Here is a 246,518-nt window from a genome sequence, read left to right as displayed (position 1 = left end):
CACCCAGGATACATCTACTCTGCAATATCTCACCTGAGGCTGGCCCAGGTCAGCTGACTCAGACTCATGGGGCTCAGTCTGTGGGTCTTTAAAATTGCACGGTAGACATTCAGGTTGGAAACCAGGCTCTGGGACCCTATGACGGGGGAGGGTCCCAGATTTCAGGATCCAGCCCAAGCCCAAATGTCTACCCTCAGTTTTACAGCGTGAGCCCCACAAGCAAAAGTCTGCAGACATGGGCCCACTCACAGGTGTTTAATTGGTGTGTAGACATACCCTAAAAGATACCTGGTTCACATTCATGTAGTCCCATTTGAAACAGGACTATATTAACAAGAGACACTATTAAGGGCCCAAATGCAAGCTATTCCACTGGGTAGGAAAGATAGAAAATGTGGCAAAAGACCACCTTGGCTTAACCATGAGATCTTGCATGGTGTAAAAAATAAAAAGGAGTCATATAAAAAATGGAAACTAGGACAAATTACAAAGGATGAATATAGGCAAACAACACAAGAATGCAGGGGCAAGATTAGAAAGGCACAAAATGAGCTCAAACTAGCTACAGGAACAAAGGGAAACAGGAAGACTTTTTATCAATACATTAGAACAGGGGTCGGCAACCTTTCAGAAGTGATGTGCCGAATCTTCATTTATTCACTATGATTTAAGGTTTTGCGTGCCAGTAATAGATTTGAACGTTTTTAGAAGGTCTTTATGTCTATAATATATAACTAAACTATTGTTGTATGTAAAGTAAATAAGGTTTTTAAAATGTTTAAGAAGCTTCATTTAAAATTAAATTAAAATGCAGAGGCCCCAGGACACAGGTGCCACTGAATCAGCTTGCATTATAGCCTTGGCCTGCATGCTCGTTACCTACGCAAAATTTAGAAGCAAGAGGAAGACCAAAGGACAGGGTAGTTTACTCATCAGTGAGGAGGCTTGTGAAACTTGCCCAGATGGCAGAGTTGCTTGTGGCTTGCTGTTGGAGGGTCTTCTTAAGAAGTCTGGAAATGTGCCTAACATAGTGGCTAAGGGAAGGGAGTTAGGTTTAGAAGGTAAATAAAAACGAACAAGTTAAAATCTCTTAGAAAAGTTGGATGCTGATCAGGGCATGATGAAATACATCTAGAGAATACTCAAGGGCTAACAGAGGAGGTATCTGAGCTTCTAGTTGTCTTTGGAAAATCATGCGGGAAGCGGAGAGATTCAGAAGACTGGAAAAGGGCAAATATAGTGCCCATCTGCAAAAGGGAAATAAAAACAACCCAGACTACAGACCAGTTAGTTTAACTTCTGTGCCAGGAAGATAATGGAGCAAGTAATTGAGAAATCATCTGCAAACACTTGGGAAGGTGGTAAGGTGATAGGAATGACCAGCATGGATTTGTAAAGAACAAGTCATGTCAAACCAATCCTGATAGCTTTCTTTGATCGGATAGCAAGTCTTGTGGATAAAGGAGAAGCTTGATTGAATTGCTGATATACCTAGACATTAGTAAGGCATTTATTCGGTCTCGCATGATATTCTTATTAATAAACTGAGCAAATACAACTAGATGGGAGCTACTATGGATGGTGCATAACTGACTGGATAACCATACTCGAAGTCGTGTGTGGTTCCCAATCCTGCTGCGAAAGGTATAACAAGTGTGGTTCATAGCGGTCTGTTTGGACCGGCTCTATTCCGATATCTTCATGCTTGACTTAGATATTGGCATAAGTGCAGCATTAAGTTTGCAGATGATACCAAACTGGGGAGAAGTTGCAACTGCTTTGGAGGACAGGGTCATGATTCAAAATAGTCTGGACAAATTGGAGAAATGGTCTAAAGTAAAACAGGATGAAGTTTAATAAAGACAAATGCAAAGTGCTCCCACTTGGGAAGAACCATCCGTTTCCCACATATACAGAATGGGAAGACTGTCTAGGAAGGAGTAGGGCAGAAAGGGATCTAGGGAGTCAGAATGGACCAGAAGCTAAATATGAGTCAACAGTGCTTGATGCTGTTGCAAAAAAGCAAACGTGATTCTGGGATGCATTAACAGGTGTATTGTGAGCAAGACACAAGAGTCATTCTTCCACTCTACTCTGCACTGGATTTAGGCCTCAACTGGAGTATTGTGTCCAGTTCGGGCACCACATTCCAAGAAAGATGTGGAGAAACTGGAGAGGGTCCAGAGAGCAACAAGAATGATTAAAGGTCTGAGAGTCATGGCCCCTATGAAGGAAGGCTGAAAAATTGGGTTTTGTTTTAGTTTTTGGAAAAGAGAGGGCCCCAGAGGGACACGATGCAGTTTTCAGGTATCTAAAAGGAGTCATCAGGAGGAGGGAGAAAACATTCACCTTAACCTCTATGGATACAGACAAGAAACTAATGGGCTTAAACTGCAACAAGGAGGACTAAGTTGGACATTAGGAAAAATTTCCTAAACGTCAGGGTGGTTAAACACTGGAATAAATTGCCTAGGAGGTTGTGGAATCTCCATCTCTGGAGATATTTAGAGTAAGTTTAGATAAACATCTGTATCAGGGATGGTCTGAACCAGTATTTCGTCCTCCCCATGAGGCAGGGGACTGGACTCTGATGACTCAGGTCTTCCAGTCCCTAGAGTCTGAATCCTATAGAAACATGGACAGGTATCTTTTAAGGGCTGATTGTGAACTGTACTTCCTACGTTTACAATCCACACACCTTTGGTGCTTTGCCAGTGCAATGTAGACAAATCGTTAAGTCAGTGCTGAGGATCTGTTTTTGGGTGACATGCAATGGAATAACAATCAATGCACAGCCTTTGGCAGTACACATCTCTATGAAAAGCATTAACTGAAAATTATATTGAATTTACACCCAAAGTCTTTATTACTCAGTAACACTTCTTAATACCCCATTTGGCATTTTTGTTAGCATTGAGGTGCAGTGATCTGAGAAGTACAGAAGTATCTATTGTACCAATTCAGATGTTTGGCTTCAGCCTTATTTAAAAAATTGATTTTTTCAAGAAATGGGCAAGATGTTTGATTCTAAAAGTTCTAACGTGATTATTGTGAGGCAAATGTTGCCCCCTCAACGATTTGCACCTATTTGCAACCTGGTGGTAGCCAGTAGGTTTGCATGTGCATCAGAGGCAACTTTTGGGCCCCATAGCACATGACCAGTACATTCCATTACTATCTTAGTGATTTAGACCCCAGTCTTGCACTGAGGGGCTCCTCGTACAAGGCCTCACTGAAGTTGGGCTGGTCAGGATTACCATGTGGTTACTATTTATTTCCCCAATGGGGCTACAACATTGTTACAGCTGAACAATGGGCAGCATTTGGCGTATTGATAAATCACCCCTGTCATTGCAGTACCAATAACAATCACCAGTCATCTCTTCCCTTGCTTTGAAAGAAAATATATTTGGGTTAGAAGAAGATGGAAGTAGAGGTTGTGCAGTAGTGCCCAGCATTTACCTTTCCAGTGCAGCTGGACTACTGGCTCACTTTCTGTGTCCAGGGCAGATGTGGCTCATCTAACAAGAGAATTTTAGGGTTGCGAACATTTGAGTGTTATACGCTACAGTACACTCATGCTGTACTCCTCTCTCCTACAAGGTATTGAATTTCTGAGAAAATAGCAGAGACACCATCAGTTTGCAGTATAGACAATTAAACACTAAACAGGCTTGATCCAGTCATTGGAAGTCTGGAAAGACCATACCCCCAGCCTTGATTTCCAATGGACTTTGGATCAGGCCTGCAGTGAGAGCAAGATAATTATGTATTGCAGGAGCACCCTAGTGAAATGAAAGCTAAAGGTTATATATTGTCTGATCCCCAGAGTGCAGGACACAATCCCATTTTAGTAAAGTCTACACAGTCATTTTCAGTAGCAAAATGTTCCCACAAGTGGTGGTCATGGAATTTCAGATGGGATTGCTAAGGACAGAGGGCAGCCCAAGGTGATAGAGGAGTTTCTACTTGATCTGGTACTGGAACACAGGTTTCTGATGTGCAGAAAGACCCATTTATTCACTCAATACAGCACCCCTCAAAAAATACATGTCAGATCTGCTGCCCTGATTCAGCCAGTGCCTAAACTGCATAACTTGAAGCACTAGGGTGACAAGATAGCAAGTGTAAGTGGGCTCGGGCTAGAGGGTAATAGATGCATGAAAAAAGCCCTATAAAATCAGGACATCTGGTCATCTATGAAGCATGTAAGTATAGTTCTATTGACTGTGAGGATATATTGTGCTGAAGTCATGCACATGGTCAAGTGCTATATTGAACTGGTGCCTTTTTGTGCCTGTACTACCTAGTCTACCTTATATGCCTAAAAATACAGAATTTTACAGACCAGCTGCAAATTCCACTCTTGGCCACCACGGTGGCTGTAAAAATAATGTTTGTATTTTACATTTATCAGCTGCTGCTGAGTTTTGGTTACCATATTCTGCTGTTGATTTTGCAGGGGCAGCTGTCCACCTCAGCAGAATTTGAGTTGAAGGAAAGACAACCATAATTCTTACTTTTAGATCTGCATTTATATCAGAGTCATCCATGCTTCAGCTTTTGGATTCACAGTTATCCCTCCCCTGACCCCCAACTAGATTTGTTTCCATTTCCTTAGATCTCTGTTTCAGAATTTGAGAGAAAACAGTGCAGTGCTGGAAATTCTTCTGTCACACACAAAATGGTTTCTTTTGTAATTCATATCTCAATATCATATTTCAGTTCATTCTAAGAATGATTATTTTAAAGTATATGCCCATCAGGAAACTCCATGATAAAATCATAAAAGCATTTGCTTCTTTGCTGCATTCTCAATTTCTTCATCAGTTACATCCTCTCGACCATATCTCTCATGTGTTTCTAATTGTTGTCCCAAACAGAACAGGTTCCTGACTGACCACACAATGAATTCTCGTGCGTCTCAGAATAGGGACTTTGTAACCGTGTCTCTAAATCACTGTGATCTAAAGAAAGAAAAAGACTGAGGCCTGAGGTTGTATATTATTATTTCTTTCTTATTTTTGTATTACTGTAGCACCTAGAAACCCTGGTCATGGATATGACCCCACCAGTACTAGGTGCTGTACAAACCTAGATCAAAAGGCACTCCTGTTCTTGAATCTTTCTCAAACCTACAAATGTTTGGGACAAAATCTTCACATTCGGTTTGTTAGGGCAATTTGAGATTCATGAGAAAAGTGAGGATTTATTTTGTTTCAGTGAAGAAATAGTCCTTGGCCAGATGTTTCCATACCAAGTGGAGATTTTACTCTGCCAACACCACATCTGCAGTAAGGCCAAGTAAGGGAAAAAGGAAGGGGCCCTCAATCTGAATCCTTCATCCCGCCCATGAGTGTTGGCTGGAGATATTTTTCATTTTACAGGAAAAACTTTGAAACCAGTAGAGGCCATTTCTGCTTATCAATCGTATGGAATTATGAACTCTTGAAGCACTCACCTAGCCTGCATGGAAGCATGGTGCAAGGAGGAGGATGAGCCAGGGAAAGAACAACCATCTGTGTATCTTAAATGGGAGATCAGTCCAATGCCCAGGTAATCATACGGTGAAGGGTAACCTGAGTTTGGCACTTTACACTTTAGCTGTGCTCAAATGCCCAGAAAATTCTTTGTCTGGATGATGCTTAAATAGGAGGACAGATATAGAGTGTCAGGCAATCGTTGAGACCAGCTTTGTCTTCTACGTGCACTCTCTGGGGACTGTGCGACACTGAAGCTGGGGGCAGAATGTCTTAGCTGTATTTGTTATTGGTGTTTTCCCATTTCACACATGAGGGGATCATCATTACGTAGTGGCCTGGAGGACAGAGTTGCGAGGTCAGCTGAGACTGCCTGACAGGACCCTGACCTCTCCAAAACTCACTTGCCAATTCACAGCACAGGACAGAAGTTCAGATTCCAGGTGAGCAACGAGATGGAGTAACTTAAGTATGGATAATCAGTGGCCTCCCCCTTCCTATGTGGCTGATCATGTTATAATCAGAGTGGAGAGATGATACATGTAGCCCCCATCTGGCATGGCATATGAACACCCCTAAGTAGTTAAGCTTAAAAGGAAACATGCTTCTCTCTCCCTCTCATCACATACTGTATTAATATATGAGACCCAGGTCCCTCGGAGAAGTGTGGAATCTGATCAATGGAATCTGCTGGAGCTAGATCTGAATAACTTGAGTAGAGTGATTCAAACTGAGATCTGAGACCAGACTCATTGGCAAAGATCTGCCAGCAAAGGACAGATCTGCATTTAGAGGGGTCCCTCACAGATAATGTTTAATAGTTAAACATTATATTTATTCAATTCAAGGCAATATCTACCCTCCACCGAAACCCTATAAACAACACCATTAAGCAAATGAACTGCCCAACATTCAGGACACCAGCCAGTGTGTGTTTGGGTGTTCTAAATCAGAAATGAGCATCTGCAACAAATTCTAATGTAAAGGGTGAGGCTCAGCCAGGCTGAAAACCTGCGACAGTATTTAAAAGCTGCCAGTGATTTATACTTAACTTCCAAGTGATCCACACACTCTGAGGACTGCAAGGCTCACTTTGTAAGAGTTAGACTTTCATTAAATCTCCAGCATCAGACGGGAGAGACAGTGATTGGTCAAAATCGTGTATTATAGTTGGGCACAATATCCACAGCTTTGTGCTCACTTGTCTCCTTTCCTTGAGGACTTGTACTAGCTATAATTCTTTGTTATATACTATTTTAATGCCATGCAAACAGTACTATACTCTAGAATGGCTGTACTCACCACTCCTTCTGTGAATCATAAAACCTCTGAAGCAGCTGGACAAACTGTATGTAACACATCCTGCTTCAACCAATGGCACCATTTGTCCACAGTCAATTTTCAGAGTGAGACCTTTTCAAAACCTTGTGGTAGTTAAAAATACAAAATAAAATGTAGAACATCATCTCAAATTAATGAAGATTCTGTCACTTAGGGTGACTTCTTTTTAGAGGCAAGTGTGAAAAATCAGTACAGAGGGTGGGGAAATAGGTGCCTATATAAGAAAACAGCAACCCAAGAATTGGGACTGCTCTATAAAATTGGGACATCTAAGGTCACCCTCATTGTCACTAAATCTATGCCAGGTTTATCCCTGATACATTTTCAAAACGCACTTCATTCCCATTTACAGAAAATCTGGCTCTGGATCTTGTCTCATACCTCAACCATTGGAACCTGCCCTTCCTGACACCTCATGCTCTAATTTGTCCAGTGTTCTGCAGCAAGTCATCTACTGACATGAGATTCTGACCACATTCACGTCCTCTCACCGAAGTCTTTCCATTGGCTCCTGCATACAATTACAGCTAGATTTGAGTATGGATATATTTTATCTTTAAGCCTACTATGTACAGATCTGCTATCAAACAGACATTCTGAGTGTTTAACAGCCTTTTGTTCTTCTCAACACTCTCTTCTCCATGCTTCTTTGATGTTTCCTCTGTGCATAGAACTCAAATCAACCCTCTGACTCAAACTGCCGTGCTTCCATCCTATCCTCTAGCTTTAACTCTTTTAGCATAATACACAAGTAACACATGTACCATATTTCAAGTTGAAGTCCTGTGTTCTAACTTTGACACAAATAAGTGTTTCTCCTACCTGGACATCTAGTCTTGAAGGATAACTGGGTGTACATTAATAAATTCAGAGTTCCCCTTTATGTGACAGAGTATGTGTCCATCTGAAGAAAAAGCCTTATCTATAGACATGCATTCGGCCAGTGGGTATTCATCCACAGCTCATGCTCCAATACGTCTGGTAGTCTATAAAGTGCCTGGACTCTTTGCTGCTTTACAGTCCAGACTAACACGGCTACCCCTCCGATACGATCTATAGTGGGTTTCTGGGGAGTGGAAAAAATTAAAATTTAAGCAAATAATTTACAAATGCATAATTGAAGGAGGGAGATATTATAGCCTGAATATTTCATATTTTTTAATCTACAGTTTAAAACATCTCCCACACCACACCTGCTTTAGCATTGGGTAGTTTGCAATCTAAGACTAACTGCCACAGTTACTTTGCTTTGGTAACTGGATTCTATTGTTTGCAATTTCCTTTTAAGAGCCTGAACATAATGTTTCTTGCTAAGCCAGTTTGGTCTTTTTCCATTTGACAAACACTATTTTTTTCCTCCTTTATTTTTCAAAGGAAATTACCATGGCTTTTTGCTTTTTACTACTTTATTTTTCTATTGGCATTGTTAGTGCTCTCATATAAGATAATAGCCCAATTATGAGGACAGGGTAGAAGGGTGCATACCTGATCAATGATCTTGAAAACTTTAAAGGCAGCTCCTCTAGCAATAGAGAAAGTTTCAAAGTGTGGTACTGCAGTGCCAAGGCAATAACTACTAAAAGTTACACAGAAGAAAACCTAGAGGAAGAAGATGAAACCCACACTGAAAACAAATCCAAAATTAAAGGCTGGTCCTATAGTCTTTATTTAGGTAACACTCCCATTTCTGACCATTGGAGCTATGCCTCAGAAAAGACCGCAGGATCAGCCCCAGCATCGATGTGTCATTCACAAGACATTCCTAAGTATTGAAAGAATTAAGTTTTAACCTTGGAATTCCAGCACAATACCTTATAGTCTGGAACAATAGAAATTGAGAAGGGTTTTGGCAAAATTCTATGGAATTTCGACATAAAACAGAAAGAAAAGGACTATTTTTGTTTTCTGTTCTATTTGTCTCTATTGTAGTATATTTTAACACCAAATATTGTTAAAAATACAAAAAGGTCATTCACAAATATTTATTGGCTCATTAAAGTCAATGGCCTTTACCGCTGCTAGATCAAGTTTTACAGAAAACTCAGAAAACCCGCAAACCACACTGCGAAAGTCCAGCATATCTTTAGCTGACTACACCATCAATCCCACTATTACTCTGAGTTTTAAGGCAACCAGTAAATAGAGTTTCAATTTTCCAAACAATTCAAAACTCCACAAAATCAAACTTTCAACTTTATTCAATCGAATATCCTTCAAATGAAGAGAAACACAAGATGTGAGGAGTACATGCAGTCACCCTACCTAACAGCTGATCACATAATTTGTGAGGAAGAATCTATTAGGCAAATTTCACCTTCTCTTCTGTTTGTGGAAAATCCATGAGCAGATTATGATTTTTTCTAATTTGTTAGTTATTTTAAATGATCTGAATACGTTTTCAGTTAACTTCATTTAATGTTATTTAGTTCTGATGGTCATATAGTCGCATGGTATTGTTCTGTTCTCTGACTGCAATTATTATAATCCTTGTATCTGGTGTGAATGCTTCTGGAAAGCAAATTTAACATTCATCTTCTATGTACATTTGTGCTGGTAAAACAAACTGCATGAATGTTCACGGAAAACAAACATAGAAGAGATGCAAATATGGCAGAGACAAATTTTTATACAAATTCAAACTAATATCATGAAAGAAATCACTATTTGCCTCACTCTACTAGATAAGCATGTTGGCTGAAACAGCTATGATTGTGAAGTGCAAAAATCAGGTGGATTTAAGTCATCTTTATTTGACCTCAGAGTGAAAACTTCACTGAGAAGAATGGGGGAAAATTTTACATCTGCTTTATTGTTACATTAAAAAAAGACAACCACAAACCAGTTATGTGGTGAAGATTCTCTTCTGCCTATCTAAATTCTTATATTAGTGCCCATTACCCTGGTATCCAAACACAACTTCACAATCAAAAGGGCAAGGAACTTAATTTTAACTTATATTTTACAGAACACAACCAGCTCTGCAGGAAGTTACAGAAAGAACCCAGCTCCTGAGCAGTTGCGGATTCTCCACACATACGATATCTCTTGTCCTTGCATTTAGCCAACATATCATATACTCAACATAACCTTCACAATGAAGTGAGTTTGTAGAAAGACACTGATGTGAAAATATGACACTTACAGCCAGGACAGTTCCAATTAAATAGCCAGTATTCTCATCAAGAATTAAGGTAGTTCCATACCAAAAGCCAAGGCCGTAGCATCCATTTATAATTAGGTACAAAAAAAAGAGACAGCTTAGAAGCAATAGCCTTTTTATACCAAGGTTTTTGCTTCTGCTAGTTTATTTGTATATCTGTTAAAAAGACAAACATATGTTAGTCATTGTGGCTGCAGACAAAGTTATACATTAAAAAATACATTAACTATTGAGAGAGTCAGACCTATTGATTTCCTTCTCTTGTCCTCCAAAGGCTACAACAGTTCGCACTGATGACAGGACTTCTTCTGCTATTGCGCCTGCTTTGGCATAGGCTGTTAACTCCTTACTGGTTAATGAGATGATCATCTACAGTCAATGGGAGCAGAATGAAGTGAACTTCTCAAACAAATTGAGAGTAGCTCTATACCTCATATTTATTATGTTATTTCTCCAAGCAAAGAACTGCCAGATTCACAATGATCTTTAGAAGTGCTGCCTGGGTCATTATTCTGTGTCTGATCAAGTATCCAATCTTGCAAATACTACCGTGCTGATGTAAGTATTCACTATCCCAGTAAAAAAAACAGGAGTACTTGTGGCACCTTAAAGACTAACAAATTTATTTAAGCATGAGCTTTCGTGAGCTACAGCTCACTTCTTCGGATGCATAGAATGGAACACACAGACAGGGGATATTTATACATACAGAGAACATGAAAAGGTGGAAGTATGCATACCAACAGGCAGAGTCTAATCAATTGAGATGAGCTATCGTTAGCAGGAGGAAAAAAACTTTTTGAAGTGATAATTAAGATGGCCCGTAGAATGTTTGAGTAGAACTTAACATAGGGAAATAGATTCAATTGGTGTAATGACCCAACCATTCCCAGCCTTTGTTTAACCCACAGTTAATAGTATCTAGTTTGCATATTAATTCAAGTTCAGCAGTTTCTCTTTGGAGTCTGTTTTTGAAGTTTTTTTGTTGCAAAATTGCCACCTTCAAGTCTGTCACTGAGTGGTTAGAGAGGTTGAAGTGTTCTCCCACTGGTTTTTGAATGTTGTGATTCCTGATGTCAGATTTGTGTCCATTTATTCTTTTGCGTAGAGACTGTCCGGTTTGGCCAATGTACATGGCAGAGGGGCATTGCTGGCACATGCAGTCCTCGCTTATAGACAGCCTCCCAACCTGAAGCAAATACTCACCAGCAAACGCATACCATACAACATAAACACTAACCCAGGAACCTATCCTTGCAACAAAGCCCGATGCCAGCTCTGTCCACATATCCATTCAAGTGACACCATCATAGGACCTAATCACATCAGACACGCCATCAGGGGCTCATACACCTGCACATCTACCAACGTGATATATGCCATCATGTGCCAGCAATGCCCCTCTGCCATGTACATTGGCCAAACCGGACAGTCTCATAAAGAATAAATGGAATAAATGTGTGTGGGAACCCCATATACACACACACACACACACCTCTCGGAATGCAATGCATGTATAAAGTGGGACCCTGGCGATGAGGAAATTGGGAATGCAGCATATGTGCAGAGTTGTGCAGCTCTTGATTAGCTAGTTCCATAGGTCAGTGTGCAGCAACATGGCATGTATAGACTTTATCTGTACATGTATTATACAGAGTATTATAGACTTTTAGCCCCTGCATTTTTTGTAGTGACCCTGCCACTTGGCCCCCTCCTTAGGAAGAGGCTGGCTGGGCCCCAGCTGGCAGTGAGAAAGGCATGTCAAGGGTGGGGCTGCAGTCTACAGTGCTGTGGGCCATAGGGCAGCCTGGGGAGATTTTCATTAGACAGACCCTCAGGGCTGAGTTACTCCTGGGGCCTCTCTACCTCACACAGCAGCCTAGACTTGAAAGGGTACAAAAGGTGACTGAATTCTGTGCTGCTTCTCTTACATTGTTATCTCAGTGAACTTTTAATTTTCAAATTTTTTTTTTTTATTAACTGAACAGAGGAAAGATGTAAGATACATTCAAAAGAACCACATTTTATGGCCCAGCTTCAACCCAGTGGCTGGCATAGACAGCGCCCTGCCAATCTTTGTTAGAAATGATGTAGCATTCATCCAAAAACTGCAAACCCAAGGAGGCTACCGGGTACCATCACAACCCACAAGTTGGTGGTATTAGTTGGGGATGGCGCATAGTCATGGGTTGCCAGGATGCGCTGATTCAACCTCAATGGGGCTTTTATGCCATTTAAAGCTGACTACCCTCAACAAACCCTACAGAAGCATAGGTGGTGGCAACACCTTCCTTCAGGGTGAACACCCCCTTCGGGACTAGGGAGCTACAGGGGGACAGGGAGCTGTAATTTATATCTCTCTGAGCCATCTTGTGACACTTGCCCTTTTAAGATGTGCCGCCAGACTGGAGTGCATGCCAAAAGCAGAGCAGCATATTGAATATCTTTTTATACATTATTAAGAAATCAATAAAAAGCCTGCACAGTTCCTCTGAGATGAGAAATTAGAGAAAATGGCTGTATAGGTGGAACACTTGGAAAACCGTTCCAACAGCAGCCGTCCCCAGGAGCTCAGATTAGCACAAGTTTACTTAAAATAGAAACAAACACTTTTGTAAAGAACAAGAAATTCAATCCATTGCTGGGCACATGACACAAAACATAGAGAATTAAAGATGAAATCCACTCTGAAGCCAGTGGGCCTGAACCCAGTATCACTTAAACTAATGTAAATCAGGAGTAATTCCATTGAAGTCAATGGAGTTAAACCAGTAGAAAACCTTTGTGAGAAGACAATAAGGCTCATAATAATAATCCCATAAGCTCATGAAGAATAATCCCATAGTGTAGACATACCGTTAGTTACTGAAAGTGTGGCATCCCTCTTCCCCAGCAACAGTATTACCAGAGCTTTCAACAGCACTGTTAATCTCCAAATCAAAAGCAGTTGAACTGAAATCATGTCCACTCCACATACTTGTGTTTTAAAGAGCAATGTCATTTCACTTAGCTCTTCACCACTTACTCTAAAAAATAAATGAATGAGGGAGTGACAAACGTAACAGGAACGAGGGCCCCAATCTGTAAAGTTGAGCTATAGATCTCAATTTCCCCAAGTTTGCAATAAGCTCATTTAGGGCTTTGGTTAAGGCTCATGTCTCCTTAATATGAAGAGAAATGTCGTCTTACTTTTGTTTTCAGTGGTCTGAGTCTATGGAGTTCATCCTCTTTTTGGATTTTTTGAGAAATAAACCAGAAATTTCAGACTGCTAGAAAAGCGACATTAAGTACCTTACTGATGACCTTGTACACTTCATAGGCAGCACCTCGAGCACTGGCAACACTCTCCAAGTGTAGGGAGCCCTGTCCGAGAGAGAATGTGCCATAGACAACAGAGAATAATACCTACAGGGAACAAAAACAGGAGCTAGTGTACAGTGGGTCCAGATCTGCAGTTTCCTTAGTGCTAAATGTCATGATAATCCTGGTGGTTCTGTAAGAGCTTTTCCAGAAAAAAAATATAAAAAAATAAAATCAAAACTACGATTTCAGGTTGCATTTTTCCAGCTCACCCAGTTTTTATTCTTTCGCTGGATTTGACCCAGGACATGGTGAATGTAGCTATTGTGTGCAGCCACATGCCCTTTAACAGTTGGATTAGCTTTTTTTTGTTGCTGCTGATTTCATCAACTCCCATTAAGAGAATAAATAGTGAAATTAGACATCTCTCCATCTCTTTGCAATATTAAAAACCTCAGCGTCCTCAAAGAGAGTTAATCCACAGTCTCCTGAGGCCCAATCCTTCAAAGCACATGCTTTACATTATGCACTTTGACTAGTTCCACTGAAGTCAAGTTCTCATCAGAGGTCAATGGGGCTACTCACAGTGCATAAAGTGAAGCACATACCTAAGTCTTTGCAGGATCAGGGCCTTATTCCTTTCCAAAGGAAAAATAATCTAAAAGCTTTGGTCAAGTACAATAGTCCCTTGCAGGGATTTAAAAAAACTGAAAGATGGTCACATGGCTGTGACACTGGCAGACCAGGTGCCAGCTCACGCCAAAGCCCCAGACCTCGCTGAATGCTTACAAAGGCATAGCTGGAAGCCAGGCCAATTCACTTGTGTATTAGTATAGATCAAAGTGATTGTTAAATGTATAAGAATGTATTTGGTGTTTAAACTTCATGAAAACTAATGGGATGTTAATGCACTGAAAACAATGCATTAGTTAAACACTTATCTGGATCCCGTTATAATGCTGTAGCAAACATTCACATAGTGTATGCCCCTGTCAGCAAATAACCCATCAAATGAGAAAGAAGTCTTGTGGAATGCAAATGAAAAATTTAACAGAAAAGTGTTAATTTCAAAGCAAGTGGTCATTGTGTGTGATGATCAAAGGTCAAAGACTCCAAATGCATTCCTCACTCTCGGCCATCAAAGGAAAAGCCCACATGGGTATTGACCCTGTCAGCTTGTTTTCTGTGGGAAGAAAACTATGAGTTTTCAGAGAAAAATCTTTCATCTCTGCACTGGATTCTAACAGGGCAAAATAAATGAACATGGAGATGGAGAGTCCCTGAGTTATTCTGGGTAGCCCTGAGAGACTTTTGGGAAACTGGCAGATCACTACATCTCTGCTACCATTTAGAATTATAGACTGACTCATCTGCACATATACTTTATCTGCTTTAATCTCTCAATAACTCTTATTACCTTTTCTTAGCTAATAAACTTTAGTTTGTTTACTATAGAATTGTCTACCAGCGTTGTCTTTTGTATAAAATCTAGGATTTTATTGATTTCAGGTAAGTGATTAGTCTCTGGGACTGGAAGCAACCTGAATATGGTGTGGTTTTTGGTGTAAATGACCTTTTATCATGAAGTCAAGTTTGTCTGGGTGGCAAGATAGATTGGAGAGTCTGTTTGTGACTCCATTGTAAGATTAGTATAGTGATCCAGGAATTCATGTTTGTTACTGGCTTGGTGAAATCTAGTAATTATAGAACACACCCACCAAAGCTTCCAAAGGTGTCTGCCCTGTTTTCTGGACAGCCTGCCCTGGAGGCACTCCATGGTCGTGAACCACTCCAGACAGGATGACAGTGACCAAAATGAGATATTTGTTATGGAACTTTTGAGGTCTTAAATATGTAGATTCAGCATCTCTGTTGATTTATATTAAACCTATTTCCAACATTTCTGTTCGATGGAAGAGCCCGAGCAGAAATTTTGATCCCTTTGATGAGTAATTTGAAACAACAAAGCATTTTTCTCGTTGGAATTTATTTGCCTCAGCAATCGACTATTGTGCTATACTACAATTAGCACACACGTCCAATGTCATAATTTCTTTCTCCTCCACTGTGAGTTTGGTTCCATGAATAAATGCAAAGAGCACAGGCTCCAAATAAAAATAAACTCTGTGAAACCCAAAGATGTGTAGGTGGTAATGGATTTTTTTACTCTAACTCTCCTAGCATTCTCTAGGGGTTAACATCACATCTGAAAACAAATGATAAACAAGCTAAATTTGGTATGTATCCAGATGACATTCAGTTCCCAGTTTCCTTTCACATGCTTACAGGGTTTTCTGCCAAGTAAAATCAATTATCTGACTTTAGATGAGATATAAAATCAATGAAGTTGGTGTTGATTCACACCAACAGAGTGATCTGGTCTAATAATTGTCAACAATAGGTCTGTCTTCTGGTGTTATTTCACTGAATGTATGCTGCTCTGGAGGAATTATCAGCAATACGATATGTTAGGGAACAGTCAACACAGCTTTTGTAACTGGAAATTGTGCTCACCAATTTATTAAAATTCTTGAGAGTTTCAGCAAGCCTGCTGTGGACAAGGGTGATCCAGTTGGATATAGTGGGTACTTGACTTTTCAGAAAGCCTTTTGACAAGGTCCCACACCTAAAGGCTGTTAAACAAAGACATGGGGCCAGAGTGACAGGGATGCAAAGAGTAGAAATTAAATGTGGCCAGTTTTTCACAGCGGGAGAGATAATACAGGTCCCTGATCTGTACAGAGATCGCAGTTGTTCACATATTCAAATTATAATGGCAAAGAGGGAGAATAATGAGGTGGCAAAATTGACAAAATTATTCAACATAGCAAGTCCAGCTGGCTGCAAAGAGCCACAAAGTTACATCTCACAAAACGTGACTGGGCAAAAATGGCAGATGAAATTCAATGTTGATCAATGTAAAGTAATGTACATTAGAAAACAATCCTAACTATACATAAAAATGATGGGTTCAATTTAACTGCTACCATTTAAGAAAGATCTTGTAGATATCATGGACAATTCTCCTAAACATTTGCTCATGATGCAGCAGCTGTCAAAAAGCTAACTGAATGTTAGAAACCATTAGAAAGTGATCACTAATAAGTATAACTAGGCAAGCTGAATTAGATAAGGGGTCATGGAGGCCAGGTTCCATCACTGGCTATTAGTCAAGATGGTCAGTGGAACTCCTATGCTGTGGATGTCCCAAATGTCTGAGTGCCAGAATCTGGGACTGATGACGGGATGTATCACTCGTAATCACTCTGTTCTTGTTCATTTACTGTGAAATATCTGGCACTGACACTGCCTCAGAAGACAGGATTCTGACTAGATGGACCATTGGTCTGACTCCAATATGGCCATTGTTATGTAATATTGGAAAAATTGGCCTGAAATCAAATAAATATGAACGGCCAATAAAGACAAGTGCAGCAATTACACTTAGAAGTGAAAAATCAAATGCACAAAACAAAATGGGGAATAATTGGCCAGGCAGCAATACTGCCAGTGCGATCTGGGAATTCAAGCATATCACAAATTGAATATGAACATCAACGGATATAGTTGTGAGAAAAAAAGATAATATGCTATGCTGTTGTGGCACCACCATATTTGTTTTTTTGGAAGGTAAGGTACAATAAGACATGGGAGGCAAATTGTTCCACCCTACTTGTCTCGGTAAAGTGTGTGTGGTGTGTAGAGGCCTCCTTCTTGCCAGAGAAAAGTATCGGTTTAGAAACAAAAGGACAAAATAGAGAAAGCTTCAGAAGAGACCAACAAAATTATAAAATGTTTAGAAAACCTGAGGAAAAGGTTAAAAGAACTGCAAGCTGAAGAAAACTGAAGACGGCGACCTGGCCAACAGCCCTAAATATGCCAAGGAGCAAGCCATAAAGAGGATGCAGGATCAGTTGCCCTCCATATCCACAGAAGACAGGACAAGAAATAATTGTGATAATCTGAGCAAGGGAGGTTTAGGTTAGATATTAGGAAAATCTAGTTCAACTATTAGGATAGTTAAGTACTGAATGTGTTACTGAGGAAGGTTGTGGGAATCCTCATTATTGAGGTTTGAACTGCTAGACAAAACACCTATCAGAGATGGTTTAGCTATACTTGACCCTTGACTCAGTGCAGGGGCTGGAATTGATGATCTCTGCTGTCCTTCCAGCCCTACATTTCTAGGGATTCATGAGTACTGTAGTCAGCAAAGGGAAGAGTTACTGCTCACAATTTTTTGGAAGAAAAGTGTTTTAGATAAAAAACCAAACAAGTAAACAGGAAGCCAGAATCCTTTGACCCTCCTACACCTGGTAGAATTTTCTGTTGAACACTGTTAGCCAGGAACTATTTTATAAGCTAATATTAAGATATATGCTAGTAAGTAAGTAAATATAATAAGTACCATATTATGATATTTAACCACTGTGAGACAAGGACAAAGATTAAGTTAGTTAATGAAAAAAATCATTCTCTTTTTGCTTATGAATCCTTTACAAGCTTATGGTTTTCCATCAATCAATAACATCTTCTGTTCACTCATTAGCTATCTAATCCCCTTTAGCTTCTCAAGGGCATTACAGAAAGCACCGTTCAGCCCAGCAATGTTCTCAGAACGTTTCAGGAGGACATGCATATCATTTTATTGTTCAATAACAGGCTGAGCAGCTTTGTAGGAACCTCTCGACACATACATCATGTACAAAAATGCCCTGACCAAAAGTGGGAAGGCCCAAAATGAATGGCACAGTTTACGCAGTAGTGAAGGGATCCTAAAATGATGTGCAATTAATTTCTGCCACATACACTGCTGGGATATAATTGGTGCTGTTCAGATTAGAGCAAGAGGATTATTTGCAAAGCACTAAGCACGCATTTAACTTTAAGCATGTGGGTAGCCCCCTTGAAGTCGATGACATAGGAAAGTGATAGGGAATCTTACCTAATGTCATGATCCAGTAAAGCATGAGCTTAACTGTAAACATTTTAATCAATTATTTCAATGGGAGTGTGCATGTGCTTAAAGTATTTGCAGACATCCTGAACCTCTGCCAATCCAGTAAATAAGAGACCCTAACAAATATTTTCAGAAGTTGAACAAACTTTATTTACCTGAAGATACATTTACTGCTTGGCCAATCGTCACAAAGCTGTTTGTCATCTCTCCAGTGACAACGATAACGAGTGGCAGCCCTGTTCCATTTGCAACAGCTGCAATCAAGCCTATTATCATCAAAATGATATCCAGCCAATCGGCATACGCAAACTACATTAATATAAAGAAAAAGGAATTAATTGCAGGTTGACAAATTCACATAATTGTGACAATATCCTACTAAGACACACAGAATAGGATTTGTTTTTACATAGCACCAGTCACAATTTGGGTATCCCAAAGCACTTTATGAAGCAATGAATTAGATACTGTGAAGGCAAACACAATACTTGGGATGCACTTTGAAAAAGCTTACACACAGTTTTAGGCCAGTTTTTATTGAGGGACTTAGGACATGTTGGCAGGATGAATCCCCTAATCCACAGAAAAAAGAATGTAGCTAACATCACCTGTGCAACTCACTGCCTCCCTGGGTGCATTCTACTACATCCCATATTTACTCAGTGCATTGAAAATGTAAACAAGAACAGGTAGTTGACAAACATTTGGTTGCTGCCTACAAATAGAAATGGATACGTAGCAGTTATCACATTTAAGAAAAACATAGCCCTTGTTTCCCTGGATAATTCATGAGACATTATGCACGAATGATAAAATTATCTCCAGTTGAGAGACCAGAGGCAAGGCCCTACTTACCGCACATGCTTCACTTCAGTCCTTAACATGGGTGGATTTCACTCCGTCATGGTGCTAAGTGCTGAAACATTGTCAAGCACTGGCAGTTAGCTGTGGGGGGAACTTTGCACAACAGGCCGTATTTTTAATGAGGGAAGCCTGAGATCAACACACAAAAATGGCTGTACGGCAATACTAAGTTTTGCACAGACCTCTTTCTTCTCTTCTGAAATGCAGTATTGTGGTTGCATATTAGTCTGTCACCATAATGTACAACAGGCAAAGAAAAGGAATAATGAGAAACATAAATCAAACCAATAAACTATGCACTAACCAATTTCAAAATGCCAACCATCTTTTCCTTTGACTCCTCATTTTTCTTTCTAAAGAGATTAATGCAAAATTAATCCAGACCCTTTCTTGAAAGGCAGGACAAGAAATTTAACAGCGTATTAAGATCAAGGAACCCCTACTTTTTCTTGTTCTTCTTTAACTCGTCATTTTGCTCAGGTTTTTCATCATGTTGGAAAGCAGTACTGCCATAGCTATTACTTGCAGATTCTGTGGAGGAGAAAGTAGGTTTTGCTTTCACAAATAGTAAGGTCTTTTAAGTCAGCTTCTTCTGAAGCACAGTAAATCCCTTTCTGAATTATCGGAGCACCAAAACAGTTGATTTTTTTAAAGCAGGAAAACTACATTTTTCTCACGCTCTTGAAACAGCTCATAACTTTCAACTTTTTCCTCCCCAAACATCACGTCCAAGCTGAGAACAAACATCATTTTCAGCCCAAAAAAACCAATTTTAAGGGAAGTCATTAAAGACTAACTTGGGCCTCAGTATTGCAAAAACTAAGGGAATACCTAAGTGTATGTCTACACTAGAAGTGCTACAGTGGCACAGCTGCAGCTATGCTCTCTGTAGCATACACACTTACTACAATGATGGAAGGGATTAGTGAATCCACTTGCTAGGTTGATGGAAGAGTTCTTCAGGTGCCTACAGTGGGGCTTAGGTCAGCTTACCTTTGTCTCGCAAGGGCATGAATTTTTTACACCTCTGAGAAATGTATTTACATGGTCCTAACTTTTAGGTGTAGACCAGGCCTTTGTCTTTGCAGGATTGGAGCCTTAGAGTGGAACAGGCATCTTAGTATTTGTTAGTATTTCAGTAGTACCTACGGGCCTCAACCCGACTGTGCTATGGGTGTACAAACAGAAGCAAAAAAAAGAGGATCTCAGCCCAAAAGAGTTTATAATCAAGGAATAAGATGAGAAATAACAAGTGAATGAAAGAAACAGACAGAATGGAATAGTAAGGTGATAAAAGATGGTCACAACACACCAGCTGTCTATCCTCTCTCAACCTGAACTGTAATTACTGTGTTTTCCATCACTAGTTTTTAGAACAACTTTGTAGAGACTTACAAGACACTATTATGTTTGTTTTGAGTATAGGGGCTTGGCTACACTGGAGAGTTGCAGCGCTGGTGGTGGCTTTACAGCGCTGCAACTCACTCACCGTCCACACTTGCAAGGCACATACAGCGCTGTATCTCCCTGGCTACAGTGCTGGTTGTACTCTACCTCGACCTGGGGAATAACGACTATAGCGCTGCTGATGCAGTGCTGCTCTGCCAGTGTGGCCACCAAAAGTGCTGTTATTGGCCTCCAGAGGTATTTGGAGGTATCCCAGAATGCCTGTTCAGCCACTCTGCTTATCAGTTCGAACTCTACTGCCCTGGCCTCAGGTGGCCAAGCATCAGACCTGCCCTTTAAATGCCCCGGGAATTTTAAAAATCCCCTTCCTGTTTGCTCAGCCAGGTGTAGAGTGCAATCAGTGAATCTTTCCAGGTGACCATGGCTCCACGTGCCAAACAAGCCCCAGCATGGACCTCATCAGTTGCTGGACCTCATCAGTGTTTCGGGGGAGGAAGCTGTGTAGTCCCGGCTGCGCTCCAGCCGTAGGAATTACGATACCTATGGGCAGATATCAAGGGCCATGCTGGAAAGGGGCCATGACCGGGACACGCTGCAATGCAGGGTTAAAGTGAAGGAGCTGCGGAGTGCCTACTGCAAAGCCCGCGAGGGAAACCGCCACTCCGGCGCTGCCCCCACGACCTGCCGTTTTTACAAAGAGCTGGATGCGATATTTGGGGGTGACCCCACCTCCACTCCGAGGACCACAATGGACACTTCAGAGCGGGAGGAGGAAGAGGAGGAGGAAAGCGAAAGTGAGGGTACTGGGGTGGGAGGAGACACCCCAGAGTCCCTGGAGGCATGCAGCTGGGAGCTCTTCTCAACCCAGGAGGAAGGTACCCAGTCACAGCAGCCGGTACTTGGTGGAGGACAAACAGAGGAGCGGGTTCCCGGTAAGCAGCTTTTATTTTCAGGATTTAAATTTTTTGGGAGAGGAGGGAGGGTTAGGGCTGCATGCATGCATGCCTAGATGCGGAACAGCACATTGATGTGGTCTATCACGTCGCGGTAATCGGCCTCGGTAATCTCTTCAAAAGTTTCAGTCAGAGCATGGGCAATGCGCTTGCGCAGGTTTCTTGGGAGAGCCACTGTGGTCCTTGTCCCAGTCAGGCTAACGTGTCCGCGCCACTGTGCCGCGAGGGGTGGGGGGACCATTGCAAGACACAGGCAAGCTGCATAGGGGCCAGGGCGGAATCCGCATTGCAGTAGAAGACTCTCCCGTGCTTCCCAGGTAACCCGCAGCAGCGAGATATCTTCCAGGATAAACTCCTGTGGAAAATGTTGGGATAGTGTTCTGTGTAGGTGCCCCCTGCAGCTGTTTGCTTTCCCCAACGCACAGAAACCCCAAGGACAGTACAGCCCTGAAACAATCAGTCCCCCTTACTCACCATTTCGGGGCTCCCATGGGTTATGTGCGCTCTCTTTGGGATGGGAAAATTATGCGATTGTGAAGACTGTTACCCTCCTTAACTGCGGGGAAATAACTGTCTGATATAAACAATGCTGCCTCTGTTAAGTGTTGCATTTTTGCCTATACAGATGCAACCTTGAGATCTCAGCTGCCCATGTTATCAACGGTTTACAGACTACAAAACCTCCAGAAGAAGCCACGAAAAAGCAAAGAAGACATGCTGCAAGCAGTTATGCAGCACTCTGTCACAGAGAATCAAAAAGTGCAGGACTGGAGGGAAAGGGAAAGCAGGATCTGCCAGAGAAATGCAGCAAACAGGAGGAAAAGCACAAAACAGCTGATAAGCATCCTGGAGCGCCAAGCAGATTCTATCCAGGTGATCGTAGCCATGCAGGCGGAGCATTACCGCGCCTGCCCCCCGCTGCCCTTGTCCCAAAGCTCTTTCCCTTGTGTCCCCATGTCAGCTCAAAACCCACTTCCCCAGCATCCAGGTTCTTACCACCACCACCAGCTGCCTCCAACACCTGTACGTTCACCAAGCAGTCCTGAGAACTATGACCCTTACCCTCTGCACTCAACCCCCCTCACCATGCAATATAGCCATCCTGAAGTGCAGCAGTCATTGCACAGCACTCCAGACAGGACATATTCAAACCTGTGACTGTACAGTTCCCCACCTCACCCCTCTGCCCTTTTAGGTTCCCAAAAACTTGTGTGTCTGTCAATAAAGTTATTTTCTTTTCAATAAATGAATTCTTGGCTTTGAAAAGAGTCTTTATTATTGCAGAAAGTCAAAGATACCTTAGCCCAGGAAAGAAACAGGCACTGCAAATCAGCTTAGCAAACACAGATTCCTACTAACATTGTAACCACTGCACTTCACTCCCGTGCAAGGCACCAAACATTACTGTTGGTTTTCAGCCTCAAATTCCTCCCTCAAGGCATCCCTAATCCTTGCAGCCCTGTGCTAGGCCTCTCTAGTAGCCCTGCTCTCTGGCTGTGCAAATTCAGCATCCAGGCATTGAACCTCGGAGGTCCATGCCTGACAATCTTTCACCCTTCCCTTCACAAATATTATGGAGGGTACAGCACGCGGATATAACCATGGGGATGCTGCTTCCCCCCAAGTCCAGCTTCCCATACAGAGATCGCCAGCGCCCCTTTAAACGGCCAAAAGCACATTCCACAGTCATTCGGCACCGGCTCAGCCTGTGGTTGAACCGTTCCTTGCTGCTGTCAAGGCTCCATGTGTATGGTTTCATGAGGCATTAACGGGTAAGCGGGGTCCCCAAGGATCACAACGGTCATTTCGACGTCCCCTACTGTGATCTTCCGGTCTGGGAAAAAAGTCCCAGCCTGCATCTTCCTGAACAGGCCAGTGTTCCGAAAGATGCATGCATCATGCACCTTTCCAGGCCAGCCTGTGTTAATGTCAATGAAATGCCTACAGTGATCCACAAGCTCCTGGAGAACCATGGAGAAATACCCCTTCCAATTAACGTACTCTGATGCTAGGTGGGGTGGTGCCAGAACAGGAATATGCGTCCCATCTATCACCCCTCCACAGTTAGGGAAACCCATTAGGGCAAAGCCATCCACAATGTCCTGCACGTTCCCCAGAGTCACGGTTCTTCTTAGCAGGAAGCGATTAATGGCCCTGCAAACTTGCATCAACACAATTTCAACGGTCGACTTTCCCACTCCAAACTGGTTCCCGACCGATTGGAAGCTGTCTGGAGTTGCCAGCTTCCAGATTGCAATAGCCACCTGCTTCTCCACCGGCAAGGCAGCTCTCAATCTTGTGTCCTTACACCGCAGGGTGGGGGCAAGCTCAGCACACAGTCCCATGAAAGTGACTTTTCTCATCTGAAAGTTCTGCAGCCACTGCTTGTCATCCCAGACCTCCATGATGATGTGATCCCACCACTCAGTGCTTGTTTCTCGAGCCCAAAAGCGGCATTCCACGGTGCTGAGCATGTCCGTGAATGCCACAAGCAATTTCGTGTTGTACGCATTACACAACTCGCTATCATCGTCGGACTCCTCACTGTCACTTTGGATCTTAAGGAATAGCTTAACTGCCAAACGTGATGTGCTGGCGAGACTCATCAGCATACTCCTCAGCAGTTTGGGCTCCATTTCCCACAGAAATCGCGCTGCACAGAAACCGTTGAAAGAGGCAAGATGGCACCAAATGTGGACGGAAAAACAGGGATTGCTGGGATGTGAAGTGATGCATCACGGCGCGTTGGGACAGGAAGCAGAATGACCCGCACCCTCCGCCCCCTTCCCACAACCCACGGCGCCAGAATGGGAAGAGGTGCTCTGTGGGATAGCTGCCCATAATGCACCACTCCCAACACCGCTGCAAATGCTGCAAATGTGGCCACACTGCAGCGCTGGTAGCTGTCAGTGTGGCCACACTGCAGCGCTTTCCCTACACAGCTGTACGAAGACAGCTTTAATTCCCAGCGCTGCACACCTGCAAGTGTAGCCAAACCCTAGAACTGCATTTGAATTGTTAACTGGCTCCTGACTCACATAGTGGAGCATTTGCACACTTAGGCCCCATTGCTGATGCATGTAAATAACTTTAGGCATGTGAGCGGCCACACTGAAACCCAATGGGACTACACATGTGCATAAATGCTCACAGGATGGGAGCCTTAGTTATTTTCAAACTAGAGTGACTCACTAGGCACACCAGGGTCACTTAAGTTGGTAGAAAGGCCACACAGAGCTATGCCCAGCCAGTGCTGTGATTAAGTTAAAAGAGAATATGTGTATTCAGTGCTAGCTACAAATATTTTCTGAATGCTTCCTCCACATAGATCCCAAAGAACGGTCCATACTCGCTGGGTAACGACACCACAGAAGAAAACTTAATAGCCAGAGCAGCATAATTTGTGGAGGATGATGGGAGGGCTGATCTGTTTTTCCATAGAAATCCCTCATGGCTACCAGGCAAGATTCAAAATGTGGATTAGTTTCGTGGCAATGGAGTACAACCTTCCAACAACTAGCCTAACATTCAAAAGAAGAAACAACTAACTGAAAAACTTACTAGGATTAGGTGGTTCCTCTTCTGTGTAATTTATTAAATCATCCTTCATTGTGTTATTCTGTTGTATGGTTATTAGACTTGCAGAAGTAAATCACTTTGGGTAAAATCTGCATACACAAGAAACAGCACAACCTTTCAGAGACAATAGCCATTCAAAGAATTCACATTAAGATATGTTTATGTTTCTTTATTAATTGTTTGTTTCCTTTCAACAACTTTTCCTAGGGAAGAAAAAATATTTATCATTACATACTACCTTTACATGAGGGTAAATTATTTTTCTAAAGAATTATGTTCATTTTTAAAAATTAGGACAACAATGTGGCCTGCTTCCTGGGGGTACCCAGGGCTGTGGCCACCTGCCCTTAGCACGAGAAAGCCTTGTCTGTGCCTGATGGAGGTCAGCTCCTCCACTCCAGTGGTCACAGGCAACACAAGCACTCCCCTCTAGGCCTCGACAGGCCCTGCTGTCTCTTTACAGGTTAGCGATAGGCACATTCCAACCCCTGAGCTCTCTGAGCATCTCCCTGCTCCACTGCAAACTCACAGCATTTACAGATTTGCTGTTTGGAAAGGAACAGTACACCCCAGCTTACCAGTTCCAGCTCAGATCACCTCTTTGCTTAACACACAACACTTAAGACACATTTATAGTGAAAACAAGCAAAAGTTTATTTAACAAAGTAAAGATGTAACTCTCCCTTTCAGTGCTAGCTTAGTACCTGAATGCAGTGCAAACAGGAGAGGGGTACCTCACAGTTTTTGGACAGTTCCAAAGTTTCGGTCACCCTGGGCTCATTTCGTGGTGCTGCTGGTAGGTGCCTGCCTCCCCCTCCTGGTATGCTAAAGGATCAAGCTACTTGGCGGTGCTTCCATCGAGACACGGGATAACCACACTAAGGTTGTGGCTACAGCACTTGAACTCACAAATAATTCAAACTCACACAAGCAAACACATTAAAAACAGTAACTATAAACTTTATGTAAGGACTTGACCAAAGAGAAATAGACAATCAGTGAAAATATTAAATGATTAAAATGATTAGAGATCAATAATGCTTTGTAATTACTAAAGTCTCTGCTAAGAGGCATGCTAGGTCACGTGACCACACACTCTCTCAAGGGTCCTAAACAGAAGTCTCTTCTCACCCCCACCCACAGTTCTGTCTGACCCCTATGTCTCAGGTGGTGCATGGAGACATGTTGCAGGCCTGTAAGGAGTTGATGTTAGAAACACACTTTATTATACTGGGAATTGGCAGCGTAGATCTTGATCATCCAGATACATAAAAATCTTTCTGCAGATGCAATGTGCCTTCATGGTGCAAAATTACAACCTAACTGCCCATATAACTCTAAGGCCTTGGCTACACATGCGAGGTAGAGCATATTAAAGCAGCCAGAGGCGCCGTAGCTCACTACTTGTCCACATTGGCAAGGCACATAGAACGCTCTGACTCTGCAACTAGAGCGCTCCTGGTACTGCACCTCGGCGAGTGGAATAACGTTTGATGCGCCCTCGCTGGAGCGCTACAGCACTAGTGTGAATGGAGTGTTGCATTACTGCGCTCTGATCAGACTTCAGAAACGTCCCATAATCCCCTCTAGTCAAGTGGCCATTCTTGTCATTATTTTGGAAATCACAGCAGGAATGCAGATATGCCCTTTCAAAGCTCCGTTTTGACAGCTGGCATGCTTATCTGCTCTGAGACAAAGCAACCATTACTGTGGAATGCTGAGGGTGGGGTCTGCTGCTGTCTGAACTTACAAGACAGCATGCCCCAAAGATCCACTCTCTCTCCCCCCACATACATACAACACACTCCCTGTCACACTCCATCCCACCATTTGAAAAGCACATTGCAGTCACTTGCATGCTGGGATAGCTGCCCATAATGCACTGCTCCCAATGCTGCTACAAGTACCGCAAATGTGGCCATGCCAGTGCGCTTGAAGATGTCAGCGTGGACAGACTGCAGCGCTTTCCCTACTGCGCTCTCCGAATGCTGGTATAACTCAAAGCGCTCTACATCTGCAAGTGTAGCCAGGTCCTAATACCGGATACCCCCTCAGGTTCTATTTCTGGCTGAGTGGTCAGGAGACTGATTCAGGCAAGCAGGTCCTGCCTAGCGATCACTGGAAATGGACTAACCGCCCACTCCCTTCTGAAACAGTGATGACAGTCGTTAAAGCGTGGAACCCCTGGCTTCTAAAACCCCAGATCTGGCGTGGGCTGGCTGCAGGGCAGACAGGCTGGAAGCAGAATGGCAGGAGAGACAGGCTGCCTCCTCCGGTTGCTGGCAGGTGGTGACATGAGGATTGTCCCTCCTGGGGCTTTTCTGCAGGCTGGGGTCAGGGGCGGCTCTAGCCATTTCGCCGCAACAAGCACGGCGGGCATGTCACGGGGGGCGCTCTCCCGGTCGCAGGTCCCGCGGCTCCGGCTTGGCGTGCTGGGTCCTGGAGCCGCCCCGGGTGGGGTTACAAGTTAGGCCAGTTGCTGGGCCTGGAAGTGCTGTGCTGGCAGACTGCAGGCAGCCCTGCTCTCCCCTCTGCTTCCCAACTGGTCTCTCCCACATGGCGGGAAAGCCGAGCTATTCATAGCCTATTTAAAGGGCCAGGGCTCCTGCCCCTGCTGCGTACTCCGGGCCCTTTAAATCACCCACCCGGGGAAGCCAGATCGGACCCGCTTACTGTCCCCTCCGCAGGGGCGGCTCTAGACCCCAGCGCGCCAAGCAGGCGCGTGGGGCGGCCGTTTCCCGGGGGGGCGGCATTTGGCTCCGGTGGAGCTCCCGCCGGCATGCCAGAGGCCGGTCCACCGGACCACGAGCGGACCTGCCGCAGGCAAGCCGGCAGGAGCTCAACCGGAGCCGCGGGAAGAGGGGACCCGCCGCGGGACCGGGGAAGGGCGGTGCTGCGCTCCGCGCTGCTTGGGGCAGCGTGATCTCTAGAGCCGCCCCTGCCCCCCCTCCCCCCGCAGTGCCCGCGAGCCCTTTGCTGTCAGTCCCGGCGGCAGGCAGGGCTCCCTCGGCGCGGGTCACGCCGAGCTGCCACAGGCCACGGAGCGAGCAGCCCCCAGAGACGCGGCCCCGCTGCTGCCGGGAAGGGGCCCCGCTGCCCGCGTGCGCCGCTGAGCCCCGCGGGAGGGGAGCGGGAGGGGCTGGGCGAGGGGTCGCTCGGACACGCCGCTGGCGCCAGGGGGGCTGGAGCGTCCCCATCGCTCAGCCCTGGGCCGAGCCCCGGCGGCCTCCTGCCCGGGGCAGGGGGTGGCTGTGGGGGCAGGTGGGGGGAGCCGGGCTCGGGGCTGGGAGAGATTCCTCAGCAGGAGACTGGCCCCGTCCCAGCGGTTCTGAGCCTCACCTGCCCGCTGCTCCCTGCGCTGCTCCCAGCCCGGCTGTGACTGCGGAGCGCCCGCACCTGCCTCGGCTCCCTGCCCCAGGCAGACTCCCCGCTGTGGTGTGTCCCAGACGCTACTCTGCCTAAACCTCCGTGCCCGCTTCCCCCTGCCCCTTATAAACAGCAGGCTGCTGCCTGCCGCCCACTTTTCAGCTACCTTGTTTCCCTTCCGCCACATCCCGGGGATCAGGTTTCAAGGTAACGCTCTGGGGCCCCCTTTCCACATCTCCTGGCAGTGACTCCTTCCCCACAGTTACCCCCGCCCAAAGCAAGAAAACCATTTCTGGTGATGTCATAAACAGTTAGTTAAGGGTTAAGGTTTTTGTCTACCTGTAAAGGGTTAACAAGCAGTACCTGTGGACACCTGACCAGAGGACCAATGAGGGACAAGATATTTTCAAATCCCTGTGGAGGGAAGTTTTTTTTTTCCCCTGTTCTTTTTTTTCTTAGAGAGTTTCTCTTGGGAATTAAGAGAGTCCAGACATCTTAATCAAGTCCTCCCAGGTTTCTGCAATAAATTCTTCTATTCAAGCTAGTGAGTATTAGCAAGGAGCTAGTATTCTTATACTTTTATTTCTGTATTTGCAATTCTGTGTTTTGCTATAGAATTTCTTTAAGTCTGTAGTGTTATTGCTTTTACTGAGAAAGAAAGGAGGGGGAATTCTCTCCAGAGATTGATAAGTTTAGACCCTGTATATTGTTCCATCTTGGTTACAGAGACAGTGACTTTCTTTTTATTCTTTAATAAATTCTTTTCTATTAAGGACTTGGTTGACCTTTCCTTGGGTGGATTCTCAGGGAAAGGGGAGGAGGGAAGCATCCCTCTGTAGTGGATCCCGGTATCTCTCCTAGGAAAAGGGATGGGGGAGGAAGCAGGGGGGAATGGTTTATTTCTCCTGGGTGTAAGAACTCCATAGATTTGGGGCTCTTGGGATCCCCAAGGATTTTGGGGAAGGACTGTGTCCCAATCCACGTACCTGATTGGGTGGTGGCAGCTTTTACCAGATCTAAACTAGGATTTTTAGTTTAGAGGGAAACCAGTGCAGGTCCCCATTTTGGAACCCAACAGCTCTAAGTGGGGGTGAGACCTATGACAGGTGAAGATGTGCTGCTGTGGGGACCAGAAATGGGTAAAAGGACTAAAGCCTCCCATTGTGGTTCTTTCCTGCTTAAATGTGTTTAAATGTCTCCTAAGAAGTTCAGAGGGTTGATTCAGAAAAACACCCCAAAGCTCAGATTCGTCACCACACTTGTAGGGACGTCTCTCAGTTACGCTGGGAAAACTTATGCAGACTTTACAGGACCCTGTGGCTCCCCACCCATTTCCACTGTGCAAAAACAAAATCCCATAATTATCTTCCCATCCATCTGGGTGCTGATATCATCCTCATCATGCTGGACTCTTAGTGCCCAAGGGTTTTGGAAAGTCAGGGAAAGCAGTGGTAGTTTTGTCTGATTAAGGAGTTCAGGCCTCAGCCCTGTGTGATGATTCCTCTTTTCATTCCCCCTCCCTCCCACACACACAAAGTTCAGGGTAAAATGATATAATTCCTTTTGAAAGAAAAGGCAACGTTTCCCATCACTTTCTTCACCCCACCACCACTACTTTTTACTTTACAGATGGACTTTAATATTGCTCAAAACCTTACACGCAAGTCTGTTTATTTCTAGGGCCCCACGCTCTCATTACCATTACATTATTTTTTGTTGTAAAGTTTATTACAGGACTCAACTTCAGTCCCCGTTATGCTAGGCATTGTACAAAACACATTGGGACAGGGACTGACTCTTCCTAAGAGTTTATAAACTCCTTGGCTTCCATAGCTCAGAAGTCTGTGTCTGTAGATTAGGAGGGGAGAAAGGTGAGAAGCACAAATACATGATTGTCCCAAACTGTGTTAATCCCAATGGAGTCAATGGGATTTTTGCCATTTCAGTGGGAACAGGAACAACTCCTGCATCCACACTAGGAGCGTTTTGCTGTTGTAGTAGACTGGTATAGCTTTACTGGCAAAGACTTTTCAAGAGTAGACCTGGCCATAGGTTTAGTTGTGGTCATGGTTGATCTCAGATACCATAGCAATGAATGCCATCTAAGAATATAAGCAGAATTTAATAGGAAAGGCTTGACCAGAAGTTTGAAGATGCTAAGCACCCACAACTCTTATTTCAAATCTTGAGGAGTTGCTTGGGTGCTTGGCACATCAGAAAAATCAGGCCATTTTACTATTACAGTAGAACCTTGATTTTATGACCACCAATCTGACGAACAACCAGTGACAGGAATCATTTCCCCCCCGATTGGGGGGAGGAAGTAGAAAATCAGAGCATGAATGTGATCTGATGAAGAACAAGTTGACATCCCTTCACATTCTGAGGCCTTCAATGTGTTGGAAAATGTTTTGCTGTGGTTTGAAGGAGAAGGAGAAAGTGATGCAGTGCTCTATGCTGCAACTCGCACTGTACCTACTGCCATTTCGAGATATTCAATTTTATGAACTTTTCAATGTTATGAACTCCTCAGTCCCCAATTAGTTTGTCAAACAGAGTTTCTGCTCTTTTTGTGTGTAGAAGCCCCAGCCAAGACTGGAGCTACATTGTGCTAAGCATTGTAAATACACGTTCTTCAGCATTATCAAAATGCTTTTCCCCCCAAAATAAAATGTTGTCAAGGTTGACACAGTCCCACAGAAAGTTTAGATTTTGATGAAACGGCATGTTATGATGGGAAACTGTTCTATTGGAAAAATTTTGACCAGCTGTAATGTTAATAAGCAACTTTAAAAAGTGAAAACCAGGGAAGCAAAGGGAAAGTGAGAGGAGGAGAAAGGTAAGAGTTGGCAAATAATTCCTGCAGTAACCCAGTGAGATATAAGGGCCCCACTTATCACTTAGTAGAAGACCAGGGGAAGTCAAAGCAAATTGCATTATTTTTTTAAACTTCCTTTATTAGTAAAAGATGACCATAATTATTTAAAAGTTGAACAGAACTGGTAGTAGTGGACTGAAATAAATGCAATGGTAACTAGAATGGACATAAGCTTATAAATAAAGCTTCAGTATTTAACAGTCATGATCCACAACACTATAGTTTACAATAATGTCTCTACAGTATTTTGGGTCATTACTGTAGAATACTGTAGACTGTTTTGTTTATGATTTAAGGAAAGTGTGCGCTTTGGAAAGAAGAATGCCATTTCCCTTTTTAGGTGTTCTATTTTATAAAACCACTCAATTTTAAAAATCATCTTTGGTTAGAAATAGACAATCTTCAGGTCCAAATGTCAGACTTTGAGGCCAGAAGCGACAACCGGATCACCTAGTCTGACCTGCTGTATATCACAGGCAGGGGTGAAAGTAATTTACAGGATTTACCGGTACTGCTGGAGTCCTGAGGGGGGCGTGGCCTCATCCGGAAGAGGCATGGCCTCTCAAGATTTAAAGGCCCTGGGGAACCAGCTGTGGCTGGGAGACCCAGAGCCTTTAAATCAACCAGGGGCTCAGGGGCAAATTAAAGGGCCCGGGGCTCTGGCTGCCAGGGGGAACCCTGAGCTTTGCGGGGCTGGGGCAGGGATTTAAAGGGCCCAGAATTCCTGCTGCTGAGGGAAGCCCGGAGCCCTTTAAATCCCCGCTCCAGCCTGGTCACCAGAGCTGTTGTCGGGATTCAAAGGGCTCTGGGCTGCCCGCAGCGGCAGGGAGCTCTGAGCCCTTTAAATCTCAGCCGCGGCCGGAATTTAAAGGGCTCAGGGCTGCCCGCAGCCACGGGCAGCCCAGAGCCCTTTTAATCCCTGCCGTGGAAGTTGATGTGGTCCAGCATGGCATACTGACTCTTGCTGGTACGCCGTACCGGACCGGACCTGCTTACTTTCACCTCTGACTGTATGTATGTGTATGTGTATGAATGTGTCACAAACAGTGCAGCTGCAGCCTGTCACCGACCAGCAGCGACCCCAGCAACCGGCCCCTGTGGGCTGCTGCCTGCAGAGAGCCAGCAGGTGCCACTGGGCTGGGTCTGCCAAGGAGTAAGTAACCAAGGCAAAAACCACAGCCAGCCAGGGAGGGAGCGGGGGGGAGGGAAAGTCAGGGGTGAATGAAGGACAACTGGAATAGCCTTCATGAAATATACAAGATATTTAGAGAAATTTTTGTCAATTTCAGCCTCTGCACTCTGCAGGCAGGACAAAACCAAAAGAGATCTGAGATTGCACCCAATGTCTTAAGGACATTTCTGGTGTTTAAATCAATATATAAAGAGGGTGGATTGGAATGAAAACTACTATTTCTTTCAAAGGAGGCACAATAATTTCTCTGAATATTCAGTTTTCCCCTCCAATCCCTTTGTGGTTTTGACTATGGAGGCTATTTGCTTTCCCTGTGAATCTTTAGTTGCTTTAGCAAAATTGCTTTGCCCAAAATAAACCCTAATCATCATGACACATCTTTCCACCATGTTCTCCATGTTTTTTGTGTTTTTTTTTTAAACAGTAAAATTTCAAAGAGGATCTGCAAATAATTTGGACATCACAACCATGATCCTCTGCTAGGAAGGGAATGGGATAGATTTGAACTTGGAAATGGTTCCTGATTTTGATTGTGTTTAGGAGATCCCCTCATCCCGGTGGCAGAAAAGAACTGCCCCTGCCATGGTCACACACACCCAACAACAACTGGGAGTTAAATTAACAAGGATGCCAGAAACGGCTCCTAACTCTGGGCACTGAACTGCACAGGGAACAGCTGAGCTTAAACTGTTCTTTTGCAGGAAGCAGCAGCAGGCATCTCAGCCAGTGTCCCTACCGCAAGCTAGAGCCTAGAGGAAAACTCCTGCTGGCGATGGTGGGGGAGGAATGCAGAGACTTGTCTGCAGCCTGGCTGGAGAAGGAGGAGGAGGAGGGAGGAGCCGAGAAACCAATGTGACAGTGAGTTTTCCCCTTCCTCCTGCTTTTATTAGCTCTGGATTTAAGCTGTGCAGCCAAATGCTTGTATTTATTGTGTATATTAGTATTGGAGAGATCCCCTCATCCCTGGGGCTGAAAAGAACTGCCCCTGCCATGGTCAAACACACCCTTCCCGACCCCCAGCTACTGTGAGTGAAATTAACAAGGATGCCAGAAACCTAGGCCTGGGGGCTGAACCATCAGGGAACAGCTGAGTTTAAACTATTCTTATGCAGGGAGCAGGCTTCTCTCTCCCTCCCTCAGTCAGTCTCCTTTTCTTACCGGTCCTCCGTACTGGCCCGTACCAGCTTACTGTCACCTCTGATCACAGGCCACCAACACCCAGGCATTAAACCCAACAACTGAAATTAGACCAAAGTATTAAATCCCTCAGGAGATTAAACTGCCACAGGAGGCATGGAGGTGCACCAGGCATGGCAAGGAATTGAGTTAATAAGATATACCCTGATGATTCTAACACAAGAACTGCACCACACGCTGCAGAGGAAGCAACCCCCTCCCACTCCCTGCTCACTGTCAATCTGACCTGGGGAAGATGCCTTCCCAACTCCACATATGGTGGTCAGTTAGACCCTGAGCATGTGAGCAAGAGCCAGCTGGCTAAGCACATAAGAAAATTCTCAGTAACACCTGAGAGCAGTGGCCCACCTCATCCAGTGTCCCATCTCCAGCCATGGCCATCTCTGATGCTTTAGAGGAAGGAGATAAACACCAGAATACAATGGGGGGAAAAATCCCTGCAGGTGACCAGCTGAATCCCTTAAGCATGATATTTCAGGAACATAAAACATGAACCAGAAGGGACGCTCAGGGCTGTGAAGCCAGCTCCCCTAACCAACCACATCATACAATCCCACTCAGAAATTTGTCCAGCTCGTTCTTAAAATTAAGTTGCTTGTCCCAGCAACTCCTATTGTGAGGCTGTTCCAGCACTTCACTGTATTTGATTGCCCTTCCGAGAGGCAGCTGCTAATGGGAAGGGCCTAATCACTACAGTGCAGCATCAGTCAAGTTGAGTTAACTAGCATCAGTCCTAACTGGCTAGACTGGAGGGTGGTATCTGCTTAAAGGAAATACTGGTTACAGCTGGAATATACCCACTATAGCATTCATAAAAAACAAACTACACTTTGTTTTCCTGAAGTGATTGAGCTGAAAATACCCCAATGTGTGGCAACCCTCAGATTAATATATCTGCATGTGGCAATGGTAAAATAATAGATACCGTTTTTGGCTTAACACCTCCACCCCTGTCATAAGATGGGGACCTGCATGGATCCTTCTAAACTTAAATTCTAGTTTAGATCTGGTAAAAGCTGCCCCCACCCAATAATGAACATGTATTGGGACACAGTCCTTCCCCAAAATCCTTGGGGATCCCAGAGCCCCAAATCCATGAAGTTCTTACACCTAGGAAAAATAAACCATTCCCCCCTTCTTCTCTCCCCCCTCCCTTTTCCTAGGAGAGATACCGGGATCCAACTACAGAGGGATGCCTCCCTCCTACACTTTCCCTGAAAATACCCAAGGAAAGATCAACCAAGTCCTTAACAAAAAAGATTTATTAAAAAATAAAAAGAAAGTAACTTGTCTCTGTAATACTAAGATGGAACAATACACAGAGTCTAACCTATAAAACTGGAAAAAATCCCCCCTCCTTTCTTTCTCAGTAAAAGCAAAGTAACAGCAAACAAAAATAAAGAATTTCCTTTAGCAAACATACAATTGCAAATGTAGAAATCAAATTATAAGACTAATCCGCCTTTTTAATTAATACTCACTATTGGATAGTAGGAACTACTCCAGAAGAACTTTGAGACATGACTGGCCTCTCTTACATCCAAAAAAAGAACGCAGAGCCAACAAGGAACACAGACAAAGGCTTCCCTCCACAGATATTTGAAATTATCCTGTACCTTGATTGGTCCTCTGGTCAGGTGTTTCTCAGGTTACTGAGCTTGTTAACCCTTTCCAGGTAAAAGAGACCTTAACCCTGATCTGTTTATTTATAACAACCCCTGATATAGTAGGCAAAGACCAGGAAGATACAATTTCTTTCTTGGGTGCCTCTCACAACAGTACCCAGACCTGGTTGGTGTTGGACAACTGTTACAGAGTTAAGAGTTTGGTGGCTAAATCCTACCTTCAGTTACAACCATGCAGCCTGTGTGGGGTTAGAGTTGTGTCACTGAGGGCAGAATTTAGCCCATTGTACCAATTCTAGTTGATAGTGTAAGCTACTACATTTTAAATAGAGACATAATTAGTACTCCCTCACCACCACAACCAACAAAAAATCTTTCTGCTCCAATATTTGTTAAAAATCAGGAGCTAAAGAGGAAACTGATGGCACGACACTCTGAAGTTTCCTAGGTCACCTCCACAATCCCAGCATTCCCCACTGTCACACGCACCTTCCCTAGCGCTAGGGCATAAAACACAAGATTTATTATGACATTTATAGTCTGCAGGTAGCAACTCAAGGCCCCAACCAGAGAACATGGCCTCATTGCACTAAATACTGTACACAGATATAATTAAATATGGTCCCTCACAAACAGCTCATCATCACAAGCTTTTCATTTAAAATGTTGATCAATACATAATGATAGATATGTAGATGTGGATACATGACTGATTTTTCACTGATAATTTTTTATATGTACTTCATTAATTTTCTGACAATTTAGATTAAAGATGGATACTGTAGCTAAGACAATTCTGACTGACATTAACTGTTTCCCAGTTATTGGCCATCTCCTCCGGGTTGTGCTATATAAGCAGCAATGGTGGGTGTCCATGGGGTATTGCAGGGCCTAAATTTCAGCCTGGGAACAGCTCTGGGTTGATGCCCCAGTTATGGTATAAGATTCTTCCCCTTTTAGCCCAACCCCTGCCTCCGTCACCTGTGTTAAACCAGTTCACTCAGGCTCTGCACACATGAGGATGATCTCACCCATTAATTCCTTCTTCCTTGATTACTTACAGGTATTTGGATAATTTAGAGACTTTCAGGAGTTCCTAGTTCACATCTGATTTAGTTCACATTGAAATTAACTTCTGCGTAAGGAAGAAAAAGAAAGAAATGACATTCTAATTGCCTCCTGAAAAGTTTGTACATCTGCTTTAGGCGCCCTAGGAGAAATTTAATTAAGTGCAAAGAATCTGGCAGATCTCTCAGATTACCTCTTACTCAAAAGGGGCAGGGCATAGTCTTGTGGCTTTTTTAGGTCAATGTAGTTTATCTGTTACTATAAAAGGGGAGAAGAGGAAACACCCTGTGAGTGGTGAGAAAATAAGGTCTTTACCTGATTGTACAGCATGCCTGAACGGAGCAATGGGTAGGTGCAGCACCATATACTGGGGAGATCATATGTTTTATATTTCCTCTAAAGATGACCTGCCAAATTCACATAGGGGCTGTGCCTCGGCATGGACTCCAATTTCCCCAGCCTATTCCTACTAATCCCACAAATCCACCAATCCACACCAAATCCTGTGTGTGAAAGTGGGGAGGTTGCAGCAATAGAAAACAGCACTGGTAAAGGTGCCAAAAATGAGAGTTCCTATTAGGCAGAGTGTGTGACCACCGGGGGTGGCTGTGATGAACCGACTCAAAACATCCCTTCAGCAGCCTCCACCAGCATGGCTCCTATGGAACCTCTAGCAAACTTTAAAGTTGCCATTCTGCAGCAAGAGTTATAACCCTGGAGTGGGTGAGAAATGGTCCCCAGGATAACTCCCTCCTGGGGCAACAGCAAGGTTGAATCTGGACCCACATCAAGAAGGAAGCAGAAAGTTAACTCTTCAGTAGTATTAGACCAGGCTAGCTGATCATATTGGTATGACGAGTGTGCATTGCCAAAAGAAGCACTGTCTACACTTAAAAGTTTTGTCACTTTAACTGTGTGAGCATAGTTAAAGCAGCAAAAGTGCCCTAGTACTGACATAGATATAGGGTGCATAAACCAGTATAACTCATTCTGATTTGGGGAACCAAAATAAGCTATGCCAGGATTAAATGCTTTACAGTGGTACAAGTGCAATGCTTTTTCCTTACATACTTGAAAAATGTCTTACCAGTGATCTTTTTATTTTGGCTCTATACAATAAATATATATGGTCCCCAATAGTGTAATAATTGATCACCTCAACAAAATCTTTAATGTATTTCTCCCAACAATATTTTTGTGAGGTAAAGAAAGACTATTACCCCCATTTTACAAATGGGGAATTGAGACAGACTAAAGATCCAGGAAGCCTTTGACAGAGCAAGGAATTGAACCTGGGTTTTTCATAGGCTAAACTAGCACACTAGCTAGTAGTCTACCCTTCCTCTCTAGCAGCTTCTCCGTGCTCAGGTGTCTAAATGGCCCTGGCCAGTCCTCAGCTCCTTCAGGGTCTGTGGCAGCCTCCCAGTTTGGAAGCTTGCAGGAACGGTCCGGCTCCACCACCATCTGGGCCTCAACTGAGTTTTCCGGCCCACCTTTTGTACTTCCTGTCATGCCCACTGACTTCCGGCTGGAGGGTTGAGCGTGGAGTGACTCTGCCCACCAGGGTTCAGCGCGAGGCCCCTCCCCATCTGGGTCTGTGGGTGGCTAATCCTCCTCCTCGGTCAGTTGAGAGTGATATGTTTTTGTTTTAGGATATAAATGGTACAAGACTTCCACTTCAGAAAATTTGTTGTAAATCTAATAACAGCTGGTTTTGCACTGCCATGGACCTCCTAGAGAGACTGAATAATTTTTGAAAAATTAAGAACCTCAGCAAAAAGGAATAGATCTGCAAATTTTGAACAGTGCTTCAGAAGAGCTGCAAAATTAAATCCGGAATTTATCTAGTTCATTGGAATTAGTAGCAAGCAATATTCCTGCTTATGAAAAAATGAAATCATCTGAAAGCAAATGGAAGGAGTTATGTGAGGAAGCTGAAAACATAGCCAAGGAACCTGAAATTGCCTTTTCCCCTCAGGCAGTAGCAAAAGTTGACCTCAGCACTGCAAACCAGCAAGGCCACAAAGAACAAACAAAATATACTCCAAGCTGGCACAGCTCTTTGTTTCTGGCACACAGGATAAGTTGTCTGCATATAATGTTCTGAAGAGCGGTCAACAAAATATAAAAACCGGTTTCTACTATCCTGTGCTGGATGAATTCTTGCTGAGCTTGGCAGATGATTCACCTCTAACTCTAGTTAGTTGTCTGATTTTTTTACATTTTATACTTCAAAAAAATCCAAGCATTTATAGTGGCCTAAGTGGCTCCTGGGCCCTTACTCAAAGTTGGGCTCCCCCCACCTCCACTGAAATCTGAAATGTCACCCTGCAGCAGATTGCCACTTCAGTAAAAATTGCTTAGAATGGAGTTAATAGTGCCAACACTGACATGGTCGGTAAAGCTGTATTCTAGTCTAAAATCTGGAATATTGATAAAATATATGTTCTGAAAAAGAACTAATTTGACAACAGTTAACCACATATGAACAAAAAGACTATACTTCCACTACAGTCAATTCAATTTTTAATCTTTCCAGAATAAAAATCAGTTTTTGTAGGGTGACCAGATGCCCCAATTTTATGGGGACACTCTCGATTTTTGGGTCTTTTTCTTATAGAGGCTCCTATTACCCACCACTGCCTGTCCCAACTTTTCACATTTGCTATCTGGTCCCCCTAGTTTTATTTGGGAATACTACTGCACTTCCAGAATGGAGTAACTATTCCAGAATAAGGTGATTTTTATTCTAGAATGCAGTGTTCATGCAGGGAACTGTTCCGGAATAGCTATTGCAGAACAGCTTATTCCCATCAATTACTCCACGCTGACAAACAAGCCCTCAGGCAAACTGAGTAAGGGTTGTACAACCAGGTGCTTAATGATCATCCTTGAAATAATAACACGATGTACTTGCAGTTTCCTCTATGGTGTATGTTTCATGTAATATCAATATTTTTATTGTAAATAATGAGTGAATGAGACCATTGACTGTGGTATTTAACAAAGAAAATAGAAGTGGGTAGAGACCTTAGGAGTCATTCTTGAAAGTTTGGGTTTTTCTTTGAATGAATCAGCCCCAAAATAATATAGTATGTTGAAAGTCCAAAAGAGAAAGAATAAGAGGAGCGTTCACAAAATCTCATTGAAAAATGGCTCAGGACTGTATTATTCTTAGTTATTTTGGATTCTACCTTACACCCAATAAGGGAGGCACAATTGGGACCAAAATACCTATGTCTTTCATTGTTACATGAAGTTACAGGTCCATTTCTACTGCAGTGCCCCAGAATTCAACATTCAGAGACATCACAGCTACCAGCACTTCTAAGGCTGCAAGAGAATGGATCCACCTTGCAGGTGCTAAGGTAAGATGACGATTTTTAAAAATATTTTTTAAAACCTATTATTTGCATCTGGATATTTTTCTTCATATGTCAAAACATGTTTTAAAAATCTGACACTGGTGTACCGCAGAGAGTAGCGGCTCTAAAAGTGTGGTGACTGTCTATTCGGTGAATGTGATACACTCTACAATTTGCAAGGTGAATTTACATTCGGAGAAGTCACTTGGTTTATTCAGTCAATGCTCCCACAAATTCAAAGAGAGATTATTACAAATTCCGAAACCTGTTAACCATTTGGAAGCATGGTAACCAGACTCCTGGTGTGGATCTCCCTGCCAGAGGTGAGAAGCCCGGGCTCTCAGCCCCCCACAGTGCCCCTCTTCAGTCGGTGGAAGTGCTCCTGGTGAGGACATGCAGCTTTGACAGAAGGAAGGTAGTGTGGACATCAGCCACCACAGTAATTACTTCAGTGGCTGTAAGGCCTGGTCTACACTCCACGTTTATACCGAATTTAGCAGCATTAAACCGAATTTACCCTGCACCCGTCCATACAACGAAGCCCTTTATATTGATATAAAGGATTCTTAATACCGTTATCTGTAATCCTCCCCAACGAGGGGAGTAGCGCTGAAATTGGTATTGCCATGTTGGATTAGGGTAAGCATGGCCAAAATTCGACGGTATTGGCCTCCAGGCGCTATCCTACAGTGCACCATTGTGACCGCTCTGGACAGCAATCTGAACTTGGATGCACTGGCTGGGTAGACAGGAAAAGCCCCGCGAACTTTTGAATTTCATTTTTTGTTTGCCCAGCGTGGAGCGCCGATCAGCACGGGTGACCGTGCAGTCCCAAATCCAAAAAGAGCTCCAGCACGGACCGTACGGGAGATACTGGATCTGATTGCTGTATGGGGAGACAAATCTGTTCTATCAAAGCTCCGTTCCAGAAGATGAAATGCCAAAGCATTTGAAAAAATCTCCAGGCTATGATAGACAGAGGCCACAGCAGGGACTCAACACAGTGCAGCGTGACAAGCGTAACGGAAAGCCAAAGAATCAAATGGACGCTCATGGAGGGAGGGAGGGGGAACTGAGGACTCGAGCTATCCCACAGTTCCTGCAGTCTCCAAAAAGCAGTTGCATTCTTGGCTGAGCTCCCAATGCCTGAAGGGTCAAAAACATTGTCCCGGGTGGTTCAGGGTATATGTCGTCAATTTACCCCCCTCCCTCCCCGTGAAAGAAAAGGGAAACAATCGTTTCTCGCCTTTTTTCAATGTCACCGCATGTCTACTGGATGCTGCTGGTAGACGGGGTGCTGCAGCGCTAAACAGCAGCATCCCCTCCCCTCCCTGATGGCAGACGGTCCAATAGGACTGATAACCGTCGTCATCATCCCATGAGTGCACCTGGCTGGCCTCGTTGAGGTTGGCCAGGGGCACCTGGGCAAAAATGGGAATGACTCCCGGTCATTCCCTTCTTTAAGCTTTGTCTCCTGGAGATTCAGTCCTGGCTGGAATACCATAGCAGCTGGAGGCTGTGCTTCTCTCCCCCGCCCCCTTTCATGTCTAATGGGAGATTCTGTCCTGCCTGGACTATCATAGCAGCGGGAGGCTGCACTCCTCTCCCCCTCCACCCTTTAATGAGTAATGTAGATTCTGTCCTGCCTGGACTATCATAGCAGACACATGTCCATACATTCAACTAAACTAAACTGAGTCCTCCCTACAGAAACCAGGACTGTTCATGTGAGAGACAAGTCAAATTTGAACAATGTTAATGTTTAATGTAATATGTCTTTAGTATTCTATAAATACATTAGGAGAAAGAGGAACACACAGGAAAGTGTAGGTCCACTGCTTAGCAGGGAAAGAGAGTTAATAACAGATGACCTCAAGAAGCCTTGAGAAGTTTAATGCCTGTTTTGCTTCAGTCTTCTCTAAAAAGGGTAACTGTGACCAGAGGCTTAACATAATTAATATTAACAACCGGGGGGAAGGAACACAAGCCAGAATAGTGAAAGAACAGGTTAAAGACTATTTAGAGAGGTCAGATGTATTCAAGTCAGCAGAGCCTGATGAAATTCACCCTAGGATATACTTAAGGGACTAACTGAAGCATCTAGGAACCCTGAGCAATGTCTTCAAGAACTCATGGACAATGGGTGAGTTCCTAGAGGGCTGGAGAGGGCAAACATAGTACCTAGCTCTAAAAGGGGAACAAAGAGGACCTGGAGAATTACAGATCAGTGACCCTAACTTTGATACATAGAAAAATACTAGAACAAATTATTTAACAATCACTTTGTAAGCATCTGGAAGATAATAGGGTGATAAGTAATAGTCTGCATGGATTTGCTAAGAGAACAATCATATCAGGCCAACCTAATTTTCTTTTTTGACAAGATTACTGGCCTACTGAATAGGGAGGAAGCAGTAAATATAATTAATCTTGATTATAGTAAGGCTTTTGACACTGTCCCATATGACAGTCTGATAAGCAAACTAGGGAAATGTGGGCTCTATGACATTACTATAAGGCAGATGCGGAATTGATTGAAAAAAAACAAACTCAAAAAGTAATTATCAATGGTTCACAGTCAAACTGAGAGGATTTATCTAACACAGGAGAGGATTTATCTGTACTGGGGTCAGTACAATTCAACATTTTAGTTAACAACATGGATAATGGAATGGAGAGTATGCTTATAACATTTGTGAATGACACCAAGCTGAGAAGGGTTGCAAGCACTTTGAAGGACAAGATAAGAATTCAAAACGACCTTGACAAATTGGAGAACTGATCTGAAATCAACAAGATGAAATTCAATAAAGACAAGTGGAAAGTCACTTACAAAGGAAAAATCAAATATACAACTCCACAATGTAAAGGCAGCCATACTACGGAAAAGGATCTGAGAGTTATAGTGGATCACAAATTGAATATGAGCCAACAATTTCTTCCAGTTAGGAAAAAAAACCACACAGTTTCTTGCAGCCCCAGAGGCCCCATGGAGTCAGCGCCTATGATCGGCTGTGACTACTAGAGACTATGGATGGTTTAGTGACTAGGAACTCTACCTGGGATTTAGAAGACCTGGGTTTAAGTCCCTGCTCTGTTACAGACTTCCTGTGTGATCTTGGGCCAGGCACTTGGCCTCTCTGTGTCACAGGTCCCCACTTATAAAATGCAGATAACACCACCTCCCTACCTCACAGAGGTTGTGACGCTAAGCACTGCAGTCTTTACACACTGATATAATAATCTTAGAACAAAGTATGTCTTGTGAGATCATTTGAAAGCTAATTAATCCTGATCATTAACATTCTTGTGTGATGTGTGTCTGCAATGTGTATTAAGAGTTATGAATATATTCTGGAATTATGGTTAAAGTGTGTCAGGGGAGTTTACAGCAAGACAGCAGAGGGAGGAGATGGCAGGAAATAGAACAATTTGCATTTCAGCAAACACAATTGAGGGAAGAACGAGCTCCATGTTGCCTTCCTCACAACCTGAACAAACTTCACTTTGAGGGGTAACCTTCACAAGAATCCATTTTAAAGGTTTGCTGGTGTAGAAACATAGGCGGTGGAACCTCAAGTAATAAGCAATTGAATCAATGGCTTGTATACAATATTACTGTATTATAAGACTGTATAGACTAAGGTCTTTTCTGAAAGCTAATGACACACTAGTAATAATATCATTCTGAAATGTATCTATTACCGCTATCTAAGGACATATGGATACTTAATGATGTTATGTTTTAAATTCTGCAGGCAAACAGGGAGAAACAGTTTCCCTCCCATACAGGAGAGGAGGCAACTATTTACCTGTCTCCTGTGTAAATTAAGCATGCTGGAATCAAAACAATGGAAACTCCAGTTACATATAGGGGGATGGGAAGCCCATAGGAAGCAAAGAACAACATGAGGTCATCCTGCTTCTTGAAACAAAGTCACTGAACTTTGGAAGATATGAGCATAGAAAGAAGCCTTCTTTGGCATCCATCACTAGACACACAAAGGAACCGAGCTCTTGCAAGCTAAGAAAGAGGGGTCCTTCAACCAAGGGTGGGGAGGGGGTGAAGTCTTTGGAACTGAATATAGATGAGAAACCTGCTTTGGAAAAGATCTTTCAGCCTAAGAAGACAAGGAAAGCCAGCACCTTGTACTTTTGTGGAAGGTCCTGATTGAAGGAAAGTCAGCCATGGCTGGGAAGAAGAATGAGAAACCATCTTGAACAAAGCCTGTAACTTGCTAGATTAAGGTTTAGACTTTTAGAAGCATGTTTTCACTTTGATTTGCTGCTAACCCTTTCTAACTTTATTCCTTTTAGTTGGCATTGGCATTTAGGCTGCTGGAAGTCTGAGTGGGGCTGTGGGATGGTAGACAGGGTGCTGGGGTCAGAGCTGATGAGTTAGGGTTGCCTAGTGCACAGACACTTCAGGGTGTGACCTGCATGCTTGTAGGCTGGTTGTGAGCATCCCAGAATGGGAACTACAGTAGCAAAACACTATAAGGTACCCAGGGTTGTAGGACGCATGGTGACAACCTCTCTCTGGTCAGCATAGCACCCCAGATTCCATCTCAGAGGTGGTGTGAAGATAAATAAATTAAAGTTTGTGAAGCAATCAGGTACTATGGTAATGTGGGTCCTATAAGCATCTTAGACTATTGTGATTAATAATATAAAATAACTTGCCTCTACAGCTACTTTGTACTTCCCTGTTTGTCTATTTAGTCATCTGGCGTATATTGTCAGACTGTGCTCTCTGGGGCAGGGCGTCTCTGTGTTATTTGTTAGTACAATGGGGCCCTCATCCCTCTCGGAGGTCCATAGTCTTTACCATGATAGAAATAGTAAATAATAACAGGAACCAATGAAATTTTTTTTAGTAGCTCATCAGACTACTGGAGTCTATACATGGCTCATTTGATGGGGTTAATTTGGCCTCGGCTCTCCAGTGAGGTAGCAATACTTTTTGGATGGGGAAACTGAAGCACAGAGGTTAATGGATTTTGTGGGCATTACACAACATAGCAGTAGTCCTTTCCTCACCTTCACTCAGCTTTTTTTTTTTAAATGTCTCCCTAACATTGACTTCATACGACATGCAGCACAGTTTTTCAGTGTCCTTTTGGTGTGTCAGATACACTGTTCTCGGCTTTTTCAAAACTACCTTATCTTACCAACCACTTCCAGAAATCAAAAGCATTATCTGAATTACTGCCAGATGTTGCCTTGAATATTTATAGGTTCATGTTAAATATTTTCAGCAGGTAAAAAACCCATCCACTAGGAATGGGTGTGTTGAAGGACCCATCTTTCTTAGCTTGCAAGAGCTCGGTTCCCTTGTGTATTTAGTGATGGATGCCAAAGATGGCTTCTGTCTATGCTCATATCTTCCAAAGTTCAATGGGAATGGCAGGGGTATAGTTCAGTGGTTTGAGCATTGGCCTCCTAAACCCAGGGTTTTGGGCTCAATCCTTGAGGGGGCCCTTTAGGGATCTGGGGCAAAAATCTGTCTGGGGATTGGTCCTGCTTTGAGCAGTAGGTTGGACTAGATGACTTCCTGAGGTCCCCTCCAACCCTGATATTCTGTGATTAACCACGAGATCTTGCATGATCTGAAAAATAAAAAGGAGTCATATAAAAAATGGAAACTAGGACAGATTACAAAGGATGAATATAGGCAAACAACATAGGAATGCAGGGGCAAGGTTAGAAAGACAAAAGCACAAAATGAGCTCAAACTAGCTATGGGAATAAAGGGAAACAAGAAATCTTTTTGTCAATACATTAGAAGCAAGAGGAAGACCAAGGACAGGGTAGGGCCACTGCTTAGTGAGGAGAGAGAAACAGTAACATGAAACTTAGAAATGGCAGAGATGCTTAATGACTTCTTTGTTTCGGTCTTCACCGAGAAGTCTGAAGGAATGCCTAACATAGTGAATGCTTATGGGAAGGGGGTAGATTTAGAAGATAAAATAAAAAAAGAACAATTAACCAACACGCCCCAAAGGATTTTACCAATAGGATTAAGTAACACTAAAGCTGTGAGACAACGAAGAAATTAATGTCTCTGCTCTGTTTTTTACTATGTGTTTTAAACCTGCAGACATCTCAGTAAGGATGCACCTCATTCAAGGGTGGCCCTAGCCATTTCGCCGCCCCAAGCACGGCGGCACACCGCGGGGGGCGCTGTGCCGGTCGCTGGTCCCATGAGTCTGGTGGACCTCCCGCCGGCGGGCCTGCGGATGCTCCACCGGAGCCGCTGGACCAGCGGACCCTCCACAGGCACGCCTGCGGGAGGTCCACCGGAGCTGCCTGCCACCCTCCCGGCGACCGGCAGAGCGTCCCCCACGGCATGCCGCCCCAAGCATGCGCTTGGCGTGCTGGGGCCTGGAGCTGCCCCTGACCTCATTAATATTATTTATCTGTGGGTTGTGTGTGTATTTATATAAATAGATTAGTTTGTAACATTAATGTTAATGAGAAACTTGTGCATTTACAAGTGCATAGTAATGTCCTTCCTTTGCCAGCAGCTGGCTGTGAGTCCCTTGTTCCACTACTTTTCCATTATGAATCACTGCTATGACATCAGCGTTTTGGACGGTCGTCAAGCGGTGAGCAATAATAATGCAGGTTCGACCCTTCCTGGCATCGTCCAAGGCTTTCTGGACAATCTGTAGACAGATGCAGTGAAAAACTTGTTATTACTTGGAGAATCTTCCCTTTCATAGGTAACACCTTTGCCTTTATAGTTCACATTATCACTTGGGTGTTCCTCACTGGGGTTTAGGAGTCAGGACTTCCCATGCATGAAGGAGGCCTCAAACACAGGGGCCTGATATTACAACCTTTATTTGTGTGAGTAATTCCACTGAAGTCATTGAGACTACTCTCATGAACAAAGGCTAGCAGAATGAGGTCCATAAGGATCTAGTTTGGACCAACATAACTAATTTGCAGAGGTGTAATGAATTGTCTGTGATAGCGGCTGCTTACCAAATGTGTGTGTTATATTTGATACTGCATGCTGTCTGTTTCCAACTACACGTCAAATTTAGAGAAACTAACCACCTCTGTCCTCCCCGCCATATGCACTTGTCCAGGTGTTTGTCAGTTAGACATGCACAGTACTTAGATCAGTTTGGAGAAAGCAGACCAGCCAAATACATAGACATGACTAAAACTTGCATGTTCATTGATAGTACCAGCAATGCCAGACACTTCTTGTTAGCCATAAAAATCCAAAATTCAGGATCCTGACATCTGGCTCACAACTGGATGGTGGTTTGCATCGCCATCCAAATGAACAGTTTATTCGTCCCTATGGAGTCTGCCCCCTCTCCTGGAGATGGTGGATGCAGTGAGAAAGCTCAGCCAGCTGAGCAGCAGAGGATAGCTTAATTACTCTCTCTTCGCTGCAGAACATCTCCTGAGAGGTAGGAGGTGTTGCTGAAGCCTTTTTTCCAAGCCAGCTGCTCCTGCATGTCACCTCTTACCCTCTGAATGCAGATAGATCAAAGGACTGGGAAGCGGACAGAGGCTTCTTCATTGTTCCATTCTGTCCTGACAGCCAGCAGTTCTACTGGCAGAGTGGATCCCTCTCGGTTTCTGTAGCAACACCTGTTCCCCCAGACAGAGCAGGAAATAGTGCAGAAAGAGACCCACTTTGCTGCTAGTGCTGCTGGCTGAAGGAAAGAGGAAGGAGCTGGTGACTTTCCTTACAAGGCCTCCTCTAGTAGATCACAGTCTACTGTTTGAAGACACCTGTCTCAAACTCAACGTTGCTAATTATGAATGGGATTTTCCAAAGTGCTCAGCATTGGTCTAACTGTGAAACCATTAAAAAAGTCCCATTGACTTCATAACTGACTTTGAAGGAACTTAGGCAGGCCAAAAATGAGGAGTTCTGAAAATCCCACTTTGTCTCCAGCCCCAAGTGTTGCTGACTACCATCAGCTCCCAATTTAGACAGCAGGAGTTGAAGGCACTCTACACCTTGCAAAAGCAGGCCGTAGACAGAGAGGGAGCTAAGGGTTGTTCTGTGGAACTTTCAAAATTGTATTGTAGATGGAGCGCCTGTGTTCTTGCAGTGAAGCATTCGAACCCCGTAATTTTGTGTGTATTACAAATGGTAGAATGCATATTACTAACCTTTTCACTTTCCGTGTCAAGAGCAGATGTGGCTTCATCCAGAAGCAGAACTGCTGGCTTACGAACTAGAGCACGAGCAATTGCTATTCTTTGTTTCTGACCTCCAGAAAGTTGTGCTCCTTTGTCACCCACTCGGGTATTATACTTCTGTATAAGTATATATTCATTGTGAAGGAAAGTGAGAAACAGAAAGTTATAGTTTTAAAGCAGATAATGTACTATATTAAGCATTTCCATTGTGAAAGAAAAAATAATAATGTAATTGTTTTTAATAAAAAATAAGATGTTATAATTTTTTATTAAGCGTTTGAATCAAAATGCTTTTCTATAGCTACACGTATTGATAACTGCTCTGTAAAGAAAATTCATTTCAGCATTAGAAAAAGATTAACTCCCAAGTGGTGCAGCCACTGATGTGTCTAGTCAAAGACACCTGTACTTAAAACATATAGATTTCAAGAGACTTTTATAATTTCAAGGTCCTTGAGACCAATACTCAGGAGGTGATCATTTATTTCTCATACATCCAAAACTTTCTTCTAAGTACATTTTCAAAAAACTAGGTGGTAATGAAAAAAAAATTGTTTTTTTTAATTTTCAATTGTCATTTTCAATTCCATGCAATTCTACAGGAAGCCCGATTTCCTTGGGTTTTTCCAAGGTCTTTCTCCACTTTAAGAACTAAGTCCATGGCAAAAAACGGTTTCTTACCTTTCTGTAACTGTTGTTCTTCAAGGAGTGTTGCTCATATCAATTCCAGTTAGGTGACTCCCAAGCCTTAACTCAAAGGTGGGGTCGGAGTCGCAGATTGGAGGCTCGCTCTGCCAAAGGCTGCATCGTCCTGAGATGGCATTGTGGGACGTGAAGGTGTGAACGGAGGCCCAGGTGGTGGCTCTGCAGATTTCCTGGAGCATAATGTGAGCCAGAAAAGGAGCTGATGACACCTGAGCCCTCGTGGAGTGAGCCGTGACAGCAGGTGGAGGGACATTTGCCAAGTTGTAGCAAGCACGGATACAGCCGGTGATCCAAGAAGTAATTCGCTGAGAGGAAACCGGAGTGCCTTTCATCTGCTCCACGATGGTGACAAATAACTGAGTTGTTTTACGGAAGGGCTTTGTTTGGTCTATAGAGTGCCCTTCTAACATCCAGGGAATGGAGATGCTGTTCCCGAAGATCAGCATGCGGTTTGGGGTAGAAGATATCCTGGCTTACATGGAAGTGGAACACCACTTTTGGCAGAAAGGCCGGATGAGGCCTTAGTTGAACCTTATCTTTTTGAGAAATGGTATAGGACAGATCACAGGTGAGAGCCCGTAGTTCAGACACCCGACGTGCGGAAGTGATGGCCACTAGGAAGGCGACTTTCCAGGAGAGATAGAGAAGTGAACAGGTGGCCAGTGGCTCGAAAGGAGGGCCCATAAGGTAGGAGAGGACCAAGTTCAGGTACCATGCAGGCACAGGTGGCTTCACTGGAGGATGAATTTTTTCCAGGCGTTTGAGGAAACATCGCACGACGGGGTGTGTAAACACAGAGCGCCCTGCCGCGCCTGGGTGGAACGCAGAGATGGCTGCGAGGTGAACCTTAAGGGATCCAAAAGCTAGGTGCTGGTCCTTTAAGAACATCAGGTAGTCCAAAATGCAAGGGATTGAAGCCTGGAGCGGAAGCACCTGTCTCTGAGCACACCAGCTGGAAAACCTCTTCCACTTAGCCTCGTAGGTAAGTCTAGTCGACAGCTTGTGGCTTTCGAGGAGCACCCACCTCACTGAGTTCTAACAGGCACGTTTGGCCTGGTTCAGCCATGGATCCTCCAGGCCATGAGGTGGAGCGACGGAAGGTTCGGGTGCAGGAGATGACGGTGGTTCTGGGAGATGAGGTCAGGGTTGAGAGGAAGGCGTAGGGGAGCTCGAACTGACAAGTCCAGCAGGATCGAGTAACCAACACTGGCGCAGCCAGGCAGGGGCTACCAGTATGACATCCGCCCTGTCCCGGCAGACTTTGAGGAGCACCTTGTGAACGAGCGGGAACGGTGGGAAGGCATAAAACAACTGGCTCAACCATGTGATCTGGAAGGCATCCACTATCGAGCCCGGGCTGTGACCTCGAAAGGGGCAGAAGGTTGGGCACTTCCTGTTGGTCCATGAAGCGAACAAGTCAACTCGGGAAAACCCCCAGGTGCGGAAAACGGAGTGAATGATGTCCGGCCATATCGACCACTCGTGTGTGAGAAAACGCTTACTTAAGCTGTCAGCCAGTATGTTTTGGACACCCGGCAGGTACGAGGCCTGAAGGGTGAAGGAGTGGGCTAAGCAGAAGTCCCACAGAAGGAGGGCTTCTTGGCAGAGCGGCAATTACCGGGATCCACCTTGCTTGTTCAGGTAGAACATGGCCGTGGTGTTGTCCATTAGGACTGCTACGCAGCGCCCTTGTAAGTGAGGAGAGAAGGATTGGCACGCAAGGCAAATCGCCCTGAGCTCTTTGATATTGATGTGCAACGACAGCTCGCTTTCGTGCCATAAGCCCTGCATTGTCAGGCTCCCAAGGTGGCCCCCCCCATCCCAGGGCAGATGCATCTGTTACCAGGGTCAAGGTGGGTTGAGGGGGGTGGAACAAGACCCCAGCACCCACCCTCTGAGGATCCAGGCACCATCGGAGGGAGTCGAGTGTGCACTTCGAGACCATAAGGACCATTTCCAGGCTGTTGCATCCCGGTTGATAAGCGGACGCCAACCACGTTTGTAGAGGCCTGAGCCTCAGCCTGGCATGTTGTACCACGTAGGTACAGGATGCCATGTGACCCAGCAATCTGAGGTACTGTCTTGCTGTGGTGGTGGGAAATTTGCAGAGGCTGGTAATTATGCTTGCCATAGCCAAGCGCTGTGCCTCCTGAAGGAAAGCCCTTGCCTGGTTTGTGTCCAGGACCACACCTATAAACTCTATTGTTTGAGTAGGGGAGAGGACGTTCAGCATGAGTGAACATGTCCGTGGCCCATTGTACCTGAGACTGGACATGTTGATGAGACTGACCCCGTAGAGCCAGTCATCGAGGTATGGGAAGACGAGCACGTGATGACAGCGAAGGAAGGCTGCCACGACCACCATGCACTTCGTAAAGACATGAGGGGCTGTGCAGAGGCCAAATGGAAGGTCCGTGAACTGATAGTGCATGTTGTTCACCATGAAGCGGAGGAAACATCTGTGAGATGGAATAATCAAAATGTAAAAGTACACGTCTTTCATATCAAGGGTGACATACCAGTCTCCCGGATCCAGCGAGGGAATGATAGTGGCTAAGGAAACATTATGGAACTTCAGGTTGACGATGTGCTTGTTGAGCTCCCTGAGGTCCAGAATGGGCCATAGGCCTCCTTTTTCCTTGGAGACAAGGAAATAACGGGAGTAGAAACCCTTGCCCCATAGCTCCTGAGGCACTTCCTCCACTGCCCCTAGGGCAAGGAGGGATTGTACCTCCTGGACGAGGAGTTGCTCGTGAGAAGGATCCCTGAAGAGGGACGGGGAAGGAGGGTGGGAGGGCGGGATGGAATGGAAATGGATAGAATATCCCATCTGCACCATGCGGCAGACCCAATGGTTCAAGGTAATATGGGACCAGGCATGGTAGAAATGGGATAGACGGTTCAGGAACATGTAACTGTCCGGGATGAGAGCTGGTAGTCCGTCCAAAGGCGTACCTTCAAAATGGGTGCTTAGGGCCCGGGGGAGGCTTAGACTGTCCTTGACCCTGTCTAGAGGGGGGGGAAGATGGTCTATGTTGGGAGTATCTGTTTCTCCGACGAGAAAAGTCCTACCTCAGTCTAGGCGGGAAGGCACACTGCTGGGTGGTCTGGGGTTTAAATGGCTTTCGTTGGTTAGCCGGGGTATGCATACCTAAAGATTTGATAGTGTTTCTCGTATCCTTTAAGGTATGCAAGCGGGAATCAGTTTGCTCTGCAAACAAGCCCTGACCATCAAAGGGGAGATCTTGGATGGTGCTTTGGACCTCCTGCAGGAGACCCGAGTATTGCAGCTAGGCATTCCGTTGCATGGCAATGCTAGAAGCCAGAGTGCACGCAGCCGCTTCCGCAGCATCGAGGGAAACCTGGAGGGAGGTCCGGGCCACCAATTTACCTTCCTCAGCAATGGCCCTGAGTTCCGTACGGGCCTCCGTTGGGAGATCTTGGAATTTAAGGACAGAAGACCAAGAGTTAAAGTTGTATCTACTGAGGATCACCAACTGGTTAGTGATCCTAAGTGAGAGACCCCCAGTAGAATAAACCTTTCTCCCAAAAAGGTCCAGGCGTTTAGCGTCCTTTGATTTGGGCACAGGCCCTTGCTGGCCTTGTCTTTCTCTGGCGTTTATCGCATCTACCATGAGTAAGCATGGGACGGAGTGAGTGAAAAAGTACTTGTAGCCCCTGGTGGGAACAAAGTATTTCCTTTCTACCCCCTTGGCTGTGGGAGGGATAGAGGGAGAGGTTTGCCAGAGATACTTGGCATTACTTTGAATAGTCTTGTTCATGGGGAGGGCCACCCTGGAAGGTCTTTTGGGGCCTAAAATGTCCACCATAGGGTCCTCCTCCTCCACAACCTCCTCAGCTTGAGGTTCATATTAAGGGCCATGCGCCAAGCAATTCTTGAGGATCTTAAAGTCCACTGGAGGTGGACCAAACATGGATGTGCCAGCCATGGCCTCATCAGGGGAGGACGAAGACGACTCCACCAGGAGAGCCGGGGCAGAAACAGCTTCTTGGTCAGCCGCAGGTATCTCCTCTTGGGCCCCTGGGGTACCACTACCATGGGTGCTGACTCCACGGGTTGGTCCGGGGGAGGGCGGCTGAGGGTTGCCTCGGGAGGATGGGTGTCCGAGCGTGACAACAGACAGGCCCCTGGGGGGGCACCTTAGGCCTGATGATAAGCCCAGAGGGTCCAGAATTGCCACTGAGGCTGCCAATTAGGCACTGGGGGGTCTTGTCCGAGGTTTTGCGGGCCTTACTTGGTAATGTCTGAAGCCCCTGAAGCTCTCCCTGACCTGCTGGAGGGGGATTGGGACCGTGACAGCCAAGGAGGGGTGGTGCGTGAGTGGAGTAAAGAGGGCACTAAGTCCCTGGGTAACGGAAGGTCATGCGGTGATCGGTGCTGTGAGGCTAATCGTGATGAAAAGCAGTGCCACGAGGAAGAGCAGTGCCACACTGGTGACCAGTGCCGCTTGGGTGACCGGTGCCGCTCGGGTGACCGGTGCCATGATGGAGAGCGGCAGCGGGCCGGGGACTGGTGCCGTGGCAACAGTCGACTCGGGGATCAGTGTCCCATGTGGAGACAGTCCAAATGGTGCCGCAAGGTCGCTGAGCGAGACCCGGACCTCGAACGGGACCACGTTCCAGCAGTCAACCGTGACCTTGAGCGGGAACAGCTCCGAGGGTCGGGGCTGCAAGACCAGTGCCGCGAGTCTAACCAGTATCGTGAGTAAGACTGGTACCTGGGGTGGTGCCAGGACTCGGAACGATGCCAGGACCCTGAGCAGCATGGAGATGCTGGTCTAGGGGCAGACAGTCCAAACATTGCCAGCTTGCCCTTCGATGGTACCAGAACTCAGGCTAGGGCCGGTGCTGGGGCCAGGGGTACCGGGGCTGTCACTTCGATGAGCCCTCTAGTGGCCTCGAAGGTATCCGGAGTGCAAGGCAATGTAATCTCCTCCACTTGAATGGTACCCTGTGCTGAGCTGGCATTTTGCTCGGTTGGGGCCGGAACAACTGCTTCAACCCTAACGATGGGTCCTCCCAGGGCTTGCTTCTTTCCGGCAAGGTGCCGAGGTGGGTGTTTCTGGGGCCCGGGAGATCATCGGTCCCAAGGTGGGCATGGGATCTTCTGTGGTGCCTGAATCGGCAGTTCTGGGGGAGCACTGCGCACCGAGGCGCTTGGGCCCACGTCTTGAGAGAGCCACAATGCAGACTCCATGAAGCGTTGCTAGAGTCGAATTTCCCTCTCTTTTCTTGTCCATGGCTTGAAACCCTTACAGATTCTACACTTGTCAGCCTGATGGCCCTTGCCCAGACTCCTAAGGCAGGAGTCGTGGGGATCACCAATAGGCATGGGCTTATTGCAAGAATTGCAAGGCTTGAAACCCTGGGACGGCATGCCCCAGGGTCCCGCAGGGCAGTTGATGAGAGCTAAACTGCCCTCAATGACTGAACTATGCTTAACACTACAGAGAAAAACACTTAACACTAACTATTAACAATTAACTAACAACAATTGTGATAAGCTAGGAATTAGTGGAGCACTTGAGAAACCAAGAGACTACTGTTCCAACAACCATCACAGGCAGTAAGAAAGAACTGAAGGGGGGTCGGGCCGGCAGGGTCTTATACAGAACGCCATATCGGCACCACTCCAGGGGGCTCCCCAGATGGCCCGACGGGTAGCTGCTAGGGAAAAAGTTTCCGAGTTCTATGCATGCGGCGCGCACACACACCTAACTGGAATTGATATGAGCAATCACTCAAAGAAGAACATAAAGGTTAAAAGAACAGGAGTACTTGTGGCACCTTAAAGACTAATGAATTTATTTTATCATGAGCTTTCGTGAGTTGCAGCTCACTTCTTCGGATGCATAGAATGGAACACACAGACAGGGGAAATTTATACATACAGAGAACATGAAAAAGTGGAAGTATGCATACCAACAGGCAGAGTCTAATCAATTGAGATGAGCTATCGTTAGCAGGAGGAAAAAAAACTTTTTGAAGTGATAATTAAGATGGCCTATAGAAGGTGTGAGGAGAACTTAACATAGGGAAATAGATTCAATTGGTGTAATGACCCAACCATTCCCAGTCTTTGTTTAGGCCACAGTTAATAGTATCTAGTTTGCATATTAATTCAAGTCCAGCAGTTTCTCTTTGGAGTCTGTTTTTGAAGTTTTTTTGTTGCAAAATTGCCACCTTCAAGTTTGTCACTGAGTGGTTAGAGAGGTTGAAGTGTTCTCCCACTGGTTTTTGAATGTTATGATTCCCGATGTCAGATTTGTGTCCATTTATTCTTTTGCGTAGAGACTGTCCAGTTTGGCCAATGTACATGGCAGAGGGGCATTGCTGGCACATGCTGTCGTCATCATGAATAGGTCGGAATATGAACAAGAGGCTGCCAGGCAGCTCTCTAACTCCACATTCTACAAGCCATTACCCTCTGATCCCACTGATGATTACCAAAAGAAACTACACCATCTGCTCAAAAAACTCCCTGAGAAAGCACAGGAACAGATCTATACAGACACATGCCTGGAACCCCGACCAGGTGTATTCTATTTGCTACCCAAGATCCATAAACCTGGAAATCCTGGACGCCCCATCATCTCAAGCATTGGTACCTTAACAGCAGGATTGTCTGGCTATGTGGACTCTCTCCTCAGGCCCTATGCTACCAGCACTCCCAGCTATCTTCGAGACACTACTGACTTCCTGAGGAAACTACAATCCATCAGTGATCTTCCAGAAAACACCATTCTGGCCACTATGGATGTGGAAGCCCTCTACACTAACATTCCACACAAAGATGGACTACAAGCCATCAGGAACAGTATCCCGATAATATCACGGCTAACCTGGTGGCTGAACTTTGTGATTTTGTCCTCACCCACAACTATTTCACATTTGGGGACAATATATATCTTCAAGTCAGTGGCACTGCTATGGGTACCCGCATGGCCCCTCAGTATGCCAACATCTTTATGGCTGACTTAGAACAACGCTTCCTTAACTCTCGTTCCCTAACGCCCCTACTCTACTTGCGCTACATTGATGATATCTTCATCATCTGGACTCATGGAAAAGAAGCCCTCGAGGAATTCCACCGTGATTTTAACAATTTCCATCCCACCATCAACCTCAGCCTAGACCAATCCACACAAGCGGTCCATTTCCTAGACACTACTGTGCTAATAAACGATGGTCACATAAATACCACCCTATACCGGAAACCCACTAACCGCTATACTTACTTACATGCCTCCAGCTTCCATCCCGGACACACCACACGATCCATTGTCTACAGCCAAGCTCTAAGATACAACTGTATTTGCTCCAATCCCTCAGACAGAGATAAACACCTACAAGATCTCTATCAAGCATTCTTAAACCTACAATACCCACCTGCTGAAGTGAAAAAACAGATTGACAGAGCCAGAAGAGTACCCAGAAACCACCTACTACAGGACAGGCCTAAAAAAGAAAATAACAGAACACCACTAGCCATCACCTACAGCCCCCAACTAAAACCTCTCCAGCGCATAATCAAAGATTTACAACCTATCCTTAAAGATGATCCCTCACTCTCACAGATCTTGGGAGACAGGCCAGTCCTCGCTTATAGACAGCCTCCCAACCTGAAGCAAATACTCACCAGCAACCGCACACCATACAACATAAACACTAACCCAGGAACCTATCCTTGCAACAAAGCCCGATGCCAGCTCTGTCCACATATCCATTCAAGTGACACCATCATAGGACCTAATCACATCAGACACGCCATCAGGGGCTCATACACCTGCACATCTACCAACGTGATATATGCCATCATGTGCCAGCAATGCCCCTCTGCCATGTACATTGGCCAAACTGGACAGTCTCTACGCAAAAGAATAAATGGACACAAATCTGACATCAGGAATCATAACATTCAAAAACCAGTGGGAGAACACTTCAACCTCTCTAACCACTCAGTGACAGACTTGAAGGTGGCAATTTTGCAACAAAAAAACTTCATAAACAGACTCCAAAGAGAAACTGCTGAACTTGAATTAATATGCAAACTAGATACTATTAACTGTGGCCTAAACAAAGACTGGGAATGGTTGGGTCATTACACCAATTGAATCTATTTCCCTATGTTAAGTTCTCCTCACACCTTCTATGGGCCATCTTAATTATCACTTCAAAAAGTTTTTTTTCCCTCCTGCTAACGATAGCTCATCTCAATTGATTAGACTCTGCCTGTTGGTATGCATACTTCCACCTTTTCATGTTCTCTGTATGTATAAATTTCCCCTGTCTGTGTGTTCCATTCTATGCATCCGAAGAAGTGAGCTGCAGCTCACGAAAGCTCATGCTAAAATAAATTTGTTAGTCTTTAAGGTGCCACAAGTACTCCTGTTCTTTTTGCGGATACAGACTAACACGGCTGCTACTCTGAATCCTGATGTCAGATTTGTGTCCATTTATTCTTTTGCGTAGAGACTGTCCAGTTTGGCCAATATACATGGCAGAGGGGCATTGCTGGCACATGATGGCATATATCACGTTGGTAGATGTGCAGGTGTACGAGCCCCTGATGGCGTGTCTGATGTGATTAGGTCCTATGATGGTGTCACTTGAATGGATATGTGGACAGAGCTGGAATCGAGCTTTGTTGCAAGGATAGGTTCCTGGGTTAGTGTTTATGTTGTATGGTGTGCGGTTGCTGGTGAGTATTTGCTTCAGGTTGGGAGGCTGTCTATAAGCGAGGACTGGCCTGTCTCCCAAGATCTGTGAGAGTGAGGGATCATCTTTAAGGATAGGTTGTAAATCTTTGATGATGCGCTGGAGAGGTTTTAGTTGGTGGCTGTAGGTGATGGCTAGTGGTGTTCTGTTATTTTCTTTTTTAGGCCTGTCCTGTAGTAGGTGGCTTCTGGGTACTCTTCTGGCTCTGTCAGTCTGTTTTTTCACTTCAGCAGGTGGGTATTGTAGGTTTAAGAATGCTTGATAGAGATCTTGTAGGTGTTTATCTCTGTCTGAGGGATTGGAGCAAATACGCTTGTATCTTAGAGCTTGGCTGTAGACAATGGATCGTGTGGTGTGTCCGGGATGGAAGCTGGAGGCATGTAACTAAGTATAGCGGTCAGTGGGTTTCCGGTATAGGGTGGTATTTATGTGACCATCGTTTATTAGCACAGTAGTGTCTAGGAAATGGACCGCTTGTGTGGATTGGTCTAGGCTGAGGTTGATGGTGGGATGGAAATTGTTAAAATCACGGTGGAATTCCTCGAGGGCTTCTTTTCCATGAGTCCAGATGATGAAGATATCATCAATGTAGCGCAAGTAGAGTAGGGGCGTTAGGGAACGAGAGTTAAGGAAGCGTTGTTCTAAGTCAGCCATAAAGATGTTGGCATACTGAGGGGCCATGCGGGTACCCATAGCAGTGCCACTGACTTGAAGATATATATTGTCCCCAAATGTGAAATAGTTGTGGGTGAGGACAAAATCACAAAGTTCAGCCACCAGGTTAGCCGTGATATTATCGGGGATACTGTTCCTGATGGCTTGTAGTCCATCTTTGTGTGGAATGTTAGTGTAGAGGGCTTCCACATCCATAGTGGCCAGAATGGTGTTTTCTGGAAGATCACTGATGGATTGTAGTTTCCTCAGGAAGTCAGTAGTGTCTCGAAGATAGCTGGGAGTGCTGGTAGCATAGGGCCTGAGGAGAGAGTCCACATAGCCAGACAATCCTGCTGTTAAGGTACCAATGCTTGAGATGATGGGGCGTCCAGGATTTCCAGGTTTATGGATCTTGGGTAGCAAATAGAATACACCTGGTCGGGGTTCCAGGCATGTGTCTGTATAGATCTGTTCCTGTGCTTTCTCAGGGAGTTTTTTGAGCAGATGGTGTAGTTTCTTTTGGTAATCATCAGTGGGATCAGAGGGTAATGGCTTGTAGAATGTGGAGTTAGAGAGCTGCCTGGCAGCCTCTTGTTCATATTCCGACCTATTCATGATGACGACAGCATGTGCCAGCAATGCCCCTCTGCCATGTACATTGGCCAAACTGGACAGTCTCTACGCAAAAGAATAAATGGACACAAATCTGACATCAGGAATCATAACATTCAAAAACCAGTGGGAGAACACTTCAACCTCTCTAACCACTCAGTGACAGACTTGAAGGTGGCAATTTTGCAACAAAAAAACTTCAAAAACAGACTCCAAAGAGAAACTGCTGAACTTGAATTAATATGCAAACTAGATACTATTAACTGTGGCCTAAACAAAGACTGGGAATGGTTGGGTCATTACACCAATTGAATCTATTTCCCTATGTTAAGTTCTCCTCACACCTTCTATGGGCCATCTTAATTATCACTTCAAAAAGTTTTTTTCAAACCTGCTAATGATAGCTCATCACAATTGATTAGACTCTTCCTGTTGGTATGCATACTTCCACCTTTTCATGTTCTCTGTATGTATAAATTTCCCCTGTCTGTGTGTTCCATTCTATGCATCCGAAGAAGTGAGCTGCAGCTCACGAAAGCTCGTGCTAAAATAAATTTTTTAGTCTTTAAGGTGCCACAAGTACTCCTGTTCTTTTTGCGGATACAGACTAACACGGCTGCTACTCTGAAACCTGTCATAAAGGTTAAAATGTACTTGAAATATTTTACCTTTCGGATAAGACTAAAACTGGAGAAAGTTTCAGACAAAAAAGGAAAAAGAATTGGCAAAGTTTATGAGGAAATGAAAGTAAAGGTTTAGAATCAAATGTCTCCTTAATAGTTGTTATATAACATCACTGTGGTAGAGGAGAACAAGAAAACTGGAGCTCAGATTTTGCATTTGAATTAGCTAATTATGACTGCGTCTGTGTTAATACATATTGCAAGTTACATTTTTAAACATCAGCTTACTATTTTCCTCTGAGAATTGTATCCACAAGAAAATAAGCTTTAAAAAAAACAACAACACAAAAAGCAAATTGTTTTGCAGTAATGGGAGTTGCTTAGATAGGTCACAGTGAATATTTACCCCACACTGAGAATTGAAAGACATTGTCATTTACCTCTGGGAGATTTTCTATGAAGGTGTGAATATTTGCTGCTTTAGCTGCCTCTTCAACTTCCTCCTGACTGACAACCCTACTGTTGTCTCCATACTGGATATTTTCAGCAATGTTGCAGTCAAACAAAATAGGCTCCTGGGACACAATACCCAATTTGGACCTTAACCATTGCAAGTGCAAAGACTTTGTATCTAACCCATCTGCAAACTAGAAACAGAAAAAGGGAAAAATCATTCCCTGCAGAATGCAATACTCCTCCTCAGGCATACAACGTAAATGTGAAACACCAATCTGTAAAAATTCTCTGCCCTGTGTTAGAGTTACAGTAAAAGTAAAGTGGTCAGTGAACCACTTCTGATCAAATAATAGATGATCAGATCTTTCATCTAAAATTGAACGGAACCAAAACTCTGAAAATTCAAAAGAAGTTCAGATAACCTTTTCTTCTCAGAAGTATTTTTTGTGGATGTCTGCTCTGCTAGCTTCTGTAATAGATGTGGTATTGCCAATCTATAATGAGATGTGCCCACAGAATTTACTGATTTCAGAGTAGACAGAGAGACAGGCCAGTCCTCGCTTACAGACAGCCTCCCAACCTGAAGCAAATACTCACCAGCAACCGCACACCATACAACATAAACACTAACCCAGGAACCTATCCATGCAACAAAGCCCAATGCCAGCTCTGTCCACATATCTATTCAAGTGACACCATCATAGGACCTAATCACATCAGCCACGCCATCAGGGGCTCGTTCACCTGCGCATCTACCAATGTGATATATGCCATCATGTGCCAGCAATGCCCCTCTGCCATATACATTGGCCAAACCGGACAATCTCTACGCAAAAGAAACATTCAAAAAACAGTGGGAGAACACTTCAACCTCTCTAACCACTCAGTGACAGACTTGAAGGTGGCAATTTTGCAACAAAAAACTTCAAAAACAGACTCCAAAGAGAGACTGCTGAACTCGAATTAATATGCAAATTAGATATGATTAACTTAGGTTTAAACAGAGACTGGGAATGGTTGGGTCATTACACTAATTGAATCTATTTCCCTTTAAGTTCTCCTCATATCTTCTATGGGTCATCTCAATTATCACTTCAAAGGTTTTTTTCTCCTGCTGATGATAGCTCATCTCAATTGATTGGACTCTTTCAGTTGGTGTGCATACTTCCACCTTTTCATGTTCTCTGTATGTATAAATATCTCCTGTCTGTGTGTTCCATTCTATGCATCCGAAGAAGTGAGCTGTAGCCCATGAAAGCTTATGCTGAAATAAATTTGTTAGTCTCTAAGGTGCCACAAGTACTTCTGTTCTTTTTGCATCTTTACTGAGAAAGTCTGTTTATGAGCTTCTTAGACCGAGATGGTTGAAGAGCTCCAATAAGAATCCACATCTTTGGGCATTTTTTCAAACATCCTTTGACTCACCATCTCTAGGCTACTGTTCTCGGAGCTCCCATCATCATTAATAGGACTTGCATCAAAAGTCTCATCAAGTGATTAATTAGACCTCAAATTGTGTCATGTTAACATGACTAGAGGACTAGTGACAAGAGTTACATTATGGGAAGTATATTCTAATGCCCCCTCCAATATATCAAATCAACAAAGAGATGCAATCTAGTGATCTAAAGCCAGGACAGGGAGTCAGAAGATCCAAAATTCTACTCCCAGCTCTACCTTAAGCAAGTCCCAAGTCTTCTCTGCAGTACCTGGACCTGTAACAATACTTCTCCACCTCAAAGGGGCGTTGTGCAGATGATTTAATGTTTGTAAAATACTTTGAAGAACAGTTCTATTAGCTCTAAGCATTAACAGCTTTACAAATCTCTTCTTACCACTTGTCCTGCCATAGGGTCATAAAATCTCTCCAGCAGCTGAATGGATGTGCTTTTGCCACAACCACTGCTCCCCACCAAGGCTAGCGTCTGTCCTTTATTAACCTTCACGCTGAGTCCTTGCAAAACTTGAGCTTCTGGTCTTGTAGGGTATACAAAGTGGATGTCCCTGAATTCAATGTCACCATCAAACTGAGTCTGGAAACGGTAGAAAATATAAATGTATGACAGAAGACCGGTCTATCTTGTACAGAAGCATCAAACACAACTCAGTATGGTCATTTAAACAAAGGCGTTGACTAGTCAGTTGGAAATGGCATAGTATTATCAAACCCAGAGCATTTTTGTCAGTTTATTATTGCTTAAATATGCAGTGACATTGGATTGGTATCTTCTGTGTAGAGCAACTCCTTCTTGAGTGGTCCTTTTCTGCATCTCTCTCTCATTTATATCATTCCTTTTCAGCCTGGTTCACAAGGACTATCATTACTTTAGGTAAGTAAACAACCCTAACACCTCTCTTTTATGTCATCCTTGCATATAATCCAGACACTATCATTGTGTGTGGAAAACATAGTTCCTGCCAGGGCCGGCTCCAGACCCCAGCACGCCAAGCGTGCGCTTGGGGCGGCGTCCCGCAGGAGGGTGGCAGGCGGCTCTGGTGGACCTCCCGCAGACTTGCCTGCGGAGGGTCCGCTGGTCCCGCAGCTTTGGTGGAGCATCCACAGGCGTGCCTGCAGGAGGTCCACCAGAGCTGCGGGACCGGCGACTGCCAGAGCACCCCCCGCGGCGTGCCGCCCTGCTTGGGGCGGCGCAAATCCTAGAGCCGCCCCTGGTTCCTGCCCCTGGGAGTTCACTCTCTAATAGTGTAATTTCAACACACAGTACACAGGATGAACATAGTACAAGGTGAACATCAGATCTCAGATTGGGTTAAACATTTTTACTTTGGTGGATTATTCATAGTTTTCAAGGACAACTATGTTTTAAGTGTAGGTTTGAATAAGGAAAGGGTAGTCTCTTTTATGTAGGAAGGGAGCTCTGAGTATGAGGTAGCAAGGAGGAAGACTTGAAGACAAGAGTGAGTGAAGGCGATGTTAGGAGAGACTGTGGGAGCCTCCTCTGATGCCTGGGGGATGGGACAGCTCCAGGACCACAATACCAGCACTGTCAGTACAATGGGCTCTTACAGCACCTAGAGAACTGGACTTTCAAGGTTTAAATTCTTTGGGCCAAATCTTAGCTTCACTGAAGTCAAAGGCAGCTGCTTCACTGGCATCAGGATTTGGCCCAGAGTGGTTTCACTTTCAATTAACGTCTTTCTCCACAAGAAGATATTTCCCCTGGAGCATTAGCAGACTGGGCATGTGGAGCTGATTCAGGAAAGTAGTCAAGCACATGTGTGACTTAAAGTTGTGCCCATGAGTTACTGGCATGCTTACAGTATGTGCCTGAGTCCTTTTCTGAATCGAGGCCACTATCCAAAAGCTAGAATTCTAAAGCAATTTCAAGTTTCTGAAAGGCTGGTTCTGCTTGTAAAAGCATTTATGGAAAGCACTGAGAGACAATATGAAATCTGTTCAGTTTACAAATACAAAGATAGTTTCTAACTGTCAACACTGGACTTTGAGAGACAAGCTGGATTCTTTCCACCTCATGTATAATCACCAGGAACAAAAGGTTCTGCAGGCCAAATTACGTCTTCATTAATACTTGTGCAACCCCTTAGACTTGAATGAGGTTACTCAAATGTTGTGTGCAGTGTTGTTACAGCCGCATCCGTAGCAAGATATTAGAAAGTCAACGTAGGTGAAGTAATATCTTTTATTGGACCAACTTCTGTTGGTGAGAGAGAGAAGCTTTTGAGCTTATACAGAACTGACGAAGAGCTCTGTGTAAGCTCGACAGCTTGTCTCTCTCACCAATAGAATTTGGTCCAATGAAAGATAGTAACTCACCCACCTTGACTCTCTGTTACACAGATGTAACTGACTGGAACTTAGCAAACAAGTCTGCTGATGATGCACAAGAAGGAATAGAATCTAACTCACTCTCCCCCTCAGCTGCATAGTTTACAGGAGTAAAAAGCAGTGAAAACACACTTGTGTTGCTAAAGAAAGCAGTTTAACTCTGGGCTTGTCTTCACTACCAGGGAGATTGACACTGCTGCAATTGATTCAGCAGGTGTCGATAGCAGAGTGCTCTCTGATCAACTCTGGTACTCCACCGGAATGAGAAGAGTAAGGTAAGTCGATGGGAGAGCATCTCCTGTCAACACAGCACAATGAAGACACTGTGGTAAGTTGACCTAAGCTACATCAAACCCAGTTACATTATTCATGTAGCTGGAGTAGCGTAACTTAGGTCGATTTTTCCCGGTAGTGTAGACAAGGCCTCAGAATACACCCAATGAACAGAACAGGTGAATGCAATGTCATTCTTCCAGTCATTTTTTAGAACAGAACCGCACTTAAAAGTATTCTGTTAATTTCTCAAGCAAAAAGGTGTTAAATGGCACTGGGCAAATATAAAATTATTAAGTTATTGCTGTCAAATTTTACCCTACCTGTCTGGTCCTGTCTTCTGTGATATTGCAAAAGGCAATTTAACAAGATTAATACAATTAAGGACAATGCAGTACCTCCAGGTTTGTTCGTTTCAAGGACTTTCTGAATGGCCTTACCAGTTTTGTACCCTCTTCACTATAGTTGTCAATTAAGGGTTTCCGATCCAAAAGCTGAAAGATTCGTTGGGCAGAAACTTTAGCTTTGCCGAAATCTGGTGCCAAAGAAGTGGACAGCCCAACATGTGTAACACCAGATAGAACTGAAAAAAAGACTCTGAAAACCAAACACAAAACATCTTTCAGTTCATCTAAAGAGACTTTTTATTGTTAATAAATTACAAATATTGTTTTCCTTAGTTAAAACAAACAGACTTAACACTATCTATAAATCTGAGAATTGTGACTGTTTTAGAACTTTATGGCTTAGAAAAATTACACACAAAGGATTAGAAACAGAGGTTTAAAGCTTCAAATATTTGTATGGGTGACTAATGGTATGTAATTTCTCCCCGCAGAAGCATTTCACAAAGCTCATTGTCTGCAATGAAGTGTCAGCAGTAAAAGTTTCTCCATAGTAAATAAACTGAGACAGGCTCTGTACATGCCAACAGACCTGTTTCAATGTTCCTCTCCCAGAAATAACCCTTCTGCCTGAATTGAGCTCCTGAACAGATTCTAAACTGCTGGACCTCTTGCACTATTGCCTCAGTAACTAGACTATACACAATTACCATGTGTTGAAATCACTGCCTTTGGACTGATGTGTACTCACATAAATACATTTTCAAAGTTTGCATAACAATTAGCAATGAGCCATCCCCCGAATCTGAAGATTGCTGCCTGAAGAAAGAAGATTGCACATAGGGCTATTCCATAGGTAAGTCCATATAGGGGGGCTTTTGTTCGAGAGTCCCTGATAAAAGAAAAGATTTATGTTAAAGGAAAAAATTGTCATGAAATGCCAAGAGCAGAGACTGGCTGGGAGAAGGTCAGACCTTTGGATTAGGGATGGCAAAACCTATACCTCACTCACTGAAATAATACATAATAATAATTAATAAAGCTGCATGCTAGGGCCTCCATGAAGGTGCCTCTGGAGAGAACTTATGGCAAATGAGATCCCTTCATTCCAACTAGCTGTTTGTTGGATAGAACCTTATGATAAAATTACCTTTAATACTCAAAACATTTTAATACTTGAATGCTGGTTTCCAGAATAAATTTTTATGGATGACCAAAGCAATCTGACACAAAACAAATTGATAATTTCGATAAGTCTCTTATGATCTTTGAATGCTTGAATTTTTGGAGAATTTGGATAAATGTAGTGGTCACCATAGAAAAGTCAATGTCTACAACACAGCATAACTGAAGCACTGCAGATATTGCCTATTCTGAGTGCAAGAGGGGGAAAAGTAACAACTCAGAGCCCACTTTACACTGGTAACTTATAAATGGTGACCAATGTTGTTGTGTGGGATGGTAAAACTGGACCACCTTAATTATGTGCAGATCTTGCTGTGACAAAGAATCTGGTCCTAGTTCTGACAAAATGATTTTTCAAGAGAAAATGCAATTTCTGAACATTTGAAATTTTCCATTGAGAGAAAAGTAACAAAATATTTTATTCTGGGTTGGTTTGACCTGAATTAAAATATTTCTGCTTTGCACCCACAGCCATGTGACTCCCATAATGCATTATGCCACTCAGTCAGAGGGGAGACCACACTGCATCATGGGAGATGTAATCCAACTAGGGAGCCCGGCCCATAAGAGAGGCAATGTTCCAAAACAGGGAAATGCAGTTTAATGTTGAACTAGATAGAAACAAAAATTTTCAGATCAGTTAAACAAAAGAAAAAATTAATATTTCAAATATTTGGAAATATAAATATTTTGTTTGGAGAAAAAATACAAAAATGGAATGATTTGCCATTTCTACATTTGCCATTTAGAAATTTTTCTAAAAAAACTTTTTCTGTGAAAAAATGTGATATATTTTCACATTTTGTCCCACTTCAGGGCAAAACAGAGTTTGAAATATTAGAATTTCCCACAGGATAGAAATTCAGATATTCACTCATCTCTAGTGATCATATATTGTTAAAATGTTTTCCAAAATAGTTTCACTATAAATCATAATATTGTGATACAATGACCTGTCAGGACTAGAGACAAGTGCTAAAGCTGAAAACTGCATTTCTCCAGTGAAATATAGATTTTTTCCCCTCATACTGATGATGGTTTATCGAATATTGAATCATAAAACTGTCATTGGCAGCGGACTATCATTTTCAATCCCTGCTTTTCCTTAAAACATACTTAAGAGGAAAGAAACAAAATGGATGGTAGATCATTTCATTTAAATAAAATGGAGACTAGGAAAATGTTGGACATATTTGGATATTAGAAATTAGACCCTGCAGTGGTTAGCTTGTAGAGTGTGACTGAAAAGGTCACAGGGGGAAAAGAAATGCACCTTATTTCAAGACCGGCAAGTCCTTACTCAGTACAAATCATAATACACGGTGACGTTATGTAATATAAAGTCTTTGCCACGTGACCTATGAAACTCATTCTGCTGCAGTACTTGTGAAGAAGTAAACATCCCATATTCATGTTAACAAAAAATTTATACCAGGTCATTACATTCTCTCTCTCACAGAAATATTACATCACACACAATAGCATCTAAGAATGTATTTTAAAGAAACTGAGTAAATACATTTTACCCTGCCAAAATCTTTTCAAATCATTCATGTGTTTAACATTTTAGTCTGCAAATTAATGTAATATGACTAAATCTTGAGTTGTTTTAAATTAAGAAAATATGTATTCATTGCTTTTAAAAAACAGAATTGTTTGAGAGCAAATCCTACCTGTATGGATCATTCAGACTTGCATTATATCTCTCATAGAATGCATCTTCACTACTTAATGAAGCCACAGTTCTTATATTTTCAACCACTTCCGTTGAAATCTAAATGGGGAGACAAGACGAATATGAAATATTCTCTTATGTCTGGGTCTACTCCCACCACTATGTAGTTAGCACATCTCTAGCACTTTTCATCTTTCACTCTCCAAGTGTTTTTCTTTTAAAAAAAGGAGATTAAGTATCATTCTCAGGGAAACTGAGGCACAACTATTAAATTATTTGCCTACGGTCACAGAGTGGTCTTTCTACTAAGCCAACATGGCTGCTATGTGATTCCTAAATACTCCTCCCCCATGTGTAAATTTTGTTGTACAGCAGCATTAGCTGGCACTATAGAAGGCATTAAAAGGTAAGAAGTTGCTCCTTGCTCTGAGTACCCATATCCCAGGCAGCAGCTCACTGGAGGGCTGCATGCTACCTTGGTTATGCAGCCTGAGCGCCACATTGAGCAGGAGTCCCCACACTCCTACTACCCACCCCCAGTGGGGACTCCTGCTCCTGCTTCTGCCAGGCTTCCGCAGCCATGTGCCAGTCCTACCCTGTGTACTTCTCCTCCAAACCAGGCCCTTCCCCCACATGCTTTGGCCAGCACTGCCACAGGGGCGACGTGTATCTTAACTTTTCATTTTCTGGATTTCAGATATTTAAATTTGCATGATCTTTAGCCCCCCCTCCCAATCCTGGGGGGCAAGGTGAGAGGCTCAGACACTCCAAGAAGAGCAGGATCCCTAGATCCCAGCTCACATGGAGGAGCAGGGCTCTCCCCAGATCCAAGCACACACAGAAGGGGAGAATTCAGGACTGACAGCCCACCCCCAAAACCTCAACTTCCTCTGCCACTCCTCACATTCCCCATCCTCTCCCCTCACACTCCCCCAATCCCTACCCCCCACACTCAAATGACCCCATCTTTGGACTCGCTCTACCCTACACTTTCATGACACATAGCACATTTCAAGACAATCTGTGTAAACACACAGATTTTAGCATGCTTAGTAGTCATCCTTTAAACAGGAAGGGCTTCCCCACCCTAGCCAGAGCAGAGCTGGTGCTCAGTTATAATGCTGTATACAATTAGAAGGCCAATGGAGCAGAGGAGCTCCACACATCCATCAGCATCATAATAGTCTCAGAGAGCTGTGAAGTGGCCCATTCATCTCAATGAGATGTTCTCAGCTGAAAGTGAACACCCAGTCTGAATCCAGCCAGAATCTAGCTCTGAGGAGGGTGACCAGACAGCAAGTGTGAAAAATCAGGACAGGGGTGGGGAGTAATCGGCTCCTATATAAGACAAAGCCCCGAATATCGGGACAGTCTCTATAAAATTGAGACACCTGGTCACCTAGCTCTGAGACATATGAACTGCTCCATTCATGCCAGTGGGTTTTCCCATTCCCCCTCCCCAGGACTGTAGAGTTTCTGACATGCCCATTCTCAGCTCCTCACCCCTCTCTCAGCAGTGTGTTCTTGGGCCATGCTCTGAGCATGCCTGTTCTAAGCTTCCCACTCAGAGGACCCGCACTTCCCTGATCCAAGCTCACATGGGGAGAGGCAGAGAGAGGGGGCCAGACTCCCTTAGAGGGACAAAGCATCCCAGATTCCAGTTCATGTGAGGAGGTAGGGAGAGGGGCTTAGATGTCCCCAGAAAGCAATGCCTACTGCAGACCCTGGCTCACAGGAGAGGGGACATGGAAGGCAGATAGATCCCCACGGCTGGGGAAGGCAGCTTCAGAGCCTGGCAAACAGAGGGGGGTTAGGTGCAGGGCTCAGTCACCCCCAGAGAGGCAAGCGCCCGCCCAAAAAAATTCCACCTCACATGCAGAGGGTGGGGAGAGGGGCTAAGACTCCCCTAGAGAACTAGGGGGTCCCCCAGATTCAAGCACACACACAAAAGGGACAGAAGGGGAGAATGTGGAGCTGCCCCTATTGCCCCCAGACCCTGTGCAACAAACCCCCATGTCTGCTTCCCAATATCCATTCCCCAAACCCAACTCCTCTATCACCTGTCCCCATTTATCTCCCTCCCCATAATCCCCCCTCTTCTCCGTGCAGCCCCAAACCCCTCTCACCCCATTCCCCTAACTCTTCCATCCCATAAAATGCTCTCTTGCCAGCAAGCATTTGCACGCCTATTTTTTTAAAACAAAAATACTTTGATGACATTACACCCCTCTCCAAAATAAAAGCCTGATAGTAACAGATTTTAGCAACATGCCAGCCAAGCTTTCCCAGGTTTTCAGCAAAGGGGACCGTGAACTGCCACTAGCTGGGGGAGTTCAGGAACAAAGACTGTGCATCTCTTCAGTCTATCCAGCTGCTTTGACCATATTCTACCTGCAAAGCCTTTGGGGTTCGCTTTACATACGTGCTCAATGTAACTTGTGGAGTGCTTGATCTTTACTCAAGAGTTTAAGTGGATGGCCAAACTCTCTTGCTAATAATGTTCTGAATCTTGCTTCCCCCAAGTGGCTAGTGGATGCCATGCTTTCTCTGGGGGGAACCCTCAAGTGAGTGAGATCCTTGTGCCAGGATCAGACCCATGGTCTGATCTCTAGATGTGGGCAAAAAAAACATTACTAGAACGAACCTTTAGAAAAGCTGATTATTTGGTGGGAAACGATATCTCATGAACCCGTTGGTCAAATAACCCCAAATTTGGATCACTACACGTATCTTGCACAGGGCCGCCCAGAGGGGGGGGCAAGAGGGGCAATTTGCCCCAGGCCCCGTGCCCCACGGGGGCCCCCACCAGAGTTTTTCAGGGCCCCTGGAGCAGGGTCCCTCACTCGCTCCGGGGGGCCCGGCAAACTCTTGCAGGGCCCGGCGCTGGAGTTTCTGCCGCTCCCGGTCTTCGCCGGCGGGGGATCCTTCCGCTCTGGGGCGGAAGGACCCCCCGCCGCCGAATTACCGCCGAAGACCGGGCTGCACTTCTGTGGCGGGTCCCGCTTCGGCGGTAATTTGGCGGCGGGGGGGCCCCAACGCGGGTCTTCGGGGCACTTCGGCGGCGGGTCCAGGAACGGAAGGGCCCCCCGCCGCCGAAGACCCCGGGCCCCCGGAATCCTCTGGGCGGCCCTGATCTTGCACCCCCATAAGGTTCACCAATTTATAGTGGTGCACCTGAGGAGATGGCGGGGCAGGGTTAATGACCCAAACTTGACATCTGTTGAGCCAGACATTCTGGAGATATAAGCCCTAAAACAGCCATTTTTTAAAAAAAAGTTTCTAGCTGGTGGGTGTTTTTAAAAAAATAACAAAAAGCAAAAACTTAGAGCTAAAACTGTAGAGCTAGAGTTCATAGGTAGATACTAAGGACTGGAAGATGAATCACAAACCACTGGATGGCTGTGAACTCACCCTTCAATTAACACTACTAAAGATAAGTTAATTACACACACACACACACACACACAAGTCAAAAGGAATTTTGAACTGAGTGGCTGGAGATTGCTACAATGTGCGAGTCATAGGAGGTGATTTCATTTTGGGAGAAATGCAATCAAAGCGTTTGGGTGGAAAATTGGATGTGTAAAATTTCTGGGAAATAGGGTTGCCAAACCTCCAGGATTGTCCTGGAGTCTCCAGGAATTAAAGTATCCGAGGAGTAGCCATGTTAGTCTGTATCCACAAATCCACCAGACTCCTCATTGTTTTTCAGGAATTAAAGATTAATCTTTAAAGATCGTGTCATGTGATGAAACCTCCAGGAATAGGTTCAACCAGAATTAGCAACCCTGCTGGGAAGGGGGATTGGGGTAAATAGGAATAGGTGGTAGGGGAGGTAAGAGGTTCAGGTGATGGAGGCACATGATCCCCCAGCTCTGCCAGGGCACCCCAGCCCTGCACCGCAACCCCCTGTGCCCCGTCTGCCAATAAACAAGCCATCCTGCACCTCAACCTTCCTGCACCCCAACCCTCAGTTTGGTCTTGGCATCCTAATCCCCTGCATCCCACAGTTGTCTTTGCACCCCAACCCCTCATGCACCCCAACTTTCCTGTAGCCCCAGCCCTTCCAGTGTACCCCAACCTTCCTATATCCCAGTTCTACCAATGCACCTGACCCGTTGCACGTCCCAGCTCTGTTAATGCACCCCAACACTACAGGAAAGCTACTGGATGCACATTCATGGGGAAATTGGAGGGTTCATGCCTGACCAGAAACTATTACAAGCTCTGACACCTCACTGTTCTTGGAGATGGGGTACATCTATCAGAAAGGGGTCAGAGGATTTTTCTCTCAAACATAAAATTGTCACTGTTTTGGAACACGAACCCTATCTGGGATTTCTCCCACCAGCCTGATACAAACTCCACCCTCTAGCCATTCTGAAACACGACCAGGAACACTATTCCACTGGAACACAGCTGTCCTTCACCCCAGGCACTGCATGGGAGTCAGATCAGAGGAGGGAGGAAGTGACAGCAATAGAAAAGTTTTCACAGGGAGTGAAAACTTCAGGAAGACATGTTCCCTGCTTGCAATAGGGAGGCCTCTGTATGGTAGTGGGGACGGGGGAATGCAGTGAATGGGTCAGAGGTATGGCGGGGGAGGTTTGCTGAAGCAGGGCCGTTGAGGCACAGCTGATGAATGTGTGTGTCAGGGGGTGCAGCTTGCTCAGTATGCTAATTGTGGAACACTATGTACAACTGCCTATATGGCCACTAGCTTCTAATACCACCAGAGCTTTTCCTGTTTTAAAAAAAAAAAAAAACCTTGGAAATTCCATGGCAAAGAATGCCGTTAAATGCACAGTTAAGGTTGCTTGGGGGTATCGTACAGCTGCAGAATGCTGTGTGGAACAAAACTCAAACTACTGAAAACCAGGAGATGCACAAGTCACGTTGTGCATCCAAGCTTACCTCTGCCCACTTTCCGCAGTGCCCAGTTAACACACATACCTTTGCTCTGCCAACCCCGCAGCTGCTGACATGCACAAGGTCTTCACCTTGTTTTACAGACCATTCTCTGTCACCCACAGGATTCCATCTAACAATATTACAGGACAAGAAAGAAAAAAAAAAAGAAAGGCTGCTCACCCCATGTTCCATCTGTTCCATATTGCTGGCAGTAGCGAATGGGAATTATTTACATATACTCCAGTTGCAATCAGGATTCTAGGTGTACCTACATTAAATAGTGGAAACAGTAGCTGGGCCTGCTTGGTAAGTGTCTTGGTGATGTGAGGATGTGTGGATCACTCTGAGGTATGTGAGAGAGCAATGCAGAGTTTAGGAAACTAGGACAGATTAAAAAGGATGAATATAGGCAAACAACACAGGAATGCAGGGGCAAGATTAGAAAGGTAAAGGCACAAAATGAGTTCAAACTAGCTATGGGAATAAAGGGAAACAAGAAGACTTTTTATCAATACATTAGAAGCAAGAGGAAGCCCAAGGACAGGGTAGGCCCACTGCTCAGTGAGGAGGTAGAAACAGTAACAGGAAACTTGGAAATGGCAGAGATGCTTAATGACTTCTTTGTTTCGGTCTTCACTGAGAAGTCTGAAGGAATGCCTAACATAGTGAATGCTTATGGGAAGGGGGTAGATTTAGAAGATAAAATAAAAAAAGAACAAGTTAAAAATCAGTTAGAAAAGTTAGATGTCTGCAAGTCACCAGGGCCTGATGAAATGCATCCTAGAATACTCAAGGAGCTAACAGAGGAGGTATCTGAGCCTCTAGCTATTATCTTTAGAAAATCATGGGAGATGGGAGAGATTCCAGAAGACTGGAAAAGGGCAAATATAGTGCCCATCTATGAAAAGAGAAATAAACACAACCCAGGAAACTACAGACCAGTTAGTTTAACTTCTGTGCCAGGGAAGATAATGGATCAAGTAATTAAGGAAATCATCTGTAAACACTTGGAAGGTGGTAAGGTGATAGGGAATAGCCAGTGTGGATTTGTAAAGAACAAATCGTGTCAAACCAATCTGATAGCTTTCTTTGATAGGATAACGAGTCTTGTGGATAAGGGAGAAGCGGTGGATGTGGTATACCTAGACTTTAGTAAGGCATTTGATATGGTCTCACATGATATTCTTATCAATAAACTAAGCAAATACAATTTAGATGGGGCTACTATAAGGTGGGTGCATAACTGGCTAGATAACCGTACTCAGAGAGTAGTTATTAATGGATCCCAATCCTGCTGGAAAGGTATAACGAGTGGGGTTCCGCGGGGGTCTGTTTTGAGATGGGCTCTGTTCAATATCTTCATCAACGACTTAGATGTTGGCATAGAAAGTACGCTTATTAAGTTTGCAGATGATACCAAACTGGGAGGGATTGCAACTGCTTTGGAGGATAGGGTCATAATTCAAAATGATCTGGACAAATTGGAGAAATGGTCTGAGGTAAACAGGATAAAGTTTAATAAAGACGAATGTAAAGAGCTCCACTTAGGAAGGAACAATCAGTTTCACACATACAGAATGGGAAGAGACTGTCTAGGAAGGAGTACGGCAGAAAGGGATCTAGAGGTTATAGTGGACCACAAGCTAAATATGAGTCAACAGTGTGATGATGTTGCAAAAAAAGCAAACGTGATTCTGGGATGCATTAACAGGTGTGTTGTGAGCAAGACACGAGAAATCATTCTTACGCTCTACTCTGCGCTGGTTAGGCCTCAACTGGAGTATTGTGTTCAGTTCTGGGCACCGCATTTCAAGAAAGATGTGGAGAAATTGGAGAGGGTCCAGAGAAGAGCAACAAGAATGATTAAAGGTCTTGAGAACATGACCTATGAAGGAAGTCTGAAAGAATTGGGTTTGTTTAGTTTGGAAAAGAGAAGACTGAGAGGGGACATGATAGCAGCTTTCAGGTATCTAAAAGAGTGTCATCAGGAGGAAGGAGAAAACTTGTTCACTTTAGCCTCTAATGATAGAACAAGAAGCAATGGGCTTAAACTGCAGCAAGGGAGATTTAGGTTGGACATTAGGAAAAAGTTCCTAACTGTCAGGGTGGTTAAACACTGGAATAAATTGCCTAGGGAGGTTGTGGAATCTCCAACTCTGGAGATATTTAAGAGTAGGTTAGATAAATGTCTATCAGGGATGGTCTAGACAGTATTTCATCCTCCCATGAGGGCAGGGGACTGGACTCGATGACCTCTCAAGGTCCCTTCCAGTCCTAGAGTCAATGAATCTATTAATCTATGTACCTCCAGGATCCTGTGTGCCTCAGAACAGTGCAGAATTGCGTACCTTATATCATTAGCAGGGCACAGGGTATTTTCAGTAGCGAGCTGCCATATGAGAAATCTAAGCATCTATTATCTATGCACACTCCAGGAAAAGTGAGTGTGCTCAGTGACAAATGAAACTGTACTGAAGAGTGGAGGATGTAGTTAGCTCTGCTTGGTAGGTGTGTTAGCGAGATCTGTGGATGACTTGGAGATGTGTGACAGAGCTGTGACTGAGATATGAGGAGATCTATGTGTGTGTGTGGAAAGGCAGGAGGTGCAGGTGTGCAGGATGAAGTATGTCTGAGTTCTATGTGGAATTGTGTAGCTTATGTCAGTAACAGGGCATGGGGCTTTAATTACAAAGGATATTGCCAGCTGTGAGGTGGAATTTGAAAGGATTCTAATGCTTTCAGGATGGCTAAAGGAAAGTGTAGGTTGAGATGGTATCGTGTATGTAACAGTAGCCCTACACTTAAGCTGGGAGGTGCGAGTCCCAGCTCGCATAGATGTACCCACTGTGCATAGCCAGGGTGGCATGAGCAGTGGCTTGAGCTAGCCGCATGAGTACAAACCCACCCAGACCCCCTGGGAAGATACTACTTGTGAGGCTCGCCCACTCCACCGTCCTAGCTACACTGCTCTTTTTAGTGCACTAGCTCAAGCAGAGCTAGCATGGGTATGTCTGTGAGATCTGGGAATCACCTCCCAGCTCAGATGTACCATCAGGGCATGGGAGCTGTAAAAAGCTGTAAAGCAGTTCTCACATTGTACATGTCTGATATTCTTTTGGGGAGTTGGAAAGTGTGAGAGTGTACACCACGATCTGGAACCTTCTGAATTTGTATAGTGACAAGGGCCAGTGAGAGTACATGCACAGTGAGGCATAGCTGAAAGAGGCTAGAGGGAAGCTAGCATGGTCAACCTTCCCCTACCCATTCTTGTCCTTTCATATTGTTAGATGGAATCCTGTGGGTGACATTGAATGGACTGGAGAAGAAAGTGAAGAGCTTGAACATTTCAGCAACTGTGGGGTTGGCAGAGTAAAGCTATGTGTGTTAACAGGGAGCACTGGGGAATTATTGAAAGCATTGGGGAATTCCTGATGTTCAGAACTTTGAGTTTTGCTCAACTCAAGCTTCACCAAGGGGACGACCTGCCACCAAGCAACCTTAACTTTGTGTTAACATAATTGTTTTGCCATTGAATTTCAAGGCAATATGAGTGTGTGGATTTTAAAGCAATAAGTAAAGTCATCCTCAACCTTAACTAGAGTGGAGCTAGCATCCCACTATAATAGAACGTCTCTCTTTATCACTGCTTTATTTAATGTATTTTCAGAGTAATTTCTGTAGACAATCATCACTGACCATGTTGTCCTCAAAACGATATAACATTATACCCATTTAGTTTATACTGGAGATCTTACTCTTCCGGCCTCTTCAAAAGCTTTTTGATCTTTTGAGGCACGACCAGCCACAGAGCTCAGTCGAATAGCACTTGCAGCAATAATGAAAGGAATGCAGGCCAGGATAAGCAAAGTTAATCGCCAATCATATACAAAAGCAATAATGATGGTGGTCAGAAGGGTACAGGCAGTCTTAGTGAACAAGCCAAGTCGGCTTCCAGTAGCCTATTAAAAGCAAAAGAGTCCAAAGTTAGAGTTAATTCTTGACACACTAAATAGAGATCAAATGTATGAAATCATTGTTCACTCAGGATCAAATATTCAGAGGGAGAACAATCATAAATGTTGTGCATTTAAAATGGACAGTTGTATATGCAAAAACCCATATGGACAATTACATACGCAAATACCCCTAGCTGTGGGTTAGGTTCAGGAAGCCTGATGAAAATGTGGCCACATGGGCTCAATTCAACAAAAAATATCAGGGTCCTCCTGTGCCACAACAAGGCACAGAAATCATGAAGAGCCAACAGCCTCTAATTTGGGGCATTTCAGTTATTGGGTGCCCAGCTTAAGGCATCTAGGGCCTGATTTTCATAGGTGCTGTATATCAGCTAAAGATAATGGAAGCTGCAGGTTCCTTTAATTAGCAGTGTTAGCAGCAGGAAATGAGCGTTCACACCAAAGAGCTCTTCTCTCCCTGAGGATCTGCACATCCATGTCATCAAGAAATGTAAAAGTGATGATTGGCACACGGGATCCGTATAAACTGTGACAATACTCATGGCTCAGCTGAGCAAATAGTGTATTTTCCAGCTGGGGGCCAAACTGGAAAATCGAGGGGGAAAATTGATTTGATTAGATCTGAAATCAGTTTTTGGGAGGGGGTGGGGGGTCAAATAAAAAATAATAATTTCAAATTGACCAAAACATTTTGGGTGACTAAAAACTCCCCCCATTCCTCCCCACACAATTTTTTTTTGTATTGATTTGGCCATTTTGCAAAGTGTTTTTCTCTTCTTTTTTATTTGGTCAAATTAGAAAATGAAATGCCATTTCAAAACAAAAAGTAGAAATGGCATATTTTAAATGTTCAAAATGAAACATTTAGACTTAAAACAAATCTCTCTTCTTATCTCTTTTGACTATTAGTCAAATTCATGAATAGATTTGGGGTTCCTAAAAATACCATTCACTGAAAACATGTTGGCCAGCTCTACTCATGCCTGCAGATGAAATGGAAAGTTTTGTGGAAACAATCCATCTTTCAAATATCGCATTGTGGACAAAGCAAAATAAACCTTGGGTGGGAAGTATGGTTCCTTCTTTGCTAGCCAGGGGCTTTCCTGTCCTCAAGAGACTTTTGTGTTCAATAAAATTATAAAACCAAACCAATGCCAAGATGAATTATTGCCATATACTCTAGGGGCTTACACATAAAGATCACTTTGAGACTTCAGTTAGTACAATATACGTCTGCCCACTTACTTAGCAGTAGCCGTGTTAGTTCCAGGCTATAGGAGAGAGAAGGTAGGTGAGGTAGTATCTTTTATTGGACCAACTTCTCTTGGTGAAGAAGACCTAAAGAAGAGCTCTGTGTGAGCTCGAAAGCTTCTCTCTCTCATCAACAGAAGTTTGTCCAATACAAGATATTACCTCACCCACCTTGTTTCTCGCTCACTGATATGTCTTTGTTCTCCAGAGCAGAGATTCTCACCCTTTTTCTTTCTGAGGCCCCCCACACAGGCTGTAAAAACTTCATGGCCCATTTGTGCCACAATAATTGGTTTTCTGCATATAAAAGCCAGGGCCAGCATTACGGGGTAGCAAGCAGGGCAATTGCCTGGGGCCCCATGTCACAGGGCCCCCCATGAAGCTACATTGTTCAGGTTTTGGCTTCATCCCCATGTGGTGGGGCTCAGGGCCCTGGGCGTCAGCCCCATGAGGTGGGGCTTTGGCTTTCTGCCCTTGGCCCCAGTGAGTCTAATGCTGGCCCTGCTTGGCGGACCCCCTGAAACGTGCTCGCAGCCGGTTGAGAACCACTGCTCCGGGGAATGCAGTGTTCTCATGTTCATTTTGATCTATTAAGCTTTTTCATAGTTTGGATCCCATGCACCTGTTTTACATTGACAGCTGGGATGATGGACCTTATCCTCAAGAATTAAGTTGCAGTTTTTAAAGATTCAATTGTACGTTCAGTCAAATCTTTGATAGATTCCCACTCTGTGCTGGGCAGTAAAGAGGAGATGGGAGGGAGTAGGAAATCTAGTGAGTCTGAGGATCTAGTGTACTTGTGGCACCTTAGAGACTAACAAATTTATTTGAGCATAAGCTTTTGTGGGCTAAAGCCCACTTCATCGGATGCACAGACTGGAACATACAGTACGAAGATATTTATATATACAGAGAACATGAAAAGGTGGAAGTAGCCATACCAACTGTAAGAGGCCAATCAACTGAGATGAGCTATCACAGTGGTTCTGAAACTTTTGTCCTGGTGACCCCTTTCACATAGCAAGTTTCTGAGTGCAACCCCCATTATAAATTAAAAACACCTTTTTATATATTTAACACCATTGTAAATGCTGGAGGCAAAATGAGGTTTGGGGTAGAGGTTACAGGTCACAACTCCCCATGTAATACCCTCATGACCCCCTGAGGGGTCCTGACCCCCAGTTTGAGAAACCCTGAGCTATCATCAGCAGGAGAAAAAAAGACTTATAGTTGGTATGGGTACTTCTACCTTTTCATGTTCTCTGTATGTATAAATATCTTCTTGCTGTATGTTCAGTCTATGCATCCAATGAAGTGGGCTGTAGCCCACGAAAGCTTATGCTCAAATAAATCTGTTAGTCTCTAAGGTGCCACAAGGACTCCTGATCTTTTTGTGGATACAGACTAACACGGCTGCTACTCTGAAACAAGAGGATCTAGTGAGTCTAGTGAATCCGGGAGCTAAGGATTGATTTATTTTTTAAGACAAGTGAAGTAGAAATTAAATTTTATTTTAAACCATTGAATAAATCAGGAAACTTATTACTCTTTGCTCATGAGCGAATTTATTTTAAAAAGTATGACTGATTTTTTTCTGCAGAATTTTTTTGATGGGGTCGTGTGGTGGGGAGGAAAGGGGAGATTGGCAAATTCTGCAGAATTGGCCACTTACATGCAGGATTTTCAGTGGCTCCTATCCTACCCCACTCCCCAAAGTCACACAGTCCCTTGTGCTTCTGCCATCACTGATACTCTGTATTAATGACAACTCACTTCACCCCAGAAAAGCCCATATAAACAGGCTTCCTGTGTATGAAGTGTAGTGGACAGAGCTGGGAAGAACAAATCTACCCACATCAACATGAGCTCAGGGCATTGACTGCAATGCAATTCTCCCACAACTACAGCCTCTCCAAGCAACCAAAATGGGGCTTTAGGGCCACTTGATACACTGAAGACTTTGCTCCATCAGGCAGTTTAAGTGGTGCAAAGTGCTTACACTGGCCCTTGGACATGGCTTACTTTTAAAGTTACTAAGTTGTTTACTTAGTTGCTTACAACAAGGAAATGGAAGGTGTAAGAACATCTGCCAAAGTTTGGTAATCGTCATAAATTGGGACCAGTGAAACTGTTTCCAAGACTATTTAAATGTGTCAGAGAGACTCTAGAGTAGATTTACCAACTCGTTTTCCAAAATAACTTCATCCTCCCTTGCCAACACTGCAATTCATAGTTGCAAGCAAAACGTAAAAACAAAAACAAACATACCCCTTTGACTTGTGAAGCGTCCGTAGCTAGTCTGGTTAACAAAACCCCTATGGCATTTTTAGGATCGTCGTACCAGCCAATCTCCTGCAAGGGAACAGACAGTTTCGTTATTTTTGCTTTTGCAAGTGAAATGTTCTTACCGTAACTCAGACTGGTCAGGGTCATTAGTACAATGTATGGACATTTAAAGCTTGACTAGCACGTGTGCGGGGGGAAGAGAGAGAGACAACATAAGCACTAAGATACTCACTCTTCTTCTGTGATGAGCAACATTTGTCAGATAAACTGAAAACAATCTTAAAATAAACTATTCTTACCCGCAGAACATTTGGGTTTTTTGGTAATTTTCCCTCTCCTCCCCTATCCCCTTAGAATGCTCCTGTGCATATGCAGAACCCTGTGATACCAAGCGCTACCAATGGGTGTGCAGGGTGCCTAAGTGTTCACCCACAGAGAATCCTCAGCAAGGAACAAAGAGAGGTGTGTCCTTTCCCAGGGATCCATCAGGAGGGAGTATCCAAGGACAGTCATGTTGCAATAGTATTATTGTAAATCAGTCCTGATCCAGCTGGTCATCTTGACTAGAGAAACCACTCTAGTGAGCAAAGATAATGCTTTGAGAACCTACACCTGTTATGATATGGTCCGTTTGCTATGGAGTTGGATGCAAACAGACCTAAACCTATTTATCTAAACATTTATTTCATGACCATCAGGGTCAGATAGAGATTTATCTTCTGTTTTGTTAATCTTTGCAAATATACCAATGCACTCAGATACATGCATGTTTTATACACTCTTCAGCATGGTTAATATTGAAAGAGATGGCATCAAAATTAGACAGCTCTCCTACCACCACTGAGTTAATTTGCACATGCTTTTGCTTTATTTTGTTTCGCACATGTGCTCAGAGATTTGCCGCTTGTGCAGTGTTGAAGTGTCACTAAAAGGATGGGTTCTCTCGAAGCCATGTTGGAGGGAGGCTCTACACAGGCTGTATGGAACCAGGAATTTTCATGGTGTTATACAAACATCAGCCCACAAAAGCCACCTGGCTCACATGGCAGGAGTGCTGCATATTTGCTGTCTATCGCTCTGACACAGAAATGAGGCCCATACCTGCTGAAGCAATGCTTTGAATGACAAAGTTCGCAATCTCTTGGTCAGAACTTCCCCAGACTTTCCAAACATGAATCCCTGAAAAGGGAGAATGGGAAATACAACAGTTGAATTGTATGTGCTGGGCTGTACAGTCATATTTAGAACAACCTGTTGTATATGTGATGATATTTCAACCGTTCAGCTACACAATTTACAGAACCTACACAGTGTTTTGGGAGATGGTTTCAGATGTTAGTTTAAAGCTGGTGAAAGGTACCACACACATTCCTGGAAACTGAAGTTTCATCGTACTGCCCCACCCACATGCTTCCGCAGCCAGCTGCAGAGGTCAGCAGTGGAGTCACCTTCCCTGCTTACTCATTCCTTAGCCTCACTACTCACACTGCTATCTAACAGTATGGTCTCCTCACCTCAAAAAAGATATTCTAGCACTAGAAAAGGTTCAGAAAAGGGCAACTAAAATGATTAGGGGTTTGGAGAGGGTCCCATACGAGGAAAGATTAAAGAGGCTAGGACTCTTCAGCTTGGAAAAGAGAAGACTAAGGGGGGATATGATAGAGGTATATAAAATCATGAGTGATGTTGAGAAAGTGGATAAGGAAAAGTTATTTACTTATTCCCATAATACAAGAACTAGGGGCCACCAAATGAAATTAATAGGGAGTAGGTTTAAAACAAATAAAAGGAAGTTCTTCTTCACACAGTGCACAGTCAACTTGTGGAACTCCTTAGCTGAGGAGGTTGTGAAGGCTAGGACTATAACAATGTTTAAAAGGGAACTGGATAAATTCATGGTGGCTAAGTCCATAAATGGCTATTAGCCAGGATGGGTAAGAAATGGGGTCCCTAGCCTCTGTTCGTCAGACGATGGAGATGGATGGCAGGAGACAGATCACTTGATCATTGCCTGTTAGGTTCACTCCCTCTGGGGCACCTGGCATTGGCCACTGTTGGTAGACAGATACTGGGCTAGATGGACCTTTGGTCTGACCCAGTACGGCTGTTCTTATGTTCTAACAGTGCCGACTGGGGCGGTATTTTTTGTAACATACACACCAATGTAGTGGAACTGAGCTGTGCCCAAATGCATTCCCCCTAGGACACAGAACGGTTAGCAGCAACTTTCAGGCATTGCTGTTCTGGGCTGCTTTGTAACTAGCAATTGGGAAGGGTAAGGCTCTGTATTCCATACCAGCCACTTCAGCTATTCAGTGGCTTGGCTCTGGAACAGTTTCTAAGAAACACAGTGAATACAAAGTTGCATTATGTCCCCAACATACTTCTCAACGACAGGGCCGCCCAGAGAGGGGGGCAAGTGGGGCAATTTGCCCCAGGCCCCAGGCTACACAGGGCCTCCCACGAGAATGGCTGAGGCTTCCTCCCTGGCCCCAGCCCGAGCCCGTCTCTGCCCCTCTCCTGGAGCCTCAGCGCATCCAGGAGCGTCCCTGAACAGCGGTTCAGCATGGCTGCGGCAGGGCCCCTGAGCTCCACCCCACTCAGAGCCGCATGGTTAGGGGGCAGGACTACGAGCTTCAGGCTTAGCTCAGCTCCCTCCGCTCAGCCTGGAGCTCACAGCCTCGCCCCCGACCACGTTGCTCTGAGCGGGGCGGAGCTCAGGGGCCCTGTCGGAGCCATGCTACCGCTGTTGAGCAAAGCTCCTGGATACGCTGAGGCTCCGGGTGAGGGGGAAGCCGGGGGGGGGGGTTGGCTAAGGGGCAGGGAGTCCTGGGGATAGGGAGGGGGCAGAGGTTGGGGGGATGGTCAGGGGACAGGGAATGGGGGGGTTGGATCGTGGGCATTCTGGGGGTCTGTCAGGACTCAGCGCGGGGGGGTGGATAGGGGTTGGGGCGGTCAGGGGACAGGGAGCGGGGGGGGTCCCAGGGTGGTGGTTGGGGGGAGTCTCTGGGGGACAGTGAGGGGACAAGGAGCAGGATGGGTTGAGGATTCTGAGGGGGGTGGGCAGTCGGGGGGCAGGAAGCAGGTGTGGGTCAGATAGGGGGCAGGGCCAGGCTGTTTGGGAGGCACAGCCTTCCCTATCCTAAAGCGCATTCAGCAGTTTGAGGCTTGCAGAAGAGCCAAGCTGTTAGCTTTTCCATTAGGGCAACCATCCCTTTCACTTCTCAAATGCCAAATTATAGTCTATATTTAATTTTAGTGCCATAGGGAGATTCATGTCAGGGGAGGGTAGCTTCATTTAAAATTAGCCACTGAGGGAGGGATCACATGAGAAGAGCAATATCCTTCCCAACCCTACCAAGGGAGACCCCCCCCCCCAGACCCTGCATTTACTGAGGCTTCAGAGGGGTTAACTCAGTGGTTCTCAAACTTTTATACTGGTGACTCCTTTCACATAGCAAACCTCTGAGTGCGACACCCCTCCTTATAAATTAAAAATACTTTTTTTATATATTTAACACTATTATAAATGCTGGAGGCAAAGCGTGGTTTGAGGTGGAGGCTGACAGCTCGCGACCCCCAGTAATAACCTCATGACCCCCTGAGGGGTCCTGACCCCCAGTTTGAGAACCCCTCGGTTAATTTAATTTTAGCACCTGTGTCCATTCACAGGCATATGCTATTTTGAGCATTTCAGTTTTCACAACATAGGCTCATCCCAGATTCTGGAACAAGCTCAAATGCTCAGTTCGTGGAGTATGTACATAAGCTATACTAAAGACAAACCCATAGTAACTGTCTCCAGTTTGTGAGGGACCCCATGGAGCCAGTCTCTAGGAAACAGCTAAATGCATGGAGGTTAAGTCCATTAATGGCTATTAGCCAGGATGGGTAAGGAATGGTGTCCCTAGCCTCTGTTTGTCAGAGGGTGGAGATGGATGGCAGAAGAGAGATCACTTGATCATTACCTGTTAGGTTCACTCCCTCTGGGGCACTTGGCACTTGGCATTGGCCATTGTCGATAGACAGGATACTGGGCTGGATGGACCTTTGGTTTGACCCAGTATGGCTGTTCTTATGTTCTAACCTAAATTAACCCAAAGTCATGGAGACAGAAGCCAGCAGAGTATCAGAACCTGGGAAAATCTCTGACTGGATGGGCTCAGGCATTTGTTCAAAAGCTGAGGTGGTTCAAAAGTTTTGGATTTTTTAAGCAGAATTTTTTTATTGTTTCTTTAAACAATCAAACACAGCAAGCAGCAAATATTTGGCCACACACTTCTGAAACCCCAAACCATGTTCAGGTTTTGGCAGACTAATTTTAGCTTTTCAATTAAAAAAACCCCAACAAATTTTGAAGGAAAGCAGACATTGTCCATGATTCTTTTCGCCTTTTTAAAAAAACCTTATTTTTCGATCCAGGAAAAGTTTTGATGGAAAATATTTGTCCAACCCTTTTAATGAGCTTTAGTGCCTTTTAGCACTAGCTGATGCTGAGAACCAGTGATACCTTGTAAAGAAGTTTTCTCAAAACTGGGTTTGTGCCGAGATGCAGAAGGTTTATTTTTCCCAGGGCCGCCCATGAGGCAATTCGCAAGGGCCACCACGAGAATATAGTATTGTATAGTATTGCAAATTTTTTTATGGAAGAGGCCCCTAAAATTGCTTTGCCCCAGACCCCCTGAATCCTCTGGGCAGCCCTGCTCAATGAGATCTGAAAATCTGGACCATAATGTATATGACCAGATACTCAGCTTTCACTTTTCAATGTAGTGAAGTTTACCTGGATGATGTGTGTTACTAAGCTGATCACTGCCAGGACAAGAAACATTAGAGAAAGCAGCGTGGTGTTTTTGCTCCTTTTTTCAGGATCTGTTTCTTGAAAAGCCTATGTAAGAAAAGCACAAAGTGAGAATCAGTTACAATAGCTCAGGAAACACTGTAGAAACGATTGAACTTCACCTTCTCTCAGCTCTTCCCCAGCACCTGAACTCTGCTACCTCTCAGCTTTCTGCTGCTGGCCAGGAGGTCACTCCACCTCTCCCAGCTGACCTTCCTCTCATCAGCTGCTCCTTCTCCAACCCTCCACCAGATCCTCCCCTCATTTGCCAGTGAGCTGCAGTTCCACTAAATGCTGCCTCCAGGCTGCCACTTCACAGCTCTTATCTGCCTTCCACTGAATGCTGTCACTCCGTCAGACCATCACCACCCCTCCAACTGACTACAACACCCCTCTTCTCTTGCCTGAAGATAAAAGATTCCCTCAACATCTTGCTCCAACCATTCTCCCTGGCTGCTGCTCCAACTCCCAGCGGCTTCCAACAATCATATACTGGAATCCAAAGGAAGACTCCATTTCTTTCCTGCAGTGATTCATGAATGAAGGGGTTAATTATTCAGACAGTCCCATGGATGCCCCTGGTACTTAAAAACACAAGGCTGGATAATAGGCAAGAAGTCCCAAGTGGGGAGAGGAGATTAAGAGCTTGATCAAGCTCCTACTGAAGTCAATGGAAAGACTCCAGTAGAGTTTAGTGACAGTGGGAGTAGAAGGAGGCTCTAAGGCATCACCAGAGAGGACTAGCTGGAGGGTCGAGCAGGATTTAAAGTTCTGCATTTGTGCCTGGTTCAAGTTAGTTTACCATACAGTTTTGATACTTACCCCAATGATTTTTCCATATATAATAGAAAATGCAGGGTGGACGCCACCAGAGAAGGCAGCAGCAATAACGCCAAAGACTATATGCAGCCACTCAGGTTTGTTGAGAGCCAGAATTCTGGAATAAGGCACAGCAGGGAGATTTTCCCCCTACATAAGAGATAAAATTCAGCTGTTCACTGAAAGTTGTGGAACATGACAATTTCTTCAGGTTGGTGGTAAATCAGTAAACTGTCCTAGCAACTGTTCACAGATAACTCACCCCAGCCTGCAGTGTACACACTGAATGAGCAAACATATTGAAGATTTGTGACTCTGTAATTTAAGGTCTTAAAACTGAAATTGTAAGTCAAAAAAAAAATCTGCAGGCAAAAATTTAACAAAAGGCTCACTGGCAGGTGGGTGGGATGGGGTCTATGTAATTCAATGAAATGTCAAACAGGGTTAGTGACCATGGACTGCAACTTTAACACATGAATCATTAGAACGACCTAGAAGTCTCACTGTTCTGAACACAAAAAGATCCGTCTAGTTCAGCCTCTGCTAAATGCTACTGGGTTGGCAGTAATAGAATTGGGTCAACTTACGTCAGTTAGTCTGTTTTGTCTTTTACAAAATAGAGACCATGAATCATGACCAGATGGATGGAAAAGGCATATGAAACAGTGATTTAGGCTTCATCTCCCTTCAAAAACACATGGCAGCTCAATTCAGCTTCACTGAACTATTCAAAATGTCCATACATTTGTTGAGGAAGTTGTGGAAAATGAAATGAAAACATAGGAACATACAAATTATTAGATGAGGTTTTGAGCCAGTTGCGATGGTCTCACCTGGTTATCTTTGTCTGTGTTTCAGATACTGGAAAAGCCTGCGCACACTTCAACCATACAAGCCTGATGAACTTTGTGACATCAATACTTTCATGTCTTCCCATCTGATTCCTTCACTTTACTGCAAACAGTATGAATTCTGAAACCATGTATCTTGCCCTCTATTTCCTCTGGCAAGGCCCAAATTCAACAGTTATGAATAGATAAAAAGTGTGTTCTGGACTTCTGGGCGATACACTGTAAGAATGAATCCAGTTGCTGCTTATTGTTTGCATCATGTTCTACCATACTATACTGTACTATAATATAAAAAAAGCTCCTAGAACAGAGTTTCTTCACTGGTGGGTTGAGAGCTAAAATTGAGTCATCTGAATGTGTTGAAGGATCACAGCGCTGGTTGGGCTCCGCTTCCCACTCTGGGCTTTCTGACCAGATGCACATGGTCACAACACCACTCTTACAAATTTGGCCCAGTTGGCCCCCCTCATCAGGGGGGCCAGGCCAAACCTGAGCAGTGCTACAACCTCTGAGGCTGCAACACCCGGAGTAGGGAGCCAAGCCCAGCTAGCCCTGCGGGACAGGAGCTAGGATCTGTCTCAAGACTCATTTGTTTACACCTGTGTTTTCCCTGAAGATTCCCAATTCAAGTATTCGCCCAGGTCAATGCAGCATATGACAGGATCATAGCAATGGTGACATGGATTAAGACTTATTTAAAGAAGAAAATAGAATGACCTTTGTTCCTATTCTCACAAGCTATCACTAAACTTTAGGATTAAACTGAATTGTAACACTAACCTCTTTCTCCTTTGTTTTCTTCTTTTCAGGCGACTTTTTCTTAGAAGAGGTCTTTCTGCTTGTATGCCTTCTGGATCTCTTAGGAATGCTTCCCATCTCAGTGATTCCTGGTTCTTCAAAACCACCAAGAGCAGTCAGATTCTCCATCCTGAAATCATCTAGATCCTCTTCCTCATAGTCTTCATCTTCTGTCTCTTCATTGCTTTCTGACATCTCATTTTGAGTGTTTCCACCATGACCCTAGTGACAAGCAAGGAATAGTGATACACAGTCACAAGACAGTTTGCAGCAAGGGAAAGGAACATGTACTTGGTATGGAAACAAACAAAAACACCACCACTTTGGTTACATTGTCACTTTCATATGGTAGTTTGTATAGGCCAAGTATTCTGCCAGTATAAGTTGGTGCAGTTGCAACTTACACCAGCAGAGAATTTGGCACTATCTCTATAGTTCTGTGATGATGTCATCCACCTCTTTTGCTCAGTTATGTTTTTGACTCATTACATTGGGTAAATGTGAAGCACTGCTACAGGTGAAAAACAACCACTTCCAACTCAGAAACAAGATTGACTGATCAACTTTCACTAAACTAGAAAACATACAGAAACTGCAAAGCGAAAATGGCCCAGCTGTTTCAGTGCAGAACCTGCATGTGTCAGCAATAGTATCAGTGAGATCATAGGCGCTGATACTGTGGGTGCTCAGCACTTGCAGGGCTGGATAATCTTTTGAGGGCCCCAACACCTGGACTGTGGCCCTTCACCAATGGCCCACTCACCACTCCGCCCCAAGGCCCCTCCCCCGATTGGCTTCTTCCTCCCCAAGGCCCCATCGCACTCGAACAAGAAGCCCCACTGTTGCTCAGCCTCTTCCCCTCAGCTCGACTGTGCTCTGCCCAGAGGTGCCACCCCTGCTCAGCTTCCCTCCCTCCCTCCCACCCCCGAAGCCCTGCCCACAGGTCACAAGAGAGGGGGAGGGGGACGGAGAGGAGCACCCTCCAGCAAATACAAAAATCAGCACCTGTGAGTGAGATATGCAGATAATTTTCTGGAGTAAGAGATGGCCAGTAAATCTGAAGCATTTCGTCAGGAGTGCTCTATCACATCTCATTACCTGCTGCATCACAAGAGAATAGTAGACACCCTTCTGTGTCATGAGTTGACTGTGTGTTCCCTGTTCAACAACAACACCATTGTGAAATCCAGCGATAATGTCAGCTGTTCGGATTGTGGAGAGCCGGTGAGCTATCACAATGGTGGTACGTCCAGCCCTAGCCTTAACGGGGGAAAAAACAGAGAGATGTACTTTAAAATGTGGTGGAAAAAAAACCCAGAAAATCCTTACCTAACAGTGTGGAAAATACAAGCGTAAAAGCCCTGCTGACCCTTTATAGCTGATCATTATCTCCACGCCTGCTTTCTGATTTAACAATCAAAGGACACTTCTGATTACAAAATCCACATTTATAATAATGACAGGGGAAAGTGGATTAATTTTATAGGCTGAGAAGGTACCCACTGCCTATAGCTAAGGTTGCCTGACACTTCCAGTTGTAAGACCTGTTGTCAGATGTTTATAACTTTGCCAGGATTTAATTATTTGGGCTGAAACTTTCCATGCTGGTATCTGCCTCACCTTCTCTGCCCCCCCGCAAATTTCAGCAAAAATGGTTCAATGATTTCTCAGAATGAGGTTAGAGAAAAAGAATGTTGTTTTCCCATATTAAAAAATTCTTATAACTGTTTAATTGAGAAGCTTTATCACCTAAATGCTTGAGAGCAGGGACTTGAAATTTGGAGGAGATGAGCATGGCTCACTGGTATCAGGGATGTGCCTTTTACCATTCCCATGAAAATCTGAGGCTCTGAACGTCTCAATTTGCATGTGCTCAGTAGAGACTTATTAGAGTTCAGCAGCTATATTCCTCAAAGAAACAGTCTGAGCTCGCTGCATTGTATGACAGGAGTGCACATGCACCATCCCCACACAGTGACTAAGCATGTTCCTGCCCAGGATTGTAGGGGCTGGGCAGGACTTTGCCTGCAATTTCTCCTCCCTATAGTCAGGGGGAGTTGTGGTCCCCGGTGTGACAATCTACCTGGAGCGTCAGGTGATCTGGCTGATGCAGCAGGATTGTTTGGGGAGGAGGAGATGACGTAACACACGAAGTGTTTAAATTTTAAAGCTTTATTAATAAAATAAAATACAGCAGAGAGTGCTGGGAACGCTCCCATGTCGCTCAGGGGAAGAGAGAAAGCATTAGAGCCCCAAGCCCTAACCCACCTTCATACTCACAAAGCTGGCCAGGCCTGGGTGTAACGTAAGAAGAGGGGAAGGGGTGGATGGGAGTTCTTGCCCTAGGCCCAGGTTGTCCCAGGGATCCGCTGTAATCTCCAAGTTGCCCCAGCTCTCAGGAGGGTCCTGGGCTTCTTTGGGGGTGGTTTCAGTCAGGGCCCTCTGTTCCTGGTGCTCTTTGTACCAGTTCAAAGAGCCTTGATATGGTTTCTTTCCCTTTCCCAAAGCATCCCAGCTTCAGGGATGCCTGGGCGGCTCCCACTCTTGTTGTCTCATCTGTGTTTTCAGCCTCTGCAGCCCTGGGTTTGTTTTCTTCTTTGCTGGTTTTGCTGTCCTGCAGGCAGGGCCGGCTCCAGGGGTTTTGCCGCCTCAAGCAGCCAAAAAAAAAAAAAAGCCGCTATTGCAATCCGCGGCAATTCAGCGGGAGGTCCTTCACTCCGAGTGCGAGTGAAGGACCCTCTGCCGAATTGCTGCCGAATACCTGAAAGTGCCGCCCCGCTCCAGAGTTGCCGCCCCAAGCACCTGCTTGATAAGCTGGTGCCTGGAGCCGGCCCTGCCTGCAGGTGCAGGTCTGTGTAATTGGTTTTTCACGGCTGCTTGGGCAACTTTTAGGCCCCCGTCTTTCTCGGCTGTCAGCCAAGTCTTGGCTGCAAGCAGTGTCGTTGGGCAGAGGACAGTGTTTTATCTTTGAACTGAGCTTGTTAATTGCAGTGTTGAATTAACCTGTTCTCTGCTCTTTTCTTTTTCTTCTCTCCCTTTTTGGCCTCTTCTGACCTAAAAAAACACCTTCCACTCTTCACTCACACACCTTTAATCCTCCCCAAAATGCTTTGTGATGCTTGCAACAGCATTAGCAATATACAGTGCTGATCAGCCTTCCCAGGGACCTCCCTAAGGGGAGGGGGCCATTGAGTTGTGACACCAGAACAGGAAACAAGAGTAGGGAGAGGAGAATGAACAGTGATTATGGAAGGAATCAAAGTTATGCAGTAAAGAATTCTCTTGTCTGCAGGAAACCTGCCTTATTTGTTGCAGAAGTTGTAAGGTGTGTAGTGAATGAAGCAGGGGACTGCAGGAAAAGAAAGGATGATCTCATTATTGTTATAGCAGCCGAATACTGCCCTAGAGAATTGGATTCTAGCCCTGTCTCTGTGCTGAGCATTCTTGGCTGCAACTGAAGTCAATGGGAGATATGCTTTTAACATATCTAGCGCTGTATAATGCAAAATTCTCTGAAATATTGAGTCCTGGGCATCACAGGTCATGTACCCAAAAGTAGTATGCACTTTCAACATTAACATCTCTGTGTCTCAGTTCCCCGTCTGTAATATGGGAGTAATACGACCACCTTACCTGTCAGGGGTATTGTGAAGATAAATTCATTAGTGTTTATGAAGCACTCAGATACTAGAGTGATGAGAGGTATAGAAAAGCCCTTGAGGAAGTTAATAATTTTGTTTTCAGAGCAGGGTTTGAATGGCATGGGGGCATACATTGAATGCTGAGGATAAAAAGAAATATTGACTAGCAATGAATGTTGAATAGCACCATCCTCTGCACTGAATGAAGCAGGGGCCCTGTGGAAAAAATAGTATGTGATCATGAAACTGAAAACTGTCCCCTAATGCAGACACACAAGGGGACCAAATTAATGTTGACCAGGAAACTTTAATTCTGTCATTCCCTAAATTTTGAGGGCTTGACTTTTCCTTAATTAATGTTTTTTTGTGTGTGTGTGTGTGTGTGTGTGTAAATATATAAATAATAAATAATAATATGCAGAACATATCAGCTCAGCACTACAACACTACTAATTACTTAATTGCACTACGCATATTATTATTGCCCAACTCCTGACTGAAGCGATTTGAAGAGATTTTTTTTCCCAACACACAAAAGTTTTTTTAAAAAAAAATATAAAAAAAATCTCTGGATTGCTTTCCATGGTCACGGGAGATCGATGCCGATTCTGGAGACACAAGCCAATCCTGGAGGGCAACCGTAACTTATATCAGTGTGGTCAGATGGGTTTAAGTGAAGGCAAGTTTAGGCCCACAGAATTAACATTTATTGCAGATAAATGCTGTGAGCCATATAGTGCCCTTGAGCCATGCATAGAACTTACTCTATTCTGGGTTTACTATTACTGAGTACTAATGGGAGGCCGCCTTTCCCATAGAGCTTATTTTTATGATACACCACTGGTTATATACAAATACACGTCAGAAATTTAAAGCAGTGCTGCAGCCCAGTCCTGTAGGCCTCACTCAGGCGAAGCTCCAGATTCTGTTGCCAACTCACCCTGTGTCCACGTAACCTGTCCGTGCCTCAGTTTCCTCATTTGCAAAATGGAGAAAATAATCCCTAAATCCCAGCAGTGTTATGAAGATTATTAAAACATCTGTTTAATGATTGGAGAAGATACAGTGCTGGATAAGCACAATGTATTTTTACTATTGCCCTGTAGAAATCCATACAATTCTGGCACCTTGCTTTGATAATGTAGGAGTTAAATTCCTGATGCCACATTCACAATTTACCACCAGGCAAGCAATTGTGATGTGAGGCAGAATGTGGTGGAGGCCAGCATTAAAGCAGACGACTTCTGTCTACATGCAAATATCCTGGCAATCAGGAATGACGCTAACAGAAATAGAGCCTGTGATTGCTTTCGGGTTGCCACCTGCCAGGGTTCTATCCGGACAGTCTGGCTTTTGGCTTCTGTGTCCATGTGGCATTTAGGGTTTCCAGGTGCCCAGTTTTTGGTGACCTGGCAACCCTATGGCACCTGAACCAAAAGCTTAGTTACCGCAGGGTGGGGAGAAGTGCCGGGTCATTAACACGCACCAGCCTCTGCTCAGCCAGGCTGCCTCCTACATACAGCCAAGCTCCTTGAGACAGTCCAGCAAGCAATGGGGGGCGCGTGGGGAGAGGAGCGAGTGATGGAGGCAGGGCCTCAGGGGAAGAGGTGGAAGAGGGGAAGGGCCTCAGGGGTGGCAACCTTAGATTGCTTAACGGAGTTTTGATTAAATATTACAGAGTCATATCATGACACCAAAATTTGAGGATGCATCCCTACTGATATCAATGCCCTCCTTGAAACCAGTGGAGAGCTGTGCTTAAAAATGGATGGCATGCTATAGCCTTTAATGTCAAGATTGCCATATAGTTGTTGTGCTTTGTAATACTGATTGATAACTCTAGCAATAGGATTCCTACCTTATCAAGAGCTGCTTGCACAATAGATTCACTCTGAGTGTCCAGAGCAGACGTGGCTTCATCCAGCAGCAGAATCCTGGGATTCCTTGCCAGGGCACGGGCAATAGCAATTCGCTGTTTCTGCCCTCCGCTCAGCTGAGCTCCCCTTTCCCCCACCATGGTATTAAATTTCTAAGAAAACCAGAGGAGCGTAGAGATTGCAAAAGCGGTCAGTTGAAATCCTTTTACACCCCCACCCCCATATTATTGTTACTATCACATACAGAAATCCCCTCTTTTAAAAGTTTTATGATGGATGCTTCAACAAACACTTTAAGAATAATTTCTTCTAAAAGAACTGTCTTAGCCAATTACATTCAGTGTTTTTCCCCCTTGAGGCAGAGGATAGTTTAAAATTCCTAATGATCAGTTTACAGTTTTGTCTCTGTCTCACCTTCCAGTTGGCCAGGAATTAGTATGCGGTGTGATGGTTTTCTATTAGCTTAAAGAAGGTACTCTAAAATTAGATTTTTCAATTATTATAAAATGCATTAATTGAAGTGAAAAAAACAGACAAACTAGAACTGGCTGAAGGAAGCCAGCCATTTGATTGGCTAACAATACTAACCAGTGACTACTCAGGACACAAAACAATTTTGTTTGCCAAGCAAAACCCAGTTTAAAAAACAAAAAAACAAATACAAAAAAGATGGGAATATTGGAAGTGGGAAAAGATAGATAATACCTAGGAGAAGAAAACAGAATAAAAACCATCTGGTAAATTGAAAAAATCTCTCATTGTCCATAGAAATTCCTTATCCAGCCTATTAAAAAATGTTGCCACATGACATACAGTTAGTATTGTAAATTAAGAACATTGTGGGCCAAATTGTCAATTCGAATAAATGACAAAACATCAGTGAAAAGCTAGTGAAGCACCATCTATTTGCACCAGCAGAGAATTTGGGCCACAAAAATTCAGAAGAACTGAGAGAGAGAGAGAGAAAGCAAAGAATTCGTCATAGTTATAAGGTGCTCAAAAGTACATCAACTCACATCAGGCAGTCTGGATATAAAATCAAAAGCATTGGCTTCTTTAGCTGCTTTCTCAATTTCAGAATCAGTAATACCCTCTCTGCCACAGCGAATGTTCTCAGCTATTGTTGTAGCAAACAAAATAGGCTCCTGGCTTACAAGGCAAATATGTTCTCTTAGCCACTTTATATTAAGTGTCCGAATATCTTGTCCATCTAAGGTAATCTGAGTGGAAAGGCATAAATGAAGAGTTTGAGGAAATGTATTATGTTTAAAATAATTAGTTGTTATAATGGTATAATAATAATGATACACCTCTACCCCGATATAACGCGACACGATATAATACAAATTTGGATATAACGCGGTAAAGCACTGCTGTGGGGGAGTGAGGCTGCACACTCCGGTGGATCAAAGCAAGTTCGACATAATGTGGTTTCACCTATAACGCAGTAAGATTTTTTGGCTCCTGAGGACAGTGTTATATCGAGGTAGAGATGTATAATAATTGACTTCAATATTTGTTTAGCAGCTTCTCACACAGAATAAAGCAATAACATTTAAACAAAATGACCAGGAAAAATTAAAACTATATCTTCACAATCACCTCAGACTAGAAGAATGAAAGGAGAAGAATAACAAAAAGGATATTGTAGGAGCAGTATTTTATAATTGTACTATGAGAATTAATGTATGATTTGATTTCATCCTGCCAGCCACCCTTTTTGAATAGCAGAAAGGAATGACAGACCAGAACAATCCTTATGACTGATTATGGTCACTCTTTTGTTTTAGGATAAGTTACAATGTCTACTATGGTTTCCTATATGTATTACAAATTAGGCACTCTAGTTAAATATACATTTCTTTGTTTTAAGGTTTTAGTAAGTAAGAAACAGGATCTTGTATGGTATCTATGTTAAGGTGATTAGAGGAATGTTGAGGGCCTGGAGCCCCAGTGTGAATTGTTTTAGTTATAAGATTTAGCTAGGCTTGATTTACAGTGTATTCTGCTCAATATAAAATACTGCTGTCTCTATACCTTGGAAGGTTTCTGTAAGAGAGTGTTTGCATGCATTCCTCATTCACACATCAGGAAAATATAAGGTGTGAAAGCCATCACAAATGTCCAGATGGTCAAGAAAAAGTGAGAGACTTGGAAAGACCAGGAGACAATCAGAAAACATCCATTGTATCCAATGCTAAACATGTTAGCAGCATTGACAACCCCTAAGGTGAGGCAGGCACCCCAGAAGGTGAGACAACAAATAGGAGCTAACAATGGGAAGCCTGACAATAACCATCAAATGATAATAGCAGAAAACCCCAAGATTAACACCACTTAAGAACAGGATGACATTGCAAAATACATGGACTCAAATAGGAATTTATAACTACAAAGCTGGGGTGTTGTGCCACAGAACTCTGGGTTCATTCCTGCAAAGCCTCGGAGCATCAGATCGCGACCAACTGAGCCCAGCTCCAACTCGTGCTCAATCCAACTGGCCATTAGATTGACTCGAGCTACAACAAACTGGTAACTATAAACAACTGGCAGTGGTGTGTGTGTGTGTGTGTGTGTGTGTGTGTGTGTGTGTGTGTGTGTGTGTGTGTGCGCATGTGTGCGTGTGTGTGAGAGACTAAAAAGCACATGCTAACTGTTGTATTTTCAATAAATGCAGCGTATTTGCCTTTTCTCCCTGAAAAGATCCCGTGTGCTTTGTACAGCATAACAATATCATCAAATATTTAAATCCAAATTATGACTTAATATCAGTAAAGTCCTATCTAGGTTTTTACAATATTCTCATCATCATGGCATACAAGTAATGAAAAATCAATTTCAGAATTTCTTTGGAATATCTTTTGTTCCTTTAAGAATCCAATTTTGTGTAAAATCCTTTTAAAGTATAGGTGTAATCTAGTCAGGAAATTAATCTTCATCCTAGTAGCCAGGAATATTGACAGTTCATCCAAACTAACCTCTCCTTGGACTGGATCATAGAATCTGTGTAGCAGCTGAATAGCAGTACTTTTGCCACAGCCACTGGAGCCAACCAGAGCGATGGTCTTCCCCGATTGAACTTTCAGGTTCAGGCCCTTGAGAATCTGGAAATATAATCTTTATATGTTAGTCCAATAAATATAGAGCTACTTAAATAAATGGTTTGTTTAGAAAAAGGTCTATTAAGATGCTTGGCATCATGATCAAGCCAATAATGAGAGGTCTGGTCTAACAGTGTATTGAACTCCCAGGCCTGCTTTCAGTCCTTTGTTCCAATCCGGGTTGGAAAGCATTTTGAAGATGACAAGAAAAAGTTTTTATTACTAATAACAATCTTGCTTTGTTCTATTCTTATTCTATAAAGACTGCCCTAAGAAAACCCTTTGGCTCTGAAAACAAAGTGGGTGTTTTAATATCCCCAGTGGAATGAAGAGTCAGAGTTTGACAATCTCTAGAATTTACTAGGGAGGGATTAGTTATGGAGTAATGACACCTTTTGTTGCTATGTTCACATTAGGAACATTTTACCTCAGTCCGTTTATCCCATCTTATAAATGTCTAATATTACTAGTGGCCAAAATATTTGTCTCCTATGGGAACTATTGTGTAGTCATATGTAAGCAGAGTCAGGATGTGCTCTACCCTGACATCTGGTGGTAAATTATGGGGAGTGCAGAAAGAAGTTTCAAGTATTCGCATTGGCATTTCAGTTATTTGCATTGGCACTCCCACCCCACTTAGCATAACACACAGCAGCCTGGGATGGTTATTTTCACAGCTGTGGGATCCCCAATTTCTTTGGTATTGGGGCAGGAGGAATAAAATGTTGTCACCCTGATTAAGTAAATGAGGAACTACAAAATTGTCTTATTGTTAGGCCTGAATGAAAATATAGCAGGCAAAACAGTTATGCCAACCTGACTGAAGTCAGGCTAACAGAGGTTTCTGGGTAATCCCAGAGTGGAAAAGTACTGAGAAGCAGCATTGTTTTACAGAGCCCTGGAAAACGTGAGATAAGCCTGAGATAAGCCAGGGATTGCATTCCTGGCATACCATTAGCTGTGCTAAGGACAGTGTTTGAAGAACTGATAAGAAACTCTAGTATCCCACGGTTCAGATTCTAACTCTCTGGTTGAGTTATAGGTTTGTTTAAAACTCCCCTGTATTTCTAACTTTTGGGTGTTATTAAGATATAATTAATAATCTAAAGTTGTAGACAAAGTCTAGGCATGTGTGTATATTAAAAGTGTTTAGTTTTAAGTTGTTAAACAAAGGGGGTGGGTTTTGCTCAAGTGAGTGATGTATGACGTAATAAAACTGTCTATATAGGCTAATACTAAGCTGTAAAGTGCTGGCTGGTTCTCACTGGAGACGAGCTGCCCTTTATTGATGTGTGCACTTGTCAATAAAGGGCTTTTGATCGGACCTTGCTGGTGTTGCCTGTCTCTCTGTGATCAGACAACGAATTTCGCTGTCGGGGTTAAAGTCCCCAACATTATGATAAAGGGTTTCATTATCAACTAAATAGCACTTGCTAGACAAGGGACATGGGTTCCAAAACCCATTGAAAAGAGAGAGGCTAGAACAGATATCTGTACTTGGTAGCATAGGCGCCTTGTGTGAGCCAGAAGCACCAGTTCTATCTATGCCTTTCTCCACTGTGGAATGTCAGAGTTAATTTTTGATTCCCTTAAGAATCTAGTTACAGGTTACTGAGCTGAACTCACTTTGGGCTAGTGGTGCACTGGCACTGGGCTCCCCTACTGTGAGCTGGAATCACTAAGAGCTGAAATCACTAAAGAGCTGGACTTGCTGAGCTGAGAGCACTAAGTACTGTGCTAACTAGTGGGGGAGCCCGAAGCAATACTGTGGAGCAGAGCAGCTGGCAGAGCGGAGTGGACCAGTTTGTGAAGCCACTGGTGAGTGGAGCCAAGCAGCTCGTGAGGATGGCTGGAGTGGATCACAGGACAGCTGGTGGACCAGAGCAGCTGGCAGAGAGGAGCAGCTGTGGGACGAGTGGAGCAGCCCACAGAGCAAGCGAAGCTGAGCAGTTTGTGGGGACGACTGGTGGAAGCAGAACCCCACAAAGAGGCAGGGCAGTTGGCCCTGAACCACGTAAGGTGCCCCTTTCTACCCAGGCTGGGGGGGGGAACCTCTGCAGGTAGACTCTCGAATTCTAGGGCTGCACTGACCCGGGACAGAGACTTTTGGATTGTGGGACTTTTGGGATTGTGGGTGATTTGGGGGTTGCTGGACTCAAGGGCCCAGAGGGAAGGACATGGCCCAATTTGCTGGGGTGGGTCTTTGCTCACGGTTTGATCTATGAACTCTAGCTGAGGTATTTTCCCAATTTAATGCTTGTTGTTTATCTCATGTAATTAAACCTTTTCTGCTACACGAAGACTCTGTGCTTGCGAGAGGGGAAGTATTGCCTCCCCGAGGTGCCCAGGGGTGTGTGTAAGATTTTCCCAGGTCACTGGGTGGGGGCTCGAGCTGGTTTTGCATTATGTTGTGGGGAAGGGACCCCTATGTATTGAACCCGGCCCTTGCTGCTATCGTTTCGGCCTGGCAGAAGGGTTACACATAAATCAACCTAAATATACATATTTTTTGTAATAGAAGATAAAAACAGGAATATTGTTCTCATCTCCTTATACTATTCCAGAAGAGCTCCAGTTTTCCAGAAAGCTAATAGCAGATAAGCTTTGGTGTTTGCTTGTTCAAGCAAGAGCATCATTCTCCATCCCTTTAACATCATTTCTCATCACGACCATCCCAGCTCTAATCTTCCTTTTTAGGTAAGGCAGGAAAGGGCATGTCAAGGTAACGCTGACGATAACTAGAGTCTTCAGCGCTCTCTGACCCGATTCATTCCAAATTTAGGTACTAAATAGACATTGCCTTGATCTTGTCTGTTGATCATCTTTGGCTGGTGATTGATGAGAACCAGATATCCAGGATGATTCTTTTAGCTTTGCCAGCTACCTCTGATACCATTGATAATGAGCCACTGCTGACACAGGGTGAACTCTGGAAGGGATGGATGGAATCATTCTTGAATGGCTCCATCCCATTCCAGCCACAGGCCCAAACTGTGGCTCATCCAGCCCAGGATTTCGCTTGAATGGAGTGATGTGGGATTCTGTATTGTCACCCTTCTGCTCAGTTTGTATGCAAGACCATTAGGGGAAGACTGTGAGACACTACAGACTACACTGACTTCAGTATTCAGTTAACATAGCTCTAGGTCTCTGTTTCATCAGACCAAGCTTGGAGACGTTGATTGGCTTAGCCAGCAAGTTACAGGGTGGGTTTGATGCCGGCAAGTCAGCTGTGACTCACCTCAGAGATGATTGAGTTTATGCTTGTAGGTTGGAGGAACCCATCAGAAGAAATGGCAGAGCTAACAGCAGCACACTCAAGTGAGTTTGTAACCTGTTGGATCCACAGCTGCTTTTGCACGCAGGAAGCAGTAGCAGCTAATAGCATTTTGTTTCTTTTTTGCACTTGGCCAGAAGGTTCTGAACTTTCAATTCTGGTACAGATGTCAATCCAGAGAGAAATAGTGGATTACTGCAAAGTACCATACATAGGACTGTACAATAAGATGACTCCCCTCACAAACTTCAGCGGGTGGAGAGTATGGCAGTCTGTTTCTTAGAGGGCATTTTCTGTAGGGAAAATCTTACCTCCATGCTCTGTGATCTGCACTGGCTTCCACTTCATTGTCAGGAGTGATTTAGAATAATGGCTTTAACCAATAGGCCTTAAAATAGGTTGAGTCCTGGCTATCTCCAAGATCACCTCTCCCCACATGGGATATCACAGCAGCTGAGATCTTCTGAAGCACTGACACAAACAGCTTTCTGGGTTTAACCACATGAGGGCTGAAGGTGAGGCATTCTTGGTGAGCGAGCTTGAATGAAGAATTTGCTTCTGATTCAATTCACCAGAGGCCAAATTTACTCACCTTCACATTATGCTGTAAGCCCCATTTGTTCTCCCTTGCTTTTTGCAGCAGGTGAAAATGAAGAAAAGGTGGATGATGATGATGATGATGAAGACAAAGATTTAGTTTTGGGAGGACATTCATCCTTCTTTATTGTTGTATTTTTATAACTATTATAATAACATTTAGCTCTTACATAGTACTTTTCATCCATATATCTCAAAGCACTTTAAAGAGGAGGTCAGTATTACCATCTCCATTTTACAGATGGGGAAACTGAGGAAGAGAGAAGTGAAGTGACTTGCCAAGTGTTACTTTGCAGGCCAGTGGCACAGCTGGGAATAGAATCCTGGTTTCTTGAGTCCTCACCCAATGTTCTTTCAACAAGACCACACTGTGGTGTATAAATACCCAGAGTACAGGATGGGCACTTTAAAAAAAAACTGTTTTAAAATAAACACATTAAATTGATAAAATATCAGTTTTCTTTTTGGTCACACAGATAATGGTAGCAGCTCTTCACTGTAAAGATGAATTTGAAAAGATCACTTACTTTAACATCAGGTCTAGATGGGTAACTGAAATGGATGTTTTTGAATTCAATCTCTCCTTTGAGCTTATCTGGTCTGTATCCTTCCTTGGAACTGCTATCTAGAAGACGGTGCTGGAGAGAGATTTTGAAAGGGTATTACACGTTTGTGTGATTTTACAGTTGTGACTTTTGATGGATAAGTTGTTTAAGAAAGTAAAAGAAACACTGCAACACTACATAGCAGTTTAACTGATCACTGATTGCTGTATTTCACCCCAGAGAGTTCTGCCTATCAGTGAAATGCAATCCTTGTGTCTACCCTGCAAAGCATTTTGGGATAGGGGACAAGGAAAGAACAGGAGTAACTAGAATAATAAACATCAACTATACCTTAAATCATCCATCCATATTTGGGGTCGGGAAGGAATTTTCCTCCAGGGAAGATTGGCAATGGCCCTGGAGGTTTTTCGCCTTCCTCCGAAGCATGGGGCAGGGGTCACTTGCTAAGGAGTGGGTGGATCGGCTTATGTGGCCTGCATTTTGCAGGAGGTCAGACTAGATGATCATAATGGTCCCTTCTGATCTTGAATTCTATGATTCTATGATTCTATGATCTCCCAACATTTACAATGGGCCCAAATCCCTTAGCTCCCTCCCAGCATCTGCCTAGGCAGAATGTGGGTTGAGAATCAGTTCTTGGAGGAGTGATGCAGCCTGTAATTGTTGGTTGGCTTAAAATGCACAAGCAAAATAAAAAAACTGGGGATTTATTACCAAGTCTTCATCTCCAAAAAAGATACCATCATCCTGAGGCTCCCTGGTCTGAAGTCCAATGGAAAATTAGCCTGGCGCTAAATAGCCTGACCTGGAATTGCTCCTCCACTTCCCATGTTGCTGATCTCTGTTGGACTGACACTTTTCAATGACCCAGTAACCACCAGCAGAGTTCAAATCTCTTTGAGTAGAAACGGGAAGTTTAAAGGAGACCTCCTACGCTCTCTCTGCTCCATTCCAAGACCAGCGAAACCAAAAATAAAACCAAACCCTGTTCTCTGAGCTCTGGTTTCCGATTGGTTCTGGTAGTAGCTTCCAGATTGCCTAGAGTCCTGGATGGAGATAGAACAATCTGGGAAGCAGAGTCGTGATCCTCTGTAGCCATCATTGCTGTAGTCCGGGGCGAGTACCCTAAAGATTTGCTTAGTATAATAGGTCAAGAACAACCAACTCCAGAGGTGGCTTAATTTAGTTTCTTTGGGAAAAATTCCACCCTTTGTTATATCCACACAACCTCACTGACACCCATCAGCATTTATGACCATAACAGAGGACAAAACTGAACCCTTTGTTCTAACCTAATATGAACCTGGGACTGCAGATATATAACAAACTGCTGTACAAAATTCTAAGAGTTAGTTACTGAAAGTGTGGCATCCCTCTTCCCCAGCAACAGTATTACCAGAGGTTTCAACAGCACTGTTAATCTCCAAATCAAAAGCAGTTGAACTGAAATCATGTCTACTCCATATACTTGTGTTTTAAAGAGCAATGTCATTTCACTTAGCTCTTCACCACTTACTCTAAAAAATAAATGAATGAGGGAGTGGGACAAACCTAACAGGAACAAGGGCCCCAATCTGTAAAGTTGAGCTATAGATCTCAATTTCCCCCAAGTTTGCAATAAGCTCATTTAGGGATTTGGTTAGGGCCCATGTCTCCTTAATATGAAGAGAAATGTCGTCTTACTTTTGTTTTCAGTGGTCTGAGTCTACGCAGTTCATCCACTTTTTGAATGTTTTGAGAAATAAATCAGAAATTTCAGACTGCTAGAAAAGTGACATTAAGTACCTGAACAAAGTTCCTCGTCTGCCTTGGTGGGTCCTGCACTTATAGGTGGGTTTGCTTGCCTCAGAGATTCATGGCAGCCCTCAGTTTGGCTACTTTTGCTAGTGCTCAAACCTGCCATCCGCTCAGCTAACCTCACCACAGGCCAGCATGGGGGAAACGTAGTGGCTTGGGGACAGGCCAGATCCCTTTTCAATTCAGACCTTCCCTTCTGGTGTTTCTCACAGACCAAGTCAACTCCTCCTGTGTCCGATCAGGAGTTGGGGGAATGGGGGAAACCCAGGCCCAACCTCTACACCAGGTTCCAGCCCAGGGCCCTGTGGATAGCAGCTGTCTACAATGTTCCCTGTATCAGCTGCGTGATAGCACAACTCCCTCGGCTACTTCCTCATGGCCTTCCCCAGCACCTTCTTTATCCTCACTGCAGGATCTTCCTCCTGAAGCCTGATCATGCTTGAACTCTTCACTCCTTCAGCAGGGCCGGGGCAAGGATGTTTGGTGCCCTAGGCAAAACTTCCACCTTGCACCCTCCTCTGTCCCCGAGCCCCTGCCCTGAGGAGCCCCCCAGCGGCAGCTCCCCGCCTCTGCCTTGAGGCGCGCCCCCCGTGGCAGCTCCCCACCCCCCACTCTCTGCCCTGAGGCACCCCCCACCCCAGCTCACCCCTGCTCTGCCTCCTCCCCGAGCACGCCGTCGCTGCTTCACTTCTCCCACCTCCCAGGCTTGCGGCACCAATCAGCTTAGGCGCCGCAAGCCTGGGAGGTGGGAAAAGCAGGGCCGGCTCTACAGTTTTTGCCGCTCCAAGCAGCGCGCCAAATTGCCGCCATGGGCGGGCGGGGCAGTCTGTGTGCCCTTAGGGCGGCAGGCGCGTTTCTGTGGCGGTGGCAATTCGGCGGCAGCTTCTATGTTTAGCTGAAGCTGCAGCGGACAGGTAAACATAGAAGCTGCTGCCGAATTGCCGCCATCGCGGAAACGCACATGCCACCCTAATGGCACACGGACTTCCCCCGCCGTCCGCAGCGGCAATTTGGCGCGCTACTTGGGGGCAAAACAACAGGGATTGCCGCCCCTTGCAGAATGCCGCCCCAAGCACCAGCTTGGAATGCTAGTGCCTGGAGCTGGCTCTGGGGAGAAATGAAGCAGCCACAGCGTGCTCGGGGAGGAGGCGGGGCAGGGGTGAGCTGGGGCAGGGAGTTCCCCTGCATGCCCTCCCCCCCTTACTTGCTGCAGCCTTCCCATGCTCCTCTGCCCCAGCTCCCTCTGCCTAAATGCTGGCGGCGACCAGGGCGTCCGAAGATCTGGCCGCCGCGATCGCTGCTGAAGAACATGCCTCCCCCCAAATCCTAGCGCCCTAGGCAACTGCCTAGGTCACCTAAATGGTTGCACCGGCCCTGTCCTCCAGCAGCACAGCTTCTCACTCCCTGCTCCTTGCACACACCCCTACTAACTGATGGGAGGTCCCTTTTAAACCAGGTCTCCTGATTAGCCTGCATGCCATAATTGATTCTAAAAGGTTCTTAATTGGCTCCAGGTGTCTTGATTAGCTTGCTCGTCTTATTTAGTGCTAGCAGGTTCCTGATTGCTGTAGGGCAGCCCCTGCTCTGGTCACTCAGGGAACAGAAAATTGTTCATCCAATGGCCAGTATATTTGCCCTCTACCAGACTCCTGTACCCCACTGGTCTGGGTCTTTCACAGTACCTTACTGATGACCTTGTACACTTCATAGGCAGCACCTCGAGCACTGGCAACACATTCCAAGTATGGGAAGCCCTGGATGAGGAAGAATGCGCCACGGAGCAGACAGAATAATATCTACAGGGAACAAAACAGGAGCTAGTGTACAGTACACTCCAGACCTGCAGTTTCCTTAGTGCTAAATATCATGGTAATTCTGGTGGTTCCATAAGAGCTTTTCCAGAAAAAAATAGTTTTGATTTTCTTCTTCATATAAGATTTCAGGCTGCATTTTTCCAGCTCCCCCAGTTTTTATTCTTTCACTGGATTTGACACAAGACATGATGAATGTAGCTATTGTGTGCACCCACATGCCCTTTAACAGTTGGATTAGCTTTTTTTATTGGTCCTGCGTTCATTAACTCCCATTAAGAGAATAAATAGTGAAATTAGACATCTCTCCATCTCTTTGCAATATTAAAAACCTCAGCGTCCTCAAAGAGAGTTAATCCACAGTCTCCTGAGGCCCCAATCCTTCAAAGTGCACACTTAACATTATGCCTTGTGACTAGTTCCACTGAAGTCAAGTTCTCATCAGAAGTCGGTGGGGCTACTCACAGTGCATAATGCACATACCTAAGTCTTTGCAGGATCAGGGCCGTATTCCTTTTCAAAGGAAAAATAATCTAAAAGTTTTGGTAAAGTACAATAATCCCTTGCAGGGATTTAAAAAAATGAAAGATGATCACATGGCTGTGACACTGGCAGACAAAGTGCCAGCTCATGCCAAAGCTCCAGACCTCACTGAATGATTACAGATGCATAGCTGGAAGCCAGGCCAATTCACATGTGTATTAGTATAGATCTAAGTGATTGTTAAATGTATAAGAATGTATTTGGTGTTTAAACTTCATGAAAACTAATGGGATGTTAATGCACTGAAAACAATGCATTAGTTAAAACACTTATCTGGATCCAATTATAATGTTGTAGCAAACATTCACATAGTGTATGCCCCTGTCAGCAAATAACCCATCAAATGAGAAAGAAGTCTTGTGGAATACAAATGAAGAATTTAACAGAAAAGTGTTAATTTCAAAGCAAGTGGTCATTGTGTGTGATGATCAAAGGTCAAAGACTCCAAATGCATTCCTCACGCTCTGCCATCAAAGGAAAAGCCCACATGGGTATTGACCCTGTCAGCTTGTTTTCTGTGAGAAGAAAACTATGAGTATGGATTCAGGGAAAAATCCTTCATCTTTGCACTGTTTAGATTCTAACAGGGCAAAATAAATGAACATAGAGATGGAGATTCCCTGAGCCCTGAGAGACTTATGCGAAACTGGCTGATCACTACATTTCTGCTATCATTTGAAATTACAGACTCATCTGTACATATATTTTATCTGCTTTAATCTCTCAATAACTCTTATTACCTTTTCTTAGCTAATAAACCTTTAGTTAGTTTACTACCAGCATTGTCTTTGGTATAAAATCTAGGATATGAATTGATCTGGGGTAAGTGATTAGTCCTGGGACTGGAAGCAACCTGAATGTGGTGTGATTTTTGGTGTAAATGACCTTTTATCATGAAGTCAAGTTTGTCTGGGTGGCAAGATAGACTGGAGAGTCTGTCTGTGACTCCATTGTAAGATTAGTATAGTGATCCAGGAATTCAGATTTGTTGCTGACTTGGTGAAATCTAATTATAGAAGACACCACCAGTTTGGGGTGTCTACCCTGTTTTCTGACAGCCTGCCCTGAGGTAGGCACTCATGGTTGTGAACCACTCCAGACAGCATGACAGTGACCAAATGAGATATTTGTTTAGGAACTTTGAGGTCTTAAATATGTAGATACAACATCTCTGTTGATTTATATTAAACACATTTAGTCTGATGGGTACTTTGTGCCCGAGTAGAAATTATGGATCCTTTGATGCAATACTTAAACAACAAAGCATTTTTTTCTAATTTACAGTCCATTTTTAAAAAGTTTGCCTCAGCGAATCGACTATACTGTGCTGTACTTACAATTAACACACGTCCAATGTCATAATTCTCTTTCTCCTCCACTGTGAGTTTGGTTCCATACCAAAAGGCAAGAGCAAAGGCTCCAAATGAAATAAACTCTGTGAAACCCAAAGATGTGTAGGTGGTAATGGATTTTTTTACTCCAACTTTCCTAGCATTCTCCAGATTAACATCATATCTGAAAACAGATGATAAATGTTAAATTTGGTATGTACCCAGATGACATTCAATTCTCTAGCTTCCTCTCATGCTTCCAGGGTTTTCTGCCATAAAAATCAATTATCTAGGTTCTTAGATGGTGTGAATCAACACAGCTTCATTGATTTTACATCAACAGAGGATCTGACCCATGGCTGCTCTGAGTGAATTATCAGGTACACAGATAAACATTATATGTTGGGGAACAATCAACACAACTTTGTAAATGGAAATTGTGCCTCACCAATCTATTAAAAATTCTTTGAGAGTTTCAGCAAGCATGTGGACATGGGTGATCCAGTTGATATAGTGTACTTGGACTTTCAGAAAGCCTTTGACAAGGTCCCACACCAAAGGCTGTTAAGCAAAGACTTGGGATAAGAGTGATAGGAAACAAAGGGTAGGAATAAATGGTCAGTTTTCACAGCAGGGAGAGAAAAATTATAGATCCTTTGGGGACCCTGTACAGAGACCTGTGCTGTTCACATATTCATAAATTATATGAAAAAAGAGGGTGAACAATGAGGTGGCAAATATTGAAGATGATACAAAATTATTCAACATAGTTAAGTCCAGAGCTGACTGTAAAGAGCTACAAAGGCATCTCACAAAACTGAGTGACTGGGCAACAAAATGGCAGATGAAATTCAATGTTGATAAATGCAAAGTAAGGCATATTGGAAAACAATCCCAACTATACAAAAAAAATGACGGGGTCTAATTTAACTGCTACCACTTAAGAAAGATCTTGTAAACATCATGGACAATTCTCTGAAAACATTTGCTCAGTGTGAAGCAGATGTCAAAAAAAGCTAACAGAATGTTAGGAACCATTAGGAAAGGGATTGCTAATAAGACAGAAAATATCATAATGCCACTGTGTAAATCCATGATATGCCCACACCTCAGATAATGTGTGCAGTTCTGGTTGCTCCATCTCAAATAAGATATATTAGAATTAGAAAAGGTACAGAGAAGGGCAACAAAATTATTAGGGGTTTGGAACAACTTCCACCTGAGGAGAGATTAAAAAGACTGGACTGTTATCTTAGAAAAGAGATGACTAAGAGAGGATATGATAGAGGTCTAGAAAATGAATGAAGAGAAGGTGAATAGGAAACTCTTATTTACCCTTTCATGTAACATAAGAACCAGGGGTCACCCAATGAAAATAATAGGTAGTAGGTTTAAAACTTACAAAATGAAGTACTTCTTCACATAATGTAGTCAACAACTCATTGCCAGGCCAAAAGTATAACTGGGTCAAAAAAGAATTAAATGAGCTCATGGAGGCTAGGTCCATCAATGGCTATTTGCCAAGATGGTCAGGGGTGGAACCCTATGGTGTGGATGCCCCTAAACATCTGAGTGACAGAATCTGGGACTAGATGATGGGATGGATCACTCAAAAATTGCCCTGTTCTGTTGATTTACTCTGTAATATCTGGCACTGGACACTGGTCTGACCCATTCTTATGTAATATTGGAAAAATTGGCCTGAAATCAACAACATGAACGTCAATAAAGAAAACTGCAAAGTACTACACTTGGGAAAGAAAAATCAAATGTGTAAATACAAAATGGGGAATAACTGGTTACGCAGTAGTATTGCAGACAAGGATTTGGGAATTCAAGTACATCACAAATTGAATATGAACCAACAACATAATGTAGTTGTGAAAAAGATAATATTCTGGGTGCTTTCAGGGGAGCATCGTATTTAAGACATGGGAGGCAATTGTTCCACTCTACTTGTCTTTGGTGAGGCCTCTGCCAGAGTAGTGTATCGGTTTAGGAAAGGTGTGGACAAACTAGAGAAAGTCTAGAAGAGACCAACAAAAATTATAAAAAGTTTAGAAAACCTGAAGAAAGGTTAAAAGAACTGGGCATGTTGGTCTTGAAAATTGAAGACTAAGTGGGACCTGGCTAACAGTCTTCAAATATGCTAAGGAGCGTTACAGAGAGGACGGTGATCGGTTGTTCTCCATATCCACAGAAGACAGGACAAGAAATAATCAGGGTAATCTGCAGCAAGGGAGGTTTAGGTTAGATATTAGGAAAAGCTGTCTAACGATTAGGATAGTTAAGTACTGGAATGTGTTACCGAGGAAGGTTGTGGAATCCCCATCATTGGAGGTTTTTCAGAACTGGTTAGACAAACACCTATCAGAGATGGCCTAGCTATACGTGACCCCATGGGCGCCAACTTATATGGGCTCGTGGGGCTAAAGCCCCAGGAATATTGACAATCGGGGGCTCTGCTCCACCAATATTTGGAGCTAGGTTTCTCGCCTGCTTGGAGCGCAGGAGAGTCAGAGGGCTCTGGGCTGCCTGCAACCGCGGGGAGCCCAGAGCCTTTTAAATCCCAGCCGCGGCCGGGAGTCAGAGGGCTCTGCGCTGCCGGCAGCCGGGGAGCCCAGAGCCCTTTGAATCCCAGCCGCAGCCGGGAGTCAGAGGGCTTTGGGCTGCCTGCAGGAGCAGGGAGCCCAGAGCTTTTTAAATCTCAGCCACAGCTGGGAGTCAGAGGGCTCTGGGCTCCCTGCAACCACGGGGAGCCCAGAGCCCTTTAAATCTCAGCCGCAGCCGGGAGTCAGAGGGCTCTGGGCTGCCGGCAGCCACGGGGAGCCCAGAGCCCTTTAAATCTCAGCCGCAGCCGGGAGTCAGAGGGCTCTGCGCTGCCCGCAGTGGCAGGGAGCCCAGAGCCCTTTGAATCCCAGCCCCTGGCCGCTGATTGCCCCCTCCCCAGATCCCTGTCCCAACTGCCCCCCAGGACCCCCACCCCCTATCTAAGCACCACTGGTCCGCGCCCCCCGAAGACCCCCCCCCCCGACCCCGGCCCCCCCCTGCCCCTCGGGACCCCCGCCCCTCTCTACGCCGCCCTTCGCTTGGGCCCCAACTGCCCCCTCCTGAGACCCCACCCCACTTCCCCAGGACCCCACCCCCTACCTGTCCCCTGATAAACCTCCTGGACTCCCATGCCCATCCAATTGCTGCCTATCCCCTGACTGCCCCTCCGAACGTCTGCCCCATCCAACCCCCCCGGCGCCGGGTCCCGTGACTGCCCCCCGGAACCCCCTACCCCTTCTCCAACCCCCAAACCGCTTACTGTGCCACTCAGACCAGCATGTCTGGCTCCGTGCAGCTCCAGATAGTTGCTGCCATGCTCCCCCATGGAGCCCACAGCCCTCTCCCACCCCCAGCACCTGCCTTCCAGATTTGAACACCTCAAAATTCAGGAGTGCTCAAGCTCGGTTTGGGCAGCTTTTACTTCATTTCTCTCAAATCAGTTTCCCCTGCAAGGTGCCAACTGAAGGTGTTGGAGAACAGAGAGATCGGGTGGCCTCCTACTGCCTGGAAAAGAGACAAAGGCCGGAGGAGGGAGTGTCAGTGCCTGTGCGGACTTCTGGGAAGTGCATGGTGTGGAAGGGGATGCTGTGATGCTTTGGAACAACTCCATACAAAGCCAGTCAGGACTCTGGGGGAGCCTCCTCTCTCTGAGCAGACTGTCTCCAGGGCAAGAAGCTTACACCTTCCTGGGTCTGACCTCGGAGCATTCAGCTTGCCCTTCCACATCATGCACTTTCCACAGCGAGTCTGTCCAGGCGGGTCCTGGGGCAACCAGAGGTCCCTGCACCCCAACTCCGCAGTCAGATGTGACTCTCAGCCAGACAGTAAAACAGAAGGTTTATTAGATGACGGGAACACAGTTTAAACAGAGCTTGTTGGTACAGAAAACAGAACCCCTCTGTCAGGTCCATCTTTGGGGGTGGGGAGCCCAGAACCAAGTTCTGGGTCTCTCCCCATTTCCCCAGCCAGCTCCAAACTGACACTCCCTCCCCTGGCCTCTGTGTCTCTTCCAGACAAGGAGGCCACCTGATCTCTTTGTCCCTAACACCTTCAGTTGGCATCTTGCAGGGGAAACTGAGGCACCCACACAGTATTCAGAGAAAATATTAAGAACATTCCCACTTCATCACAACAGGTGCAACAAAATATAATACTGTATATTGAAGTAGGCAAGTGCTGCTTCTGACTTCCCACTTTTAATTGACCCTTGTAATCTTGTGGCACTGACGCGTTGTAGCTTCATTTTATATCGGCTTACAGGGCGGGAGCGGGGCGGCACCACCATTTTGGGCCCAACCAAAAATTATACAAACCTGCCGCCTATGCTTGACCCTGCCTCAGTGCAGGGGGCTGGAATTGATGATCTCTCAAGGTCCCTTCCAGCCCTACATTTCTAGGATTCTATGAATATCAGCTCGCAAAGGGAAGAGTTAGTGCTCACTCAATTTTTGAAGAAAAAGTGCTTTAGATAAAACCAAACAAGTAAACAGAAGCCAGAATCCCCTTTGACTCCACAACCTGGCAGTAGTTCTCTCCTGCTGAATGCTATTGGAAGCCAGGAACTATTCTCAGAAGCTAAATTACCAAGACATATGCCCATAGCAAGCAATCAAATACAAATTAAGCACCATATTATGCTAATTAACCCCTGTGAGACAAGGACAAAGATTAACAGTTAGTTAATGAAAAAAAATATTCTCTTTTTGCTTGCGATTCCTTTACAAGCTTATGGTTTTCCATCAATCAATAACAGCTTCTGTTCACTCATTAGCTATCTAATCCCCTTTAGCTTCTCAAGGGCATTACAGAAAGCACCGTTTAGCCCAGCAATGTTCTCAGAACGTTTCAGGAGGACATGCATATCATTTTATTGTTCAATAACAGGCTGAGCAGCTTTGTAGGAACCCTCTCGACACATATATCATGTACAAAAATGCCCTGACCAAAAGTGGGAAGGCCCAAAATGAATGGCACAGTTTACGCAGTAGTGAAGGGGTCCTAAAATGATGTGCAATTAATTTTTTCCACATAAACTGCTCAGATAACATTGGTGCTGTTCAGATTAGATCAAGAGGAGGATTATTTGCAAAGCACTAAGCACGTACTTAACTTTAAGCATGTGGGTAGCCCGCTTGAAGTCGATGACATAGGAAAGTGATAGGGAATCTTACCTAAGCTCATGATCCAGTAAAGCATGAACTTAACTGTAAACACTTTAATCGATGATTTCAGTGTGCGTGTGCATGTGCTTAAAGTATTTGCATAAGTGCTTTGTTGAACTGGAGCCTTAGAGAAGATTGCATTTTCTGTAGCCTCAGCTTCCAAATTCAACTTCAGGTTAGTGTCAGAGGGAAATTGGACCTTACAATGCCCCTCCATAATGTAGGTCAATTGAGTGATTGCAAATATTCATGAGTGACAGAAAACATCTCCTTCCATATGCTCATATTTATCTTCAACTGAACTTCTCAGCTATCTGGGGGATAAACTGACCGATCATCTTCGATTTTTTTTTAAATAAGCCCATCACTTTCCCAAATATTATGTACAATCAATAATTAGTTAAAAAAAACCCTCACTTTGCTAATGCCTTCGTCTGTCCATTGAAAGCAACGACTGTTCTGATAGCAGTCAAAATTTCTTCCGCCACAGCTCCTGCTCTAGCGTAAGCAGTCAGCTCTTTTGTAGTGAATGATGCCAGGAACTGGAAATTGGGAGGGTAGGGGGAAGGGGAAAGTATTTTATGAAAATCTATTTAAGTGGTGTAAATTATGTACTGATACAAAGGGTGATCAAGCACTTAGCAAAAGAGCCTAGAATTAAGGAGACCTGGGTTCAAGTCCCCACTCCAACACAGTTTTCCTGGGCAACTTAGGGTAAGTAACTTTTCTCCATTTTTCACTTCTCCATGTGTAACATGAGAATCCCCTCTCTTGCATGGTGTTGTGAGGCTAAACACAATGAAGCTTGTGTGGCACTCAGAAACTACAGTAATGGAGGCCATGTAAATAACTTAGCTATCTTAATTACAGGTCATAATCCTGTTTCTTCCTCCACCATTTTCAGTGCTTGGGTGGGGGAAAAGGGGAGCGAAAACAAAATACAATCTAAAAATGGAAACACTTTGTAAATTTTTCTGAGCATTACAAGCAATATCTACTAATGTGGTCACAGTTGATAGATGCAGATCATCCTCTTCCCATGTGGTGAGTGGTGGTGACTGGACGCAGTCCAGGCCTCCATGGCATGCGAATGCCTGCCCGCTGATGCTCAGTGTAGACAGAGCTCTGCAAATTTTGGGGCAAGAGCCAGTGGAGCAGGAGAAGGGCTGCTCTCCATGCTCTCCAAACTTTGGGGTCATGTTGCTTTGGGGGCTCACTCCCTCTTAATCTGTTTTTAGAGGTAAAATTCTTATTTGTTTTTCCTCAGCACTTACAAATGATCCAACTGCTGCTGCTGCAGCAAGGAGAGGGCTAACTGACAAAATCACCAAAGTCAGTTTCCATCCGTAGACAAATCCTATAACAATCCCTGTCAGAAATGTGGAAAAGAATTGTACAAATATACAGATCTTGTCTCCGATGCCTTCGTGGATGGTGTTAATGTCACTGTTAATTAAAAAAAGAGATTTGTTAACTTTGATGAATGCCTCCTCCTCACACATTTTTCTCTTTTGCTGGAGAGAAGCTTGTCAGAAGTTTAACTGTTCAAATCATTGGGTGGTAGGAATTTTGGACGTGGATACTGAACAGCAGCAATGGCTCTTTGTGGGGCTAGGAACTAGCAGATCACAACTCATTTTCTGTGATGTAACCTCTAGATAGACTTCTGCCATTGCTACCCCTGCTCATTCACACGTGACCCAATTCATTTATGCAGTATCCAAAAGGAATAATCCATTAAAAAAATCACCCCAAAACCTTTACATTACATTTTCCTCTAAGTTCCCCTATGTATCCGATCTTCTTCAATTTTGTTATTAGATTTTAAGATCTTTGAGGCAAGAAATATCTCCTTTTTCCATCCTATACAGTGAGAAGTTCAGTGTTAGTAAATTATTATTTGGAAAATCATTGTGTGTCATGCTAATTTTCTCTTGCTATTTACAGATGTGGGAACTAGGATTGGTGAAATTCAAGCCTCTCTCATTCCCTTCAGGATTCACATCTTACGAAAACTGGGCATATCCCTCCTGCTAAAATTAAATCTGGAGAAACTCTGATCATACCTTCCCCTGAATCCCTGCACAAGGGATCTGATCCAAAGATTCCTAAGGATTTTAATTGGTTTTGGATCAGGTTCAAAATGATAACACAGTGCACATAACTATCAGTGCAGTTTCATTTCATACAATGTCAGGGTTTTCAGTGTTTGTAAACTAGCTGGAGACAGCAGAGCTGTTTATCTACAGTAGTTTGCAAAATAGCTCATAGACACTACAAAACCAATGTCAGAGAAGTAAGATATTGCATTTCATGGCATACGCCCTCGCAATGGAAATGTCACTGAAACCCTGAAAGTGAAGTGAAAAATGGTAACAAATTCCTCCCTCAGATAGGAGAAATATTTTGGGTCTTAGTTAAAAAGGTTTCCTGGAAATTCCCTGTAGCTAATTCTATAAAGGTAAACATCAGACTCAGGTTTCTGGTACATAGATAAATAGAGCTTTCTCACTCCGTCAGTCGGGTGTTCAACGTTCCAATCTGGCTGGTATCAAACCAAGCCATCTCCTGGTGAAGTATGGCGAAAAAAAACTTTTGTCGGATTCTTGCTGTCTGTCTTGCAGCTGAGGTCAGAAGTGTCCAGACTTGGATGGTGCTCAGTATCACTACAGCAAAGGCAATACCCGCATAGTAGGAGGCAAACCTGTAGTTAAATAGTAAAAGTCCATAATGTCAATTGCATCTTGCAAGATACGTTAGATGCATCAGGTCACATTCAACCCTGCTGAAGCCAATGGGATGTAATTGAGGGACAAATTTGGCTTACAGTCTAATGGACAAAACAAATATAGAAACTACACTGTGCTATTCTTATGAAAATAATTGCAGAGGTTCTTACCTGGTCATTTCAGCTTCTATATCCAAACCTGGCATTGCTGGGCAAGTAGAGCTACTATTCATCACAGCTGAAAGATTAACTGTAACAAAGAAAATTATTCAATTTTATTAGAACAGGCATAAAACAAATCATGGCGGTTTTAGGCCATAATTGTATGGGTGTTTTGCATGACACTATACTCCCTGAAACAGCCCTGTAGATTTATAACTTTCATGGTGTCCATCATCCTTCTAGTGGAGGGTCAAACAGGGCAAACTTCTGAGTCAGCTCAGAGGGGTACTGTAGAGTGATGTCATGGATTTAGCTCACTACGTCAAAGGGCACCGGCCAGATCATAGCTTCATCTGATCTGGCCTTCAGATTCCAACAGTGGCCAATATCTGATTTTCAGAAATTGATAACTCCCCCTTCTACCTCACACAAGGCAAAATTCATCCATGCAGACACCATAAGGCCGACTTTTATGCACCACTTAGGTTCCACCCAAGTCTCAAAACTGGGCCCAAGTGGGTCCAAGTGGTAGCTCAGCCTTTTGCTGGCTGCCTGCAAAAAGTGTAAATTCCACTAATAATGCACCTAACCAACTGTGCAAAACCGTTCAGACCTGGGAGAAATAGCAGACCCCTTCCAGGTGTCAGCACATATATTTTAGGGTAAGTTATGATTGCCCTTATCATAAGCTTAGCTCATATAGAGGAAAAATAGAATTAATGGTCCTATTTTGTTGTTTTAAAAGTCCAATCACAGATCTTGATTTGGTGACCTAGTGGAACAGTGAATTCCATGGATTAACTACAAGCTATAGAAAGTAGTAAATCGTTTTACAGTTACCAAATGTACTGCTCTATAATTTATCAAGAGTCTAGTTTGCTACTGTACTACACAGCAGGGTAAAAGGGAAGGACTGCTCAGAATTCACTAAGCTTTTCGTAGCTTTTAACATCACAGCAGCACTCCATCCTGAACCTCTGCCAATCCAGTAAATAAGAGACCCTAACAAATATTTTCAGAAGTTGAACAAACTTTATTTACCTGAAGATGCATTTACTTCTTGGCCAATCGTCACAAAGCTGTTTGTCATCTCTCCAGTGACAACGATAATAAGTGGCAGCCCTGTTCCATTTGCAACAGCTGCAATCAAGCCTATTATCATCAAAATGATATCCAGCCAATCGGCATACGCAAACTACATGAATATAAAGAAAAAGGAATTAATTGCAGGTTGACAAATTCACATAATTGTGACAATATCCTACTAAGACACACAGAATAGGATTTGTTTTTACATAGCACCAGTCACAATTTGGGTATCCCAAAGCACTTTATGAAGCAATGAATTAGATACTGTGAAGGCAAACACAACACTTGGGATGCACTTTGAAAAAGCTTACACACAGTTTTAGGCCAGTTTTTATTGAGGGACTTAGGACATGTTGGCAGGATGAATCTCCTAATCCGCAGAAAAAAGAATGTATCTAACATCACCTGTGCAACTCACTGCCTCCCTGGGTGCATTCTACTACATCCCATATTTACTCAGTGCATTGAAAATGTAAACAAGAACAGGTAGTTGACAAACATTTGGCTGCTGCCTACCAATAGAAATGGGTACGTAGCAGTTATCACATTTAAGAAAAACACAGCCCTTGTTTCCCTGGATAATTCATGAGACATTATGCACGAATGATAAAATTATCTCCAGTTGAGAGACTCAGGGCAAGGCCCTACTTACCGCACATGCTTCACTTCAGTCCTTAACATGGGTGAATTTCACTCCGTCATGGTGCTAGTGCTGAAACATCGTCAAGCACTGGCAGTTAGCTGCGGGGGGAACTTTGCACAACAGGCCGTATTTTTAATGAGGGAAGCCTGAGATCAACACACAAAAATGGCTGTACGGCAATACTAAATTTTGCACAGACCTCTTTCTTCTCTTCTGAAATGCAGTGTTGTGGTTGCATATTAGTCTGTTACCAAAATGTACAACAGGCAAAGAAAAGGAACAATGAAAAATATAAATCAAACCAATAAACTATGCACTAACCAATTTCAAAATGCCAACCATCTTTTCCTTTGACTCCTCATTTTTCTTTCTAAAGAGATTAATGCAAAATTAATCCAGACCCTTTCTTGAAAGGCAGGGCAAGAAATGTAACAGCGTATTAAGATCAAGGAACCCCTACTTTTTCTTGTTCTTCTGTAACTGGTCATTTTGCTCAGGTTTTTCATCATGTTGGAAAGCAGGATTGTCATAGCCTTTACTTGCAGATTCTGTGGAGGGGAAAGTAGGTTTTGCTTTCACAAATAGTAAGGTCTTTTAAGTCAGCTTCTTATGAAGCACATTACATCCCTTTCTGAATTACACTGGTCTACAATTTTTGAGAAGTCGTCTGCTTCAGAGATAAAATGTGCTATTTATTATGTATTTTGATGTGCTGAATTCAAATATGACAATTAAAACAACTGATTGGCTACTGTTTCTAAGATATTTAAGTTTTTACATTTTATGTCTATGTATATTGTGTAGATAGTAGAGTTTTAATCATAAATTGTAAACCTAGGTCTTTTCATGTGTTTATGGTTGCTTTACATGATAATATTTCACCTGTCCTGTTTATGTAACACTTTAAAAATCAGCAAAAGGGTTATATAACTAAAATTTATTATGAAACAAAAAGCAAAAAAATATTATGTACATAGTTTAGTCCTATTCAGTGTCTACTCGGCGCTTCTTGGCTTGTCTCTTGTATCGGCGCACCAAAACGGTTGATTTTTTTAAAGCAGAAAACGTACATTTTTCTCATGCTCTTGAAACAGCTCATAACTTTCAATATTTTCCTCCCCAAAAATCATATCCAAGCTGAGAACAAAGATCATTTTCAGCCCAAAAACTAATTTTAAGGGAAGTCATTAAAGATTAATTTGGGCCTCAGTCTTGCAAAAACTGAGGGAATGCCTAAGTGTGTGTCTACACTAGAAGTGCTGCAGTGGCACAGCTGAAGCTATGCTCTCTGTAGCATATACACTTACTACAATGGCGGAAGGGATTAGTGAATCCACCTGCTACGTTGCTGGAAGAGTTCTTCTGTCAACCTAATGGTGCCTACACTGGGGCTTAGGTCGGCTTACCTATGTCTCGCAAGAGCATGAATTTTTCACACCTCTGAGAAATGTAGCTAGGTGGACCTAACTTTTAGGTGTAGACCAGGCCTTTGTCTTTGCAGGATTGGAGCCTTAGAGTGGAACAGGCATCTTAGTATTTGTTGGTGTTTCAGTGTTACCTACTGGCCTCAACCCTACTGTGCTATGGCTGCACAAACACAAGCAAAAAAAGAGGATCTCCACCCAAAAGAGTTTATAATTAAGGAATAAGATGAGAAATAACAAGTGGATGAAAGAAACAGACAGAGGAATGACAATAGAATAGTGAGGTGACTGTGAACTAAAGGATAAAAGATGGTCACAACACACCAGCTATCTATCCTATCTCAACCTGAACTGTAACTACTGTGTTTTCCATCACTAGTTTTTAAGAACGTGTTTGTATAGACTTATAGGACACTATTATGTTTGTTTTGATTATATAACAACTCAAATGCAGTTAACTGGTTCCTGACTCACATACTGGAGCATATATCAAGGGGTAGCCATGTTAGTCTGTATCCACAAATACAACAGGGAGTCTGGTGGCACCTTAAAGACTAACAGATTTATTTGGGCATAAGCTTTCATGGGTAAAAATCCTCACTTCTTCAGATGCATAGTGGAGCACTTGCACACTTAGACCCCATTGCTGATGCATGTAAATAACTTTAGGCATGTGAGCGGCCACACTGAAACCCAATGGGACTACTCATGTGCATAAATGCTCGCAGGATGGGAGCCGTAGTTATTTTCAAACTAGAGTGACTCACTAGGCACACCAGGGTCACTTAAGCTGGTAGAAAGGCCACACAGAGCTATGCCCAGGTAGTGCTGTGATTAAGTTAAAAGAGAATATGTGTATTCAGTGCTAGCCACGAATATTTTCTGAATGCTGTTTCCTCCAGACAGATCCCCAAGAAGGGTCCATACTCGCTGGGTAAAGACACCACAGAAGAAAGCTTAATAGCTAGAGCAGCATGATTTGTGGAGGACGATGGGAGGGCTGATCTGTTTTTCCATAGAAATCCCTCATGGCTCCCAGACAAGATTCAAAATGTGGCTTAGTTTCGTGGCAATGGAGTACATCCTTCCAACAACTAGCCTAACATTCAAAAGAAGAAACAACTAACTGAAAAACTTACTAGGATTAGGTGGTTCTTTTTCTGTGTAATTTATGAAATCATCCTTCATTGTGTTATTCTGTTGTATGGTTATTAGACTTGCAGAAGTAAATCACTTTGGGTAAAATCTGCATACACAAGAAAACAGCACAACCTTTCAGAGACAATAGCCATTCAAACTCCAGTGGTCACAGGCAACACAAGCACTCCCCTCTAGGCCTAGGTAGGCCCTGCTGTCTCTTTACAGGTTAGCAATAGGCACATTCTAACCCCTGAGTTCCCCGAGCATCTCCCTGGAGTGTGAAGCCCCTGTTCCACTGCAAACTCACAGTATTAACAGATTTGCTGTTTGGAAAGGAACACTACACCCCAGCTTACCAGTTCCAGCTCCGATCACCTCTTTGCTTAACACACGACACAGATACGTTTACAGTGAAAATGAGCAAAAGTTTATTTAACAAAGTAGAGATGTAACCCCTCTTTCAGTGCTGGCTTAGTACCTGAATGCAGTGCAAACAGGAGAGGGTTACCTCACAGTTTTTGGACAGTTCCAAAATTTCGGTCACCCTGGGCTCAGTTCCCAGTGCTGCTGGTAGGTGTCTGCCTCCCCCTCCTGGCATGCTAAAGGATCAAGCTACTTGGTGGTGCTTCCAGTGAGACAAGGGATAACCACACTCAGGCTGAGGCTACAGCACTTGAACTCACAAATAATTCAAACTCACACAAGCAAACACATTAAAAACAATAACTATAAACTTTATTTAAGGACTTGACCCAAGAGAAATAGACAATCAGATAGATGAAAATCCTTCCGCAGATGCAATGTGCCTTTAGGGTGCAAAATTACAACCCAACTGCCCATATAACTCTAAGTCTTGGCTACACTTGCAAGTTGGAGCGCATTAAAACTGCCACGGGCGCCCTAGCTCACTACCTGTCCACACTGGCAAGGCACGTAGAGCGCTCTGACTCCGCAGCTAGAGCACTCCTTGTACTTCACCTTGGTGAGTGGAATAAGGTTTGATGTGCCCCCGCTGGAGCACTGCAGCGCCAGTGTGAACGGGGTGTTGCATTACCATGCTCTGATCAGCCTCAGGAAACATCCCATAATCCCCTTAAGTCAAGTGGCCACTCTTGTCATTGTTTTGGAATCACAGCAGAAATGCGGATATGCCCTTTCAAAGCTCTGTTTCTGACAGCCAGCATGCTTATCTGCTCCGAGACAAAGCAACCATTACTGTGGAATGCTGCTTGGGGAGGGGGAAGAGGGGGAAAAGAGGTCTGCTGCTGTCTGAACTTACAAGACAGCATGCCCCAAAGACCAACTCTCTCTCCCCCCACATACATACAACACACTCCCTGTCACACTCCACGCCACCTCCATTTGGAAAGCACATTGCAGTCACTTGCATGCTGGGATAGCTGCCCATAATGCACTGCTCCCAATGCTGCTGCAAGTACCGCAAATGTGGCCATGCCAGTGCGCTTGAAGATGTCAGTGTGGACAGACTGCAGCACTTTCCCTACTGTGCTCTCCGAAGGCTGGTTTAATTCAAAGCGCTCTACATCTGCAAGTATAGCCAGGTCCTAATACCGGATACCCCCTCAGGTTCCATTTCTGGCTGAGTGGTCAGGAGACTGATTCGGGCAAGCAGGTCCTGCCTAGCAATCACTGGAAATGGACAAACCGTCCATTCCCTTCTGAAACAGTGCTGACAGCCTTTAAAGCTTGGAACCCATGGGTTCTAAAATCCTGAATCTGGTGTGGGCTGGCTGCAGGACAGACAGGCTGGAAGCAGCAAATGTCAGGAGAGACAGGCTGTCTCCTCCGGTTGCTGGCAGGCGGTGACAGGAGGATTGTCTGTGCCTGGGACTTTTCTGCAGGCTGGGGTTACAAGTTAGGCCAGTTGCTGGGCCTGGAAGTGCTGTGCTGGCAGACTGCAGGCAGACCTGCTCCTCCCTCTGCTTCCCAACTGGTCTCTCCCACATGGCGGGAAAGCCGAGCTATTCATAGCCTTCCTCAGGGCCGGTGCAACCATTTAGGCAAACTAGGCGGCTGCCTAGGGCGCCTAGAGGTTGGGGTCGCCTAAAAGCCCGCTCAGGCGAGGAGGTGGAGTGGAGGTGAGCTGGGGCGGGGGACGGGGCAGGGAAGGCCACCCACAGTAACTGGGGAGGAGTACACAGGGGAACGGCTCCCCACCCCAGATCACCTCCACTCTGCCTCCTCCGTTGAGCACACAGCCCCCGCTCTAACTCTCCTCCAATCGGTGGTGCAAGCCTGGGAGGGGAGGAGAATTAGAGCAGAGCCGGTGTGCTCAGTGGAGGAGGCGGAGCTGAGGTGAGCTGGGGTGGGCTCCCAGGCAGGATTAGCTGCTGCAGCAGAGGGGGGCTCCCCGGGCAGAGTTAGCTGCCGTGCCGAGGGCAGGGGAGTCTCCCCGGGCGGGGTTAGCTGTCGTGGCAGGGGTAGGGGAGTCTCCAGGGGTGGGTTAGCTGCTGCGGGCTCCCCGGGTGGGGGACTGGGTTAGCTGCCGTGGGGGGGTGGGGTTAGCTGGGGGGGTGGCGCAAGGTGGAAGTTTCGCCTCAGGCGTGAAACTTATTTGCACCGGCCTTGGCCTTCCTCCTGCTTTCCAAGGCCTCCAGGGCTCCGGGGGTGATTTAAAGGGCCAGGGCTCCTGGCCACCTACCACTACTGCCCCGGGCCCTTTAAATCACCAACCAAGTCCCACTGCCAGAGCACCTGGGGTAATGGCAGCAGCCCAGGGATCTGGCGATGATTTAAAGGGCCAGAGGCTCGAGGGCGCAGTGGAGCCCCGGGCCCTTTAAATCACTGATGGACCGTGGGGGATCCCGGCTGCTGCCACTACCCCAGGGCTCAGGAGGACATTTAAAGGGCCCAGGGCTCCACTGCGGTAGCGGCGGCAGATGTAGTGTATTAAATTGATCTCTGCAGCAAGGTGCTACTTACAGTGCACTTAGCATACTCAGTACATCTGCTGAAACCACTGCCCTTCACCCTGCCCTTATTAGCTATAAGATTCTGCGGTCTGCTTTTCACAGGGGTTAAAAACTGGCAAAGGGGGTGAATCGGAGTGGGGGGTGGCCAGGGTCTGAGAAGAGGGTGGAAATTGACTGGTCGGGTGGGTCAAGCAGCTGGTGGCAGGATTAGGAGAAGGGCTACAGGGCAAAATCAGGGCTAGGAGGGAGAAACAGGAGTTAAGCTTGGAGTGAGGCACTGGCAGAAGGTGTCAGAGGGCAAAATCCGGCACAGGCGGGGGCACAGGGTGTAACAGTTACCCCAATGGCATTGAGACACCCATGTTTGCAAAAATGGTGTGGGGCAAAGGGGCTTTTTTTATTTCCCCTCTCACAGACAGCACCTCTCAGCATCGGCTTCCCGGGGCTGAGTTCTTAAAGGCACAGGCATCCCAGTACCTAGTCAATGCAACTCCTCTTTGACTGATCTAACCTACTGTCTACACTGCAAAGTTCAAAGCGCTGCCATGGGTGCCAGTGGTCCTGGTAATCCACCTTGATGAGGGGATTAGCTCCGGGCAGTGTCCACACTAGTGCTTTAAAGCGCTCAAACTTGCTGTGCTTGGAGGGGGGTGATTTTTCACACCCCTGAGCCATCAAGTTAGAGCGTTTTAACTTGCCAGTGTAGTATCTGATTGCATAGCATCTCCTAGCAGTTGTCTTATCTGTTGCTGGAATTCCCTGAATTTTTTAATTTATTTTTTTCTTCTCATTTTAGAGCTGACTGAATTTCTGGCCTAATGTCAAAACTTTGTTTTGAGTCAATCCACCAATGGGGATTGCATTTTTGCAACTGTTTTTTTGCCTATCAGTCTAGCCCTTAGTGTTTTTCCGCATGCCATTGTGTACAACTTGATTCTCAAATATTCAGTAAAGGCAGTATATTATCTCCTATGACGTCTTTCTCCCTGTAATTACTGCCATCGTGGGTCAGACCAATAGTCCGCCTAATCTAGTATCCTGTCTTGTAACAGTGGCCAGTGCCAGGTGCAAATTTGGGAATGATCAGACCAGGCAATGACTCAGTGAATCATTCCATTGTCCACTCCCAGCATGAGTTATACACCCTTGAGTCAAGAAATTTTAATAAATAAATGATTTTTTTATGTGCGTTTTTGTTCATGAGCCTGTAGGGTGCAGTAAGGCCAGTTCCAGTGCCTTGAGCCTAAACACCTGAATGAATCTTAGGGCTGGTCTACACTGTGGGGGGCATACATCTAAGATACACAACTTCAGCTACGCTATTTGTGTAGCCGAAGTCGTAGTATCTTTAGTTCAACTTAGCTGGCCGTCCTCACGGCGGCAAGTCAACTGCCGCGGCTTCCCCGTCGACTCTGCTTACTCCTCCTGCCTAGGTGGAGTACGGGCATCTATTCGGGGATTGATTTATCGTGTCTAGATGAGACACGATAAATCAATCCCCGATAGATTGATTACTACCCGCAACGCGGCGGGTAGTGTAGACTTGGCCTTAGACTACCCTCATACAGTTCCTGTTTCCTCTCCCAAGCATTGCATATACCTAGGGCCATATGTACACTTTAGGTGTGGGTTAACTCAACTTATGTCAGTGTAGAGTCACTACGGTTACTATGCCACTTGTGTACATGCCTCCTGGACTCCTTGTCTCAGCAGTCAGGGTACTTACCAGAAGCACTTGTATAGAGTCAGAGTGAGGTGCACCATGAATAGATATCCTACTGTATTTTGGGAAGCTTTTTTTGTCAGTGTATGTTGGGTACCAAAGAGGTTAGACAGCGTGGTTGTGGCCATGAGATCCAACTTCTTATAATGCATTGTTGACCACCCACTAATTGTATATGTATCCCATATATAAATGTATACATAATGTTTACACCTTTTTTTCTAAACCCGCTAACCTGCCTGGCCCTCCTCACTGTCTGCCATCTCACACAGAATCATGGAACTTTCATGGCTCTGCACTATTGTCATGAGCATTTGCACCCAAATATGCCTGCTCGTTTACTGTTTGCAGATCAGTAAACATACACGTGGGGTATGACATTATACTCTATATTCTTTATGAAAATATGCTTATGATATGGATATGACATAGCTAATATATACTTTATGCAAGATGTCTAATGTGGGGTATCATTGCAAAATTGTAGACCTATTGACTGTGTTTATCCAACCTGTATGCATGTAACATTTGTATCTGAGGCTAGAAATATTTACCATGTCTCTGTATTTCAAATGTGCGTCTGTATTTCAAATGAAGTAAAAATCGTAAGTGAATCCGCATGTTCCATAGAATCTCTATGAATAGTAATTTCATGCTGTAATAAGAATATAACATTAGGGATCTATTATCGACCACCTGACCAGGACAGTGATAGTGATGATGAAATGCTAAGGGAGATTAGAGAGGCGATCAAAATTAAGAACTCAGTAATAGTGGGGGATTTCAATTATTCCCATATTGACTGGGAACATGTCATCTCAGGACAAAATGCAGAAACAACATTTCTTGATACTTTAAATGACAGCTTCTTGGAGCAGGTGGTACAGGAACCCACAAGGGGAGAAGCAATTCTCGATTTAGTCCTGAGTGGAGCGCAGGATCTGGTCCAAGACGCAACTATAACAGGACCATTTGGAAATAGTGACCATAATATAATAACTTTTAACATTTCTGTGGTGGGAAGAACACCTCAGCAGCCCAACACTGTGGCATTTAATTTCAGAAAGGGGAACTATGCAAAAATGAGGGGGTTAGTTAAACAGAAATTAAAAGGGACAGTGACTAGCGTGAAATCCCTGCAAGCTGCATGGACACTTTTCAAAGACACCATAATAGAGGCCCAACTGAAATGTACACCCCAAATTAAAAAACACGGTAAAAGAACTAAAAAAGAGCCACTATGGCTTAACAACCATGTAAAAGAAGAAGTGAGAGATAAAAAGGCATCTTTTAAAAAGTGGAAGTCCAATCCTAGTGAGGTAAATAGAAAGGAGCATAAACATTGCCAAATTAAGTGTAAAAATGTAATAGGAAAAGCCAAAGAGGAGTTTGAAGAACAGCTAGCCAAAAACTCAAAAGCAGGAAGCCTGCTAAACAACCAGTGGGGCCCCTGGATGATCGAGACACAAAAGGAGCACGTAAAGATGATAAAGTCAATGCGGAGAAACTAAACATATTCTTTGTTTCAGTCTTCACGGCTGAGGATGTTAGGGAGATTCCCAAACCTGAGCCGGCTTTTGTAGGTGACAAATCTGAGGAATGCTCACAGACGGAGATGTCACTAAGAAGGTTTTAGAATTAATTGATAAACTTAACAGTAACAAGTCACCAGGACCAGATGGCATTCACCCAAGAGTTCTGAAAGAACTCAAATGTGAAATTGCAGAACTACTAACTCTGGCTTGTAACCTGTCCTTTAAATCAGCTTCTGTACCCAATGACTGGAAGATAGCTAATGTAACACCAATATTTAAAAAGGGCTCGAGAGGTGATCCTGGCAATTACAGACCGGTAAGTGTAACATCAGTACCGGGCAAATTAGTTGAAACAATCACAAAGAATAAAATTGTCAGACACATAGAACATAAGTTGTTGGGTAAAATTCAACATGGTTTCTGTAAAGGGAAATCGTGTCTTATTATTCTGTTAAGAGTTCTTTCAAGTGGTCAACAAACATGTGGACAAGGGGGATCCAGTGGACATAGTGTACTTAGATTTCCAGAAAGCCTTTGACAAGGTCCCTCACCAAAGGCTCTTACGTAAATTAAGTTGTCATGGGATAAGAGGGAAGATCCTTTCATGGATTGAGAACTGGTTAAAAGACAGGGAACAAAGGGTAGGAATAAATGGTAAATGTTCAGAATGGAGAGGGGTAACGAGTGATGTTCCCCAAGGGTCAGTCCTCGAACCAATCCTATTCAACTTATTCATAAATGATCTGGAGAAAAGGGGTAAAAAGTGAGGTGGCAAAGTTTGCAGATGATACTAAACTGCTCAAGATAGTTAACACCAAAGCAGACTGTGAAGAACTTCAAAAAGATTTCACAAAACTAAGTGATTGGGCAACAAAATGGCAAATGAAATTTAATGTGGATAAATGTGAAGTAATGCACATTGGGGAAAATAACCCCAACTATACATACAATATGATGGGGGCTAATTTAGCTACAACTAATCAGGAAAAAAATCTTGGAGTCATCGTGGATAGTTCTCTGAAGACATCCACACAGTGTTCAGTGGCAGTCAAACAAGCAAACAGAATGTTAGGAATCATTAAAAAGGGGATAGAGAATAAGACGGAGAATATCTTATTGCCCTTATATAAATCCATGGTACGGCCACATCTTGAATACTGCTTAGAGATGTGGTCTCCTCATATCAAAAAAGATATACTGGCATTAGAAAAGGTTCAGAGAAGGGCAACTAAAATGATTAGGGGTTTGGAACCAGTCTCATATGAGGAGAGATTAAAGAGGCTAGGACTTTTCAGCTTGGAAAAGAGGAGACTAAGGGGGGATATTACAGAGGTATATAAAATCATGAGTGATGTGGAGAAAGTGAATAAGGAAAAGTTATCTACTTGTTCCCATAATATAAGAACTAGGGGCTGCCAAATGAAATTAACGGGCAGCAGGTTTAAAACAAATAAAAGGACGTCCTTCTTCCATCACACAGCGCACAGTCAACTTGTGGAACTCCTTGCCTGAGGAGGTTATGAAGGCTAGGACTATAACAGGGTTTAAAAGAGAACTGGATAAATTCATGGAGGTTAAATCTATTAATGGCTATTAGCCAGGATGTGTAAGGAATGGTGTTCCTAGCCTTTGTTTGTCAGAGGGTGGTGATGGATGGCAGGAGAGCTATCACTTGATCATTACCTGTTAGGTCCACTCCCTCTGGGGCACCTGGTATTGGCCATTGTCAGTAGACAGGATACTGGGCTGGACGGACCTTTGGTTTGACCCAGTACGACCATTCTTATGTTCTTATGCTCTGTTGGATGAGGTCAGACAATGTTAGAGGCTTATTGAAGGAATGCACAAACACAAAGATTATCCCAGGAACTGTGTGCAATAGGAACCTCTGAAGGATAGTGCTATACAAAGGCCATCTGATGTAGCTAACTTCTACAGATAGCAGTCTCACAAACCTACGGTATGAAAAACTGCTATCTCTAGGAATTAGCTTCATCAGATTGCAGTGTTACAGGTCTCCCATGACCTTCTCATAAACAAACTATGGAAATGCAACCTAGATGGAGCTAAAATAAGATGGGTGCAAAACTAGTTGGAAAACAGTTCCAACAGTAGTTATCAGTGATTCATAGGCTGAAAGGGCTGAGTCAGGCTGAAAGGGCATAATGAGTGGGGTTCTATAGAGATCAGTTCTGGATACGTTTCTATTCAAAATCTGAATCAATGATTGAAATAATGGCATAGAGAATACAATTATAAAATTTATGAATGATAACAATCTGCATGCATACAAAATGGAAAATTACTTCCTAGGAAGGAGTACTGCTGAAAGGGATCTGCGGGGGTCACAGTGGACCACAAGCTGAATAGGAAAGGGATGTATGCAAAAAAACAGAATATCACTCTGGGCTAGGGTGACCAGATGTCCAGATTTTATAGGGGCAGTCCCGATTTGGGGGTCTTTTTCTTATATAGGCTCCTATTACCCCCCATCCTCTGTCCCTATTTTTCACACTTGTTATCTGGTCACCCTACTCTGGGCTATCCACTCTACTGGAGTAAAAATTGGAGAGAGTCCAGAGAAGAGAAAAAAAAAAAGGTCTAGAAAACATGACCAATGAGAGAAGCAGCATCTTTTTACAAAAGCTGTTTCTTACAATCTACACTATAAATGATTGCTACAGGTAGCATATTTCTACAGTAGCAATTTCACATGGACCTTAGTGCAAGAAACTGCTACCTGTAGGCATTTGCTACAGCTGGGAGCCGTTTACTCCAACAGCATTTTCTCACATTAGGTACCGGTAACTGCTGCCAGTAGCACATTCCTGCCCCAGGGCCGCCGGGGGGGGGGGGGGGCAAGAGGGGCAATTTGCCCCAGGCCCTGAGCCCCACAGGGGCCCCCACGAGAGTTTTTCGGGGCCCCTGGAGGGGGGTCCCTCACTCACTCCAGGGGCCCCGGAAAAGTCTTGCGGGGCCGGGCGCAGGAGCTTCTTCGCTCCCGGTCTTCGCCGGCGGGGGGGTCCTTCCTCTCCGGGGCGGAAGGACCCCCCGCTGGCGAATTACCACTGAAGACGGAGCAGGACCCGCCGCCGAAGTGCAGCCCGGTCTTCGGCGGCGGGGGGCCCTTCCCTTCCGGGACCCACCGCCGAAGTGCCCCGAAGACCAGCGGCGGCCCCCCCCGCCGAATTACCGCCAAAGACCAGGCTGCACTTCGGCGGCGGGTGCCGCTTCGGCGGTAATTCGGGGGCTGGGGGCCCCGTCGCGGGTTTTCGGGGCACTTCGGCAGCGGGTCCCGGAAGGGAAGGGCCCCCCGCCGCCGAAGACCCCGGGCCCCCGGAATCCTCGGGGCGGCCCTGTCCTGCCCAGAGCACTTTAACACACTACACCTGCCTGGTGCCGCCAGGCTCGGACCCGCTTACTGTCCCCTCCGCCCCCCGCAGTGCCCGCGAGCCCTTTGCTGTCAGTCCCGGCGGCAGGCAGGGCTCCCTCGGCGCGGGTCACGCCGAGCTGCCACTGGCCACGGAGCGAGCAGCCCCCAGAGACGCGGCCCCGCTGCTGCCGCGGAAGGGGCCCCGCTGCCCGCGTGCGCCGCTGAGCCCCCGCGGGAGGGGAGCGGGGAGGGGCTGGGCGAGGGGGTCGCTCGGACACGCCGCTGGCGCCAGGGGGGCTGGAGCGTCCCCATCGCTCAGCCCTGGGCCGAGCCCCGGCGGCCTCCTGCCCGGGGCGGGGGGTGGCTGTGGGGGCAGGTGGGGGGAGCCGGGCTCGGGGCTGGGAGAGATTCCTCAGCAGGAGACTGGCCCCGTCCCAGCGGTTCTGAGCCTCACCTGCCCGCTGCTCCCTGCGCTGCTCCCAGCCCGGCTGTGACTGCGGAGCGCCCGCACCTGCCTCCGCTCCCTGCCCCAGGCAGACTCCCCGCTGTGGTGTGTCCCAGACGCTGCTCTGCCTAAACCTCCGTGCCCGCTTCCCCCTGCCCCTTATAAACAGCAGGCTGCTGCCGGCCGCCCACTTTTCAGCTACCTTGTTTCCCTTCCGCCACATCCCGGGGGATCACGTTTCAAGGTAACGCTCTGGGGCCCCCTTTCCACATCTCCTGGCAGTGACTCCTTCCCCACAGGTACCCCCGCCCAAAGCAAGAAAACCATTTCTGGTGAAGACGTGCTGCTGTGGGGACCAGAAATGGGTAAAAGGACTAAAGCCTCCCATTGTGGTTCTTTCCTGCTTAAATGTGTTTAAATGTCTCCTAAAAAGTTCAGAGGGTCGATTCAGAAAAACACCCGGAAGCTCTGATTCGTCACCACACTTGTAGGGAGGTCTCTCAGTTACTCTGGGAAAACTTATGCAGATTTTACAGGACCCTGTGGCTTCCCACCCCTTTCCACTGTGCAAAAACAAAATCCCATAATTATCTTCCTATCTGGATGCTGATATCATCCTCATCATGCTGGACTCTTAGTGCCCAAGGGTTTTGGAAAGTCAGGGAAAGCAGTGGTAGTTTTGCCTGATTAAGGAGTTCAGGCCTGAGCCCTGTGTGATTCTTCTTTTCATCCCCCCACCCCCCAAGGTTCAGGGTAAAATGATATAATTCCCTTATATAAATCAGGCCATTTTACTAGTACAGTAGAACCTTGATTTTATGTCCACCAATGTGACGAACAACCAGTTACAGGAATCATCCTCCCCCCCCCCCCCCAATTGCGGGGAGGAAGTAGAAAATCACAGCATGAGTGTGATCTGATGAAGATCAAGTTGACATCCCTTCACATTTTGAGGCCTTCAGTGTGTTGGAAAATGTTTTGCTATGGTTTGAAGGTAGGGTGACCAGACAGCAAATGTGAAAAATCAGGATTGGGTGGGTGGGTGGGTGGGGGGGGGCAATAGGAGCCTATATAAGAAAAAGACCCAAAAATTGGGACTGTCCCTATAAAATCGGGACATCTGGTCACCCTATCTGAAGGACAAGAAGAAAGTGATTCAGTGCACCATGTGCAACTCACACTGTACCTATTGTCATTTCGAGATATTCAATTTTATGAACTTTTCAGTGTTATGAACTCCTCAGTCCTCAATTAGTTTGTAAAACAGAGGTTCTGCTCTTTTTGTAGAAGCCCCAACCAAGACTGGAGCCACATTGTGCTAAGCATTGTAAATATACATTGTTCAGCCTTATCAAAATGCTTTTCCCCTCCAAAATAAAATGTTGTCATGGTTGACACTGTCCCACAGAAAGTTTAACTTTTGATGAAATGGCATTTTATGAGGGCAAAATGTTCTCTGAAAATTTTTGACCACCTGTAATGTTAATAAGCAACTTTAAAAAGTAAAAACCAGGGAAGCAAAGGGAAAATGAGAGGAGGAGAAAGGGAAGAGTTGGCAAATATTTCCTTCAGTAACCTGGTGAGATATAAGGTCCCCACTTGGTAGAAGACCAGGGGAAGTCAAAGCAAATTGCATTATTTTTTAAAACCTCCTTTATAAGTAAAAGATGCCCACAGTTATTTAAAATTTGAACAGAACGGATAGTAGTGGACTGAAATAAATGCGATGGTAACTAGAAGGACATAAGCTTATAAATAAAGCTTCAGTATTTAACTGTTGTTGAAGAAACAAACTTTATTTTTAGGTTGGAAGCAATCAAATTAAAGACAGCTTTATTTAGGACATGCAATTGTAAGGGAAGAACATAGCTGACAGAGCATTTTTGTTTTAGTTTTTTTTAAAGTACAAGCAATATTACACAAGCATTTATATATTTTAGTGGCATGTATTAATTAAAAACATTTGTAGTTTGTTTATGTTATGTTTTGCTTATTTTTCAAATTTTCATTTTTGTTTTTAAATATTGGTATTTTAAGGCTGGGTCACATTGACTATTTTGCTGTTTTTATTTGCTTTTGATGTGAGCTTAGCTTAACAGTTGCTTTGTTTTTGATACTTAAATGGCAACTTAAACTTTTTTTTTTTGCTTTTACATTCCCCTTTTGTGCTTTTTTTTGCATAACTAACATTTTTAAGTTTTTAATTGCATTAAGCTTTGTTTTTTTTGTTTTTATTTTAGGAGGATTAGAATTAGCCTTATAAGTTTTAAGTGGCTATAACAATAATGCATGATGAGTATGAACATGAAAGGCATTTTTATTATTACATTTATTACAAGAACAACAACAACAACAACATATTTTAGACTAAATAAAAGCAATAAAAGCATTAATGTTTTTATTGTAATAATATGCTGGGATTGTTTTACTACCTTAGTTATATAGCACATTACATTATAATTAGTACATAGACACTTTATAGGCTGTATGAAAAGCATACTTTTTAATTTAATATATATTCTGAAGCACATGGATTTGACCCTGTAAGTTAGAAATGTTTTGAACCTTTGGTAGGAGTAAGCGCAAATTTTGAAATTGGTTAGGTATTAAAGTGGTTCAGTTAAAAGAATTTGATACCTAAGGTTTGATTGTAGGACTTGTTTGCAAGTCAATAAATAATGTGATTTTTTGCGGTTATGGTTAAATTAAAATGCATATTTAGCAAAGAGTTGGCCTTAATTATTAGCTTGGAACAGTAATTATTTTGTTAGGGTAGTTTTTGTTTTATTTTTTTTTAATACTTTTTTTTTGCTTTAATTTTTTTTACATATTAAAGCTGAAGGGGTTTTAAGGGCCAAAATGTTTACTGATTTTTTATTGCAATTTAAATATTAGGTGTTATTTGAGGAGCACTAATAACAAATTGGCTAGACATTACTAGGTGGTTTAATTTTTTAGATATTATAGTGAATTATTTAATTGTACATGCATTTTTTTATGGGCTTGGCAGGATTTGGTATGTGGGAGCCCACACCTCTCCTATCCGCCCATATGCTTGGAAGGAGAACTGCGAATACTTGCACATTTATTTTGAAAAATTTTAAGTATGTTTTCATGGCCCCAAATTAGATGGCATTTTTGAAGCACTAGTAAGGGCAGTGGGCCATGCTTGATGCTTGAGATGATTTTGAATGCCCAGTAGTTGGTCATTTAGGAAATTTTGAATTTTTGAACCTGCTAGATTTATTGCAATTTTTTTTTGCCTTAGTGATTTTTAATATTATTTTTGTTAACAGCTTTTGGGTTATTAAACTAAGGGCAGAAATAACATGTAATTTACCAACTTTAGCTTGCACTTGGGTTAGCTCTCCTTTAGTAATAAGACCAGTGGCTTTTTTTAGTTGCTTTAATTTTGTATGATGTTGTTGGCCTTAAGAATATTTCAAATTGCTGCTGCAGTGTTTGCACCATTTTATAAGTGTTTTGCTAAGCCTTTTTTTTTTTTAGAGGAGGCCTGTGCTTTTTGCTATGCTAGCCAAATAGCAACCCTTTTGAGCAATTTGGATACATGAGAGTGATTTGAAAGCTGGATAGGGGCAGGGTAAATTTTACAGTTTTAATGTGGCAATAATTATTGTTGTTTGATATTTTAGTATATTTTTTCGGGGGATAGCATTATATTATATATACTGTTTAAATATTTGTAGGTAATTTTGAGAGGCATTAACATTAATAGCATAGGAAGGGGTATATTGTAATATGGTGCAGGTTAAATTATTAGTTAATGGGATTATTTTAATACAAGTAAAATTTTTAGTAGCAGAACTAGTCTTTGAGTATGGGTTTGATTATTTATTAATTGGGTAACCAAAACAATAAGGACTTTTTAAAAAATATATATACTATAGACTTTTGGTTTGGCCATTATATTAACCCCATTATACAACTTTAATTTTAAATTTTTGAAGCTTATTTGTAGTGATGTTATATATTTTTATTTGTTTTTATTAGTTTTTTTTATTTAATTGTTTGCTTGTATGGGATATTTTGAACTTTAAAAATAATTTTTAAAACAATATTTAAATAAATTACTAAAGCGTGAAGGCTTTGGCCATTGGGTTTTATTAGATATATGGCATTGTTTGCATTTGGTTGTATTACAGGGGTAATAGTGTATTGGAGGAGATGGCGGGGGCAGTGGCTACAAGGTGCCTTTGGTATTTGTTATTTAAAATTTAGTTAAGGAAGGCAATACATGCTGAAGGTACTTATTTAAAAACACAGGGTGCAGCCTGTAGAATAAACCCCCAAATGTAATTAATACCACATTCCCAAGAATAAGTTTTACAAGTATTTTTTTGCCAGTGTATTATTTTTTGTTTTTTTATTAGGGTTAGTTAATAATATTTTTTGTAGTTAGGAATTTTTGGACTTTGGCAATTTTAGCAGCACGAGTATTTATTTATTTATTTATTTATTTATTTATTAAGCAGTTGTGGCTTAGCATTGTACAGGGGAGAGGTTACCAGCACATTACCCTTTAGTGCTTTGGTTTTTGTAGCAAATACTGAATTCAGGTTAGCTTTGTCAGTGGACAAGGGAGAGGTTACTAGCACATTACCTTGGGTTTTTTTTTCTTTTTCTTTTAGAAGGAGGAAAAGAAATACTAGAAGGAGAGACAGGCGGATTAATAGTAGGAGTGGAATTATTTTGAGGCGGAGGGGTTTTTTTTGCAGTGAGAAGCATGGGTCCAGGCAGTTAGTTTTGGGCACTTTACCGTGGTGTTGGCAGTTAGCAGGACTTGATAAGGGCCTTTTTAGCATGGAGCCAAAGCAGTTTTTTGTTGGTGGACCTTTACATAGATCCAATGTTTTGGTTTTAAGGAATGGCAGGGCTGCTAGGGTTTTTGGGTAGCGCTATTTTATTTGTGAGAAAAGAAACATTTTATTAATGCTTGGCAGTGTTTTGCAGATTTTACAGCTGCTTGGGCATATTTAAATCCTTTTTTTTTTTTGGTTGTCAGCCAAGTTTTAGCTGTGAGCAGCACCTTTGAACAGGGACAGCATTTTATTTTTGGACTGAGCTTGCTAGCTATCGTTTTTTTTGTTTTGGTTTGGGTTTTTTTTGGAGGGGGAGCTTGTTTTGGGTTTTTTGGGATGGGGCTTTTTTAATATATAGGAAATTTTTACCACAGTGCATTGTTTTTTTTTCCTCTCCTTTTTTTTTTTTTTTTTTTAAACCTGAGGGCGTCACCACAACCTGTTTGTCTGGACTGAACACACCTGTGTTATTTTTTCAGGATGTTATCACAACCCCTCAATTCAATAGATCTGACCTAAGCCACACATTGGCTTACCCTGGGACAACAACACATTTCTCAGCCCCGTGTACACATATTACTGACCTTACATTATGAGTTCAATCCTTGAGGGGGCCATATAGGGAATTGGGGTAAAAATTTGTCTGGGGGTTGGTTGGTCCTGCTTTGAGCAGGTGGTTGGACTAGATGACCTCCTGGGGTCCCTTCCAACCCTAATATTTTATGATTTCAAACTGCTGTTTTACAAGATGGCATGCACTGTGAAAAAACTGGGCCCTCTCTCTATACTGGATTTGTCTGGTGTCAGTGCCCCCAGGGCCATCCTTAGGCATAGTCAACATAGGCAGCTGCGTAGGGCACCTGAAAATTTGGGGCACCACTGGGTCTTAGCATCCCTGTTCTGACCCTTCCTGCAGGCTCCCACAGCAGGCTGCTGCAGCCTGGTGAGTTTTCCTTAGGAGGGAATCTAGTAGTTAAAAGTGAAAAAGCCTCCAGCCTGCCAGACCTATTAGCACAACATTGAAACTGTTAAAGAGCCATTCCAGGGTTAATGAAGCCATTTAACAGGCATTTGCCAACCCCCAGGTTTCAGAGTGGTAGCCCTGTTAGTCTGTATCAGCAAAAACAAGGACAAGTCCTTGTGGCACCTTAGAGACTAACAAATTTATTTGGGCATAAGCTTTCGTGGGCTAGAACCCACTTCATCAGATGCCCACGAAAGCTTATGTCCAAATAAATTTATGTACTGTCAGTTTCTGAGTTTACTGACAAAAACAGTTGTGCATTAATGTAACATTTACTCAGAACATGTCAGTCTACAAGACCTTAGTTTAAAATTTGCTTTACAAATATTTCGTTAGTGAGTTGGTGAAGATTATAAAATCACGTCTAAAAAAATCTGTGCATAGACTTTTAGATGCACATTCATCAAGCCTTAAATGCTTGGATCTTCAGACATATAGTTTTTTAAATAAATCCTTCAAAAGACCACCCTTATCTAAAATACATATTTAATTACTATAGTTTAAAAAAAAACTAAAAAAAACCTTGCTTCCAAAGTCTTCCTGTCCTTTCTGTACATCCATTCATTCACCCCCTCTCTCCCCACCCCGCACTGAAGAGAGCCCTTAAAGAGACAACAGCCCTTCCCTTCCAGATATCTGGACAAAGAGTTTCCCTTTTTTTACTTCTGACTATCTGATGAACTAGTTTTAAGAGAACCCTCCAGCAAAATCAGTACCTTAGTAAGACATAAAATTCTTTGTTATGCCTAAAATCTCTGGAAACATATTTTTTTTAAGTTGGTGAAATTTCATAAACATGTCTATTGTTATGGAGATCACACAAAGTAAATTAGTTTTCCCTTTTTCTAAAAGCAATGAACATTGTTATGAACACACTAAACCTCTCTGACTGATTAATTTAACATAATGTCTTGGTTTCAGTGAGTTAAATATGTAGTAATCTGGGATGATGGTTTAAGAGTACATTTAAAATATAAATTCAGCTTAGAAATGCTGATTAAGAAAATGTAAAACAGAGAAGAGCTGAATCATGTATTCCAGGCCTGCACAACATACGTCCCGCGGGCCACATGTGGCCCACATGGGCTCACCGTGCAGCCCGCATGGGATGAGTAGGCAAGCGGCGGGGTGGGGCAAGCCCATGGCTGGCTGGCTGGCCAGCCGGCTGGGCAGGGTGGTGAAGAGGCCAGTGGCAGGCTGGGGAGTGAGAATGAGCCAGTGGCAGAGGGTGGGGGCAGCGACAGAAGGCAAGAGGCCGGCGGCGGACAGGCAGGTGAGCTGGCGACGGGGGGGTGGGGGTACTGAGGAGGCGAGCGGGCGGCGGGGGGTGAGTAGGCGAGCTGCGGGGTGGGGATCATGAGCCGAGCAGATGGGCAGTGGCGGGGGCAGGTGAGCCAGCAGTGGGGAGGGGCACTGAGGAGGCGAGTGGGTGGCGGGGTGAGTAGGCGAGCCGGGGGTGTGGGGGGATGAGGAGGTGAGCAGGCGGGCAGTGGCAGGGGGGCAGGTGAGCCGGCAGCTGAGGAGGCGCGCAGGCGGGCAGTGGCGGGGGGGGCAGGTCAGCTGGTGGCAGGAGATGGGGCTGAGGAGGTGAGCAGGCTGCGGGGTGAGTAGGCAAGCGGGGATGATGAGCTAAGTGGGCAGGCAGTGGGGGCAGGTGAGCCGGCAGCGGGGCAGGGGCTGAGGAGGTGAGCTGGGGTGGGTCGGGGATGACGAGCCGAGCGGGGGCAGGTGAGCCGGTGGTGGGGAGGGGCTGAGGAGGTGAGTGGGCGGCAGGGGTGACTAGGCAAGCTGGGGGAGGATGATGTGCTGAGCGGGTGGGCAATGGTGGGGGCAGGTGAGCCAGTGGCGGGGATGGGGCTGAGGAGGCGAGCTGGGGGTGGGTGGGGATGATGAGCCGAGCGGTCGGGCAGTGGTAGGGGGCAGGTGAGCTGGCAGCGAGGGAGGGAGGCTGAGGACGTGAGTGGGCGGCGGGGGGTGAGGAGGCGAGCCGGGGTGATGGTGGGGGGAGGATGAGTTGGGCAGGCAGTGGCTTTATACTTTGGGTGGGGTGAGGAGGTGAGCGGCAAGTCAGTGGCTGACCTGTTCTACTGATCTTGTCTCTCATAAAAATTGGCCCTTTTTGCTGCTTTTCTCTGGGCTTGGGGTTGTCCCAATGCTGAAAAGAGGGTGTTCCCAAAGGAAGGTGCTTCCTTCTAACCCCCGAGGCCGTCAGTATGTCTGCTCTTCTCTAGTCAGCCCACTTGGCAAGTTTGATTGTCCTTGGTCTGGCTCCCATCCTCTCTCCAAGGTTTGCAGCTGTCTGGAGGTGCCTGCCTTCCACGCCTTCCTCATTCACACCTCATTCATTCAACAGGGCAATTGATTACAAAGTAGGGGGAAGATCTATTCTACTTCTAGCAAAAAGACATTTTTCTTTTACCTTAATTATACCACCTTAGGGGCCTGCTATAACATATTACCAAGTTTCAATACCGCTATTTCGGTGGGGCGGCGCTGGGGAAGGAAGGTTTGTTTCCGGGGGGTGGGCAGCGCTGGGGGGGTTGTTTTCATGGGCTGGTGTGTGTGGGGGGGCATTTTTGGGGAGCTGGGCAGCGCTGGGGAGGTGTTTCAGAGGGGGTGGGGGGGTTCGGCGCTCAGCTGTTTTCTTTGGAGTAATATGGCCCCCGCTGCTTTACGAGTTGTGCAGGCCTGATATTCCATTATATGTAATGTTGTATTCAGCAGGACAGTTGACTCACCCTTACTACAAAGTTTTTGCAAATAAATCTGACAAACTTCAGCGCATATCAAAAACCTGTGACTGACATTTTTTATTCCCAAGTTTTAGTGCTTTTAATTAGGTATCTTCTTCATGTCCATTCTGCGTGAGGGAGAGGGTATGGGGGTCTCTGCGGGGAACTGTGACTCTCCGCCACCATGAGGCAGGCCAGGCGTCCCGTTATCCTTTGCTGTCTCGTCCCTCCTGCCCCTCCCCCACCAGGCTGTGAGCTCGGACTGCCATCGGGCATAGATGCACCAGTTTAATAATACTGCATAGGGCCCCATAAATCCTAAGGACGGCCCTGAGTGCTCCTGACAATTTTGAGCAATGGCACTCTATCCCAGAATCCATGTGGACAAGAAGATGCAGGTGTAAACTCACCTGTAACTTTATGCCCCAGCCTCCCCCAAAAAATGTTCTGTTTGCACTGTTGTGTTCATTAAAAGTTTGTATATAATAAGGGATGTTACCGCGGTGTGGCAAGAGGACTCATGAGGCGTGGCGCACCGGGGCTTCACAGGGTTGTACCAGGGACTTCTGGTACATAGGAAACCAGGAGGGGATTTGGCACGCTGCGGCATATTGGTGGTGAGGTCATACTTGCGCAATGTGGCGTTTTGCATGCAGAATCTTCTCCGAGGATGGTGCTCAAAATGAACTGCTCATCACTGAGGCTGGACTGGGAGCGCTGGGCAGAGCGCAGCAAGCCCCCAATCCCACTCCCTTGGAGCCCCAGGCGAAGATCAGCAAACTCCCTGGTCCCGCTCCCCCGGCTGGAGCGCTAGATGGAGCGCGGCAAGCCCCTGGTCCCACTCCCCCGGGCAGAGGTTGTGGGCCGGATAAAAACGGCCCATGGTCCGCTGTAGTTTGCCCACCCCTGTCTTAGATTTACTCAGCCAGCATAAAACAGCTTCTTTATTACCTTACTGGTTACTTGGAAGTCCAAACATACCAGTTCTCTTAAAGTGATTCAGCCTCAGGCCTCCATCCAGGTACCCACATCAAATATGATGAAAATTTCCGTAAATCTTATTTCATCAAATAAAAGAAAAAGTTCTACCAATCCCAAAGGATTGGACACATTAGCACCCAGGTTAATTTGTACCCAATTACACGCTACAAACAATTCTTATTAACTAAGCTAAAATTTATTAAAAAACAAAAGAGACAATATGGTTAAAAGATCACTATACATACAGACATGAGTTCAATTCCCTGAGGTGCAGATTCATATTTCGTTGGTAAAAAGAAAATTGACAAGTTTTCTGACTTGAATTCAAGAACTCCACTTCATCCACTGCAGTTACAATCCAATCCAATACCTTATCAATAAATTTCATCCTTAACATAGTGCCACTACACACACCTCAATTCTCCCATTACATAATAAGCATAGAATCATAGGACTGGAAGGGACCTCCAGAGGTCATTTAGTCCAGTCCCCTGCACTCATGACAGGACTAAGTATTATCTAGACCAGTGGTCCCTAACCTTTTTTGTCTGGCGGGCACCACACGATGAGCCATGGAGGACCATGGCAGCAGACGAGCATCTGCCAAAATTCCGATGACAAGCGGCAACGTCAATAGGTATTGCCGCCGAAATGCTGCTGGCAAGCAGCGTCATTGCCGAAATACCGCGGAAAATTGGTGGTATTTCAGTGGCGATGCCTCTGGATGACGCAGCTTGTCAGCAGCATTGTGGTGGATGCTCGTCCGCCAGCCAGTACACGGGTGCACTTAGACACCCCAGCGGGTGCCATGGCGCCCACCAGCATCGCGTTGGGAACCCCTGATCTAGACCATCCCTAACAGGTGTTTGTCTAACCCACTCTTAAAAATCTCCAATGAGGGAGATTCCACAACCTCCCTAGGCAATTTATTCTAGTGCTTAACTACCCAACAGGAAGTTTTTCCTAATGTCCAGCCTAAATTGCCCTTGTGCAATTTAAGGCCATTGCTTCTTGTCCTAGCCTGAGGTTAATGAGAACAATTTTCCTCCCTTCTTGTAACTATCATTTTATGTACTTGAAAACTGTTATGTCCCATGCTCTGCACATTCTTCTCTTCTCCAGATTAAACAAACCCAGTTTTTTCAATCTTCCCTCCTAGGTCATGTTTTCTAGACCTTTAATCATTTTTGTTGCTCTTCTCTGTACTTTCTCCAATTTGTCCACATCTTTCCCGAAAAGAATACTTTCCTGGATACTATACTCCATTTCCTAATCAGCATGGAGTAGAGCGTAAGAGTTACTTTTCATGTTTTGCTTACAGCACTCCTACTAGTACAATCCAGAATTATGCTTGCTTTTTTTGCACCAGTGTTACCCTGTTGACTCCTATTTAGCTCGCAATTCACTATGACCCCCATATCTCTTTCTGCAGTACTCCTTCCTAGGCAGTTATTTCCCATTTTGTATGTGTGCAACTAATTGTTTCTCTTAAATGGAGTACTTTGCATTTGTCCTTATTGAATTTCATCCTATTAATTTCAGATAATTTCTCCAGTTTGTCCAAATAATTTAGAATTACAATCCTCTCCTCCAAAGAACTTGCAACCCCTCCCAGCTTGGTATCATCCGCAAACTTTATAAGTGTACTCTCTATGCCATTATCTAAATCATTGATGAAACTATTGAACAGAACTGGACTCAGAACTGATCCCTGCGGGACCCACCTCGTTATGCCCTTCCAGCTTGACTGTGAACCACTGATAACTACTCTCTGGGAATGATTTTGCAACCAGTTATGCACCCACCTTATAGTAGCTCCATCTAAGTTGTTTTTCCCGAGCTTGTTTATGCGAGATGGTATCAAAACCCTTATAAAGTCAAGATATACCACATCTACCACTTACCCCCTATCCACAAGGCTTGTTACCCCGTCAAAGAAATCTATTAGGTTGGTTTGATGCAATTTGTCCTTGACAAATCCATGCTGACTGATACATGTCACCCTTTATCTTCTAGCTGTTTGCAAATTGATTGCTTAATTATTTGCTCTATTATCTTTCTGGGTACTGAAGTTCAGTGGACTGGTCTATAATTCCCTGCACTGTCTTTATTTTATTTTTTTTATAGATTTGCCCTTTTCCAGTCCTCTAGAATCTTTCCTGTCTTCCATGACTTTTGAAAGATAATTGAAAATGTCTCTGATATCTCCTCAGTCAGCTCCTTGAGTATTCTAGGGTGTATTTCATCAGGGTCTTGTGACTTGAAGACATCTAAATTGTTTCAGTATTTTTTAACTTGTTCTTTCCCCATTTTAGCCTCTGATCTTTCCTCATTTTCACTGGCATTCACTATGTTAGATGTCCCATCGTTACTAAACTTTTTGGTGAAAACTGAAACAAAAAGAGTCATTTAGCACTTCTGCCATTTCCACATTTACTATTATTGTTTTCCCCTCCTTACTGAGTAATGGGCCTATCCTGTCCTTGGTCTTCCTCTTGCTTCTAATATGTAATAATGTATAATAATATTTCCTTTTCAATTTTAGGTGACTCAGGAATGTGAAAATAATTAACTATTGGCCTTCTACCCCATGCAATCAATTTTCGATTCCTACAGCATGGATTAATTATGGACCAATTCTCAACAAGGTATTGCCCATGTTAGGTACATTATTATTGGTAGGGAACATTCTTGGAGTGAAGGGAGCTATACAGCCGATATACTCATTGCTTAAATGCTGTCATCTGAATTTAGCAGTCAGCATTTTGTGACTATGCTTCCACTTTCCCCTCCCCCATAGATGCCAAATTTTCCCAGTGCCAGTGGGTGCTCGAACTCCCACCTTGCCCTGGCCCCACCCTGACTCCACCCCTGCCTCGCCTCTTCCTGGCCCTGCCCCGCCCCCACTCCAACCCCTGCCCCAAAGTCTCCACCCCAACTCTGCCCCCTCCCTGCCTCTATTGGACCCCTTCCCCAAATCCCCGCCCGACCCCGCCTCTTCCCCTAGCGCGCGGCATTCCTCCTCTTCCCCTCTCCCTGCTAGCTCTTGCCACCACGAAGCAGCAAGCGCTGAGAGCTAGGGGGAGAAGCAAGGAAGGCACACTCAGGGAGAAAGTGGAGGTGAAGGTGAGCTGGGGTGGAGGGGCAGAGTGAGTAACTGCCGATGGGTGCAAGCACCCACCAATTTTTCCCTGTCCGTGCTCCAGACCCGGAGCGCTCACAGACTTGGTGCCTAAGGAGGGAGTGTGTGATGAGAAGAGACATTATGATTAACTTAGGAATGTGAGAAAGTTTTCTCAGTTATCCTCTTACCATAAAAGGAAACCAAACTAAACTCCATCTTTAAAATGTATGCAGATTCTGCAAAACCTTTGTGTTCAATTCCTGTTGTACTCAATGGTACTTCCTTATGCAGGAGATTTGCAGGATAGGGTCTATAAAAGTGTATTTCTTATTTGTTTTATCATGTAGAGCAGCGGTCCCCAACCTTTTTGGCACCAGGGACCGGTTTCGTAGAAAAAAAAATTTCCGTGGACCTGTGGGATGGTTTTGGGACGATTCAAGTGCATTACATTTATTTTTGTACTTTTATTTCTATTATTATTGTAATATATAATGAAATAATTATACAACTGACCATAATGCAGAATTAGTGGGAGCCCTGCCCCCTATCTGACCCCCACCCACTTCCTGCCCCCCCGACTGCCTGTCCCCCCTCAGAATCCCCGACCCATCCTGCTCCTTGTCCCCTCACCATCCCTCAGAAACCCCCACCACCCTGGGACCCCACCCCTGCTCCCTGTCCCCTGACTGCCCCAACCCCTATCCCCCCCCCCCACTGAGTCCTGACAGACCCCCGGAACACCCACAATCCAACCCCCCCCCATTCCCGGCCCCCTGACCGCCCCCGGGGGGTGGGGACGCCTGATGTAGAGAATCTTTAAGTACTGACAGCATGTACCATTTGGGGCTTTTCAAGACACAGAGGTGCACAATGAGTCTGCTTGATGTTAAAAGAACACACACAATGAACACTAGTCCTGTTTATGAACGCAACTAGAAAAAGTAGAAAAATGCAGGTAGAAAGAGAATCATGTTCCCAACTGATTTTAGATACAGAACAGGCCCCACTTCAGACCTAACGTCAAAGCATCCACACAGGGCCGTCCTTAGGCATACTCAAAATACGCAGCTGCGTAGGGCACCTGAAAATTTGGGGCACCACTGGGTTTTAGTGTCCAACCCCCGAGCTTTCCTATCCCTATTCTGACCCTGCAGGCTCCCACAGCTGGCTGCTGCAGCCTGGTCACTCTCACTCTGGAGGGGATCTAGTAAGTTAAAAGTGAAAAAGCCTCCAGCCTGCCAGACCTATTAGCACAACATTGAAACTGTTAAAGAGCCATTCAAGGGGTAATGAAGCCATTTAGCAGGCATTTTCCAACCCCCAGGTATATACTGTCAGTTTCTGAATTTACTGACAAAAACAGGTGTGTATTACTGTCATATTTACTCAGAACATGTTAGGGCTTGGCTACACTTACAAATTTGCAGCGCTGCAGCAGGGTGTGAAAACACACCCTCTGCAGCGCTGCAAATTGTGGCGCTACAAAGCGCCAGTGTAGTCAAAGCCCCAGCGCTGGGAGCCGCGCTCCCAGCGCTGTCCGTTATTCCCCACAGGGAGGTGGAGTACGGACAGCGCTGGGAGAGTTTTCTCCCAGCGCTGGCGCTTTGACTACACTTAGCCCTTCAAAGCGCTGCCGCGGCAGCGCTTTGAAATGCAAGTGTAGCCAAAGCCTTAGTCTACAGGACCTTAGTTTAAAATTTGATTTAAAAAAATGTCATTAGTGAGTTGGTGAAGATTATTCAATCACATCTTTAAAAAATCCTTGCATAGATTTTTAGATGCACAATCATCTTTAGCCTTAAATGTTTGTATCTTCAGACAGATAGTTTTTTAAACAAATCTTTCAAAACACCACCTTTATCTAAAATACACATCTTAATTGTAATTACTATATTAAAAAATACTTGCTTCCAAAGTCCTCTCTGTTCATCCCTTTTTCCCTTCACCTCCCCTGCCCCCAAGTTGAAGAGAGCCCTAAAAGGGACAATACCCCTTTCCTTCCAGATAGCTGTACAAAGAGTTTTCCTTTCTTTACTTCTGAGTATCTGATGAACTAGTTTTAAGAGAACCCTCCAGAAAAATCAGTACTTTAGTAAGATATAAAATCCTTTGTTATGCCTAAAATCTTTGGAAATATACTTTATAAAGTTGGTGAAATTTCATAAACGTGTCTATTGTTAGGGAGATCACACAAAGTAAATTAGTTTTCCCTTTTTCTAAAAGCAATAAACATTGTTATGAACACACAACCTCTGTCCCTGATTAATTTAAAATAATGTCTTTGTTTCAGTAAATTGAATATATAATCATCTGGAATGATTACTTTATGAAGGCGTAAGAGTACACTTAAAATATAAAATCAGCTTAGAAATACTGATTAAGAAAATGTAAAGCAGAGAAGTGCTGTGTCATCTTTTCCATAATATTTAATGGTGTATTCAGGAAGACAGTTGACTCGCCCTTACTACAAAGTTTTTGCAAATAAATGTCTGACAAATTTCAGGGCATATAAAAAAGCCTGTGAGTGACATTTTTTATTCCCAAGTTTAGTGCTTTTAATTAGGTATCTTCTGCATGTCCATTCTGCATGAGGGAGAGGGTACGGGGGTCTCTGCATGGAACTGTGACTCCCCGCCACCATGAGGTGGGCTGGGCGTCTCGCTATCCTTTGCTGCCTCATCCACCCGAGCACCGCACTCTGAGCCCAGGCTGCGTCACGCATAGGGGCACTAATTTAATTATACTGCGTAGGGCCCCATAAATCCTAAGGACGGTCCTGCATCCACAACACTTAAAAATGAGAGGGAAGAAATCTCAGCGCTTGGCTACATGGCACCACAGTCCTGTATATGCAGGACCGGCTCCAGGCCCCAGCACGGCAATCGTGCTCTGCTGGTCGGCGGGAGGGCGGCAGGCGGCTCCGGTGGACCTCCCGCAGGTGTGCCTGCGGATGCTCCACTGGAGCTGCGGGACCAGCAGACCCTCCGCAGGCACGTCTGCAGGAGGTTCACCGGAGCCGACTGCCGCCCTTCCGCCGACCAGCGGAGCGCCCCCCGCAGAGTGCCGCCGTGCTTGGGGCGGCGAAATTGCTAGAGCCGCCCCTGTGTCTATGGGAGTGTAAATTGTAGAGAACTCTAAAGTGTTCCCCATATTGTGACATATTTATGTTACCAATCTGTTTGAGGCGTTAGGTGATTAGGTTGAGGCCACAGGATTGTTAGGGGAGGAGATGAAGGAGCACACCAAGTGACTAATTTTAAAGCTTTATTAATTAAATAACAGTGGTGAGTTCTGGGTTTTTCCCACGTCACTCAAAGGAAGGAAGAAAGTGTTAATGCCCAAACCCTCACCTGCTTTCATACTCACACATGCACAACCCAAGTCTGGCCAAGCCTGGGTGTAACATAAGAAGAAGAGGGGGAAGAGTGGACAAGAGGTCTGTCCTGTGCACAGGCCGTCCAGTGTCCGCTGTTGATCTCTGACTTGCTTCAGCTCTCAGGAGGGTTTTTAAGCTCTGGGTTTTTCCAGGGGTGTTTTCGTCCAGGGATCCTGCTTTCTGTACCAGTCCAAACTGGCCTTCTGTGGCTCCCTTAGCTTCTCCAAAACACGCTGGCTTCAGGGTCACAAGACTGTCATTTTTTAACTCACTGGCCTTCGCAATCTTTCCTGGTTTACAGGTCTCTTTGGTTCAATTCTCCTTTCCCACAGGCTTTTGGCTGTTTGGCAGCAGGGAGCTTGTTTGTGTGTGTTGGGCTTCAGCACAGTTTTGCTCCTTATCTTCGAGCCTAGCTGAATCATTGAGTTAACCCGTTCCTTTCTCCCTTCCTCCCTCTTTGGCCTCTGGCAATCTGTGAAGGAACCTTTCACTCCACACTCACACCTCCAACTGTTCCCAAAATCCTTTCCAATGCGTGTAAAAGCATTAGCAATATACAAAGCTGGTGCTTACCCAGGGGACCCCCTGGGGTGGCAATTTTATTGTGACATTCCCCCCCTTGACCCTGAATCAACATTATGTTTTGAGGGGTCATCACTTAGGTTTCCACCCTCCCTTCAACACCAGGGCCAGTGTTATCATTGGCCTCCTACACAAGCAGCAATATAATCCAAACAAAATTATTAGGGCAGCAACAATTGCACACACAAGTCAGTGATGGCTTCTGGCTTTAGTAACACAGCATAACACATTCCCTTGTTGACAGAGATGCCCCATGCAAATGGTGGTGGCAAAGGCAGCTTTCTCCACATTGAAGGTGTACTGCAACACTGTAGAGAAGGAGGCATTTGTCTGGAATACGCCGAGTTGCTCCCGGATGTGTGTCAACGGGAGAAAAACTCTGGGCACAATCCATGAAAAATTAAACACAATATAGTTAGAAATATTAACCATACCTGGAATAATTGCAGGCGAGTGCACCGAAAAATTTTGCACCTAAGAGTATAACAGCAAATCAAGGGGCACCCTGAGGTAGGTGGTCCTTAAAACACATGCAGTGGTATTGGTAAACATATGTGCCTTAGTGGGGGCATATCCCGATTCCTCCTGTTTTCAGCAGATATGTTGACCCACCTAATAAAAGCGACCTGGTATTGCTTTTTATTTGCACATTATTTGAGGGGGGTTTATGGGCCATAGCTGCCAAGTGTTGCCCTTTGCAATTCATATGTGCTGATAGTCAGAAGATGTCATCAGCACATACCGGTTAGCCGTGTCATTGGGGGGGGGGGGGTTTGCCACCTTCCACACGTCGTGATGGACCACCCAGTCCCAGAGGTAGCCTTCCCAAAGGCCCGGTTGGATTTTTATAGCGGGGGCCCACACTCATTTTATAGGACCAAAGGCCGTGCAGGAGCAGGCTATGTCTGTGCACTCCCAGTTAGTGAGCCTCCAGGAATAGCCAAAAGGCCATTGCTTCAGGGAATCCCTGAGTGGGATTGGATTTTCCCAGGCCAGGCTCCATGGAGCACATCCTTATGGCTGCTATGGCCTTGTTGGGTTAACCATTGTTGGAGCTGGGAGCACACCAAATCCCACGCTAGTTGGTCCCTGGCCTCCATTATGGTTTTAATCAGTCCCCTCAAGGTATCCCGTGTGTGGAGGGCCAATTTCACAGTATGTTTGAGTGCGGAGGTGGCCACTGTAAGGTGGATAAAAGCCCCACTTGTGACCAGCCCCATGGCCTTTTTTAACTGTTTGTTTTTTATGGTCTCTTGCTGAATATTTTAAATACTAGCCACTGAATTGGCCCCATCCCACAAGGAGCTTACTAAGGTTCACCCTTTTTGCGGGGGCAAGGAGAACATTTGCGTAAGGAGGGCAAGTTGGAGGGTAGCCCCCCCGGTACAATTGTGGAGGAAGACTGGGCCCTGGAAGCGTGTCAGGGCAGGTGAATGTTTAAAGCTTTTAAGGTGCCATTAAGGAGGATTTAGCATTGAGTGGCCGCTTTTTATTTGCTGGCTGGTAACATTTACCATCAGTTATGCCAAGTATGCCAAGCTGGTGGGGGCAGATGTAGAGGTGCTTTCTTAGAGTTATTTTTGCAGGGCTATGTGGAGGAGGCTACAATTTAAAAGGGATGCTGGAAATTGTTTGGGGCATGCAATATTTACATTTTTACACTGGTGGTCTGTGTGTGTGGATGAGTGGGTGATATATGTGATATACTAACATTTGGAACTCCAGGGGTTAGGTTGAACCCTACACCATCCGGGGACCAACACTGCAACTACATCCCGATTGAACTTTTTTGTGACATTGAAAACCTCCCCATGTACCCTCCCATCGATGGTTTACTTGAGCTATTGCTTTTAGATTTACATTTTTTTTGGTGGAACCACAAGTGCTAGCAGTATGGATAGAGATTTTTTTTTTAAAGGTAGGGTCCATTGTTCCCAGGTCGAAACACACTTTTTGGGAGGGAGGCTTAAAGGGAGATGGGACGCAATATTGGTTTGGGTGGTGCTATTTTGTGGGGTTTGGCATTTTTGGGGTTAATTCCATCTGGGACCCAACTGGGGAGGGAGACACAGGGCTAGAGGACCTGGGGCTCTCGGCAGGGGGCCATCCCTGGAAAAACGCCCAGGTAATACGTGGTGCCTCACTTCCAGGATGACGCTGCAGCTACCCCTTGCCAATGGACAATAGACCTTTATTTTTACCATGGCAAATTTTGGATAATGGTAAAATTAACAAAGGAGGACAAAAACATTAGAAACCCAAGGAATTTTATGAAAATATGCCACCATAGATACATTGTATTATAGTGAAGGATTTTGAAGGCTTGAAGCAGCAAGAGCAGTTTTACCATTTTTGTTTGGAGTGTTCCTGGGCTTTCGCTATTACTGCCTGTTCTGTTAACAAAGCAAAGGAAAGAAAAAGGAGAATGTAAATGCACCTATTGGGGAAACTGAGACACATACAAAAACTTTTTAAGCCATTAGTTGTCCTGTTACAGCCCACCCTGGCTTCCGTTATGGATGTTGTTTGCCTGGTTTAGGAGGTCACAACAATGATATTGCATTTAGGGATTAATACTTGCTATTACCCGCCAAAAGGCCTTTTATTTTGCTTCAGGCCACCACATGAGGAATGGAGTCTGCCCCTTGGGGGTCCATGGGAGGTCCGGGGCCACCCACCAGGTATTTTGCTGTGGCCATTCTGTGTTTGTTTGGACTATGCATTGCCTTTATGGCTCCTCCCATCCACCTTTACGCCAGACTGTGGCTTGGGCCCCATCAGTTGCTTGAACCAGGCAGAGCCTTTGGAGGTACTTTCCTCCTCATAATTATAATTTTCCAGATAATCCCATGAGCAGATGGAGACCTGGATTTTAAGTGGCCGTTACGACTTTGAGAGTTTTACATAGACTTTTTTTTTAACTTTGCAAAGCTGAGACTTTTTTGGTTGTGGCAAACAGTAAATGTGATGATTGGTAAACATAGCATTTACATTACATTTACATTTGTTTGCTAGCAGGTTGCTAACACTTTTATTTTTTAAAAACACTTTTTTTTTAGGAATTAACACATACACATTGCCCATTATACAGTACTTTGGTTTTATTATTTAATTTATTTTATATATAGGATTTTAGTAAAATGTTTTTAATATAGGGCTTTGGAGCAACAAACAAGGACAAGTACACCCACTTTTGAGAAGTTTACTTGGTACAATCTCTGATGTTCAACAGCTTCCCTCCCTCCCAGCCCACTGGCTCGAGGGTTGGGATAGCCAGAAGGATTTTATGTGCCATATACGGAGTGGGCTAACTTTTTATATTTTTGCTTTTAGAGCTTGTTGCTGTGCATTTTTAATAACAATTTTTTTAATTAAAACGTTTGGCCTTACTATGCTAGAAACATACTGCATTTATTTGTATTGATAAGTATTAAACAGTGCTTTTAAAAAAATTTTTTTTTGCTTTAGCAAGTGTATTAAAACCTTAGTATTTTTTGATATTACCCAAAACATTTTTTTTTGTTAAAAGGGCCTATTTTTCTTCAGAATGGCTGCAAAGAAACCAAGAATTTTTTTATAACACTTTTAAAAAAAATCATTTTTACAAAGTTTAACCACTTATTTTTTTTAGCCTTTGCAGAGATCATGTTTTACTTTTTTAAAAATAATTACTTGCTTATTTTTTAAAATGATACCTTACCTAACTTAGATGTTACCATTTTAAATACTATTTTAGGGATTTGAATTTTCCATGTCTGCACTTACTCCTTTCCTTACTCCTGCCACTATGCCCTCAGTTATTTATTTATTTATTTATATTTTATTTTTATTTGTTGCCTGCCTGCTTGTTTGGGGACAATTTGTTGTTGTTGTTGGTGGTGGTGAACTGTCCCTTTTCATGGGCACATTGCGTTGCCGCCTTGGGTTGCCGCCTGGGTAGTAATTTGCGCTTTTAGTGGCTTAATTTTTACCAGCTTCTGGGTACACATTTCTTAACTTTTCTCCAACTTTTCTGTTTATTTTGACAACATTTGGTACCACATGGCGCTGCAGTTTATATCAATCCCATAACTGCCTCTAAATTTTCACCCTTCTGCCTTTCATACTTGGCATACAGGTTTAACAAATTGGGCCAAGTATAGACGCTTTTTTGAAGCTTTGCCACAGAACCCCAGGGATTGTATCCCACCTTGCTGAGGTTCTTACCCCCCCCCTTTGAAAGAGGTAACAGAGTCCCATCCATTCTTGTCACCCCTTCCATGGCACAGGCATCAAGTCCACCAGCCTCCCATGACACCAGCAGGCCAGGCAGCGGGACTCCCATGTCCGAGCTCCCTAATGCCCGTCCGTCCAGCCTTGAACCCATTGTTGATGCCATCACACACGACTGTGGGACTTTCAAGTCTGCACTTGTACCCTTCTGTTTCCTGAACATGTTGTCACAATTCATTAGTACAACTTTTAAGGTTTTTTTAGTTACTTGAGATTTTACGTTGCCCATGCCGGCACCGGGGCTGACAATGTTAACCCAGCCTGGGCCAGAGGGAGAAACACTAGGCCTTCCCCTGTATTACTTGGCCTACTACCACCGAGGGTCCATACATCAAATACAAAACCCTTCCCGGGCAGAGCGAGAAACCCTAAGTTCTTCTTTATGCTTAGTTATGCTACAGCTGAGGGTGTATGCACCGAGGATTTTTTGTTGTTGCTTGGAGTGGGGATTTTTAAGGGTTTTTTTAATTGCTCATCACCTTTACGACTGGGGGTATGCCCACCTGCAACTGTGTCCCCCGCTGCCTGGAGTAGACCAGGGTGGAGAGAGGAATGCTAAACCTTTTTTTGTTTTTTAGCCCATGAGCAAACATAAAATACCAAGGGCTGAACAGTTGGTGTGCTCAATATTTCATTGTATGAAAAGACCTGCAATCCCCTTGCTAAAGCATAGGAGGTCCAATATTGTTGTCAGAGAAGGGAAGCCTGTTGAAAATTTTTATTGCCTCTTTATAATACCAGCAAACCAACAAAAGGTTACGCTTTGTATAGCGTATGAAAGGTTATTTACTTTAAGATTACACATGTTTTTAATGTTCTGTAGTTTGTTTGCTTGGCCTTTCCTCTTTTCTGTCAAACTATATGCTATCAACACAGGAGGAGGAGAATCATCAATCAGTTTTGGAAATACTTGGAAATACTAATATAAAATTTCCTGAAGTAGGTCATTGAGCATGAGATTATGGCTGAGTTATGTCAGGTCAGTTGTGAATAATGTAAACACTTTCCATGACTACGCTTAATGTAAATTTGTTTGTCTAGTAGCGTTGCCTCCCTCCCTGGTTATCATAATGAGAAACGAGGAGTCCATTAGGTATAGTAATTGAGACTGAAATATTTCTAGATAAACAAACACTAAAAAGAACTTGGGAAAAAAATCCCATTCCCAAGTTTTTTTCTAATCACTTTAACTTAATTGAAACTGGAAAGGGACTTTTAGCTGCATCCATCGTATTTTTTTTTTATTAAACATAACACTGAAGACTTGCTAAACTAACCCCTTGTTTCAAAAAGATGACTTATTAATGCTGACAATTAGCTAATGGACTCTTAGGCCTAAGCGACTAACTTGGAAAACATAATGAGAAATGGAACTACAATACAGTAACTCCTCCCTTAAAGTCGTCCCGGTTAACATTGTTTTGTTGTTATGTTGCTGATCAGTTAGGGAACATACTCATTTAAAGTTGTGCAATGCTCCCTGCTAACATTGTTTGGCAGCCGCCTGCTTTCTCCACAGCTTGCAGGATGAGCAGTCCGTTGCAGCTAGCTAGTGGGGGCTTGTAACAAGGGTGGACCGGCAGCCCTGCCATCAGCTCCCTGCTCCACTAAGTTCCCTGTGCTGCAACCGCCCAGCAGGTGATCAATCAGCAGTTCAGCTGGTGGGGGGAGGGAAGGGCTAATGTCAGGGTGTCCCCTTCCCCCCTGCTCCTGCACCCCGCTTATCCCTTCTCCATATAAAGTAGGGAGGGAACACAGACGGAGAGAGACAGAGAGAGCTGGGGGCAGCAGCTGCTGTCTCAACTCCCTGATCCACTTAAAAAGACAATGCACTTAAGAGTGGGTCAGCTTATTTAAAGGGGCAGTGTGCATCTCTCTCTCTCTCCCACATACAAGGTGTGTATCTGTCTCTGTCTGCTATGCTGTCTCCCCTCCCTCCTGTTTCTGCTGCCTTGTGTCAGAGGGTACATTAACAACAATGTGTTAACCCTTGAGGCCTCAGCTGAGTGCTAGTTCATCATTTAGCAGCAAGGCATTCCCTGTGAAATATCCCTCCCTCTTCTACCCTTTAACTTCACCACCTCAACCAAGCTTCACAGTCATCATAGCTGTGAACAGTATTAAATTGTTTAAAACGTATACTGTGTGTATTTCTATATAATATATAGTTTTTTGTCTGGTGAAAAAAAAATTCCCTGGAACCTAATGTACATTTATTCTTATGGGGAAATTGGATTCGCTTAACATCATTTCGCTTTAAGTCGCATTTTTCAGGAACATAACTACAATGTTAAGCGAGGACTTACTGTACTACAAAGAAGGAAAAATGATGTTACTGTACCCTCAAATGGTGAGCAAAAATGAAGTAACGTCAGACAGGCACAGCTCCAGCGAGGAAATGTAAGTAAATATGCTGTCATCTTCAAATATTCGTGCCCTTACCATCAGCTTTTAAAGTTGTGTGAATAAGGGTCTCTATTCATGTACACAGTCATTACTTGTGCCTAATGAGACACAGCTACTGTAGGCATTGTACCATTGGCATTCACCACACAGACTGTTAGAGCAATTCATTTTGAAGAGCAATTGGTTTCAGAGTGTTTTGCAAACACTATGCCACATAGCAGTCAGAGCCAGGAAACAATAGAGCCAACACTACTGACAACATGACACTACAGACAGAACACTATAGACAACATTTTACATGTCACTTTATCTAGACACTCTGGTGTGGCAGGCCAAAAGATAAGTCATTTCAGCCAGGTAAAGATAATTCTCCTGAAGGGTCAGCCTCAACTGTTCTGCCTTCCGTTATGTGTATGGGGTGGGAGTGTGGGGGCAGGGATACCTCCACACAGTGCAGTTTTGTAGCAAATACACATAAAATACCATGGTGCAGAGGTCTCAATATGCTTTACTGGGTTAGACCCGTGTAAACTAGACTAATACAAAAGTGAATCAAGCTCTCTAACTAATAAGAATTTTCTTGTATTTACATCTCTCAGAGTTTTGCCTGCAAGGACAGCTGGCTCTAGAAAGGCAAAAAAAGGAGAAACTTCATTGGATGAGACCTGCAGACTCAATACATTACATAAAGCCAATGAGATATGCTAGAGCGGTACGTACAGATCTCACTGAAAATCTGCCTCCAATGAATGCCATTGTTCTTCAACTCCAGCCTGTAGTTGTTTTGAAAGGCTTTTGGCTACAGCCAGTTAGAAATGTGGGATATCAACATTGCTTTCCTTTCACTCATACGCAGAACTTCTGAGCCATTGTCACAATCTACGGTACATACAATGTACCACTACATCTGATCACCTCATAGTCTTTAATGGGGATAGTATGAGACTGTCTACAATAGCATGTAGCTGATTTGCGACTGCTAGCAGCAAATATCTCCAAAGGCTAGAGATGGTACACTAGGGAGGAGAGCTATGAGTTACTACAGAGAATTCTTTCCCATGTGTCTGCCTGCTGGGTCTTGTCCACATGCTCAGGGTCTAACTGATGGCCATATTTGGGGTCAGGAAGGAATTCCCTCCTGAATCAGATTGGCAGAGACCCTACGTTTTTTTGCCTTCCTCTGCAGGCTGGGGCACGGGTCACTTACAGGTTTAAACTAGTGTAAATGGTGAATTCTCTGTAACTTGAAGTCTTTAAATTATGGTTTCAGTAACTGAGCAGAGGTTCAGGGTCTATTACAGGAATGGGTGGGTGAGGTTCTGTGGCCTGTAGTGTGCAGGAGGTCATGCTAGATGATCATGATGTGTCCTTCTAGCCTTAAAGTCTATGAGTCTAATTCATTTATGAAGGAACATAAATCCACACAGTGTAGAGGTTCAAGCATAGGAGTTTATTACACACAGCGCTGGTGGAGTGTCACCTTGCTTATCAGGCTCAGAGACACTGTCAATCAATTGATTACAATGGAATATATGGATTTTCTATAGGCGGGGGAAAGTGACGGGGTAGGCAGTTCCACACCCCGGGATAGGTCTAGCCGCAAGATAAGATAGCATATTAACCAATGGTTAACAGGTTACATAATGTCTCTGCTGAAGTTAGCAAGTTAACATTTAATTAATACTTTGACAGAATGTTATTAGGATAAAATATATATGTTGAATTCTGATTTGGGGTCCATAGGAATGGAGTAGCTCCTCTGATTGTCCAACAGGTACATTCCTAGGGGTTAAAACAAAGAAGCAGTGAGAGTATATGACAATAAAGATGGTCTCCTTTGTGTTTTAAGGCAGGCATTGGTCCCTGGGAAAGGGAGGTGGGAGGATGCCATATCTTATACTGACATGTGCCAACCTTTCATAAACTCAGGTTTGGATCTGTGGGAAGAATGTCTCCCTACAGAAGAAACTAACACAATAGGAACAGGGATTCTTTGTTCAATTTGAAACATTGGATGAAACATAATTATTCAGTTATTGCTTCAACATCTGGCATTTCTACTGATCAAGCATATCTTAGCAAAGGCAATGTTATCTTGTTTATTCTGCTTTCTCTTAGCTAATCACAATTTGCTAGGCCTCTGGTCCCTTGACCAAACTCTGAACTTTGGGTCTGGAAAAGAGCTGGCAGAATCTATATACCAGGTTGTTATATAAAATGCACAAGGATTTTAACCCTTCAATTTATCCTCATAATGCACCTGTGAGGTAGGGAAGTGCTGACATCCATATTTTACAGAGGGGGAACAGCAGCACAGGGAGACCAAGTGACTTGCCCAAGGTGAGACAGCAAGTTTGTGGTGGAGCAGAGAACTGAATCCCTGTCTGTAGAGGTTCAGGCTAATGCCCCAACTACCATACTTCCTACCAGGGAACAGAGCATGCTCCCTGCACCATCTCTCACTGAATACATAATTCTTAATACACATATCAGTTTAGAGAATCTGTGAGATCTGTGATGTCATTGCTGACCACACGATGGGTGTTCCATCCTTCTTTCATACCCTCAGTCCCTATGAAACTTGCCTTTGATTTTCACCTACATCACTCCATCAACTTACCTAATCTTTTCCCCAAGCCCCATTCAATACCTGGGGCAGCCAGGCTGCAATGGTTAGAAACTAAGCTTCATAGGCCTTGCCAGCTCATAAATCACACAGAGCTATTGTTGCTTATGGGGATGATGTTAGAAGGCCACCCAGACACTGTTCAAGTTAGCAGTGAAGATGTCCTCATGCTGCCCTCTCTCTGCAATGAGTCCCACCACCTCTTGGGGATAACTGGGTTCCTGCTCACCCAGGTGCTCACTAATCTACATGGGGAAATTTTCAAAAAATAGGACATTTAGGAGCTCAAATTCCACTGGGACTTGATAAAATTTTCAAACACGTCTAAGCAATGCAGGAGTCTAAATCCTATTCAGAGTCCCACACAGTTACTCCTGGTTAATAAAGCTGTGAAGGAGATATTGAAAAGCAACTGGTCTTCTAAATCCTTTAGCTGCTTTTGAAAATCTATCTCATGGTATTTACTGAGCAGGAGTGTTAACTGGAGAAATATTATGTTAGGCAAAAAGTCACAGGTCATAGCATCAGCCATCCAGTTTCCTTCATTTAAAGCTCACTCAGAAAACATACCTTCTTTTGGGACCCAATCCAACTCCCATCAAAACCAATGGAAAGATGCCCAGACTTAAAGGGGAATTAAATCGGCGGCCTTAATTAACTGTTAACTAAATCCACAGGATTCAATATGTGTTACTATAAGAATATATATTATTTTAAAATCTAAACCATTATTTCTCTAAGATGAAGCATGCTTCACATAATACTAAATACAATTTCTCATACTTTGCCCATTTGATTTGGGTTGATTCTAGACAACTTGAGATGAATGCGATTCTGATGACTTCCCTGCTGTCCCTTTTTCAAACACAGGCATTTTATTTTAATTTTAGGCAATGTCTCTTTCCTCTCCAGTCAGCACAGTCGGAGCACCCGGGGCCTTTTAAGGGTGAACTGAAAAGGTTTTGTAAATGAACAATGAAAGAATGATCCCCCAATCCGTGAGTCAATTATAACAAATACTGAGTATTGTCTTTAAAAGCCACCTTTGAATTCAAACACCGAGACCGTCATGTAACTAAATGGAGTGCCTGTGTGATCTTACTGTTATAATCCTCATCTTTCCTTCCCCCACCATCTACTGTTTGTTATCCTATACATGGTATCTTTTCTTATTTGATATTTTATGCTCCTCAGAGAAGGGACAATGTCTTTCTCTGTGTGTTGTACAGCACATATTATTGTGGCACTAACATAATAAATGACATCTCAGGACAGACTGGTGTACTGTCAGTAGGTGTGACAGAATTCTGTTGTGAGGTTTAACAACATCTTCAAATTTCAGTGGCACAAAGAAATAGTTAAATAAATATTAAACAAAAATGGGGAGAATGCGGGTGCAAATTACATGCAAACCAATTCAAAGAAAATTACTTATGGACAAGTAAGAATGGACATAAATTAGAGACATTTAAGTAGGATATGGATTAGCCAGGCTATGAGTCCAAATAGCAACACTTTCCTCACATTCAATTAGTTATTTCAAATACTTCCTGAATGTGAAGTTTAATATTTTATAATATACCCAAAATATTTATTAAAATTTAATTGGGCAGGGCACAAAATTAAGACAAACTAGGACTTTTTATACTCACCCAAATAAAGGAGAACTTGCTTTCCTTTAAAATCCACAATATTTCTTTCAAGCATAGAGGTTTTGCTAACAGTGATGTCTTTTCTTGCCAAATACTAAGGTGATTATATTCTACTTACCTGAAAATGAGTGACACCACATCTCTGCCATGTATACTTTTATATATCCTGGTACGTGGTTTTCAATCTTTACTATCTAAGGATCTTATTTTTATTGCTATCTAACAAAGTGCTACTGTGACAGCTAGCTAGTTTAGCACTTATACGGTCTCATTAGTGTTGTTACTGAAGCCCAGATTCTCAAAGATATTTTGCTGCTGATTTCAATGGGAATTTTGCACCTGAATAGCTTTGAGTATCTGGGCCTGACTGCCTTCCAAACACTAATGAACTTATCCTCAGAAGGAAATTTGGAATGTGAGTGATTGATGTGTATTTGCTCTAGAGATAGCATGGAGCCCTTTAAGAGCAGATGAAAGGACCAAGTGATGCTCTCTTGCCCCCCCCCACCTTCCAGTTCTAGTCAGAATCTAATGAATTGTTAGAAGAGCACAGCTTCCAGCAGTCCTGGATTTTACACTCCAACCCATGTATCTTCACTATGTTCAAATAAGGGCAAAAGTAAAAAATGTATTTACAGAACTAGAGCAGAGACTTTCCAATCCCTCATGTTGAGGTCTTCTGGAAGGAAGCCTGAATTGCCACCTACATCTCCTACCTCTGTTCCAATCAGCCCCATATCCTATGTCAGATACAGCACCAAACGGAGAAAGTTTGCTAAACATTTCAAAGCCCTCTAAACAGAACAGATGCCTCCCTCATTGCCGAGAATCCTAACTGTATCTGGTACCAACCAACCTTTTTTCCTGTGTGTGTTTTCCTATGCCTAAAACCAGGTTTCAACTGGAGATACCATGAACGACAAACTGCTCAATGATTTGATTAAGAATAACTCAAAAATAACCCAATGTAAGATAACTAAATTTACCCAAAATTTCACCCTCAGCTTGAGACCAAATATGAGATTTCAGGGTAATGGATTTTTTTTCATAAAAGTTGGCAATGTCTGAAAATAAAGATTAATAATAAAAGTGCCTTTTTCAGCCTCAGTGTTACAATATGACACATACCAAAGCTGTTTTAGAGATGCGGATATTTTCAGGGGGACCCGGGCATCTCGGACTAAATTCTAATAAATGACTAGTGGTTTTGGATGCCGTACTTTCTGTGTCCAAAGTGACATGTCTTGGAGGGGCCTGATTTTGAAAATGGAGCTGAGCTCCCACCATCTGGAAACAAAGCCATTTTAAGGTGTCTTAAATTGGACACCCCACCTAACTAGCCATTTTAAAAACTTAGGCCAAGATATAATTTTGAGTAGTTCAAAGCACTTCCCCTCAAGAGACATATACTGTTTCCATAAGAAGAAAGTTACAACTGGGTCAACTATTCTTTCTTATCAAACTGCAAATTACAAAATACAGTGAGAACCCACAGCAAGTCAAGTCTTTCAGGGGCATTATCACACTACAATGTTACCAGGAGATTTCATAGAAACTCTCAGCTGCTGACTGTGCAGTTATTATCTCTCGTCATACAGAAAATACATATCCAGTTCCTAGGGAAACATTTAATTCTTTACAGACAGTATCATGATTCATTAAGCCATGGTCCATGTTAGGAATGTGTGGAGAAAGACAACCCTGACTCCATGATAAGGGTGGTTCTAAGAGCTGATATGGCTGATTCAGTCAGAATTCCTCTGCGGGAGCACACATCAGAGTGGGAGCTGCAATACAGGGTACAACATATGCCTTACGATGGGAGCTCTGCTCTCCCTTGCTTCCACTCCTTTCCGGTCCCTTTAGGTAGCGTTTGTACTTGAACCTGGGGAGCACAAGGCCTGCGACAAGCCCAAGCAGAAGTGCAGAGGGATGGGAAAAGGCTCCTTGCATCCTTCTCTACTCTGTGAACTCTCTTGCAGGGCCAGCAACAATATTGCCCTTTACTTGTATTGTAACTTTGCATATTTCCGAACTTACCATACACACTGTATTGCACTATGAAACGGGGCTGGTTTGGGCACTTTTGGTGTTGAGTAATACATGATCTACAACTTAGCAATCTACCATCCTTGTAATGATGCACTCTTTCTCCAAACATTGACTCATGGAGTGGTGCCTCTTACTGTATATTGTGCCATTAATGTCTATATACAGAAGAGGGTGGCTAGTACATTGAATTTCTCAAGCCTGGACTTTCTCAAGCACGTGACAGCACCAGCACAGTCCATAGGAATATTCATCTTATTCCCATTTTTCTGTCTCAAATATCTATTTTAAAAAATTAATTGAGCGGGTTCTTGCACATCCACAACATCCAGTCTGTTACTCTTGTCACATTGTAGTCATTTACTTTAAAAAATGCATGTTAATTAAATCTATCCTTAAATAAGAAACTACCTGAATGATCACACTAAAATAGTTCATATGAGTTCATCTAGCCAGCCATCGGATGGAACAATTGCTCTACTTAAATAATGCTAAACCAATTTTTTCTTTTACTGAATAAATAACGTGAACAAATAACATGAACAGTCTCAATTTGAACTACTTCTCTTAAAAACAATGTACAAATGTAAGGGCAAATCCAACAAGGTACAGCAAGGAAGAAGCACAGTGTTTGAATCCATAAGTTTATAACAATCTGCAAAAACTACTAATTTTAACAAATAAAAAAAATCAATTATTTGAGCAATAGACAAATGTCAGAACTCTGCTTTTATTTACACCCGTGCAGTTTCATTAACTTCAAGGGAATAAACAAAGGCAGAAACGAAGACAGGTAAGTCCTTGTGTTGAACCTCTGCACAAGGGTGAATTTCACCATCAGGCCCTGCTGTTGGAAGTTGTATCTAATGGGTATATTGCTGACTTCAGTAAGGTGCATGAGAACAGGTGTCTCCTCACACAAAACAAGGCACAGAAGTGGAGTCTATGTGTTTATGACTTTAAATTGATTGGTTTTAAAATGTGTAAGGCACCTAGAATCCCAGACAGGCCTTATAAAAGTGAATGGAAATAAATACAACCATGCAGTTGTAAAAACACAAAGCAACTGTGGAGATTGAGAATAACTTGGAGTTTTCATGTGGAAACAATGGCACATGGCCAGTTTAGAATCCCAGAGTCTCCCAAAGCAGATTTTGAATAGGCATAATTCAGAAACAGATGAATAAACAGTAGTTATATGAATATCTGACCAATTCAAGTGTGGAGGAGGGATTCCTTGATGAGGAAAGGAGTGTTCCCTTGAGATTTGAAACCACTGGATAGAACTGAAAAGCCCATGTTATTATTTATTATTTAGTTATAAGTCTATTCTAAAACTTTAAAATGAAAAGCTTATACTAAATCAGTTTAAAAAATATCTTATTCCAAAAAATAAGAAACATTTTTATGAGTTGGCTCTGTAAAAAACAGAGAAATTTCCTGCCACTTCACCAACAACAGAGTCCAGACAAGACTGACTTACTATACAGCCAAAGTTAAGAGCACGTTTCTATTGGCTTAGTTAGAACTGATGTATGCCAAAATGTATGCCAATGAGTACATTTTAAACAAGAAGGGCCAAATTTTGGCTTGAGAACCACATAATTTTTATTTATATCCAGCCACACATACAAAGAAGAATTCCCACACAAGTCATAATTATCACAGGTATTGAAGAAGTGAATGCACAGCTTTTTGGAGGGCACACTCTTAGGGTGGCAAGCCAAAAACATAACCATCAACTTGTACCCTCTCAGATTGTTTAATAAATGAGTACATGGAGTTGAAGGTGAGAATGGGATTTTATGATCATGTAGCCTACATAACAGAGATTACAAAATTTCACCCAGTCACTCCTGTATCAAGACCAGAAACTTTTGGGGAACTAGAGTATAGCTTTTAGAAAGACATCCAATCTTGTTTGAAAGACTTAAATACACCAACTCCTTATCTGGGCCTCTCTGTAGTTACTATGGTCCATAATAGCCATTATTTGGCAACACTTTGGAAGAAGGCACAGGTTTTTCCTGTGCCTGTAATGCAGTATATTAGAGTTGCCTTCACCCTTCTATCTTGTTTGACATGCCAGACACCTTCATTCCCAATAAGTAGGACAGCCAGCAACTGTCCCAGATAGCAGATAACAGTTTCCTGGTTTATTTTGACTGAAAGTGCAGATGCACACTGAAAAAGTATTGCAAAAATGGCACGGAGCAGGAGGGTTTCCATTATGATTGTGTCTAACGCTTCTTGCTCACTTTCCAATTTGGAAAAAGAGTTGTTTTAATTGCCAATCCTGCAAACTCATCCTGGAATCTGAAAGTCAAAATGAGTTCTTTCCTGCTTGCATACCACCATATTGTCACCCCTTCCCTCCACAGTCTGGCACCTGAGGCAGCCGCCTCAGTTCGCCTCATGGTAAGGCCAGCCCTGGATATTCTTCTCAGCTGAGGTGGATTTCCTTTTCTTTGTGGTTCTCAACACACGTCTCCTTGAATGCACTAACTTAGGCCAGCATGAGGTACTGAGCGTCTTATGTCAGGTGCTACTGTCAGGAAGATTAAAATTCATACCAAGGGCCTCTTTATTGTTCAATGCCACTGGCCAAAGAAGATAAGCATCCGTTTGACACAAATAAAAATAATGTTTAGGATGATGGTGGGCATCTGTCAGCAGACCAAAGAAAACCAAGTTCAGCAAGTAAAAGCAGGAATATAATTTGGTCATTCGAAAAAGCCATTTGGTTTAAAATTAATCTGGTTTAAAACGAAGTAGGTGGAAACCTCAGGTCACATCCACACACAGACACAGACACACACACACAAACCTAATTAACAACTGCAACTAAACTTGGTTGCCACTCAACTCTGTTCTTACATGGTATAGCCCAGATTGCATGGATGGGACAGAATCACGTTATAATGGGATTCAGAACCCTATCCCAGTTGTTAGGAACAAGCTTGAACTTCAACCAAATTTAATGACTGTTTTAGGTGTGATTGTTTTTAGCCTGTAAATGAGGTCTTAGCTCGGTAGCATGTAGCATACTTTCATAATGAGGTTCTAACAGGATTTCCAGTCAAACAAATCTTTATTCAGAGTGGTCAAGGAAATTTCCAATAATAGTAGTTAATCATGGTTAGAATTAGTATAGTTCTTCTCCTACTTTGGCTAGAGTAAGTATACACATAATTAATACCTACATCTTCATGTGAAAGGTGGTGCAGTAAAATTGTGCTGTGTATGAGGAAAGAGGGTGGATTAATCCATTTGCAATTTGTTATAGGAAAGGCAAGTGAGAAAATGGTGTATTTATAAGAAAAACTTTATCACTAACCTGCCGCAGCATGGCTTTAAATGCCATATGCCTTAATCTCATTGTTAGGATTTCTCCTGACCTCTCATAAAGGAATCTCTGCAAGAAGAAAAAAACAGTAGTGCCTCATATCTTTGATTTTTACGACTTCTAATTTAAATGGCAGTCTGATGCTATTTATACATCGAGTGCAGTCATTTATTACAAGTATAGCACAAAATGGTGAGATGTGAATATAAAATTAAAAAAAAAAAAAAACCAGAGCTGAACAATACAGCTGCAGAACCAGACAGACATTCCCCCATCCCGTCATGCCATGATCACTCAGCTGCCAACTTTAAATCCACAGCTGATTAAAGCAGTTACTAGAGTGCAAAATGCTGTTCCAACCAATTGTTTTATTGATTATGAGAGTTTACCTGCAAAACTCAAGTGATAAAGCAAACACCACCTATAACAGTAAATGTGACGGAGAAAATGTTAGCTTCATGCCGGATCCTCTCCCAATCATCTTTTATTGAAAAGATCTGCAAAAATAGAAGGAAAAACATCCAAATATTTTGTTAGCCAGCCTATTAATAGATGCTGTATAACACTATATAGACTAGAATGGAGTTTCTTACGTACTTGGGGAAGAAAAGAGGAGAGCATTTATATGAATGAATATTTCAAGGTTAAAATTAACGCGGACTAAGGGTTACATTTTTAAAAGCCTCACATGGACTTTTCTGCCTCACACTCACTCCCCTCCTGATAGTCATGGTGCTGTACCTCTGCTGCCTGGCTACAGAGAATTACCTTTGTTCAGACCTTTACCCAATGGTGTCAGAGACTGCAGTAATGATTGTGCCCATTCCCTGGCTTTGGAACGCTGAAACAGCACTGAAGTCAAAATTAGAAGGAATGAAAAAAGCAATCTTGTTAGCAACTGGTTGGTCAGTAACTTCCTAATAGAAGTTGGCCCTCTGATGCCATCGGGAAACCTTTTTTCTTGATGATATTCCAATAGGCATAATCTTTCAGGAACAGGAGCACTACAAGAGGCCCTATTTCACCCCGTTCAGCGCAGAAAGACCCCCATCCACATTACAGAGAGGAAAAGAAGGTGTGAGCCAGCGATTAGCCCTGGCCGAGATAATTTAGTTGGGGTTGGTCCTGCTTTGAGCAGGGGATTGGACTAGATGACCTCCTGAGGTCTCTTCCAACCCTAATATTCTATGATTCTATGATTAAACTACAGGAATGGGAACTTCTCGGTTCTACAACATGCTCCAACAATCATATCCTCTGTGGCTTTGGACAACTCACATCTCTCTGCCTCGGTTTGTGTAAAATGGGGATAATCCTGCCTTCCTTCCTTCACAGATAAGTTGTGAGGACTCATTCATTAATGTTCATAAAATGCTTTGTGAATGGGAAAAAGTGCAATATAAATACTAAGGATTAATATACTACAGAGAAACTATGTTAGCCAGAACCATTTTCAAATAGAAAGATGCAAACATGGTATTGCTATGTTCTGAATTGTTTTACAAACCATGTTTATAATCTGCTTATGTTAGTTATCACTGGTAACTATAACAATTCTGCAGAACTTGTATAAATAAGTATGTAAATTAATAAGGAATAGTAGTGAAATAATATTGAACTGCATATCCTGATTTCTCTCTCTTTCTCTGTATTTACAATAAACACGGCATTTTGCCTTATCCCTCTTATAAGATCCTGTTGGTATTATTTTATTAGTATTATACCAGCACTCCCAGAGTATCAAAGTGGGTTGATTCTGAATTGTACAGATGAAAGAATCCATGACAGTACAACAGTTCTAAAGTATAGCATATAAGAAAGTTTCCTACTGATATGGTTTAAAACACTATTTCCAGGGTCAGAGCAGGCCATACTCATTTTGAAACTGTTTTAAAAACAAACAAACAGTAAAAGAACCAAAAAGAGCCACCGTGGCTTAACAACCATGTAAAAGAAGCAGTGAGAGATAAAAAGACTTCCACTTTAAAAAGTGGAGGTCAAATCCTAGTGAGGCAAATAGAAAGGAGCACAAACACTGCCAACTTAAGTGCAAGAGTGTAATAAGAAAAGACAAAGAGGAGTTTGAAGAACGGCTAGCCAAAAACTCCAAAGGTAATAACCAGTGGTGAGCTGGAGCCGGTTCCCACAGGTTCCCAAGAACCGGTTGCTAAGATTAGACCTCCATGGAGAACCGGTTGTTAAAGGGCCAGAGAATGGGCAAAGAACTCCGGCCTGCGGGCCGGACCATCCTGTTGCTCCCAGAATTCCCAGCTGGGGAGGCTGAGGCTCCCCCGGCCCTTCCCCCACTTCCCCCCAGCTGCAGCGTGGCCAGCAGCCAGCATCATCTGGGCAGCTCAGCTGAGCTCCGGAGTCATCCTGCTGCCACTTTTTGAGAGTCCCGGCAAGGTGTGTGTGGGGGTTCTGCTGCAAGCTCCAGGGCTGGCCAGAGGGGAGGGGGCAAGTGGGGCAATTGGCCTGGGCCCTGCAGGGGCCCATGGCCCCATGAGGATGTCTCCCCCCAGCCACCCCACGCAGAGCTGCAGCATGGCCAGCAGCTGGGCAGCTCAGCTGAGCTCCTGAGTCGTCCTACTGCTTTGAGCTGCCGGCAAGGTAAGGGGGGAGGGGGCTGCAAGTTCTAGGGTTGCTGGGGGGCAAGTGAGGCAATTTGCCCCAGGCCCTGCAGGGGCCCCAGAGCCCATGGGTATGTCTCTCCTGGCCCCTCCCCCGCTCCCCCCCCTTAAATCAGAACTTTTTATAGGGAACCGGTTCTTAAGATTTTGGCAGCTCATCACTGGTAATAACAAAAAGTTTTTTAAGTACATCAGAAGCAGGAAGCCTGCTAAACAACCAGTGGGGCCCCTTGACGATCGAAATACAAAAGGAGCGCTTAAAGACAATAAAGTCATTGTGGAAAAACTAAATGGATTCTTTGCTTCAGTCTTCACGGCTGAGGATGTTAGGGAGATTCCCAAACCTGAGCTGGCTTTTGTAGTTGACAAATCTGAGGAACTGTCACAGATTGAAGTATCACTAGAGGAGGTTTTGGAATTAATTGATAAACTCAACATTAACAAGTAACTGGGACCAGATGGCATTCACCCAAGAGTTCTGAAAGAACTCAAATGTGAAGTTGCAGAACTACTAACTCTGGCTTGTAACCTGTCCTTTAAATCAGCTTTGGTACCCAATGAGTGGAAGTTAGCTAATGTAATGCCAATATTTAAAAAGGGCCTAGAGGTGATCCCGGCAATTACAGACCGGTAAGTCTAAGGTCAGTACCGGGCAAATTAGATGAAACAATAGTTAAGAATAAAATTGTCAGACACATAGAAAAACATAAACTGTTGAGCAATAGTCAACATGGTTTCTGTAAAGGGAAATCGTGTCTTACTAATCTATTACAGTTCTTTGAAGGGGTCAACAAACATGTGGAGAAGGGGGATCCAGTGGACATAGTGTACTTAGATTTCCAGAAAGCCTTTGACAAGGTCCCTCACCAAAGGCTCTTACGGAAATTAAGCTGTCATGGGATAAAAGGGAAGATCCTTTCATGGATTGAGAACTGGTTGAAAGACAGGAAACAAAGGGTAGGAATTAATGGTAAATTCTCAGAATGGAGAGGGGTAACTAGTGGTGTTCCCCAAGGGTCAGTCCTAGGACCAATCCTATTCAATTTATTCATAAATGATCTGGAGAAAGGGGTAAACAGTGAGGTGGCAAAGTTTGCATATGATACTAAACTACTCAAGATAGTTAAGACCAAAGCAGATTGTGAAGAACTTCAAAAAGATCTCACAAAACTAAGTGACTGGGCAACAAAATGGCAAATGAAATTTAATGTGGATAAATGTAAAGTAATGCACACTGGAAAAAATAACCCCAACTATACATACAATATGATGGGGGCTAATTTAGCTACAACGAGTCAGGAAAAAGATCTTGGAGTCATCGTGGATAGTTCTCTGAAGATGTCCACGCAGTGTGCAGAGGAGGTCAAAAAAGCAAACAGGATGTTAGGAATCATTATAAAGGGGATAGAGAATAAGACTGAGAATATATTATTGCCCTTATATAAATCCATGGTACGCCCACATCTCGAATACTGTGTACAGATGTGGTCTCCTCACCTCAAAAAAGATATTCTAGCACTAGAAAAGGTTCAGAAAAGGGCAACTAAAATGATTAGGGGTTTGGAGAGGGTCCCATATGAGGAAAGATTAAAGAGGCTAGGACTCTTCAGCTTGGAAAAGGGAAGACTAAGGGGGGATATGATAGAGGTATATAAAATCATGAGTGATGTTGAGAAAGTGGATAAGGAAAAGTTATTTACTTATTCCCATAATACAAGAACTAGGGGTCACCAAATGAAATTAATAGGCAGCAGGTTTAAAACAAATAAAAGGAAGTTCTTCTTCACGCAGCGCACAGTCAACTTGTGGAACTCCTTACCTGAGGAGGTTGTGAAGGCTAGGACTATAACAATGTTTAAAAGGGAACTGGATAAATTCACGGTGGCTAAGTCCATAAATGGCTATTAGCCAGGATGGGTAAGAATGGTGTCCCTAGCCTCTGTTCGTCAGAGGATGGAGATGGATGGCAGAAGAGAGATCACTTGATCATTGCCTGTTAGGTTCACTCCCTCTGGGGCACCTGGCATTGGCCACTGTCGGTAGACAGATATTGGGCTAGATGGACCTTTGGTCTGACCTGGTAGGGCCGTTCTTATGTTCTTATGTTATGTAACAGTTTTCTAAAATAGGCTTAAAAACAGCCTAGTTTTATCTATTGGCCATTCTTAAACTGTGTTGTTAACAGGAGTGGTTTTAAAACCATGGTAACATAAATGGTATGAAAAAAACTGCTTTAAAATTGTTTCACTGTCACAACCTTAGTGCCAGTCCAGGCCTTGTCTGCATTAAACAAAACTGCTAGCACGTCTCTCCCAGCTGGGCTAGCAATGATGACAGAATCAGGTAGATTAGCCTCTATTCTAACCCTGGATAGAGAACATGGTAGTAAAAATGCCTGTGCTCTGCCTACAGTAAGCTAGCACCATTTCTACCATTGAAGTTGCTCTGGGTGCTAGAGCAACAGTGGGGAAAAAGGCTGAAAATGGTGTATATACACACCTGCACTACAACTGTAATTGTACAAGCACCTGGTTGTCTAGCCGTTAGGGGGCATCTGGATTCTGACAGATTCTGTGCATAATGTGGATCCAATATCAAAATTAGGAAATAGAATTAGACTAGACTGTTACCTTTCCTTTGGAACCACCTTTGTGCTGTGAAAGCTTCCATCCACCCCTTTAGTTGGGATTCCACACACAGCAGTTGCCAAAGGAGCTATGCTACAAGGAAGCTGGAGGGTGGGGAAGGGGGCCTGATTTCAGCACATCCTGGGGTATCTGTGGGTTTGGGGATGCATGGGGGGAGGAGCGACATGTACGAACAGAACAATCTTGGTTTTTTGCAGGAGGCGGTGATTTTAGTTACCATCGTGCCTCTCTCTTCTTGGCAGAGTAAAGAACTTAATGCACATACTAGTGTATGCGTAACCTGCTTATTTTCAATAAATGAAGTTGATATGTCACAAACAAGGACTTTCACAGCAAAACTTTGGTATCTTTGTAAGGTACCTGTGCTGTTGCAAGTGAATAATATAACCCCTTTTTTCTCCATAAGCTCTGAATGTGTTCCTACTTCAGCCACAGCACCATCCGCTATGGCCACTATTACATTTGCAGTCCGAATGGTGGAAAGCCGATGAGCTATTACAAGAGTGGTTCGACCTTTGCTGGCCTGTAAACAAACAACCAAATTGTAATTTGTGTCCCCTGTGGCTTGGAGATTTAGTGCAATTTACTCTAATTGGTCATATTGAGACTGTAGTTCCTCCCATCGATTTCATTTGCTAAACATCCTGACAATCCGTGAGTTTTTCCACAGCTGGCAACTAAAACCTTTCATATCCTGGTCCTGTCTCTGCTGAGCTACAGGAGACCTGCTTCCCGGCATCCACACTCAGCAAACTCAGAAAGCTTCTTTTGCTTCGCCTGATTTTCTTGACTCTCTCTCTCTTTAATTATTCTATTCAAAATTAAAAAAGCTAAACTCTGAGCTGCTTTAGGTTATGCCACGTAGAACAGTCTCATAGGGACTGATTCCTTGCAGAGGCTCAGATGGAGCAACATGTACTCTGGGCCTGTCCCAAAATGCCGCTGTATAGAGGTCCAGGTAGCATGAAGTTGGCTACGCTAGCCTCACACCTCCCAGGAGTTTTCCTGAACGGTGGGAGCTCTCTACTGTCTTCTTGAGGCTTCTGTAAGTGTAAGAGGCTTCAGAGTGGCATAAAGACACCCAGGATACATCTACTCTGCAATATCTCACCTGAGGCTGGCCCAGGTCCGCTGACTCAGACTCATGGGGCTCAGTCTGTGGGTCTTTAAAATTGCAGGGTAGACATTCAGGTTGGAACCCAGGCTCTGGGACCCTATGACGGGGGAGGGTCTCAGAGTTCAGGATCCAGCCCAAGCCCAAATGTCTACCCTCAGTTTTACAGCGTGAGCCCCACAAGCAAAAGTCTGCAGACATGGGCCCACTCACAGGTGTTTAATTGGTGTGTAGACATACCCTAAAAGGTACCTGGTTCACATTCATGTAGTCCCATTTGAAACAGGACTATATTAACAAGAGACACTATTAAGGGCCCAAATGCAAGCTATTCCACTGGGTAGGAAAGATAGAAAATGTGGCAAAAGACCACCTGGGCTTAACCATGAGATCTTGCATGGTGTAAAAAATAAAAAGGAGTCATATAAAAAATGGAAACTAGGACAAATTACAAAGGATGAATATAGGCAAACAACACAAGAATGCAGGGGCAAGATTAGAAAGGCACAAAATGAGCTCAAACTAGCTACAGGAACAAAGGGAAACAAGAAGACTTTTTATCAATACATTAGAACAGGGGTCGGCAACCTTTCAGAAGTGATGTGCCGAATCTTCATTTATTCACTATGATTTAAGGTTTTGCATGCCAGTGATAGATTTGAACGTTTTTAGAAGCTCTTTATGTCTATAATATATAACTAAACTAGTGTTGTATGTAAAGTAAATAAGGTTTTTAAAATGTTTAAGAAGCTTCATTTAAAATTAAATTAAAATGCAGAGGCCCCTGGACCTGAGTGCCACTAAAAATCAGCTTGCGTGCCGCCTTTGGCACGCGTGCCATAGATTGCCTACCCCTGCATTAGAAGCAAGAGGAAGACCAAGGACAGGGTAGACCCACTGCTCAGTGAGGAGGGAGAAACAGTAACAGGAAACTTGGAAATGGCAGAGATGCTTAATGACTTCTTTGTTTCTGTCTTCACCAAGAAGTCTGAAGAAATGTCTAACATAGTGAATGCTAAGGGGAAGGGGATAGGTTTAGAAGGTAAAATAAAAACAGAACAAGTTAAAAATCTCTTAGAAAAGTTGGATGCTTGCAAGTCACCAGGGCCTGATGAAATACATCCTAGAATACTCAAGGAGCTAACAGAAGAGGTATCTGAGCCTCTAGTTATTATCTTTGGAAAATCATGGGAGACGGGAGAGATTCCAGAAGACTGGAAAAGGGCAAATATAGTGCCCATCTACAAAAAAGGGAAATAAAAACAACCCAGGAAACTACAGACCAGTTAGTTTAACTTCTGTGCCAGGGAAGATAATGGAGCAAGTAATTAAGGAAATCATCTGCAAAAACTTGGAAGGTGGTAAGGTGATAGGGAATAGCCAGCATGGATTTGTAAAGAACAAATCATGTCAAACCAATCTGATAGCTTTCTTTGATCGGATAACAAGTCTTGTGGATAAGAGAGAAGCAGTGGATGTGATATATCTAGACTTTAGTAAGGCATTTGATACGGTCTCGCATGATATTCTTATCAATAAACTAGGCAAATACAACTTAGATGGGGCTACTATAAGATGGGTGCATAACTGGCTGGATAACCGTACTCAGAGAGTAGTTATTAATGGTTCCCAATCCTGCTGGAAAGGTATAACAAGTGGGGTTCCGCAGGGGTCTGTTTTGGGACCGGCTCTGTTCAATATCTTCATCAACGACTTAGATATTGGCATAGAAATTACGCTTATTAAGTTTGCAGATGATACCAAACTGGGAGGGATTGGAACTGCTTTGGAGGACAGGGTCATAATTCAAAATGATCTGGACAAATTGGAGAAATGGTCTGAGGTAAACAGGATGGAGTTTAATAAAGACAAATGCAAAGTGCTCCACTTAGGAAGGAACCATCAGTTTCACATATACAGAATGGGAAGAGACTGTCTAGGAAGGAGTACGGCAGAAAGGGATCTAGGGGTTAGAGTGGACCACAAGCTAAATATGAGTCAACAGTGTGATGCTGTTGCAAAAAAAGCAAACGTGATTCTGGGATGCATTAACAGGTATATTGTGAGCAAGACACAAGAAGTCATTCTTCCACTCTACTCTGCACTGGTTAGGCCTCAACTGGAGTATTGTGTCCAGTTCTGGGCACCGCATTTCAAGAAAGATGTGGAGAAACTGGAGAGGGTCCTGAGAAGAGCAACAAGAATGATTAAAGGTCTTGAGAACATGACCTATGAAGGAAGGCTGAAAGAATTGGGTTTGTTTAGTTTGGAAAAGAGAAGACTGAGAAGGGACATGATAGCCGTTTTCAAGTATCTAAAAGGGTGTCATAAGGAGGAGGGAGAAAACTTGTTCACCTTAGCCTCTATGGATAGAACAAGAAGCAACAGGCTTAAACTGCAGCAAGGGAGGTTTAAGTTGGACATTAGGAAAAAGTTCCTAAACGTCAGGGTGGTTAAACACTGGAATAAATTGCCTAGGAAGGTTGTGGAATCTCCATCTCTGGAGATATTCAAGAGTAGGTTAGATAAACGTCTATCAGGGATGGTCTAGACAGTATTTGGTCCTCCCATGAGGCAGGGGACTGGACTCGATGACCTCTCGAGGTCCCTTCCAATCCTAGAGTCTATGAATCTATAAAACATGAACTAGGTATCTTTTAAAGGGCAGTTAGAGCACAACACTTTACCACGCTTCACAAATCACACCCCTTTGGTGCACTTTGCCAGTGCCATGTAGACAAATCGTTCGTCAGTGCTGAGGATCTGTTTTTTGGAGTGACATGCAGTGGAATAACAATCAATGCACACTTCTTTGGCAGTGCACATCTCTATGAAAAGCATTAACTAGAAGGTATCAAGATTTACACACCCAAAAGATTAACATTACTGTAGCACTTCTTAATACCCCATTTGGCATTTTTGTTAGCATTGGTCTGATGATCTGAAAGTACAGAAATATCTATTGTACCAATTCAGATGTTTGTGTATTTAAAATTGATTTTCAAGAAATGGGCAAGATGTTGATTCTAAAAGTTCTAACAGTGACAAATTATTTGCCAAAGGGCAAATGTTGCCCTCAACGATTTGCACCCTATTTACAACCTGGTGGTAGCCAATGGGTTTGCATGTGCATCAGGGCAACTTTTGGGCCCCATAACCACATGACAATACATTCATTATATCTTAGTGATTTAGACCCCAGTCTTGCACTGAGGGCTCACCCGTACAGAGCCTCTCTGCTGGATTGGGCCCTGGTCAGAGTTACCATGTAGTTACTGTTGTTCCCAGTGGGGCTACAGCATTGTTACAGCTGAACAATGGGCAGCATTTGGCAGTAATTGAGTAAATCACCCCTGTCATTGCAGTACAATAACAATCTTATTCATCTCTTCCTTGTTTTGAAAGAAAATATATTTGATTGAAGAAGATGGAAGTAGAGGTTGTGCCATTAGCCCAGCATTTACCTTTTCCAGTGCGGCTTGGACTACTGACTCACTTTCTGTATCCAGGGCAGATGTGGCCTCATCTAACAAGAGAATTTTAGGGTTGCGAACCAAAGCTCGAGCTATGGCTATTCTCTGCTTCTGGCCACCACTCATCTGTGCTCCTCTTTCTCCTACAAGGGTATTGAATTTCTGAGAAAATAGCAGCGACACCATCAGTTTTGCAGTATAGACAAACACTAAACAGAGCTTGATCCACAGTCCATTGAAGTCTATGGAAAGACACGCCACCCCCCAACCTTGATTTCAATGGACTTTGGATCAGGCCCACAGTGAGAGCAAGATAATTATGTATTACGGGAGCACCCTAGAGAAATGAAAGCTAAGGTTATATATTGTCTGATCCCCAGAGTGCAGGACACAAATCCCATTTGAAATGAAATCTACACAAGTCATTTTCAGTAGCAAAAATGTTCCCACAAGTAGGTGGTCATGGAATTTTTTCAGATGGGGTGCTAAGGACCAGAGGGGCAGCCCAAGGCGATAGAGGGAGTTTCTGCTCGATCTGGTACTGGAACACAGGTTTCTGATGTGAAAGACCCACATTTTATTCACTCAGCCACAGCACCCCTCAAAAAATACATGTCAGATCTGCTGCCCTGATTCAGCCAGGTACTGAAGCACCTGCATAACTTGAAGCACTAGGGTGACAAGATAGCAAGTGTAAAAAATAGGGCTCGGGCTGGGGGGGGTAATAGATGCCTATGTAAGAAAAAGCCCCCTATAAAATCGGGACATCTGGTCACCCTATGAAGCATGTAAGTAGTTCTATTGACTGTGAGGATACTCATGTGCCTGAAGTCATGCACATGCTCAAGTGCCTTATTGAACTGGTGCCTTTGTGCCATAAGCACTACACCGATCACCACCTTATATGCCTAAAAATACAAATTTTGAATGACACTGCAAATTCCACTCTTGGCCACACGGTGGCTGTAAAAAACAATGTTTTGTGCTTACATTTATCAGCTGCTGCTGAGTTTTGGTTACCATATTCTGTGATTTTGCAGACGGGCAGCTGTCCCTCAACTTGGGGCTGAGATTGAAGGAAAGACAACCATAGTTCTTACTTTTAAGATGCATTTATATCAGAGTCATCCATGCTTCCAGCTTTTGGATTCACAATTATCCCTCCCCTGACCCCAGCCTAGATTTGTTTCCATTTCCTTAGATGTCTGTTTCAGAGAATTTAGAGAAACATTGCAATTGCTGGAAATTCCTTCTGTCACACACACACACAAAAAATGGTTTCTTTTATGGTCATATCTCAATATCTCACTTTATTTCAGTTCATTTCTAAGAATGCAGGTTATTTTAAGTACCATACTTACATCAGGAAACTCCATGATAAAATCGTAAGCATTTGCTTCTTTTGCTGCATTCTCAATTTCTTCATCAGTTACATCCTCTCGACCATATCTTATATTGTTTCTAATTGTTGTCCCAAACAGAACAGGTTCCTGACTGACTACACCAATGAATTCTCGGTATCGTCTCAGATTAAGGGACTTTATGTCGTGTCCATCCACTGTGATCTAAAGAAAGAAAAAGACTATGAGAGCCTGAGGTTGTATATTATTATTTTTCTTCGTATTTTGTATTACTGTAGCACCTAGAAACCCTGGTCATGGACCATGACCCCATTGTGCTAGGTGCTGTACAAACACAGATCAAAAAGACACTCCTGTTCTTGAATCTTTCTAAACCTACAAATGTTTAGGACAAAATCTTCCCATTCAGTTTGTTAGGGCAGATTTAGGATTCATGAGAAAAGTGAGGATTTATTTTTGTTTCAGTGAAGAAATAGTCCTTGGCCAGATGTTTCCATACACCAAGTGGAGATTTGCCTCTGCCAGCACCACATCTGCAGTAAGGCCAAAGTAAAGGAAAAAGGAAGGGGCCCTCAATCTGAATCCTTCCATCCCTTACATAGTGTTGGCTGGAGATATTTTTCATTTTTGCAGGAGAGGAAAACTTGAAACCAGCAGAGGCCATTTCTGCTTATCAATCATATGGTATTATGGTTTCTTGACACACACCCTAAGGTGTAGTGCATGAAGCATGGTGCAAGGAGGATAGACAGGGAAAAGAACAACCATCATGTATCTTAAATGGGAGATCAGTCCAATGCAAGTAATCCATACGGTGGAGGAGGTAACACAAGGTTTGGCACTTTACACTTTAGCTGTGCTCAGAAATGCCCAAGAAAATTCTTTGTCTGGATAGCAAATAGGAGAGGACAGATATAAGCGTCAGGCAATCGTTGAGACCAACACCGGTCTTCTACGTGCACTCTCACAGGACTGTGCGACACTGAAGCGGGGGTGGAGTGTGCTTGGCTGTATTTTGTTACAGTGGTGTTTTTTCCCATTTCACACATGAAGGGGATCACCATTACGTAGTGGCCTGGAGGACAGAGTTGTGAGAAGGTCAAGCCCAGAGACTGTCCTGTCAGGACCCTGACCCATCTCTCCAAAACTCGCTTGCCAATTCACAGCACCAGGACAAGAAGTTCAGGTTCTGGAGTGAGCAGCAAGGATGGAGTAACTTAAGTATGGATAATCAGTGGCCTCCCCTTCCTATGTGGTCATGTTACTGCAATCAAATTAGATACATATATGGCCCCTATCAGCATATGGCCCCTATCAGCATATGGCCCCTAAAGTAGTTAAGTTTAAAAAACAATAGCTTCTCTCTCCTCTCATCACATACTGTATTAAATACCATGAGACCCCAAGTCCCTTGGAGTAGTGTAGATCTGATCAGCTAGATCTACTGAAGCTAGATCTGAATAGCAGGTAGCAGGTGATTCAAACTGAGATCTGGGGCCAGACTCATTGGCAAAGATCTGCCAGCAAAGGACAGATCTGCATTTAGAGGGTCCCTCCTGAATAATATTTAATAGTTAAACATTATATTTATTTCAATTCAAGGCAATATCTACCCTCCACAGGAAACCCTATAAACAACACCGTTAAGCAAGTAGGCTACCCAACATTCAGGACACCAGCCAAGTGTGTGTTTGGGTGTTCTAAATCCAAGCCGAGCATCTGCAACACATTCCTAATGTAAAGGGTGAGGCTGCTCAGAACAGAAAACACACGACAGTATTTAAAAAGCTGCCAGTGATTTATGTAACTTCCAAGTGATCCACACTCTGAGGACTGCAAGGCTCACTTTGTAAGAGTTAGACTTTTGTTAAATCTCCCAGCATCAGATGGGAGGAACAGCGGCTGATTGTCTCAAAATCTCGTGTATTATAGTTGGGTACAATATTCCCAACTTTGTGCTCCACTTGTCTCCTTTTTCCTTGAGAACTTGTATAGCTATAATTCTTTATGTTATATTCTTGGGGGCAGCCGGTTTAGGAAAAAATCACTTGAGGCCAGACAGCAGACAGCTAACAAAACTACCATTTTATTTACAGACACAGAGCACAGCCAACCGGCTGAAACTGGCTGGGCTATCCCCTAATAATCTAACTCAGTTGCCATAGGAACAAAAACCATGACAACCAAATACACAACATATTCCTCCCCCCCAATAAGAACATCCCCTAAATAAAACACACACTAGACTAGAGAAGGAGGGTAGACTGCCTCCATTCTCAGCTAAACCCTGGGGATTATTTTGCCCCATAACTGTGGGTTCGCCCTAGCTAAAGATCCAGCCGATGAGGAGGCCTTCTGTCTCTAGGTGGATTACGGCGAACTCCTGGTGTTGTTGCACCCGAAAGTACCATGGGCTCAGGGTCCGCAGCACGAATAGGTGAGGAGGTGGTATCAGCTCGTGCTGGGCAAAGGAGTATCTCAGCCGCCGGCAGTAATGGAGGAGAACAGTCAGGAACAGGTGATTCGTGATTCGCTGTCTCACCAGAAGAGGTGAAGTCAGACCCCTCAACTGCAGATGTGTCCTGAGGACTGGCATGACCTGGCAACAGCTGATCTACATGTCGCTGCCAGGTAAGATTCTCTGCAGTCCGGACTGTGTAGGAAACAGGTCCTGTTTGAGTGATGATTGTGGCAGGGACCCATTAAGCTCTGGAAGTATAATTCCGAGCCAAAACTGGCTGTCCCGGGCTAAAGTTTCGGTCTTTTGCTCTGGGTGCCCGTCTGATAACTTGATATTGCTGCTGATGTTGCACAATTTGTCGGGGTTCAGCAGATCAAAGCAAGTGCGCAGCTGTCGTCCCATCATTAGAAAGGCCGGGGATGCCTGGGTCGTAGCATGAGGTGTGTTTCTGTAGGAAAGTAAGAAGGTATCCAGACGCTTCTGAATGGAGTGTTGTCCCCTTGCTGATTTCAAAGCGTGTTTCATTGTCTGCACAAATCTTTCAGCTAATCTGTTGATGGATGGATGATATGGTGCTGACGTGATGTGGTGTATCCCGTTTGCCTTCATGAAATTTTGAAACTCCTGAGAGACGAACTGCAGTCCGTTGTCGCTCACAAGTTGTTCTGGCAGACCAAAACGACTAAAGAGTCCTCGTAGTTTTTGGATAGTACTCTCTGCAGTAGTGGACTGCATTATAGAGACTTCTGGCCATTTAGAATGGGCATCTACTGCCACCAAGAACATGCTTCCTTCAAGGGGGCCAGCAAAGTCAATGTGAATACGTTGCCACGGGTTTTCAGGCCAGTCCCATGGGTGTAGGGGTGCCCACTGGGGTGCATTCCTCACACCCTGACACGACATACAAGCTTTTGCCTTCTCTTCAATAGCACTGTCCAATCCAGGCCACCAAAAATAGCTTCATGCAATTTTCTTCATGCACACTATCTTGATGTTTGACCAGCAAAGGCAACCTTGAGAGGCCATCTGCATTGCCGTGCAGAGTGGATTTCCGATATTTGATTTCATATGTGTGTGCTGAAAGTAACAATGCCCAACGTTGCATATGACTAGCAGCTAATGGGGGAATGCCTGTGTAGGGTCCAAAAATTGACGTCAGAGGTCGATGGTCTGTGAGAAGAATAAACTTTCGCCCAAACAGGTACTGATGAAACTTCCGAATTCCAAAAACAATTCCTAATGCCTCACGTTCGATTTGGGCATAGTTAGTTTCTGCTTTGCTTAGAGTGCATGAAACAAAAGCAATAGGTCTCTCTTCTCCCGAAGGCATAATGTGTGACACGACTGCTCCCACTCCATAAGGGGAGGCATCGCAGGCCAATTGTAGGGGTAAGGATGGATCAAAGTGCGTTAGAACTTCAGAATTTAGCAATGCATCCTTTGCTTTGTTAAATGCAACATCACAGGCTTCAATCCACTTGCAGGCCTTGTTCTGCCCAAGGAGCTCATGAAGTGGTTTTAGCAGTGTGGCTAACTGTGAGATGAACTTTCCATAATAGCTCAGTAGTCCTAGAAACGAGTGCAGCTGGCTTACATTTCGAGGTGGGGGAGCCTCCACAATAGCTTTAACTTTTGCAGGGGCCTTGTGAAGACCTGCAGAATCAATGATGTGTCTCAAATATTCAACAGAGGGCTTGAAGAATTCACACTTGTCTTTGCGAACTCATAGGCCATACTCTTCCAGTCTTTGTAGGGTAGCCTCTAAATTCTTTAAGTGATCCTCTTCATTTCTTCCAGTGACCAGGATATCATCCAGATAGCACTGAACTCCTGACAAGCCACACAAGATCTAGTCCATAGCCCTCTGGAACAGGGCGGGAGCAGACGTTATTCCGAAGGGTAGGCGACAGTATCGATAAAGCCCCTTATGAGTCACAATAGTCAACAGCTCTTGGGACTTTTCATCGACATGCATCTGTAAATATGCTTGACTCAGATCAATCTTACTGAACTTTTGTCCCCCAGCCAGGCCTGCGAAGAGGTCATCGATGCGGGGAAACGGGTATTGCTCTGCACACAACACTGGGTTGACAGTGACTTTAAAATCACCGCAAATCCGGAGAGAGCCATCTTTCTTCACTATTGGAATGATAGGAGTGGCCCATGGGATATGGGTAACTGGTATTAGGACTCCATTGGTGACCAGGCGCTCCAGGTCTGCTTCAACTTTTGGCCTGATGGCATATGGCACAGTTCAGGCTTTCAGATATTTTGGTGGACTGTCAGGTTTAATGTTCAATGTCACAGTGATTCCCTTCATACTTCCCAAATCATCTCCAAAAACAGCAGCATGTTTCCTTAGGATAGGGGTTAGACTGGTTTCTTCTTTAGTCATCCGGTGCACTTCTGCCCAGTTCAGTTGAATCTTCCCAAGCCAAGACCTACCCATTAAGGCTGGGTAGTTACCTCTCACCACAAACAGTGGCAATTTAGCAGCCTGTCCATTGAGCTCCACCTTAACATCAATAGTGCCCAACATGGGCACAACTTCTCCCGTATACGTCTTCAGAACAGTTTTTGTTGCCTTAAGCGGAAGATGCTGTAGCTTTTCTTTATACACAGTCTCGGAGACCAGAGAGACGGCTGCACCGGTGTCCAGTTCCATGTGTATAGGTTTGCCATCCAACAACGGGGTTACCCAGTATTCATGTGAGCCCACTGCCAAAGACAAAACATGCAGTGACACTTCCTCTTGCGATGAGGTGTCACCTTGATCATCCTGGGTCTGCTCTAGGGTATGCAGGGTTCCTCTTTTTGTCGGCCAGACCACAGGCCTCTTTTTCTTTTGTTTACAGGCACACTCAATGTGTCCCTTTTTGCCACAGTGTCGACACACCAGGTCCTTACACCAGCATTCTGATGCCTGGTGACCCGGCTTACCACAACGGTAACATTCTTGACTCTGCACAGTTTTGTGGGTTAGTTCTTGTGACATTTTTTGCACCCTAGGGGATGCACCAATGTATTGCGCCTCCCTTGTAGCCAGTTCCATGGAGACAGCAATATCAACAGCCTTCTGTAATGTAAGCTGAGCCTCTGTCAGTAGGCGCTTCCGTATAGCTTCACTGTAGAGGCCACACACTAATACTATCTGTTTTACAAAACCGGTTTGGAATAATCCCGTAGTGTAGACGTACCCTTAGATCGATTTTCCCCCGTAGTGTAGACCAGCCCTAACAATGCCAATAGAAAAATAAAGTAGTAATAAGCAAAAAGCCATGGTAATTTCCATTAAAAAATAAAGGAGGAAAAAAATAGTGTTTGTCAAATGGAAAAAGACCAAACTGGCTTAGCAAGAAACATTATGTTCAGGCTCTTAAAAGGAAATTGCAAACAATAGAATGCAGTTACCAAAGCAAAGTAACTGTGGCAGTTAGCCTTAGACTGCAAACTACCCAATGCTAAAGCAGGTGTGGTGTGGGAGATGTTTTAAACTGCAGACTAAAAAATATGAAATATTCAGGCTATAATATCTCCCTCCCTCAATTATGCATTTGTAAATTATTTGCTTAAATTTTAATTTTTTCCTCTCCCCAGAAACCCACTATAGATTGTATCGGAGAGGTAGCCATGTTAGTCTGGACCTGTAAAAGCAGCAAAGAGTCCTGTGGCACCTTATAGACTAACAGACGTATTGGAGCATGAGCTTTCGTGGATGAATACCCACTTCGTCGGATGCATGTCTATAGATAGTTTTTCTTCAGATGGACACATATTCTGTCACATAAAGGGAGCACTTGAATTTATTAATGTACAATTCAGTTATCCTTCAAGACCAGATGTCCAGGTAGGAGAAACACTTATTCTGTGCTGTGTTGTAGTCACAGTGACTTCAACTTGAAATATGGCCTGTTACTTGTGTATTATGCTAAAAGAGTTGTGTGCTTTACAGGACAGGATGGAAGCACGGCAGTTTGGAGTCAGGAGGTTGATTTGAGTTCCATGCGTAGAGAGGAAACATCAAAGAAGGCATGGAGAAGAGTGTAAAAAGGGGTTGTTAGCCAATGGAATGTTTGAGCTGAGTGAGGCAAGAAAGGTGTGGCCTCTAAAAAGGAGAAGAGAAGAGAGATTGGAAGGAGCAAAGTTATGCAGGGTCCTAAAGGTGAGCCCAGGGGCTTGAATGTGATGCAGGAGGCATGCAGGAGCCAATGGAAGGACTTCAAGAGGGACTGAATGTGGTCAGAATCATGTCAGTAGATGACTTTTGCTGCAGAACACTGGACAAATTAGAGTATGTGAGGTGTCAGGAAGGGCGGGTTCCAATGGTTGAGTTATGAGACAAGATCAGAGCCAGAATTTGCAATGGGAATGAGTGCGTTTTGAAAATGTATCAGGGATAAACCTGGCAGGATTTAGTGACAGTAGGGTGACCAGATGTCCCAATTTTATAGGCAGTCCCAATTTTGGGGGCTTTTTCTTATATAGGCACCTATTTCCCCCCCACCCCGTGTACTGATTTTTCACACTTGCCCTCTGGTCACCCTAGTATAAAGTCGATTGCACGCGGCCACACAATGCGCAGTAATTCGGCGGTGTGCATCCATGGTCCGAGGCTAGCGTCGATTTCAGGAGCGTTGCACTGTGGGTAGGTATCCGGAAGCTATCCTATAGTTCCTGCAGTCTCCCCCGCCCCTTGGAATTCTGGGTTGAGATCCCAGTGCCTGATGGGGCAAAATCATTGTCGCGGGTGGTTCTGGGTACAGCCTCACCCCTGCCTCCGTGAAAGCAGCGGACAACCGTTTCGCGCCTTTTTTCCTGGGTGAACTGTGCAGATGCCATAGCACAGCAAGCATGGACCCTGCTCAGCTCAATACCACAATCGTGGACGTTTTGAACACCTCGCGCATTCTCGTGCAGTATATGGTGAACCAGGACCTGCAAAGCCAGGCGAGGAGGAGGCGGCTACAGCAGTGCGGCGATGAGAGTGATGAGGACATGGACACAGAATTCTCTCAAACCGCGGGCCCCTGCGCTTTGGAGATCCTGATGGTAATGGGGCAGGTTCTATCCATTGAACGCCAATTTTGGGCCCGGGAAACAAGCACAGACTGGTGGGACCGCATTGTGTTGCAGGTGTGGGACGATTCGCAGTGGCTGTGAAACTTTCGCATGCGTAAGGGCACTTTCATGGAACTTTGTGACTTGCTTTCCCCTGCCCTGAAACGCCATAATACCAAGATGAGAGCAGCCCTCACAGTGGAGAAGCGAGTGGTGATAGCCCTCTGGAAGCTTGCAATGCCAGACAGCTACCGGTCAGTCGGGAATCAATTTGGAGTTGGAAAATCTACTGTGGGGGCTGCTGTGATGCAAGTAGCCAAAGCAATCATTAAGCTTCTGCTACGAAAGGTTGTGACTCTGGGAAATGTGCAGGCCATAGTGGATGGCTTTGCTGCACTGGGATTCCCTAACTGTGGGGGGGGGCGATAGATGGAACCCATAACCCTACCTTGGCACCGGAGCACCAGGGCACCCAGTATGTAAACCACAAGGGGTACTTTTCCATGGTGCTGCAAGCACTGTGGATCACAAGGGACGTTTCACCAACATCCATGTGGGATGGCCGGGAAGGGTTCACGACGCTCGCGTCTTCAGAAGCACTGCTCTGTTTAAACGGCTGCTGCAAGGGAATTACTTCCCAGACCAGAAAATAACAGTTGGGGATGTTGAAATGCCTGTCGTTATCCTGGGGGACCCAGCCTACCCCTTGATGCCATGGCTCATGAAGCCATACACAGGCAGCCTGGACAGTGGTAGGAGCTGTTCAACTACAGGCTGAGCAAGTGCAGAATGGTGGTAGAATGTGCCTTTGGCCATTTAAAGGCGCGCTGGCACACATTACTGACTCACTCAGACCTCAGCCAAACCAATGTCCCCTTTGTTATTGCTGCTTGCTGTGTTCCCCACAATCTCTGTGAGAGTAAGGGGGAGACCTTTATGGCGGGGTGGGAGGCTGAGGCAAATCACCTGGCTGCTGATTACCTGCAGCCAGACACCAGGGCGATTAGAAGAGCACACCAGGAAGCAGTGCGCATCAGAGAAGCTTTGAAAACGAGCTTCATCACTGGCCAGAGTAGGGTGTTACTGCTGTGTTTGTTTCCCCTTGATGAACCCCCTTGATGAACCCCCCACCCCCCTTGATTGACTCATTCCTTGTAAGCAACCCACCCTCCCCCTTTGATTACAGCTTGCTTAAGGAAATAAAGTCACTATCATTTAAAAATCATGTATTCTTTATTAATTCATTATAAAAAGAGGGAGAGAACTGAGAAGGTATCCCGGGTGTGGTTTGGGAGGAGGATAGGATGGAAGGAAAAGGCCACTAAAAAAATTTCACAGTAATGACAGCCTTTTGGTTGGGCTGTCCACGGTGGTGGAGTGGGTGGGTGCACGGAGCCTCCCCCCATGCGTTCTTACACGTCTGGGTGAGGAGGATGTGGAACATGGTGAGGGGTGAGGGTGGTTATACAGAGGCTGCAGCGGTACTCTGTGATCCTGCTGCCATTCCTGAAGCTCCACCAGACGGCGGAGCACTTCAGTTTGATCATGCAGCAGCCCCAGAGTTGCATCCCGCCACCACTGATCTTCCTGCCTACACCTCTGATCTTCCTGCCGCCACCTCTCATCTCGAGCGTCCCTCCTGTCCTCACGTTCACTGGCATCTTTCCTGTAATTTGATACCACCTCCTTCCACTCATTCAGATGAGCTCTTTCCTTGCGGGTTACTTCCATGATATCCGAGAACATTTAATCTCGCGTCTTCTTTTTCCTCCGCCTTATCTGAGCTAGCCTTTGGGATGGAGTAGGGAGGCTTGAAAAATTTGCAGCTGCATGAGGGAAGGAAAAATGGGAGAGAAGTATTTAAAAAGATACATTTTACAGAACAATGGTTATACTCTTTCACAGTGAACAACACTATTCACCTTACATAGCACATGTGATTTCACTACAAGGTCGCATTTTTGCATCTTAATATTGAGTGCCTGCAGCTCTGGTGTTACTGCTGTTACTGCTAATCACTCCTCTCCCCCCCCCCCCACCGCGTGGCTGGTAGCTGGGAAGATCCCTGCTAGCCAAACGCGAAAAAGCTCATCGCTATTTCACTCCTCCCCTCCCCCCGCTTGGCTACGTGCAAGGAAGGATTTCTTTTAAGCAGCAGGTCACGAGCCCAGTAGGAAAATGGCCATCTCTGTCCCCTTAATTAAATTCCTGATTTTCAACCAGGTTACCCTGAACGATATCACTCTGCTGAGGATAACACAGCGAGATAAAGAACGGATGTTCCTTGAATGCTAGCAATCACCGGAACCCTACGCAGCTATGCTTTGTCATGCAATGATACCCGATTACTTGCTACATGCATGGCGTGGTAAAGTGTCCTACCATGGTGGACGGAACAAGGCTGCCTTGCCCACACAGCTTCTGCAAAGGCTTTTGGAGTACCTCCAGGAGCGCTTCATGGAGATGTCCCTGGAGGATTTCCGCTCAATCCCCAGACATGTTAACAAACTTTTCTAAGTAACTTTACTGGCCGCGAATGCATCCCAAGTCCTCAGGGCAAATCAATCATTAAAAAACTCTTGCTTTTAAACCATGTTTTATATTTACAAAGGTACACTCACCAGAGGTCCCTTCCATGGCTTCATTGTCTGGGCTAGTGGCTTGGGAGGGCTGGGAGGGTAATTCCGTCTGGGTCAGAAAAAGCTCCTGGCTGTTGGGCCTAACGGAGTGCTGTGTGCTCTCTGCAAGCTCATCCTCCTCACCTTCTTCATCGTCATCTTCCCTGTCCGCATAATCCTCAGCCATGGCAGAGATTACAACCCCCACCTCGGAATCCACGGGCAGGGGTGGGGTGGTTCTGGCGCAGCCCCCTAAAATTGCATGCAGCTCAGCGTAGAAGCGGCATGATTTTGGCCCTGCACCGGACCTTCCGTTTGCTTCTTTGGTTTTCTGGTAGGCTTGTCTGAGCTCCTTAACTTTCACTCTGCACTGCACTGAGTCCCTGCTGTGGCCTTTTTCCATCATAGCCTTGGAAATTTTTTCAAATACTTTTTCATATCATCTTTTGGAATGCAGTTCTGTTAGCACTGAATCCTCTCCCCATACAGCGATCAGATCCAGTACCTCCCATGCAGTCCATGCTGGAGCTCTTTTTTGATTCTCAGGAGACTGCATTGTCCACTCTGGCCAAACAGAAAATGAAATTCAAAAGTTCGTGGGGCTTTTCCTGTCTACCTGGCCAGTGCATCCGAGTTCAGATTGCTGTCCAGAGCAGTCACAATGGTGCACTGTGGGATACCACCCGGAGGCCAATACCATCAATTTGCGGCCACACTAACCCTAATACGATATGGTAATACCGATTTCAGCGCTACTCCTCTCGTCGGGGAGGAGTACAGAAACCGGTTTAAAAAGCCCTTTATATCGATATAAAGGGCCTCGTTGTGTGGATGGGTGCAGCGTTAAATCGGTTTAACGCTGCTAAAATCGTTTTAAACGCGTAGTGTAGACCAGATGTGAGAATCATCTAAGTCCAACCCCTTTCAGGGCAATACAAACTCAGACCAGCATCCAAAGTTTCTCAACAAATCTACCCTTTTTTGGACTCTGTCTTCAATTGCCTTCCTCCAATACCAGAGAAGACTTTCTGAGATTTGTGGCTTTCCTACACACCCATCTCCTTTAGAGGAGTCCCTCTTTTCTCTGTGGTTCTTCCCTTCACAGTGAAATTTCTCTCCCTTTTATGAGGGCCAGGTGTCCATTAAGCATCACTTACTGCCTCTTAGTTCTTTTCTTCTGACTGAGAAGCAATTAGCTAATTATTATTTGCAGTATTGAAGAATAACCTGTGTAGCTCATAGGCTTGTGTCTTTCACCAACAGAAGCTGGTCCAATAAAAGATATTACCTCACCCACCTTGTCTCTCTATTAATTAATTATGGCACAGGTGTAATAGATATGACTAATAACGCCTTCCCATCGCATCGACTCATTAAAAAACTCCTCATCATGCCTGCCAAATCATTTCATCTTGAATCCTCCCATTCCCTACACAACCCAAATACTGGTTTATGTGCTGGGTATTTCCATGGGGGCTTGAGGGAGGTGGACTCTTTCTCATCAGATGATGAAGTTACTCTGGAGATGCTAAGCCTGGAGGCTGCAATAGCCTCTGTGTCCTAAAGAGTCTCTCTCTCTGAAGACGGGAGAAGAAAATCTGTGTAGATAGGTCACTGACATGAGGAAATCACAATTTAAATTAGCCATGATAAAACAACTGATAATTAATTCTGTCTTGTAACTCCCCCTGCAATTTTATTATTGAGTAAAAATAATGTCAAAATATTTGTGATGTTGTTGTTTTGTTTTGGGGGGGGAGAGTTGGTAACAAAGTTAATGATTTGATTCAGGGTTAAGATGTTTTTTAATTTATTTGCCAGTTACTAATTAAAACAATAAACAAGTGAATAGTTAAATATATTTCAAAAGTCAGACTGTCTCAGGCTGGAGGAGCTGGCATTAAAGTGTCCTAAATTAATTAATTATTACTTTTAGATTGAATTCTTAGTTGATAATTGGTTTCCTCACAATAACAAAATGTGGAGTTACAAAATTGCAGAATATCCTCCACTGTAGTTCTTCTTTCCTCAGGAATCTTGGACATTTCCTGGATTGGGGATGCCTGGAGAGTTCTCAGGAAAGCACCACTCTCATTTATTTAGACTAAAAACATGTCCTTGATTTATGGCAACTTTAAAATATTTTCAGCTGTCCGCTGAAGAATTAAAAGGCAGTGAGAGGTTTATGGGTTTTCTTTAGGAAGTGGGTAAGAGTGGAATTTTATTTAGTACTAGCTGCTAATCTCTTGCTGCCTTTTATTAAATGATGAAAATGGGATTTAGACAACCTCTGGGAGGGGATGCCATCCAGCATCACTAACTCTGGTTCTTGCTAGAACATCAGCTTTGCTTCCTGATTTATATATGTTAGTGCAGGGCTGATTCAAGCATATCCATGGGCCCCTGAGAATCACCTCAGGTTTATCCCCTCCTCCCTATGTAATAATTTTTTCCTCCTGCCTCTGGGATTATAATTAAAACTGTATGTTGGCTGAAATAAAAAGCTACTATTTTGGGTGCGGAAGTGGGCTGGCGGTGGGAGGCTGAGCAGCCGAGGGAAACATACATTAGCACAGCTTTGAGCAAGCTGTGGGGTTGAAGGTGCAGAGAAACGTTGTGGAGTGAAGGGAGGATGCAGCAGGAGCACAAAGCAGCAGGCAGCTCTGAGCGGCAGGGCAGTGCCAGAATTGAGGGAAGGGAACTGCCACAATAAGGCAACAGGTGCCATCAGGTGGAGAGGGTAAAAGTGACAGGGGACCCAGAAGGAATCTTCTCACCTGAGCAGCAGGAGCCACTTGGGCAGAAGTTGGCTCAAATCGTGAAGTTCTTGAGGTCAGCAGGTGACAGGAAGGTTGAGGAGGAGGGGAGGGGGTTACAGAAAACCCCAGTGGAGGCAGGAGATGGGCAGCAGGTGGTGGGGAGGGAAGTGCAAAGGAAGCCCTGGTCAGTGGTAGTGGATCAGCCTCGCAAAGGGGCCAGAGGAAGCCCCATTTGGGGACAGGAAAGCAGCTCCATGAGAAAGATGAGAGCGGCTCAGGAGAGTAACCTGCTGTTACTCTCCTGAAGGAGCAGAGCAGTGTCCTCAAGGGAGGACAGGCCCTAGATCAAGCCCAACCAGGGGCTGCAGACCCCTGTCAGAAAGGGTCTGGTAAAAGGCTCTGATTAGGCCGGAACAGCCACCAGGAGGCGGTGGAAAAACTCCTCAGCCAAGGGCTACAATAGGAGCATCAGGTAAGGGACCTGGCAGGCAGGAGCCACAGCCTCTTCTTAGGTAGTATTTTAATGCCTTTCTCCTTGACCCCCTTTTTTTCCTCTTAAATCTTCCTTTTCATTTATATCTCACCAGCTGTGTGCGTGTGGCTGGGCTGGTGCCCCAGTGCTGGGAAGTGGCAAAATGTAGCCAGAAGGGTTTTGAGTCTTCGAGATACAGCGAGAGGTTCAGCTCAGCTTGCTCACACTGTCCCTTTGCGTGCAGTACAGAGGGGGAAATGAGGAGCAGCAGCCGAACACTCTTTCTCACTGCCTCCCTGTGAGGGGTCCCTCCCACCCCAGGTGCAGCCTGTCACCAGTGGGTCTGCAGCTTCTGATACATTGTCTAGTACTGATCCTGCAAGAGCTAACAAAATAACCAGGTCTTCAACCTATGTTAATCTCCCTGTTGTTCCCCTACGACTCACTTGTTAATGGCATTTGTACAATTTCCTGTAGAGACCACATGAAGGTCAAGGGGAGCTTTATGAAAAAGGCTGACATGCTCTCATGCTTCTAAAATCTGGAACCGAACTAACACATTGCTCACCTCTGCTGTCACTGAATGGAGAAACTCCCAGCCGTGCGATCCAAAGAGAACAAGGCGTCTTACTAATATGCAGCCTTCTGACATCTCTCTTCCTAGTCATTGGGTGACCAACCATTCCCATCAGCGATTTTCTCTCTTTTTTCAATCTTTCCCCATAAAGCTTTTCCCAAAGATCATTATTCACTGCATGTGGAAATGTCGGGTAGAACTTTGTGAATTGCTTTTAGCTGCAGGACTTGGTTAATCTAGATGCTTTATCATTCATAAAAATAATAATAATAATAATGAATAATAGTTTGTGTTGTGCAAGCATCTAAAGGCTCCAGTCAGGATTGAAACTGCATTGTGCTAATTACTGTACAAACACATACAAAGACCATTCCTGTCCCAAACAGCCAAGATGTGGAAAGTGGGTGTGAGAGACAAGAAGAGGGAAGCGGGGAGAGAGGATACATGGTTATACCATTAGTGCCCTACACAACTTCCAAATCATCTCAAGTAGCTTTGTTCCCCTGTTGAACATGTGAAAATCACCTGTGAATTTTGAGAAAATATTTGGAAACATTTCCACTTGTGTATGTTCATTTTATTATGTTTCTCATGTGTCTGTCTTTTTAGATTGATCATTCTTTGAGCCAAAACTCTGTTTTTGGAAAGAGACTATCATATTTTGGATGCAACCATAATCTAAATAATAATAATAATAATTAATCATAATTAGGGCTGTCAATTAATCGCAGTTAACTCATGCAATTAAGTCAAAAAATTAATCGCGATTAATCACACTTATAACAATAGAATACCAATTGGAATTTATTAAATATTTGTGAATGTTTTTCTACATTTTCAATATTGGTTTCAATTACAACACAGACTACAAAGTGCACAATGCTCACTTTATACTATTCTTTTTTATTACAAATTTATGCACTGTAAAAATGAGAAACAAAAGAAATCGTATTTTTCAGTTCACTTCATACAAGTACTGAAATGCAATCCCTTTATCATGAAAGTGTAACTTCGAAATGCAGATTTTTTTTTTGGTTACATAACTGCACTCCAAAACAAAACAGTGTAAAACGTCAGAGCCTACAAGTCCATTCAGCCCTACTTCTTATTCTGCCAATCGCTAAGACAAACAAGTTTGTTTACATTGATGGGAGATACTGCTGCCTGCTTCTTATTTACAATGTCACCTGAAAGTGAGAAGAGGCATTCACATGGCACTTCTGTAGCTGGAACTGCAAGATATTTACATGCCAGATATTTTAAACATTCATATGCCCCTTCATGCTTCTGCCACCATTCCAGAGGACATGCTGATGATGCTCGTTAAAATTATAATGCATCAATTAAATTTGTGTTTGTACTCCTTGGAGGGATACTTGTATGTCTCCTGCTCTGTTTTACTGGCATTCTGCATATATTTCATATTATAGCAGTTTTGGATGATGACCCAGCACATGTTCGTTTTAAGAACACTTTAAGAACAGTTTCACAGCAGATTTGACTAAACGCAAAGAAGGTACCGATGTGAGATTTCTAAAAATAGCTACAGCACTCTACCGAAGTGCCTTCCAAAATTTGAGAGGGATGAGGTGTGGAGCATGGTTTTAGAAGTCTTAAAAGAGCAACACTCTGATGCAGAAACTATAGAACCCAAACCACCAAAAAAGAAAATGAACCTTCTGCTAGTGGCATCTGACTCGGATGATGAAAATGAACATGCATCAGTCCACACTGCTTTGGATTGTTATTGAGCAGAACCCACCATCAGCATGGATGCGTTGAAGCATGAAGGGACATATGAATCTTTAGCGCATCTGGCACGTAAATATCTTACCATGCCAGGTAAAACAGTGCCATGCGAACGCCTGTTCTCACTTTCAGGTGACATTGTGAACAAGAAGCAGGCAGCATTATTATCTCCTGCAAATTGTAACCAACATTGTTTGTCTGAATGATTGTTTGACCAAGAGGTAGGACTGAGTGGACTTGGAGGCTCTAAAGTTTTACATTGATTTATTTTCAAATCCAGGTTTTTTGGTACATAATTCTATATTTGTAAGTTCAACCTCCATGATAAAGAGATTGCACTACAGTACTTTTTTGAGGTGAATTGAAAAATACAATTTTTTTTGTTTTGTACAGTGCAAATATTTGTAATAAAAAATAAATATAAAGTAAGCACTGTACACTTTGTGTTGTAATTGAAATTAATATATTTTAAAAGGTAGTAAACATCCAAAAATATTTAAAATAAATGGTATTCTATTGTTGTTTAACAGCACGATTAACCATGATTAGTTTTGTTAATCACATGATTAATTTTTTTAATCGCTTGACAGCCCTAATAATAATAACCAGCAGTGTGTTTAACGTGCCATCAAGGATAAGGTCCTATACACTGTGTCTCTTCAGATGGTGATGTTTTCAGAACTGTCCAATTTAGTCATCTTAGTATTTATATTTATCTTTTCCCACAAGGAGTTATTTTTTCTAGTCAAGGTGATCAATACCAAATGACTTCTCTAGAAATGGGGAAAACAGGCAACAGGCCTAATTTTGCATTTATGCAGAACTGTCATTGGCTTCAAAAGGCTGAGATAACATTTCAAAAAAGTGTGGAACTCCCTTTGTGACCAGAAGAAGTCCACCATACCCGGCTGTTCTCCACTAAGAAATTCCGAGGAGGAGCAGTGTATGTGTGTGTTGGGGAGAGGGTTGTGAGCAGACTGCACTCTGTTAAGAGATTTAGAAGTGGGTGTACTTCCCTTGCTTACAGAGGAGCTCTGGAGGGAATTCACCCATCCTAAGGCAGAATGCCTCATGGTGATTGCTCTGGTTTGATGCAGCTGTGCACTTCCCATAGCTGTGGACTATGGCTAACTGGCATGATCTGGCCCTAAATGAAACATAACACAACATTTTTTCTGTACCTATATTTGCTGGAAGGCACAATCAAGGCAGTTTTAGGTCTCCCCAATACTGTACAGAAATACCCAGAAGCACAAGTTACCAACAAATGTTTTATTTTCAGAAGTGTTTTTTGGATTGTCTTGTCTTTTGCATTGCTGTGATATTGTGTAGACTCAGACTGTTCTTGCTGGAAGTAGCCACATGTTATCAGAGGCAGCATGTTTTCTTCATGTCAGACTCGGGCTATGCAAACATCCAAGAAATTGAATGATGTGATTAATAACTGAAGAACTACTGGCTGTTGGGGATTACACACTGTGTGATCCAGAGTGTTTCTTCATATTTAGAATGTACAGAATAATACAAAAAGATGTAAAATAAAAAAAGATAACAGTACGTACAGTTGTTTACACTACAGTGCAAATCCATGTCAATAATACTGTATGTATATTACATACAGTATTTTAGAATATCCACCAGTTCATATTTGCAAAAACAATGAGGAATCCTTGTGGCACCTTAGAGACTAAAAAAAGCTGCAGAACTGGAATTAATTTGCAAACTGGACATCATCAGATTAGGCCTGAATAAAGTCTGGGAATGGCTGCGTCATTACAAAACCTAAACTTAAATTTCCCCAATACTAATTTGTCCCTACTGTTATTCACACCTTCTTGTCAACTATCTGTATTGGACCACTCTGACCACTTCAAAAGTTATTTTTCCTCCCTTGGTATCCTGCTTTTAATTGGTTTATCTCATTAGACTGACCTCACACTCGGTAAAGCAACCCCCGTCCTTTCATGTATTTATACCTGCTGCTGTATTTTTCACTCCATGCATCTGATGACGTGAATTCTAGCCCACGAAAGCTTATGCCCAAATAAATTTGTTAGTCTCTAAGGTGCCACAATCACTCCTCGTTGTTTTTGCTGATACAGACTAACACAGCTACCACCCTAAAACTAGTTTATATTTGTCTTTACTCATACTATGCTGAGTAGTAAGGACTTTATTTAAATCAGATCTGATTAAACAGCGTATCAAAAACTATGACAATGAGCAATTACTCTGAGACAAAAACTACATTAAGATGGGGTTACGGATGAGAGCTCATAGCAGTAATTTAGGGTAAAATACTTCCTAGGGATGTTGTAATTGTTCTCAAAACAAGCAATAGAAACTCAAAAAAGTCATAGCTAAAGTTCCATTTAAAAAAAATCAAAACCTGTTAAAAGTGTGGAAATGCTCAGGTAAGGCACTCAAGCAATCTTACTTTGTTCTGTAGCAGGTAATAAACGCATCATTATGGTTAAGAAATTGTGGTTTGGTGTCTGTGGTCCTATATTAGATTAAACTGATTATTAAAGACATTAGATTTTTCTTTATTTTGAATTCATGGGATATGGTGGTCCTAAGCTGCTCCTGCAGAGGGAGAATCCTCCCATAGTCAGTTGTGGTTCCTTTATGTCCCCTATATGCCACTAGAGTGGCATACAGGAGCTGGGATCTGAATTGGGCTTCATATTTTCGTTGAGTACTTTATAGGTGCTGTGTGTTTGTGGGATGGCTGAGTGGAGAATGAATATATGTGACTTTCTAGGCAAAGCTGTATTTTTTTTTGGAAGAAGGAAAGTCTGTGGACAAAGAAATGAGACCACACGAGAGGCTCCGATTTTGTGGCAGGAAATGCTTTCTGAAGATTTAGGGTTGAATTCTGCAGCCTTTTATTATGCAATTTCCCATTAAAGCCAAGGGACAAATTCTAGGCTCCTTCATTTCCTCCATCCCCATCATGAAATGAACTAGCTTGGCTATGTAAATGCAGGGAATATGACCTTTTCCCAGGAGGGCTGGTCATCAGGGATTACATACAAGAGGCAGCACTGGTTCAACTAATTGTACAATTCCATCCAACCCCCTGGGTACATACTCAGGCAGCTGCCCTGACCATGCTGTGATTTTTAGGAGCTAGCTCAAGCACAGCTAGCATGTGTACATCTACCCGAGCTGGGAATCACTCCTCGCAGCTGCTGTATAGATGTGCTCTGTATGGGTAACTACAGGGCCGGCACTTCCATCAGGCGATCCTAGGCGGTCACCTAGGGCTCCAGGATTCGGGGGGCGGCATTTTGTGCGCTCCCCATGGGGCGCACGGGAGCTTCCGGTTCCGCTCCTGTTGCACTGCCGAAGAAGGACTTTCTGCCGATGTGCTGCGGAAATTGAGCAATTGAGCTCAATGACAGCCGCTGTTGCCTGCGGCATTTCGGTGGAGGGTCCTTTTCGGCGGCACGATGGGAGCGGAACCGTAAGCTCCCGTGCGCCTGTGGGCAGCGCACAAAATGCCGCCCCCCGAATTCTGCCTAGGGTTCCAGAAACTCTGGCGCCGCTCCTGGGTAACTAACATCATGTTGGCATGTGTTCACATGACATCTGTGTGTGATGGTTTACACAGCTGACCAGACTGAATAGACAACTTGTAATAACAAAGGTTAATTACTTTTTTAAGACCCTTTGTGTGATTAAAAGAATCCACTGAAAAAATGTAGGAATTTCCTATGATTCATCAAATGATTCATCAAACCATTTGCTCCCTTCCCACCTGCTCGTCACTAGCCAACTTTTGTTTATTTACAAAACTTTTTCAATGTGTATACCTCTCCAAAAGCGATTATGTCTGCTTCACAAGGATGTATCCGACATTTGCTAGTAACAAGCAAGCTCATGAATATATTTATATAGTAGGAACATTTTAAATGATTACTAAAATGTAATTAATTACTATGGATGCAGAAAGATTTTATTAGTGTCAAGTCACACTGCCATGACAGGAAACTGAATGCATGAATGAATAACAATTGCAAATGTTATTTAAAAGGTGGTGGGGAGGAATGAAAAATATAACAGTGGAAAACCCCTAAAAGGACTGGCACAAAGGCATGGAAAGAGTTGCTTCAGGTCTCAAAGTATGGGTGAAATAAGAAAGTGTTAAAAAAATAGGAACATGAGTCTTAATAGGGAACTCTGTTTACTCCAACTAAAACTACTTTGCCAAGTATTAACAGTAAATCATATTACAGACAGATGTCTCTTCACTTCACTCTTGCATCATAAGTGACCCATTAAATTTTTGTTTTCACGCTCACTGTTGACGATGTGATATGCAGTTCAGTTATAGTAAATAAAACACTAAGCCCATTAATGCTGCATAAAGTGATAGTGGTTTGATCCAGTTTTCTCTGAAGCAACAAAAAAACTAAATTGCCAGGTGTGTTCATATGAATAGCAGATATGAAAATGAGAGTCGACGTATCACCTGAGGGGAAGGTTCATAAGACCAGGCAAGGTGTGGGTAAGAATTGTCACAGGACATGTTTGTTTTAAACAGAAGTTTTACTTAAAATTGTTCAAAGATCAAAATAATGTCCCAGCACCACACCCAAGAGAAAAGAAAAATCTGTATCCCAGGCTCTCTGGTTATTCACTCAGTCATTCTTGTAAAATGTTCTGGGTGCTACTGCTGCTGTAATCTACATTAACTTTCCCATTTTATATACTCAACAACAATAACCCTGCTTTTCAGAGCTTTACTCCTGCAACTACTCCTCCAAAAACCAGGAAATGGATTTCTCCTCATCCTAGAAATACTCACCAGCAACATGCCTGTAAAATGTTTGAAACCATTTATTCCCTATTGCACTTGGGGTCTGAGTCCCATTTTCTTTTGATTTGTTTTGTTTCGAGGTGGACCCGAAAGACTATTCCTAGGGGCTGGTATTCTGACCCAGCAATCCCTTCCTGCAATACCAGACATTCAACACCTGCTCCCCTTGTAATGTACTGCTTCCTCCCATAATTACAGATAGGTACAAAACTTTGTCACCTCACTATCTACCCTCTTTTCCAGATCATTTATGAATATGTTGAACTGCATTGGTTCCAGTATAAATCTTTGGGGGACCCTGCTATTTACCTCTCTCTACTGTGAAAACTGACCATTTTTTCCTAAACTTTGCTTCCGATCTTTTAATTGATCCATGAGAGGACCGTCTTTCTTATCCCATGACTGCCTATTTTGCTTAAAACCCTTTGCTGAGGGACCTCATCAAAGGCTTTCTGAAAGTCCAAGTACACTATATCCACTGGATCAACCTTATCCACATATTTGTTGACCCCCTCAAAGAATTCTAGTAGATCGGTGTGTTGACTCTTCCCCAACAAATCATGTTCATCTAGGTGTCTGATGCTTCTGTTCTTTACTAGAATTTCAACTAATTTGCATGGTACTGAAGTTAAGCTTACTGGCCTGTAATTGCAGCTCTAGAGCCTTTTTTTTTTAAATCAGTGTTACATTAGCTGACTGCCAGTCACCTAGTACAGAGACTGATTTAAGTGATTGGTCACATACCATAGTTAGTAGGTCTGCAACATCATATCTGAGTTCCTTCAGGACTTTTAGGTGAATACCATCTGCCCCTGTTGACTTATTAATTTATCAGTTTCTTCCAAAATCTCTTCTACTGACACCTCAATGTGGGACGGTTCCTCAGATCTGTCACCTAAAAAGAAAGGCTCAGGTGTGGGAATCTCCCGCACATCCTCTGCACAGAAGATCGATGCAAAGAATTCATTTAGTTTTTTTGCAATGACTTGGTAGTCCCTGAATGCTCCTTTAGCAGCTCAATCATCCAGTGGCCCCACTGATTGTCTGGCAGGCTTCCTCCTTCTGAAGTACTTAAAAAATTGGTGTTAGTTTTTGTGTCTTTTGCTAATTGTGCTTCAAATTCTTTTTTTGTCTCCTAGTTACACTTTCATATTTGACTTAATTTGTCCACATCCTTCCTGAAACGTGGCACTCAGAACTGAACACAATCCTCCAGTTGAGACCTAATCAGCATGGAGTAGAGTGGAAGAATTACTTCTCGTGTCTTAGGCCTGGTCTACACTACGTTTAAACCGGTTTTAGGAATGTTAAACCGATTTAACACCACACCCATCCACACTAAGAGGCCCTTTATATCGATATAAAGGGCTCTTTAAACCAGTTTCTGCACTCCTCCCCAACGAGAGGAGTAGTGCTAATATCAGTATTACCATATCAGATTAGGGTTAGTGTGGCCGCAAATCGACGGTATTGGCCTCCGGGCGGTTTCCCACAGTGCACCACTGACCGCTCTGGACAGCAATCAGAACTCGGATGTACTGGCCAGGTACACAGGAAAAGCCCCGCGAACTTTTGAATTTCATTTCCTGCTTGCCCAGTGTGGAGAGCTCATCAGCACAGGTGACCACGCAGAGCTCATCAGCAGTTAACAATGCAGTCCCATGAGAATCGAAAAAGAGCCCCAGCATGGACTGCACGGGAGGTACTGGATCTGATCGCTATATGGGGAGAGGATTCAGTGCTAACAGAACTGCATTCCAAAAGACGAAATGAAAAAGTATTTGAAAGAATTTCCAAGGCTATGATGGAAAAAAGCCACAGCAGGGACTCAGTGCAGTGCAGAGTGAAAGTTAAGGAGCTCAGACAAGCCTACCAGAAAACCAAAGAAGCAAACGGAAGGTCCGGTGCAGGGCCAAAAACATGCCGCTTCTACGCTGAACTGCATGCAATTTTAGGGGGCTGCGCCACAACTACCCCACCCCTGTCCATGGATTCCGAGGTGGGGGTTGTAATCTCTGCCATGGCTGAGGATTATGCGGACAGGGAAGATGACGATGAAGAAGGTGAGGAGGACGACCTTGCAGAGAGCACACAGCACTCCGTTAGGCCCAACAGCCAGGAGCTTTTTCTGACCCAGACGGAATTACCCTCCCAGCCCTCCCAAGCCACTATCCCAGACAATGAAGCCATGGAAGGGACTTCTGGTGAGTGTACCTTTGTAAATATAAAACATGGTTTAAAAGCAAGCATTTTTTAATGATTGGTTTGCCCTGAGGACTTGGGATGCATTCGCGGCCAGTAAAGTTACTTAGAAAAGTTTGTTAACATGTCTGGGGATTGAGCGAAAATCCTCCAGGGACATCTCCATGAAGCGCTCCTGGAGGTACTCCAAAAGCCTTTGCAGAAGGTTTCTGGGCAAGGCAGCCTTGTTCCGTCCACCATGGTAGGACACTTTACCATGCCATGCATGTAGCAAGTAATCGGGTATCACTGCATGACAAAGCATAGCTGCGTATGGTCCCGGTGATTGCTGGCATTCAAGAAACATCCGTTCTTTATCTCGCTGTGTTATCCTCAGCAGAGTGATATCGTTCAGGGTAACCTGGTTGAAAATCAGGAATTTAATTAAGGGGACAGAGATGCCCATTTTCCTACTGGGCTAGTGGCCTGCTGCTTAAAAAAAATCCTTCCTTGCACGTAGGCAAGCAGGGGGAGGGGAGGAGTGAAATAGCGATGAGCTTTTTCGCATTTGGCTAGCATGGATCTTCCCAGCTACTAGCCACGCGGTGGGGGGGGGATGGGGGGTGATTAGCAGTGAGCTTTCATGATACCAGGAATGTGGTGGGGGGAGGGGTAAAGCACTGTATATATGAAGGCTGCAGAAGCCGAAAGGCAGTGGCTTACCATGGCCGTATGCAAGCTGAATTCTGATGCCCAGACCTGCGTCTGTGAGATCTGTAACACCAGAGCCGCAGGCACTCAATATTAAGATGCAAAATGCGACCTTGTAGTGAAATCACATGTGCTATGTAAGGTGAATAGTGCTGTTCACTGTGAAAGAGTATAACCATTGTTCTGTAAAATGTATCTTTTTAAATACTTCTCTCCCTTTTTTCCCTCCCTCATGCAGCTGCAAATTTTTCAAGCCTCCCTACTCCATCCCAAAGGCTAGCTCAGATAAGGCGGAGGAAAAAGAAGATACGAGATGAAATGTTCTCAGATATCATGGAAGTAACATGCAAGGAAAGAGCTCATCTGAATGAGTGGAAGGACGTGGTATCAAGTTACAGGAAAGATGCCAGTGAATGTGAGGAAAGGAGAGACGCTCGAGATGAGAGGGCGGCAGGAAGATCAGCGGTGGTGGGATGCAACTCTGGGGCTGCTGTGTGATCAAACTGACATGCTCCAGCGTCTGGTGGAGCTTCAGGAACGGCAGCAGGATCACAGAGTGCCGCTGCAGCCCCTGTATAACCACCCTCCCCCCTCACCATGTTCCTTAGCCTCCTCACCCAGACGTGTAAGAACGCGTGGGGGGAGGCTCCGTGCACCCGCCCATTCCACCTCAGTGGACAGCCCAACCAAAAGGCTGTCATTATTATGAAATTTTTTTAGTGGCCTTTTCCTTCCCTCCTATCCTCCTCCCAAACCACACCCGGGCTACCTTCTCAGTTATCTCCCTCTTTTTATAATGAATTAATAAATAATACATGATTTTTAAACGATAGTGAATTTATTTCCTTAAGCAAGCTGTAATCGAAGGGGGAGGGTGGGTTGCTTACAGGGAATGAGTCAATCAAGGAGGGTGGGGGTTCATCAAGGGGAAACAAACACAGCAGTCATACCCTACCCTGGCCAGTGATGAAGCTCGTTTTCAAAGCTTCTCTGATGCGCACCGCTTCCTGGTGTGCTCTTCTAATCGCCCTGGTGTCTAGCTGCGCGTAATCAGCGGCCAGGTGATATGCCTCAGCCTCCCACCCCGCCATAAAGGTCTCCCCCTTACTCTCACAGAGATTGTGGAGAACACAGCAAGCAGCAATAACAAAGGGGACATTGGTTTGGCTGAGGTCTGAGTGAGTCAGTAATGTGCGCCAGCGCGCCTTTAAACGGCCAAAGGCACATTCTACCACCATTCTGCACTTGCTCAGCCTGTAGTTGAACAGGTCCTGACCACTGTCCAGGCTGCCTGTGTATGGCTTCATGAGCCATGGCATCAAGGGGTAGGCTGGGTCCCCCAGGATAACGACAGGCATTTCAACATCCCCAACTGTTATTTTCTGGTCTGGGAAGTAATTCCCTTGCTGCAGCCGTTTAAACAGAGCAGTGCTTCTGAAGATGTGCGCGTCATGAACCCTTCCCGGCCATCCCACGTGGATGTTGGTGAAACGTCCCTTGTGATCCACCAGTGCTTGCAGCACCATTGAAAAGTACCCCTTGCGGTTTATGTACTGGGTGCCCTGGTGCTCCGGTGCCAAGATAGGGATATGGGTTCCATCTATCACCCCCCCCTCAGTTAGGGAATCCCATTGCAGCAAAGCCATCCACTATGGACTGTACGTTTCCCAGAGTCACAATCTTTCGTAGCAGCAGCTTGATGATTGCTTTGACTACTTGCATCACAGCAGCCCCCACAGTAGATTTTCCAACTCCAAATTGATTCCCAACTGACCGGTAGCTGTCTGGCATTGCAAACTTCCAGAGGGCTATTGCCACTCGCTTCTCCACTGTGAGGGCTGCTCTTATCTTGGTATTATGCCGTTTCAGGGCAGGGGAAAGCAAGTCACAAAGTTCCATGAAAGTGCCCTTACGCATGCGAAAGTTTCGCAGCCACTGCAAATCGTCCCACACCCGCAAAACTATGTGGTCCCACCAGTCTGCTTGTTTCCCAGGCCCAAAATTGGCATTCAATGGCTAGAACCTGCCCCATTACCAGCAGGATCTCCAAAGTGCAGGGGCCCGCGGTTTGAGAGAATTCTGTGTCCATGTCCTCATCACTCTCATCGCCGCGCTGCCGTAGCCACCTCCTCCTCGCCTGGCTTTGCAGGTCCTGGTTCAGCATAGACTGCACGAGAATGTGCGAGGTGTTTAAAACGTCCACGATTGCGGTATTGAGCTGAGCAGGGTCCATGCTTGCTGTGCTATGGCGTGTGCATAGTTCACCCAGGAAAAAAGGCACGAAACGGTTGTCTGCTGCTTTCACAGAAGGAGGGGTGAGGCTGTACCCAGAACCACCCGCGACAATGATTTTTGCCCCATCAGGCACTGGTATCTCAACCCAGAATTCCAAGAGGTGGGGGAGACTGCAGGAACTATGGGATAGCTATGGGATAGCTACCCACAGTGCAACGCTCCGGAAATCAATGCTAGCCTCGGACCATGGACGCACACCGTCGAATTAATGTGCATTGTGTGGCCGCGTGCACTCGACTTTATACAATCTGTTTTACAAAACCGGTTTCTGTAAAATCGGAATAATCCCGTAGTGTAGACGTACCCTTACTTACAACACTCCCGCTAATACATCCCAGAATGACATTTGCTTTTTTGGCAACAGTGTTACATGGTTGACTCATATTTAGCTTGTGGTCCAGTATGACCCCCAGATCCCTTTCTGCAGAGCTCCTTCCTAGGAAGTCATTTCCCATTTTGCATGTGTGCAACTTATTGTTCCTTCCTAAATGGAGTACTTTGCATTTGTCCTTATTGAATTTCATCCTATTTATTTCAGACCATTTATCCAGGTTGTCCAGATCATTTTGAATCCTATCCTCCAAAAAACTTGCAACCCCTCCCAGCTTGGTATCATCCGTGAACTTTATAAGTCTACTCTCTATGCCATTATCTAAATCATTGATGAAGATATTGAATAGAACCAGACCCAGAACTTATCCCTGTGGGACCCCACTTCTTATACCCATCCAGCATGACTATGAACCACTGATAACTACTCTCTGGGAATGGTTTTCCAACCAGTTATGCACCCATCTTGTAGTAGCTCCATCTAAGTTGTATTTCCCTAGTTTATGAGAAGTTCATGTAAGATAGTATCAAAAGCTTTACTAAAGCCAAGATATACCATGTCTACCATCCCCCCCATTCACAAGGCTTGTTACCCTGTCAAAGAAAGCTATCATGTTAGTTTGACACAATTTGACAAATCCATGCTGACTATTACTCATCACCTTATTGTCATCTAGATGTTTGCAAATTGATTGCTTTATTATTTGCTTCATTAGCTTTTGAGGGAGCATCACTGGCTCACTATCTCTCTGACCCATTTGTCTATGGTCAATGAAAACCATTCCTCCAGGAAATGGGGAATCCTGTCCCCTAGCTTCAGTTCTGGGCAGATATGTACAAGATCTTTCTCAAAGTAAATTTTGGGGGAGGGGAAGGGCTGAAGTCCCTCCAGACTATACCCTGGACCTCTATTCCACCATTTTCCTTTGGGGAATCTGTCATACCTTTGCTGCTACCTCTGTGAGGATGAGGTGTGGAAGAAGTGTCTCCGTCTGAAGGCTGGTCTATACGCTCTCTAGTGGGCACTTAGTGGGGCAAGGAGAGACTGTTTGGTTTGTGCCACATTGTCAGCCAGCAGCTTCTCCAGATTTTCTCCAAAAAAGAGGAAGCCTGTAAACTTGGCCAAGCATAGGACCTGCTTAGAGTTAGTGTCCATCTTCTAGGGTCAGAGCCATAGCTGGCAGCTGGCTACATGGCTTGGGTAGAGAAACGTATTGTATCCATTGAAGCATTAGGTACAAATGCTGTTGCTAAGGCTACTTTTGTTAACGTGGAGCCAAAGTCAGGATGATCTCTGTCCTTTAGACCTGGAGAACTTCCAGCCAGGAAAGGAGCTGCTCTTGCAAAGCAGGTAGCTGCCAGGGACACTCAGAGGGTGGCCTCCATCTTTCTATCCTTGGGATCCTTAGGGTAGAACTCCCTTCTGAGGGAATAACCACATCTGTGGTGAGGGATGCTACAGTGGCGCCAACCTTCGGTGTCTCAGCAATAGACGCCCTTTGGTTTCTGAATGTTTAGAGAACCTGAAGTCACTCTTGTTAACGTGTGTGCCCTGACCCAGCTTGTTCCATTCATCCCTAATCACTTTCTTAAAGGAGGAGTGAAGGGGTCTCGCAGCTTCAGGAGAGGAGTTTACTCTGAGGCTTACTCTCAGGAGCCCACTCAGGCTGCATGTGAATTGTGGAAACAACATTGCTGCACACAGCTTGAAAATTCAAAGGTGGAAAAAAAATGCTGCATTCCCATCCTTTCTGTTTGGATTCAGAATCTCAGTGGAGGAGGAGACTCAGAGGACTCTGTCTCCTGGATTTTTTTGTGCCTTCTCTTTCCCTTTTTGGAACCTTTTTAGGGTGCTTTGGGAGCTTAGACACTCTGCTGCAGCTTTGGTGAGGCCTTTTGCTGCTTGCCTTCAATAGGTTCTGCAGCACTCTTGCGAGGTCTGGCTCAGAATCCTCTCCCGCTGGGACCCATTCCTCCTGGGCATTGTCTGAGTCATCCTGGTCAGCTTGGGACAGAGTAGGAGCTGATTAGAAGACCTGCTTCTTTCCCCAGGGCTCTGAGGACCCACTTTTAGACATGGAGGTGGGGGGAATTTGTGGCCCTCCAACTTTCCCTTCTTTGTTTTGTTGGGGCCTCTAGGACTTACCCCCTGTGTAGAGTGGTTAGGGAGGGATCCTCATTGCTTATGGAGCCTCTCCCTGTTCTGCACCCAGGTTCCTGGTCCATTTTATCCTTGTTGGGGTTGTGGCTGCCTTGGTGGGTGTAATGGGGTTTGCTCACCACTCTGGCACCTCCTGCTAGAGGTCTTTTGAATTAGATCTGCGTGGTAGCGCGCCCTCTTCAGGTGGTGCCTTGCCACCATCACTCCTGCTCTAGGTCCCACATCTCTCCAAGGACCACAGCATCCTCTTCAGCGACACAGCCCTCCGGCCTTGCCACACACGGGGTTCCCCCCTTCTGGGAAACCTGCAGTCCTCTGTTCAGCCACTTCCCTTAGTGGCAATTGCAGCAAATTGTCTGGTCACTTACTCGTGGCCCCAGCATCCTCTTTGCCCTTGCTTCAGGGTCTCAGCCTGTAAGCCCCAGTAGCCAGCCAGGAGCTGTCTCTTGCTCCCCAGTCCCTGCTCACAGCACTGCTCTGTCCAGGGTGCTGGCAGTTCTCTCAGCCCTCCAGAGACAAAGTCTTTCCTCCCTGGGCTCCCAACAGAGAACTGCCCTCCTCTGCCCTGCAGCTCCCTTTTTTATATGGGCCTGCTTGGCCCTGCTTGGCTGCTCCCTTCAGCCCTTCTCTGATCGGCTTTCTGCACAGCCTCCCTTGGGCTCTATTAACCCCTTAGAGCCCAGTATGGGGCAGGCACCCCACCACAGTGGGTAAAGGAATGCACATGCCTGTCTGACTCCTAGCCTCAGGACCTAACAGAGTCAGGGAGGGAGGGAAAGGCTGGAAGCAGGCAGCCTCACCTATAGAGCACTTCTTGGATTAAACCTTGTGCTTTCTTGGCTACTCTGCCATGCCTGCAAAGGGCAGAGGAGCCGGCAGAGAGACAGTGCAGCATATCAGAGCTGGTTAATCCCCCAAGCAGTTAACTGACCCAGGAAGGAGAGGAATCTTGGAGAGGGAGAAAGTTCCTGCCCACTGCCCAAAAGCTGGGCAGAGACAGCTCAACTTGCAAAGTACAGGCAGGAGCAACAGAAACTGCCCCAGTCTGGCGCAGTGGAGGCAGAGACTCTGGCAGCAAGCAGGAGCAGAGAACGTATGGCCAGAGCATGTGGAGCTGATCTGCCTCCACAAAGCTGCAGAGAAAGGAGAGACACTGGGTTGCTGAAAGTACTCCATACAAGCCCCTTAACTACTGACTTGTACAGTGTGTGTGTTAGTAGTGAAAGGACTAGTTCTATCATTAGGCTTACTATGGCAATGAGTTCCACATACACTGACATTTAAGTGGCAGGTGCTGGCACAGTGACAATCATGCAACAGTTAACTCTGCTTGAAATAAGTCTAATTGAAATGGTAGCTGTAGTGCCTGTGCCCCGTGGGAGTACTTATATGGGGTGGACATGAAGTAAGTTACAGGTCTGAGAGGCTACAGGGCAAGCAGCCTGATAAATTTCTCTAGTGTAAGTGAAGCCTGTCTTCAAATGGAGAATATGAAAGAGAATATCAGAGAATATGGCTGATTATGGGACCCCCCCCCCCCCATGAGTTGGAGTGTTTGGCCATCATTTGTTACCAAAGCTTCCAACACAGAGATGTGGTTAGATTTATGCAGCACAGCCCACATACCTGAACAGGCATTTGATTGTGTGGGGTTTTGGTTGGAAATCTGAAGTGAAGAGTTTGTTCTGTTTTCTTGGTAACTGGCTGTTTTATGTTGTCTGGGATTTGCTTTTGTTGTGTTGTGTTTTATTGCTCTGGATTGTAATTATAATGGGAGACTGATATTGGTGTGTTTTATTATGTTTACTTGAAAATAAATAAAGATTGCTTCTTTTAAGTAGTGGGGGTGTAGAATTGTGGAAGACAAAGTGAACCGACCCATGTTACCTTCATCGTATTTGCCATTTTCCTGTTAAATTTCCTCCTTCAAAATACAAGTGAAGAGGCCAGATGTATACAGTGGGAGGTTTTCCAGATTCATTTTTTAAGAAGTGAGGTGCAGCCACAGAGCCGTGTCCTTTCTCCACACAGAAGATCAGCATCATCATTGAACACACACTCCAAGCATAGACTAAAATATTTTAACTAGCAAAAGCTGGTTGTTCTGGCCCCAGCAACTTCTAATCTCACAATATTTTAAAGAATGATCTGATACTTGACACCTCCAGGCCTTTTATTTCAAAATGATTTTTCCAGCAATACAGCCTTGATTGAATTTGGCTGGCTATTGCCACAGAAGAATGCACTGATGAACAATGTTAAGCAACATGCCAAGAATGAGGTATACGTACAATCATCTTCCTCTATGTCATATGTAATGCTGATACCTTTCTCTAAGATGGCAAAATGATGGGACCACATGTCTAATGGTTGTGGCAGCTCATATGTACTGTTGGTTGACTGAAGCAAAGCCCTTTTCTAAACCTTTAATGTCCAATTGTGCATGTCTCCTCAAATGTTTTGCTCAGCTCTATTAAAACAAGTTCAGAGTTATCAGACTGGAAGCAGATTGAGCAGTGAAGCATTTTGGCCTCTACTCTACATTATCTGTGTTGATGTGACTATGAGATCCCATTAACTAGCTACAGATGTTCTATAGTTCACACATTACGTGGCCTTAAAATAAAGTAAGTTTGGCAATCCTCTCCGTGTAATATCTGAATGATTTTCCACATTCTTTATTATAGGCTTCACCTTTACAGTAAACAGACTTAACAATTGGTTCCAGTGTAAAAACAAAACCAAAGGGAGACATTTGATTCCGGTTTGGATAATGGGGAAATACTGTGAGAACAGCCATTGATTTCTCTATAACAAGAAGTGAAAAGTCACTTTCCTGCACACGTCATGGTGGTGCCAGCAGAAACTGACCAGCCCTTCCCAATGTGTCTACAGAGTCTCAATGGCCCATAGTGGGAGTAGCCCTTCCTGGTAGCTGCTGAGAAAAGCTGATTGGGGAAGCGGATTAATGGGGAAGAGTGACCACATGTATTTTGGCGAGGTTGAGAGCAAAGTTTATATTTTTCTTATATTTTGTTTCCCTCATAGACCTAGAACCAGGGAAATAAAGGAGCAAAAGACATTATAATTATTTTTAATTTCTGTCTGTCACAAGTAAGCAGAGGCATCTGAAAGCATGAAATATTCCAAGCTCCTGTAGGGTGTAAAAACTAAACAAAAACCAAAGGTGGTTTTGATTTTGTCCTTGGCAAACCAAAAGGTGAGTTTGCAAAAAGCAAACCCAAAACAGGGCTGCTTGACTCTGTGTCTGTCTCTCTAATAAGTAGATGACATATGTTCCTCAACTGTTGTTTAAGCATGATGGTTGAATATATTAAGGGAAAAATACTCTGATAATAAAATATTATAACAGAGCTGTGTAAACCACTATGACTATAGATGGATTGATCAACATTTCTAAAACTTCATTTAAAAAGCTGAAACAAAATGTTTAAATCTAACTTCATATGGTAACCCCCGCCCCCCCCCCACAGTTTTTTGTTAAATAGCTATTTACATGGATGATGTTAATCAGCTCCAAAAGGAGCCATCATGGTTATTGGGCCAATAATAATTATTTTTAAGTCTTTTTGAAATAGCCTTAATGTTTCAAAAGTTAGGTCAATAATACAGGTTTTAACAATAATTTATAAACAAACAGTTTGTGATCTATTTTGTCAATATATATTTCCATGAAAGGCTTGTAATCATTATTATAAAAGCAGTTTAAAATTAACCAACACGCCCCAAAGGATTTTACCAATAGGATTAAGTAACACAAAAGCTGTGACACGAGGAAAAAATAAATGTCTCTTCTCTGTCTTTTACTACGTGTCTGTGTTTTGAACCTGGAGACATCTCAGTAATGAGGTGCATCCTTAATATTACTTAGCTGTGGGTTGCGTGTGTATTTATATAAGTAGATTAGTTTGTAACATTAATGTTAATGAGAAACTTGTGCATTTACAAGTACATAGTAATGCCCTTCCTTTGCCAGCAGCTGGCTGTGTGTCCCTTGTTCCACTACTTTTCCATTATGAATCACTGCTATGACATCAGCGTTCTGGACGGTCGTCAAGCGGTGAGCAATAACAATGCAGGTTCGACCCTTCCTGGCATCATCCAAGGCTTTCTGGACAATCTGCAGACAGATGCAGTGAAAAACTTGTTATTACTTGGAGAATCTTCCTTTTCATAGGTAACACCTTTGCCTTTATAATTCACATTATCACTTGGGTGTTCCTCACTGGGGTTTAGGAGTCAGTCCTTCCCATGCATGAAGGAGGCCTCAAACACAGGGGCCTGATATTACAACCTTTATTTGTGTGAGTAATTCCACTGAAGTCACTGAGACTACTCTCATGAACAAAGGCTAGCAGAATGAGGTCCAAAAGGATCTAGTTTGGACCAACATAAAACTTAGATTTACCATGCAACACAACTAATTTGCAGAGGTGTAATGAATTTTCTGTGATATTGGCTGCTTACCAAATGTGTGTGTTACATTTGACATTGCATGCTGTCTGTTTCCTACTACATGCCAAAGTTAGAGAAACTAAAACTTGCACATTCATTGATAGTACCAGCAATGCCAGACACTTCTTGTTAGCCATAAAAATCCAAAATTCAGGATCCTGACATCTGGGTCTGGATGGTGGTTTGCATGGTGGCATTTTTCACTTCTACTGCATCCCCATCCAAATGGACAGTTTATTAGTCCCTATGGAGTCTGCCCCCTCTCCTGGAGATGGTGGATGCAGTGAGGAAGCTCAGCCAGCTGAGCAGCAGAGGATAGCTTAATTACTTTCTCTTCGCTGCACAACATCTCCTGAGAGGTCGGAGGTGTTGCTGAAGCCTTTTTTCCAAGCCAGCTGCTCCTGCGTGTCACCTCTTAAGCTCTGAATGCAAAAGGACTGGGAAGCGGACAGAGGCTTCTTCATTGTTCCATTCTATCCTAACAGCCAGCAGTTCTACCGGCAAAGTGGATCCCTCTCAGTTTCTGTAGCAACAATTGTTCACCCAGACAGAGCATGGAATAGTGCAGAAAGAGACCCACTTTTCTGCTAGTGCTGCTGGCTGAAGGGAAGAGGAAGGAGCTGATGACTTGCCTTACAAGGCATCCTCTAGTAGATCACTGTCTACTGTTTGAAGACACCTGTCTCAAACTCAAAGTTGCTAATTATGAATGGGATTTTCCAAAGTGCTCCGCATTGGCCAACTGTGAATCCATTGAAAGTCCCATTGACTTCATAACTGACTTTGAAGGAACTGAGGCAGGCCAAAACTGAGGAGTTCTGAAAATCCCACTTTCTCTCCAGCCCCAAGTGTTGCTGACTACCATCAGCTCCCAATTTAGACAGCAGGAGTTGAAGGCACTCTACACCTTGCAAAAGCAGGCCGTAGACAGAGAGTGAGCTAAGGATTGTTCTGTGGAACTTCCAAAATTGCATTGTACATGGAGTGCCTGTATTCTTGCAGTGAAGCATTCGAACCCTGTAATTTTGTGTGTATTGCAAATGGTAGAATGCATATTACTAACCTTTTCACCTTCCATGTCAAGAGCAGATGTGGCTTCATCCAGAAGCAGAACTGCTGGCTTACGAACTAGAGCACGAGCAATTGCTATTCTTTGTTTCTGACCTCCAGAAAGTTGTGCTCCTTTGTCACCCACTCGGGTATTATACTTCTGTATAAATAAATATTCATTGTGAAGGAAAGTTAGAAACAGAAAGTTATATTTTTAATAGCAGATAATGTACTATATTAAGCTTTTCCATTATGAAGGAAAAAAGAATAATGTAATTGTTTTAATAAAAAATAAAATTTAATAAGATTTTATTAACTGTTTGAATCAAAATGCATTTCCATAGCTACACATATTGATAACTGCTCTGTAATGAAAATTCATTTCAGCATTAGAAAAAGACTAACTCCCAAGTGGTGCAACCACTGATGTGTCTAGTCAAAGACACCTGTACTTAAACATATAGATCTCAAGAGACTTTTATAATTTCAAGGCCCTAGAGACCCACTCTCAGGAGGTGACCCTTTATTTCTTACACGTGCAAAACTTTCTTCTCAGTACATTTTCAAAAACTAGGTGGTAATGAAAAAAAAATATTGTTTTTTTTCAATTTTCAATTTCATGTAACTTTACAGGAAGCCTGATTTCTTTGGGCTTTTCCAAGGTCTTTCTCCATTTTGAGAACTAAGTCCATGGCAAACATGAAGGTTAAAATGTACTTGAAACATTTTACCTTTCAGATAAGACTAAAACTATAGAAAGTTTCAGCCAAAAAAGGAAAAAGAATTGACAAAGTTTAGAATCGAATGTATCTTTTATAGTTGTTATATAACATCACTGTGGTAGAGGAAAACAAGAAAACTGGAGCTCAGATTTTGCATTTGAATTAGCCAGTTATGACTGTGTATATGTTAATACACATTGCAAGTTACATTTTTAAACATCAGCTTCCTATTTTCCTCTTTGAGAACAGTAAACACAAGAAAATAAACGAAAAAGCATATTGTTTTGCATTAATTGGAGTTGCTTAGATAGGTCACAGTGAATATTTTACCCCACACTGAGAATGGAAAGACATTTTCATTTACCTCTGGGAGATTTTCTATGAAGGTGTGAATATTTGCTGCTTTAGCTGCCTCTTCAACTTCCTCCTGACTGACAACCCAACTGTTGCCTCCGTACTGGATATTTTCAGCAATGCTGCAGTCAAACAAAATAGGCTCCTGGGACACAATACCCAATTTGGACCTTAACCATCGCAAATGCAAAGACTTGGTATTGAATCCATCTGCAAACTAGAAACAGAAAAAGGGAAAAATCATTCCCTGCAGAATGCAATACTCCTCCTCAGGCGTACAATGTAAATGTGAAACACGAATCTGTAAAAATCCTCTGCCCTGTGTTAGAGTTACAGTAAAAGTAAAGTGGTCAGTGAACCACTTCTGATCAAATAATAGAGGATCAGATCTTTCATCCAAAATTGAACTGAACCAAAACTCTTTGAAAATTGAAAAGAAGCTCAGATAACCTTTTCCTCTCAGAAGTATTTTTTGTAGACTTCTGCTCTGCTAGCTTCCATAATAGATGTGGAATTGCCAGTCTATAATGAGATGTGCCCACAGAATTTCCATCTTTACTGATGATGTCAGGGACCAGAGATCTCATGAGAAAGTCTGTTCATGAGCTTCTTAGACCAAGACGGTTGAAGAGCTCCAGTAAGAATCCACATCTTTGAGCATTTATTCAAACATCCTTTGACTCACCATCTCTAGGCTATTCTTCTTGGAGCTCCCATCATCATTAATAGGACTTGAATCAAAAGTCTCATCAAGTGATGAATTAGACCTCATATTGTGTCATGTTAACATGACTACAGGACTAGTGACAAAGGTTACACTACGGGAAGTATATTCTAATGCCCCCTCTAATATATCAAGTAAATCAACAAAGAGATACCATCTAGTGATCTAAAGCCAGGATGGGGAGTCAGAGGATCCAAAGTTCTAATCCCGCTGTACCTTAAGCAAGTCCCAAGTCTTTTCTGCAGTACCCGGACCTGTAACAACACTTATCCACCTCAAAGGGGTGTTGTGCAACCGATTTAATGTTTGTAAAATACTTCGAAGAACAGTTCTATAAGCTCTAAGCGTTAACAGCTTCACAAATCTCTTCTTACCACTTGTCCTGCCATAGGGTCATAAAATCTCTCCAGAAGCTGAATGGATGTGCTTTTGCCACAACCACTGCTCCCCACCAAGGCTAGCGTCTGTCCTTTATTAACCTTCACGCTGAGTCCTTGCAAAACTTGAACTTCTGGTCTTGTAGGGTATACAAAATGGATGTCCCTAAATTCAATGTTACCATCAAACTTACTCTGGAAAATAGAATAGAAAATATAAATGTATGACAGAAGACCTGTCTATCTTGTACAGAAGCATCAAACACAACTCAGTATGGTCATTTAAATGAAGGCGTTGACAAGTCAGTTGGAAATGGTATGGCATTTTCAAACCCAGTGCATTTTTGTCAGTTTATTATTGCTTAAATATGCAGTGACATGGATTGTTATCTTCTGTGTAGAGGACCTCCTTGTTGAGTGGTTCTTTTCTGAATCTCTCTCTCATTTATATCATTCCTTTTCAGCCTGGTTCACAAGGACTAGCATTACTTTAGGTAAGTAAACAACCCTAATACCTCTCTTTTATGTCATCAATGCATATAATCCAGACACTATCATTGTGTGTGGAAAACATAGTTCCTGCCCCTGGGAGTTCACTCTCTAAATAGTGTAATTTCAACACATAGTACAGAGGATGAACATAGTACAAGGTGAACATCAGATCTCAGATTGGGTTAAACATTTTTACTTTGGTGGATTATTCATAGTTTTCAAGGACAACTATGTTTTCAGTGTAGGTTTGAATAAGGAAAGGGTAGCTGATTGGCTCTTTTATGTAGGAAGGGAGCTCTGAGTATAAGAGGTAGCAAGGAGGAAGACTTGAAGACAAGAGTGAGTGAAGGAGATGTTAGGAGAGACTGTGGGAGCCTCCTCTGATGCCTGGGGGATGGGACAGCTCCAGGACCACAATACCAGCACTGTCAGTACAGTGGGCTCTTACAGCACCTAGAGAACTGGACTTTCAAGGTTTAAATTCTTTGGGCCAAATCTTAGCTTCACTGAAGTCAAAGGCAGCTGCTTCACTGGCATCAGGATTTGACCCAGAGTGGTTTCACTTTCAATTAACGTCTTTCTCCACAAGAAGATATTTCCCCGGGAGCATTAGCAGTCTGGGCATGTGGAGCTGATTCAGGAAAGTCGTCAAGCACATGTGTGACTTAAAGTTGTGCCCATGAGTTACTGGCATGCTTACAGTATGTGCCTGAGTCCTTTTCTGAATCGAGGCCACTATCCAAAAGCTAGAATTCAAAAGCAATTTCAAGTTTCTGAAAGGCTGGTTCTGCTTGTAAAAGCCTTTACTGAAAGCACCGAGAGACAATATGAAATGTTTTCAATTTACAAATACAAAGATGAGTTTCTAACTGTCAACACCGGACTTTGAGAGACAAGCTGGGTTCTTTCCATCTCATGTATAATCACCAGGAACAAAAGGTTCTGCAGGCCAAATTACATCCTCATTAATACTTGTGCAACCCCTTTGACTTGAATGAGGTTACACAAATGTTGTGTGCAGTGTTGTTACAGCCGCATCCATCCCAGGATATTAGAGAGTCAACGTGGGTGAAGTCATATCTTTTATTGGACCAACTTCTGTTGGTGAGAGAGAGAGGATTTAAAGCTTATACAGAACTGAAGAAGAGCTCTGTGTAAGCTTGACAGCTTGTCTCTCTCACCAACAGAATCTGGTCCAATGAAAGATATTAACTCTCCCACTTTGAGTTTCTGTTACACAGATGTAACTAACTGGAACTTAGCAAACAAGTCTGCTGATGATGCACAAGAAGGAATAGAATCTATCTCACTCTCCCCCACAGCTGCATAGTTTACAGGAGTAAAAAGCAGTGAAAACATATTTGTATTGCTAAAGAAAGCAGTTTAACTCTGGGCTCGTCTTCACTACCAGGGAGATTGACACTGCTGCAATTGATTCAGTGGGTGTTGAGAGCAGAGTGCTCTCTGATCGACTCTGGTACTCCACTGGAACAAGAAGAGTAAGGTAAGTCGATGGGAGAGCATCTCCCGTCAGCGCAGAACAGGGAAGACACCGTGGTTAAGTCTACCTAAGCTACATCGAACCCAGTTACAATATTCACGTAGCTGGAGTAGCTTAACTTAGGTGGACTTACTCCGGTAGTGTAGACAAGGCCTCAGAATACACCCAACAGACAGAACAGGTGAATGAAATGTCATTCTTTCAGTCATTTTTTAGAACAGAACCACACGTAAAAGTATTCTTTTAATTTCTCAAGGAAAAAGGTATTAAATGGCACTGGGCAAATATAAAATTATTAAGTTATTGCTGTTAAATTTTACCCTACCTGTGGTCCTGTGTCTTCTGTGACATTGCGAAAGTCAATTTAACAAGATTAATACAATTAAGGACAATCCAGTACCACTAGGTTTGTCAGTTTCAAGGACTTTCTGAATGGCCTTACCAGTTTTATACCCTCTTCACTATAGCTGTCAATTAAGGGCTTCCGATCCAAAAGCTGAAAGATTCGTTGGGCAGAAACTTTAGCTTTGCCAAAATCTGGTGCCAAAGAAGTGGATTTCCCAACATTTATAGCACCAAATACAACTGACAAAAAGGCTCTGAAAACCAAACACAAAACATCTTTCAGTTCATCTAAAGAAACTTTTTATTATTGTTCAGAAATTACAAATATTGTTTTCCGTATTTAAAAGAAACAGACTTAACACTATCTATAAATCTGAGAATTGTGACATTTTAGAACTTTATGGCTTAGAAAAATTACACACAAAGGATTAGAAACAGAGGTTTACAGCTACCAATATTTTTATGGGTGACTAATGGAATGTAATTTCTCCCTGGAGAAGCATTTCACAATGCCCATTGTCTGCAATGAAGTGCCAGCAGTAAAAGTTTCTCCATAGGGAATAAACTGAGCCAGGCTCTATACATGCCAACACACCTGTTTCAAGCTTCCTCTCCCAGAAATAACCCTTCTGCCTGAATTGAACTCCTGACCAGATTCTAAACTGCTGGACCTCTTGCACTATTGCCTAAGTAACTAGACTATACACAATTACCATGTGTTGAAATCACTGCCTTTGGATGGACGTGTACTCACATACATATATTTTCAACGTTTGTATAACAATTAGCAATGAGCCATCCCCCAAATCTGAAGATTGCTGCATAAAGAAAGTAGATTGCACATAGGGCTATTCCATAGGTAAGTCCATATAAGGGGGCTTTTGTTAGAGAGTCCCTGATAAAAGAAAAGATTTATGTTAAAGGAAAAAATTGTCATGAAATGCCACGAGCAGAGACTGGCTGGGAGGTCAGACCTTTGGATTAGAGGTGGGGTGGCAAACCCTATACCTCACTCACTCAAATAATAAATAATAATAATTAGTAAAGCTGCATGCTAGGGCCTCCATGAAGGTGCCTCTGGAGAGAACTTATGGCAAATGAGATCCCTTCATCCCAACTAGCTGTTTGTTGGATAGGGCCTTATGATAAAGTTACCTTTAATAGTCAAAACATTTTAACACTTGAATGCTGGTTTCCAGAATAAATGTTTATGGATGGCCAAAGCAATCTGACACAAAGCAAACTGATAATTTTGATAAGTCTCTTATGATCTTTGAATGCTTGAATTTTTGGAGAATTTGGATAAATGTAGTGGTCACCATAGAAAAGTCAATGTCTACGACACAGCATAACTGAAGCACTGCAGATATTGCCTAGTCTGAGTACAAGAGGGGGAAAAGTAACAACTCAGAGCCCACTTTACATTGGTGACTTATAAATGGTGACCAATGTTGTTGTGTGGGATGGTAAAACTGAATCACCTTAATTATGTGCAGACCTTGCTGCAACAAAGAATCTGGTCCTAGTTCTGACAAAATGGTTTTTCAACAGAAAATGCAATTTCTGCACATTTGAAATTTTCCATTGGGAAAAAAGTAACAAAATATTTTATTCTGGGTTGGTTTGACCTGAATTGAAATATTTCTGCTTTGCACCCACAGCCATGTGACTCCGATAATGCATTATGCCACTCAGTCAGAGGGGAGACCACACTGCATCATGGGAGATGTAGTCTAACCTGGAAGCCCGGCCCATAAGAGAGGCAATGTTCCAAAACAGAGAAATGCAGTTTGATGTTGAACTAGATGGAAACAAAAACTTTCAGATCAGTTAAACAAAAGAAAAATTAAATATTTCAATTATTTGGGAATATAAAAATATTTTGTTTGGAGGAAAAATATGCATAAATGGAAGTATCTGCCATTTCTACATTAAAATTTTTCTAAAAAACTTTTCTTTCCATGAAAATTTTTTATGTATTTTCACATTTTGTCCCACGTCAGAGCAAAACAGAGGTTGAAATATTAGAATTTCCCACAGGATAGAAATTCAGATTTTCACTCATCTCTAGTGCTCATATATTTTTTAAATCTTTTTCCAAAATAGTTTCTCCATAAATCATACTATTGTGATACAATGACCTGCCAGGACCAGAGAGAAGTATTAAAGTTGAGAATCCCATTTCTCCAATGAAATATAGATTTTTTTTCTCATACAGATGATGGTTTATAGAATATTGAATCATAAAACTGTCATTGGCAGAGGACTATCATTTTCAATCCCTGCTTTTACTTATAACATATTTAAGGGGAAAGAAACAAAATGGATGGTAGATCATTTCATTTATACCAGGTCATTACATTCTCTCTCTCACACACAAATATTACATCACACATAATAGCATCTAAGAATGTATTTAAAAGAAACTGAGTAAATACATTTTACCCTGCCAAAATCTTTTCAAATCATTTATGTGTTTAATATTTTCAGTCTGCAAATTAATGTAATACGAATAAATCTTGTGTTGTTTTAAATTAAGAAAATATGTATTCATACCATACCATACCTGTATGGACCATTCAAACTTGCATTATATCTCTCATAGAATGCATCTTCACTAGTTAATGAAGCCACAGTTCTTATATTCTCAACTGCTTCCATTGAAATCTAAATCAGGAGACAAGACAGATATGAAATATTCTCTTATGTATGATTCTACTCCTACCACTACGTAGTTAGCACATTTGTAGCACTTTTCATCTTCCGCTCTCCAAGTGCTTTTCTTTTTTAAAAATGAGATTAAGTATCATTCTCAGGGAAACCGGGGCACAACAATTAAATTATTTGCCTAAGGTCACATAGTGGTCTTTCTACTAAGCCAACATGGCTGCCATGTGATTCCTAAGTACTCCTCCCCCACCTGTACATTTTGTTGTATAGCAGCATTAGCTGGCACTATAGAAGGCATTAAAAGGTAAGAAGTTGCTCCTTGCTCTGAGTACCCATATCCCAGGCAGCAGCTCACTGGAGGGCTGCATGCTACCTTGGTTATGCAGCCTGAGCGGCATGTTGAGCTGGGTGAGCCTCACACTCCTACTACCCACCGCCAGTGGGGACTCCTGCTCCTGCCTCTGCCAGGTTCCCCAGCCATGTGCCAGGCCCACCCAGTCCACCCCACTCCAAAGCAGGCCCTTCCCCCACATGCTTTGGCCAGCACTGCCACAGGGGCGACATGTATCTTGAAATCCAGAAAATGAAAAGTTATTTATTTAAATTTGCATGATTTTTAGCCCCCACCCCCCCTGCCCGATCCTGGCTTCACTGGGGAGGCTCAGACACTCCAAGAAGAGCAGGGTCCCTAGATCCCAGCTCACATGGAGGAGCAGGGCTCCCCCAGATCTAAGCACACACAGAAGGGGAGAATTCAGGGCTGACAGCCCACCCCCAAATCCTCAGCTTCCTCTGCCACCCCTCACATTCCCCATCCTCTCCCCTCACACTCCCCCAATCTCCACCCTCCCCTTATTTGAGCCCCAACTCTTCTTCCCACCCTACCACTCATCCTCATTTATCCCCCTCCACATGTAACAGCTTCCACTTTTCCTCAGCACCAGGCCCCAACCCCACTCCACCCCTTCCCCAAAGCCCCACCCCAGCCCCCTCTTCCCACCCTGCTTTTTCACACCCAGTTCCTCCCCCTCCCGCGAGTGCACCTCATCCCCCTGCTTCCCCTTTCCCCCCAGCACCTCCTGCACACCGCAGAACAGCAGATTGTGGTGGGCAGGAAGCACTGGGAGGGAGGGGGAAGGAGTTGATCTGCGGGGCCACCAGTGGGTGGGAGGCACTGTGGGGGAAGGGAGGGAGCTGGCTGCCAGTGGGTGCTAAGCATCCATCAATTTTTTCCACCCACACAGTCAGCACCTATGCCCCCATCCCTTGCTCTAGACCCAAAACAGCCCCTTCTTCCCATTTACTCTTACACTGCAATCACCCCTTGTAATTAATTTTCTTTTCAAACACAGTTTGAGAGCCTGTGCTCAGAGTCCATTTCTCCAAATTAAAACAAAACAAAAGTTTACATTTCATTTTCAGATTTCAGATTTCTGATTTCAGATTTCTGCTCAGGGTGGGCGTACAACTTCAAAGCTGCTAGAATCTGTGAACTTAATTTTTTCCCCTGGAGGCTGTGGGGAACCCCATACTCAAATGACCCCATCTTTGGATCACTCGCCCTAACCTACGCTTTCATGACACATAGCAAATTTCAAGACAATCTGTGTAAACAGACAGATTTTAGCATACTTAGTAGTCATCCTTTAAACAGGAAGGGCTTCCCCACCTTAGCCAGAGCAGAGCTGGTGCTCAGTTATAATGCTGTATAAAATTAGAAGGCCAATGGAGCAGATGTGCTCCACACATCTATCAGCATCATAATAGTCTCAGAGAGCTGTGAAGTGGCCCATTCATCTCAATGAGATGTTCTCAGCTGAAAGTGAACACCCAGCCTGAATTCAGCCAGAAACTAGCTCTGAGGAGGGTGACCAGATAGCAAGTGTGAAAAATCAGGACAGGGGTGGGGAGTAATCGGCTCCTATATAAGCCAAAGCCCCGAATATCGGGACAGTCTCTATAAAATTGAGACACCTGGTCACCTAGCTCTGAGACATATGAACTGCTCCATTCATGCCAGTGGGTTTTCCCATTCCCCCTCCCCAGGACTGTAGAGTTTCTGACATGCCCATTCTCAGCTCCTCACCCCTCTCTCAACAGTGTGTTCTTGGGGCATGCTCTGAGCATGCCTGTTCTAAGCTTCCCACTCAGAGGGCCCGGACTTCCCTGATCCAAGCTCACATGGGGAGAGGCAGAGAGAGGGGGCCAGACTCCCTTAGAGGGACAAAGCATCCCAGATTCCAGTTCATGTGAGGAGGTAGGGAGTGGGGCTTAGATGTCCCCAGAAAGGAATGCCTACTGCAGACCCTGGTTCACATGAGAGGGGACATGGAAGGCAGATAGATCCCCACGGCTGGGGAAGGCAGCTTCAGAGCCTGGCAAACAGAGCGGGGTCTGGTGCAGGGCTCAGTCACCCCCAGAGAGGCAAGCGCCCCCCTCCCCCCCAAAAATTCCACCTCACATGCAGGGGTTGGGGAGAGGGGCTAAGACTCCCCTAGAGAGCTCGTGGGTCCCCCAGATTCAAGCAAAAGGGCCAGAAGGGGAGAATGTGGAGCTGCCCCTATTCCCCCCAGACCCTCTGCAACAAACCCCCATGTCTCCTTCCCAGTATCCATTCCCCAAACCCAACTCCTCTATCACCCATCCCCATTTATCTCCCTCCCCATAATCCCCCCTCTTCTCCGTGCAGCCCCAAACCCCTCTCACCCTATTCCCCTAACTCCTCCATCCTCTAAAATGCTCCTCTCTTGCCAGCAAGCATTTGCATGACTAATTTTTTAAACAAAAATACTTTGATGATATTACACCCTCCCTCCCAAAAAAAAGCCTGATAGTAACAGATTTTAGCAACATGCCAGCCAAGCTTTCACAGGTTTTCAGCAAAGGGGGGCCTTGAACTGTCACTAGCTGGGTGAATTCAGTAACAAACACTGTGCATCTCTTCAGTCTATCCAGCCACTTTGACTCCAAATTTGGATCACTAAATGTATCTTGCTCCCGCATAAGGTTCACCAATTTATAGTGGTGCACCTCAGGAGATGGCAGGGTAGGGTTAGTGACCCAAACTTGACATCTGTTGAGCCAGACGTTCTGGAGATATAAGCCCTAAAACCAGCCATTTTAAAAATAGTTTCTAGGTGGTAGGTGTTTAAAAACAAACAACAACTTAGAGCTAGAACTGTAGAGCTAGGTAGATACTAGGACTGGAAGATGAATCACAGCCCACTGGATGGCTGTGAACTCACCCTTCAATTAACACTACTAAAGATAAGTTAATTACAACCCCTCACCTAAGACAAAAGGAATTTTGAACTGAGTGGCTGGAGATTGCTACAATGTGAGAGTCATAGGTGGTATTTTCATTTTGGGAGAAATCAAAGCATTTGGGTGGAAAATTGGATGTGTAAACTTTCTTGGAATGAGGGTTGCCAAACCTCCAGGATTGTCCTGGAGTTTCCAGGAATTAAAGTATTAGAGGAGTAGCCGTGTTGCTTTTACAGATCCAGACTAACACGGCTACCCCTCTGATACGTGTTAATCTGTATCCACAAAGCCACCAGACTCCTCGTTGTTTTTCAGGAATTAAAGATTAATCTTTAAAGATTGTGTCATGTGATGAAACCTCCAGAAATAGGTTTAACCAAAACCGGCAACCTTGCTGGGAAAGGGGATTGGGGTAAATAGGAATAGCTGTTAAGGGAGGTAAGAGGTTCAAGTGATGAAGGTACGTGACCCCCCAGCTCTGCCAGTGCACCCCAGTCCTGCACCGCAACCCCCTGTGCCCTCTCTGCCAATAAACAAGCCATCCTGCACCTCAACCTTCCTGCACCTCAACCCCCAGCTTGGTCTTGGCATCCTAACCCTCTGCATCCCACAGCTGTCTTTGCACCCCAACCCCTCATGCACCCCAAATTTCCTGCAGCCCCAGCCCTTCCAGTGTACCCCAACCTTCCTATACTCCAGCTCTACCAGTGCACCTGACCCGTTGCACGTCCCAGCTCTGTTAATGCACCCCAACACTACAGGAAAGCTACTGGATGCACATTCATGGGGAAATTGGAGGGTTCATGGGTGACCAGAAACCATTACAAGCTCTGACATCTCATGTTCTTGGAGATGGGGTACATCTATCGGAAAGGGGTCAGAGGATTTTTCTCTCAAACATAACATTGTCAGTGTTTTGGAACACGAACCCTATCTGAGATTTCTCCCACCAGCCTGATACAAACTCCACCCTCTAGCCATTCTGAAACACGACCAGGAACACTATTCCACTGGAACACAGCTGTCCTTCACCCCAGGCACTGCATGGGAGTCAGATTAGAGAAGGGAGAAAGTGACAGCAATGGAAAAGTTAGTACACAGGGAGTGAAAACTTCAGGGAGATGTGTTCCCTGCTTGCAACAGGGAGGCCTCAGTATGGTAGTGGGGACGGGGGAATGCAGTGAATGGGTCAGAGGTATGGTGGGGAAGGTGTGCTGAAGCAGGGCCCGTGAGGCACAGCTGATGAATGTGTGTGTCAGGGGGTGCAGCTGGCTCAGCATGCTAATTGTGGAACACTATATGTACAACTGCCTATATGGCCTAGGGTGACCAGATGTCCCGATTTTATAGGGTCAGTCCTGATTTTTGGGTCTTTTTCTTATATAGGCTCCTATTACCCCCCACCTCCTGTCCCAATTTTTCATACTTGTTGTCTGGTCACCCTAATATGGCCCTTACCGCCTACCACCAGATCTTTTCCTGTTTAAAAAAAAACCTTGGAAGTTCCATGGCAAAGAACGATGTTAAATGCAGAGTTAAGGTTGCTTGGGGGTATCGTACCCCTGCAGAATGCTGTGTGGAACAAAACTCAAACTACCAAAAACCAGGAGATAGAATCATAGAATCATAGAACTTAAGATCAGAAGGGACCATTATGATCATCTAGTCTGACCTCCCGCAAGATGCAGGCCACAAAAGCTGACCCACCCACTCCTGAAATAATTCTCTCCCTTGACTTAGCTGTTGAAGTCCCCAAATCCTGATTTAAAGACTTCAAGTAGCAGATAATCCTCCAGCAAGCGACCCCTGCCCCATGCTGCGGAGGAAGGCGAAAAACCTCCAGGGCCACTGCCAATCTACCCTGGAGGAAAATTCCTTCCCGACCCCAAATATGGCGATCAGCTGAACCCCGAGCATGCGGGCAAGCCTCTCCAGCCAGACACTCAGGAAAAAGACTTTCAGTATCCCAACATTGACCCTCGGTACTAATTACCAGTGGTGGCACGTTATTGACCTATTGACTAAATCACGTTATCCTATTAAACCATTCCCTCCATAAACTTATCAAGCTTAATCTTAAAGCCAGAGAGGTCCTTCGCCCCCACTGTTTCCCTCGGTAGGCTGTTCCAGAATTGCACTCCTCTGATGGTTAGAAACCTTCGTCTAATTTCAAGCCTAAACTTCCTGACTGCCAATTTATATCCATTTGTTCTCGTGTCCACATTAGTACTGAGCTGAAATAATTCCTCTCCCTCCCTGGTATTTATCCCTCTGATATATTTAAAGAGAGCAATCATATCTCCTCTCAACCTTCTTTTGGTTAAGGAAAACAAACCGAGCTCCTCAAGTCTCCTTTCATACGACAGGCTTTCCATTCCTTGGATCATTCTAGTGGCCCTTCTTTGTACCCGTTCCAGTTTGAATTCATCCTTCTTAAACATGGGAGACCAAAACTGCACACAGTACTCCAGATGAGGTCTCAACAACGCCTTGTATAACGGGACTAGCACCTCCTTATTTCTACTAGAAATACCTCGCCTAATGCATCCCAAGACCGCATTAGCTTTTTTAACAGCCACATCACATTGCTGACTCATAGTCATCCTGTGATCAACCAGGACTCCAAGGTCCTTCTCCTCTTCCGTTACTTCCAAATGGTGCGTCCCCAGCTTATAACTAAAATTCCTGTTAGTCATCCCTAAATGCATAACCTTACACTTCTCACTATTGAATTTCATCCTATTAATAATACTCCAGTTTACAAGGTCATCCAAATCTCCCTGGAGGATATCCCGATCCTTCTCTGAATTGGCAATACCTCCCAACTTCGTATCATCTGCAAACTTTATCAGCCCACTCCTACTTTTGGTTCCGAGGTCAGTGATAAATAGATTGAATAAAATCGGACCCAAAACCTAACCTTGAGGAACTCCACTGGTAACCTCCCTCCAACCCGACAGATCACCTTTCAATACGACCCGCTGCAGTCTCCCCTTTAACCAGTTCCTTATCCATCTCTGGATTTTCATTTCGATCCCCATCTTTTCCAATTTAACCAGTAATTCTTCATGCGGTACCGTATCAAACACCTTACTGAAAAAAAAAGATATATTACATCCACCGCATTTCCCTTGTCTAAAAAAACTGTTACTTTCTCAAAGAAGGAGATCAGGTTGGTTTGGCACGATCTACCTTTCATAAAACCATGTTGTAAATTTGTCCCAATTGCCATTGACCTCAAGGTCCGTAACTACTCTCTCCTTTAATTTTTTTTCCATGACTTTGCATACTACAGATGTTAAACTAACAGGCCTGTAGTTACCCGGGTCACTTTTTTTCCCCTTCTTGAAAATAGGAACTACATTAGCTAATCTCCAGTCAAACGGTACTGGAGTTTGACTGGAGATTTGTTAAAAATTTAGATATTTGTTAAAAATTATCGCTAATGGGCTTGTAATTTCACTCGCCAATTCCTTTAATATTCTAGGATGAAGATTATCCGGGCCGCCCGATTTACTACCGTAAAGCTGTTCAAGTTTGGCTTCTACCTCGGATACTGTAATAGGCCCCCTCCTCAGCCAAGCTCTGCCCCCCTAATCAGGGCTCGGCTGCCCGCTCAGCAGTCTGCCCCTACAGATAGATACAAGCACTACAAAGAAAGATGCAAATACAAATACCTGCTCCACCTATGGAAACTCCCACTCAAACTCCCCTGTTGGCAGCCCTGTTGGCCGGCTCCCGTGCCGCTGCTCGCAGCTGTGCCGCTGCCTGGCTGGGCGGCCGCTTTTATAGGCCCCCTCCTCAGCCAAGCTCTGCCCCCTAATCAGGGCTCGGCTGCCCGCTCAGCAGTCTGCCCCCACAGGTTGTGCATTCAAGCTTACCTCTGCCCTCTTTCCGCAGTGGCCAGTTAACACACATACCTTTGCTCTGCCAACCCCACAGCTGCTGACATGCACAAGATCTTCACCTCCTTTTAGAGCCCATTCACTCTCACCCACAGGATTCCATCTAACAATATTACAGGACAAGAAAGAAAAGAAAAAAAAAAGGCTGCCCACCCCATGTTCCATCTGTTCCATAGAGCTGGCAGTAGCCAATGGGAATTATTTGCATATACTCCAGTTGCAATCAGGATGCTAGGTGTGTCTACACTAAATGGTGGAGACAGTAATTGGGCCTGCTTAGTAAGTGTGTTGGTGATGTGAGGACGTGTGTATCACTCTGAGGTATGTGAGAGAGCAGAGCAGAGCTTAGGACAGGAGCCACCCTCCGATGTCTGAACAATGGGAGCAGCTTGGTATGTACCTTCAGGATCCTGTGTGCATCACTACAGTGCAGAATTGTGTCCCTTATATCATTAGCAGGGCACAGGGGCTCTATTAGAAAGGGTATTTTCAGTAGCGAGCTGCCATATGAGCAAGCTAAGCATTTATTATCTATGCACACTGCAGGCAAAGTGAGTGTGCTCAGTGGCAGATGAAGCTGTACTGAGGAGCGGAGGAAGTAGTTAGCTCTGCTTGGTAGGTGTGTTAACGAGATCTGTGGATGTCTTGGAGATGTGTGACTGAGATATGAGGAGATCTGTGTGTGTGTGTGTGTGTGTGTGTGTGTGTGTGTGTGTGTGTGTGTGTGTGTGTGGAAAGGCAGGAGGTGCAGGTGTGCAGGATGAAGTACGTCTGAGTTCTACGTGGAATTGTGTAGGTTATGTCAGTAACAGGGCACGGGGCTTTAATTACAAAGGATATTGCCAGCTGTGAGGTGGAATTTGAAAGGATTCTAATGCTTTCAGGATGGCTAAAGGAAAGTGTAGGTTGAGATGGTATCGTGTATGTAACAGTAGCCCTACCCTTAAGCTGGGAGGTGCGAGTCCCAGCTCGCATAGATGTACCCTCTGTGCATAGCCAGGGTGGCACGAGCAGTGGCTTGAGCTAGCCGCATGAGTACAAACCCACCCAGACCCCCTGGGCACATACTACTTGTGAGGCTCGCCCAAGTCACCATCCTGGCTACACTGCTCTTTTTAGTGCACTAGCTCAAGCAGAGCTAGCATGGGTATGTCTGTGAGACCTGGGAATCACCTCCCAGCTCAGATGTACCATCAGGGCATGGGAGCTGTAAAAAGCTGTAAAGCAGTTCTCACATTGTACATGTCTGATATTCTTTTGGGGAGTTGGAAAGTGTGAGAGTGTACACCATGATCTGGAACCTTCTGAATTTCTATAGTGCCAAGGGCCACTGAGAGTATGTGCACCGTGAGGCATAGCTGAAAGAGGCTAGAGGGAAGCTAGCATGGTCAACCTTCCCCTACCCCTTTTTGTCCTTTCACTGTGTTAGATGGAATCCTGTAGGTGACATTGAATGGACTGGAGAAGAAAGAGAAGAGCTTGAACATTTCAGCAACTGTGGGGTTGGCAGAGTAAAGGTATGTCTATTAACAGGGAGCATTGGGGAATTACTGAAAGAGGGAAGAGTTAAGGTTGCATGAGCAACTTTAACTCTGCAATTCCTGATGTTCAGAAGTTTGAGTTTTGCTCAAATCAAGGTTCTCCAAGGGGACGACCTGCCACCAAGCAACCTTGAATTTCAAGGCAATATGAGTAACTGTGTGGATTTTAAAGCAATAAGAAAAGTCATCCTCAACCTTAACTAGAGTGGAAACAGCATCCCACTATAACAGAATGTCTCTCTTTATCACTGTTTTATTTAATATATTTTCAGAGTAATTTCTGTAGACAATCATCACTGACAATGTCCTTAAAACAATATAACATTATACCCATTTAGTTTATATTGGAGATCTTACTCGTCCGGCCTCTTCCAAAGCTTTTTGATCTTTTGATGCATGACCAGACACAGAGCTCAGTCGAATAGCACTTGCAGCAATAATGAAAGGAACGCAGGCCAGGATAAGCAAAGTTAATCGCCAGTCATATACAAAAGCAATAATGATGGCGGACAGAAGGGTAGAGGCAGTCTTAGTCAACAAGCCAAGTTGGCTTCCAGTAGCCTATTAAAAGCAAAAAAGAGTCCAAAGTTAGAGTTAATTTCTCACACACAAAATATAGATCAATTGTATGAAGTCATTGTTCACTCAGGGTCAAATATTCAGAGGGAGAACAATCATAAATGTGCATTTAAAATAGACAATTGTATATGCAAAAACCCATATGGACAATTACATATGCAAATACCCCTAGCTGTGGGTTAGGTTCAGGAAGCCTGATGAAAATGTGGCCACATGGGCTCAATTCAACAAAAAAATATCAGGGTCCTCCTGTGCCACAACAAGGCACAGAAATCATGAAGAGCCAACAGCCTCTAATTTGGGGCATTTCAGTTATTGGGTGCCCAGCTTAAAGCACCTAGGGCCTGATTTTCATAGGTGCTGTAAATTAGCTGAAGATAATGGAAGCTGCAGGTTCCTTTAATTAGGCACTTTGTTTTCAGCAGTGTTAGCAGCAGGAAATGAGCGCTCACATCAAAGAGCTCTTCTGTCCTTGAGGATCTGCACATCCATGTCATCAAGAAATTTAAAAGTGATGATTGGCACACGGGATCCGTATAAACTGTGACAATACTCATGGCTCAGCTGAGCAAATAGTGGATTTTCCAGCTGGGGGCCAAACTGGAAAACCGGGGTGGGGGGGGGAATTGATTTGATTAGATCTGAAACAAACATTTTTGTTGAATAAAAAATAATAATTTCAAATTGACAAAAATATTTGGGTTACTAAAAACTCTTCTCCCCCCCTCCCCCCCACTCCACAGCCACCCACAATTTTTTGTATTGATTTGGCCATTTTGCAGTGTTTTTCTCCTCTTTTTTATTTGGTCAAATTTGAAAATGAAATGCCATTTCAAAACAAAAGTAGAAATGGCATATTTTTAAATGGTCAAAATGAAACATTTAGACTTAAAACAAATCTCCCTCCCTATTTTATTTTGTCAAATTTTACCATATTTAGGGTCCCTAAAAATACATATTTCAGCAAAAATACCATTCACTAAAAACATGTTGGCAAGCTCTACTCATGCCTGCAGATAAAATGGAATTTTTTGTGGAAACAATCCACCTTTCAAATATCGCACTGTGGACAAACCAAGAAAACCTTGGGTGGGAAGTATGATACTTTCTTTGCTAGCCAGAAGCTCTCCTGCTCTCAAGAGACTTTTGTGTTCAATAAAGTTATAAAACCAAATCAATGCCAAGATGAATTACTGCCATATACTCTAGGGGCTTACACATAAAGATCACTTTGAGACTTCAGCTAGCACAACATATGGCTGCCCACTTACTTAGCAGTAGCCGTGTTAGTTCCAGGCTATAGGAGAGAGAAGGTAGGTGAGGTAATAGCTTTTATTGGACCAACTACTCTTGGTGAAGAAGACCTAAAGAAGAGCTCTGTGAGAGCTCGAAAGCTTCTCTTTCTCACCAACAGAAGTTGGTCCAATACAAGATATTACCTCACCCACCTTGTTTCTCACTCACTGATATTTCTTTGTTCTGCAGATCAGGGATTCTCACCCTTTTTCTTTCTGAGCCTCCCCCACCCCCCAACATGCTATAAAAACTTCATGGCCCATAGTTTGGATCCCATGCACCTGTTTTACCTTGACAGCTGGGATGATGGACCTTATCCTCAAGAATTAAGTTGCAGTTTTTAAAGATTCAAGTATTTGTACATTCAGTCAAATCTTTGAGTGATTCCCACTCTGTGCTGGCCAGTAAAGAGGAGATGGGAGGGAGCATGAAATCTAGTGAGTCTGAGGATCTAGTGAGTCTAGTGAATCCAGGAGTTGAGGAAGGATTTTTTAAAAAAATTTTTTTTAGACAAGTGCAGTAGAAATTTAATTTTATTTTAAACTATTGAATAAATCAGGAAATTTATTACTCTTTGCTCATGAGTGAATTTATTTAAAAAAGTATGGCTGATTTTTTTTCTTCAGAATTTTTCAGATGGGGTTGTGTGGTGGAAAGGAAAGGGGAGATGGGCAAAGTCTGAAGAATTTGCCACTTACCTGCAGGATTTTCAGTGGATCCTAACCTACCCCACTCCCCAAAGTCACACAGTCCCTCGTGCTTCTGCCATCACTGATACTATGCAATAATGACAACTCACTTCACCCTATAAAGCCCACATAAACAGGCTTCCTGTGTATGAAATGCAGTGGACAGAGCTGGGAAGAAGAAATCTACCCATGTCAACATGAGGCCAGGCCATTGGCTGCAATGCAATTCTCCCACACTACAGCCCCTCCAAGCAACCGAAGTGGGGCTTTAAGGCCACTTGATAAACTGCATGATTGAGCAAAGTCTTCAGTATAAGTGGTGTAGAAGTGCTTACACTGGCCCTTGGACATGGCTTACTTAGCTGCTTACAGCAAGGAAATGGAAGGTGTACAAACATCTGCCGAACCTTTATAATCGTCATAAATTGGGACTAATGAAACTGTTTCCAAGACGTTGATAGTATGCTATTTAAATGTGTCAGCCAGTCTCTAGAGTAGATTTACCAACTTGTTTTCCAAAATAACTTCATCCTCCCTTGCCAACACTGCAATTCATAGTTGTAAGCAAAATGTAAAAACAAAAACAAACATACCCCTTTGACTTGTGAAGCGTCTGTAGCTAGTCTGGTTAACAAAACCCCTATGGCATTTTTAGGATCGTCGTACCAGCCAATCTCCTGCAAGGGAATAGATGGTTCCGTTATTTTTGCTTTTGCAAATGAAATGTTCTTACCGTAACTCAGACTGGTCAGGGTCATTAGTACAATGTGTGGACATTTAAAGCTTCACTAGCACGTGTGCGGGGGGAAGAGAGAGAGCCAACATAAGCACTAAGATACTCACTCTTCTTCTGTGATGAGCAACATTTGTCAGATAAACTGAAAATGATCTTAAAATAAACTTTTTTTACCCTCAGAAGATTAAACTGTTAACAATCCAGGTGCTAACAACTGCAAAGATTTTAGAATTTAGAGTCAAGTATGTGTCATGCACCATAATGACAGTTTCCGAGTGGTAGCCGTGTCAGTCTGTATCAGCAAAAAGAACAAGGAGTACTTGCGGCACACGCACTCCTCGTTCCTTTAGCACCATAATGAGAGTGCCTTCCATGCCCATACCAACATCGGATAGTCACAGGGCTCCTCTCCTACACGTTTTATATTACACTGACTTCTGTAGAGCTTTTCCTGATCGATATGGGTGCATGTGGGAGGAGAATCAGCTTTATTATCCTTAAAGGTAGTGGAAAAGAAGAGGTTTGTTTGTTTTTCATAATTTTCCCTCTCCTCCCCTATCCCCTTAGAATGCTCCTGTGCATATGCAGAACCCTGTGATACCAAGTGCTACAAATGGGTTTGCAGGGTGCCTAATTGTTCACCCACAGAGAATCCTCTGCAAGGAACAAAAAGAAGTGTATCCAGGTTCATTCAGGAGGGAGTATCTAAGGACAATCATGTTGCAAAAGTATTATTCTAAATCATTCTTGATCCAGCTGGTCATCCCGACTAGAAAAAACACTCTAGTGAACAAAGATAATGCTTTGAGAACCTACACCTGTTATGATATGGTCTGTTTGCTATGGAGTTTGAAGCAAACAGACCTAAACCTATTTATCTAAACATTTATATCATGACCATCAGGGTCAGACAGAGATTTAACTTCTGTTTTGTTAATCTTTGCAAATATACCAATGCGCTCAGATACATGCATGTTTTATACACTCTTCAGTATGGTTAATATTGAAAGAGATGGCATCAAAATTAGACAGCTCTCCTAGCAGCACTGACTTAACTTGCACATGTTTTTGCTTTATTTTGTTTCGCGCGTGTGCTCAGAGACTTGCCGCTTGTGCAGTGTTGAAGTGTCACTAAAAGGATGGATTCTCTCAAAGCCATGTTGGAAGGAGGCTCTACACAGGCCACAGGGAACCAGAAATTTTCATGGTGTTATACAAATATCACCCCACAAAAGCCACCTGGCTAACGTGGCAGGAGTGCTGCATATTTGCTGTCTATTGCTCTGACCCAGAAACGAGGCCCGTACCTGCTGAAGCAATGCTTTGAATGACAAAGATCGCAATCTGTTGGTCAGAACTTCCCCAGACTTTCCAAACATGAATCCCTGAAAAGGGAGAATGGGAAATACAACAGTTGAATTGTATGTGCTGGGCTGTGCAGTCATATTTAGAAAAACCTGCTGTAAATGTGATGATATTTCAACCGTTCAGCCACACAGTTTACAGAACCTACACACAGTGTTTTGGGAGATGGTTTCAGACGTTAGTTTAAAGCTGGTGAAAGGTACCACACACATTCCTGGAAACTGAAGTTTCATCGTACTGCCCCACCCACATGCTTCCGCAGCCAGCTGCAGAGGTCAGCAGTGGAGTCACCTTCCCTGCTTACTCATTCCTTAGCCTCACTACTCACACTGCTATCTAACAGTGCCGACTGGGACGGTGTTTTTCGTAACATACACACCAATGTGGTGGAACTGAGCTGTGCCCAAATGCATTCCCCCTAGGACACAGAACGGTCAGTAGCATCTTTCAGGCATTGCTGCCCTGGGCTGCTTTGTAATTAGCAATTGGGAAGGGTTCGGCTCTGTATTCCATACCAGCCACTTGAGTCATTCAGTGGCTTGGCTCTGGAACAGTTTCTAAGAAACACAGTGAATACAAAGTTGCATTATGTCCCCAACATACCTCTCAACGAGATCTGAAAATCTGGACCATAATGTATATGACCAGATACTCAGCGTTGACTTTTCAATGTAGTGAAGTTTACCTGGATGATGTGTGTTACTAAGCTGATCACTGCCAGGACAAGAAACATCAGAGAAAGCAATGTGGTGTTTTTGCTCCTTTTTTCAGGCTCTGTTTCTTGAAAAGCCTATGTAAGAAAAGCACAAAGTGACCACCAGTTACGATAGCTCAGGAAACACTGTAGAAACTATTGAACTTCACCTTCTCTCAGCTCTTCCCCAGCACATGAACTCTGCCACCTCTCAGCTTTCTGCTGCTGGCCAGGAGGTCACTCCACCTCTCCCAGCTGACCTGCCTCTCATCAGCTGCTCCTTCTCCAACCCTCCACCAGACCCTCCCCTCATTTGCCTGTGAGCTGCAGTTCCACTAAACCCTGCCTCCAGGCTGCTACTTCACCAGCTCTTATCTGCCTTCCACTGAATGCTGTCACTCCGTCAGACCATCCACCGCCCCTCCAGCTGACTACAACACCCCTCTTCTCTTGCCTGAGGGTAAAAGATTCCCTTAACATCTCGCTCCAACCATTCTCCCTGGCTGCTGCTCCAACTCCCAGCAGCTTCCAACAATCATATACTGGAATCCAAAGGAAGACTCCATTTCTTTCCTGCAATGATTCACAAATGAAGGGGTTAATTATTCAGACAGTCCCCTGGATGTCTCTGGTACTTACAAACACGTTGGAATGCAAGGTACCTTGAAGGAGCTTACTGTCTGAAGAGAACGGGTACAATGCAAAGAGCAGGGTCAGGTACAAGGCAGGGAGCCTGCACAACAGTGGAGAGGGGTAAATGAAAACTGAGTTTGATAAGGGAAGGTGATTTGCTTCTCTGGAAAGGTGAAGTCATTCCAAATACGGGGCTGGAAAATAGGCAAGAAGTCCCAAGTAGGGAGAGGAGATCAAAGGCTTGATCAAGTTCCTATTAAAGTCATTAGAAAGACTTGTAGAGTTTAGTGACAGTGGGAGTAGGAGGCGGCTCTAAGGCATCACCAGAGAGGACTAGCTGGAGGGACGGACAGGATTTAAAGTTCTGCATTTGTGCCTGGTTCAAGTTAGTTTACCATACAGTTCTGAACTTACCCCAATGATTTTTCCAAATATAACTGCAAATGCAGGGTGGACGCCACCAGAGAAGGCAGCAGCAATCACACCAAAGAATATATGCAGCCACTCAGGTTTGTTCAGAGCCAGGATTCTGGAATAAGTCACAGCAGGGAGATTTTCCTCCTACATAAGAGATAAAATTCAGCTGTTCACTGAAAGTTGTGGAACATGACAATTTCCTCAGCTAGGGGGTAAATCAGTAAACTGTCCTAGCAACTGTTCACAGATAATTCACCCCAGCCTCCAATGTACACACTGAATGAGCAAACATATTGAAGATTTGCCACTCTGTAATTTAAAGTCTTAAAACTGCTATTGCAAGACAAAAAAATCTGCAGGCATCAACTTAACAAAAGGCTAACTGGGGGATGGGGGTGATGGGGTCTATATAGTTCAGTGAAATGTCAGATAGGGTCAGTGACCATGGATTGCAACTTTAACACATGAATCATTAGAACGACCTAAAAGTCTCACTGTTCTGAGCACAAAAAGATCAGTCTAGTTCAGCCTCTGCTAAATGCTAGTGGGTTGGCAGTAAAACAATTGGGTCGACTTATGTCAGTTAGTCTGTTTTGTCTTTTACAAAATACAGACTATGAATCATTACCAGATGCATGGAAAAGGCATATGAAACAGTGATTTAGGCTTCATTGCCCTGGAAAACACATGGCAGCTTAATTCAGCTTCAATGAACTATTCAAAATGTCCATACATTTGTTGAGGAAGTTGTGGAAAATGAAAAGAAAACATAGGAACTGGTACAAATTATTAGATGAGGTTTTGAGCCAGTTGCAATGGCCTCGTGTGGTTATCTTTGCCTGTGGGTATGTTTACACTACAGGATTATTCCAATTTTACAGAACCTGGTTCTTTAAAACAGATTGTATAAAGTCGAGCGCACGTGGCCACACTAAGCACATTAATTCGGCGGAGTGCATCCATGTACCGAGGCTAGCGTTGATTTCCAGAGCGTTGCACTGTGGGTAGCTATCTCATAGCTATCCCATTGTTCCCACAGTCTCCCCTGCCCACTGGAATTCTGGGTTGAGATCCCAATGCCTGATGGGGCCAAAAATTTGTCGTGGGTGGTTATGGGTAAATGTCGTCAGTCAATCCTCCTTCCGTGAAAGCAATGGCAGACAATCATTTCACGCCCTTTTCCCTGGATTGCCCAGGCAGACGCCATAGCACAGCAACCATGGCACCTGTTCAGCCTTTTTTCACTGTCACCGTATGTCTACTGGATGCTGCTGACAGATGCAGTACCGCAGCGCTACACAGCAGCATCCCCTTGCCTTTGCAAGTTAGCAAAGATGGTTACCTGCCCTATTGTACCGTCTGCTGCTTTGGAAATTGGCGATGACAGTTACCAGTCATATTGTACCGTTTGCTGCTGTCATGGGTGCTCCTGGCTGGCCTCGCTGTGGTTGGCCGGGGGGCATGGACAAAAATGGGAATGACTTCCCAGGTCATTCCCTTCTTTATGTTTTGTCTAAAAATAGAGTCAGTCCTGCCTAGAATATGGGGCAAGTCTACTAGAGAACCAGAGAGCACAGCCTCTCCAGGTCAGACCCCCAGATATCCCTCAGAAATGATGAGCTGCACGCCATTCTAGGGGGTGCCCCTGCAGCAACCCCACCCGTTGCTTCCCTCCTCCCACACCCCTCCTGGGCTACCGTGGCAGTTATCCCCCCATTTGTGTGATGAAGTAATAAAGAATGCAGGAATAAGAAACATTGACCTTTTAGTATGATAAAATGAGGGGGAGGCAGCCTCTAGCTGCTATGATATTCCAGGCAGGACATCTCCATTACTCATTAAAGGGTGGGGGGAGGAGAGGAGCACAGCCTCCCGCTGCTATGATAGTCCAGAATCTCCATTAGACATGAAGGGCTGGAGGGGGGAGAAGCTCAGCCTCCAGCTGCTATGATGAGGATGGTTACCAGCCCTAATGCACCATCTGCCAGGACTGAAACTCCAGGACACAAAGCTTAAAGAAGGAAATGACCGGGAGTCATACCCATTTTTGCCCAGGCGCCCCCGGTCGACCTCACCGAGGCCAGCCAGGAGCACTCACAGGATGATGACGAGGACGGCTATCAGTCATATTGTACCATACCGTCTGCCACCGGGGAGGGGAGGGGATGCTGCTGTTTAGCGCTGCAGCACCCCGTCTACCAGCAGCATCCAGTAGACATACTGTGACATTGAAAAGAGGTGAGAAATGATTTTTTTCCCTTTTCTTTGAGGGGGGAAGGGGGGCAAATTGACGACATATTCCCTGAACCACTGGCGACAATGTTTTTGACCCTTCAGGCATTGGGAGCTCAGCCAAGAATGCAACTGCTTTTTGGAGACTGCAGGAACTGTGGGATAGCTCGAGTCCTCAGTTCCCCCTCCCTCCCTCCATGAGCGTCCATTTGATTCTTTGGCTTTCCATTACACTTGTCACGCCGCACTGTGTTGAGTCCCTGCTGTGGCCTCTGTCTATCATAGCCTGGAGATTTTTTCAAATGCTTTGGCATTTCGTCTTCTGGAACGGAGCTCTGATAGAACAGATTTGTCTCCCCATACAGAGATCAGATCCAGTATCTCCCATACGGTCCATGCTGGAGCTCTTTTTGGATTTGGGACTGCATGGCCATCCGTGCTGATCAGCGCTCCACGCTGGGCAAACAGGAAATGAAATTCAAAAGTTCACGGGGCTTTTCCTGTCTACCTGGCCAGTGCATCCAAGTTCAGATCGCTTTCCAGAGCGGTCACAATGGTGCACTGTGGGATACCGCCCGGAGGCCAATACTGTCGAATTGCAGCCACACTAACCCTAATCCGACATGGCAATACCAATTTCAGTGCTACTCCCCTTGTCAGGGAGGAGTACAGAAATCGGTTTTAAGAGCCCTTTATATATCGATATAAAGGGCTTCATTGTGTGGACGGGTGCAGGGTTAAATCGGTTTAACGCTTCTAAATTCGGTATAAACGTGTAGTGTAGACCAGGCCTGGGTTTCAGATACTGGAAAAGCCTGACAATGCTTCAACCATACAAGCCTGCTGAACTTTGTCACATCAATAATTTCATGTCTTCCCATCGGATTTCTTCATTTTACTGCAAACAATATGAATTCTGAAGCCATGTATCTTGCCATCTATTTCCTGTGACAAGGCCCAAATGCAACAGTTATGAATAGATAAAAAGTGTGTTCTGGACTTCAGGGCAATACATTGTAAGAATGCATCCGGTGCTGCTTATTGTTTGCATCATGTTCTACCAGTAGACTGTACTATAATAAAAAAGAGCTCCTAGAACAGGGTTTCTTCACTGGTGTGTTGCGACCCAAAATTGGGTCATCTGAATGTGGCGAAGGATCACAAGTCTGGCTGGGCTCAGCTCCCCACTCTGGGTTTTGTGACCTGGTGCACATGGGCACAACGCCACACTCACAAATTTGGCCTGGTTGGCCCCCTCATAAGGCCAAACCTCTGAGGCTGCAACACCCAGAGTAGGGAGCCAAGCCCAGCTAGTCCTGCGGGACAGGAGCTAGGATCTGTCTCAAGACTGATTTGTTTACACCTGTGTTGTCCCTGAAGATTCCCAGTTCAAGTATTCACCCAAGTCAATGCTGCATATGACAGGACCATAGCAAAGGTGACATGGCTTAAGACTTTTTAAAAAAAGAAAAAAGTGTCTGTTACAGCTGTCCCCCTGCTGGATTCCTTTTCCCTCCTTCCTTTCTGTTTTTGCTGAGTGGCCGCCCCTCCCGGCCTTGGGCTAACAAAAGTCACAGCCTGGCCCTGCTCATGGTAATGGCTTGTGCAGACTAACTGGAGCCATTGCTCTGCTCAGGGAGGGGGGGCCTTTTTTGCTCCTTTGTCTAGCTTCTTTGTTCGGACCCGGCTCGGTGTAGGGAGCGCTGCCCAAAAATGCAAGACCTAAAGTGGCTCAAATAGCTGAGCATATGAGTCATGCCGGTGGCTCAAAAACTTGCCCAGGCATGTTCTGTGCTCACCTGAAGTCTCCTCTCCTCCCCTCTAACAAGGGGAACCAATCAAAGTTACTGGCGGGAAGCTGCCTGAGTTTGCCTTTATAACCAGACATTTTCTGATCAGACCTCGGAGAAGGTCCTTGCTTTGCCACCTGGTCTGATCAGCTAGGGGTCTTTGGGGGGCCCTCTTCCCGCTCTTGTTTGTTTTTGAGCGTACCCCCGTTTTTAAACTCCCCTCCCATGAACAACGAATTTTGCCTGGAGATCTCCTGATTATTGTAAGTGAATCGAGTCCTCTCTGCATCCTCTGATGCTGAAACTGCTGTTCCTGCTGCTGCTTTGGGGATTGGTAAGGAAAAACCTCTTGCACACTCCCCTTGATCTAGCTGCTGGCTTTCTTTCCCCAGCAGGCAGACCCATGCTAACTCTTTGGTCTGTATCTGTAATCTGCTTCTAGCTCCGCAGCGCCTTTACTGCTAGAAATAAGCCTGCTTGCAGCCGCCCCACTGCTGCAGGTACCACCTTAAACCCCGCCTTGGAGCTGTATCCTGGGCACACACCACTCTGCCCTCTGGAACTACCCCTAGTATAAGGTGCACCAATTAGGTTAGGTTTAGCCTTTAGTCTAGATAAATTGTAATTTCATTTTGCATAGCTGTGGTTAAGTTAGGTTTAGAAAATTGTTTGCATTGTACTCTGTAAGTTAGGCTTAGAGAATTGTTGTATTGTGTTTTGTTACTTGCTAATTTGTGTAGTCTTGGTTAAGTTAGATCATAGATAAGATTTTGCTGTGTTCTGTATAATTGTGATTAAGTCTGTCTTCCCACTGTCAGCCCCCCGGGCTTCCCCGGTCACTTACAGTCTGTTTGTTCTCTGTGTCTCCCTGACTTGTTGCAGTCTCTCTGCTCTCTGTGTCTCCCTGAGTTTAAATCTCCCTCCGCAGCGCCTCTGCCTTTGCTCTCTGCTCCACCACATGCTCCTCTTCCCCCATCCCAATCTAGCATAAAACCCCATTGGTTACCCTTTTTCTCTCTGATACACCTCACATTCTACATTTACACCACTGTGACACATTTTTACCTAAAATTGTTTGCTATTTAACATATTTTATCCATAACTGTTAGTTGGTTATATGCTGCTGTGACACACCCTTTACATAGAAATTGTTAGCTACCTGTTACATTTATACTTCAGTGTTAACTGGTTACCAACTCTATTGTACCCTACTATTGAAACCCCCTATACTGTTCACAAAAAGAAACCCCTCCCCAATTGTCTACCTTAACAAACCCCATACCCCTCACTATTGAATTTTCCCTGTTTTTGTATTTTCTTAATAAAGTTTATTTTGCACCACACCAGTTCAGTAATTGTCCCCCAAGATCCCCTACCTGCTGGCAGGGTCAAAAAGAATGACCTTTGTTTCCTATTCTCAGAAGCTATCACTAAACTTCAGGATTAAACTGAATTGTAACACTAACCTCTTTCTCCTTTGTTTTCTTCTTTTCAGATGACTTTTTCTTAGAAGAAGTCTTTCTGCTTGTATGCCGTCTGGATCTCTTAGGAATGCTTCCCATCTCAGTGATTCCTGGCTCTTCAAAACCACCAAGATCAGTCAGGTTCTCCATCCTGAGATCATCTAGATACTCTTTCTCATAGTCTTCATCTTCTGTCTCTTTATCGCTTTCTGACATCTCATTTTGAGTGTTTCCACCATGACCCTAGTGACAAGCAAGGAATAGTGATACACAGTCACAAGACAGTTTGCAGCAAGGGGAAGGAAGAGTATACTTGGTATGGAAACAAACAAAACCACCACCACTTTGGTTACATTGTCACTTTCATATCGTAGTTTGTATAGGCCAAGTTTTCTGCCAGTATAAGTTGGTGCAGTTGCAACTTACACCAGCAGAGAATTTGGCTCTGTATGTCCCCCCGCACTATCTATATAGTTCTGTGATGATGTCATCCACCTCTTTTGCTCAGTTATGTTTTTGACTCATTACATTGGGTAAATGTGAAGCTACTGGTGAAAAACAACCACTTCCAACTCAGAAACAAGATTGACTGATCAACTTTCACTCAACTAGAAAACATGCAGAAACTGGAAAGTGAAAATGGCCCAGCTGTTTCAGTGCAGAACCTGCATGTGTCAGCAATAGTATGAGTGAGATCATAGTTGTCAACATTGTGGGTGCTCTGTGGCTCAAGCAGCCACCAAAAAAATAGGGGGTGTTCAGCACTTGCAGGGCTGGATAATCTTTTGTGGGCCCCAGCACCTGGATTGTGGCCCCACCCCAATGCCCCGTCCACCACTCCACCCCAAAGCCCCTCCCCTGATTGGCCTCTTCCTCCCCAAGGCCCCACCCGCACTCGACCCAGAGGCCCCGCTCTTGCTCAGACTCTTCCCCCTGAGGCCCACCTGTGCTCTGCCCCTGCTCAGCCTCCCTGCCCTGCTGCCCCGAGGCCCTGCCCACAGGTCACAAGAGAGGGGGAGGGGGACGGAGAGGAGCATCCACTGGCAAATACAAAAATCAGCACCTGTGAGTGAGATATGCAGATAGTTTTCTGGAGTAGAGCAATGGCCAGTAAATCCGAAGCATTTAGTCAGGAGTGCTCTATCACATCTCATTACCTGCTGCATCACAAGAGAACAGTAGACACCCTTCTGTGTCATGAGTTCACTGTGTGTTCCCTGTTCAACAACAACACCGTCGTGAAATCCAGCGATAACGTCAGCTGTTCGGATTGTGGAGAGCCGGTGAGCTATCACAATGGTGGTACGTCCAGCCCTAGCCTTAATGGGGGAAAAAAAATAGAGATTTACTTTAAAATGTGGTGAAAAAAACCAAAAACTCCCTACCTAACAGTACAGCGATAGTGTGGAAAATACAAGTGTAAAAGCCCTGCTGACCCTTTATAGATGATCATTATTTCCATGCCTGCTGTCTGATTTAACAATCAAAGGACACTTCTGATTACAAAATCCATATTTATAATAATGACAGGGGAAAGTGGATTAATTTTATAGGCTGTGGAGGTACCCACTGCCTATAGCTAAGGTTACACTTCCACTTGTAAGACCTGTTGTCAGATGCTTATAACTTTGCCAAGATTAATTATTTGGCTGAAACTTTCCATGCTGCTATCTGCCTCAGGCTGTTTTCTTTTCTTTTCTTTTTTTTAATTTCAGCAAAAATGGTTCACTGATTTCTCAGAAAGAGGTTAGAGAAAAATAATGTTGTTTTGCCCATATTAAAAAATTCTTATAACTGTTTAACTGAGAAGCTTTATCACCTAAATGCTTGAGAGCGGGGACTTGAAATTTGGAGGGCATGTATCAGGGATGTGCCTTTTACCATTCCCATGAAAATCTGCCCGAATTTGGCCAAGTTATGAGGCTTTGAAAAAATCTCAATAGAGACTTCTTAGAGTTCAGCAGCTAAATTCCCCAAAGAAACAGTCTGCTTTGAGCACGCTGCATTGTATGACCGAAGTGGTGACCAGATCACACTAAAATATCGGGATACATTGGGGTGCCATCAGCCCCACCCACAGTCCACCCAGCTCCTCCCAGTCTCTGCCCGCACTCTGCACCAGGTCTGACCCCTCCCTACTCTGCCCTTTCTCATCCCCCCGCCCTTTCTCATCCACCCTAATGACAGGAGTGCACATGCACCATCCCCACAGAGTGACTAAGCATGTTCCTGCCCAGGATTGTGGGGGCTGAGCAGGACTTTGCCTGCAATTTCTTCTTCCTATAGTCAGCGGGAGTTGTGGCCCCTGGCACAGGAAACAAGAATAGGGAGAGCTGAATGAACAGTGATTATGGAAGGAATCAAAGTTAGGCAGTAAAGGATGCTCTTGTTGGCAGGAAACCCGCCTTATTTGTTGCAGAAGTTGTAAGGTGTGTAGTGAATGAGGCAGGGGATTGCAGGAAAAGAAAGGATGGTCTCATTATTGTTATAGCAGCTGAATACTGCCCTAGAGAATTGGATTCTAGACCTGTCTCTGTGCTGAGCATTCACGGCTGCAACTGAAGTCAATGGGAGATGTGCTTTTAACATATCTAGGGCTGTATAATGCAAAATTCTCTGAAATATTGAGTCCTGGGCATCACAGATCATGCACCCAACAGTAGTATGCACTTTCAACATTAACATCTCCGTGCCTCAGTTCCCCTTCTCTAATATGGGAGTAATGCTACCACCTTACCTGTCAGGGGTATTGTGAAGATAAATTCATTAGTGTTTATGAAGCACTCAGATACTAGAGTGATGAGAGGTATAGAAAAGCCCATGAGGAAGTTAATAATTTTGTTTTCAGAGCAGGGTTTGAATGGCATGGGGGCATCCATTGAATGCTGAGGATAAAAAGAAATATTGACTAGCACTGAATGTTGAATAGCACCATCCTCTGCACTGAATGAAGCAGGGGCCCTGTGGAAAAAATAGTATGTGATCATGTAACTGAAGACTGTCCCCTAATGCAGACACACAAGGGGACCAAATTAATGTTGACCAGGCAACTTTAATTCTGTCATTCCCTAAATTTTGAGGGCTTGACTTTGGAACCTTAATGTTCTTTTCATGTAGAGTGACTGTGTGTGTGTGTGTGTGTGTGTGTGTGTGTGTGTGTGTGTGTGTGTAATTCAGTATAAATAATGATATTATCTATGCAGAATATAAGGGCTCAGCACCCAAATACTACCCTCAATTACACCGTGCAATACCGCTGATATTAGGGTTGCCAACTCTGACTGAAGCTATTTTCTTAAAATATCCTATTAAAATCTCTTGGATTGCTTTCAATGGTCAACGGGAGATCGATGCCGACTCTGGGAGACTCCAAGCCAATCTGGGAGGGTTGGCAACCCTAGCTGATATCAGTGTGGTCAGATGGGTACAAGTGAAGGCAGAATTTAGGCCCACAGACTTAACATTTATTGCAGATAAATGCTGTGAGCCATATAGTGCACTTGAGCCACGCATAGAACTTACGCTATTCTGGGTTTACTATTACTGAGTACTAATGGGAGGCCGGCTTTTTCATAGAGCTTATTTTTATGATACTCCACTGGTTATATACAAATACACATCAGAAACTTAAAGCAATGCTGCAGCCCAGTCCTGTAGACCTCACTCAGGAGAAGCTCCAGATTCTGTCGCCGAATCGCCGTGTGTCGTAGTTTCCTCATTTGCAAAATGGAGAAAATAATCCCTAAATCCCAGCAGTGTTATGAAGATTATTAAAACATCTGTTTAGTGATTGGAGAAGATACAGTGCTGGATAAGCACAATGTATTTTTATTCTTGCCCTGTAGAAATCCATACAATTCTGGCACCTTACTTTGATTATGTAGGAGTTAAATTCCTGATGCCACATTCACAGTTTACCACCAGGCAAGCAATTGTGATGTGAGGCAGGATGTGGTGGAGGCCAGTATTAAAGCAGACAGCTTCTGTCTACATGCAAATATGCTTGCAATCAGGAATGACGCTAACAGAAATAGAGCCTGTGATTGCTTTAGGGTTGCCACCTGTCTGGGTTTTATCCTGACAGTCTGGTTTTTGGCTTCTGTGTCCAGTTGCCATTTAGGGTTTCCAAGTGCCCAGTTTTTGGTGACCTGGAAACCCTACAGCACCTGAACCAAAAGCTTAGTTACCGCAGGGTGGGGAGAAGTGCCAGGTCATTAACACACACCAGCCTCTGCTTAGCAGGGCCGCCTCCTACCTGCAAGCAAGCTCCTTGACACGATCCAGCAAGCAATGGAGGGGTGTGGGGGGGAGAGAAGAGAATGATGGAGGCGGCGCCTCAGGAGACGAGGTGGAAGAGGGGGAGAGTCCTCAGGGATGGCAACCCAAGATTGCTTAATGGAGTTTTGATTAAATATTACAGGGACATATCCTGACACCAAAATTTGAGGATGCATCCCTATTGATATCAATGCTCTCCTTGAAACCAGTGGAGAGCTGTGCTTTAAAACGGATGGCATGCTATAGCCTTTAATGTCAAGCTTGCCATATGGTTGTTGTGCTTCCTAATATTGATTGATAACTCTAGCAATAGGATTCCTACCTTATCAAGAGCTGCTTGCACAATAGATTCACTCTGAGTGTCCAGAGCAGACGTGGCTTCATCCAGCAGCAGAATCCTGGGATTCCTTGCCAGTGCACGGGCAATAGCAATTCGCTGTTTCTGCCCTCCGCTCAGCTGAGCTCCCCTTTCCCCCACCATGGTGTTAAATTTCTGAGAAAACCAGAGGAGCGTAGAGATTGCAGAAGCGGTCAGTTGAAATCCTTTTACACCCCCACCACCATATTATTGTTACTATCACATACAGAAATCCCCTCTTTTAAAAGTTTTATGATGGATGCTCCAATAAACACTATAAGAATAATTACTTCTCAAAGAAGTGTCTTGGCCAATTACATTCAGTGTTTTTTCCCCCTTGAGGCAGAGGACAGTTTAAAATTCTTAATGATCAGTTCACAGTTTTGTTTCTGTCTCATCTTTTAGTTGGCTAGGAATTAGTATGTGGTGTGATGGTTTTCTATTAGTTTAAAGGATGTACTCTAAAATTAGATTTTTCAGTTATTATAAAAAAAGAAGCAACTGAAGTGAAAAAACAGACAAACTAGAACTGGCTGAAGGAATCCAGCCTTTTGATTGGCTAACAATAATAATCAGTGACTACTCGGGACACATCAACGCAATTTTGTTTGCCAATCTCAACCCAGTTTAAAAAAATAAAAAAGATGGGAATATTGGAAGTGGGAAAAGATAGATAATACCTAACAGAAGAAAACAGAATAAGAACAATCTGGTAAATTGAAAAAAACTCTCATTGTCCATAGAAATTCCTTATCCACCCTATTAAAAAATGTTGCCACATGAGATACAGTTAGTATTGTAAGTTAAGAACATTGTGGGCCAAATTGTCAATTGGAATAAATGACAAAACGTCAGTGAAAAGCTAGTGTAGCAGCATCTATTTGCACCAGCAGAGAATTTGGGCCACAAAAATTCAGAAGAATCGAGAGAGAAATCAAAGAATTTGTCCTAGTTATAAGGTGCTCAAAAGTACATCAACTCACATCAGGCAGTCTGGATATAAAATCAAAAGCATTGGCTTCTTTAGCTGCTTTCTCAATTTCAGAATCAGTAATATCCTCTCTGCCACAGCGAATGTTCTCAGCTATTGTTGCAGCAAACAAAATAGGCTCCTGGCTTACAAGGCCAATACGTTCTCTTAGCCACTTTATATTAAGTGTCTGAATATTTCGTCCATCTAAGGTAATCTGAGTAGAAAGGCATAAATGAAGAGTTTGAGGAAATGTATTATGTTTAAAATAATTAGTTGTTATAATGGTATAATGATAATGATACACCTCTACCCATTATAACGCCACCCGATATAACACAAATTTGGATATAACGCGGTAAAGCAGTGCTCCAGAGGGGGTTGGGGGCTGTGCGCTCCAGTGGATCAAATCAAGTTCGATATAACGCGGTAAGATTTTTTGGCTCCCAAGGACAGTGTTATATCGAGGCAGAGGTGTATTTGTTTAGCAGCTTCTCACATGGAATAAAGCAATAACATTTAAACAAAATAACCAAGAATAATTAAAACTATATCTTCACAATCGCCTCAGACTAAAAGAATGGAAGGAGCAGGATAAACAAAAAAGATATTGCAGGAGCAGTGTTTTATAACTGTACTATGAGAACTAATGTATGATTTAATTTCATCCTGCCAGCCACTCCTTTTGAATAGCAGAAAGGTATGACAGACCAGAACAATCCTTATGACTGATTATGGTCACCCTTTTGTTTTAGGTCACCTATGTTAAGGAGATTAGAGGAATGTTGAGAGCCTGAAGCTCCAATGTGAATTGTTTTAGTTATAAGATGTAGCTAGGCTTGATTTACAATGTATTCTGTTGAATATAAAATACTGCTGTCTCTATACCTTTGAAGGTTTCTGTAAGAGATTGTTTGTGTGAATGAGGAATGCATGCATCAGGAAAATATAAGGTGTCAAAGAAAGCCATCACAAATGTCCAGATGGTCAAGAAAAAGTGAGAGACTTGGAAAGACCAGGAGACAATCAGAAAACATCCATTGTATCCAATGCTAAACATGTTAGCAGCATTGACGACCTCAAAGGTGGGGCAGGCACCCCCGAAGGCGAGACAACAAATAGGAGATAACAATGGGAAGCCTGACAATAACCATCAAATGATAATAGCAGAAAACCCCAAGATTAACACCACTTAAGGACAGGATGACATTGCAAAATGCATGGACTCAAAAGGGAATTTACAACTACAAAGCTAGGGTGTTGGGCCACAGAACTCTGGGTTCAGTCCTGCAAAGCCTTGGAGAATCAGATTGCGACCGATTGAGCCCAGCTCCACACTCGTGCTCAATCTAATTGGCCGTTAGATTGACTCAAGCTACAACAAACTGGTAACTATAAACATCAACTGGCAGTGGTGTGTGTGTGTGTGTGTGACTAAAAAGCACATGCTAACTGTTGTATTTTCAATAAAAGCAGAGTATTTGCCTTTTCTCCCTGAAAAGATCCCGTGTGCTTTGTACAGCATAACAATATCATCAAATATTTAAATGCAAATTCCTGATATTAATGGAAGTCAAAAAGTCCTATCTAGGTTTTTACAATATTTTCATCATCATGGCATACAAGTAATGAAAAATCAGTTTCAGAATTTCTTTGGATGCTATGTATCTTTTGTTCCTTTAAGAATCCAATTTTGTGTAATATCCTTTTAAAGTATAGGTGTAATCTAGTCAGGAAATTAATCTTCAACCTAGTAGCCAGGAATATCGACAGTTCATCCAAACTAACCTCTCCTTGGACTGGATCATAGAATCTCTGTAGCAGCTGAATAGCAGTACTTTTGCCACAGCCACTGGAGCCAACCAGAGTGATGGTCTGCCCCGATTGAACTTTCAGGTTCAGGCCCTTGAGAATCTGGAAATATAATCTTTATATGTTAGTCCAATAAATATAGAGCTACTTAAATTAATGGTTTGTTTAGAAAAAGGTCTATTAAGATGCTTGGCATCATGATCAAGCCAATAATGAGAGGTCTGGTCTAACAGTGTATTGAACTCCCAGGCCTGCTTTCAGTCCTTTGTTCCAATCCGGGTTGGAAAGCACTTTGAAGATGACAAGAAAAAGTTTTTATTACTAACAACAATTTTGCTTTGTTCTATTCTTATTCTGTAAAGACTGCCCTAAGAAAAACCCTTTGGCTCTGAAAACAAAGTGGGTATTTTAATATCCCCAATGGAATGAAGAGTCAGGGTTCGACAATCTCTGGAATTTACTAAGGAGGGATTAGTTATGGAGTAATGACACTTTAGGTACTAAATGACGATTGCCTTGATCTTGTACGTTGATCATCTTTGGCTAGTGATTGATGAGAACCAGGTATCCAGGATGATTCTTTTAGCTTTGCCAGCTACCTCTGATACCATTGATAATGAGCAACTGCTGACACAGGGTGAACTCTGGAAGGGATGGATGGAATCATTCTTGAATGGCTCCATCCCATTCCAGCCACAGCCCCAAAGTGTGGCTCATTCTGCCCAGGATTTCTCTTGTGTAGAGTGATGTGGGATTTTGTCTTGTCACCCTCCTGCTCAATTTGTATGCAAGACCATTAGGGAAGACAGTAAGACACTACAGACTACACTGACTTCAGTATTCAGTTAACATAGCTCTAGGTCTCTGTTTCATCAGACCCAGCTTGGAGAAGTTGACTGGCTTAGCCAGCAAGTTACAGGGTGGGTTTGATGCCGGCAAGTCAGCTGTGACTCACCTCAGAGATGACTGAGTTTATGCTTGTAGATTGGAGGAACCCATCAGAAGAAATGGCAGAGCTAACAGCAGCACACTCAAGTGAGTTTGTAACCTGTTGGATCCACAGCTGCTTTTGCATGCAGGAAGCAGTAGTGGCTAATAGCATTTTGTTTGTCTTTTGCACTTGGCCAGAAGGTTCTGAACTTTCAGTTCTGGTACAGATGTCAATCCAGAGAGAAATAGTGGATTACTGCAAAGTACCATACATGGGACTGTATTATAAGATGACTCCCCTCACAAACTTCAACTGGTGGAGAGTATGGCAGTCTGTTCCTTAGAGGGCATTTTCTGTAGGGAAAATCTTATCTCTATGCTCTGTGATCTGCACTGGCTTCCATTTCATTGTCAGGAGTGATTTAGAATAATAGCTTTAACCAATAGGCCTTAAAATAGGTTGAGTCCTGGCTATCTCCAAGATTACCTCTCCCCACATGGGATATCACAGCAGCTGAGATCTTCTGAAGCACGGACACAAACAGCTTTCTGGGTTTAACCACATGAGGGCTGGAGGTGAGGCATTCTTGGTGAGAGAGCTTGAACGAAGAATTTGCTTCTGATTCAATTCACCAGAGGCCAAATTTACTCACCTTTTGTGAGCCCCATTTGTTCTCCTTTGCTATTTCCAGCAGGTGAAAGTGAAGAAAAGGTGGTTGATGGTGATGAAGACAAAGCTTTAGTTTTGGAAGGACATTCACCCTGCAGTATTGTTGTATTTTTATAACTATTATAATAACATTTAGCTCTTACATAGTACATTTCATCCATATATCTCAAAGCATTTTAAAGAGGTCAGTATTACTATCCCCATTTTACAGATGGGGAAACTGAGGAAGAGAGAGGTGAAGTGACTTGCCAAGTGTTACTTTGCAGGCCAGTGGCAGAGCTGGGAATAGAATCCTGGTCTCCTCAGTCCTCACCCATTGTTCTTTCAACAGACCACACTGTGGTGTATAAATACCCAGAGTACAGGATGGGCACTTTAAAAAATACTGAATTAAAATAAACACATTCAATTGATAAAATATCAGTTTTCTTTTTGGTCACACAGATAATCGCAGCAACTTTTCACTGCAAAGATGAATTTAAAAAGATCACTTACTTTAACATCAGGTCTGGATGGGTAACTGAAATGGATGTTTCTGAATTCAATCTCTCCTTTGAACTTATCTGGTCTATATCCTTCCTTGACACTGCTATCTAGAAGACGGTGCTGGAGAGAGATTTTGAAAAGGTATCACACATTTGTGTGATTTCACAGTTGTGGCTTTTGATTGATAAGTTGTTTAGGACAGAAAAAGAAACACTGCAACACTACATAGCAGTTTAACTGATCACTGGTTGCTGTATTTTACTCCAGAGGATTCTGTATATCAGTGAAATGCAATCCTTGTGTCTACCCTGCAAAGCATTTTGGGATAGGCAACAAGGAAAGAACAGGAGTAACTACAATAATAAAACATCAACTATACCTTAAATCATCCATCTCCCAACATTTACAATGGGCCCAAATCCCTTCGCTCCCTCCCAGCATCTGCCTAGGCAGAATGTGGGTTGAGAATCAGTTCTTGGAGGAGTGATGCAGCCTATAGTTCTTGGTTGACTTAAAATGCACAAGCAAAATAAACAAACTGGGGATTTATTACAATCTTCATCCCCCAAAAAAGATACCATCATCCTGAGGCTCCCTGGTCTGAAGTCCAGTGAAAATTAGCCTGGCGCTAAATAGCCTGACCTGGAATTGCTCCTCCACTTCCCATGTTGCTGATCTCTGTTGGACTGATATTTTTCAATGACTCAGTAACCACCGGCAGAGTTCAAAACTTCTCTTTGAGTAGGAATGAGAAGTTTAAAGGGGACCTCCTAGGCTCTCTCTGCTCCACTCTAAGACCAGCAAAACCAAAAATAAAACCAAACCCTTTATTTCTAAATTCTGGTTTCCGATTGGTTCTATCTCCATCCAGGACTCTAGGCAATCTGGGAAACATATTGTTTCCCAGATTGCCTGTAGCCATCATTGTTGTAGTCCAGGGCGAGTCCCCTCAAGACATGCTTAGTGTAATAAGTCAGGAACAACCAACTCCAGAGGTGGTTACAGAGTTTGATCACCCTTAATTCAGTTTATCTGGGCAAAATTCCATCCTTTGTTATATCCACACAACCTCACTGAAACCAATAGGCATTTATGGCCATAACAGAGGACAAAACTCAACCCTTTGTTTTAACCTAATATGAACCTGAGACTGCAGATATATAACAAACTGCTGTACAAAATTCTAAGAGTTAGGTCTGGTCTACACTACTAGTTTAGCAGCATTAAACCGAATTAACCCTGTACCCGTCCACACAACGAAGCCCTTTACTTCGATATAAAGGGGTCTTAATATCGATATCTGTAACCCTCCCCGACAAGGGGAGTAGTGCTGAAATCGGTATTGCCATTTCAGATTAGGGTTAGTGTGGCCGAAATTCGATGGTATTGGCCTCTGGGAGCTATCCCACAGTGCACCATTGTGACCGCTCTGGTCAGCAATCTGAACTCAGATGCACTGGCCCGGTAGACAGGAAAAGCCCCGCGAACTTTTGAATTTCATTTTCTGTTTGCCCAGCGTGGAGCGCTGATCAGCACAGGTGACTATGCAATCCCAGAATCAAAAAAAGAGCTCCAGCATGGACCATACGGGAGATACTGAATCTGATCTCTGTATGGGGAGATGAATCTGTTCTATCAGAACTCTGTTCCAAAAGACGAAATGCCAAAGCATTTGAAAAAATCTCCAAGGCCATGATGGACAGAGGCCACAACAGGGACTCAACACAGTGCTTCGTGAAACTTAAGGAGCTGAGACAAGCATACCAGAAAGCCAAAGAATCAAATGGACACTCATGGAGGGAGGGGCGACTGATGATTGTAGCTATCCCACAGTTCCCGCACTCTCTGAAAACCATTTGAATTCTGGACTGAGCTCCCAAAGCCTGAAGGGTCAAAAACATTTTCGCGCGTGGTTCAGGGTATATGTCATCAGCCCTGCTCCCCCTCCCCCCCCATGAAAGCAAAGGGAAAAAAATCGTTTCTCACCTTTTTTCAATGTCACCGTATGTCTACTGGATGCTGCTGGCAGACGCGGTGCTGCAGCGCTACACAGCAGCATCCCTTTGCCTTGCGGATGGCAGACGGTATAGTAGGACTGATATCTGTCATCGTCATCCCGTGGATGCTCCTGGTGAGGTCGGCCGGGGGCGCCTGGGCAAAAATGGGAATGACTCCAGGTCATTCTCTTCTTTAAGCTTTGTCTAATGGAGATTCAGTCCTGCCTGGAATATCATTGCAGCTGGAGACTTCTGCCTCAGGCTGCTCTCCCAGTCAGCAGCACCACGCAGTTGTGCCTACCCCAGCCTACTCCTTGCTACTAGGGCTCACAATCAGATACTTAGACCTCTACATTTTGCTGCAAATAAAAAATTAAGCTGCCGTTTAGAACTGTCCCCCAACATACATATCCTGGGACATTTTGTATTTTACCAGTGTCAACCAAAGGCACAACACAAATGGAGATTCAGTCCTGCCTGTGCATCTATCCTAGTGCTTGTCACAGATTCCCATTTTCAGCTATAGGCTGAGCAAGTGCAGAATGGTGGTTAACTCTACTTCACTGTAAGCCAACCACCTTCCCCTCCCACCTTTGATCTCTGCTTGCAATAAAGTCAGTGTGGTTTCTTATTCATGCATTTTTTATTACTTCATCACACAAATGGGGGGATAACTGCCACGGTAGCCCAGGAGGGGTCGGGGAGGAGAGAAGCAACGGGTGGGATTGTTGCAGGGGCACCCCCTAGAATGGCATGCAGCTCATCATTTCTGCAGGATGTCTGGGGCTCTGACCCAGAGCGGCCGTTTGCCTCTGTGGTTCTTTAGTAGGCTTGTCTGATATTCTAAGCAAGACTGACTCTCCATTAGACAAAACTTAAAGAAGAGAATGACCTGGGGAGTCATTCCCATTTTTGTCCAGGCGCCCCCGACTGACCTCACCGAGGCCAGCCAGGAGCACCCAAGACAGAAGCAGATGGTACAGTATGACTGGTAACCATCATTGCCAACTTGCAAAGCAGCAGATGGTACAATAGGGCAGGTAACCATCTTTGCTAACTTGCAAAGGCAAGGGGATGCTGCTGTGTAGCGCTGCAGTACCGCATCTGTCAGCAGCATCCAGTAGACATACGGTGACAGTGAAAAAAGGCTGAACGGGTGCCATGGTTGCTGTGCTATGGCGTCTGCCTGGGCAATCCAGGGAATAGGGCACAAAATGATTGTCTGCCATTGCTTTCACAGAAGGAGGATTGACTGACGACACTTACCCATAACCACCCACGACAAATTTTTGGCCCCATCAGGCATTGGGATCTCAACCCAGAATTCCAATGGACAGGGGAGACTGCGGGATCTATGCGATAGCTATGGAAAAGCTACCCACAGTGCAATGCTCCGGAAGTCGACGCTAGCCTGGGTACATGGACGCACACCGCCGAATCAATGTGCTTAGTGTGGTCACGTGCACCCGACTTTATACAATGTTTCCAAAAATCTATTTCTATAAAATCGGAATAATCCCATAGTGTAGACATACCGTTAGTTACTGAAAGTGTGGCATCCCTCTTCCCCAGCAACAGTATTACCAGAGCGTTTAACAGCACTGTTAATCTCCAAATCAAAAGCAG

General features: G+C 44.0%; 3 protein-coding genes and 2 long non-coding RNA genes across 7 annotated transcripts; 2 read left to right on the top strand and 3 right to left on the bottom strand.

The window, feature by feature from the left end:
- Positions 1–10,203: 10,203 nt before the first annotated feature.
- On the bottom strand, positions 10,204–35,209 carry LOC120397244 (ATP-dependent translocase ABCB1-like). The gene is made up of 8 exons (XM_039522954.1): positions 35,159–35,209; positions 25,027–25,133; positions 19,549–19,636; positions 19,410–19,458; positions 18,397–18,550; positions 17,690–17,709; positions 13,273–13,386; positions 10,204–10,350 (listed from the first exon to the last, which is right to left on the bottom strand). The coding sequence occupies exons 2-8, from the start codon at positions 25,073–25,075 to the stop codon at positions 10,204–10,206; spliced, it is 621 nt and encodes a 206-aa protein (XP_039378888.1). The 5' UTR covers positions 25,076–25,133; positions 35,159–35,209.
- A 3,989-nt stretch (positions 35,210–39,198) lies between these two features.
- LOC120398552 lies at positions 39,199–52,137 on the top strand. 3 transcript variants are annotated; one of them, XR_005594525.1, is made up of 3 exons: positions 39,199–39,244; positions 39,653–39,738; positions 51,802–52,137. It is a non-coding gene; the product is annotated as an uncharacterized LOC120398552 (long non-coding RNA). The 3 variants fall into 3 exon arrangements; XR_005594524.1 differs by lacking the exon at positions 51,802–52,137 and adding an exon at positions 43,494–43,753 and having other exon boundaries at positions 39,200–39,244; XR_005594526.1 differs by having other exon boundaries at positions 39,202–39,302.
- On the bottom strand, positions 45,821–127,782 carry LOC120398546 (ATP-dependent translocase ABCB1-like). The gene is made up of 30 exons (XM_039526058.1): positions 127,673–127,782; positions 117,654–117,760; positions 115,551–115,638; positions 115,412–115,460; positions 114,400–114,553; positions 113,368–113,446; positions 112,981–113,172; positions 111,743–111,914; positions 110,886–111,010; positions 105,262–105,439; positions 103,253–103,366; positions 99,735–99,845; positions 95,211–95,336; positions 93,249–93,452; positions 92,214–92,384; positions 87,813–87,974; positions 86,697–86,936; positions 85,069–85,215; positions 84,190–84,294; positions 80,508–80,585; positions 79,389–79,472; positions 75,648–75,851; positions 66,980–67,080; positions 64,873–65,013; positions 64,218–64,374; positions 61,535–61,732; positions 59,684–59,890; positions 47,881–48,027; positions 46,137–46,403; positions 45,821–45,855 (listed from the first exon to the last, which is right to left on the bottom strand). The coding sequence occupies exons 2-29, from the start codon at positions 117,700–117,702 to the stop codon at positions 46,206–46,208; spliced, it is 3,981 nt and encodes a 1,326-aa protein (XP_039381992.1). The 5' UTR covers positions 117,703–117,760; positions 127,673–127,782; the 3' UTR covers positions 45,821–45,855; positions 46,137–46,205.
- Positions 127,783–166,347: 38,565 nt separating this feature from the next.
- Positions 166,348–172,943, bottom strand: LOC120397708 (ATP-binding cassette sub-family B member 5-like). The gene is made up of 4 exons (XM_039524056.1): positions 172,848–172,943; positions 171,880–172,083; positions 170,542–170,680; positions 166,348–166,454 (listed from the first exon to the last, which is right to left on the bottom strand). The coding sequence occupies exons 1-4, from the start codon at positions 172,941–172,943 to the stop codon at positions 166,357–166,359; spliced, it is 537 nt and encodes a 178-aa protein (XP_039379990.1). The 3' UTR covers positions 166,348–166,356.
- Positions 172,944–204,148: 31,205 nt separating this feature from the next.
- Positions 204,149–211,897, top strand: LOC120398554. Its single transcript, XR_005594529.1, has 4 exons — positions 204,149–204,274; positions 208,244–208,273; positions 209,683–209,775; positions 211,779–211,897. It is a non-coding gene; the product is annotated as an uncharacterized LOC120398554 (long non-coding RNA).
- The last annotated feature ends 34,621 nt before the right edge of the window (positions 211,898–246,518 follow it).

This window comes from Mauremys reevesii, linkage group 2 (genome assembly GCF_016161935.1).
Source record: "Mauremys reevesii isolate NIE-2019 linkage group 2, ASM1616193v1, whole genome shotgun sequence".
Lineage (NCBI taxonomy): Eukaryota > Metazoa > Chordata > Testudines > Geoemydidae > Mauremys > Mauremys reevesii.
Note: the sequence above shows the minus strand (reverse complement) of the source record. Positions and strands in the feature narration are given on the sequence as shown.

Excerpts from the sequence above, each read along its gene's own strand:
- LOC120397244 (XM_039522954.1), bottom strand. The coding sequence starts at position 25,075 with ATGAAGGATGATTTAATAAATTACACAGAAGAGGAACCACCTAATCCT. Across the intron at positions 13,387-17,689 it reads TGGTTAAATATCATAATATG|GTATTATTCTCTGTTGTCTA; the intron begins GTACTTATTATA and ends TGTTCCCTGTAG. Across the intron at positions 10,351-13,272 it reads TGTACAAGGTCATCAGTAAG|ATGATCATCTCATTAACCAG; the intron begins GTACTTAATGTC and ends CATTGACTGTAG.
- LOC120398546 (XM_039526058.1), bottom strand. The coding sequence starts at position 117,702 with ATGAAGGATGATTTCATAAATTACACAGAAAAAGAACCACCTAATCCT. Across the intron at positions 86,937-87,812 it reads ATTCTCTTGTGATGCAGCAG|GGTCATGGTGGAAACACTCA; the intron begins GTAATGAGATGT and ends GCTTGTCACTAG. Across the intron at positions 46,404-47,880 it reads TTGACACGGAAAGTGAAAAG|ATTGTCCAGAAAGCCTTGGA; the intron begins GTTAGTAATATG and ends ATCTGTCTACAG.
- LOC120397708 (XM_039524056.1), bottom strand. The coding sequence starts at position 172,943 with ATGGTGATCCCCTTCATGTGTGAAATGGGAAAAAACACCACTGTAACA. Across the intron at positions 172,084-172,847 it reads CTTCAGTGTCGCACAGTCCT|ATCACAGTGGATGGACACGA; the intron begins GTGAGAGTGCAC and ends TTCTTTCTTTAG. Across the intron at positions 166,455-170,541 it reads ATCTGCCCTGGATACAGAAA|GCCAGCAAAGGTCGAACCAC; the intron begins GTGAGTCAGTAG and ends GTTTGTTTACAG.